Below are 288,358 nucleotides of genomic sequence, written 5' to 3' on the forward strand. Positions count from 1 at the left end.
CTGGACAAACCACACCCTCCATTTAAACATGCCCACTTCTCCAGGTTTAAAGTGCTGAATCCATCTGGTGGGATTGATGGATGACCAGGATGCAGTATTGTCATTGTGTGAATCAATGAATCCTCAGTCGTGTCATTGTGTGAATCCTTACAGACTCAGCTTGGGGGCTTGGGGATTTAGCTCAGTGGTAAAGCGCTTGCCTAGCAAGCACAAGGCCCTGGGTTTGGGTCCTCAGCTGTGGGAAAACAAAACCAAAAACAGACTCAGCTTGGTTCTCCTCCAGTGTCTTCTCTCGGAGTTGCACCTGACTTTGTTACTGGTTTCCATCCGAATCCATTGAACAGGAGGGTTTTGCTTTTGTTTCTTGGCCAGGAAGCGCTTGACTCTGAAAGTCTTCTGAGAAGACATGGTGGGAAGCCGAGCCAGGTGTAACTGAACAATGGCAGAAGTAAGGAGAAGAGCCAAGTCTTTTCCTTTTTAGGTAGAAATTTCTTAAGTTAATTGAAAAATGTGAAATGTATGTGTTAAAAGCCAAAGGTTCATAGCAAATAGTGACATGACCTGGAAGAACTGACTTTGAAACATTAATTTACCAGATGTCAAGAATTAATCCAACTGGGTATGATCGTGCAGGACTGTGCTGGACTGTGATTCCAGCACTCGGGGGTCTGAGGCTAGCTCAGGCCACACAATGACTTCCAGACTAGCCTGTGCTATATGGTAAGACTTTGTCCATAAACCAAAACAAGTGAGAGCATAAACAGATCAAAACATATTACCATATTCTCATATATACGTGTTATGTTTTTATGTGTTATTTAATTTTTTTCAATTAAAAAATTTCTTTCTTTTCTTTCTTTCTTTCTTTCTTTCTTTCTTTCTTTCTTTCTTTCTTTCTTTCTTTCGTTTTTTGAGACAGGGTTTCTCTGTGTAGCTTTGTGTCTGGAACTCACTCTGTAGCCCAGGCTGGCCTTGAACTCACAGAGATCCGCCTGGCTCTGCCTCCCGAGTGCTGGGATTAAAGGCGTGCGCCACCACCGCCGGGCATTTTCTTTTCTTTTTTTATTTCGAGACAGGGTTTGCCTGAGTAGCCCTGGCTGTTCTAGAACTCACTGTGTAGATCAGACTAGCTTCCAACTCAGAAGTCCACCTGCCTCTGCCTCCCAAGTGCTGGGACTAAAGGCGTGTGTCATCACCAACCAGGTGTTATTTAAATTTTTAATTAAAAATAAGAGACTATCTGTTAGTATTCTGACCCGCCCCTTCGGGACCCACCCAGCGTCCTTCTGACGCCATCTTACCTTCCCTTTAAGAAAAAGCTCCTCCCCCTTTGCTCTCTCTCTCTCCCCCTTCCTCCCTTTTCTGCCATCAGGTGTGCACACCTCTGCTCCCCCTTCTCTCTTTCTCTCTCTCTCCCTCTTTCCATGTCTTTCTATCTTTCTATTATTATGATAAACCCACTTCATGTGGATGCAGTGCCTGGGGTGTGAGTGACTTCCCACACGCCGTTGCATCCACATGGCATCCACATGGCGTCTCTGTCTCTCACCCGCCATGAGGCACCTTGCTCCAGCCAGCCAGGGTATCATAACAATATCCATATCCCAGCTTACAACTTCGGAAGAAGACTCCAGCATTACCAGAGGCCAGGCTGGATCTAGAGACCACAGGTAAGACACTGTCCAACTCCATGAAGCCCACCCAACAACCCCAGACTTCAGCCCTGCCCCGAGCTCCATCTTCTGGTCTATAACTGTGGAAGAAGACTTCGGCTTTACTGAAGGCCAGGCCAGATCTACTGACCCCAGTGCTTGTAGAAAACTTCTGCTGAACTGGAGGCCACACTATACAAGAAATCCTAGACACCAAGCTGGTACCCAGAACCCCAGAGGCCACACAGGTACTTGGAACCAGAGAGGCAATGTTGGCACCCCAAACCCCAGAGGTTTTGCAGGCCCCCCAAACCCCACAAACACACCCTACTGGACCTGAAGACTTGCTAGTTACTAGAACCCTTGGCCACTTAGGCCAGAAGACCAGAGAGGAAATAGAAACCAAGGGGCAAAACACCCATCCAAAAAAGACAAATACAGGAATCAACAGAAGGGGAGTGGAGGGGGTCAGGACAGAGGTGCCGTGGTGGGAAGAGACTGGAGGGAGGGAGGGAGGGACGAAAATTGTGGCCCAGGTATAAACTTCAAAAAGAGAGAGAGCCAGGCAGCGGTGGCACATGCCTTTAATCCCAGCACTTGGGAGACAAAGCCAGTCTAAATTTGTTTGAGAGAGTTTGTCTATTTCTTTACACAGATTATCAATTTGGTTGTCAATGGTATGAGAGAAATCAGAGATATTAAAACAGCACACTACCAGTAAATTGTTGCCGACCAAGATTATGTTTAAGTAAGAAGTAACCTATAGCAGCTCTATTTTGAGGAATAGTTGTTCTCAGTTCTCCCATTTCTTCATTAATTCCTGCTAATATTTCTGCTGTAATATTAGTAGTCTTTGAATTAGGCTATTTTAGAAACCTCTCTTTGTAGTCCAACACTAAGTCCTGGGACAGGTAACAGAAAGGCTGTAGCAGCAGCAACTACAGTGAAATCTAACAGATGTAAGGAATCATTGCAATTTTCAAGAAGAGCTCTACTAATTCTATTAACAGATTGTAAAGACTTGCTGAGTAAAATAGGTATAACACGTCCCATCCCACATAAACCCTTATATCCTGCTGGGAGGGCAGAGTTTGTATTATTTTCACAGAAAAAAAAAGTCCATCCTAAGGGCAATTGTTTACCAACAGGAAGGGTGTGATTAGAAGTGGAATTACAATAAGAACGGACATTATTTGTGCGATCAAAACATAGTCAGTGGAGGAAAAAGACGTTATCAGTGGGGACATCAGCCACAGCCTTTAAAACGTTAGTGGGGGCATGTTCCACTTTGTCCCCCATTATCCTTGTTTAATTTTCATAAGAAACCCCTATTCCACATAAATTTCTTTTTAAGAGCCCGGGAATAGAGGGATCTCCTCTGACACAGGAGTTTTCTCATTGGCTTTTTAGTTCTAAATGGACCCAGAGATTATATTCTGTGGTGATATATTGTGTGGCCCCAGGTGTCAGTGCAGACCCCTGGCATCCGCATTGCCTTTGATGGTATCAGGAGCCACAGACATCAACATAGATCCTGGCTGCTGCAAGGCCAGTGAGCCAGACATGTTCCCTCGACACAGCCCAGGCTTGGATGTCACCATTAAGCGCGTCAGTTTTGAGGTGGTGGACACTAGAGCATTCCCAGGTATGGAGGGCTGATCAGGTAGGTGCTACTCAACAGGGCGAGTAGCCTGAACCTGAGGGAGAATCTTATCCAAAGTTAATGCAATCCCTTTACGGACTCAGAGACTGGAGTGGGGCACTCTAATAGCAATCCAGCCTGTACCCGAGGGATCATGGGAGGTGGTCGCTCATAGACTATTTCACATGGGGTGAACTTTTCTTCATAGGGGCTACATCGGACCCTGAGAAGGGCTTAAGGCAAGAGGTCAACCCAGTTACCACCAGTTTCAAGAGAATATTTAGTTAAAATCTCTTTTAAATTTCTATTCACCCTCTCTATCTTTCCTCAGCCCTGAGAATGATACATACAATGAAAGTTTCCAATTTATATTAAGAGCCTTAGAGAGCAATTGAGATACCTTGACCATGAAGGCCAGGCTGTTGTCAGACCCCAGAGATATGGGGAAGTCAAATCTGGGAATAATTTCCATTATTAATTTCTTAGCTACCACTTGGATCGTTTCCGTTTAGGATACAAGTCCTCCACCCAGACTGCGACGGTATCGGTATCGAAAAAGACCAGCAGATATCTGTAGCCATACAGTGCTGGCTTGACTTCAGTGAAGTCTATTTCCCAAAATTCATCGGGTACTGTACCTTGACTCTGTTGGCCTGGGGGAAGCATGTCCTTCTTTGCATTTACCTGGGCACAGGTCAGGCAGCGGTCTGAAATGCTCTGAACTTGTCTCGGTGTCCAGGTACCCAGACATGAGGGGAGATGAGTCCTGAGATCTTCTTAGGTGACAAGCACGTGGCGTGATACAAGGCAGTTAGCCTCTTAGTTATCCGTGGGTACTCAGATATAGAGTGGACATATGAGCTGACGAGGTTGCGTATAACATATATAAAGTAATTTCTATTTTATATCTCATACAGCGTATGTGAATATTTAGCGTTTACTGTATGCATGCATTTTGAAAGGTCATAAATTTTCCCTTGTCATTTGGCATGCTGGTTTGAAAGAAGCAGCATATATATCGTGGCGTTAGCATTCAGGCATTTACACTGGCCTGCCCTTGGGGACCTAGTAGGACATGTCATCATTGTCAGCCCAATGTGACACTGACTGTCGTCACTGAGAGAGCGCTCTCCGCATGCGCATGTGCTATATCCTGTTATAAAAAGGAAGCTCTTCTCTCCCTTCTCTCTCTTCCTGTTGGTGGGTGCTCAGAGGCTGCCTCTGTATGTCCTCCCCACTCCTCCTCCCCACCCCCTCCCTGCCCATAAACTTCTCACATGAGTTCTGTTGCATGGTACGACTTTGTGGCGCCCCTTGGCTTCAACCCACCCGGGTGTCTTATGCTGATCGACAACAACGTCTCTGTGTACCAGACAGCCTGCGATGGGCTCATTTCCAAACCGATCGCTGGGCACTTCACCCAACACCGGCAAGGACTGGTAAGTACCCCCCCTTCTCCTGGTTGGTGTAAATGCTTCCCTGGGTCCCTGGGAGTGACTGTTAAGCGTCTTGTAGCCCTCTGGTATTCTTGGAGGTGGAGAATCCCCACCACAGTCTTTAAGGCTATGGCTGATTCTCTTTGCTGACACCCACCTCTGGCCACGTCTCATGAGTGAGGCCCAATCTTTTGAGCGTGGCCTTTGCCCTCTGTCTTGCTTGGTTTTTAGCCCTGGATTGACAGGAACCCATTCTGGCACCCACGTTCACTCACATCAGCCTCCTGCTACTCATTCCTCCCTTGTGGGACCTGCACTCCATCTCTCTCTCCCTAGCTAGCTTAACCTAGCCAGCCTCGCTAGCCTAACCCAGCCACGGTTCTCCCTTTGCCCGAAAGGTTGCCGCGGCAGCCGACCGGGCAGGCCCAGATGTGTACCTATCCCCTTTTCATTAAGTGAATTCTCTCAAATAGAAAAAGAAAACAACAGCAACTACAATACTGGGCTCTTCTATGTCTAACTCCACTCTTTTCGTTAAAGAATTCCAATATATCACCCAGTCCTATAGTCTTAACCTTTAATGACATATGTATGTGATTCTAATTAACAACCTACTTCCCGAAGAGCACGGGAACATGCTAGAGCACATGCCCAGGACACCCACCAAACAAGCAGAGGATGAGATTCCCCCCACCGGGATCCCCAACACCCAAAGTGGCATTTTAGCTGGAGATCGGTTTACAACCTGCCTCCTGTCCAGGATGGGCACGCTGCATATGCACCTGATTGGCAAATCCATAAAACTGACTTTTGGGTCACCCACACTCACTTCTCCTCACAACCTGTATAAAGGCTTACAAACTCTGCCCCCTTCCCGGGGTCTCTCTCTCCAGCAGGTGCCACCCTTACTTCCCAATCATGCCACCCCTCAACATCCCAAATCTACCCTGACCAACGGACACCCCCCCCCCCCCCCCCCCGCTCATTCTTGCATTGAAGCCCTAGAGGAAATACTGCCCTATCCCCCGCACATACAGGAGGGCACACTGGCCATTCACACTGGTACACTACACAGATGGCAGCTCCTTTATACACAAGGGGGCCCGAAAAGTGGGCTATGCCATAGTGTTAGATACTGAGGTGGTTGAGGCACAGGTACTCCCTGCCCACACAAAACTAATAACAGGAGGAGCTAACAGCTCTCACCCGTGCCTTCCAGTTGGCACAAGGACCATCTCTAAAGATCTAATATGCCTTCCCTTCCACATCCTTCTGTCCCACGCTGCCATCTAGAAAGAGCAAAGATTACTTACAACAAAAGGAGGATCAATAACCAAATCATTGCCATGCTAAAAACCTTCTGTATCCCCATAGCTGTAGGAAGTGTGGGTCCCACCAGGCCAACAATTCTATGGTCTCTAAGGGAAATAACCGAGCTGAGGAGGCAGCTAGAGCTGCAGCCCCTAGAGGCCTAGCAGGACCACTGAGTAGCGCACTCTCCCTACGGGAGTGATGCGAGTGTCCAATCCCCTTATAAAAAACAACCCTGTTCCCTCCCCTTCTCTTCCTCTGCTCTCGCTCACAGGGTGCTCTGCATCCCCTGCCCCGTAAACCACCCAAATGAGCTCTGTTTGCACCCGCCAAGGTGACTTCCGTGGTTAAATCATTACACTTGTTACTACGGGATGTGGGATTCTGAGTTTCATAATTATTCTTTAAGTATATTGCCAGTGAGTTAGATTTCTTTACTTATGTTTTGAGACAGTCCATGGTAGCCTAGAACTTGCTATGTAGTTCTGGCAATCCTTAAATTTACAGCAATCCTTTCCCAAGCTCCTGAGTTGTTAGAATGACAGAGTCATGATCCACAATTTTTGACTGAGTTACTTTAAATACATGAAAAATGGAGGGAGGGAGGTAGAACCCGAAAGACGGCCCAGCAGGTCACAGTACTGGCTGCTCTGGCAGAGAAAACCCGACTTGGGGTCCCAGTACCCCCTGCCTGTAACTCCAGTTCTAGAGGAGCAGATGCCCTCTGACCTCTTTAGGTGTGTAACCTACACTTACACACACACACACACACACACACACACATACACGCACATGCACGCACACGAACACGTACACATACATACACATACATCAAAATAAAATAATCTTTTAAAAAATGCAGAAATATCTGTAGTGCAGCTGTAATATATATTTATTACATATATAAAAATATATAAATGCGGATTGGGGATTTAGCTCAGTGGTAGAGCGCTTGCCTAACAAGCGCAAGGCCCTGGTTTCGGTCCTCAGCTCCAAAATAAATAAACAAATAAATAAATATATATAAATGCAATATATTACATATAAAATATAATAAATACAATATAAAATATAAATATAATAAACACATAATATATAATACACATCTAACAAATATAATAAATATATAATATGTAATGAAATATATGCATAATATATTAAACATGTAAATATATAAATATACCATATAATAAATATATGAAAACAAATATATAACATGTAATGTGTATTATATATTTATATTATATAAATTATATTTAAATACACACACACATATATATTTGAGACAAGGTCTCTGTATAGCTGGGATTATGTACTGCCATGCCCAGCTTATTCCTAGATAAATTTTATCCAAAATACAGGTAGTAGTTCTACCTGTATAGAAGTAAATGTACAGAAAAGCAACAAATGGTCAGGTGGTAGCACACCTTTAATCCCAGCCCTGGGAGGCAGAGGCAGGCAAATTTCTGTGAGTTCGAGGCCAGTCTGGTCCACAGAGTGAGTTCTAGGATAGCCAGACCTGTTACACAGAGAAACCCTGTCTTGGGAAAGACAACATATGAAGCTAATGTATGACTTTCCATCACAAAATCTATGTGGTGCTATTTTTTTTGTTTAGGATAAGGTCTCATGTAACCCACGCTGGCCTTGTTTAGATCCCTCAATTTTTGCTGTCACCCCAGGAGTGCTGGGATTCTAAGCAAGCATCACCAGGTTCCGCTGCAGACAGAATTTATTTATTTATTTATTTATTTATTCTGAGACAGGGCCTCACTGTGTAGCTCTGGCTATCCTGGAACTCACTCTGTAAACCAGCCTGTCCTTGAACTCACAGAGATCCACCTGCCTCTGCCTCCAGAGTGCTAGGATCAAAGGTGTGTGCTACCAGGATCAGCTGCAGACAGGGTTTTAAAAAGAAAGGTAATGGAATTACTGAGGGTGTAGTCCTCAGTAGCTTCAAGCGTCAAGCCTTTAACTTCAAGCCCTTGTGCATGCTTGGACACAGCATCTGTGAAAGACCCCTTCCTAGACATCCCCCCCTCCCCCAGCAGAGCAAGCTCAGGCTGCTGTTGTTTCTACTGTTTGCTCAGGTTCGAAGGGAGTTAGATCCAAGTTATGATGCTTGTCTTGTCCCCGCCCCCCCCCCCCCCCCCCCCCCACCGACAGCAGTGGCTTGTGCCTGGGGGACTGCAGTGATGTTCTGAGACAATCAGATTCTCTGGGAGAGTTTGGAATCTTTCATGAGACAACAGAGTAGTGGACAAATTCGGGTAGCAGAGGGAGCCCAATACACAGGTGACCGGAGAGGGTAGAAGTCTCCTGTCAGCCCTCGTTGTCATATAACAGAAGCCGGGGGAGCACGAGGAAAGGAGGGCAGGAGGTAGCTGGTTAGCAGGGGTAGGAGGTAGGGAAACCCACGTGCACTATGCTGAGGATGCTTCACAGTGCCCGCTGCTGCCCACTGGATATTCCGAGTGTTTATGCCCAGGACTCATTTGATCCTTAAGGTAAGCAAGGCACTTCACTGTTCTTCTTTTCTACAGACAAGGAACCGAGAGAGGAAGCAGCACTCATCATCTTGGCAGAGTAGTTTCAGCGTCTACCCTCTGTTCTGCCCTGCTGTGGTCACCCTGCCACGGCCAGGTCAGGCCCTCTGCACAGCCCTTCCCATGTCCCCACAAATTCTATTCATCCTGCTTGTCCTGGATTTTTGTTAACATACTTGAGAGCCTTAGCGTCTAGTCCACGAGGACAGAGAAGATAGAATGGCCACCAGGATGGAAAGGACCACAGTAAAGAGTTGGGAATAGAAGAGTAAGCAGGAAGCCTCAGGGGCCATACTTTGGGAAGGTATTTGAACTTTGCCCCCCCAGGAGCATCTGGGGTGGATGTGTGCTATGAGCAAGGGCAAGGGGACCCCTGGGGAGGGCATGGGGAATGACTATGGGATCATTTAAAGTCATCCCCTGCCTTTGTAAGGAGCCAGATGGAAGGCAGAGGCGTGTGGTTGAGGCAGTCTTCTGGGTGAGGGGTGATGACAGCCTGTGCTGGGCAGGTTAGCACAGGGATATGGAGGTGTGGACAAGCTGGAGAGAGAGTGAAGTGGAAGGATTCTGAAAGCTGTGTGTGATGCACTGTACGTGGGGGTCAAGGGGAGGAAAAGAAGGGCTGGAGCAATTCTCCTGGGGAACTAACTGGCTTTCTGGGCTTCTGACCTGAGCTTACAGGACCCACGCCTGGCTCCCTGCCGCTGCCTAGGGATTCTTAATACATTGAAACAAGGAACACCATAAAACAAACATACAAATTATGTGTTCCACCCTGTAACCCAGATCCGGACATTCAGTGGGGAAGAGAAATAGAGGAAGTGTCTTTTCAAGGTGGAATTTGTGTATCTAGGAGGAAGTAGGGGCCATAAAATGGGCCTTCATGGTCACATGAAGGAGTAGTTACTAGGTAAGCAAAGTAAATCCTTTTTTTCTTTTTTAAAAAACACAAAGTAGCTCAGAATATTAACATGATAATGAGCTATGGAATAATAAGGATTATTAGATTTTGGTTTCCATTTCTGCCACAGAATTTCAAATGCCCTTGGGGTTTCCCCGATTAGTAGGAAGGAATGTCTTAGTTATGTAAATGAAGCGACCTCTGTCTTTGGGGAGGGACATCGAGGTTCAGGCAGGTTAGGAGAAAGAATAGACATGATTGGAGAACTGGACATTTCAGTCATCCAGTCTCCGGGGAAGGAATGGGGTGAGGTCACAGCTCTTAAGCCTTGGGTCACAGCCCTGTATAACAACAACAGAAAAGGTTCCTGAATGTACAAAAATAAAACATTAATGCAAATAAAACCCACAGTGAACCCAGTGTTTCTCACGAGTGCACCCCTGTACAAGTCCACCCCCACCCCCACCCCCACCCATCCCAGCAGGTTAGTCACCCTCCCAGCTGAAGGATGGACATATCGCTTGATGACCATCTATTAAAACTAGTCAGTTCTGGCCGGGCGGTGGTGGCGCACGCCTTTAATCCCAGCACTCGGGAGGCAGAGCCAGGCGGATCTCTGTGAGTTCGAGGCCAGCCTGGGCTATCAAGTGAGTCCCAGGAAAGGTGCAAAGCTACACAGAGAAACCCTGTCTCGAAAAACCAAAAACACAAACAAAACAAAAACAAAACAAAACAAAAAAAAACTATTCAGTTCTGAGAGCTGTCCTGGCAGACTGCAGCGGAATGGCCTGTGCTTCCTCTTCTCACCCCCGGCACAGCCTGTGTCCTGACAGAAATAGGATCCCTCTTGGCTCAGTGCAGGGTAACTCTGAAGGGCTATTCCAGCTCCGGAGATTTTTGTGGGGTCAGCTGGAGGCTCTTTGGCAAGCGGATTGCCCTCTGGGTTCTCCTGCCCAGTACGGCTCCTCCGGGGTCGAAGCACACGTGCTTGTCCCGCTAACCCGCACAGGAGATGTTGCACAGGACATGCTGCCTAGCAACCCACCTGCGCACAGATTTCTAGCCCAGGCTTTCCCAGGAAACCAGACCTGAGACAGAGAGAGGCACAGTGAACCTCCAAGAAGGAGATAAAATAGCAACTATTTCCTGAATTTATTTGACAATGGAATCCTTTCTCTCTAGCCTCTTATGGAGTGTCTCCCGAGTGGCTGGCTTTCAGAAGTGGAGAGCTAGCTCCAACTGGCTTGCAGAAGTGTGTTCTCTGAGCAAGCTGTTCTTGGTGGGTTAAATGAGTTAAAATATGACAGTGGTGACTACTTCTTTCCATGACTTCAGACCAATCCATTTCTCCCTGGGATGTGAGAACATATTCTTTTTATAACTTCAACAATGCATTTTTAAGTCGTTATTGAACACAATAAGGAAACTGAAATTGAGAAAATTAAGTATGTCTAAGATTAAAAGTGGCAGGTACACAGCTTGGATGTGGTAATACATCCTATGGGAGCCAGAGGGAAGAGGATCATGAGTTGAAAGTCAGCCAGGACTACATAGCAACACCAGGTCTCAGCGTAATGTGAATAGACGCAGGCTTGAAATCTATAGATATTAAAACTTCCCATGATGCTATAAGAAACCAAGACAGAGTACGGCTAGCTCAATGACTGACATCTAGATAAATGGGACAAAATGACTAAAATTCTAAAAACATGTTCAACTTGTAGCCAACTGATTTTCAAAAGATGCCAAGAAACGTAAAATGCAAAAGACGAATTTAAAACAAATAATGAAGCAGGTATAACTATTTTTTTTAAATAAGGTTGCTTTTGCGCTGTACATAAAATTTATTCCCAAAGGACCATAATGCAAATGTAAGAGCTAAAACTCAAACTCATGAGATGGACCAGAGAGATGGCTCAGTGGTTAAGAGCACTGGCCACCCACTTCCAGAGGACCCCAGTTCAGTTCCCAGCACTCACGTGGCAGCTTAAAACTGTTCCAGTTCCAGGGGATCTAACACCCTCATATAGATCCAGGCATATGCAGGCAAAAGACCAGTGCACATAAAATAAATTTTAAAAAATAATTCTCTGGCCGGGTGATGGTGGCACATGCCTTTAATCCCAGCACTCAGGAGGCAGAGGCAAGAGGATCTCTGTGAGTTCAGCCTGGTCTACATGGAGAAATCCTGTCTTGAAAAGAAAAAAAAAATCTCTTTCCAGCCCCCATGAAGAGTTCTTAAAGTTACTGCTCACTCAGTTAAAAATGGGCAGAGTCGGGCTGGAGAGATGGCTCAGCTGTTTAAGAACACTTGTTCTTGCAGAGGACCTGGGTTCAATTCCCAACACCCACATGGTGGTTCACAACTGTCTGTAACTCCAGTTCCAGGGGATCTGGACCTCTTCTGAGCTCTGAGATCATCAGGCACTCATGTAGTACACATACAGACACGCATGCAAAACACTCATACACATAATTGTTTTCAAAAACTGGCAAAGAGTTTGAAGAGTTATTCTTCCAATGAATATCTATCCACAACTGTTCAGTAAACACTCAGAAGGTTGCTCAACGTGGTTAGCTGCCAGGAGGCGTGCAGTGGGAGAAGACCCAGGAACACAGAGAGAGGCCATAGCTCATGGGCAATGTTCATGGAGAAGGAAGTCAGGTCTAGGGCACAGTGGAAAATGCATTTCTGAACACTACAAAATATTTCCTTAGGGCAGTGAAAAAGGGCAGCCCAACACAGAATCTGGAGGTGGTGACAGAACATGACGGAGCTCACTTCAGGTATCCCAGCCCTCGTGGTAAATACAAATAAAGTTATCACAAGAGAGAAGAAGTCCAATAGTTCATTTAGTTCTAAACAATACAGATTTTACTATGAGTTCTAAAGTCTCACAGGTATGTGGAATTCTTTTTTAAAAACCTTTCTTTCCAATGAAACAGTTACACAATGCTTTCATGGACAATTTTATTGGGCAATTAGAGAGAACAACACCCACAGTCCCGTGAGCCTACTATAACCACTGTCAAAGGGCAACAATTTGAAGGTTTTCATTGGCTTTATTTTCTATTCTGGAATCAGGCAACTCTTTAGCTCATAAAACAGAATAGATGTTTGCAATTCAGGAATGGAAAGTAAAGCCAATGTCATCCTTTGAGAGTTTTGTCCTTGGACATCACCACTAACGTTTCCATGCATTTCCTTCTGCCCTTTCCTGAACATTCTCTTAAATTGCTAATGTATTTAAAGTGTACATTAATTAATTTCCTGACACTATGTTTTCTACTTAGGAGTCGCCTTGCCCCTTCCCTTTATACTGTTTAGTTCGAGAGTGTGTGTGTGTGTGTGTGTGTGTGTGTGTGTGTGTGTGTGTGTGTGTTCTCTTTATTTAGACTCTAGTTCTAGAAACAACAGCGCAGCCAGCCAGGGCATACTTTTAAGGTTTATAAACAAATTAATTATAATTAAACATTAAGTCCTCAAATGGGAACACTGATCCTGATTTTTTCAACATAATTAATCACTTGAGAAAAATATTTTTTATTCCTACAATGAATGATCCATTTTTCTAGACTAAAAGGGCAAACAGAATCACTTGGCCAGGACTTACAAGCATATACCTTATGGCTGATTTTACTAGTTCAAGTACACACTTAGGAGATGTTCCATTTACCAATAATTAAAACTAACCCAAGGTATCTTAATCTTGGCCGACCATCATTGTGGCCTAGCAAAATTAACCCAGAAGAATGATTGACCTCAGTGTGTTATTATGTATTCTTACAAAGTAATTTGAGAGAATAGGTAAAAGGCCATAAACATTTTTATGCCCTGATTGCAGTACACTTAAACAATATTGCTGAATCAGATTATGACCAGTAAAGAGTTAGCTCTACTTTACACGCCAGACCTGAGGACATGGTTGGCAGGAAGGTACAGTGTGGGTAAAGGGACTTGTCACATGAGTCTCATAACCCAGCTTCAATCCCGGGGACCCATGGAAAGGTGGAAGGACAGGACCAACTCCACAAAGTTGCCTTCCAAACACCACTCTGTGGCACATCCACCCCCACAAACAGGAAGTAGAAAACAAATTTTTAGTTGAAAAATCTGAAAACAATACAAATAAGCCGCTTTTCATTAGGCAAAAAAAAAAAAAAAAAAAAAAAATCACCAATAAAACTCGCAGGTAGGTTTTTAAAAACGTTTTACGTGTGTGAGCTGGTGGGGTTTCTGCATCATTTGGGCAGGCATCACGTGACCTGGTTACTTTGTCAAACTAGTCTGCAGGGGCTGGGATGGTGTTTGTAGATGCAGTTAATAGAGAGCTGTGTAGCTGACCTTAACGAAGATCCGTTTCCTTGGTAACATGATAATGTGAATGTGCCTCATCCGAGGTGGCCCAAGGCTGGAAGAGCAAAATCTGAGGTCTCCCCGACAAGGAGAGAAGTACCCCAAACTGTAGCTTTACTCCTACAGACTCAGGCCGCCAGTCCCCGCAATGCCGCCTTGTGCAGTTTCTTGGGATGTGTCTCTGTAGAAACCACCAGACAACTCTGTTTCTTCCCCATCCTCCCAGGGCCTCTGGTATCCCAAGGCTGGCTTCAGACTTGCTATGTGGCTGACCGTCTTGGCAAGCACGTGCCCCTGTGCTCAGTTCAGCATTCTAAAAAAGTGTTTTTCTTATAAAATATTCAATAATCATTTACTAAAACTTAAAACATAATACATCTGGGTGCAGTGCTGCCGGCAGTGGGAGAGGAGAGGCCAGAACTTAATGTCATCACCACATAGGGAGTTCTAGGCCAGAGTGATCCCCTCTGAAAAAACAGCCCTCCCCCCTAAACCCAACAAAATAAAACAAAACAGCCCAGGCAGTGGTGGCGCATGCACGCCTCTAATTCCAGCACCCAGGAGGCAGAAGCTGGCAGATCTCTGAGTTCAAGGCCAGCCTGGTCTATAGTGTGAGTTCTAGGACAGCTACACAGAGAAATCCTGTCTTGGGGAAAAATAAAAAAAAAAAAAATCAAACCAAAGAAGTCCAACTCATTAGTACGGAAGGTTAAGACCCAAAGAATTGAAATAAAATAGAATTTTAAATTTTTTGATGCTGTAATGAAATTTTATCAAGTAAACGTGAAACCACTCCCAACTCCAGCATTCACCTAGTTTCATGGGAAAGAAGAATCACGTTGGCGAGCTCCTTTGCCTTCAGACCCACTGCATCGGTCAGGGCCTGCTGGGAAACACACCACACCACTGGCACTTACAGGTGTGCCCCTCCCCCACTCCTTGCCTCCCCCCTCCCCCGTCCTCTCCCCCCCCACACACTCCCAAGGCGTCTCACTGGCCACACCAGTTTTTAACAGTAAATAAAACTGGAATCAGTTAAACATGTAAGAATCAAAAGAGTCAAAAAAGGGACCGATGTTACTTGAAGATTTTAACCACTGCTGGTTGGCTTATCCTACCACGAGACTGGGTCAGGGTAGCAAAAGCTGGGAGTGTGGACGCACTGGACTGTGAAGACTTATGCCCTCCAAGGGCAATGCATGAGAGACCGAGATTTCTTCCCAATGCCCAGAATGCAGTACCATTTAAAACGGAAGAATTCTTTAATTCTGGAATTTTCCATGTAATGCTGCTTGACCTTGGTTGATTAAACACCACACACACACACACACACACACACACACACACACTCCAACAACTCACCTGGAAAAGTGAAATATCCCAGGTAAGGGCAGGGGCAGGAAGGAGCTGCTGTGTTCGCAGGAGCTACCCTGCCTGCAGGAGCTACCCTGCCTGCGTGGGCCTGGTGCCTTGTTGTTGCTTCCCAAGGTGATGTCAGGAAGCTAGCTAGCTCTGGGAATGCTACACAGAAGTGGGACTCTGGGTCGAACCAGAGCACTTGGCAAACAAGAGAAGAAATCTCTCATCCCCTGGCCTACCAACCTCTCTCTAGCGTCCCCTATTGGTAGAGAGTGAAAAATATAGACAGCAGTTGAGAGTGAAATGAAATGCCTTGCGGAATGCTCCTTTGCTTCTGTTTGCCATTGTTGTGGATGCAACGTTAGTTACTGCATCTCTTTCTCTCCCCCCCTCACCCCCCCTGTTCCTTATGAAAGACTCTGTTACCTAAAGGTTCCCTGAGGAAGGTGTGACAAATTCACAAATGTGTCGCCCTTTTCTTAGCTTGGTGCTTTTTCTACTGCTCAGATCTTCCCAGAACTCCACAAAAGCCTTGGCTTTCAATGAGAGCGGAGCAATCCACACGTATTCCCTGCATTTATGCAGTTGTTGGGAGGCTAGAGGCCGAGCATGTGGGAAGTATTCCTCTGGGTTTGACCTGACTCCGTGTTAGTTGCTGGAGCAGATATTAGGGTGAGAGGCTGTCCTGTGAGCGTGCTTATGGTGTGATCCAACGTGACAGACATATTCCTGTGTGTGTGTGTGCGCGCACACGCGTGCTGTAATATACAGGAAGTGTCTAAAACATGACTCCAAGGACAGAGCCTCCTTCCTGTTTTCTTTTTTCTGACTGCTGGAGGGACTCTGGCCAGGAGTCTTGAATGAGTCTGAGATGATGCCCCTTATTGTTGGGATGTCCCCACAGCCTTCGTGTTATTATTGACTGGCCCATGTTGTTGGTTTGTTCTCGAGTCTCGTTAAGATACGCTTTGTCTTCGGGGTTCCTGCCTTTCCTGCCAGGTTCAGGGAGGGTCCTTGAGTCAGAGCTACAGTAAATGGCCAGTACACATGCAGCACTTCAAGGTCCCATTCTGGTGGACTTTAATCCCCTGTCTGCTGGAACTTGCTGGAATCTTCTACACCTATTTGCTTCTCTTCCTATACTCCCCACAAATGTAGTTGGTGGTGAATCAGAGTCCCCAGCATGCCCTTGTCAAAGGCTCTTAGTCTTGTTTCGCCTCCAGGACCCTACTGAAGGGGCGGCCACATCTCAACGAAGTCGAGTGCTTTGTTGATAGACGTATTATGGGATAGTCTTGTTAATCAGACAGCTACTAACAAGTTGTCTACTAACAAGACCGTCCTGTGTTATGCCCGAATTAATGCACTACGAAAATGATACAGTTTTGTCCTCCTGTGGAAGGGCCTCTGGTTCAAGGGCCCACTGGGGTTTGAGGTCCTCTTTGTGTTTGTTCTCTGGCATCTTTAGTGTTGAAGAACATAGCCAGAGTTATCTGCAGCCCTCTAAACAGCCTCACTGACAAGAGCTACGTGTTCTTGTCCTCAAACTTCACAGGAAAACAGGCACAAGGTGACTCTTCTGCCCCGTACGTCAGTGGACGCTTGTCTGTTCCCTGCTCCCGATCTCCTGCTTTACCTTTCTCCCTCTGTGACACTGCCTCCAGTCAGCCTGTCTCCTGAGGAGAGTTGGGCTGGGGTAGAAGACGCCTTGGATGAATCAATAAACCTTGGAAATGGAGCTGCCACTTAGGGAGTGCCCTTCACTCGGGCTGTTTGCTGAGTATTTGAGGTGTGGTGCTGAATAAAACCCTGCGCCACGCACTCTGCCCTAAAAGTCCTGTGTCCTGTGTTACTGTTCACACTCATAGTCCTAATCCACGTCACCCTCAAAACCAGCCTAGTCAGCACGTAGTGCTTCTAGCAGCAGGAACAGATGGGCATGGCACCTGGTACCCTGCAGGTGCCTTAGGGACATATGCTGCTGGGTTGGTCCAGCTGGGTCTTTTGCCACACACCTGGAATCAGATGTTCACAGTGAGGACGATGGAGATGTCTGACTGTCAGGAACTCATGGGGCCATACCTGAGGAGTTTTTTTTAAGACAGTATAAGTAGGTCCAGCTGTTTATAGGAGACATACTGTTTCTATAAATTTGCATCTTTATAGGAGAATGGAAGCCAGCATTTACTAAGTAGGGCTCAAGAGTCTGCGGACTGCAGAACTATGATGGTATGGCAGGTGTGGAGGGGAACCAGCTGTGGACCGGGTAATAGGTCAGGGAGCTTCAGGGCTAGCATTAGGAACATAAAGTGTGGGTGTTTGTCGGACTTATAGAAATGAAGGAAGGAAGGAGGGAGGGTGAGGAGGGATTGAAATTACGAATTCGTGAGATCATGAGGTCAAGGCTGGTGGCTGGGAGGTTCCTTGTGTGTGAGAAGTATAAAGTGAAACAATTCACTGCAAATGAAAATGAGCCTAACGCCAGGCGGTGGTGGCTCACGCCTTTAATCCCAGCACTTGGGAGGCAGAGCCAGGCAGATCTCTGTGAGTTCGAGGCCAGCCTGGTCTACAGAGCGAAATCCAGGACAGGCACCAAAACTACACAGAGAAACCCTGTCTCAAAAAAACCAAAAAAAAAAAAAAAAAAAAAAAAAAAAAAAAAAGAAAAAGAAAATGAGCCTATACTACCAATCAGTTCTGGGAGGACTGTGAGGTCCAGTAGGCCCCTCCTGATTTTGCAGGAGAGTGTGGCTCCTGACTGCCTTCAAATATGACAGGCAGAGCTAAGACTAATGCAGACAGGAGAAGAAAGCCAGAGGCCAGTAATAGGGAGGGAGAAAAAGGAATCTGAGACCAGCCTGTTACTTCAAACTCTTAATGAAAACGTGTATAGCTTAGATAAGTGATCTAAACCCAGACCACACATGGACACCCGTGACTGCTCCGGAAGAGAACTGTGGTTCTCCAGCACCATGCCATGGCTGAATCCACCGTGCCTTTTTTGATAAGTGATATTTCACCCTGGAATCAAGTCTATTTAGAAACCTTTTCCCGCCTTTTACAGCATCCTGTAAAAGCATCTTGCAGACTCTGAGGAAGGTGCTGTCTGAGGAAGTTCCTCATTTTGATCTGCACGCCCATAGTGCAGTTGACACTCAGACTAAGAAAGAGGACTAGTCCACAGCCACAGGCTTAGAGGCAGGAAGCTGCTGTTGACTGTTAGGATACAATCGCACCTTGAAGGGGATATCCTCAGTGTCAAAAGAACTGGTGGGGCAGGCAGGTGCAGGTTTCAGTTCCTTCTTTGGCCATGATTTTTGAGGAGGGCCGTACTGAGCAGTTAAAAACAGGAATCACATGGTAAATCATGCTCTCAGGCTTGGATATGTTTTCAGGGGTTTGTTTCCAGGGTGACTGGAAATATCCCTATGGATTTTTAATGTCTAAAGCCTCTATTCCTTTATTTCTCTCTGTCTCTGTCTTTGTCTGTCTCTGTCTCTCTGTCTCTGTCTCTGTCTCTGTCTCTGTCTCTGTCTCTCTCTGTCTGTCTGTCTCTCTCTCTAGGCTCTTGTTGTTTAGCCCCTGCTAGCCTGGAACTCAATATGTAGATCAGGATAGCCTTGAACTCACAGATATCTGCCTGCCCTTGCCTCCCCAGTGTTGGGGTTAAAGGTGTGGATCATCACACCCAGCTTCCTTTCCTTCATTAAAACTAGACTTCCTGCCTCCACTTCCCAAGTGCTAGATTACAGACAAGGCCACCATGCCTGTTTCTCTCCATTTTCTTTTTCAGTCCTGAGGATCAACCTCAGGGCTCACACACGAGACAAGTACACTGTACAGCCTCAGCCGTCTCTCTACTGTTACAAACATTTCCAAACATCCAGCAAAGTTGAAGGATGGTCGATGAGCACCCACAGGACTTCTCAGTATCAACAATGATAAACACTTTGTCTGTTTTCCTTCCCCCGCCCCTGAAATCATCTTATTTAATTGTAAGTTGTGAGTATCAACTATGTTCTTCATCGAGCTTGACAGTCACGGTGTGGGGAGTCTTCAGGAAAGTGAAGTCTTAGAGACACAGTGGGCAGGATGAACACCGCTCCTGAGAATGTAAGTTCCCAGCACGTAGCTGATTCTCAAGTAAGGTGGTGCCATTTTCCAACTGTTGTGTGCTACGTTCCATTTTAGTAACTCTTGCTTTAATGGTTTCTAAGGAGACAAAGCGAATCCACGTTAATTCTGCACACTTTTGTGTGTGCCCATCTTCTTCAGTTGACTTCAAGAACAGCATCTTCATGACAGTGTCCTGTGGCAAATGCATACTCTAAGGTAGAACTGGCATTTTGCCTCCCGGCGTATTACGTACTGTCATTAATTATTTTATAATGTGTATTTGGGAATAATAAGGAAGGACTTAAGGTATCTCAATATTTTGCTTGTGACTTGAAGCATAATAAAGTGCTCACTTCTCACGGTGAAAGATGTTAACTATCATAGCAACACTTGGTAATGATTGCAAAGGAATCACACACATTATAATAACGGCTATCTGCTCCAGAAAAAATAATTATATCCTTTTAAGGTTCTTATAATATCTATGCAATTTTAGTGCTGTTTTATCCAACCTATATCATCATACACAAATGCAGAACTTCATTCCATTTAATCAGCAGCTAGATGATGGAAGAGAGAAATCATTCATCAGGAAGCTGCAGATGTCCCATCTTTGTTTCAGAACACACCAGAGAATTTAATTCAAAGTTCTAGAAGAAATATTGACAGACAGATGGGATACAAACTTAATGAACCAGCTACAGAACAGCACTCTCTAATCTATCAAGGCCCTCTCTGGCACGTTCCTTTTTTAAAACCAACTCTCCGTTGTAAGTCAACACATGAAAAATCCTTAACGTTAACGTCTGATGTTGGACAAAAGCCATTGTAACTGAACAGCAATGATACACAAAACAGCATGAGCCAGTTGTTTTAGATAAAAGTAGCTTGTCTTTGTTCTATCAAAAGAAATTTATTTTTTTATTTCAATGTGTGTCTGAGGAGGCGTGTGCGTCAGGGTGCCTGCCAAGCCCAGACAAGGTCATCAGAACCCCTGAGCTGCCTGTTGTGGGTGCTAGGAACCAAGCTCATTCGTGTCCCTCTGGAACTCCCAGCCTTTGAGCCCTATCCCTACCTCTCTCCGAGTAACCTGATTATGTGACTTGTGTTTTCACAGTATTTCAGGAGGAGTGTAGTTCATTGGTTTCAGCCCAAAGATTGGGGGTATTGAAACCTCACCGGATTGCTGATTCTTTGGCTTTATCCTAGATGTTCTGGTTTAGTGGGTCATGGGGTTGAGCTCAAGACTCTTCACTCTGTCCAGGTTCCTAGGAGATCCTGATGTGGAGCATGATGGAACATGCTCTGACCTATACCATATTCAGCACCTGAGATTGCTAAGCCATGTCCATCATGTTAGCTGGCCACTGCTAACCCCTTCCATCTGTCCTAGTAAGTCACAGGTCAGGAGGAACAAGGGACCCGTATTCTACAGGTAAGGATGGATAGCTGTTATGGGGCCTGACCCTGAAAAGGGCACTTTCTTCTCTTATTAGCCCTGAAATTTAAGTTAGGACACCTGCTCGGTAGTGGTGGAATGAGGTGTGTGTGTGTGTGTGTGTGTGTGTGTGTGTGTGTGTGTGTGTGTGTGTGTGTGTGTGTGTACAGTAGCCTGCACAGTGAATGGACCCAAGATTAGTTTCTCAAAGGTATACACTCCCAGGACAGCTCTGTAGTAATTACACCCAGACCGTTGTGAAATCACCATGTTATGTGGTTCTTTCACTATGACGTTTTCATACGTGGATATAGTGGACTTTCATCCTTTGGTACAGCAGTTTTACAGATGTTAAAAGGTTAAGTTCACAGATAATACAGTAAGTGGGGTAGCTTTTCTTTAAAGGACCTGGAATTGTTTGTGGAAGATTGCAGCTGTGATTTGATGGGAAAGAGGTTATAGGATCTCAGAAGAAAAGATTTGGTAGTGTTTTTTTTTCTTTTCTTTTTTTTTTTTCTGAATCAGAGACCCATTCAGTAGCCCAATCTGTCCCGCAAATCATGGCAATTCTCCTGCCTCAGCCTTCCAAGTGCTAGAATTATAGGTGCCAGCCACCACGACTGGCTTTGGGTATTACATAAAACACACACAGAACACTGAGAGAGCAGGTAGATGTTTGTGAGTGACTGTGCACGTAAATGTGTGAGTGAGTATGCAAGTCTGTGTGTGTGTGCACACATGCGTGCATGCGTGAACATTTTGTATATACCAGCTAGCTCCATTGAGCTGAAGGCAGTTTCACCAAGGGGTCCTAGCTCCTGAGATCTCACTTGGGCAAAGGATAATTTGCTTCAGACTCACATTTTTTACTAACACACCAGTCATATTTGGAATACATGTGATTTCCAGACCAAGGTCCGAAGAACTGACTTGTTTGTTAGGATTCATGTCACAGGAGGCTGCAGATTGCCTGAACTCTCAGGGTAGGAAGGCAGTCCTACCCTACTGCTGTCCAAGAAGCAATGGCCTATCCAGGAGGGCTTGGGGACTGAAATCTGAATGTAGGGATCATGGATCCCCCTCCACTTTCTGGGCTGTTTACCTGGCCGTGTCAGAATTCAGTGTCCATGGCAACTGTCTTACTTTGCTTTCATCCATAGATGAGATTCTAGTTTTCAGGTATGGGATAAAGCAGTTACCAGAGCAGGACTTGGAGGCCCCATGTTCTATCTTCGGCTCTATAAGATGACACTTGATCTCTGTTCGTTCTTTTCCTCATCTGCAAAAGGAATTTGATTATATTTCCTCTTTCAGCTTCCTCCTGGATCCAGTGTTCTCTGACTTCGAGGCTTTCCATGTTGATTAAGTGCAGAGCAAATTTTTAATATCTTCAGAACCCTCCATCCTGCTTAGCGACATTTGCTTCATCCCACCGCATACCATGCCTCCCTTGGATGCTTCCCAAAGTGAAAATTCCAAATCGTCATGGTCCTTAATCTCTGTCTCCACCAACAGATGGAATCCACCGAAGCAGATCGAGTCTGAGTTCACAAAGCTCCCTTATTTATTTTGTTAATAGCTTTATTGAAGTACAATTGACATACAGTGAGTGGAACAATTTAGTGTATATAACTTGTTAGATTATGGCATATGGATACAGCCATGGACCTTATCATCACAATCAAGATAATGAAACCGTCCAACATCCCCCCCCCCATTTCTTTCTGTCCCAGTGTAGCCTGTTCCTCCCTCCCATGTACTCCCCCCTGCATGTAACTCTGCTAACCACGGATTGTGTCCTGCCAACTCTTGAGTCCACAGTTTCTAAACTTAGTATAAATTAAATCATCAGTATGTAGTCCTGCTCTGTCTGACTGTTTTTATTTGGTAGAATGGTTTTGTGATTTATCCATGTTTCTTTTTCTTTTTTAATGAGAAAGAATAATACAAAGGAGCTGGGCAGCTGCCTATCAGGTGGCTCTCCTACAATTATCCATTCATCAGCTGGTAGAATGAAATGGTTACTAGACGGTGGTACATTTTTCTTGACTGACCATTGATGAGGGAGAGCCTACTGTGGGTGGTGCCATCCCTGGGCTGGTGGTCCCGGGTTCTATAAGAAAGCAGACTGAGCAAGCCATGATGAGCAAGCCAGTGAGCAGCACCCCTCCACGGCCTCTGCTTCGGTTCCTGCCTCCGGCTTCCTGCCCTGAGTCTTGCTCAGGCTTCCCTTCGTGATGGACGGGAGGTGTCAGGTGAGATAAACCCTTTGCTCCCTGACTGCTTTGGGTGATGGTCTTTATCACGGCAATGGAAAGTAAACCAGAGATTATTTTTTAATTTTTAAACAAGTTTTAAATGGAACATTTTATTTATTCTTTGACAATTTCATAGATGGAAACTGTGTATTTATCATATGTATTCCAATTGCTTCCTACCACTCCTCCCCAGACCTCAATTCTTCCTCCCCACTCCCCCAAACCCCTGATTTCCCCCAGGAATGCCTAACCCCATCCCTTCTCATTCCTCCTCCCAACATGTCCACCGTCCCATTTCCCAGCCCCCCCCTTTTTGGGTTTAGTTTAGTTTTTTTTTTATTAAGAAATTTTTATTCATTTTACACACCAACCATAGATCCCCTTCTCTTCCCTCCTCCCACCCCACAGCCTTCACCTCCCCCCAACCCACCCGCCATTCCCTTCTCTGACAAGGTAAGGCCTCCCATGGAAAGTCAGTAGAGCCTGGTACATTCAGCTGAGGCAGATCTAATCCCCCTCCCCAAGCCCCACCCCCTACCCCTGTCATCAAGGCTGTGTGAGGTGTCCCACCATAGGTAGTGGGCTCCAAAAAGCCAGCTCATGCACCAGGGATGGATCCTGATCCTATTGCCAGGGGGCCCCTTAAACAGATCAAGCTACACAACTGTCTTGCTTATGCAGAGGGCCTAGTCCAGTCCCATGGAGGCTCCACAGCTGTTGGTCTAAAGTTCATGAGTTCCCACTAGTTTGGTGTGGTTGTCTCTGTAGGTTTCCCCATCATGATCTTGATGCCCCTTGCTCATAGAATCCCTCGTCTCTCTCTTTGACTGGACTCCTAGAGCTCGACCTGGTGTTTGGCTGTGGATCTCTGCATCTGCTTCCATCAGTTACTGTGTGAAGGCTCTATGATGACAGGGTATTAACCAACTGGATTATCAGAGTAGGCCAGTTCAGGCACCCTCTCCACTGTTGCTAGTAGTTTAAGCTGGGGTCATCCTTGTGGATTCCTGGGAACTTCCTAGTACCCCATTTCTCCCTAACCCCATGATGTCTCCCTTTATCATGGTATCTCTTTCATTGTTCTCCCACTCCATCCCTGTTCCAGCTTGGCCATCCTGTTCCCTTATGCTCTTATCCCCCATCCCCTACCCTCCATTGCCCACCCCTCATCCCCAGTTTACTCATGGAGATCTCATCTGTTTCCCTTTCCCAGGGTGATCCATACGTCCCTCTTAGGGTCTTCCTTGTTAGCTAGCTTCTCTGGAGCTGTGGGGTTTAGTCTGGTTATCCTTTGCTTTACATCTAATATCTACTTATGAGTGAGTATATACCATGTTTGTCCTTCTGAGTCTGGGTTGCCTCACTCATGAGGATATTTTCTAGTTCTATCCATTTTCCTACAAATTTCATGATGTCATTGTTTTTTACTGCTGAGTAGTACTCCATTGTGTATATGTACCATATTTTCTTTATCCATTCTTCAGTTGAGGGGCATCTAGGTTGTTTCCAGGTTCTGGCTATTATGAATAATGCTGCTATGAACATAGTTGATCATGTGTCCTTGTGGTATGATTGAGCATTCCTTGGGTATATGCCCAAGAGTGGTATAGCTGAATCTTGAGGTAGATGGATTCCCAATTTTCTGAGAAACCACCATACTGATTTCCAAAGTGGCTGTACCAGTTTGCACTCGCACCAACAGTGGAGGAGTGTTCCCCTTGCTCTATATCCTCTCCAACATAAGCTGTTATCAATGTTTTTGATCTTAACCATCTTAGGTGTAAGATGGTATCTCAGGGTCATTTTGATTTGCATTTCCCTGATGACTAAGGATGTTGAGCAATTCCTTAAATGTCTTTTGGTCATTTGAGACTCTTCTGTTGAGAATTCTCTGTTTAGCTCTGTAGCCCATAGTTTTGCTTTTTGAGACAGAGTCTCACTATGTGCCCCTGACTGACCTGGAATGAACTCTGTAGACTTGGGCTGGCCTCTAACTGACAGTGATCCTCCTGCCTCTGCCTCCTGAGTCTGGAAGTAAAGCAGTGTGCTAATTTGTTTATTTGTTTGTGTGTTGCTTGTTGGTAATGACCCTCTGAGTCCAATTAATGTCGCCTGTTGGAAGGTTGACTTATTTTCCAGAGTTGCTTGAACTCTGGCAGGTAACCATAGCTGCAGTGAGTTCATGGTGCAATGGCTGTATCATGTCCCAAAGAGCATTTCACAGTGCACCTCTCTGTCCTCCATCTCTTACACCCTTTCTTTCTCTGTTCCTCAGTGCTCAACAGGGAGATACAGATGTCTCATTTAAGACTGAGGACTCAATAGACACTTAATTCTCAGCACTTTGAACAGTTATGAGTCTGGGCTTTAACTGCTGACCACGGGACAAGAAGCTTCCCTGGCCAAGGTTGAAGGCAGCCCTAATTAATTAATTAATTAATGTGTGTGTGTGTGTGTGTGTGTGTGTGTGTGTGTGTGTGTGTGTGGTAGTGGGGGAGGGATGGATCAATGGAGGGAGGGAGGGAGAGAGAGAATGTGACAACACACATGGAAACCACCTTTCAGGAGTCGGTTCTCTCCTTCCTCCATGTGAGCTCTTGGATCAAACAAGGTTGTCAGGTTGGCAGCAAATGCCTTTACCCGCTGTCTATCACCTCTTCACCAGCCCGTTTGTGTATCTTCTTCACGGAGTAGCTGTTCAAGTATTTTGCCCAAGTTATATAATTGAGTTGTTTTCCTAATAGCCAACTTTATATTATTAGTGTATGTTAATTGTACAAAACAATGGGCTTCATTATGACTTTTATGTATATTACCAAGTTATTTTAAATTGTGGTAAAATATGCACGACTTACAATTTTCCACCGCAGCCTTTGTTATGTGGATAGTGTTACTGAGGACTTTCACATTATGCTACCAGCACCACCATCCACTCTAAGTTTTCCGTTGTTTCTTTATCTGTTCATTTCCTGATGCACACGTATTTCAATTCTGTTTTTTGATTATTGCGAGAACCACAGGTGTACAAACATCTCCAAGTTCAAGGCCAGCCTGGTTTACAGAGTTACAGGACAGCCAGGGCTCCAGAGAGAAATCCTGTCTTGAAAAACCTAACCAAACAACCAAATAAATAAATAAATAAATAAATAAATAATAAAAACACCAAGTTTGGAGGATGAGATACATCGGTAACTTTCCTTACTGATGTTGTACAAACACGAAGAACTGTTTAGATTCCCTGACAACCCGGAGGAAGGTGGAGATAGACAGGCCCCAGAAGCTCACTGACCAGCCAATCTAGCTCAACCAGTGAGTGACCCTGTCTCTAAAGAGCAATAGGAGACACCCAATGGTGACCTCTAGTCTCTATCCATATACAAATGAGCATGCCCACCTGTACACACCTGTCCACACACGTGTGAGAATGGAAGTTCAGAAAGGAACCATGATAGTTCCCATCATTCCTTTTAGAAGGGTTGAGTCCTTATAACTTGACTACACCCACAAGAGCCCACTTGTTTTTAAATTTTTATTTCGTTTTTGTTTGAGATAGGATCTCACTACATAGTCCCAAACTTATGTTGAAACTTAACCCTGTGACTGGAAACACTAAGAGGTGGTTGTTTAGCCAAGCATTGTGGCACACACCTGTGGTCCACACTTGAGAGGCTGAGGCAGAAGAACTACCACAAGTTGAGGCCTGGTTGGGCAACATGGAAAGCCTCCATCTCAAAAACAAAAACTAAATAACAAGAAAGAATTGACTATCAATTTTGCTTCAGTATTTGTAGGTATTAGTTTCTGATTAGATTTTTCAAGAATTTATCTGTTATCAGTTCTTACTAGTTCTACTGTTGACAAAGAATATGCCTTTTCTGACATGGATCATTTAAAACTTGTCAAGACTGGGGCTACTGAGATGGCCCAGTGCGGCAAAGGTGCTTGCTGCCAAGCCTGGCAATCTGAGTTTGATCCTCACAGCCCACATGGCAGAAAGAGAGAACTGACTTCTGTAAGTTGTCCTTAGACATCCACTCATGCACTCTTGCACACACACATGCACATTTTTTTGAGTCAGGGCCTCACTGTGTAGCACTGGCTGGCCTCAAACTTTTGATTCTCTTGATTGCTGGTATCACAGACGTGTGCCAGCATGCCTACTTCCTTCATGTTTACTTGAAGCTGTGTTATTGGGCACATAAATGGTTAAGATTAGTATGTACTCGTGATTGATTGGTCTCTTGGTATTATGAATTCACTTTATCTACAGTGGTATGCTGTGGGATAAAGCTTTTATACACTGGTTTAATAAAACACTGATTGGCCAGTAGCAAGGCAAGAAGTATAGGCAGGATAAGCAGACAAGGAGAATTATGGGAAGAGGAAGGCTAAGTCAAGAGACACCAGCCCGCCATCCAGGGAGCAGTATGTAATGGCACACAGATAAAGCCACGGAAAGTGTGGCGACATAAAGATTAACAGAAATGGGCTGAGTTTAAGTGTAAGAGCTAGTCAATACTATACTTGAACTAATGGCCAAGCAGTTACAATTAATATAAGCCTCTGTGTGCTTGGGGGACGTGAGTGGAAGAAATTTGTCCCGACTTCTGGCCAGCCAGAACACAGGAAAACTTTCAGCTACAAATTGCGCCCAATGTGGGGCAAGAATTTTTACCCAAAACCTGAGAAAGCTTTAAAAAAGGGTTCTAAAATGGAACCAAAAGCAGCTTCCTAGTTGTGTCTCTCAGGAAAGCTGTGATACAGAGATGCTGCTGCTGTAGGATGTTCTGTATGGCAAATGTGTTGCTCTGATTGGTCAATAAATAAATCACTGATTGGTCAGTGGCTAGGCAGGAAGTATAGGCGGGACAAGGAGGAGAATAAAGTTGGGAAGTGGAAGGCTGAGTCAGAGAAACACTGCCAGCTGCCACGATGAGAAACAGCATGTGAAGATGCCGGTAAGCCATGAGCCATGTGGCAAGGTATAGATTTATAGAAATGGATTAATTTAAGCTGTAAGAACAGTTAGCAAGAAGCCTGCCACGACCATACAGTTTGTAACCAATATAAGTCTCTGTGTTTACTTGGTTGGGTCTGAGCGGCTGTGGGACTGGCAGGTGAGAGAGATTTGCCCTGACCATGGGCAAGGCAGGAAAACTCTAGCTACATGCTGCAGCCTGCAGGGTTGAGCTACAGTATGGTGGGTTCATGGCATATGGACTTGAGTCCAGCATGGTGGATTCCTGCCACTGTACACAGTGGCATCTGCAAGCCATACAGCATGGTACTTGGTGGATATAGCTTTTCCTAGTTAAAAAAAAAAAAGAAAGGAAAGTTTTTGGGCTACATGCTGCTGGATGGAAGCATAGACCCACTGCTTCACAGAGTGAGTAGTCAACATGGCTCCCAGAACTGTGGGTGAATTATCTCCACCATGTTGAAAAGCTGAGATGGGCGGAGTCCACAGCCAAGCTGACTGCTTCAGTACTAACTACTGCAGTGTAAAGCAATAGATTCACAATAAGACAGATTCAGATGGAATAAGACTTTAAATAATTTACAGTGTGTGTAAAAATGTACGTTGGTTTTGAAGAGAAAAAAATGAATATAGACAGTTACATGAAGAAATAGTTTTTAAAAAATAAAGTCTTTTAAAGGGACAGTAAAAGTAATATAAAAAATGAGCCGTGTAAAAATGGAAATCACACAGAGAGTCTGGGTTATATTGTCTTTGGGATTTTAACTACAGAAAGACATTTGATTGTAAAAGTTGTTGAGTTAAGCCAATATATATATTTTTTGCTTGTTTTTTTTTTTTTTTTTTTGGTTTTTCGAGACAGGGTTTCTCTGTGTAGCTTTGCACCTTTCCTGGAACTCACTTGGTAGCCCAGGCTGGCCTCGAACTCACAGAGATCCGCCTGGCTCTGCCTCCCGAGTGCTGGGATTAAAGGCGTGCGCCACCACCGCGCGGCCAATATATATATTTTAAAGGTATCCGAACTTCAAAATTTATGTCTAAGGATATGTTACTTTGGAAAAGAGGTTCTGCTTTTGTTTCCACAGAAGATGAGAACCTGTGGATTGCTTCCAGGCTAATAGGGTTTAATCAAGGAAGACCCCCTGAGAGGTCTCCAGATGATCCAACATCCAGAACAGCTTTCAGGCAACTGGCTCAGAAAAATACAGCATCACAAACTATTCCAGTCAGTACTTGACCATAATTCTTAATTTTCTCAGGATCTCTGTAAGAATACAGCACTCTTTATTGGCAGGAAGTAGTCTAAAAACTATGCCCACATTCCCTCCAAAAAATGGATTATGGATGTTTGTCTTTGTTTAGGTTGTTGATTACAAATTGTTATTGGTCATAGTCAATATCTTTCTAAAGAAAAAAGGAGGATATGATATAGATATGATAGGATGAAAGGGTGGATTATTGAATCTACTTTTAAAGAGCAACTTGTTTAAGATGTTTTACATTGGTATAGATTTTAGTTTATTGACACAAATTTAAAGTTAATCTTGTTATACTATATGTATATTTCTATTCTTGTTTAAGGTATTATGTTTATGTAACTCATTTAAATTACAATGGACAATTAAATACAGATTAATAATAAGTCTTCTATGATCGTCAATGTTATAGTCAAATTAAGTTTTCTAGATATACATACATTGATTTCAATTAGGTAGGTAATCTTCAAACACTTCAAAGACCTACAGAATATAGCATTTAAAATGTTTTAAAAACTTAGATTTTCCTGGACAATGAGACATGTCTGCTCCTGGCAGCACCAATCTATTTCAGAGAAAATAATGGGCATTGAAGAAATTCATTATGGAGTTTGCTTTCCTTGTGGCAAAAGTTAGCTACTGGGCAAAAAACACCCTTACATCGACTGCTTGACAGTATATTGTGTAAACTGGACATACAGGACCCATAGGAAGGTGACCACTGAACTTTGCAAGGCAAGATAGTCCTTCAGGTCCCTTCTTTGCAGAAGAAACTGCCAGGAATTCTAAAGGACACAGAGAGAAATAACTAAAAAACTCTAGGCCTTTAGGCTGAAGATGGGTGCCCTAACATTGCAGAGGAACTTTGGATGACTGTCTAGGCAGGCAACTGTCTCTGTCATTTCCAGAATTTTTAGAAGTTGCTTACATTGCATTTCCTATTTACTTAGGTAATATTATATCCTGCTGGGGTCTTTGATGTAGTTGAAGGCTAGATAGTTATAATTATGGGTTTCCTTGATTATGATAAGAGATAAGTTAGATATGAAACCTTGGACTCACAAATACAGGATAGATGATAGAATATTTTCTTTAATTTTGTCAAATACAAATAGACTAGATATTGTAACTGTAATTCTTGCTTGATAACTGTTTTGTTATATGTAATTTTACTATGTTAAATTAAAACCTTAAGTTAAAAACCTTCCTTTTTAATTAAACAAAGAAGGAGGAATGCTGTGGGATAAAGCTTTAGTACACTGGTTTAATAAAACACTGATTGGCCAGTAGCAAGGCAAGGAGTATAGGCATGATAAGCAGACAAGGAGAATTATGGGAAGAAGAAGGCCAAGTCAAGAGACGCCAGCCCGCCATCCAGGGAGCAGCATGTAATGGCACACAGGTAAAGCCATGGAAAAAGTGGCGACATATAGATTAACAGAAATGGGCTGAGTTTAAGTGTAAGAGCTGGTCAATACTAAGCCTGAACTAATGGCCAAGCAGTTATAATTAATATAAGTCTCTGTGTGCTTACTTGTGGGACAGGAGTGGAAGAGATTTGTTCCGACTGCTGGCCAGCCAGAACACAGGAAAACTTTCAGCTACAGTGATATTCTTTACTTTTAAATTCGCTTTGTCTGTTTTGTTGGGTTTTGTTTTGAGATGGTATCTTATTATAAATACTCTAGCTGGCCTGGAACTTGCTATGAAGAGGAGGGAAGAGAATTTCTTTTAAGACCACAGTCGTATCAAGTTAGGAATCCACCCTTAGAACATCGCTAACTTTAAGACTCTCTCCCAAGCTAAAGATCGTACATCTGCTGATCCCAGATGCAGGTACTCTGGGAAGTCAGGGCTCTAACACGTGAATTTCAAAGAGGATGAGATTCAGTCCACAGCACAGTTTATGAGCCAGTATTGATAGGTGAGATGCTCTGTGTTTTAATTAGGGTCTCTAAACATTTACAGCTTCCAATTGTTGATGTAGTTCGATTTGAATTTGCCATGCTGATATTTGTTTTCCATTTTCCCCATATGTTCCTTGTTTGCTTTGCTCCATCTCTGTCTGAACAAAGCTTTGTAAACCTGAAAGAATTCATGCTTTTGCCCTGTTTTCAGTGACTGTCCTTGGGGCTGGATTTTTGCTCTCTAGCCCCTGTCCGTTCCTCAGTCTGGTGGCCTTTTCTGCTGCCAACTTTGGGGGCTGAAATTCCCCAAGCCTGATAGAATTCAGGCTAGAATAGGTCTCCAGCACTTTGGAAGGCCAACTGAAACATTTTAAGAACATGCTTGATCCAATTATCCAACTCTTCATTCTCAAAAATCTTCTCTCATCTGTTCTTCATATTTACTCCTCAGTCAATAAGTTTGTTCATGCCTTCCTTCCTTTTTTTTCATTTCCTTCCTTCTTAATGTATGCCTGTATGTATAATGTATATGTGTGGGTGAGTGTGAGTACACATGCCATGCTACACACGTGGAGATCTGGGGACAACTTGCAAGAGTGAGTTCTAGTCTTCTACCTTCAATGGGCTTCGGGTTCTGAACTTGAGTCATTAGGCTTTCAAGGAAACTGATTTCTCACTTAGACATCTTGCAGGCCTCTCTTTAATCTTAGATCTAGTTTTGTTCACACCTAAATGACCTTATCCTCAGCTCCTTCTCAGCATGTTTTTTTTTTTTTTCACTCTTTTTATACACAGTCCCTTTCCTTTCCTGTCTCTCTGATGAAATTTTATGGCCTTGTAAATCTTCAGTTGCTGCCATTTCTATGTAAGGCCTGACCCCGCTCCCTCCCTTCACCCCAAGAGAAAAAGGGGTCCTCCCACCACTGAGTTCTCTGTGTATTTTTTGAGTCTTTCAACATTTACCACACTATATATATATTCTGCTTGCCCATCCACATGCCAAAGTCTTGAGGCTACAGAAGCTATACATTATTGCAAAGTCTTTTTCACACTGTTTAAACACACACACACACACACACACGCACACACACACACACACACACACACATAATGGTTCTTTTTTAACAAATTATTATTTGAGAATTTCATATAAGGACATAATGCATTTTGATCCAGTCTACCCTCCACTTTCTACCTCCAACTTCTCCCTTCCCCCTCCCTCTGCCACGTTTCCCTCCAGATACTGAAGCTAGGACATCATGCATGCTCTGCCACTAAGCTATGTGCCCTGGGCGCAAGTAGAGATTCTTGGTTACAAACAGCAGAAATAGATTTTGAGTAACTTAATCAGAGAAGCAGGTTATTAGAGGAATACCATATAGATGATAGAACTGATGGGAAGGCTGTGGGTTAACTCAGCAAAGGCCCAGGACACAGGGACAGGCAGGGGAACTGCACTGGACACTGGTCACCTCTGCTGACCCTACCACACTGTTCCCCTTGCTTCTCTTAGCGTGTGCCCGGTCTCTGCAGTACAGAGGCACAGGGTAGTCTCAACAGATTGATTAATCTGAGTATCTGTACACTCCAAGGGACAGGAAGAGAAAACACAGGCCCCTTCACTTCCTGTTGTGGGAGGTGTAGGGATGTCTTTGGGCATAACGGTTCAACAGCCCCTCCAGTCTCCGGGACAGTGTCCAGATGAGGTGAGGACACACACGTGGCTTCAGCTTTAGCTTTCCAGGACCCTCTTGGGCCTCATTTTCCTTGTGTCAGCTTTATCCTTAGCACAGCTAGCCTTCTGGTTACAAGATGGCCGCAAACTAGAAATGTAAGTCTCTCTCTTCATTCTCATTGCGCATCTTAGATTACACCTCTAGTCACCAGGGTTGACCAGGGGAGTGTCACTGACTGATTGACCAAGATGGTTCCTGAACCACTTCCTGCTAAGAAACAGCAGGGAAGGAAAGAAAGGAGCCCGAAGCACACTCCCCTGGGATGCCAGTGGTTCCTGTTTCAAGCTTCTGGGCTGGAACCACCTGTGCGTATCAGGCAGCCCTGCACCTACCATGTGTGACAGGAAGAGGAGAAAGTTCCTCCCTGGCTCCTCTGGGGACCCTCCAGTATCTTTGTATACAACTGTCAACATCGACGAGATAGGTGATTATCCCAAGGGACAAGGTTGTTTCTGTTCCAGAACAGATGGTGGGCACAAAGACAAAATGGGAGCAGAGGGCAGTCCCATCTTGTCATCAGCGGTTCTCGGGGTATTAAAATTCACACTTGCTCAAATTACTGATTCCACCTTATGGAGGTCCATGACCTCATAAGATACATAAATATCATACTTACCATGTACATACAAAATATTACAATCTAAAATAGTATATAATACAAATTATGATATATTTGATTAACTTTATTATAAAAACTTGCTAGTAAATAAAAACATCACACGCCAATGTTAATCGTTTATTTAAAAAACAAATTGAAATTTACTGAAAAATAATGAAGAGAGTACAGTTTCTATGCATCTTCCCCGTTATAAACATGTTTCCTTAGTGTAGCATACTCGTCAAAGTTGATAAACTGTAGGTCTTAATTAATTTTAATTAATGAATTTAATTTTCCTAAGTTTTTACCTGATGTCGTTTTTCCTGTTTTGAGGTCCCCTCCAGGAAAGCACCGAGGTGTCAGGTTCTCACTACGGGCTCTTCTTGCCTGTGACAATTTTTCAAACCTCACCTTCGTTTGGATGTTTCTGACCATGCTGAGGTGTGTCGATGGGTTGACTTGCAGTGTTCCTCTGCTGGCATTGTGTGACAATTTCCCCATGACTAGACTGGAAGGATGTATTTGGGGGCAGGGACCGCAGAGGTGACGTCCTGTTCTCATGGCATCATGTGGGACCATGCTACCGCGTATCCCGTAAGGGTAGTGCTTATCAGGTGACAGAGGTGAATTTCTCTGTGAAGGAGAGATGGGGACACTCTACCGAGCCCGTGTGTAAAAGGTGGAGGGTTGTGCTCTGTTTCCTTGATGGCAAAGTGATTTTGACTTCAAACTGATCTTCCCCTGAGTTGTACCCCCGCAATCTCTCATACAGCAGCCATGGAGATGTGCAGAAAAGATGAACACAGCAGGCCAGGAGCTGTGGACCTCAGAAAGGAATAGCTGCAAAGGTATCAGATCTTCTAGGACCGGGCTTCCACATAGTTGTGAGCCACCAGCTGGGTACTGGAGATCAACTTCTAATCCAACTCTCCAGCCCTCTTTCTATATTATTTTGAGGCAAATACCCTATATAACACATGGGTGGTTTTTTTTTTTTTTTTTTGGTTTTTCGAGACAAGGTTTCTCTGTGTAGCTTTGGAGTCTGTCCTGGAACTCACTCTGTTAGACCAGGCTGGCCTCGAACTCCCAGAGATCCGCCTGCCTCTGCCTCCCGAGTGCTGGGATTAAAGGCATGCGCCACCACCGCCTGGCTGGGTAGATTTTTTTTTTTTTTGTTTCATAATTTTTAGTTGAGAAATAACAATTGCATATACTTATGAAGTATAGTGTTTCAAAGTCTGGGTCTGTTGTGTGATGGTCAAAAAGAGCTAAATAATGTACCGGACACTTAACAGACTTAACTCATTTGTGGTGAGAATGTTTAAAATCCACTCTCTCAGCAAGTTATAAACCACAGTCACTACATCCTGCAATAGATCCCCTGATGTATTTCTTCTACCTACTTGAAACTTTGCACTCTTTTAAAAGTTCTATTTATTTTATTTACTGTGCATCGGTGTTTTGCCTGCATGTGTATCTATGTGAAGGTGTCGGAACTCCTAGATCTGGAATCACAGACAGTGGTAAGCTGCCATGTGGGTGCTGGGAATTGAACCCAGGTCCTCTGGAAGAGCAGCCAGTGTTCTTAACCACTGAGCCATCTCTCCAGTCCCCCAAACTTTGCACTCTTGACTCACACCTCCCAAACACAGTGTGACATAGGCAGTGGCATATGTCTTTAATCCCAGCACTCGGGAGGCAGAGGCAGGCAGATCTCTGTGAGTTCGAGGCCAGGCTGGTTTACAGAGCGAGTTCCAGGACAGGCTCCAAAGCTACACAGAGAAACCCTGTCTTGAAAAAACAAAAAACAAACAAAGAGTTGGTCTTCATCACATGGTGCAGCTTTAAGAGGTGAGGCCCACTGGGAGGAAGTTGAAATTGCCACTGCAAACACACCTTTGAAAGGAATACGGGCACTTTGTCCCTTCTCTTATTTTGCATCTCGGCTACTGTGAAGTGAACAGCTTTTGAAAGGTCTAAGCAGAAGCCATAACAGGCTGCTCAGTCTTCTCTCAGAGATCAGGCCTCAATTTCAGTTTCCTGAGACTTGAGCAAGCAGTTTCTGGGAGGGCTGTGAACAAAAGACATAGTCCTTGCAGTAGCTCCCTTTCTGCATGTACTCTGACTGCTCAAGGTTTAGCCAGTTTTTTACTGTTTGGGACCCCTCACCAACTTAAAGCTATGTGCATGGGTCAGTGTGAACATGCTAGGCCAGTCGGCCTCCATGGCAGCTCAAGGACAGAGCCTGGGCCACTGAGTCAGCCCCACAGTATGTCCTAGGCCAGCCAGCCCCCATGGCAGCTCAAGGACAAAGCTTGAGACTTGTCCAGGCCTGCCCAAAACTGGTAACTGTAACTCCCAACTAACCCTAGCCAACTGAAAATTACTAACATGATTGCCACTCACATAAACCAATCTTGGGTCTGTTCTTATGTGGTCTGTTGACCCCAAGCCCCCCTTTGCTTTAAAAACCCTGTCCCATTGCTACTCAGAGTCTCTCTTGCTCTGCTGCTGCATCAGATGGAGAGGCCTGAGCTAACTTGTAACAATACAAAGAATCTTTGCTTTTGCATCAGATTCGGTCTCTTGGTGGTCTTTGGGGGACTCTGGGTACAGCACTTTGTTCCACCACATGTTAAAATATATTACAACATGCTTCCTCATCTCAGAATGCACTCCGAATTCCGCAGAGTCAGCTAACTGTCGCCGTAAACCAGTCTTGAGCCAAAATAAACCTTCCCTTGTTACCTGTCTCAAGCATTTTGTGTAGCACAGGTGTGGCGGTTTGGTTTGAGTGATAGTACCTTCCTTGGTCTCTGACATTTGAATACTTGGTCCCCAGTGTGTGGCACTGCTTGAGTAGGTTTAGGAGGCGTGGCTTCCCTGGGGGAAGTATGTCACCAAGGGTAGGTTGTAAGGATTTAAAGCCCCAGGCCATTCCCCCAGTTGGCTCGCTCTCTCTGCTTCCTGCTGTTTCCTCATTCTGGCACCTGGGGAAGCTCAGCTTTGGCCTGCTGTCCTCCCAGAATAGCGCAGTTCCATGCAGCTCTCTTGCTTTCTACATCTTGATTTCTTCTCCGTATCTTGTTGAAAGTTCTTTGTCCCCTCCAGGTCCATTTGAGTGATCTTTCTGGTCCGGTGCCGCCCCGTTGGAGCTGTCAGGGAGCCCTTTCAGTTGGGGACACTTTTCCATCCTCATCCTCCCTTTCATCCGAGTCTGGATTTCTCGTCCTTTGTAGACTTACCCGTAACCCACCCCAACTTCTTCTTGCTCCTCTTTCTGTTGCAGAAACAAATAGCCCTGGCCTTCTGCTTTTCAGCGTGGAGCCGGCCATCTGTCCCCTCAGAGCGTGTGTACTGTTTACTTAGCCTTTGTGGCTTCCCTCTGTCCTTCCTCCAGGAGTGTGGCCCTTGGTTATTAAGAGGTACCACCTTTCCTTGATAAAAGCCTCTATTGATTTCTCTGGACAGTTGTTAATATTCTGCCCACCATCTTGGGCAGAAACAGCCTCATTAGCAAGAAGCCCAGTGCCTTATAATCTCCCATCCCCACGAGGAGACTAATAACCCTAATCCCCCAGTCCTTGAGCTCTGCACCTAGACTGATTTATCAATAGTCTTTTGAGAGTTCAACTCCTGTCTTGTGTCTGGCACATGAGAGTTTCCCTTATTTGACGTTAGCTTACCATGGATTAAATTTATATTGGACTTTGCCCTCTCATCATATCACCGTTTGATCCTTTTATGTCAGCTCAATCCAGTGTACTGTCCAGAAATTGTTACCATATTTTTTTCATCTTGAGTCCGCTTGAGCATGGAAGCCAGCCAATGTCTGCAGAAGTTCTGAACAAACGTTGAAAAGTCTGAATACGTGGATCTCGGCTTATTTTCAGTTCTGTTCCTCTGTAAGTTGATGTCCACAGTCATAAATGCTGGTTTCTTGGGAGATATCATTGCTCATAAATTGAGATGAAAGAAAAGGTGAAAATCAAGACCAGATTATATATATTGTGTTATATATGCATTATCTCAGCTAGTCAAGCCTGTAGATACTGACTAGGCCATGTGGGTCGGAGTAGAGCTGATACTTTCAGACGCAGAGACTGACAATTAGCATTTCATTCCGAGTATTGCTACAGTGTGGATACAGTTTGAGAGTGTCTCCCAAGGGCCCATGTGTTGGGCATGTGAAGATTCCACACCACCTCAGTGATGTAGAACCTCTAAGAGGCAGGATCCTGGGGGAGCAAATGGAGATATGTTCCTCAGAAAGAGCCGATGTGGTTCTCAGAGGGCCCTGGTTAATTCTTTTTCAAATGTTTAGTTATTTATCTTTTTATGCGTGTTGATGCTTTGCCTGCAGCTGTGTCTGTATGCCACATGTGGACCCGTGCTTGCAGAGACCAGAAAAGGGTGTCAGATCCCCTGGAACTGGAGTTACACACAGTTATGAGCAGCCATGTGGGTGCTGGGAACTGAACCCAGGTCTTCTGCAAGAGCAGCCAGTGCTCTTAACCTAGGAGCCATCTCGCTAGCCTTCTCTGGTTAATTCTTTTTGGTTTTTCGAGACAAGGTTTTTCTGTGTAGCTTTGCGCCTGTCCTGGAACTCGCTTTGAAGACCAGGCTGGCCTCGAACTCACAGAGATCCACCTGCCTCTGCCTCCCAAGTACTGAGATTAAAGGCGTGTGCCACCACCGCCCAGCCTCTGGTTAATTCTTTTGGGAGGTTTGTTTCAGAAGGACATGCCAAATGACCACTCCTTCTTGACCATACTACATACATTCTGATGCCCTCCACCACTGAGCGCTCACCAGAGCTGAGCTGATGCCAGCCTTGAGCTTCCAGATCCTGGTAACAAATAAACTTCTTTCTTTTGTAAGTGGCCAACTTATTTTGTTCATTGCCATTGACAGGAATAGAGAAGTTTCTAGAAGAGAGTGGACCATAGATTACTGTCTTTTAATGAACACTCCCCCCCCCCCCCCCCCCCCCCCCGCCGTTGCATTGTATAGACAATGCAGATCCACTTTTGAAGTGAAGGGAATCGAGATATTCTCCAGAGCCATAACTCTCCTAATCAGCTGTGCCCAAGACAAGATGCAGTGCAGCAAGGTGGTGTTGACGATTATAAACTCTGGATGCATGGTAGCCACACATGTCCGGTGGTTCGCCAGAATTCTAGAAAAGAGGGTGGACTGCACAGACAAGGCCAATGCCGTAGGTAAGAGATGAGTTTAACAAATTCCAGATTAATCCTTTATGTAAATGTCAAAAGCTTGGCGACAAAGAAAATGAGTTGGCAGCCGGGGCCTCTTAGGCAATCTCAGACCGCACTGTGCACACTTCCTTTGTGGTAATTACTGTCACCAATGCCAAACAGCCATGTCTCCAATCATTTGTTAATTATTTATCTCCTTCACTTTACAATAAATTCCACGAGGAGGTAGGCTGTGTCTGTCTTATCACCCCACGTCATATAGTGACAGACACATAGTAAATATTTACTGAGTAAATGAAGGGTCATGAACCACCCCTGCCCCGTGCTTTCTGCATAATGTGTTCCTTGCTCTGGCTGACGCTCTGGTCTGGGTCTTCAGATTCACCAGCTGCCCCTCATTTACACAAATGAGGTCCCGAGGACGATTGTCTCACCTGTGTGCTTAGGTGGCTCTGCTCAGAATGTCGTGGACAGAGCAGGGAAACTAAGTCTTTGTGGCTTTTGTTCTAGTTTTCTGCTTTCATTTTGGTTTAGTTTGATTTGGTGACTTTCGAATAAAAAGTAGATCCAACCTGCAGAGAAAGATGAAAGCAAACGGAATTGCAGTTTTACAATAGTCTCTCTCTCTCTCTCTCTCTCTCTCTCTCTCTCTCTCTCTCTCTCTCTCTGCCTTTTTTTTTTTTTTTTTTGAGACAGGGTTTCTCTGTGTAGCCCTGGCTGTCCTGGAACTCGCTCTATAGACCAGGGTGGCCTCGAACTCAGAGATCCACCTGCCTCTGCCTCCCAGGTGCTGGGATTAAAGGAGTGTACTACCACCACTGACAACATTAACTAGAATGTAGCCCTTCCTGTTCCCCTCCTTTTCCTCCTCCTCTTCCTCTTCCTTCTTTTTTTTTTTTTTTTGACTAGGTCTTACTACATATCCCTGGCTGACCTGGAACTCAATATGTAGAGCAGGCTGGCCTCAGACTCACAGTGTTCTAGCTGCTTCTGCCTCCCTCGTGCTAGGATTAAGGTATGCAACACCATGTCTGGCCCTTCCGTGCGTGTGTGTGTGTGTGTGTGTGTGTGTGTGTGTGTGTGTGTGTGTGTACATGCACATGGTACAGCACATGTATGGAGAGGTCTGAGGACGACTGGTGGGAGTCTTGCCTATTCATTCCACCCATGTGGATCTGGTGATGCAAGTGATTTTTTACCCCCAAGCCATCTTGTTGGCCCTTTACTCCTAAGCCATTACCTCAGGCCTTCAAGCTTTTTCCTGTAGAATGCCAAATGGGTGGCTTTTTCTTCATGGCTACTCTCATACAAATAAATATGGAGTATGGTTTTTGAAATTTTTTATATAAAATTCACTGCTATGTATTTACAAGGAAGTATTTATCTTCCATTCACACAAATAGTTGTATGTAAGTAGTGTTTGCTCTAAGTTTTTAGACATGCTTAGTTAACCTTTGTGAACAAGAATGTACACTGAGAAACACGGTGTAATTAATGAGCAATAGTGATAAGTAACATTCGTAATTGAGGGGTAAGTGTGATTACTTTATATTATTATGGTTTTTTTTTTTTTTGTTTTTTGTTTTTCAAGACAGGGTTTCTCTGTGTCGCTTTGGAGCCTGTCCTGGAAATCGCTTTGGAGACCAGACTGGCCTCGAACTCACAGAGATCCGCCTGCCTCTGCCTCCCGAGTGCTGGGATTAAAGGCGTGTGCCACCACCGCCCGGCTATATTATTATGTTATCATCATTGACACAGAGTCTTTTGATGTAGTCCTGACTGGCCTAGTACTCACTATGTAGATCAAGCTGCCTTCCAACTTGCAGCAAGCAGCAATCCTCCTGCCTCTTATTCTTGAGGGCTGGGATTACAGGCATATGTCACCATGCTTGGCTTATCCATTCCTTTTGAAGATTTATGATCTATAAATCTAAAAGCTAGGCTATCAAGAACACCAGAATTTGGGGCCAGCTCTAATTTTAATGGGATATTCAGCAAGATTAGTGATCTTCACAGTTTTCCAAGGAAAACACCCAAGATGGCATTTCATTTGTACCCACTGACTGTCTCCTGTCAATCATAGACTGTTCTACACACAATAGACTACTATACATCACTACAGTTCACACACATGCACACACACACACACACACACACACACACACACACACACACACGGCTCAAAATTTGATGTATCAAAAGAGAGACAACCTGCTAAAGAGTTTAGAGAAAGCTGAGAGGTAATTAAGAAAAATTTGTGGTAGAGGAAACCTAAAAATAAACAGGAAGTCAGAAGGTGGAGATGGGAGTTGAGATGGGATTGGTTCAGCCCCAGGAATCCCCAGGCAATTCAATGGGACATAATTAAACAAATACAGCGCATCTTTACATAGTTTAACAAATATTCCACAACATGAACAAATGCAATACATCTTTACATAATTAAACAAATGCAACATATCTTTGCACAATTAAACGAATGTTCTGCAATAGTACATGGATGTCTTTGATCCTCTGGTCACATGTTGGAAGAACCAACTCTAATAACCACTGCTTTCAGCCAGGTAACACTAACAGAATTAGGAGAAATAGGTCATGGGCAAAGACAGGATTTCCAGTGTCTAGAAGGCTCCATAATGTCTAGATACAGTGATAAGAAACAAGGTAGAATGCCTAGAGTCTGGGGCTGCCTCATAGCAGTGCTTCTGAAGGCCAGACAAGACAAAGAGGCCCCATACAGGTAAAGAATTAGAGGGTTCTAAAGGAACTGTAGAAACCACCCTGTCTTTCTGTACTGTTACCCCCAAACTGTCTTCAACTCAGAGTTCATGCACCTTGGTAGACAACCAAGAGAGTTCTATGATGTGGAGTTTGCAAACAGAAGCCAGTCCTTGACTTTTTAGGATTAAAAACTTCTGTGTTTCTGTGATCTCTACCTGAGCACTTCCTACTGAGTGAGTGGGGAGATAATAAGACCTCTGAGACCAAGTCTGGGAGTGTCAGCAGCACTTAGATCTATAGAAAGTGTTGCTAGCCATCCCGAGTGACTTACACGGGGGAGACCCTCTTAGGGCTGGTCTCAGGAATAGCTGTAGTAGATGTCTGTATCTTCTCTTTGCAGGGCCAGAGTGAAGAGCGATAAGTTTTAGGCCTCCTGAAGGCCTCTCCGCCAATGCAGTGAACTGAATCAGACCGATTTGGAAAAGCCCAGGTTTAATGGGTAAAACATTCCTGGGGGATTCCTGGCCCCTCAGAGAGGAGACAGGGCCGAGAGATGGTAGCAGCATGGATGTCCCAGGAGCTTGGCAGCCGAGGGGGTGGTGAGAATCACAGTATGAACAGAGAAGGGACCTCAGAAGAGAGAGGTAGGGGAGGTAGCTGGCCAGTGGGCGAGTTTGGGCTGGGAGGTGGTGATTGAGGAGGAAGGGCCTTCCCTTAAGGAGCTCAAAAGGGCTCAAACCTGTAGGAGAGCGTGGGGTGGCCCGGAGGGAGGGAAGGGCAATGGGGAGAGGGAAGGGCCAAGATAACTTGAGTTCAGTGGAGAGCTTGGTGAGCTGTTGTTTGGTGAGTCCATTGGCCTTCTCAACCTTTCCTGAGAATAAAGGTGTCAACCATAGTTAGGAGGTAACAGAGTTCTTTAGGTGTGGGCATGTGAGTGAAGTCCATCTGCTAATCCTCCCCTGGTTGGTGTCCTCAAAGCTGGTGCAGAGGCTTTCAGATTTGGAGGGCCCCTGTGAATGGACCTGTGAAATACTCAGGAGAGTGTGGGGGCCAAGGTGAGTGTGGCCCCAAAAAGGCTGAGAACGTTGTTACCAAGAAGAGGTGCAGGGCAAGCATGTATGACCAGGACGAGTATGGAGGGAAGAATCGCCCTGCAAGAATGCAGGGAAGTGTCAGGGTCTTAAGTGGGAAGGAAGGGATCCTGTCTACCCTGTGACAGAAATTGGTGAGGGAACTGTAGCACCTGAGTGAGATGTCAAAACAGTATGGGTAGCTCCCGTGTCCAGAAGAAAGTCAATGGACTTACCCGTTACCTGCAGCGTCAACAACCTAGGCTCAGAGAGGGCAATGGGAGTCAGCAGGTCTAGGCCATGTCAGTTCTCTGCCAGGCTTAGGAGTTCTCAGTTGTCAGAGTTGGTGAGGCTGGACCTCCATGGCATGGCATAGAGGACGACCCTGCATGGGGGCACTCCGATTTCCAGTGCCCAGGCTGTTAGCAGACAGGGCATGGCCTCCTTAGCGGCTGGGGATCAGGGCAATGCCATGACCAGTGGCCCTGCTTTCTGCATTTGAAGCAGGTTTTGGCAGGGTTGACTTGAACTGAGCTCCGGCAGGATGGAACCTCATGGCCAACTTCCCTTGTACCCCTTGTGGGAGCCCTGGTGGCCTCAGAGCAGCTGCTAAGGCTTGGGCTTGGAGCGTATTCTGTTGTAGTCTTTTCTGTCAGGTTGACTCGGCTGTCATTCTCGAGCATTAAAAACTTGAAAAGCCGCAAAGCTACACAGAGAAACCCTGTCTCGAAAAACAAAAAAAAAAAAAAAAAAAAAAAACTTGAAAAGCCATTTTCACCAATTCCTGTAGGGGAGTTTGGGGATCACCTCAGCCTTTAAAATTTTTTTCTGATATCTGGTGTTGACTGAGAAATGAAATGGGTGGGAAGTCAGGAGTCTGGTGAGACCAAGTATAAGAAGAAACCAGGGAAGATTTGGGGGCAATAGGCCAGTGTGTAGGCCGAGCAGAGCAGTGGTGGGACAGGAGGACAGGAAGGAGGGTAAGGAGGAGGAATTTGGTCTTAGATTTGTGACCCCTGAGGAGGGGGTTGGGTAGAGTTCCAGGGAAGTGGAGGAGGGGTCAGTGTCTCCAGCAGCAAATGGACCGGTGCTGTGAGACATTGGCCCCTGTAGGGAGGGCAGGAACACAGAACCCAAAAACTGTGGACTCAGAGCAGTTCTGCAGCCCCAATTTGAATATTTTGTAAGAGACCCCGCAGGGGTGTTTGGGGATCAGGCTTTAAATGGCAAGTGCCATTTCTCAAGTCTATGCCGGACTCGAAGCCTAGCTGGATCCGAAGCCTAGCACAATGCGTTCACTGTGGTAAGTCTTGGGTCAAAAATTGGGGGAGGTTCCCTTCAACAGAACCTCTTCTGGAGAAGGGGTCCCACGGAACAAAGGCAGCCCTGTGCTCTGGAATGGGTCAGGGGCCTGGTGTGGCTGCATCCCCAGCAAGACACCCTGAAAAACGAAGAGGCCCTGGGCCTCCTAGATAAGGACTTTGAAAGGGCAACTTACCCAGTCGAGAGCAGATCTTAGTCTGGCGGAGAGCAGGTGTGAGGGAGAGGGTTGTTTTCCCACCACACAGCCCTAGGCCAGTGGGGAAAAATCAGCACCCCCTGGGTGGAACTTCCAGATGATAAGTTTAAGGCCTTCTGAAGGCCTCTCCGCCAATGCAGCAAACCGAATCAGACCAAATTGAAAAAGCCCAGGTTTAATGGGTAAAATGTTCCCGGGTGATTCCTTGGCCCCTCAGAGAGGAGACCAGGCTGAGAGACCAGAAGAACCACATGTCTGTTTTCTGGGATGCCACTTATATACCCTGTGGGTCTTGAGCCTCCCTGGGGGAGGAGCTGTGTTTGGCGGGCTTTGAAGGGGTGGGTTTAGGGAAAGAGACGGGGAAGGGAGTTGAGGTGGATCTTCCACCAGACTCCTTCCAAACAAAGAGGTGCTGGGAACCACCATAGTTGACATATAAACCTGCAAGATGTTTTCAGGATTGAGACAACTCTTTCTACCCTAGCTTCACAAGGAGGAATCCCAGATGCGGGGTTTGATGCCATAAAACACCAAAAGACCAAAGTGCTTTGTAAATAGTTCTGTAGGTTCTGTGGGTTCAATAGAGAGAGCCCTTTAGAATTATTGCTTAAGATTCAATACTAACCAAGGCCCAGGTGGTGACCTGTTACCGTAGTATCTGGGAGTCTAAGACAGGTGGATCTATGCAAAGTTGAGGTCAGCCTGATCTCTATAGTGAGCTCCTGGTCAGCCTTGGCTACATAGTGAGACTGTGTCAAAAGAAAGAAAAGAAGAAAGAAAGAGAGAAAGGAAGGAAGGAAGGAAGGAAGGAAGGAAAAAAGAAAGTAGAGAGGGAGGAAGGGGGAGGGAGGGAGAGAAAAAGTTGATAGTAGTCACGGTAATGCATCATCTACTATTACTTAAAAGATAGTAACTGGCACTTACGCCAAGCTTTGTTGTGTGTGAGGGATTGCATAGCACGTAATACATCCATTAAGGCTTAGCTTCATGGCATAAAGTAAAAGACTGTAAGCAGAGTAAAAGGAAGTCTTTAGCCTAAGTAGTCCCTGAAGCCAAGTTGTCCTGCGGATATGGACTACTCTAGAGCCACTCATGAGATTGACATCATGGCCTGAAGTGGACACACTTCCATTAAGGAAAACAGCGGAACAGTGAACATTTGAATTCTAAGCCTTTGACACTAGGTGGTTTTTAAGGCAAAGGAAGGGTGTACAGAGAGAAGGAGAGTGGCCTTGCTTCTCTTTGCTTCCCAAGTCTGACCGTGGATGTGGAGAAAAGTATCAGGAAGGTCTTAGAGAACTTGAGGATCAGAAGAAGATGGATGAGGGTTGAGCTGTCCCTGGCCTGGGATTCTTTCCTCACCTTGCTGGGGAGCCTGCTCAGGGAAACCCACAGGAGGAGAACAAGTTCTCCTCCTCACAGCTTCCACCACCCTCTTCCCTCTCCTGGCCTTCCAGGGATCCCCAGTGGCTACATACACCTGGCCTTCAGGAAGCAAGGGAGATACCAAGTAGTCCGGGGCAGTCAACCACGGGACAGAGAGAAGGGCAGAGAAGAGAACCAGAGGAGCAAATGGAAGCCATGGCACACATGTCAACGTCTCTCACCTCCTATGGTTCTTCTACTCCTAACACACACACACACACACACACACACACACACACACACACACACACACACAAGCAACTCCCTGCAGTCTTCCACATTGACTCATTGCCATTGCATGGTGGCCTTGTCCATGCTGTTCCTCTCTCTAAGAGTCTTTCCTCCATGTATTCTATGCTTCTCTTACCCAGCCTCTGTTTAGAGATCATTTCCTCCAGGGAACTGGTCCTGGTCCCCAAGCCTGAATAGCGTACCCTTTCATTCTCTGTGGTCTGACACTAATATTGACTAACATATGAAAGTGAAGTCTGTGGCAAGTGGGGTCTAAGTGGCCTTAGTAGGGGCTAATTCATCATTTCTTACAACCTAGATCAGAAAAATACTGCTGTCACTCCTTGCCACTTATAGAGTAGGAGTCAACCAACTGAGGTCTAGACTTGCGTTCTAGATATACATGATCTAGAATCCATGATGTCAATTCCTGTGCTAAATATTCCTCATGCCAAACTCCACATTTCCTTAGCCCATTCTCAGTGCCCAGAACATAGAAGACACTTAGTAAATATTACCAGATTTCATTAGTTAGCTAATCAATATTTGTTGATCTATAGACCATCAGATGTTGCTTCTTCTTCTTCTTCTTCTTCTTCTTCTTCTTCTTCTTCTTCTTCTTCTTCTTCTATTTCTTCTTCTCCTCCTTCCTCTTCCTCTCCCCACCTCCTCCTCTTTTTTAAGCCAGAGAAGAATTTCTTGTCTAGCTTTTGCTTTGTTCCCATCAGCTGCTCACACAAGACTGGGTTTTAATAAGGAAGATCTGTCTAAGAACTTTTTGTCACACCAGAATTTATCACCCCAGCTGCTATTGGGAGTTCAAGTATCCATGTGATGAAGGGTCTGACGGCACAATTTCTGCAAAAACCATTAATGGCATCCACTTCAGCAATTATATTTATCATTTCCCACCTGGGAGTTAAGCCTATGCTCTGCTCACAAGGATGTGTAGTCACTTATGGATCCGATGCAGCCCCTGACGCCACAGCTCCTGCAAAAATCATTAATGCTGTCTGCTTCAGCAGCAGGGCACAGGAATCGGGCTCCTGAAAGAAATCTAAAAAAAGAGGAAGGTGGCGGTGTAGACGAGTTGTGGAAAAGCAGGTTCATGCACAGGAAAGAGGCAGCTCTGTGGGGGGAAGAATGAAGAAGGCGCATTGTATTCCAGAACATGAAGAGTTAAACTGAGATGTCGTAAAAGTGGAGCAAGCCGAGAAACTAAAATATGAGAATATACCTTCCCCTATTCCAGACACTATTATACTACAAAGAGTGCCTTAATCACTGTAACCCCAGAGTGGGTATTTCCCAGTTAATAGATGAGAAAATGGAAGGTCAAAGATGCTCTGCACGTATACGGGCTTAATCCAGAGAATGGCCTGCGTTCTGTCCACTACTCATAGTTTTCATTGTGCATCACTTAGACTCCATGTCTGGTATAGAGGACAGAACTCTATACGAGGACAGTACTCATGTGTCCACTCAGTTCTACACAAGTGTTTATTTTGAGTACATACGTTGTATCAGGCACTGTACTTTGTGCTGGGGATGATACAGTGAAGTGTTTTGCCCACAGTTTCAAGGTTCCCATTATTCATTGGGGACCATGTAATGACAGGATGCTATAGGAGGAGAAGGGCACCTAGCCCAGTCTTGGTAAAGATGAGAAGAGACATTGGCCTCCAGGAGGACCTGCAAAGGAAGGGCATTCTAATGCAGTCTCCAGAAGCTAGAGATCCCAAGGAAGTAGGACAGTATGCTGGGCCTGAGGGGACAAGTGGTATGAAGACCCGAAAGTTCTTCCAGACTGCAAGCAGCTCAGGTGGAGGAAGAGGATAGCGAGAGACAAAAACAGTACAGGTGAACAGAAGTCCAGATGTGTCGAGCCTTGTGTACTACAACAAGGGATTTAGGGCTTTATTTTGAGTGTAAAGAGGAACCAAAGGGTGATGTTATCAAGACCCGCATCAAGGAGACATCGTGTGGCTGTGGGGTAAAGAATGAACGGAAGGAGGTAAGAAGGTTAACTGGAAATAGAGCATCCTTGGGAAAGGGGAAAGCTATACAGAAAATACCAAGAAGGCAGAATCAACAGACTGTGATGAGCAACTGGCCCCAGGAGTCAGCTGGTACTATGGTTTCCAATTTCTACCATAGAAAGTGGAAGGATATTGGTGAAGTATAAAATGCACATGGAGGATTAGGCTTGGGGAAATTATGGTGGCTTTAATTGTGTCAATATATCCAAATAGGAAGAACCAGCAGGTAGTTTCATATGGATCTGGACCTCAAGATAGAGATCTGAACTGAAAGAAAACTGAATTATTGCCGTAAAGATAAGTGGTCCCATATCTTTTTTGGAATCAGAATTGCTGGTGTCTTAGCAAATGAAATTGACTGACTTCATTCTCAACCAAATGACCCAAAAATGTCAGGGGAAAGTTTAAATATTAGTTTTTAAAATTTATTTTATGTGCATTGGTGTTTTGCCTACATGTCTGTCTGTCTGTGTGCGGGTGTCAGATCCCCTAGAACTGGAGTTACAGATAGTTGTGAGCTGCCATGTGGGTTCTGGGAATTGAACCTGGGTCCTCTGGAAGAGCAGCCAGTGCTCTTAACCTCTAAGCCATCTTTCCAGCCCCTAAATATTATGTTTTTAAAGGGCTCCAGTGAGATCCTTTGGCCTTGCCAAGACTGAAATATCTAAGTATGTGTGGGCATCACGACAGTGCATCGCTCAGACCTCCCTCGGATGAACCTTATATGAGGAGCCATTGATTGACAGACATAGGTCCCACTTGGGATCAGCACCATGCTCAGGCTGAGACCCTACTTCCTGGACAATATAGCAGTTCTTCTAAGCAACTTTAGATCCATAGTTCCCCATGGGCCTGGCTGAGACTGTCTTAGGACTGCCTGGCAGTCTGAGACTCTTAGAACTCGATTGCCCTTCCTTCCTCTTCTTCTTCCACAAGCATCTCAATAACATCTTGATCTGAATAGTCACAGGCTACACTCATTCTCTCCCCTTTATTGATCACACACGCAGTAAACCTCCCGCACATCTGCTGTACTTCAGATCTTGACTGATATAGGAAGCAGATGGATGGGTTATCCAGGTTGGTACTTTTTTTTCTCTTTTTTTGGCAGAGATGAGGGAAGGATCACAGAAGGAGGATTGGGGGAAACTGGCAGTGTTGGAGCCATGGTCTGTACCATCTACATCAGGCTGAAAAGGAAATGTAGAGAGTGAAGATACAGGAAAATAAGGACCAAAGAATGAGACTTGAGGGTAAGACAGATGTGAGGATAGGAGAGTATGATAAGGTTAGTGGATGTTGGGAGAGTTAGAGTGGGATCATATTGGGTAATGGTGTCGGGGTCTCACATATAGCAACTGGAGTAGGCAAATGTATTAGAAAATGGGGCTGAAGAGTAAGTAAACAAGACTCAGGAATGCTGGATGCATTTTTGCATATGGACAGTGAAACAATCATCAGTAGAGGCAGACTTGGGGAAGAGGGAGATGGTGCATGAGGAACCAGAGTCTACAGGAAGTGATGAGACAAGATGAGCAAGTCAGTAAGACAGATAGATGAAGAAGAAGGAAAGTGAAACCAAATCATGGGACCTTCAAGGAAAGGAAGATGGTATTTGGGGTGGAAGAATGGTGGCTGAATTCAGTGTCACTGAAGGAAGTTGCTGTCCAGCTAATCTCTTGTCCTGGGGATACCCAAATAGTATTCAGAGGGATGCAGAGGGCAAGTGGATTCTTTCCAGGCTGGGTTTTTACTCAGGCAAATGGACCTACTGACATTTTATGGAATTAAAAATCCAGAGGAATTACCCAGGGCAAAATGGGCAGAATTTGAAAGAAGAAAAGCAGAGCTGGGCAGTGGTGGCACACACCCTTAACCCCAGCACCTGGAAGGCAGAGACAGGTGAATCTCTGTGAAACTGAGGCCAGCTAGGTCTACAGAGTGAGTTCCAGGACAGACAGGGCTACACAGAGAAACCCTGTCTCAAAAGAAGAAGGAGGAGGAGGAGGAGGAGAAGAAGAAGAAGAAAAGCAGTGGGTTGAAGCAAGAGAAAGGAAGGACAAAATAGTGTGAGGACAGGAGTCTGAGAGAAAAGAGTTGATGTGGAAGTTTCATCATGAATGTGGTTAAATGCTGACATGGGGTAAGTAAGCCATGATGAGTAACAGCCGGGGTTTTGGAAGACTAGGTCTCCACCATAGCTGTGGGGGTTTGAGAATGGCCCCCAGGGTGTTATATGTTTAATAGAACTGTTTGGGAAGGATTAGAAAGGCCTCACTGGAGGAGGTGTGCCACTGGGGGTGGACTTTGAGGTTTCCATTATTTCCAGTTATTCCCACATTCCCAGTTACCTTTCTCTCTCTCTCTCTCTCTCTCTCTCTCTCTCTCTCTCTCTCTCTCTCTCTCTCTGCCTCATGGCTATTGTCTCAACAAGCAAACTCTTAGCTACTGCTCCAGCACCATGCCTGCCTGCTGCCAAGCTCCCTGCCATAATGGTCATGGACCAACCCTCTGAAGCTGTAAGCAAGTCGTGAATAAACTCTTTCTTTTATAAGTTGCCTTGGTCATGGTGTCTCTTCACAGCAATAGTAATTAAGAGAGTAGCTTTATGCAGAGGAGTGACCTGGGTTTCTGTAAGAAGTCAGGCACCCCTCCAAGGGAACTCCAAGCTGGATGAGCCCGTGAGCAATGAATGTACCAAAATTTCTCTATTTTAATACAACATGAATCATGAGGCCATCCATTTTAATAGCAGCTTTGAAGGGAAAACAAGAAATGATATGAATGTGCCATGTTGAAAGAAGGTACCACCATGTGGCCATAGGGTAGATAAGAAATATGGATTATTTTAAAATGTAAGTGTTAGCTAGAAACAAACCCAAGCTATTGGCTGAGCATTTATAATTAATAATAAATCCCTGAATGGTAATTTTGGAGCAACTGCTGGGACACAGAGAAACTCCACCTACATATGGTACCCACTGTCAGGCAACATAGATCCACATAAAACCTGAGAAAGCATGGGTTGGGGATTTATCTCAGTGGTAGAGCACTTGCCTAGCAAGCACAAGGTCCTGGGTCTGATCCTCAGCTCAAAAAAAAAAAAAAAAAACAAAAAAAACCACAAAACAACAAAAAACAAACAAAGATGGAATCAAACATGGTGTCTTTTCTCAGGTAAGCTCTGACTGCTAGTAGCAAACAGAGGCATGGCTCCTTTAAGAGGTGGCTGCCTTGACTTGGTGCTAGTGGCTAACACAGGTGCAGCTCTTTTAAGAGGCCCTGCTACTGAACATTTAAATAGGGTTTACGAACAGCAGGCAGTGTGCTACTCAGTGGTGGTGTGGATCCAACAACTTCACAGAGCTGAGGTGGTAAACATGGCTCCCACCAGTACCTCCACTATGAGGCTAAGCTCTCAGGGAACCACAGGGGAAGGAGCCAACTGTCAAGTGCTGGAACCATTCACCAAACTGAGCAGTGCTGGTGACTAACATGGCAGCTTAAGATTCATCTCATTCAATCAAAAAACGATACAAATGCTCAGTAAAGACAGGTCCAGAAGGAAAAACAAACAAACAAAAGAACCTCTAAATGGGTTGCAGTGTGTTTAAAAATATAGATAGGCTTGGGAGAGAACAAAGAAAGACAGTCATAGATGAAAAAAATTAGTTTAAAAATAATAAAGTCCTTAAAAAGGAATAAAGTAATAAAAAATATAATAAGCCAATAAAGATGCAAAATACACAGTTGTATGTTATTGTGTTGTCTTTAGATTTTTTGATTGCTAATGAACAACAGCTGCTGCTAAGACACATTGGATTATGAAAACTGCTGGATTAAACCAGCCTATATATTTTTTAAATGTCTTGACTTCAAAATGGAAGTCAAAAGATTTATTACTATGGGGAAAAAGTTATGCTTTTATTTCCACAGGAGATGAGAGGCTGTGGATTCATTCCAGGCTGATATGGATCAGGTTTGATTGGGGAAGACCCTCTGAAATCCTGACTACAAACACAGAAATAAACGTAGAAGAGCTACAAGACACGTGATGTATATTTTACCTGCTGAAACATAAAACAAAAAATTGTCTTTGGCTGACTTGTGTACAATGCACAGTCTATACTTATATTAATGCTGATATGTATGTTACCTTTGAAAGTTTATGTATTTTCAGAGCAAGGGGACTAGACACCAATAAAAATGGATGGCCCAGGTGATTGAGCATCCAGAGCAACTTAAGGGTTGCTGACTGAGATCCAGGCTCATAAAATATTCCAGCTAAAACCTAACAATTATCTTGATTTTCTCAAGGTTCTCCCAAACATTCCAGTGCCCACAGACAACAGGAAATAGTCTAGAGAATGACTCCTACATTCCCAAAAGATGGGTTATGGATGTTTGTTATCATTTAAGGGGGGGTTGTTACAAGCTGTCATTGGTCATATAGTCAGAAAAAGGGCTAAACAAAAGACTTAAATTCAAAGATCTCTCTCTAAAGGAAAAAGGGGGATGTGATATAGGAATGATAGGAAAAAGGTAGATTATTGAATCTATTTTAATCCACAAACAGCTATTAATCTCAAAATATTTTACATTGGTATGGAGTTTGGTTTATTGATACAAATTTAGAGTTAATTTTTTTATACTGTATGCATGTTTCTACTCTTGTTTGGGGCATTGTGTTTATGTAACTCATTTTTTTTGGGAATGTAGGAGTCATTCTTTAGACTATTTCCTGTTGTCTGTGGGCACTGGTATGTTTGGGAGAACCTTGAGAAAATCAGGATAATTGTTAGTTTTTAGCTGGAATATTTTATGAGCCTGGATCTCAGTCAGCAACCCTTAAGTTGCTCTGGATGCTCAATCACCTGAGCCATCCATTTTTATTGGTGTCTAGTCCCCTTGCTCTGAAAATACATAAACTTTCAAAGGTAACATTTCATTTCTTTTTTTTTTTTTTTTTTTTTTTTTGGTTTTTCAAGACAGGGTTTCTCTGTGTAGCTTTGCGCCTTTCCTGGTACTCGCTTTGGAGACCAGGCTGGCCTCGAACTCACAGAGATCCACCTGGCTCTGCCTCCCGAGTGCTGGGATTAAAGGCGTGCGCCACCACCGCCCGGCTAACATTTCATTTCTTAAATGAAAAATGAGAAAGGTGTTGAGAGATGGCCATTCAGATAGAATTATAGGAAACAAAATGGAATGCGTCCTAGACAATTCTAGTGAGAATTTCCTAACAGTGATCATTCTGCTTTGGACTAATCTTTGCTAGTCACAAATCTAGATTTACACAAAGACATGGCCATTTACTCCTAAGGGATTCTAAAATATGTTGCATTTTCACTTTTTTGAAATGTGCTTCTCTGTGTTAAACTAAAATTTAGATAATGTCTTTTAAATGACTATTTTGTCATTTTTTTCTTGTCTGTATCTTTTAAAAACGTTTGTTGTGTGTGTGTGTGTGTGTGTGTGTGTGTGTGTGTGTGTGTGTGTGGTATGTGCACACACATTTGTACACACCCATGCAAGGGTATCAAGCCATAACACTCATTTGAAGGTCAGGACAACTTACAGGAGTTAGTTTTCTCTTTCCATTATGTGAGTTCCAGGGACCGAACTCAGGCCATTATGCTTGGTACCAAGTGCCTTCGTGCACTGAGCCATCTTGCTGGCCATTGCTTGTGTGTTTGACCAGATAGTTTAGATCCTTCTTTTATCTACAGTCAGATTTTGTGTAAGTGTGTCTTCATACCATCTTTTTATGAGACTTGTTTCTTTAAATCCTAACACAAGAATTAACAGAAGGATTTACTAAGTGTTCTACTGTATTTACATACCAAAATGAGCATGATGCTGGAGGGTTTTTTGTATGCTCCAAGAGGCAAAACCAAACCCCTACTTGGAGTAATTGACTTAAATGTCAGATTCTCCTGGGGGAAACTGGGTTGTCTTTATAACTTTATTCAAATAACTACTCTGATTCTCAATAGCTTTTTATGAAATTACCATGTAGGACCTAAATTGGTGCAGCTGAATTAAATAACTATTGGAGCTTAACATTCTTAATCACAAACCCACAATTTAACCAACCATTTATTATAATCAAAAAGCAATCAATATGTTGATTGTGGTGATATGCAAAATGGAGATAGAATTATTAGTAATTACCTTATATTTGTGGTTCACTGTGATGGAAAAATAGCTGGAGAGAAAATTCAAAGCACACTACACTCAAAGGCACGGTTGTGACGCTTTGAAGCAGCATGCTATATTGATTGTAGTCTTTAAATAAATTGAATAACATAGGTTGCTGTCAAACATATGAATTATTCATTAAGCACAGTTTGGGAACACTGAAGCAGCCTCTGTTGATGAATATTCAGATGTGTTAATAGACAAATGACTGACCTGGCATTAACCAATTCTTGCATACAGAAAAGATCTTGCCAACGAAAGGGGAATCTAGGAGGCAAACTTACTCGAGTCGCTAGATTGTGACACAGTCCATTTGGCAGCTAGGGGAAGTCTCTCTCTGACTGGGAATGCTCAGTGCTCACAAAGTGTTTTCCTGCACACTCCAGAACTTGGGGTTTTTAGGATCATATTTTTAGTATAACCCCTGGGATCCTTGCTATCAATATGGTACAGGCTGCCTTAAGCTGGTTGGCTCTTGGGTTCCGGTATCAAAGTCAAACTTTCCTAGCTGAAAACTTCAGTAGGTTTTCACTTACAATCCCTGACTGTCAGTTTCTTCATCCGCTGAAATGACCCTAATTTTTTGTCCTAGAACCTATTTTATAGCCTTTCTCAGGAACTCAGTGATAGGAAGCCATGGCACTCAGTGAAGATTAAGATAAAAGTGTGGTCTGATGTCTTCCTGAACGGTGATGAGTAAACCTCCAAATCCTTACCCTCACTTCTTCCTTTTACTAAACTTTCAGAAGAGGATCTTCCTATTGATTAATTATTCTTTCTTCAATAAGCATCCTTCACTCTGTTGGTCCTAAGTTAATAGCTTTAACTACATAGATGTTTGGCTGTGCTGTGTTTCTGGCCTGCAGATATAGTCATGATTCTTTCTTTTCATTTTTCTTTTCTCTCTTTTCATTGTTGTTTTGTTTTTTTTCAAGACAGGGTTTCTCTGTGCAGCCCTGGCTATCCTGGAACTCACTCTGTAGACAAGACTGGTCTTGAACTCAGAGACCAGCCTGCCTCTGCCTCCCAATTGAAAGGATTAAAGTCATGTGCCACCACTGCCCAGCACATCAAGTTTCTGAAGATAGGACCAAAGTTGCCCCAATTCAGCCTGGATGCTGTCAGACCTCTGTCCACCTGCATTTAGCCAACCTGTAGTTGTTGCGATGGATAGTGGAGTGATTTCATTCAAGCAAGGAGATAATGAGTTGGATACTTGGAAAAAATCAAGTTGTGGACTATAGAGCACCCTTAAGAATGCCGTCCTTGTCCTTTTCATCATTGTTGCCTCCCATTTCTTCCTCCCTCCCTCCCTCCCTCCCTCCCTCCCTCCCTCCCTCCCTCCTTCCCTTCCTTCCTTCTTTTCCTCCTCCTCCTCCTTTTCCTTTTTAAGATTTCTTTTTATTTATGTGTGCAGACACCCTCGAAGGTCAGAAGAGGTTGTCAGATCCCCCAGAGCTGGAATTATAGGTGGATATGAGACACATGATATAGGTGCTAAGATCTGAACTCAGGTCCCTCTGAAGAGTAGCAGGCAGCCTTAACCACTAACCCATTTATTTAATTATCTCCTAGCCACTGTTCAAATGACTAAGATTTAGATATATTTCACATCTATTTGTGTTGGTTTTAGCTAGATTGTTTCCTTTTATTTTTTTGTTTTGAGTTTAAGTTTCATATCCTCATTTTCTAATTCTGGGCAGGGCACACACACACACACACACACACACACACACACACACACACACACACACACACACACACATACACACACCCCGCACCTCCCCCATTACTAGGTATAGTTAGTGTGTCTGAGTCTGCCACTTATCAGCAATACTAGCAGGGCTGCAACTCCCTAGCTGCTTCAAATGATTTTTTTTTAATCCTTCTAGTCCCAGCACTAAATGTTTTTTAGTCTTCACTGCTGGTGGACAGGGTCATTGGCTGATTTCTGACCAATGGAACCAGCCTTGAGTGTTTAGAATTATTTCCAGGCTTGTTTTGAAAAAGCCCTCCAGTGAAATCCCCTCATTGTCTGGTTCTTTATGAGCTGTTGTAACACAGCAAGATGCGGTGGAGTTGGAAAGCTGGAGGGACATTTGTTCAGAGACCTGACCACACTGTGTCCTGGCACTTTCTACACCCAAACTCTTACAGGCATTGGTTATCCAGGTACCAGGCTTTTGTTATTGTTGATGTTCATTTCACCAGTGATCCTTCCTGGCTTTCAAATAAAAGGGGTTCAGAGTGGCAGCTATCCATAGCGAATTTCTGTCCAGTAATGGCTTTGGTCACATATTTTAAAAACTAGAATGTGCTATTTTTTCTTGTTGACAAATAATTTTATTTTAAAATATAAATACTTTCTGACATCAGACCTCAGAATGAAAGAATTCAAATGTACTTGAAAAGGTTATCAGTCCTAAGAAGTAATAAAAAAAATACATGTAGTGAGAAGAATAAGTTTGGATTATAATACATTTTGAAGGAATGATAAAATACTTTTGAGACAGTGTTTAGTAATGGATATTTCATATAGGCAAATTCAAAACAGGCTTGTAAAAGGTAAAACACATTATTGTATAGGCATATCTTATGTGCTATTTAAAAAAGTAAGTTATACAAGTCACTATACACTTCTAGAAAAACTAAAAAGAAAGTAAAAGCGTTTATCCTTTTAGACTGTGTAGATACAGATATATCTTCCCGACAAGAATAACCACATGCTAGTATTAGTTCCATTCTTGCTGCTATGACCAGACACCTGGAAGAGAGAACGTAAAGGAGGGAGGGTTTATTTGGGCTCATAGTTCACAGGAACACAGTCCGTCCATCCTGGCAAGGAAGGCATGGCAAGAAGAGGGTGGGTGTCTGATCACATCTGGTCCCTGCTCAGGACACAGAGAGAGATGAAAGCTGGTGTTCTTGGTGTTCTACTGCCTGCTCCTTCTAAGGTTTTCATTTAAAGTGTGACTCTCTCTCTCTCTCTCTCTCTCTCTCTCTCTCTCTCTCTCTCTCTCTCTCTCTCTCTGTGTGTGTGTGTGTGTGTGTGTGTGTGTGTGTGTGTGTGTGTGTGTGTGTGTGTGTGTGTACATGAGTACAATGTCCAAAGAAGCCAGAGGGGCATCAGATTTCTTAGAGCTGTAGTTATAAGGGGCGGTGAGCCACCCCACATGGCTCTGGGAACAGAACTCAGGTCCTTTGGAAGAACAGTAAGTGCTCTTAACCCATGAGCAATCCCTTAGCCCTATTTTCACTTTTTTGTTCAATCTGGGCTCCCAGACCATGGAGTGATGCTTCCTACAGTCAAGGTGAGTCTTCCTACCTCAGCTGAAGATCTCTGAAAACACTTTCGCAGGCATGTCCATGATTTGTCTTTCAGGTGATTCCAGATCCAGTCCAGCTGACAGTTAAGACCAATCCATGTTTAGTGTCTTATAACTTTTTCCATTGTTTGACATTTACTGTAAACATTTTTTGTATATGTCATCATTTTGAATGATGGCACTGTCACCTAAATTTCCTGTGATGAATATCCATGTACATTTATCTTTACCTCTGTCTTTATTTTGTTAAGGTCATTGTTGAGTAGAAGCACCAATTTAACATCTTGTTCTACAGCTACTACAGCATTATGTGAGTTCATTAGCTTCGGCAAAGCCACAGTCTTATTTTAATTTGTAGGTTGTAAGCGGGATTCTGTTGGAGAGCTTGCCAACATTTTTTAAATTTGTTTTTTAATCCCTTGACAATTCCGTGCATGTATATCATGTATTTTGGTCATTGTGATCCCTATTATTTTTCCGTTCATCCTCTTTTAACTCCCACTAAACCCCTTTCCAACAAGCCCACCTCCTATGTTGATGACTTTTTGCGGGTGTAACCCACTGTGTTTGATTAGGGTGGCTTGCCTGAGAATGGTTGTATATTGGAGTGCATTCAGCTTACATCACTGAAGAAAACAATTCCTTCTCCCTCAGCTACCGTAAACTGCCAGTAGCTCCCCAAGGAGGGGTGGTCTTAGGAAGGGTGGCCTTATGAGTCCCTCCTCTGTTCAGCATGAAATGTCGAAAGGCCCCATTTGGGCCAGATTTAGTAGGCACCCACAGCTGTTGTGAGTTCATGGGTACAGTCACATCACGTCCCGAAGACAGCGTAGCACTCTTCTTATCAGCTGGCTTTTCTTTCTTTCCACTCCTTGTATGATGTTTCTTAAGCCTTGGGCGTGGTGGGCAGTGGAGAGGGGTGATACAGACATCCCATTCAGAGCCAAGCACTCCACAATCCCTTGATCTCAGTATTTTAACCAATTTTGAGTCTGCATTAACCATGCAAACAGAGGCTCCTCTGAGCAAAGCTAAGCTCAGCACTAATCTATGAGCAAAAACCTAAACATTCTTAGGGAAGTTTGACACTATGTCTAAAACAACAGCTGGAGGTTCCTCCTCTTGCCAACTTTTATCATTATATCGTGGGAAACTTAAACTGAAACTTTGGGGTGCACAGCATAGAATTACAGTCTCTCACTGTCTTAGTTTAGGTTACTATTGCTGTGGTCAAACACCATGACCAAAAGCAAGTTGGGGAGGAAAGGGTTTATTTGGTTTATGCTTCCACACCCATAGTCTAGCACTAAAGGAAGTCAGGACACAGGAACTCAAACAAGGCAGGGACTTGGAGGCAGGAGCTGATGCAGACCTCATGGAGGGGTGCTGCTTACTGCCTTGCTCCCTATAGCTTGCTCAGCCTACTTTCTAATAGAATCCAGGACCACCAGCCCAGGGATAACTCTACCGACAATGGGCTGGGCCCTCCCTCATCAATCACTAATTAAGAAAGCGTTGTATAGGCTTACCTACAGGCCAATCTGATGGAGGTTTTTTTCTCAGTTGACGTTCCCTACTCTCAGTTGACTCTAGACTGTGTCAAGTTGACGTAAGCACACTTATGATAAAATGTTTCTGGGGGGCACTTATTATAGCTAAAGTTCCTAGACAGTTCTTGGGGTAGGCAGGCTCACTCCAGTTCATTCACACTTTCCTGTGTCTGAGGTCTGCCGGGCAGGATGTGGTTAAATACCGTGATAGAGTGTAAGCTGAGCATTGCATTTAACATTCTGAGGAAACCATTGTAGAAAGGAGGCTCCTCCACCTCCAAGCCCTAATTTGCATGACTAATCATTTGCTTAGCAGAAAAACTTCCTTCAGCTTTTATGATGTCAACCAACAGACACCACGGTTAGATGAAAATATGAAGGGTCTATTTAGGATAACCCTATAGATGCTGTGTGTCTTGTAAGTTGCCCTTTGAAGGTCTCCACCTCTTGGTTGACTGGTAGATGTCATTCACCTGTCATCACAGGGCAAACAAGGAAGTAGTCCACATTCTAAATTCTAGGAGTGGCCCCCTGCTGTGCTGGTACCACATCTCTGGTCTCACTGACATTATGCAATCATGCAGGGCATACACACAGCTTATCTTCTGCTTGCAATATAGGTTGCATTGAGTCTATTAAATAGACCTAAGCCAAGAGTGGATGTCAAATGCCCCCCTTTGGATGGCGAGTGATCTTTTGATGAACGCTCTCAACAGCTGGCTTCAAAGATGTAGAGCAGCCTGAGCAGTTGAGGGCCCAGATAACAGGTTGTGTGCTCAATTGCTGGCATATGCAGGAGATATTTTTGGAGATAGAGTGACTAAGAACCAACTTCCATAAACATTTTTTTAAGAGTCAGAATCACACATAAATATTTTCAAAATATTTTGGTTGGCAACATGTGATTTTGGTTTAAGCTATTTGGATGGCTAATAGAGTCCAAAGACAGTTGGTTAAGTGTTTCGTGTGGGGCCCAGTTTCACAAGCTGCCCTCATTATCAAGAGTGGCAAAAAAAAGGAAATTTGAATGATAAAGCCACACCCTTCTGTGTCCTCTTCTAGTTGTTCAAATACCAGGGACAGTGCAAGAAGATGATTAGGCTTCACCTATCTCTTCTCCGGGGAGTGTTTTGGTGACGGCATGGCAAGGGTCATACTGGCTAGGAAAGCTACACCATTTGCTGGTTTACAGTAGCAATCTAGTCCCTAGCAGCCAAAAGGCAAATAGATTCATCATAGAGTTTTACTGTGAATCACTGGAATGCATTTAGCCTACAAGTAGGAGCTTTACCTAAGGAATAGGGGGGCTTTACCTAAGGAATAGGGGGCAGCTACTTCATGGTTGAATTGTCTTGGATATTGACAAGGGGAATGCATAGCTTCTCTCCTACAGTCAGTAGTCAACACTCACGCCCCTTTGCTGTTGCTTCATGAAAGGATGTTCTAATGGTCCCTATGGTAGGGGATGGCGGTGGGGATGTGTGGCTGTGCGGGGGTGGGGGTGGGGTGGTGGCGGGGGATGGAGGGTGACTGTCTCCTGTCTCAAATTGGAATCTTACCTAAATTGTTCCTGGTCGGCATACAGCCCTCTCCGAGTCTTCCAAGCATCGGGCAGCAAGCTGGCGTGCGGCACTGTGTTCTAAGGAGAGGACATTTCCCTGAAGAACCGTTCATGTCTCTCCTGCTTTTGGAGCCTGAAGATGCAGTGGTCGCTTTTCTCACGGTTGCAGCAAAGTATCTGAGGAAATCGGCTTAAGGATGGGTTCATTTGGCTCATGGTTGGAAGGTTCCAGCCATCATGATGAGGAGGAAGTCGTGGCAGAGGGAGCGCCAGGCCGCGGGTCACATTTGCCTCTGCAGGTGCTCGGTTCATTTTCTCTAGTCTCTAACAGTCCTGCTCACTGCTAGGCAACCCCACCTCAGCTAATTTAGCCGTTCCCTCACAGACAGGCCCACAGGTTCGTTCCCTAGGTGATTCTGGATTCTGTCACGTTGACAACCAGGGTGAAGCACCACAGGGCATAAGCCAAAGTTTGATGGGCAATAGTGCTTTCCAGAACAGGGAAAAATTAGCAGCCCGGGTGTCACAAACTGGTGGCCCGTGCCCTTCACTCTTTATAGGGAAATCCTACAGTGTGTCTTCTTTTATGTTTGACCAAAGCCCCTGACCAATTCCCTAAAATGGTTGCTCTGTTCTCTGGAAAAAATAATGATGTTCACTGATCAATTTGCACGTTTGCACTCTTGGCTCTGATCTCTTCTATGGTTTTCACGGTTGGTCGATCCATTTTTCAGACATGTGATATTGAAGAAAGTCACTTCACCGTTCTGGGCCCCATGTGTACCATTAAAATAACATAGGTACTTGATTGATTTTTAGAGCCTTCAGATTCCATAACCTAAGATTGTGATAATCCTAAATGCATTTATTTAAAAGGTACCAAATAGTAAATCCAACCTGTGTCTGCAATATTGCAAACAACCCTGGCCACAGACTTAGGTGCTCAGGGAAAGGCCTGTGTGGGTTGGTGAGACATCCAAGACCACCAAGAAGCAAAAGTTAACCCAAGAGCAGCTTCCGAGCACACTCCAGATACCGAGGACCTTAACCCAAGGAGTTCTCCCAAACTCCCTTTCTAATCCCAGCTCTGTGGCCCACCTGTGAGGCTGCTGCAGGGACAGCAGGACTCCAGAGACCCATGGAGCCCACAGACTCCAGTGTGCCTGCCTGCTGTGCCCACGCTGGGCATCTGGCACATTCAAGGTCCGGCGTCCTCACAGCCTCGCAGCCTGCTCACGGCTTATGAGTTATTTTGTGCCCAGCCTGGGACCTGACGCTTCCTTTTTCTTCTACACTTGCTCAGCCACAACCGACCCTTACAGAGCACCTTCCTTCCATCCGGACCCTCCCCAACTCTCTTCTTTCACACGCCCCGTGTCTTGTAGCTGGGTGTAGCTCTGTCTTCGTGCCTGTTCCCAACAGCATGGCCAGGGTCCCCGTCTCTTCTTGGAACGGGAGTCTCCTTCGAAGGATCAGACTCATGATTATGCCTCACTGCCCACAGACTGGTGACAAACCTACTACATGGTGCCACGCTAGTGCTTCCCGACCCCTTTCTCTCAGACCTCTGCAGTCACAACTGCCCGGCACCACTCACAACGCAGAATTCACAAAACCAGAATTAACTGCAGCTGCAAGTGTTTGTCCTTCTCCCGCTCTCGAGTTTTGCCCCTGGGGACAGGGAGATTTCCAAGTCTCCTTGCCTCCCCCCCTTCCTGCCGTCTGCAAGCGCTGCTCGGCCTGGCTGCGTCCCACACCGCGACACAGGCAACAGTCATGCGTGAACTAAAAGTTACGGCCACAAAGAGAAGAGCCAAACTTTTAGCAAGCCGGAAAAACTTCAGGGCCCCATGCAAATCCTCTCCAAGTATAAAATGCCTGAAAGTGAGAAGACAAAATGCTCTCTAGTTTCCCTATTCCTTTCTTTTACATTCTGGAACATTCTTACAAAGCTATCCTGAGGGTACAGCTTGCACTGTTTTCTTGTATGCTAACCTCTCTCGTGATGTGATCATGTTATTTTATATAAATCATCTCTATGTGTCCTCAGAGGATATTCGAGGTAGCAGGGAATGATGATGGTGGTGGTGATGGTGTGCTCTGTCCTGGTCCAGTGTCCCTGGAATATAGTAGATGTCTGAACTAACCTTCAAGGGCCTTGCCCTTCCCATCTATGAAAAGGAACATTTCTCCGCCCGCCCGCCTGCCTTGCAAGCTTGCGAAGATGAAACAACAAAGCCCTTTATATGGATGCCACAGATAGGGCTGTGAGAACTCGGCTCTTTTGGCCTTGTTACCAAGGACATGCGTCTTGGGCTCTTTGTAAACCTTTCTTTTAAATCACCTTTTTCTTTATCTTTTATTGCAAACTGCTCTGTGGAATAGGTTGAAAAGCATCATTGTTTCACTTTATGGACGAGAAAATGGAGAGTACCAAAAGATAAAGCATGGGATTTACCCAAGATATCAGTGATAAGCAGACAGGAGAGAGGAAGGGAGTGCTGGGTCGGCATCTTCTCTCCGGTTCACTCGGGCCTCGGTCTACCCCACGCGAACACCCCTCTCCTGTGTTTGTTTAGTCTTTGTGAGCCAGGAAGCTCTCCTTGCCAGGCATGGGGGCAGGATCTGTGAACACTTGCGGTCAGGCGGAGGGGCCAGGCTCGTCGGAGTAATGAACCAAAGTTGAATTACAGGGAAGGAGCAAAGTTCAGGATGTCTAGCCCAAGATCGATGATCAAAAGATGAAAAAAGAAGATCTGAGTGGATAACTAGGACAGCAAGAGCTATACACACAAGGCCAAGATCAAGCCACCTGTGTAGCCAGCTGTGAAAGGAGCCAGGTTCCGACTGGGGGTGGTCTGGATTCCTTTTCTGGGAAGGGGTCTGTTGGCATGCCTCTGAAGGCTCACACCTGACTCTGAGTATGTACACTGCCTCGTCTCAGGCCTCCTGCCCACTTAGCCAGTCTGCACACGTGAGCCAGGGCAGATTAGCTGAGATGTGTCAGGGCAGGCGTAGGGTTCCTACTGTCCCTGACACAGTGCAGGGTATCCACCAGGGCATTGATGGCATTTTACACAGGCAGCTTCTTGGACATTGGAGAGTATTTAGGACAGATGCTGTCTAGAGGTCACTACAGACTATTTCTACCCCTCTAATTCTGACAACCCAAAATGTCAAGACATGTTTAAATGTTCCCTGGAGGTAGGCAGACACAGGTGACCTAAGGCTGAGAACCACTGGTTTAGTATTAATAAGCAACAATTACCAATTATTTACTAAGCACCAGGCCATGCACAAGGAAAAGCAACCAAAATGGAGATAACAGAAACATGGAAACAGGCTCTCCTCTACACAATTAATCAGATCCCCGAGGCTTCCCATGTTCTTCAACCCCATAAGCACCATTTTCAAGGACATGTAGACCATTTCCAGTCAAGGACTATCGTTTCCCTGTGTGCTTCCTCTCCACAGGGTACATACACAGGGTTATATGCTAAATATATTTATTTTCCCCCTAGACCTCAAGTAAATGATGTCCCATTGTATTTATTATGATGGTTCCATTTAGTTACAGAGTATATAAGCTGAGTAGGTCTGAGCCTGAAGGGCTGTCACTAAGAAAATTAAGTTGAATGCTTTGGGAAAATATGATAAGCAATTATTTGACAAGTTAAATATGACGAAGAGAACCTCTAAAGAGGCATAGAAAAAAAATCACAGAATTCTCAGAGAGTGTAAATTCTTCATACATTTGAAAGACTTCAAAACTGGAAATTGCCACCAATGAATTGTAGATCTGGATTAGATAATACAAAGATGTAAAGTTGAGTGAGCAGGTCTTTCTCAAGGAAAAGACCTACGCCTTATAGAAAGATGAATAAAAGTGCATAATGTGTATGTTTAGGCTGGGAGAAGATGCAATGCCTCCTTGTGTATTTAGTGATTCTTTTTATTTACCAACCTGTTACCTACCTCTGTAGCTGAAGTTTTCCTGTGTCCTGCCTGACCCATAGTCAGGACAAATCTCTCTCACCAGCCAGTCCCACAGCCACTCAGACCCAAGTAAACACAGAGAGGCTTTTATTATTTTTAAACTATGGCCATGGCAGGCTTCCTGCTAGCTAGCTCTTATATCTTAAATTAACCCATTTCTATTAATCTATGTTTTGCCACATTTTCTGTGGCTTTACCTGCGTCCCATTAGATGTTGTTCCTAGGGCAGCTGGATGGTGTCTCCTGACTCAGTCTTCCACTTCCCAGAATTCTCCTTGTCTGTTTATCCCACTTATACTTCCTGCCTGGCTACTGGCCAATCAGCGTTTTATTTATCAACCAATCAAAGCAACACATTCACAGCATACAGAACATCCCACAGCATGCCTCAGTTGCTTCAGATAGCTGGGATCTCTCAGATTTCCCCCATTTTGATCTGAGAAATTAAAATCATGGGAACTTACTGGTCTCTTCCTAAAGAAGATGTAGCCTTCAGGTTATCTGGACAATTAAATGTAAAACATGGATATCAGATTAAATCATACTATTTATTTAATTTAAATTGTTTTCATACAAGGTATCATAGCTTAGCTCAGTTTGGCAATTAATTTCCTAGGTAGCCCAACTGGTCTCATGGCAATTCTCTTTCCTCAGCCTCTAAATGTTGGGATTATAGGCTTGTACTACCACATACATGAAACCACACAATTTACATCAGCAATATGAATGGCAAAATTAAACAGGGAGAATTGAAGAGCTCCTTGTATGTACTGTTTTCTGTTTAGCTTCATGACAGATACTGTGGCTTTAAAGGCCATTTAGAGGAGGGGGCAAGAATTTGCTGGATTGAAAGAACTGGCCCATCCCTGAATAACCAGAAATAGTTACAACAATTTCTATATTGCGGGAAACCAATGCAAATCCATACTGAAAAGACAGATATAACTCTGATATAATATCTGCGTTGACTTGGAGTGCTTAGGGAAGGACCTAACTGGAAATGAAGAAACAATAGATACACATACAGAAACGCTGGGATCAGGTGGGTCATGAGCTCTATGGTGACACCCCATCAGCAGCCTGGAAACTCAGCTGTAGGAGGCCTCTGTGGGGGAGCAGTCTCAGGCTGTAGTCATCTAGGAAGAAGAAGTTGCAGTGAAGAGTTCCTACAGACACTGGTTTTAGCTGAAAGCCAATCATTACTCCAACCAGGGCAAGACTTCGGTATTCTGATGGGCCTGACTTGGGGAAGGCTTTGCCATTCCTATGGGTCTGAGGCACTGGGGTTCATGACATGACCATGCTCATGTCAATAATACACATTCACTCAGGGCTTTATCTACTCCCTACAAATATCAAAATGTTTTACCTTGGTCCAGCATGGTAGCTCATGCCTATAATTGTAGCACTCAGAAAAATGAGGCAGAATTATGAGTGCTAACATCTGTTCTCCACATACACAGGCACCCACTTGTGCACACTCATATGTGTGAGTGAGTTCATAAACTCAAAACAGAAGAGTATTACCTAGTATATAACTAGGTAATATAGTAAATCAGACATGGTAAGTCTTAAGCAAAATCTGGGTGAGCCTGGCCATGGTTCAAATTTTTGACCAAGACATAATGCACAAACACTGTCCAGTCCTAGATTATGTTAAAATTAAGAATTTTAGTTCAACTCAAGACATCATGAATACAATTCCTAGATGGTAAATTGGGAAGTGTTTGCAATGTCGAAGGCCCATAAGGGTTCAACGTTTAGAACCTGCAAGTAGTTTTTAAACCAAAAAGTAAGTAAACATAGTTTCTTTCATAATGTAAATATAAAAATAGGAAAAGTGAGGGTCAGGTGTGGTAGCACATGCCTTCAATCCTAGCACTTTGTAAGCATATTTAGATGGATCTCTGTGATTTCAAGGCCAGCTTGGTCTACATAGTTAACTCCAGGAAGCCAGAGCTATAATAGTGAGACCCTGTCTGAACAAACAAACAAAACAAAAAATAAACAAACAAAACACAACAAAAAAGAAAAAAGTGTATAATAGGAAAAAGAACTCAGACAGATCATCAAGTATTGAAGAAAAGGTAATAATTTTAGTAATCAGAGAAAAAATGATATCAATCTGTATCTCCTAGACATGAAATTATGGATAATGCCCTGAGTAGCAGGGAGGCAGGGGTTATCTCCACATATGGCTAATGAGAATATGATGGGAACAGCCAGTCCAGGGCATATGATTCAGCAACTCCCCTTCTATGTAAGCATCTCCAAGGGAATGCCATGGAATTTTTATTAGGTTATATCACATACACACACTCACAAACACACACACACACACATATACATATACCATATAACCATATAACATATATAGTATCACATGATAGGTGAGCTTGATCTTCTGTGAAACAGATACCAAGATAAATATACCAAGATATTGTTAGCTAATATTAGAGGAAGCACCTGTGAGTGTAACGTGGGAGGGATGGCGACCTCATCCCACAATGAAAGTCTAACCCCAAGTGAAAGAGGAATAGAAAGAAGATTGGTGGATGTATCCTAAGGAAGGTTGGGAGAATCCACCAGGAAGACCTCAGATAGACCTAACTCTGAAGAGAATCCCCCTCTCTTAGATGGGGCTTATCTCAATGTCACTGTTGGGACAATTCATTTGCATTGTCAACTCTGACTGGGCCAAGACAGATAAAAGGGGAAAGGAAGAAAGTCAGTTGAGCACAGAAATTCTGTTTTACCATTTCCTTTCCCCCATGAAGATGCTACTTTGCAGGGCTGCCTCATGGTTAGACACATGTATAGCTCTTACAGAGGACCTGAGTTCGATTCCAGCACTTATAGGGAGCAACTCACCCCTGCCTGTAACTGCAGCTCTGGGGAGATCCACCACCTCTGGCCTTCATGGGTGCTTGCATTCACATCCACATTCACAGACACACCCGGACACACACACACACACACACACACACACACACACACACACACACACAGAGAGAGAGAGAGACAGAGAGAGACAGAGAGAGAGAGAGAGAGAGAGAGAGAGAGAGAGAGAGAGAGAGAGAGAGAGAGACTAAAAATAAATCTTAAAGAAAATAATAAAAGATCCTCTGCTACACAGGGCCTGCCTCTGTGATGTCCTGCCTCACAGCCAGCCAAGTGAACACATGCTGCACTCTCTGATGAAATGATGGGCCCCTGGAAACCATTGGTCTATTGTCTGTCTTGACAGACATATTTCTGGATCATTCAGATATGTGGAATCCTATAATCTGTGGTCCTTTGTGACTGGCTTCTTTCACGCAGCATAAGGTTTGCAGGAGCCATCTATTCTGTGGCATGAGTCAGCACTGCGCCCTTCCTTAGCACCGAGCATTCATCCTTCATCTCTCAGTTCTTCGGCGGGTTGGCGTTCCTGCTGTTTCCGTGTCTGGTGATTGTGACTAATGCTGTATGGCATTTGTATGCGAGCTTTTGTGTAGTGATATACTTTCGGCGAGCACATTCCTAGCAGTGAAATGCTGGGTTGTAGGCTGACTCTACATTCAACCTTATGAAGAACTGATAGGCCACTCTCTAAAGCAATCTACACCATTTCACATTCCCACCAGTAACAGATAAGGGATCCAGTTTTCCCACATCCTCGACAATATTTGTCACTTTTCGTTATGGTTCCCTCTCTAGCACTTGCTCTTGGCTCCCAGCTCCTCCTAGGCTCACAGGCTCTGAGCTACCTTCCATTCATTTGCCATGCTTCCTTCTGACAGGGTTCTTCATCTACTAGAAAGGGACTGTAGATCGCAGGGTGCTCAGAACCCCACTCTCAGAGATAGGAAAATGTGACCGACTTACTTTTGACTTTGTGATGGTTAATTCTCTATATTTACTTGACTGCTGCTGTGGAATATTCCTTTACACTGTGTGAAGATATGTCATGGTGGTTGGTTTAATAAAAAGCTAAATGGCCAATAGCTAGGCAGGATTTTCGGGGCAGACAGGATGCTGGGGAGAAGAAGGCAGAGTCACTAGCCAGATGCAAAGGAAGCATGACATGTAGGAAATGAGGTAACAAGCCATGAGCCACATGGCAGCATGTAAATCAACAGAAATGAGTTAATTTAAGTTCTAAGAGCTAGTTAGAAACAAGCCTAAGCTATCGATTGAGCTTTCATAATTAATAATAAGTCTCCATATCATCACTGGGGAGCCGATCTCCCAATGAAAATGTCCGATTACAGGCTGAGCTAGCAAATAACTAAGAAAACATTACTTCTGGGTGTGTCGGTGAAGATGCTTCTGGGAGAGACTGGCATTTGGGTCAGCAAACTGAGTAAAGGTAGTCACACTTACCATTGGTAGGCATCATTGGTTAGTTGATTAACAACGAAAAGTTGATTGATTAACAACAAAAAGGAAGAAGCATGAACTGGCTGTCTTATTAAGCTGGGATGTCTAGGTTCTTCAGCCCTCAGACACTGGAGTGCCTTGTCCTCTACCCACAGACAAGGAGCCACTCACACTTCTGGCTTTGCTGGGACTCCATCATCTAGAAGGCCAATCCTGAGACATTTTTGCCTGCCTGGGAGCATAAATTAATTTCTATAGTAAGTCTGTTTATCTGTCTGTTTGTCTATGTATCTATGTATCTATGTATCTGTCTATCTATCTATCTATCTATCTATCTATCTATCTATCTATCTATCTATCTATCTATCATCTCTTCTATTTTTCTAGAGAATATAATCCTTTTCTTTATCTTTCATCCAGTTCCTGGGAAGAGCTGATGGGTCCAGGTGTGGGTGACCTGGGGACAGAAGCCATTCTGGAATTCCAACCTGAAAGTGGCATGGATGACAGCAAGACTTGGGTGATTAGCCATTTACAGGACAATTCTCCTTCCTTCCTTCCTTCCTTCCTTCCTTCCTTCCTTCCTTCCTTCCTTTCTTTCTTTTTTTTTTTTTTTTTTTTTTTTTTTTAGTTTTTCGAGACAGGGTTTCTCTGTGTAGCTTTGGTGCCTGTCCTGGAACTCACTCTGTAGCCCAGGCTGGCCTTGAACTCACGGAGATTCGCCTGGCTCTGCCTCCCTGAGTGCTGGGATTAAAGGCGTGGACCACCACCGCCCGACTAGATTCTCCTTTCTTTAAGTCATTTTATTTCACAGCTGCAGAGTGGGGGAGAAGCAGCAGTTGGTATGGGGACCATAAATCATGGTTTTGACTGACAGTAGCCTACATTTGATAATGTTAATTGTTTTTTTAATCAATGACTTCTCTTTCATGGCTGGCTTACTTAGAAACAACTGTTGGCACTTGAACCATTTCGACTTGTCCCAGGATGAAGAGTCCTAGTTCAGGGTGAGACAGATCTCAAGATTGTCACGGCTAAAGAAGCGATATTGCCAAGCACACAGAGAAAAATCAGGAAGCCTTGGATCGTGTTTCTGTTTGACCTTCTGTTCCGAGGCTGGGATCATGTGACTGAAGGTTTGGGCCTTGATTCATTGACCTGCTCTTGCATTTCTCAAATGCATTTGAATTTTACCTCAACAAAGCAGGATGGACCCCATGTCCCCCATTTCCTGAGCCAGGGTTAGCAATCTTTTTTAAAAAACACTCTTGGGGCCAGATGTGGTGGCATATGCCTTTAGTCTCAGCACTTGGGAGGCAGAGGCAGGCAGATCTCTGTGAGTTCAAGGCCAGACTAGTCTATATGATGATTTCTAGGCCAATTAGAGTTATACAGTAAGACCCAGTGACAAAACAGACCACCAGAAGCCCTCTTGGGGCTCAGGAGATGGGTGGGTAAAGCCCTTTCTACATATGCATGAGGACCCAGCTCTCACACTGTAAAGACTTGATCACAGGAGCCTCCACAGTCATTCTAGCACTGAGAGGCAGAAACAGGAAGATCCTGAGAGCTAGCGGGTCAACCAGTCCAGTCAGTCAGTGAGCCCCAGGTTTAATGAGAGACACTGTTCCAAAAACAAGGTGAAGAATAGTAGAAGAAGGCAACCAACATCCACCCCCTGCCTCCACACACCCAGGAACAAATGTGTGCCGCATATGCACAAATATATAACATGCGTGCGCATGTGTACATGCATACCACTATTCACAGGCATACCCAGAAACGATGCTTTACGATGCTCTGATATTCTTTTGTTTTGTTTTGTTTTTCGAGACAGGGTTTCTCTGTGTAGTTTTGGTGCCTCTCCTGGATATCACTCTGTAGACCAGGCTGGCCTTGAACTTACAGAGATCCGCCTGGCTCTGCCTCCCGAGTGCTAGGATTAAAGGTGTGCACCACCGCTGCCCGGCTGGCTTTTAGAATTTTTCTGACATCTCTTCCCCATAGATTCCTGAGCCTTGAGGAGAGAGGTGTTGCTGTGGGATGTTGTGTATGGCAAATGTGTTGCTCTGATTGGTCAATAAATAAATCACTGATTGGCCAGTGGCCAGGCAGGAAGTATAGGCAGGACAAGGAGGAGAATAAAGCTGGGAAGTGGAAGGCTGAGAGAGACACACTGCCAGCCGCCACGATGACAAACAGCATGTGAAGATGCCGGTAAGACACGAACCATGTGGCAAGGTATAGATTTATAGAAATGGATTAATTTAAGATGTAAGAACAGATAGCAAGAAGCCTGCCACGGCCATACAGTTTGTAACCAATATAAGTCTCTGTGTTTACTTGGTTGGGTCTGAACGGCCGTGGGACTGGCGGGTGAGAGAGATTTGTCCTGACTGTGGGCCAGGCAGGAAAACTCTAGCTACAGGGTGTGATGTAGACACCCCATTTAGGACTGAGCATTCCAAGGTCTCTTACTCTCTGCATTGTCCAGTTGTGGGTTTCTGAGTTAACTGCCATCTACTTCAAGAAGAAGCTTCTCTGATGATGACTGAGTAAGGCACTAGTCTTTGGGGAGAGCAGTATGTCAGTAGGAGTCATTTTATTGCCATGTCCATTTAGCAGAATAATAGTAGTAAGTTTTCCTCAAGGCCCATGACCTATCTAAGCCTCAAGTTCTTGGCCTCACTGACATTGCTGGGTGAGGTTCCATCTCACGGAGCAGGCCTTAAACCCAGCAAAAAAAGTAACTATCATAATACGAAAGCCACGATTGTACCGGGGGAATATCTTACCAGATAGGTCATTATTGAGGCTCACGGGATTCACAGCTGGGTGAGATTGATAATCGCTGTTCTTCTCCAGTGCTGTACATAATACCTCACAGCACTATGAATGTCATCCAGGAGAGGTGAAGCTTCCAGGTGAGTACCAGCTAGATAGCTCCAGGTTCTGTGATGTAAGTATGTGGTATCTTCAGCAACGGGTCATACTGTCAAGTGCTGGAGGGTAACCTATAGCATTTCTGATAGTCTGTAATGTTTCGGGGGGCGTTGTCTATAGGTCCCATTGGCTTCAAAAAGAGACAACCCATTCTTGGTATTCAAACTTAGCTCTATAATTTACAAGTGGAACAATTTATTTATAACATGGAGAAAATAACACCTGTCTTGCAAAGTAGTTGATAATAAAGTACTGTTCTTTTAATGCACAATTCGGTATGTGCTTATAAAATGAAATATTAGACTCATGTTATTGGTTTGAATTAAATGAAGAGAAAAAAGGGAAGAAGATAACATTTAAAAGGCATATAGTGGGCTGGAGAGATGGCTCAGAGGTTAAGAACACTGGCTGTTCTTCCAGAGGTCCTGAGTTCAATTCCCAGCACCCACATGGTAGCTCACAACCATCTGTAATGAGATCTCATGCCCTCTTCTGGCCTGCAGAAATACATGCAAACAGAACAATGTATACATAATAAATAAATAAATCTTTAAAAGGCATATAGTAACGAGTCTTTCTCTGTCCCTCCAGCTCCCAAATAATGACAGAGACTTCTTATTAATTATAAAAACTTGTCCTTAGCTTAGGCTTGTTTTAAACTAACTCTTATAACTTAAATGAACCCATTTCTCTTCATCTACGTGCTGCCACATGGCTTGTGGATGTTACCTCTTCTCCTGCATCTCCTGCTTGTTCTGCATCTCCTGGTGTCTTCTGCATGCCTTGACTCCTCCTCTTCCTTTCTCTCTCTGCCCGGAAATCCCACCAACACCTCCTGCCTAGTTATTGGCTGTTGAGCTTTTGATTACACCACCCACAGCAATACATCTTCACACAGTGTACAAATATCCCACAATGGCATATCTGTTGGTATTACAAAAATATTTCACAGTAATACTTGGAAAAGAAGTTAAACTTTTTTTAAAAAGGCCTTAATGAAACAACAAGAGAGTGGATGGGCAGCTTCCCCAAAAGCCCAGTGGAGGCAGCTCTCCTTCGCATGGTATTGGGCAGGTCTCTAGTTCAATACCGGATGAAGGAGCTGGGTTGAATTTATAGACCATGTGGTGCCAGAAAGACAAAAAATGGTGTTTCTTTAAACACCAGAGTTGTACTCAGGCAGTGAGACGTTCTCCTGATGAAAAGCCAGCCCGCGCTGTGGAAGGTTCCCCTTTTCCATCCAAAGCTAAACCTGGAGTGCGTGAGAGCAGAGTCACCGGTTTCTTCAAGCTCATTTATCCAGATGTTCTAGTGACTAGCTCCTGCAATACACTGGGGGTCACATGTAAGAGAGCCCCCTTTCTGAACATATGCTGGGAGACACATGTAAGAGAGCCCTCTTTCTGCTTACACACTGGGGGACACATGTAAGAGAGCCCCCTTTCTGATCATACACTGGAGGACACATAAGAGAGCCCCCTTTCTGATCATTCACTGGGGGACACATGTAAGAGAGCCCCCTTTCTGCTTATACACTGGGGGACACATATAAGAGAGCCCCCTTTCTGATCATACACTGGGGACACATGTAAGAGGGCCCCCTTTCTGCTTAAACACTGGGGGACACATGTAAGAGAGCCCCCTTTCTGCTTATACACTGGGGGACACATGTAAGAGGGCCCCCTTTCTGCTTATACACTGGGGGACACATGTAAAAGAGCCCCCTTTCTGATTATTCACTGGGGACACATGTAAGAGGGCCCCCCTTTTGCTTCTCCTGCACAAGCCTGGTTCCCTGATATGCATGGATCCAGTTCCTTTTTGCGTTGTTTGCCTTTCTGCTCCTTCATTTTTCTTTCTTTCTCCCCACTTCCCTCCATCTCCATCTGTTCCTACCCATTCCCTTTTTGGACAACATTTTGCATGTAGCGTAGTGTAGCCTGGAACTTGCTATGGGTAGTCCAGGTTGGCCATTAACTTGCAATCCTCCTGCCTCAGTCTATCAAGTGCTGGGATTTATATATGCTACCATGCTCAACTAGTGCTAAAATTATTTTTTAGCGTTATTTTATGCATTGTGTGTGTGTGTGTGTGTGTGTGTGTGTGTGTGTGTGTGTGTGTGGTGTGCACACGTGCACGCCAGACAGCATATGTGTGACGGTCACATGACAACCTCCTGTGTCAGCCTTTGCTTTCTGCTTGCTTTGAGGTAGAATCCCTTGTGATTTCTTTGCAGCAGCTACAAGGTTAGCTGGTCACAGGGCTCCAGTAGTTTCTGAGGGGTCTTCACACCTCTGCCTCCCACCCTGCTGTAGGAATGGGGTTACAGGGTCTGGTCTCACACAGGTGCTGGGGTTTGAACTCGGGTCTTCGCACTTGCATGGCAAATGCTTTTCTCCATGGAATCATCTCCTGTGTGAAAATTCCTAAATTACGCCTTGAGATTTTCCAAAGTCTGTCTGGCTTCCACATGCGGTACAGCAGAAAACTACAAAAAAAAAACGACTGTCAGTACTTTGTGCTGAGATTTCGGTCCTTTCTGGTTAAGCTTAGAGAGGTGCTATTTTTATATAATTGGTTAATTAAGATATAAGTACAAATCTTCATAGCCTGTCTTTTGAAACACACGTTGAAATAAAGGATACATAGTTAGCTTTCAAGCCATTCTCCCCACATGTTCAATCTTCCTGTCTTGTGTGTATTTTGCAGGTTAGACTTGAGGAGGGAGGGAGCTCTTTGGTTCTTGGTGGGATTTTCTGGTATCAAACACAGGACACTGTGTAGTGAAGGGAATGGACAGGGTCGTTCTTTTCACTTAATGACCTCTCTCGATCCTTGGTCTTGAAAGAAGATTTGAGAGAGCAAAGAGAAGGAGCCAGGCTTCAGGGCGAACACCAAACACGACATAAGTGTAAGTATTTCATCTTTAGGCTATGATTTTGAAAAGAAACAGAGTCTCTGTTTTCAGAGACTCCCACATTTGTATGGAAACTGGATAAAAGCCATGGAATGGAGAAGCTTATGTATCTATTCTTATAATATTTTTCTATTTCACACTAAAAATAGAAGGATACAGGCTCCTATATTGATTTATTTTTAGCAACATATACCTTTCATTGTCATCAAATACAAGAGAAAACTTTCAATGTATCTGAAATTTGTGTGACATTTCTCAGTTTTTACTCACATTCTTTTTTATTTCCAAAGCAAACATCATAGTTTCACACATACATGATCACATGCTGTTACAGTATGCCATGACAAAATACTACAGACTGGGTAGCTTAAACAAACTGAAGGTTGGAAGATCATAATCAGGCCATGTGTCCCCCAGGGTCAGTTCTGATACAGATTCTCCTGGCCACAGATGGCTGGTTGTCTTTTTATTATGTCCTAATATGCCCTTTCTTTGCGATAGGCACACAGAAAAATAGGGATAGAAATTCTCTCTCTCTCAATTGTGTGTGTGTGTGTGTGTGTGTGTGTGTGTGTGTGTGTGTGTTTGAAGTGCCCATGGAGATCAAAAGAGGGTTGGATTCCCTCGGAGGCAGGGTTACAAGCAGTTGTGAACCACCAAATACAGGCGCTGGCAACGGAACAGGGTCCTCTGCAAGATCTGTTCATGCTCTTAACCACTAGGCTATCTCTCCAGCCCCCAACATCTCTTCTTATGAGTCTACCAGTCATTGGATCAATGTTCCAGACTCATAACCTCAATTGCATTTTTAGAGGTCCCATCTCCAAATCTAGTTGTTATGTATGGATAGAGATAAGTTCTGAGAAATGTGTCATTCGATGATTTTGTTTTTGTGCAAACATCATAGAGTGTTACACAGATTATACAAATCTACGGGTTATAAAAAAAATTTTATGGCCCAGCAGCAGTGGCACACGCCTTTAATCCCAGCACTTGGGAGGCAGAGGCAGGCAGATCTCTGTGAGTTTGAGGCCAGCCTGGTCTACAGAGAGAGATCCAGGAAAGGCATCAAAACTACATGGAGAAACCCTGTCTTGAAAAAACCAAAAAAAAAAAGTTACCATTTTAGTGTTTTTACATTATTTACATATTATTATGGTATATTATATTATATAAAACTAAGTAATGATGAACTAGTTGGTTTGTATGCTCAACCTTTTATTTTTACCTTCATTTTTCTCATGTTTTTATAACAATATAAAATGAAAAAATTCTATTTAGATTTTGCTTCTTTTTAATCTTGAATTTCCCACTTTTAGTAGTCTATCTTGTAATGAGCTTTATAATTTAGTTCTTGGTGATTTAAAATATGTCTCAACATCTCTCAACCCTCATTAGAGAAGCTTCTCCTTGAGTAAGTGGCAATTAACACAGAAATTCTCATCTGGTCAATGTGCAGAGAATAAGACCGTTGTGTGACAGAACTTTTCTTGGGCAGACACAACATGAACGTCTACTCACAGCAGAGAAGGAGCCCAGGACAGACCAAAGTATGGATACCACCAAAGTCCAGCTTGGTGAACCAATGAGTTTTATTGGGGTTACTACAAGAATATGGGTGAGGGGTTACTTAGAGGAGCAGAAATGATTCAAAGAGCTGCATCACCAAGGCCCACCCTAACATGGCTGCCTGCTTACAAAAGCTGGGAACCTGGAGCACACTACACCGCCTTCAGACAGCTCAACAGTTTGGGGAGTGTCCTTTTCCAAGGGACTCAGTTGGTCTAAACCCTTCCAAATAGCTCATGTTGTTTCTGTTTCTTCCAGGCAGCTTGGTTTGCCTAGGAGGGACTCCCAGCTTTCCCTGTTAACTCTGGCAGGGGGAGACCTAGTGAAGTTGGTCTGCTTCAGGGACCTTCTGGGGCTGTTTTGAGTTGTTTACCTTCCTGTTTAGAGAGCTTCCCTATGGGGTTGAACGTTCCAATCTCAGAAGAAACTGTTGCACAACCAAGACACTGTAGAGTGCTCAGCCCTGAATGGGACTTTCATATCACACCCCTCCCCTCAAGGCTCAGCAACTTCAAGAAGGAAGGTGGTGAGTGATTTCAAAGGAAGAGCATTTTCCAGACCCAACAGGGCAGTTGCACGTACGAACTCATGGCAATTGTGACAGCGTGCACAAGACCTACACAAGTTCAAGACAGATGAAATCCTAAGGTAGGTGGGGAAAGGTGGACAGGAAATCCCTCCCCCAGCTGAAGCGCTATGGACATCTGACAGGTGCTGGGAGAAAGGGAGTCAATCTCCTGTATGATATGACACACCCACCATGACTGGTTAGGGAAAAGAGAGAGAAACAGAGAGAGAGAGACAGAGAGAGAGAGACAGAGAGACAGAGGCAGAGAGAGAGACAGAGATAGGCAAAGATAGAGGCAGAGAGACAGAGAGACAGAGACAGAGAGGAACAGAGAGACAGAGGACAGAAAGACAGAGACAGACAGACAGAGAGAGAGCTCAAAGTTGAGAGGGAAGAGATGGGAGGGTGAAGGGTGTGTTTATGGGAGGAATTGAGAGAGGAGTTTCAATATATTCAAAGTACATTTTATGAAACTCTCAGAATTAATAAAGCTGTTGTAAATAAATAAAATAAGCTTTGAAAGAATCAACATGTTCATTAGAATTGAAGCATGAAATGAGACTTTCCTAAAAGAATCCAATTGTGACTTGGAGATTAGGTTTGACAGAGGGGTCTAGTAGTGTGAAGGGTGCTGTGGGATGGTCTGTATGTCATGTGTGTTGCTGATTGGTCAATAAATAAATCACTGATTGGCCAGTGGCCAGGCAGGAAGTATAGGCGGGACAAGGAGGAGAATAAAGCTGGGAAGTGGAAGGCTGAGAGAGACACACTGCCAGCCGCCACAATGACAAACAGCATGTGAAGATGCTGGTAAGACACGAGCCACAAGCCACGTGGCAAGGTATAGATTTATAGAAATGGATTAATTTAAGCTGTAAGAACAGTTAGCAAGAAGCCTGCCACGGCCATACAGTTTGTAACCAATATAAGTCTCTGTGTTTACTTGGTTGCGTCTGAGGGCTGTGGGACTGGCAGGTGAGAGAGATTTGTCCTGACTGTGGGCCAGGCAGGAAAACTCAAGCTACAGAAGGGCATTTCCCCCAAGCTGAAAGGGCTTTATCTGCAGCACAGAGAACTTGACGGAAATATATTTTAAATGTGTGATGAGATACAAGCATTTTACTTACAAATACTGCATCGGAGAGAATAGGAGATTAAGAACACTTCCATTTTGACTCTTTTCTGAGACTATTGAGGGAAAAGAGTCTTGCAGTGAAGGTAAGTAGTGTGATTAATAGTTACTTCACAAATCTAAGCAGTCTTTTGTTGGTAACACTGATAGTGAAGTAATTATAAAAGACTAAAGGGCTGAATGATCACTTTGAAAGCCAGTCTTTAATTCTTTATCTTCAACAAAATTTCAGTTTATAGATCATTTAAAATTTGTTTTTTTAATATTATGTGTTGCTTACATCTTCGTGTGCACGATTGTGGAAGCCTCAGGAGATGGTTGGGTGTCCTCTACTGATTTTTCCTTTTTCCTTTAAGGCAGGGTCTCTCACGGATCTAGAAGCTCACTGTTTTTGGCTAGGCTGGCTGGTTGGTGATGGAATCCACCTCTCTCCACCCTCCATTCTTGGGGTTCCAGGTATGTGCAGCCCTGCTTGGCTTTTATGAGGTGTTGGGGATTTGCAGTCATATCCTCATGTCTGCACAATAAGCACGCATAGGTACTGAGCCATCCCCCAGTCTCCAAATACTATTTGAGAGAGAATAACAACATGACGATTACAAAGAATTTCAATGAATGATAATTTAAACAATTTGAAAGAGGTTGGCTGGTGGTGGCACATGCCTTTAATCCCAGCACTCGGGAGGCAGAGGCAGGTGGATCTGAGTTCAAGGCCAACCTGGTCTACAGAGTGAGTTCCAGGATACTCAGGGCTACACAGAGAAACTCTGTCTTGAAAAATCAAAAATAAATAAATATGTCAAAGAGCTTAAATGATGATTTAGTAATAAAATCCATTTCTAGCTATGCATCTCATAAATATGGTTTTTCAAAGGGTGTATCTGTAAAAAGACCAAGAATACAGTTGACATTAAACTTGTATTCTAGCATTAAGCATCATTCATTAACAGGGACATGAATTAATTTAAAGGTACTATTTACCCTACTGAGAGATTGACTTCCAATGTAATTTTTGTTAATAAGCTTTAATAAAAAATAATACATGTACACTGTTTTGATCAATGACAAACTGATAATAATTAGACTGATAAGGCAATCTGGAGGAAATTTATCTTGACTGAGAAGGATGTTTTTGCTGCAAAGATAATAATATATCAGGAAAAAGATTTCCACACATAAATCACAGTGTACTTGCTTAGACTAGAATGGGAATGTGTATTCTAAGAGAAAAGAGATTTGGGTAAAATTTTCTTGTTGTTAAAGAAGAAACATCGTTTTGGTGGTTTGTTTTTTCTTTCTTTTTTTTTTTTTTTTTTTTTGGTTTTTTGAGACAGGGTTTCTCTGTATAGCCCTGGCTGTCCTGGATCTCGCTCTGTAGACCAGGCTGGCCTCGAACTCACAAAGATCCGCCTGCCTCTGCCTCCCGAGTGCTGGGATTAAAGGCGTGCACCACCACTGCCCGGCACAAATGGGTTTTATGTGCCATGTACTTTAGATATGTGTCACTGTACTTTGTTTTCAGTCTTTCACACTCCTGCTACCCTCCCAGTACCGCTTCGCCCACTGCCCCCTCCCTCTCTCAAATAGTCCCTCCTTTTCTGTTCATATGTACTCCCTTACCCTTTCTCTCCACTACCCAAGATGACTCCATTTCCACTGTCATAACCTATGTCTGCATACACACACACACACATACACATTACACACACATACATACACACTACACACATACATACTACACACAGACACACACATACACACACTACACACATACACACACATACACACTACACACACACAGACATACATATACACACACACTACACACATACACTGCACACACAGACACATACACACTACACACACACATACACACAGAGAGACTTTATTTGTTTTTTTTTTTGTTTGTTTTTTCGAGACAGGGTTTCTCTGTGTAGCTTTGCGCCTTTCCTGGAACTCGCTTTGGAGACCAGGCTGGCCTCGAACTCACAGAGATCCGCCTGGCTCTGCCTCCCGAGTGCTGGGATTAAAGGCATGCGCCACCACAGCCCGGCTGAGACTTTATTTGTTAAAGAATGATGGAGCATCAACTTCATATGGTAATTAAGAATCTATAGTATACATTTCGATGTGTTATATAAAGGCTTAATTTTGCCAGGTGGTAGGATGTGACTTAAATAAATGTGAAACCACTGAGGTGGAAGGTGGAAGGAATTGGGGCCGCTAACAAGGCTATGTTAGCTTAATGAGTCCATCTTAGTTTTATGGCCTTGACTCTTGGAGGAGTGCTCATGTCTCTGGACCAGACTCCCTTCTCCTTACGCATGAACTAAGAAGACCCTTTTAATCAGTGTGAAGTCTTTACTTACCATGTAAATCATTTCCTTTTTGTTGGTAATCCTTATTAGGCAAAGCTTATCATCACCAATTCACCTCCTCAGACAGTAACCACTCTTCCCAGCAAAAGGTATTCAGGATAATTCTCGAAACTGTATTAAACTTAAAATCTTATTTAATCCAGTATCATAGTGCAGAAGTAGATATAATTAGGAAAAAAAATGGAAGTAGTTTGGCTTGGTGCTGGCCTGAATTATTATCATTACAAATTCATTTGAAGCCTTATAGAGGTTAATTTGGTGTAGGGCATTGTGTATGCTAGGCAGGCTCTCTACCACTGACATAAACCCCTAGCAAGAGTTAATTTTCAGTGAATGTTCTCGGTCAGAATTCATAAATTGGAAGCTTGTGGGATGGCCGTGATGTACTTACCTGTGTTCTTTGGTTGCTTTTGAGGCTGGGTTTTGCCATGTTGTTTGGGCTTCAAACTCATGAGTTCAAGTGATCTTTCTGCCTCAGCTTTCCGAGTACCTGAGATCGCAGGTACCTACCACTGCACCTAGCTTTTTTGTTTTTTCTTAGTCAACGACCTTAAAAAACAAAATGAACAAACAAATTAAAAAGAAAAAACAGACACTTCACATAATTCTGCTTCTCAGCTGCTGCTGGCAAACTAGAATGTACAGAAGCCCTGGTTGTACCTTTTTCACAGGTCAAGAGCCAGTCTGCTGAAGCGTGGTTGCTGTCCCGTTAGGCAGTACATCCCACATCCGAAATGGCCGTCTCTCTGGCTTTTGTCTACACTAGCCTGCTTCACTTCTTTCTGGGTTCTGCTTGACTGTGACAGGCATTTTAAATGGAGGCATCACGTTCAGATAGCTCGTTATTTGCCCTTGGGCTAGAGGGAGCCTATAGATAGCTGGATATTGATATTGCCTTCTTGTAACGCGATTACAAACCACTTTCGATGTAGTTTCATGACGGAAACTCCATGAAACAGTTCATAAAATCGGCTAGGAGCTTTTGGAGCCCCGGCAAAGGAAGAGGGTGTTTCCTTAAATTACTGATACGGTACAGCACAGGCAGGACATTTAAAGTGTACTGAATGTCTGTTCTAGTGAAGGATCTCCACGTAGTGTCTCAAAGATGACTAGGATCAAATAACCGATTGTATTGACTTTTGTTGGTGTTGTCTGGCCGCCATGCTTTATGCTATAACTGTCACGTTCTATGCTGTCCTTCATGATCTGTGCTCTTCTTTTCTGTGGGGTTAGCCTCCCGGTTGAGCCAATGTCATTGGCTCTCTCTCTCTTTTTTTTTTTACATCTATGTTTTCTAAATATGGCTGAAAGACTTATTACATTGCGATTCTACTCACAGGGTTACTGTTATTGTGCTTTTAATTTTTCCTCACTCTTGCCCTGTCATCGATAGGAATTACTTTGACTGTAGTCTTTAGGGGACACCGACTTTTATGGTAATCCTATCGTGCCGGACATCCGACATAGGATTGTCTATATAATGGCCCCTGTTGTACAGTGTCAGAATCACAGGAAAACAAAACAATAACAAAAACACTTATTTCAAATCACGGGAAGATTTTATCTGAACTAACTCTTGGAAGTCTTATTAAGAAAAACAAAAGATCCATCTACATAGTAGAGTTTATACATCTCAAAGGGATGTGTTATGTAAGGCAGGGTGGTAAAAATATAAACTGTTTTTCTAGTGATTGGGAGTGGGAAGTATTTATGCCTCTCTAAACTGCTAATTCGAGCTGCCATCCTGCATCTCAGTGTGTGTGTGTGTGTGTGTGTGTGTGTGTGTGTGTGTGTGTGTGTGCGTGCGCGTGTGCCTTATCTCAGCTGGTCTACCCCGAGACCCCTGAGCATGAACCCTAGTCCTCACACGCGGTCCATTTCCACTACAACAAGATGAAAGAAACGACCACGAGCCAGGAAAAACTCGCCGAACTGCAGTGCTCATCAGTGCGCATGTGTGCGAAAAGACCCGCTTGCAGGAAGAAGGTGGTTCACAGAGCAGCGCAGCAGACGATAAAATACTGGAGTTCTCCTTAAAGACGTGAGGGGTAAGCAATATCTCTGCTACTGAAGAAGTAAACACGTTTACAAACCAAGGAACGGGAATCCACTTTAACAATCTGAAAGTTCAGGTGTCTCTGGCAGCAAACACCTTCACTATTAACAGGCCACGCAGCCGCTGACAGAAATGCTTCCCAGCATCCTAAATCAGCTCAGGGCAGACAGTCTGACTAGTTTAAGGAGACTGGCTGAAGCTCTGCCCAGTCTGTGGATGGTAAAGCACCATTAGCTACTGGAGAGGATGGTGATGATGAAGTCCCAGATCTGGTGGAGAATTTTGATGAGTTTCCTAAGAATGAGACACACTGAATTGAAGCGACTTCTGAAGACGGTGACACTTGCCGACGTTACTAGAGCTGCTATTTTATATCATGACAGCCTTTTACATTTCTTTTGCTTATGGATCTGATAAAATCTAGATCTCTAATATTTCTAAGCCTCCTGGACACTGCAGCTCTTTGCAGTCTTTGCTCATACACAATTCCCTTCTTTGTGGCAAATTAACCCTGAAGAAACCTGGGGATAAAGTTTGGAAAAGGGTTAATAAAATTCTTTGCCTATTTAAAAAAAAATAAGCTACTAATTCATTTTACTGTATCATTTCATGAACTTATTCTGACTACAGACAGAGCTTCCCCTGTGATGTGGAGTGTGTAAGCTGTCCAAATGGCAACAGAGAAACAGAGAATCTACAGAAACCGTTGTCGTCCATTAGACAGCGCTAGAAGCCCATATGGTTCTCAGAATTGGCAAACAGAAGAATCTAAGGCCACATTTATTACATAGATTTGCCAAATTTGGTAGGATGAAACATTTTTTTTTTTTTTTTTTTTTTTTTTTTTTACGGTGTAAAGGAGAGGCGGGCTGTTGGAGACCTGGCCATGATAGGGTTGCAGGGGCAGTGTTTAGTGGCTCTGTCCACAGGGCACGCTCACCGCCTCATCTCTGGAGCTGCCTCATCTCTGGAGCTGATCACTTGCACTCCACTTTAAGCCACTTCTTTTTTTTTGAAAACTGAACGCCTCACTGAGGACCGTGGGTACAACATGTGCCAAACCTCTGATTTCAAAGTTCAGCTGTTTTTGAGTTATTTGACTGGACAAAAGGTCACAAGATATCTTTCACAGTAGGGAAAGTGTAATTTTCCATGTCTTTAGGATGTTTTGAAGTTGGTGAGGTTTTTTTTCTGCAAAATTTCCATAAATAAGTAACTTTTTAGCAGTGCTGTAAGCTTGATTTTTGAGAGTGCCTTGGCAATAATCGTTAACCCTTCTTTCTTCACAATCCTGTCTCTAGCCTTATCCTCATAGAGCACAGGAACTGGAGACCCTAGGTTAAAACCCCAACAGTGCAGGTTTGGATTAAAAGTATGAAATTTGGGGGCGCTGGAGAGATGGCTCAGAGGTTGGTAGCACTGGCTGCTCTTCCAGAGGACCAGGGTTCAATTCCCAGCACCCACATGGCAGCTCACAACTGTCTGTAACTCCAGTTCCAGAGGATCTGACACCTTCACACTAATGCACATAAAATAAAGTTAAATAAATTACACAAAAAAAGTATGAATTTTTTTTTTAACATCTTGAAAGTGCCTAATTTAGCCGAGCAGTGGTGGCACATGCCTTTAATCCCAGCACTTGGGAGCCAGAGGCAGATGAATCTCTGTGAGTTCGAGACTAGTCTAGTCTACAAATCGAGTTCCAGGACAGCTAGGACGGTTACACAGAGAAACCCTGTGTAAAGCGCTTAAATTTATGAAGTTACAATGCAAACCTCATTTTTTGCCATTGATATTACATGTTCCTGGTACACAGCTGGGAGGAGAGCTTTGGTGTTTGCTGGCACCCTTTCCAAACCCCTGTAAGGCCCAAGCATTTCCTATTTGTGTATTCATGTCGATCCATGGATCCAGGTAGTTAGGACTTCCGTTTTCACACATATTATTTCTAGCATCCCACCTAAAGACATGTGTCTTCCAAGTTTGCCAGACTGACTCCTCACAGACTTTCTTCTTGCACAATCTACCTCTGCAGGCCACTAGCCAGTTGTGAGTGTATATTTTTGTGTACTTTGCTCAGTGGGAATGGGGATCAAGCAAAGGCTAGACTTAACTTCCAACACGCAAAGAAAGTGGCAATCAAGCCTATGTGGGAGCAGATACATCTGCTAAATCTCCTCCTCTCTGGTCCATCCATCCACTTGCCCCTGGGACTACATTTATTGTATAATCTCAAATGTTTGTCCCCTTTCCCCGGAGGAGATGAGAGGCAGTTTTTGAAACTCGGTTGAGGGTCTTTGGTACACTCTTACTTTTAACAGGTTTACCAAGTGTAAATCTTTGGGTCATCTTCCAGACTGTGATTAATACACTCATAGAACTGGTCTATTTTTTTTTAAAGGTATTTAAATGCACAGTCTATGAATGTCTTGTTTGGATCGCGCAAGCCTGCTCATCATGTCTGCCCTGTCGGTCTTCCGCCTTTCCTTCTGAACTGTCCTTATCTTCCAGAGCCCGTCTGGCAAACGTCTACTTCCACACAGTTCCCTCTCCACGCCCCGGGAACGCCGCTGCGCATCCCATTCCTGCAGGTGCCTGGTCGTCGGGCTCCCCGTCGGGTCTCCTCCCTCTGCCGGGTCCAGCATCCGCCACTTGCTTCTTCACTTCCCATCGCGTTACTCTTGCTCACTTCGGGGGGTGGGGTGGGGTGGGGGGGAGAGTCCGTCGAGTCCTCCTCCAAAGTCTCCCCCGCCACCACCACCACCACCACCACCACCACCACCACCACCACCACCACGCCGCCCCTTGCTCCGGGCCCTCCACGGCACCGGCCGGTCCCGGCACCCGCCCGCCCGCCCGCTCGCAGTTCGCCTGGAACTTTACTCCAGCCAAGGCAGAGCGCCGTGGGCGCGCGGGGCGGGGGCGGGCGGGCCGGCGGGCGCGTGCAGGAGCGGCGGCCGCGGGAGCGCCGGACGGCGTGGGTGTGCGAGCGGGGCCGGGGGCGTCGCGGGGCCGGCCTGCCCTATAAGGGGCCGAGCCGCCTCTGCCTCCGGGCGGGTGCCTGGCGGGCCGCGGCGGCGGCGGCGGCGGCGGCGGCGGCGGCGGCGGCGGCGGCGGCAGCGGCGGCGGCGGCTGCGATTGGCTCAGGCGCCCCATCCGGGGACTGGGCTCGGCGCTGCTCGTTCGCCCTAAAGGTACCAATATGGCGGAGGTGAGCGGAGAAACCGGGCAGCGGCGGCCGTGCCGGAGCGGGAGAGCCGGGCGGTCCCCCCGAAGCCCCGCAGCCGGCCTGAGACCCCGGGCTCCTCCCGCGGGTCCTCGGAAGGCGGCGCGGCGGCGGCGGGGGCGCGGGGCGGCGGCGAGGCGCGGCGGGGCTGCCGGGCGGGCGGGGGGGGGGGGCGGGAGCGGGCGCGGGAGCGGGCGGTCTCCCTTCGGGACTAGGCCGCGGCGGCTCCGACCCCAAGCCGGGCCGGGCGGCGGGGCCGGGCGGCGGCGGCGAGCCTCGGGCCGGGGGAGGCTCCGGGCTGGGGCCGGGGCGGCTGACGCGGGCCGCCGTTCGCTCGCTCGGCGCCTTCTCCCGGGGTCAGGGTGGGTGGAGAGCGGCCGATCCTCGGTCGGCGACGGGATTGCAGCGCCGAGAGCGGGCTGCGCCACTGCCCCGCCGGAGTGAGCCGGCCCGGCCCTCGGCTCGCCGGCCGCCCCGCCGCCCCTCCTGGCCGGGGCTCCGAGGCCAGCGGGAACGGAGCGGGACTCCCTGCCCCGAAACCTGGGCGGGGGGGGGGGGGGGTTGTGCGGCGTCCCCCGGGCGCAGGGACCGACCCCACACCTCGACGCCCTCGCCGGCCGAGCGGCCCGAGAGCCTCTTTTCCCCCCCCGGGCCGGACGGGGATGGCCGGGCGAGCCGAGCCACCGGGCTCTCTCCCCCGGGACGGGGAGCTGGGGGAGGGGGCGGAGTGACGGGAGCCCCCGGGGCTGGGCAGGAGCGAGCAAAGCCGGAGCCGACCGGGCGGGCCGGAGATGGACCGCTCACCCGGGGAGGAACCGGCTCATCCCAGACCCAGGGGCGGTGACTCTGGCCCCTGTAAGGTGGGGGGCTCCGGCTTGGGGCTGGGGACCAGCGTCCGAGTCTAGCAGGCCTACGCTTGGGGCAGTGGACAAACCCTGGAGTTGGGGCACCCGCGGCGCCCCCCAAAGGGCAGGCTGGGTCTCAGACGGTGAGACCCTTCTGGGGGAAAATGGGTTGCGTATCGAGGACTTGCCCTGGGGCCAGCGGAGAGCAGGGTGAGCTGTGTTGGGGGGAGGGGGGGTGAGGTGGGGGGCACGGACGACTCCCGAGATGCCCGGGATGAAGGACTGATGCTGCGAACCGACCAGCTCTGCCCTGGCTTCGGCTTCTCGGCTTTGTAACTTGCCGAGCTCCCAACGGTGGCTTGGAGTTGCCTGTTTCAACTCCAGCCTTCATCGTCGTCCCGTGTCTGCGAGTTTGTACACTGGGGACTTGGGGAGGAAGGCGAGGCAGCCAAGAGGGGGCCCGAAAGGGGCCGGGAGCGATTGGAGCGAAGCTATGTCTTGCACTTTTTGGCAGCTGCCTGGGAGCGCTCGGCTCCGCCCCCTCTGCGCCCTGTTGCCTGTGCTGCCTGCCTCCTTGCCTTGCTATGCGATTCAACCTCACAGTTTTCTTTTCTCTCTCTCTCTCTCTCTCTCTCCCAGGCTTCTTTTGGAAGTTCGAGCCCAGGTTTGTTCAATTTTCTTACCTCTTCCGGAGGGTGGGGGTGTCCCCTGAGGGAAATGGGGGCTCAAAGGTCTGGTGCCAAAAGGATCTAGCTCACACAGAAATTCATCCTGCGAGTTTTTCATCATTTGGATCTTAAAGAGCTCCCATGTACATTTGGCAATTACCTCGTTAGAGGAAGAAATAGTTATACTGTTATTCTCTGTACAGGTTGGAAAAAAAAAATACCCCAAAAGCCTTATTACAAAGCAGCAGACAGACTTTTTTCTTTTAAAGTAATGTGTCTATTATTCTCACATAACTTTTTTCCTCCAAGCTGGAAATAGTGAATCCCAAATCCACTTTCCTCAAATTTTAACAGTTTAGGCTTTATCATTTATTTATTTATTTAAAAGAAATTGTCCTTTTAATTTGTCAGAACTTGGGGCAACTTAGATTACTTACTTTAACTAACTTTAACATTTTCCTTTACTTTGTCCTTCGAGAAATGGCTATAATGTATTTAAATTGAAAATTGAGTTAGATAAAGCTCCCTTAATAATAAAAGAAGAAAAGCAACACACATTTTCCAAGTTTTGCACAGAAAAGTGTTTAATGTGGTTATTTTGAGCCCGGACAATCTTAACATATCTAGTACAGAAGTCAGAAGCCACTACAGGAATCAGATAAAAGGAGGAGCCCCCAGAATCTGCAGAGGTGGACTTACATAGGAAGGGAGGTTGTGGCATCTTTCCCCAGCTGTTAAAATGTTTTAGTTTCCCATCCTCTTTCTAGCTCCCATGTCTCATCTGGTAGGCTCCAGAAAAGTGCCTCTGGAAGAATCTATACCTTTATTTTACAAGGAGGTGATTGGAATGATTTTGCAGAGTCTCTCAGTTAGGAACGGAGTGTTAGCTCTTTCTTTCTTCTTTTCTGGATAGGGACTTCCATCATCCCCAGCTCCCCCAAGACTTTCTTTCCATGCTGCTTCGGAGGGAATAAGCCGCTTGGCTTGCAGTCTTAGTTTTTGTATTTAGGTAACTTTCACAGACTTTCTTGGTTATCTTTTAAGGCAGTAAAATTGATCAACACAGGATGAAAGGAGTTTGTGATTGTTTTCAAAATTGTTATCTGTATCTGTACAAGAAGTGTTTTTACAATTTTTCCTAATTTTGAGACAAGCAGTTTTTGTTATAAGAAGTTGCAATTTAAGTAAAAATTCAAAGGCAGTGTGGCTTTGATAGCTAAGCAGACACTTACACCATGTTTTTTAATGAATTAGCCAATATTTGGAGAGAATTTTAGAGCTGGAAGAGATTCCGTTAGCCCTGTGTATTTCACAGATGAAAACCAAGCTAGACCCAGAGATTTTGAATGGCTTGCCTTGGGTCCCAAGTCAAGGACAAAGCCAGGAGTGGACCTTCAGAGCGTTTTGTTTCATCACTGACACTTTGGCATACCACAGATGTTTCTCGGGAAAGAAAATTTGTAATGATGGTGTTCTGGCTTGAACTAGTTAGTAAATATTCATCTTTCTCTTGGTTATGCCATATCTACTTCAACGAAAATGAGCATATATATATTTTGTTTTTAGCTTTAAAGAAGTAACAAAAACCTTCTGGCAAATAAAGTCTCATGGAAATTTATATTATTATGTGTGTGTGAGGGAGGCTGATGATTAGAAGTCTCTGAGCTCAGGAACATGGAATTGTAGTTGGAGCCTTTCTATCATGAAAACATTTTGGCCTAGTTCACTGTTTTGGTAATGATCTCACATGACCCTTAAATATTTGAAAATTTAAAATAGTAATAGCTTGCTTAAAAATAGAGCAAGCTGTGTTTAATATTCTTCGATCCACCTCTGACCATACCCCCGGATTTCAGTGTTACTTTCTTTCCATGCTCTGAACTTCACTGGTCTAATTGTATTCAATACTAGAGCAGAACAAATGGAGAAAATACTGCTTTTCATAAATTTTGTTTCTTTTGGAACAGGAAATTTCATTTATTTACTGTAACCTGTTGATTTTTTATTAAAAAATAATACAGTGTTATAGACAAGTTTGTATTGACAATAGCAGCTTGCAGTGGGATGTCTTCCAAAACCTTCAGATAGGATTTTCTGTGTTACCTTCACATAGTCCTAAACATTTTTTAGGAATCCAAAGCATGGGCTTGCATTTTGATGTCTGTCTGATTAATTCTGGGGAGTTTGAAATACTCTTAATATGTGAATAAAATGATTCTGTGCTTTAAAAAAAACTAAATTGTTATATAGTTGCTTCATAGAAAGTTGTATTTGTTTCAAATTTTCTGTTGAGTTTTGTGTCTTTTGTTAAGGGTTAGAACTAATGTAAAATATATGGTCTATTTGAAATGTTAGCTTCAGTTTGCTGGCTGATTCTTGGGGAGTCTCCCTCCCATTCCTGGAACTTAATTCTTTAGCCAGTTTGCCATTTTGTTTGTTGGTTTTGATTTTGTGCTTTGGCCACACTGGGGATTGAACCCAGGGCCCCCAGTATTGGATGCGGCCATTCTTCCATTTTGCTACGCGCCCAGCCCTTGCTGTATTAAGCAAATGAATTTGACCAATAAAAAGTTTGACCGATTTTCTCTTCAGATCATGCCATTGAAATCATTTTGTTACTATTCTCCGGTTTCTTTTTCAAGGTCTGGATGCCTGTAAAAGTGTTGGTAAATACTCTGCCTTGTTCTTCTGCTGGTTTAGATACCTTTTCAAGACCACACAGTCTTACTTTACAGCCCATAAAGTGTATAATAAATTCATTTAATAAAATCCACGTATAAATATCAAAAGCAACTGGAAGAACAACAGGCATTCTTACTTTCTTTTGTAAATAACCTTGTGGATGTGTGAAGTGATGCAGTGTGTTTCATTCCAGTTGGGTCTCTGTCTTCTGAGGATCATGATTTTGACCCCACTGCTGAGATGTTGGTCCATGACTATGACGACGAAAGAACTCTTGAAGAAGAGGAAATGATGGATGAGGGTAAAAACTTCAGTTCTGAAATTGAAGACTTGGAAAAGGTAATGAGTTTACTTTAGCATTAGAGAACACAAACTTTGGTAAAGACTTTGAAGTCTTACTGTAAATTCTTTCAGAATCTTTCTGAAATAAAAATATTGTATGCATCATTTTCCTTTTCAACCTAACAATGAAATATTACTGATTTCCTCCTCATTATTTTGAGAGTAGCCTAGTCAGAACATTTTCATTTCGTTATTTATCCATTACCCTGATTTTCAGCTTATCTCAGAACAATGAGGGTCAAACTTAAGTTAAACTTAGTTCTGTAGTAGAAGAGGGAAAAATCTTTTCCTTCAAATAACTTATAATTGGTAGGGTGCTGCTAGACACTGAACAAGTTTTACTGGACTTTCAAATGGAAATTGCTAATATTCCATCTTTACCCTCCAGTCATCTTTTAAAAACTTGGCTGGATTGAGTGTAGCTCACAACTTCAGTATGAATTCAAATGGATGGTATTTAAGCCTTCACTTACTAGGGCTGCAGCGAAAGGCTTCCTTCCATAGGTCACCTTGGAAGGCTGTAGGATTATACTGTCTGTAAATTAACATCATTTGAAAGTTTCTCATAGACTCACAGTGACAAAAGCCTTGAGGAATAGTAGAGAATAATATCAATCGCCCGGGTTTCCATCCCTCTTGTGCAAACATGTGGCTTCTTCGCTGTCTTTGTGAGGCAGGGCTGTGCACCCTAGTCATTCCTTTCTGTTAACATACAGGGAGACAGTCTTCAGGGCCGAGACTTCCAAGCTTGTTCCAGGAAACCTGAGGTTTTCGAAGCATTTTCATTCACATGGTTAATTAATCCAGTGTGATTATAATTGGGTTTATTAATTTAAAAAGTACATCCAAGACAGAAGTGGTGGCTCATGCCTGTCTGTACTAGAATTTAGGAGGTAGAGGCGGGAGGATCATGAATTCAAGGCCAGCCTGAACTAAAAAAGAAAAAAAAAGAACAAGAACAAATCAATAATAAAAAAGACTTACTGACTTAAAAATATGAAGTCCTTCTTTCTGTGCTTTTTCTTTTTTAATATGTGCTGGTAATTACATCTTTTTTTTTTTTTATACCCATCTCTGTACATTTAGAAAATGTATGCTTTTGTAGTCTCTAAAGTGTATCAGTGTCTCTATTTAGACGGTTCTGCTTCTTGGCAGAATATAATGATCTTAAATTTTTTGAAGACTCGAGCTGTGTCTCCATTCAGAAGGCTGGTTTTTCTTTCATTGTGTAGTGGATGAGAGACACTCTGAGTTCCTACTATTCCTCTGATTGGTGGGTCTTTCTGCAGGGAAGCGCAACTATCTCTGTTCGTTATTGCTATTTAATGAAACATGAAAAGAATAAAAGAAACATATAAAGATAAAGAATAAAGCTCCTTAAGCTTGTAGATGAAATTTTATATTTTTATACAATTTAAGATACTGTATTGATCTTTCTTATTGAAACCACAGTTTAGGCATTGGTATATTTTGACAGTTTTAGGGATAGGGTATTAATGTTCATTTTCAAAAATTACGCATAAGTTTCATTTTTACAGTAATTAGATTGTTGACTATGAGTGCATTTTAGTGCTTACACAGTTTGGTCATGTGACATGGAAGAAAGAAAGTGGTGCAAATCAGTTTTCCTTCAGTGGCTCTTTGTAAGTGGAGACCGTGTGGCTGGAGTTTAGTTGTGACTAGTTTAGTTATAGCAAAGGAAGGCTTTATCACAGCTTCATAAAGTTTGATTTTCCATCTAACTGCTTTCCAGGATTTTAATTTAGTAGTTCTAAATTTGGATTTAGCTCCTTTAAAAGGTTATTATCATTCCTGATTTTGTTAACATGTAGATTCTCCCTTAATGTTTAAAATTTCCTAAAAATTCAGAAGTTTAAATAAATAGGAAACTTTAAAAAAATCATATTTTCCACTAGACTTTGTGTGATTTTTTTAAAAAACCATTTAAAGATTCTCTATGTATTGTTTGGCAAGGTCTCCAGGATGTTCGTTGTGTTGGGTACTGAGCTGGATCTGCACTACACAGTCTTAGTTCACCCGCCCAGCAATGCCCCCGGCCTGTCAGATGGGTGCCAGCTGTTGGTTCCCTGTTCTTGACTCTAACATGTCCAGTTGATGAAGACATAGCAAAGTAAACGTGGTAGTGGGTGCATCCTAATTCTAACATGATCATCAGATTAAATGAATGGTCTTTTGTTTTTTACAGATAGGGAACTGGAGATGTAAGTGGTTAGGTGGTTATAAACCCAAGGTAATGAGCAGCAGTCAGCATGCCCTGTGACTCTCAAGTGTCTATTCTACTGTACTAATACAGACTAACCATTTAGAGCAGTTCAGTGCAAATATGCCTGTAAACTTACCTGTGCTCTTAAAATTAAAGAATAAAAGGCCCAAGAAAAGGGGAGAAAACCTGCCGTTAGCATGTTTGGATCAAACTTGTAAGCTGGGCTAGCCATCGCAGGTCCTCAGAGATCTCGAGATTCAGTAATTCAGCTGTTCGGGGAATGCATAGCAACACTTCATTACTAGGTTCTAATAGAAAGTTCATTCAAGAAATGCTTCAGAAACTGGATTCCCTTTAAGCAGTATTGAATCCAAACCTCTCACACAGGTAATTGGTCTTTTGTATCAGCCCCACCAGAAAGGCTGTGCCATTTCTTCAACTTAGTAATCAGGTCTCCATGATCATCCTGCAACATTTGCATCTTTATTTATGAAGAACCAAGAACCTCTTGCCTCCTCCCTACCTCTGATTTTTCTGTTCTTTTCACCCTGGCCCATCCTGGAAGCATATGCCTTATCTCACACTAATCCATATAGCCATCCCTCAGTTTATTCTACTAAGAGGTGTTGTTTGAGATAGGGTCTCCTGTAGAGGCCAGGCTGCCTTCACGTCTGGGGTCAGTCTCAAGTGCTGGCACTGTAGGTGTGCACCGCCATGCTTGGTTGTCTTCTTTTAGAAAATATGTCGTGGTACAACTCTACTCACAGGTTTCTCACATTTGGAAGAAATTATCTCGTGACCCTGTATTGCTCTTGGTCACTCTCCTTTTTAGTCAAGTGTCACAGCATAGACATCGTTGTGCATCTCCTCTCCCAGTCAGCCCTTGGCTTGGCCTCTTCCATGAGATGGAGTCACCAATGGTTCCTGGTTGCCGAATGGGAAGAATTCTTGCCCGTCAGAATTCCTTTTCTCCGTTGATTTCTCTTTGCTGTTTGACCACAGTGAACACCTTGGCCTCTCAGCATTGCCTCTTCACTCACTCCCAGGCTCCTGCTTTCCTGGGTCTACCCCACTCACGCACCTCCATCTCTCTTAGCCACAGACTCTTCTTTCTCTTGGGTTCAACCCTCGTTTTTTCATTCACTCTGCCCTTTCGTGGCATCTCACTCAAGTACACTCCACTTTTGCTTAATCTCATCATAGTTATCCTAAACCCTGCCTTGGTTTGGCGACTCTGCGTCATAATGGTGCGAAAGTTAGCTGACTTCTCAGGCCAGAGGTCTTGCACTCTTTAGACTCAGAGATCTCTTTCAATTCTGCTATCAAATAACTTTAAAAACCAAACTTTCCTCTTACATGGTACATAAGTAATTCTTTTTTTTTTTGGTTTTTTGAGAGAGGGTTTCTCTGTGTAGCTTTGCGCCTTTCCTGGAACTCACTTGGTAGCCCAGGCTGGCCTCGAACTCACAGAGATCCGCCTGGCTCTGCCTCCCGAGTGCTGGGATTAAAGGCATTCGCCACCACCGCCCGGCATAAATAATTCTTTTCCTTAGTTCAGGTTTCCATTCTCCTTGGTCTGGAACACCATTTTTAAAATAAAAACCCCATTTTAAGATTTGTAGCTGTACCCGGTTGCTTGTAAGCTCCTGTCTCTCAAGTTCTTGGACTAAGGCACAGACCCCTCTCTTTTCTCTGCCCTTTTGTAGGTGAGCTCATCAGCTCCCATGGCTTTAAATATCATCTAGATGCTAATGAATGCCAGATTTATATCTTTAGCCCAGCCGGATTCTCTGCGCTCCAGGCTCCTGGCCAACTTGACTTTTCTTCTTGGATGCCTTGTAGTTCTCTCAAACTTAACTTGTGTCCTCTGTGAAATTCTTGAATAGAATTCCTTAAAGAAACGAAACGCAAGGCTTTTCCCCCCTTGATCTTTCCTGTCACTCTGAAGGGAGCCGCCCTGTCGCTCAAGGAGAGACCTGGGAGTCGTCCTCCTCCCTGCCCCCCCCCCCCCCCCACTTAATAACCTGCCTGATTCCACCGCGGCATATGTCTCGTCTCTTCTCTTCAGACTTTATCACTACTCAAAGCCAGCACGAGGGGCTGTAAGTGGTTTCCATGTCTCTCCAAATGCACAGCTTTCTGCGTGCAACTTTCCAGTATTTTAAGAAGAAATGATGTCATAGTCCTCCTTGTAAAAACCGTGTTTTATGTTTCTCTCTCTCTCTCTCTCTCTCTCTCTCTCTTACTGTGTGTGTGTGTGTGTGTGTGAGTGTGTGTACGTGTTGCAGTCGGAGGAGAGTTTGTAGGAGTCTGTTCTCTCCTTTGGTCTTGTGGGTCTCAAGTTGAACTCAGATAGTCAGGCTTGGCTGCAGGTGACTTTGTGTACTGAGCCATCGAGCTTGCCCTCCTGTTCCATTATTCTCCAGTGGCTTCCCATTCCTTTGGAATACAGTCAGCTTCCTTTCCTCATCATGAAGCCCTTTTGATCTGTCATGCTGCTCTTGCCATTCTCCTTTCGAGTCCCTTTTCATTCATCCCACTGAGCTTGGGCCATGCAACTTAGTGAGAAACCAGCTTTCAGGTATGTCTTTTCCTTTGGATGGAATGCTTGCCACTGGACGACTCTGTCCCATGCTTAGAGACTCAGCCAGAGATGGTTTTGTGTCTTCTCTGCTACCAATGAAAATGGACACCAGCCTCACTCTTTGTCTTTGGGTTGGGTCCTTTTATTCGCACTCATCATAGTTGGCAGCTCTGTCTGTATTGGTGGCTCTGCTAATCTAAGACCAGGCTGGGAAAAGGCAAAGCCTGTGTGTCATACCAGCAGCGAGTACAGTGACCTGACACACTGTCGCTGTCACTCCTGGTGGATCACACCCTGAGATGCAGCCTCTGTCTGTCCTCCGGACATCGCTCCTCCATACCGTTTCCTGGGGTCAGGCCCCATCTCTGGGTACACTGCTTCAGCCCCAGTTTCCGAGCTAGGCATCACAGCCACTGTGTTGTATGGCAGTTAGCCAGTCTTTCAGTAACACTGAATTCCTTCAGAGAAAGATTTTTCTGTAATCTTCTATATCCTGGTCTAGTAACCCTCAGCAGAGTACCTAGAAGTCCTTAGTGATATGGTAGACCGTCAGGGAATGAGGAACAGCAGCAGGTGTCCCAGTACCGAGGGCTGTCACCTGTGAGGTCTTAGAGATATGATGCTGCTGACAGGTGGTTGCAGAGGCTACAGCCACTCACCTCCAGTGAGTGAGATGAGCCAAAGGAATGCTCTGGAGAGACCGAGTGGGGTGCTAGTTACCTGTTCAGGGTTCTTTAGGTTGTGCCAAAACTAACCCATGCTGGTTTCTCCTTGGGACCATTCATCTCAATTTGGGCTGTGTAGCAGGAACCTTCGAAGGTCTTATTAATAAAATCAAACCTGAGGCCAGTTATTGGGGTGAATGCTGGAAGATCAGAGAAGCAGAACAAGCCACAGCCACCTCACCTCGCCAGTTCCTCAGCTGATCCTGTTTCCTCAGACTAGATGCCTCTGAGTCCTCATCTAGAATGAATCTCAGCTGAACTGTGCTGCTGGAATGCCTGAAAGCTTAACCAGCCAAAAGCTTCTAGTTTCTGGTCTTCACGCCTTATATATCTTTCTGTTTTCTGCCATCACTCCCTGGGATTAAAGGCTCACTTCTTGGGATTAAAGGCGTGTGTCACCATGCCTGGCTGTTTTCAATGTGGCCTTGAACTCAGAGACCCATAGTTTTTTCTGCTTCTGGAATGTTAGGATTAAAGGCATGTGCTACCACTGCCTATCCTTCTCCGTTTAATAATGTGGCTGTTCCATTCTCTGACCCCAGATAAGTTTATTAGTGTGCACAATATTCCGGGGAACACAATACCACCACAGGGCTGACTTCACATTTATGAGTTAGCTTGTGTTACATGACTTAGTCTGAGCTCTGTGCAGTCAGGCTCAGTGGTATATCTAAGTTTCACATCTATGGAAGTAAAGCCAGAGTTCAGGGACCTTCAGCCTACATTGTGGGCTGTGGGCTGTGGTGGACACCTAGCATCTCTGTAGGCATTGTCGGTGCGTGATTCCCTCTGTGCTCCCCGTGGACACTATTTACACGCTTCTCATCAGCATCTCCATACAGTGTACTGTATGACAGAGTTGTTTGTCTTGAAGTTCCGGAAAACTAAATCAGTAAGCAAGCTTTAGGAAGAAATCTCTTATTGATGTAGGTAAACCTCTTATAATTCGTAAGTTATCAAGTTTATTTTGAAGTTGTTTGTGAATGGTAGCTATAAGTAGTTCTATGCATTGTATTAGTTAAAGCAAGTCTGCTCAAGAAGTGCATGAGTTCGGGGGTCAGTGTGAAGCAGGGCATGGGGTACAGTACTGCAGCCAAAGCATGCAGTTCATCAGTGCAGTGTTGTCAGTAGGACTCGGGATTCTGGGATTCACACTCAAAACTAAGAACATCAAAAGGATAGTTGTGGTTGGACATGGTTAGATAAATATAGCTGGTCCTGGTTCAGCCAAGGTGTCTTTGGAGTCTTCAGTTAACATGAAGAGAAATCCAAGTGGTGAATGATTAATTCACTGAGAAACAAGCTAAAAATGATGTGGAGTTGTCTGTTGATCATTCGATTGATTTATTGGAACTATTTGCTTTTGTTAATACACTAATTAAGCACTAGGTTTAGTATTTTCCGACAGCAATACAATGAAAACCTAAAGCTTGGCTGTGGTTGAGTCTGTGCTGTATAAACTTAAGAGCATTGAGTTTACCCACGGTTCAGATTATGGCGTTGCTGAGTCTGTCTGTACCCTGCTCACCTAGGAAGGAAATATGCCTTTAGAAGACCTACTGGCATTCTACGGCTATGAATCTACAATTCCGACGGTTACAAATTCCAGTGCCAACAGCCCCCCAAGTGAACTTGCAGATGAGCTACCAGACATGACTCTAGACAAAGTGAGTACAGGCCTTAAGAAGAAGGTTTCAGGATTGCTGTCATCGCCTGCTTCACTAGAGTGTCTTTTGCTTAAAGCATTTTCTAATTCTGAAATATAAGCTTACTGTTATTTTGGTGACTGGTTTAAACATTGTTTGGCTTTGATCTTAATACTTTCTGAATAGTAGTAGCTTTTCCACTCTTCAATATTTTTCTGTTTATACGTTGTATCTAATGGATTTTGCCTTAACTACTTTTGATCTGTAAACACATGAAAACATTAGTTAACAAGTCTCCCAGAAGCGTTCAGACTAGGTTGGCTTAGGCATAGAGTTCTGTTTCTGGGTCCTGGGAGTGACAGTGGTCACAGCAGCTAAGGCCATAGTGACCTGTCTCCCTCAAGCTGCTGTGGGGTGCCCACTCCTTGCTGAGGAGAAACATGCAGCTTGGCTCTACGTGGGAGGTTTTCCTAGGAGGTTTTCTTTGCCTGTCAGGCTTCAGGCTGGAAGAGGAATCTGCGTCTCACAGAACCTCTTCCTGTGAGTTATTTTGATACACTCTTGTAGCATTCAGTATTGAGTGCCTGCTGTATACCACCAGTGCACTTCATGTGCTTCGTTTTCAACAATGTTACCGGTTAGTTTTTAAATCATTGGAAGAGTAGAGTTTGGAGATATTTCTAAATTTTTAAAAATTGGTTGGAAAAAATGAATATAATTTTTAGCCACTTAGAAGTCATATTTTGTTGTTGTTTTATTGTTTTTTGAGTTAACTGTATTGCTCAGACTTGCCCTGAACTCCTGAGCTCATGAAATTCCTGCTCCACCTCCTAACCTGGTACTATAGACACACACTGCTATGCTACAACAGATTGTTATAAATCCACTGAAAATTGGTCTGCACCTTGCAATAAATTCTTCACATGCCCACAAAGTAGGCAAGTACAAGTTTAAGTGTACAATTGCATTTGTTATTCTTATTTGATAAGTCATTAAAAATTTAAAATAGTATATTATGTATATAGCTAACTATTAAATGTTATTAGTATTTATGCACATAAAGTAAGTTACAGAATTTCAAACTTTTCAGAACTAAGAAGACATGAAATAGTTCTTTATTATTGTGTGTTATAAAATCAAAAAGGCATCTCTCCTAACTGATGAGAGGCCGCTCTACCCGACTTGTGTTCCTTCCCTCTTCTTCCAGGAAGAAATAGCGAAAGACCTGTTGTCGGGTGATGATGAGGAAACCCAGTCTTCTGCAGATGATCTGACACCGTCCGTGACTTCTCATGAAACTTCGGATTTCTTTCCTCGGCCTTTGCGATGTAAGAGTGCACCCCCCCCCCCCCCCCCACTGTGTTAGCAATGATACCACGAGCTTCAGGGCATCATATTGTGTTCAGTACCCAGCATAAGTAAAATGTCGTCAACAATTGGGATAGGATTCTATCTAGCCTTTATTATTGGGATGGAGTGAAGCCATATGCTGTTAAAATCCACTCACTCACCTAGTTTTACAAGCTGCCTGTTTTCTTTCCCAGAGCTCATCTGTTGCTGTGGTAACCCACTTTACTTAGTTCAGCCAAAAATGTTATAGATTGTATTTTGGGGGGGCTTATTAGAAGGCCCTGCTTAGCTGTTTTGAAAACTTACCAGTGGTCAAAAGGTATTTTCGTTTTTAGTGATTCATTATTTTTTCCCTTTTAGTTCTTGGTGTTTAATGTTTATTAGTAATATTAAAGAGCTTTAGAAAAAATTGAAAAAGTGCTTAATTGCAGTCCCGTTTATCCTGAAAGCTGCTCTTAGAGTAGTTAATATGTCTGGGTATACATGAGTACACATGCATGGTGTGTGTGGGGACAGCTTTGATGGACTCAGCTGTCTGTGTGCAGTCCTGGGTTAGTCCAGGGCAAACAAACCCCCGTGCTCAGGCGATGGCACTGGCATCCTCTTAGTTCCGGTCTTTTCGACCATGCACTGGAATAATAATGATAGGATACACTTGCAAGTCTTCGCGTTCTCAGGGTTTCTGTCATTGTGACAGATGCCAGCTGTGAAAACAGTGCGGGCGTAATGGTAATTAGTGACTCTTGCTTGTTCTATGAGTTTTCATAGTATATAAATGGCAGTCTCTTAGGTGCTTCAAAAACTTTTTGCATTTTTTTTCTTTAAGCAAATACTACCTGTGATGGAGATAAGGAATCAGAGATTGAGGATGTTGAAACGGACAGCGGTAACTCACCTGAAGACTTGAGAAAGGTAGGTGGAGTTACTGTTATATTCTAATAGAACATTTGGACTAATGTCTTTAAAACATTTGTGAGGGCTGGTGTGATGATGGCTTAGTAGTTAGGAGCATGTACTCTAACAGAGGACTGGAGTTCAGGTCCATCCCCAGGTCTAGTGGCTCACAACTGCCTGTCTATCACTGTCTTCTGGCCTTGCACCCACACTTGTGTACACATATGACCACCCCCACACACATATTTAAAAATCAATTAAAATCTTAAAAAGAGAAAAAACTTTCTAAAGCAGTTTGTTAATTTTATTGTTATGTGGTAAGGTTTATTTGGATTTGTAAGAACAGATTAATGATTTGGGATTGTTTTTCAGTGCTTTTTATAATAATGCTGCTTTTACTTCTCCCTTTCCTGTAGGAAATAATGATCGGTTTACAATATCAGGCAGAAATCCCCCCTTATCTTGGCGAGTACAGTGGTGAGGAGAAAGGTAAGGTACCCTCCCACCTCTGTTTAGTAGTCGGATTGTATAGCAACTAAGTTATGTATGCAAAGACAGATTGATCATCAGAGCGGCTTCCAGAGTGCAGATAGTTAGGCCTGTCTTGGGAAGACTGTATCAGAAGTGACCATGAAGCTGGGCCTGGTGGGGCCTGCTTAGGATCTTAGCACTTGGGAGCTGCTGCAGGAAGATCATGATTTCCGGGGCACCCTGAGGGGGAGGGCCACAATGGTAAGTCCCTGTTTCAAAAAGACAAAAGGAAGTAACATGGAGCCCCACCCCAGCCCACAGTGCTTCCCAGCCTGTGTGTGGCCTGTGTGTGCCGCCTGTGGAGACAGCTTTGTCTCTTTAGAAGTAGTGCCTTGGTCCAGGGCTTCACAGGAGTTGGCAGGCCCGTCACCTGAAGTCGTGAGGATGTCACAGACATGGTCTGTGGAGAGAAAACTCTGGAGGGAAGAAGAAACCAGGAGGAATTCTTTTGTCCTGCCCCCGAAGAGCAGGAAGTTGAATGTACCCCGATGCCCTCCCTTGCTGTCCACCGCTCGTGTGTGCCTCCTCTCCCTTGTAGTAGATTCCAGCTGTCTTTGGTCCTGAGAGTGTGGGGAGCAGAGGGTACTGGGATTATAAATGCAGGTGTGCCTTCCTAGCTGATGTCGAGAAGCCTGTAGATCTGGACTGTTTCCCTGGGCACTGGGTCTTTGCCCAAATGAGTTGCTTCGTCTCTGGGAAGCCATTCAGACTCAGCTTTTCTCTTTTCCTCCATGTTACATTACTCTCCATTTAAAAGCCCAAGGACTAAGACTGGTGACCCTGGCCATAAGCTGGCAGCCACTAGCAGCACCCTTTTACTAAACTGCTTTCTAACTGATGGAAGAGGAAGCAGGAAGAGCTGATGGTCTTCAGCGCATCGTGTCCTTCCCTCATTCCATGCCACACACAGTCCAGGCCTGACATAGCCTTAGGTCTGCTGGCCAAACACAGCAGAGGTATTAGTCTTTCTAGCCTGCAAATTCAGGAGAAAAGGTGTGTGCCTTCTGGATGTTCCCAACAACTAGCCCAAACATTTCAGTTAAAGAAACTGGTTCTAGAAATCTCTCGGAAAAAAACACCTGAGCCTTGACCGGGTGTGGTGGCATACCTGTTATCCTAGCACTTGGGGCTCACATATTTGAGGGCAGCCTGTGCTATGTAGTGATCCTGGGTAACCTCTTACTGTGGAGATGTCGGTCTTGATGCTGCATGGCACCTTCATTCTGACTTTTCTGCTAACTGGGAAGGAGAGTGCCGATCTTACATAGTTCAAAGCATTTGGGTCCTGCTACCAATAAATGGTTTTTTGTTAGTTGTATGTAAGGTGTTCCATGCTCACAGCGTGGATTACACTTCAGACACTGGGGTGAATACTTGGGTTGTCAGTGTTACTCCCATGTGAAGCGCAGCTGTGAGTAAGGTGCCAGAGCGCGTTCATAAAGCACAAACCTGTGTTAGTGACAGTACAAACGCACTACTGTCTGGGTCATTTTAAGAGACTGTGCAAACTGTTGTTCTTATGTTTACTCTTCTTTCTAAAGCCTCTATAGGGGACTTGATTAATCTGCCACCTCCTGTAAATAAAATTCACCTTTGATTAAAGCACTCTGTAAAGGAAAAAATAGGCCTTTCTTGGGCACCAAGTTATTATTTGATATTTTGGCTTTTTATTTTTGTTTTATTTATTTGTAATTTTAACCTCTAGCAAGCTTATAAGGTCATTTGTGGAATTCAAGAGAAAATTCTAAAGAGATTGTAGAGAGTTTGATGGGGTTTTGGTTTTTCTTTTACAGCTTCATTACAAGACAGTAAGATACCAATATGGGGTTTTACAGTTATACTTTACTAGACATAGAGAACCCTCTAACCATCAGTAAATCCATCTTCCAAAATGGCTTTATTCTCTGACCACTGGGCCCAGAGAGTCACGGTAGACAGTTGTGTTTTCTTCTATGCCAGTGAAAGGCTGTACTTGCTCAGCAGTCACAGCGATGCTTAGTTACCTGTCCCAGCCAGTGAGCTCTGTCAAGGAAGGGAGGCACAGTCTGTACGTTTCTTAATGTGTTCACTGTTTGTGATGTGTTGACGGGATTGTCTTTCTCAGCATATAAAAATGAAGACCAGTTACTGTGGCGTCCTGATGTGGTTTTGGAGAGCAAAGTCAAGGAGTACCTTGTTGAGACATCGTTAAGAACTGGAAATGAAAAAGTCATCGACAGAATTTCTTCAGGCACACACACCAGGGACAATGAACAGGTACGTTTCCTCCCCTTGTATTGGGATTCCAGACCACTTTGTAACGACAGATGTCTGAGTAGTGTAAGTGTGAATTGGGGCAGTGAGGGGTGTGAAGGAGGCTGGCGGTGGACAGCGGTGTCCTCCTCCTCGATGGCTTTCTGCATTATTTTGTGAGACAGGATCTTAGCAAGAATAATGTTGGCACTTGGTTTAACACTTGCTGTCTTCCTTACTGCAGGACAGTGTTGATCTGTTTATAACTAGTATTGCCTCTCTTTCATTAGAAATTGATGCTGATTAGTCAGGTCCTTTTACAACATCAAATTCATAGACTTTTTTTCTTATCACGTGCGCTCTCTCTCTCTCTCTCTCTCTCTCTCTCTCTCTCTCTCTCTCTCTCTCCCCCCCTCTCCCCCTCTCCCTCTCCCTCTCCCCCCCTATATCATAAGTAGAAACTGCTTAGTCTGTGTAGTACTACTTGTCTGTGTATGTTTTCAGGGCTGACCATTTGGGATTGGATAATCCACTGGTGTGCTCCTCTTCCCTGGGGAGGACTCTTTCCCACTCTCAGCACTCCTTAGTTGCCCGTAGTTCTTGGTGGAGGGTTGAGGCCCCATGAGCTTTCTTCCCCCTTCTGTATTAGTGTGTCTTTTGATGTCAGCCTTATTCAGCTCATGTTTAGGCAGCCTTGGTGAGACTTCAAGGGTATAGCTTCTGAGATTTCTAGGAAACATGGTCTCACAACAAACTCTGTTCTCTGCTTCTTAAAGTCTGCCCCTCTTCCGTTATAATCCCTGAGCCTTGGGTGCAGGAGTTGAGTTGGAGGCGTGCAGCTGGTACTGGGCACCACGACTCTGCATTTTGATTGGTTGTGGTTTTCTGTAATGGTCTCCTTCTGTCGCAAAGAAAAGTTCCCTTGATGAGGAGTGAGGACTGTACTTACCTGTGTGTATAAGGACAGGTATTTAGAATCTCTGACTGCATTCTGAGTGATTGTTTAATGTTGATGTATTCAGCACTTTTCTCATGCTGGGAGCCTCATCTTTCCTGAGATTTACTTTGGAAGGTGCTTATTACTGAACTTGCAGTTGAATTGTGTCTGCTGCTGTTTATTACGGTAACAATCCCAAACATTTCACAGCAGGAGACTGATTGACATAAACGATACCGGGCACAGTTATAGAGAAGGCAGCTCCTGTTACGAAGCCGAGTCCCCGAGGAGTCAGTGCCTCTCTCAGAGGCCTGCCGCCGCTCTTCCTTTGCAGCTCCCAAGAGGGAGGAGAGAGCAGCGAGGGGCAGGTGCAGCTCCAGTTTTCTCAGCTACCAACATGACCTAAAATTGGGGAATTTGCCCAGGCAGTGAGTGCCTGTAATCTCAGCACTTGGGAAGTTGAGGCAAGAGAATCAGTTTAGGGCCAGCCTCAGCTAAATAAACTCAAGACCATTCTGGGCTCTATCACACCCTGTTTCAGTAAACCTTAAAAAAATAAAATCTTCCTGAGTGAGAAGACTCAGAAAATTTAAAAGTCAAGAATGATGATAATGGATGACTTCTGGGTAAGAATGAACACATTGCTCTGGGTAGATGGCTCAGTGAGTACACCATCAGGACCAGAGTTTGAATCCTCAGTACCTACATTAAAAAAAAGATGACCATGGCAAAGCACACTTGTAATCCCAGCACTGAGAGATGGCGTCAAACCCTTTGGGGCTTGCTGGCCAGCTAGTCTGGCCAATGGGTAAGCTCCAGGCTCAGTGAGAGACCCAGTCTCAAAAAATAATGTGGAGCGTAATCCAAGAAGATAACCTGAAATCAGCCTCTGGTCCGTACGGGTGCACGGATGGTTTGTGTTTCTGCATCCACCACATGTAATACATAGATACTCACATAAACATGAGTGAACAAGCACATGAGATACTAGAGTCAGTGTGCAGAATGGTTATATAGACTAAATGCCTAGGCAAGCATGCTCATATGTCGTGACTTTGTTTGTTTGTTTGTTTGTTTGTTTGAGGCAGGGTCCCTACATAGCCCTGGCTGTCTTGGAACTCACTCTGTAGAGCAGGCTGGCCTCAAACTCATTAAGATCTGCCTTCTCTGTCTCCCAAGTGCTGGCATTAAAGACATATGCCACCATGCCCAGCTTGTCATGACATTTGAAAGCATTTTAGAATGTTTGTCAAGACTCTCCTATAAGATAGATACCTATTCCTTAAAATGCTCTTAGATATGAACTGTTGCAGTGTGTGTTGAATTTTTTTTTCTTTCCCTCTTGTTCTCTTAGGCATTATATGAACTTCTCAAGTGTAACCACAACATAAAGGAAGCAATTGAAAGATACTGCTGTAATGGAAAGGCATCTCAAGGTGAGAAACACGGGGATTAAAAAGAGAGATGGCAAGGACTGTCCACCTAAGGATCAGGATAGGTGATGTATTGTGAAGGGTAGAGCAGTCCTGTGACATTGTTGTGAAATCTGTGCTCATTTTCAAATTGAAATTGTAGAAATAGTTACAGAACAAAATAGACCCCATAAGTGACAATATAGCAAAGTAATTAAAAAGAATGAATTTATGGTTCATTTTAAAATATTGGGAATATTATTTTGGTTTTTGTTTAAATCAGAAAATAAAATGGAGATTAAGGGGGAAAAAGAGGGCTGGCGAGATAGCTCAGCAGGTTAAAGGCGCTTGCTGCCAAGCCTGATGACCTGAGTTCAATTCCTAGGACCCACATGGTGGGAAGAGAGAAATAACTCCCGCAAATTGTCCTCTGACCTCCCTACACATGGATACACAAACACAGATAAATGAGAAAAAGAAAAAAGATGGACAGTATAGTCCATGGAGATTTCTGAAGGAAACATAGTTATAGTGATCATGTGGTGGTTTTGTATAGCATTTCCAGTCTGTTTATGAGTGTTAAGGAACATGGCTGCTCCTTGCATGTCTTCCATCTGTATCTAAATGGATTACATGTACTGCGGCTGCCATTAAGTGTATGTAGAGTGAAAATAATACTTAGTGATGTTTTATACATGGCATGGGAAATGTGTAGGCTGGAAATGTATATTGAAATTTGTAGGTTGAGAGAGTATATTGCAATACTTCTTGTGGAAGATGCATCTTTGAAAGGATTATTTTAAGCTGTCAAAACTCTCAGTCTTTAAACACCAGTTTTTTGCCTTAGTTCAAAATATTTTTCACTTTTTTTGTCTACTGCTCTTAATGGCTTTGAGGATCTGGTCCACAGTATCAGTGAGTGAGTCAATTCAGAAATAAAGGAGAATAATGAATAATCCCAAGCCTCAACTATAACCTTGTGAAGGCCTTCCTGCCCTAACTAGAGTTCCAATCTGCCAGCGTTAGCATCTGCTAGAAATTTTAATGGGATTTGGAAAGCATGGATTAATTCTCTTTATATTTCCCCAGCATTCACATACTGACTTGAAATAAATATATATGGATTATTCTTGAATTAAAGAACTTATTTTTTATGTTAAACCAAAATAGTTATTTCATTTTACTCCAGAAAGATGATAGTCATTTTTACTCCACTTAAAAACGTGTTTGTTGGGGCTGGGGCAGCAGCTCAGTTGGTAAAGAGCCAGAGTCCACGTGGAAAGCTGTGATGGTGTGTGCTTGTAGTCCTGGTGCTGGGAGGCAAACCTAGGTTGGTTCTTGGGTCTTGCTGGCAGCAAGCCTTGCCTAATCAGCAAACCCCAGGTTAGGGAGAGACCATGTCTCAATAAAACAGGGTAGCTAGGTCCTGAAGAGACAGTCATGGTTGGCCTCTGGCTTCCATATGAGTCTTCATGCACATGTGCACACACAGTGTTTAAAAATAGTTTAAAACACCATTAAATCCTTGTCCCACAGTGCAGAGAACAGAAAGTGGGGGTTTTGTTGTTGCTTTGTTTTTTTGTTTGTTTCTTTTTCTTTTCTTTCTTTTTTTTTTTTTTTTTTTTTTCCGAGACAGGGTTTCTCTGTGTAGCTTTGCGCCTTCCCTGGAACTTGCTTTGTAGGCCACGATGGCCTCAAACACCCAAAAATTCGCCTGCCTCTGCCTCCCGAGTGCTGGGATTAAAGGCATGCGCCACCACCACCCAGCTGCTTTGTTTTTTTAAGATGTATTTTTACTATTTTAATTATGTAGATATATGTGTCTGTGTGTGGTATGTGCCTTTGAGTGGAGGTACCCACAGAGTTCAGAAGAGGGCATCAGATCCCCTCGAGGCTATGGTGAGCTGCTTGATGTAGATGCTAGGAATCAAACTTGGGTCCCCTAGAAGAACAGTACACTCTTAACTGCTGAGTTCTCTCTCTAGCCCAGTATTTTTATATTCTAAATGACTAGTGTGTATAGTTGGGTGATGTTATCTGAAATACCCTAGATTCAGAATGTGTGGGGGAGAGAAGAGTTGAGTTTCTGGCCTTTCCCAGGGAACGCAGAGTGAAGATAAATCAGTGATGCACATGGAAGAGTTTGGAAGCTGATTGAGTTCTTCCCTTTTCTTTTTAGAAGGAATGACAGCGTGGACAGAAGAAGAATGCCGAAGTTTTGAACATGCACTCATGCTTTATGGAAAAGATTTTCATCTTATACAGAAAAATAAGGTAAATTAATAGATAAATTACTTACTAGTTACAATGGATATAAGCAATGATTCAAGTTGTTTAATTAACGAAAAGTGAGCAATTTGTTAATGTTCCCTGCTAATAATATTTCTAATATTATTCTAAACATGATTGGAATGTGCTTACAGATGCCACAGTTACCAAATTCAATTCACACGACAGGGATTCAGTATATTTTTCAGGAAGCCTTCCATGTGTCTCCTTGACTCTCACTTTCTTCCAAGCTGTTCTGATGTTTGCGGTCTCCTCATATATTTTGATTGATTGTTGAGAACTGCCGTTTCTAAAAAACAAGGAGAGGGTGAGGGAGGAGAGAGAGAGACTGATTCAGAGAGAGTGATTGATTATTACTAAAAGCGACTACAAATCTGTCCAGTGCAGGCAGGGAAGTACAGCAGCAGCAAGTCCCATTGGTTGCTAGTGTGGCTGCAGAATGGGACAGCTGCTGTGGATAACTGCAAGTCTCTGATAATCTGAACGTTTGCTAAATGAGTTAGCAGTCCTACTCCTTGTATTTATCCAAATGGGTTGAAAACTTCATGTTCAAGGAGAAACATGCATACAAATGTTCAGAGTAGATTTAATTAGCTTTCATTATATTGCCAGACTGGGAATCAGTATCTCCTTAGAGATAAATCCATAAACTAGTGACAGTCTAGACAACAGGTTATCACTTAGCACAAAAAAATAGTTAGCAAATAACAAAAAACACAGGGAATAGTTTAAATATTTAATACTAAATGAAAAAGTAATCCGAAAAGGCTACGTGCATTCTAAGAATTCAACAGTTGGACACTGGAAAGGTCAGAGCTGCTCGTAGATTGGAGAGGTTAGGCAGGAAGGAGGGTACGTGGGTACAGAGGACCTAAGGCAGTGAGCCTGCCCAGTGTGATACTATAAAGGAGTCATGCATGAGTCCTGATGGAAACTCTGGATGCTGGGTAGCAATGATAGACATATCAATGGAGGCATATCACATTCAGCAAGTGTCCCATTCTAGCCTGGGACACTGACAGTGGGAAGCTGTGCATGTTTGGAGCAGCAGCAAGTATGTGGGAAGTCTGTACCCTTTAGCTCAATTTTTGTATGACTCAGAACTATTACATACTTAAGATACAAGGTCTGTGTCTAGATACATTTGTTTGGTTTTTGTTTGTTCTAGTGCCATTTGTATAAAAGACTATCTTTCCTTACCCCATTGAACTGCCTTACTCCTTGGTCAAAGATCAGTTGGTTGTATATCTGTGCTTATAGCGCTATGCTCTTTTAATAATGTGTTTGCCTTCTCTACCTGAACACCCCACTATCATACTAATTTTCTTTCTCTCTCTTTTGAGACGGGGGTTCACTATATACCCCTGGCTGGCCTGGCATTCACTATATGGGCCAGACTGGCCCTCTATTAGTGACTTTAGATTACAGCTCCCTCTGGAATCAGGATAGAGACTCTTGAGATGTCTTTATTGGGGGCACTGATCAATCAGGGAAGAGAGTGTTTATTGAATAAAGATAAAGAGGTTTGTCTGTATAGCCAGACACTTACTTGTGGTAGTTAAGTGATGATTTGAAGGACTGAGGTTTGGGTATGGAGCCAACTATTTGACTTTTAAAAGTTGTTAAGCCTGTTGGAGCAAAGAGCCAGTGGAGCAGAAAAGCCCTGCCTTTAGTTAGTAGTGAATGATTGGAAACCATGTCCAGATGCTGGAGGGTGGTGGCTCCTTTGTCAGGGCTTCCTAACCTCTTTTTTATGGAGCCTTTAACTAACCTGGGGAGGCGGTGTTTTTCTCCCTAGTTTCCCTGCCCATCATTTGTGGAACTAGTAGGTCCCAAGGGAAAGCATTCGTGGACCCATCCTTGGAGGTTGGTCAAACTCAACAGCAGTCGGTCGAAGTGAGAGTTCAATGACAGTTGTTTGAGGATTTTCAGTAAACACATACAATAGTTTGTGGGTGTATATTTTGTTTGATTTTTGAGCAACCTGTGCTTTTGAAATCTGTCTCCTTATTACATGTAAAGATATGTCACTGATAGACATATTTAAAATTTTATAATTCTAATAATAATTGTGATAGAAAAGACCTATGGATTGAAGCTTTTTTGTTGGGGAGTCTTGTTAAAAATGGGAGCATCAGTTTGTAACGTCTGCTTTTCTTCACTAGGTGAGATCTAGAACCGTTGCTGAATGTGTGGCCTTCTACTACATGTGGAAGAAATCAGAACGCTACGATTACTTTGCTCAACAGACAAAATTTGGAAAGAAACGCTATAACCATCACCCTGGAGTTACGTAAGTATAATGGACTTGACTTGAGTAGTGATTGCTGTTTTTAACTCTGATGCATAGTCACGATGACTGGTGTGTGTTTCAGGGACTATATGGATCGTCTCGTAGATGAAACAGAGTCTCTAGGAGGTACAGTAAATTCTTCAGCCTTAACTTCTAACCGGCCTGAGCCCATTCCTGATCAGCAGCTGAACATTCTCAGCTCTTTCACTGCCAGTGACTTGACAGGTAAAGGGAGATGGTTGTGTGCAGCCTGCTACAGCCCTTTCTCTGTGCTGCACCTCAAGTGATCACTCACTGAAACCACTTTCCATTTCTTTTTAGCTTTGACCAACAGTGTAGCAACTGTCTGCAACCCCACAGATGTGAACTGTCTGGATGATAGCTTTCCTCCACTGGGAAACACACCCCGTGGACAAGTCAATCATGTGCCTGTTGTAACGGAAGAGTTACTCACCCTGCCCAGCAATGGTGAAAGTGATTGTTTTAATTTATTTGAGACTGGATTTTATCACTCAGATCTAAACCCTATGTGCAGCGAAGAATCGGAAAGACCAGCAAAGAGATTGAAAATGGGCATTGCTGTCCCTGAATCCTTTATGAATGAGGTTTCTGTAAATAATTTGGGTGTAGACTTTGAAAATCATACACATCACATCACCAGTGCCAAAATGGCTGTCTCTGTGGCTGACTTTGGCAGTTTGTCTGCCAATGAGACCAATGGATTCATCAGTGCCCACACTCTGCATCAGCACGCTGCCCTTCATTCGGAGTGATGTAATGAGGAGCCCCGAGACAGTGGGTGTGCGGCCCCAGTAAACTTGAGGGGAGCTATCAGGTTTGCCTAGTCTTTCACTGGAAGTTTGAACCTTTTCACTATGACATCAGTGATGTCAGTATGTATAGAACTATATCTTGATTTATCAAGAGTATTTTCATTTTTCAATCCAGAAATGTGGAAATGAACTATGATCAGCAGAGTTGGGAACTAGGATTGAACTCTGTGGTGCAGCTTTAAGCTCTGCTTCTCTCCCTCATCCCTTCATACCTCTCCACTTCCTCCTCCTCTTCTGTCCCTTGCCCTCACTCCCAGTTTAAAACCTGTAGACAGAGGCCACCAGTCAAAACCAGCACAGATGTTCTGAACTGATCTGTGGCCCCTCTTCGTGTAAATTCCTTTTGCCGTAACGGATGCAGTGGAATAATAATGTTTACAGGTACCAACCCCAATCCCTGCTCAATGTAGCATTTTTTTGGTTTTATTTTCTTTGGTGATAAAGCAGGGGTAGGTTTCTTTAAACTGCACAAACATGCAAGGATTTTTTAAAAATGGAAACTTCTCTCATGTTACTCAACTAGAGCACTTCAGTTTACAAAGCAGCAAGACCATCTGTCTGGAAGCCAGCACGAAGAACTGCGTGCGAATGATGAAGACTCTTGCTTGGATCCTGTTTCAAAATTCTAGACGAGGGCTACCTTACACAGAATTGGTCATTTTACTGCCGGGAGACTTCTGTGTAATTTTCTCTTTCTTTTTTTTTTCTTTTCTTTCTTTCTTTCTTTTTTTTTTTCTTTTCTTTATTTGACTACAAATTTGGCATTTGAAGATGTGGTGTTCATATGGGGTTTTGTCCACCATTGTCAAGATTGTAATATTAAAAATCATACTGGTCACTGATAATTTAGTGTATTCTGAGGCCATTGACTTGCAGAAGCACAGTCTACGAAGCCCAGGAAGTTCCACTTGGTAGTTTACGTTTGGAACACCTCTTAAGTTTGGAGCACTGCAGTTCCAAGTGTTAATGCTTAGAGAGACTTCTAGATGGTATGCATAATGCAGAACCTTGAAGGATATTTAAGCTATTTGGTTAGCTTGAATAGTTGGCAAGAAAAAAATGTGAGTTTCTGTCTGAAACAGAATGGTACGTTACCACTTTTAAGTTTTAAAAAGTGACAGACGTTCACATGCATCTCAAATGCAATTTTACTTTTATTCCAAACGTGAATAAGAAGCCATTGTCATAAGCTTTGACCATTTTTGCTTTATTAGATATGCTCCTTTAAGTTTTAAGGTGAATCAAACTATACAATACAGTATTAGGATATAATAAGCTTTGCTTTTATAGTACAGTTAAAGCAATTACTTTTTGCACCGTCTTAATTAAAATTTTTGATTTTGTTACTAGTTTTGTTGCTTTGCAGAAAACCTTACCATTTGACTGTGTTGCTGTTTGCAAGTATGAGTCGCTTCAAGGTTGTGCTGCTGACTAGATAGGATGTAGTGGTCTTAGTGATGAGCGGGAGGGTATTTATTATACAAACTGTGAACTGCAATGACATCCTTGGTTTTGGATGATGTGTATTGTTTTTCTTTGCAGCATTTTAATGAAGATTGCTTTGAAGTGTTTATGCAGTAGCACATTGACTATAAAATTTTAGTTTAGCACAGAGGACAAAGGGTAGTTAAATTAATAACTTAAAATCAGTCTCTAACTTATACATCTAAAATCTAGTATTCCTGTATGCACACAGTAAATAATGGGTAGCCTGGGCTCTATGTTGCTTTCTGATATTTTATCCAAGTGGTTAGCTTCTTATTGCTGTGTTGTGCTAAACTTTGAACCTTATTTCTTTTGTTCCCTTAGTATACTTTCTTTGATGTAGGAGGATACTGGGCATACTCTTCCATTGCATAACTTTAATTTTCACTCTGGGTTTACAGTGGCTGGTCTGTATAAATAATTTACACAAAGATGACTGAATGCTAGTACCAGTTGCACTTAATGAAGATGCCCATTCTCATTAGCTGATGCAGTAATATATCCAGTTTATCTATGCATTGCTGGGGTCTTGATACAAGATGGAAACAGTGTTTCTTATCTAGAGTTTTGATTATCAGCAAGTTGAATGGACACTTTAGTTATTTAAATAGATTTTTGACCAAAATCCAGAAAATGATATGAGAGAAAAATAAATTCCAGCTAGCTTAACAGATTTTTAAATGCTAACCTGATTTTAGCCTCTTAGAGAGTGCTACCTAGCTGGTAACGTTTACTTTTAATTCCTTGTTAAAATGAGGCAATAATTTGCAAGATTTTTGTATATATGTGTAAAGTAAATTCTTCATATCTTTTTAGATCTAATTCAATATTTTCTGACGACTCCTGCCATGTATAATACCATTTTTGTGCATGCTTGATGTGACATTCATAAATTGTACCACTATGACTTTATCCATGTAAAATAGCTATTTATTGAATTTTCTTTCAACAGCTGGACTTATTTTTTTTTTGTCTCCATTTAAACATCTTAACAGAGAATTTGTTACTGTTTATTAAAAGAATTGAATTTGAAGGCATAAAAGAACCTGATTTGTAATTGTATGAAGAAAAAACAATGCCTTTATTATCACCCATTAAGCACAATTCTTATAGCAAACTGTGATAAATTCTTTGTTGTTTTTCATTTGCCGCAATATTTTCATATGAACAAACCAAAAATTCATGGTGAGCAGCTGCAGTGTCGGCTGATCCATCCTTTGTGTACAGGGAACTGGAGAGGACGCGGACTCATTCAGAAGTGTACCTGGTGCTGTGACTAGAGCAATACTTACTTTTGTTAGTTGTGCTTCGCCTCGCTCATGCTAGCTTTCTAAATGTTTAGTTTTCCTCTTGTCCCGGTCAACTGCTGAATTTACTTGAAGGATGTAGAATACTGTTTAAAAAATACTAAAGTCTGTACAATTAGGTCAAAGAATTGTGCAATCGTTTCCTTTTTAATTTTTAAAATTGAAGGTCATAAATATTTGAGAACATCAGACCTAATAGAGTAGTAGTACTATTTAATTTAACCAAAGTCTAGTAAATATTTCAACTTTGAATGTAAACTAACAAACCCAACCACCAAGGAGATTGTTTGCCCAGAGTTTCAAAGCACATTGTCTACGAATGGAAATTGAAATAATTTATAAAATATTGACATTACTATGTTTTTTAAAAAGTTCCTAATTTTTTCACTAAAAGGAGGGAAACTATTAGTTTTATTGTTAAATATGGTAGATATTAATATTCCTCTTAGATGACCAGTGATTCCAATTGTCCCAGTTTGAAATAAGTACCCTGTGAGTATGAGATAAATTAGTGACAATCAGAACAAGTTTTAGTATCCAATGTTCAAGAGGAAGTTGCTATTGTTGCATTGATTTTAATATTTGTACATAAACACTGATTTTTTGAGCATTATTTTGTATTTGTTGTACTTTAATACCTGGTGTACAGTTCCAGAAATAAAAATCTGGAAATCTGTTTTTCCTGGTTTGTGTGACTATTTACCAAAAAATTTAAAGCCAATCTTAAGCTATACTCAGATATGTAGCTAATTCAGCTTGAGAGACAAAATAGTTTTCTTAAATCCTCTCTACTAGTTTTTGATCTATAATAATTCTAAAAATTCTTGAAGTAAGGATTTTCATTTAGTTAAGCAGGCATTTACTGGATATCTGTTCAAGCAGTCCTAGCCAACTGTGTTTTGGGAAGACAGAACTGAAATACGATGAGACATCACGATTTAATGGGCTGGTATTTGTGATATTACTCTTATTTATAATTTTCATAATCCAATTGCCTCTGGTCATAGCTTTCCCAAGCCTTCATCTTTTCAAGCCAAAGATCCCAGCATTCTCAGTTCCAATATTTTAATAGTTCCAAACTGTACATGATATCCAGAGTTTACACAGAGCAAGGTAAAAAGAGGAAAGCCATTAACCCTTTCGTTTTCATTGCTTGTCTAGAAAAACCACACCCCTCCATTCCAAACACCACAGTGCCTTCCCATGACAGATCTGTGTTAAAGTAGCTCCATGAGTATTCTAAATACAGCTAAGTACCATGGGAGAGCTGCACGGTACTTCAGGCTTTGGGGGAAGGGAGAAGCCTGTGGAAGCAGAAAAATCTCTAGTGACTTCTAGGGACTTGATGGCCCAAATGACTTCCTGACTTCCTGTATTCATTCCTAGTTGGACTGTAACATAAACGTGAGTCTTCATGCTGTAGAGAAAAGGGGGACATAGATTAGGGCTGTCAGATGCGGGAAGGGGTTAAAGGTTCATTAGTCAAGCCTCAGTGAGAGGACAGGCTCCTAGGTGATCTGGGGCGAGGTCTCTGCAGGTAGAGAAACTGAGGCACAGTCAAGAGGTGGCTGCAGGGGTGTGCCTTGAGTGAGCAATGGTGATCTGAAGTCACAGCCAGATCACCTATGTGAAGTAGTCCTTATTTTCTCCAGGGTTTTAAGTAAGCATGTGTCAAGAAGTTAAAATACCTTTGGCTGCTGGGTGTGTTGGCACACACTTTTAATCCCGGTACTGCAGAGGCAGAGGCAGAGAGATCTCTGAGTTTTGAGGTTAGCCAAGTCTACAGACCTAGTTCCAATACATGCAGGACACCCTCTCCACAGAAATAAAAAACAGGAACATGTGTCCCTGCCACCAACCTTGTCTTTAATAGTATTCCCACACCAAAACAATTTCTAGCTCTCCTTTTTATCACCCCCGGTGTAGAAATGTTCAGTGAATAGAGGTCAGAGGATGATGACCTATATCCAGTTGGAACGATTTGTAAATTACATACACGGAGAAACTATCTCGAAAAACCAGCCCCTTGGAGATACAGTCTGTAAGGGGCAAGAGTGGAAAGAGATAAGTCAATTAGGAAGCTACTAAAATTGCAGTAAACAGGCAAACCAAGTTAGTAACGACGTAGCTGTGACAGTGGTCAATATCTGAGCCTACGGTTTCCCTCAGGGGGGAGGGACTAGGCAAATGATGTCATCCTAGCCAAGCTGGGAAGTGAGATGAAGCAGGAGTCAAAGAAACCATTAAGAGTAAAACTGGCGCAGGGCGGTGGCACACGCCTTTAATCCCAGCACTCGGGAGGCAGAGGTAGGCGGATCTCTTGTGAGTTCGAGGCCAGCCTGGTCTCCAAAGCGAGTTCCAGGAAAGGCGCAAAGCTACACAAAGAAACCCTGTCTCGAAAAAAAAAAACCAAAAAAAAAAAAAAAAAAAGTAAATCTGGCACAGAGGTCTTCAGGACTGAGTGCGGCTGGGCTGGCTTGACAGTATAGTACTTCACCTCTAAGTGCGGTCATTTGTCAACACCTGGACTGGTGTCTGCACAGAGTCCACAGAGAACTGGAGGGTGTGAGCCACAGGTGCCTCACTCACTAAAGTCACTTGTCTCCAGTGGGCACAGGAAGATTCGGAGCATTACCAACGGAAGCCTTCTCCACAGAAACAGGAGATAGGACTAGGCATCCTGCCACCAACCTTGTCTCTTAACGGTATTTCTACATTAAAAGAAGCTCTTACACTCCTTTTTATCACCCCCCCACCCTTGATGTAGATAGAGGAAGGAGGAGGACGACCCCATGAACAGTTTACAAACTATACACGGACATTGATTTACTCATGGCAACAGAGGCCTGTACACACCAACAGTACTGTAAGAATTACTGGGGCTGGAGATAGAGCTCAGTAGTGAAGAGCATTTTCCTGCTCTTCCGGGGACTAGTTTGGTTCCTTCCACCCATGTCAAATGCACTGGGTGACACATAACTGCCAATCAGCCCAAACCTTAAGAATCGCTAATGCGGCCGGGCGGTGGTGGCGCACACCTTTAATCCCAGCACTCGGGAGGCAGAGGCAGGCGGATCTCTGTGAGTTTGAGGCCAGCCTGGGCTACAGAGTGAGTTCTAGGATAGGCTCCAAAGCTACACAGAGAAACCCTGTTTAATAAACTATTATGAAAACCGATTAGAAATTGCAATTGTATCATAAATTTGAAATTATGAAGCAAGTAGCTTATACCTTGAAATTGGGGCATAAATATAACAACAAATACAAAAAGTCCAGTTAAGTCTAAAAGCTTTTTCTCTGCAGGTGGAACTCACAGAAGTGATTAGCAAACAACCAACCAAGCATTTAGAATGAACACAATAGCTACTTAGAAAACCTAATTTTTAATTCATCAAGTTAGCTGATAACCATGCCGTAGTTTGACAAAAGCTCCTGTCCTTGCTTGATGTCCCTAAGTGCAACAAGAACACCACATTGAAATGGACTGAAAACGAAAAGGGCAAAGGGAAGTGTTCAAGTACCAGCTGGCATTTGTAACCAGCGTGGAGTTTATCGATGTGCCGCCGCCTCTGTGCAGATTCCTAAACGGTGGTACAGCTCCTCAGTTCCGTGAGGAAACAGCTCCTTTCCCTCAAGGAGGTATTCTAGAGGGGGTCTATCATAGAACCTTTTCAAAGACCACAACAACTCAGTCAGTTTAGACCACCCACCACACCTTTGAAAACATCTCTATGGTTCCCAAAACTGGAATCACAAAAAACAAAAAGGATTTTTAATTATTTTAAACAGATTATAGCTTAACATTTATTAATATGTGGATCATATTTCAAAAGACAAACATTTAAAATTAATTGGGATGTTTAAAAACACCATTTTTCTAGACACAAGACACCATTATTATATATAATATATAATTCTCATGGTATCACTGTGGAGAGCATACGATCAGAACACTTCATTGTTAAGCACGCAGACACATTCAGGACCCAAAGATAATGAATTTAGTATTGTTGGTATTTGGATTTTTCTGAGACAGTGTTATCATATAGCCCTGACTGGTCTTGAATGTCTATGCAGCTGAGGGTGATCTTGAACTCCTTATCTTCCGACCTCTACTTTATAAGTGCTAGGACTACAGACATGCACCATACCAGGTCCTCTGTAAGAGTAACAAGTGCTCTTAACTGCTCAGCCATTTCTCTAACCCCAACAATCCAGGTTTTAAAATATTCACCTTAAAAGGGTATTTTAATAGGTGTACCACCCCCATAAAGTTCTTTAGCAACTCAGTGAAATGATATAAAGTATATGTCTTCTGAGCTGAGTAGTATGTAGTTCTAGCACTCAGGAGGGGAAGACAGGGAGATCTCAAGGCCAGCCTGGGCTACAAAGTAAGGCCCTCTTTCAAAAACAACCACAGTATAACAAACAATTACCTGAAGATTTTGTGGAAAGGAAAAAAAATAATAGAATCACTTATTGACAAATATTGTCCACATGGAAAAATGGTTCCTAATAAGCAGAATGATCTTAGAAAGCAAAAGTCTTTATTTTCAGATAAACCTATATTAAAGAAATATGGTGTTATGTTCCTTATGGATTTTTACTTTAACAATCCTGGGAATCAATTATTTAACAGTCTGGGTGGTGGTAGCGCACTATTTTAGTCCTAGCACTCAGGAGGCAGAGGTGGGCAGATCTCTGAGTTCAAGGACAGCCTCGTCTACAAAGCGAGTTCCAGGATAGCCAGGACTACGTGGGAAAACCCTGTCTTGAAAAAAACAAACAAAAACAAAAAAAGCAACAACAAAGCCCAGGGTCTTGAACATACCAAGCAAGTGCTCTGCCACTGACCCACCTCCCTGTCCATCAATTTTTACTAAAAAGAAAAACTTGCTCCTAATTCTATAAAGATCTTTCTTAGAAATCTTAGTTTTCAAATGTAGTCTAACATAGAAGACAGAACACGCTGATTGTAAAGACTGACTTTGTCGCAGCTGTAGGCATGTTTGGGAGATTTGCTTCAGTTTTACAGGGCAAACTGCAGACATATCAAATTCCTAATAACACATTAGCGGCTCTGTCTAGGAAGAGGCGCATCATTTTGGAGAAAAAGTCACAACACAGGGTGAGAGTAAAAAACACTATTGAATTATGATGCTTAACGAATGGAACACACTCAGAATATTACTAATATGGAGGAAAGTAAAAATTTAAAGTAGTACATGTGTTTAGATTATACATAAACCTATGTAATAAACACAGATGTTTTCCCTTGTTTGTTTGAGACAGGGTCTTCTTACGCAGCCCATGTTAACCTTGAACTCGTGGCCCTCCTGCTTCAGTGATTATTTCCAGTGATAGAATAATAACCACGCACCATCATGCTCAACTTGATAGTTTACTTTTGAAATATCAGGAACTAAGGGTGCCAGACAGTCATTTGGTTAAATGAAGGAGCCAGGCCTATTTCCAGAGGGTCAGGGTTTTACTTGTGGGAAAGTCAAGCCAATAAACGGACGACTCCCAAACTTATCAGCAGAAAGGGTATACTAGTCTAGTGTTGAGTTCGTTAGGTTATGCTACAACACCAATAAAATACTCTGGAATCATTTAACAACTCTAAAACACTAATGATCAAAAGTCATCTCTTCTCAAAGTTACAGCAGCTTAAGTACTGTTATTCAATTGCCTTTGTACTCAGTCACATGGTGAAGAAGAATTAGCCATTGTTGTACCTCCTGTCAAAAGCCTCATCATGCCAGCTTACTGTCTGAACAATCATTGACATACTGTCCTCTAGTCAGTGGATTGTGAATTTCTGAATGTTAACCCTGTACCATCACTCATTCTTAAAGGCTAAGTCGGTCTCTCCCAGCGCTGAACTCCCAGAGTTGAAAACATGAGCTAAGAGTGTTCTGTGTATTAAAGTGGAATCCAAAAGCACAAAATGAACCCTGCAAGTGCGATTTCTTTCCAAAAAGTTTCTGTCTACCAATCAAGCAGCTACATTGCCACACAGCAGCCATCTAAATGGATTTTTATTTAAAGTATAAATGGTTATGCCATAATCCTTAGGACAAATGCGCCTCTACATCTGATAATGAATTCAGATATGGATATTAATTACTTGAATATAATTCATGGTATTACTTGGTCATTTCCATCAATGAATATGCCATCCAAGCATCTAAAAACAAGTGGATTTCCAATGGACTGGGAAAAGAATGGTTCATACTTCTATTTACTGTACCTACTCTACAACAAGGCAGAGACAACGCAACATGTAAAACTAAGATATTATAAGGACATTTTTAATTATGAACCTAAAATAGAAGAGTCTGTTTTAATCCCTCCATCTTTAAAAATAACTCATTAGTGTATATTAATTGCATAAAATAACGGGTTATTATGACACTTTTATATATATGTTCTTCCATCTTTTTTTTTTTCTTGGTTTTCCAAGACAGGGTTTCTCTGTGTAGTTTTGGTGCCTGTCCTAGATCTTGCTCTGTAGACCAGGCTGGCATCAAACTCACAGAGATCCGCCTGGCTCTGCCTCCTCAGTGCTGGGATTAAAGGCGTGCACCACCGCTGCCCAGCCCATCTTTTTAAGCAGTTAATTTCCAGTTTAGAACATCATGTTTTTGAGGGACTTTTCCCTTTACAGAGTTTGCTCCTAACAGCTCATGAAGCACAGAACCACCTGTCCATATAGCAGACAGAATCTAATTTTCTTACTTAATGATAATATGAACAGCATATTTTAGGCTCAGTTTTACAAAGTTTTATACACATATATATGCACACACATATTTATTTAGACTATGATTTGATATCCACTGGAGAGTATTTTTAAAAGTGCATTTTGTTAATGTATAATGTAGACTTCCATAGGGATAGATGAATCGACCTTCAGGCTGTTTTTTTTCTCTTTTATTGGCAAAGAAGGAAAGGAGAAAATTAATATTGAGAGAGTCTTGTGACCAAAAAGATTGCCCTAAAAATGCAATTATCCCATCAAACATTATAATATACTCTTCAACACACAACATTATTCATAAGGTTAATCATGAAATGATAATTTTAAAAAGTATGCGAACTTGGGTTGCAAATTCCGACCTTTGCTCTGATTACAAGGCTAAGCGTTTTGTTGAACTTTATCAATATAGAAGGAATTTATGGCAGTACTAACTGAGGTGTTACTGGAATACACAGACACAACTGCCCCCTTTTGGTACCAGGGCTTTAGTGGCAAGACACCTCTTCCTACAGAAATCCGTGAGCTGCTCAAGCAACACTGAATGAAACCCAAGGTCTTAAAAAGCATGTCTTCTGATTTGAAGATGCTTTGTTGGTGGTCTCTATCTCTAAACGGTTTCACCCTTTGATGCTGAACGGCCAGTAGGTGTTGATATTTTGACTCAACAGGTTCTGGAAGCACAGTCAAGAGATCTGTTTACTACAGTCATTTCAAAATAGAGCCTGCCCAGATGTAACCATGGCCTCCGGTGGTAGTACAGGCCACTCGGACTAGTATGGCCCCAGCAGCAGCATGGTCCTTGGACATCAACATGGCCTCAGGTGGGTGCAGACTGCGGGCATCAGCACGGCCTTTGGTGGTATCATGGGCCACGGACCTCAACACAGACCCCCATCTGCAGTAGGGCCATGGACCCTCAGCGGCAGCTTGGGCCCAGAAGTCAGCATGACCCCGGATGGCAGTGCAAACCACTCAGATTTGTATGGCCCTGGTGGCAAAATAGTCCTCCGGCACCAAAGTGGCTTCAGATGTATGGCCCTGACCCCAGGCATCCACATGACTTTCGGTGGAGGCCTGGATGACCAACCCAGCTATTATCACCCATGCCCACATCCAGGGCTTTTGAGTTGGCCCACCCTAACATCTACCCCATCTATGACCTGCTAGAGTGCATGAAGGGATTGGTCCTGCCGAACCATAGCTGCAGGATCTCCATGACTTGGGGCAACAACAGGATATCTGAGAGACGTTTCAATGAGGGTCCAGTATTGATGGTGTACTGGCTTTGAACCAGACCTCTTGGTTCAACTCACTGCCGTGAACATTTGCAAGCAAAGCTGTTTGGGCAAAGGGTATGCTGTGTGACACACCTCAGCTCCCAAGGCCACTGCGACAAAAAAAATGTATGATGGAGAGGTGGGAAAGACGGGGGAGCAAACTGTTTTTATTTTATTTTGAATTTGATTAGGGTGGGGAAGGCTACAGGGGTGGAGGGTAGACATGGAAGGATTGGGAAATGAATGGGATTGGGATGCATGAAATGAAATTCCCAAAGAATCAATAAAAAAATTATGAGAAAAAAAACTAGAGACTGTGAAGCCTTCAGTAACATTCCGAGTACATCTTCACCTGAGATAATTCTGTCTTTGGATTCCTCTGGAATGTACTGAGGAATACGAAAAATGGGGAAAGTTTCCATTCACTATCCTATCAATCGACTCAAGTCAGTGTTCTTCAGGCTTTCTGAGTTATTGGCCTTAATGAACTAAGCTCTTCTCAGTTACTGAGAGGACGTTAGAAAAAGCAATTGTTTGGGAACGCGCCAAACTACCTAACTCCCAACAATGCGCCCACCCACCCACCTCAAGTAGCCAGTATTCATGAAAAGGTCTATTCTATTCATACTTTTTTGAGTTTTTGTAAAGAAACTGAGGCATGGAAATGTTAGAGAACTTGCCGGAGGTACTAAAGCTGTAAATGGAAGGGTCAGAAGCAGAAACGTAGCTTAGCTTTCCCTCAAAACATCCAACAGATACTTGAATGTTCTCAAATAAGAAGAATCCTCATAAACTTTTTTTTCTCACAGGCGTTTTCTTTTCGAAGGCAAACTTAAGTCAACTTCGCACCCAGTGTCATATTCTCTCCCGGGAGCGGAAACTTCTTTGACTATTATCACTTTTGCTTCCAGAACAATTCCACAGTAACGATGCACCCAGAATTCACGTCTCTGTCTGTAGTGTGCAGCTTCGGGAGAGCGCTTGGGTGTGTCCCAGTTTTTCAGAAAACGGTTTTCTGGAGTCTGCTGCTAGAATGGGCACTGCGTAGACTGACTGAGGTCAGCAGCACCCTCTGCAACGCCAGGCAGGGACAGGCCCGAGGCGACCCACCCCGATTTGCCTGCAGTTTCTTTCTGCGCGTTTCTGTGCATTAGTCCCTCCAACCTGTTCTTCTCCGACCTGGGCAATTTTCAACACACAATTTCCTTCTACGGAGCAGTGAGAAAAAAAAATCTCGGCTTTTCTGAGGGAGTTCAAGCATCTAACTATGAGGGGGCTGAGAAAAGGTCACACCCAACTTCGTAAGCGTCCACTTACTCGGCTGCAGCGGGACAGGTTACAAAAAAAAAAAAGCGCGCGGGAGACCCAGCGGCGCAGCGCACACTGGGAAAGGGGACGCAGGCCCCGCCCCCGTAAGGTGGGCGTCGGCCCGCAGTCCCGACCTCCTCCACTACGCTCGGGCTCCGGGCTCCGCCTACTCTTGGCCCCACCCACCGGGGTTCCGCCCTCTTCAGACCTCTGGTTGCTCCAGGCTCCACCCACCTCAGGCTCCTCCTCCTGGGCCCGCCCGCCTCAGAATTTGGCTGCCCCAGGCTCCACCTACCTCAAGCCCCGCCCCTTCGTCCCGCTCGCCTCCGCCTCGGCTTCCCCAGGCTCCACCCATCTCAGGTTCCTCCTGCGCCCGCCCGCCTCAGGACTTTGGCTTCCCCAGGCTCCACCCACCTCGGGCTCCGCCCCCTTCGTCCCGCCCGCCTCCTCCTCGGCTTCCCGGGGCGTCACTCACGTCAGGCGCCGCCCCCACGGCACGCCCGCCTCAGCCCGCTGGCGTCTTCGGGCCTAGCAACCGAGGCAGCACGGAGAGCTGCGGGATGTCGTGCGGTCCCGCCATTCAGCCTTCCCACCTCGGGTTGTGGTTTAGGTTCAGCACGGTCCGGGGAACGAAGCGGCGCCACCGCGGACACACACTCTGCCGCAGGCCGCCCTGGCATCGCTGCGGGGCTGTGCGGTGCCGGCGAGGGTGCGGGAGAGGCGGGTCGAAGTCCCGGGCCGGCTCAGCCGAGGGAGGAGCCGGGTCGCGCTGTCCCGCCCTCCGCACCTTGGTGTCCTGCCTGGCCCGGCTTCTGCTGCCCGGGGGCTCGCAGAGCTGGAGCAACCCACCATGCCCGCTCTCGGTCTCCGTGCGTTTTCGCTCCCACGTGCACACCGAGCTTGGTTGTGCGCGAAGGTTCACTGGGCTGCGGGGCATCCTGCCCTCCAGGAACGTGCCCTCGGCGTGGGCCGCCTGGTGTCCCCCCCAGGCTTGTTCCTGCTGCTTGTCTAGTACCTGTCGGCTGTTTCCCGCTGCCCTCGCTCAGCCCCTACTCTCCCATTGCCTCCACGCAGCCCGAGTCTTCCCGAACAAGTTCCAGCCCTATCCTAGACGTCAGGCGTTTCTAAGAGCCAGCGGATGCATTCAAAGAGGTTATTTTATTTTTTGTTATTGTTTGTTAATGTTTTCTAAAGGAGCTTTTAAAAGTATAGTTGGGATATATGCTAAACCACACACACTTAAAGTGAACAATTTGCTAAGTCTTTTGCACATGCATTAATCAAAATCAAGATCGCAAACATCCATCATTTTCAAAATCCCCTTACAACTTTCTCTAACCGTTCCCATCTGTTCTCTTACTCCCAGTACCCAGGTTAAGTTTTCTGTCATTGGATTAATTTAATCATGATATATTATTCTTTAAATTGTATTATTGGATTTTTTTCAGTAAGATTTTATTTAGAAGTTTTGCATATATATTTATGAGAGATATGGGTTTGCAATCTTGTGTTGGATGTCTTTTTATCCAATTTTGATATTTAGTAATACTGGCCTCATGGAATGAGGTGGGAAGCTGTCCCTCCGTAGGTGACATTTGAAAGGATTTTTAGAACTCACCCAGTGCGCAAAGGAAGCACCCGTGTGTATCAATAGGTCGGGTGTCCACAGGACAGATGTGGGCAAGGTTCAGTTCCATTGAGGACAGCCTAATAGAATTCCTGGACCATTTTCAAATCAACATGTGTTTATTCAAATGTGAATGTGTTGCTGCTGTTTCTTCAGGCTGGAGGGTTGGCTTCTCTGTTCTTAGCTTGAGAGTGAAGGTGAATCCCAACCTGAAGTTGAAAACAGAACGGCTCAGATTGAGTGAAAATTCAGGCCGATGCCCGTGGCCTTGGAGCTGATGTGCTCTGTTCCTGAGAAGTAAAGAGAATGCAGGAGTGTCTGTCTGCTCATAGCTCCTTTCCTCCTGGACTCTGCCTTTAGCAGTGATATAGATCAGATTTATCTGACCTGCTTAATGAAGTTGGTTCAGTTTCAGGATGTGTTTTCCACACTTACTGATGGCATATGAACTGAACGTCTTTATGATCTCCAAACTTACACAGAACCAAAAAGAATTAAGAGTTAGTAGAATTTTTACTTATATGAAGTTTATCTCTCTGGTGCCTTTTTGTTTTTGTTTTGAGACAAGGTTTCTCTGTGTAGCCCTGACTGTCCGGGAACTCACTCTGTAGACCTGGCTGGCCTTGAACTCAGAGCTCTTCCTGCCTGTCTCCAGAGTGCAGGGATTACAGGCATGCGCCACCACCGCCAGGCATCTCTGGTGCTTCTAGTGTTAAAATTAATTTTTAGTTCAGCGAGGAACTTGTGGCAACCTTCTCCACTACGGTCTGTTCCCCGCCATCCCTACCCAGCGGCTGTCAGGGTGATCTGTTTTCTGCAGGTTTTATTTGGGGGCACTGAGTGATGTTTTATCTTCGTTTGTTCCTGTAAAGCCGTAGTATTTTGTGTGAGTTTTTAAATCTTCTGGTGGGTATAATTTGTGGAATATGTGAATGTTCTATTTTTGACTCTCTAAGAAGTTTTATCTTAATTTTCAGTGAATGATAGGTATCGAATGTTTCCCCTAATAGTTACTAAGATGGTGGACCACTTGTTTTATCTGCAGTCTTCTGGTAGCCAGTTACAGGCATGCATTCTCAAGTACTGAACCGTCCTTAGGAGTGTGGGATCAATCTGCTCACGTATGAGTGTCTCTTTGGCAAGACCCTACAGATAGTTATAGATGCGATTGCTGTTAGCCAACATTTTTTTTTTCTTTTTAAATTTTCAGATAGAGTTTGCCAGTAGGAACTGTCTGAGTGTGTAGTTCACTTTGACACTGACTTCAGTTTTGCACCAGATAAAACTCCTTTTCTTCTTGTATAACATTTGGTAAGAGTTTTTGTTTTTGTAATGAAATCTGTTCATTTAGGCTAGGGTTTCAGATTTGTCAGTGTGAAATTGTTCAAAAATGTTCGACTACTATATATTTAAATTTGTAATTAATATTTCAGTTGTCATACAATGAAATGGTTTCATTGTGACATTTGCATATATATATATATATATATATATATATATATATATATATATATATATATATATATAGTCTTGCTGGTGTCCTCCCTCCTTGAAAAAGGTCACCTTCTGCTTTATGTCATGTATATGCATCTATTGTTGAATATAGACTCCACATGTTGGAGGAAACATACTGCACTTTTGATTTCTAACTCCCGTATTGCTCCCTCCTGATCCCTGCTTTCTCTTTATAGTCACTCTTATAGTTGGATATTATTCTTATCTATTTAAATAAATATAGCATGATATATATATATATTTAAGTCTAGATTTTGCATGTAAGAGAAAATGTGATATTTGTCTTTCTGAATCTGGATTATTTTTCTTAAAATTATGATCTTCAGTTCCATCCATTTTTCTGCAAATATCATTCTTCTTTATGGCTGACTAAGTCATCATAGTGCGATACACCATGTTTTCTTTAGCCTGTTCGCCTGTTAATGGGCATCTGGACAGGTGCCATGTCATGGCTATCGTGAACAGTGCCATGGTAAACGTGAGTGTGCAAGTATCTCTGTGGTCTGCTTCAAATCCTTCCAGAGAGACAAAACTAGTAGTCATGTGGTAGCTCTGTTCTAAGTGTGTGTGTACCCCATAGCAAATTCCATAGTGGCCGCACCAGTTTGCATTCCCGTCAGCAGTGGATAATCGTTCATTTTCGTCAAACATTAGGTGCTGTAGCTGTGCGGGTTGATTCCTGGGTCCTCTATTCTGTTTTGTTGATTTACCAGTATGGTCCCGCCCCCTCCTGAAATCTTGCTGATTTTGTGATAGTGGCTCTATAATGTAAGTTGAGGTTAGGGATTGTGATACCTCTGACTTACTCTTTCTGCTTAGGCTTTTGGAATTTTAGGATTGCTCTGGCTGTTGGAAAACTGCTGTTCTGTTTTTTTGTTTTGTTTTTTGTTTTTGTTTTTGTGTTTTGTTTTTGAGACAGGGTTTCTCTGTATGGCTTTGGAGCCTGTCCTGGAACCTGCCTCTGCCTCCCTAGTGCTGAGATTAAAGGCATGTGCCGCCACCGCCCAGCAAAACTGCTGTTCTTGCATATGAATTTTAGGACTATTTTCTACTTCTGTCACCACAGAGTTGAGATTCTGATAGAAGGTTGTAGGATGTTCTGATAGAGATGTCACAGAATCTAATGCTGCTTTTGCCAATAAAAATTCTGCCAATTCATGCATATGTCTTCCCATCTTCTAATGTCTTCTTCTATTTCCTCAGTTTTTTAAATTTTATTTTATTTCATGGGTCTGAATATTTTGTCTGCATATATGTGTGTGCACCATATGCATGCCTGGTGTACTTGAGGGTCAGAAGAAAGCGTTGGATCCCCTGGAACTGGAGTTACAGATGGCTGTAAGCCATCATGTAAGTTCTGGGAACTGAATCTTGGTTCTCTTGAAGAGCAACAAGTGCTCTTAACCACTCAGCCATCTCCCCAGCTCCATATCTCTTCAGTTTTAAAGTATTCATTGTGATGCCTTTCACCTCTTTGATTAGGCTTATTACTAGGTGTTTTATTATTATTTTTTTAAAGCTACCACGAATAGGGTTTTTTTCCTACTGGCGTCTTTCTTTGCAGATTTCCTAGTGGTGTGTAGGAAGCTGCTGATTTTTGTATTGACTTTGTATCCTGATGCTTTACTAACAGTGTTGATTGTATCCAAGAGTTTCCTGCTGAAACCTCTAGGGTTTCTTAAGTATAGCATCTTAAATATCTACATCTACAAACAGGAATAGTTTGACGTCTTCCTTCCCTGTTCGAAGCCCTTTTATTTCTCTCTATTCCTCTGGCTAACATATCAAGCAGTATATTGATTAAGAGTGGAGATAAAAAGCATCCCTATCTTATTCCTAAGTTTAGAAAATATGTTCTCAGTTTTTCCTCAGCTAGTAATATTGGCTATAGCTTTGTTATGTATAACTGTAATTGTATTGGGGTACGTTCCTTTTGTTCCTAGTTTCTTGAGGGCTTTTATTGTGAAGGGATGCTGAACTTAAGTGGCAGGCCTTTTCTACATCTATGGAGATGATTCTATTTTATGTGCTATTTTATGTATTGACTTGTGTATGTTGAACCATCTTTATATTCCTGAAATGAATCCATCTTGTTTATGACATGTGATCTTTATAATATGTTCTTAAATTCAGTTCGCCAGTCTTTTCTAGAGGATTTTTGCCAAGTATTCTTTAACAATCCTTTAATTATTTTCTGCAGAAAGACTTAAAATGCTGCATTAAGAGGAGAAAAATGGTCTCTGCTTGGTTGCATGCAAATGAGCAAAAGTCACTTTTTCCTTCAGCCACTTTACTGCTATCTGCCAGGACATAATTATAATAAATACATGAACCAAATAAAACTATAACACACGGTGCTCAGACCTGTGTAGAACGCAGGTGCTTGTGGCAGCCTTGAGTATCAGCTGGAAGGTGCCGGCAGCTCTCAGCTGCTCTGAGGGAATAAACAAGGTGGAGAATCACTGTCATCCGCGAAGGTGCAGGGGTGGGCTTGAACACATGGCTTCACAGAAGGAGAGGAATGGGAGAGAGCAGACATTTTTGTGGGCAGTAGCGGGAAAGAAAGTTTTAGGTGGAGTGAGTCTAGAGCGCTAAAGAAGCAGGCATCGGGTGGTCTTCGAAGGGTTGTAAGCAGAGCACTGGTTAGGAATAGTTTTCGGAGCTCAAGGAGCAATGATTGGCAGGATGCCTGAATGGATAGGTGGATCCATGGATGGATGGGTGGATGATTGGCAGCCGAGAGTAAAGGTCTTGAGAGCAGGAGCCCTGGCAGGGGGCAGCGGGTGTCTCCTTCCCTGCACACGGTTGAAAGCAAGAGGAATAGGCACGTCCTTTTAGGAAGTAGGTAAACACCGAGTCTGGGTTCTGACTGCTAAAAATGGAATTGTCGATGGTTTTTGTGTATTTTTCAGATTTCTGCGGAGATCTCTGGGATTTATGCTGTAGTTTTGAGAATAACCAAGTGTAAGATTTCTTAGCAAAGGCAACGCTAAGAGGCCCTTAAATCAAAGCTTTACTCTGCTGCCCTCTACTGGACATGGCGTGCTAAACAATTCTGTTCAGTAGGTGCAGGGGAAAGAAAGAAGGGAACTCTCGGCTGCGAGAGGAGATAACGATTTTTTTAAAAAGGAAAAATGAAGGTACATTTTTTTTTTAAAAGTCTAGTCAAACCAAGGACTATTCAGACTTCAAAATATTTTTCTAATTTTTCATTTTGGAAATTTCTTGTTCTAGTCACACCTGAAGTATAGAAAGTACTCTTCTCTCATTCTGCATCCTTGTCCCCACTTTGTGTGTGTGTGTGTGTGTGTGTGTGTGTGTGTGTGTGTGTGTGTGTGTGTGTGTGGTGGGTTGAACTCAAGGCCTCACACACACTAGGCAAGTGCTCTACCATCATTTGCTCCCTTCCGTTCCTTTCAGACCAGGAGCCTCTGCTGGCCACCCTTGACTTTGCAGTCTGTGGACTGAGCAAGTCACCACACACTCCTAAAACTTGCCAGTTACCACCCTGGAATGGCTCAGGTTCTAGCCGAGGTAGATTGTGTGTGTGGGGTGGGGGTGGGGTGGGGGTGGGAGGTGGGCGGGGTGGTGGGGTTCAGGGGCTGGGTAGTGGGTGGGTGAAATACTCCACCGGACCGTCAGAATTCTCCAGTGCTTGATGTATCCACTGACCTCAGGGTCAGGGCTATCAGATGGGCAGTTATCCTCAGTGATGGCCTCAGCTCCTAGGCACTGGAGGTGAGACCATCAGTTATGTACCCTTCATGGCCTGAGTTGAGCCTCATGCCACCTGAAACTTTTGGATATGTGGAAGTTTAACTCTTTACCTCTCCATGACTCCCTTCTACCTCGGTCTGTGTCAAGTTGCCCCCAGGTTCCCTGACTTGTGGTAGTTCCTTGTTATTGGCCCCACCAGGGTAGCTCAGTCCTAAACAATAGTTGCCCTCTTAAAATAGTACTGTACACAGCCTCCTGAGACACTGGTATTATACAGTGGCCCTCTTCTATTGCTGACTAGTTCAACTAACGAGTGTTTTAGACTCTGTATTAGCCACTGAGAACATAGAAATGAAGAAGATACTGTCTGTGGTAGTTTGAATGTAATTGGCCCCTATAAGCTCATAGGGAGTGGCCTTATTAGGAGGTATGGCTTTGTTGGAGTAGGTGTGGTCTTGTTGGAAAAAGTGTGTCACTGTGGGGGGCGGGTTTGAGGTTTCCTATGCTCAAGATACTGCCCAGTGTCACAGACACTTCATGTTGCCTTCTGATCAAGATGTAGCCAGCACCACGTCTGCCTGCATGCCGCCATACTGATAATGATGACAATGGACCGAACCTCTGAACTGTAAGCCATCACCTCAATTAAGTGTTTTCCTTTGCAAGAGTTGCTGTGGTCATGGTGTCTCTTCACAGCAATAGAAACCCTGCTAAGGGCCGGCCTTTAATCCCAGCACTTGAGAGGCAGAGGCAGGCAGATCTTTGTGAGTTTGAGGCCAGCCTGGTCTACAGAGCGAGATCCAGGACAGGCACCAAAACTACACAGAGAAACCCTGTCTCAAAAACAGTCAACCAACCAAAAGAGTCTTATGGGCTGGAGAGGTGGCTCAGCAGTTAAGGGTACTTGTTGCTCTTACAAAGGACCAGGGTTCAGTTCTCAGCACCCATATGGTAGCTCACAACTTGTCTGTAACTCCAGTCCAGAGGGTCTAATGCCCTCTTCTTCCTTTTTTTTTTGAGACCAGGTTTCTCCATGTAGTTTTGGTGCCTGTCCTGGAACTCACTCTGTAGCCCAGACTGGCTTCCAACTCACAGAGATCTGCCGGCCTCTGCCTCCCGAGTGCTGGGATTAAAGGCGTGTGCCACCACTGCCCAGCGTGATACCATCTTCTGACCTCTCTGGGCACATACATACACACAAGCAAACACTCATAACAAAAATGAACCTTAAAAGTGAGCAATTTTAGGGGCTGGAGAGATGGCTCAGTGGTTAAGAACACTGGCTGCTCTTCCACGGGTCCTGAGTTCAATTCCCCGCACCCACATGGTGGCTCCCAGCCATCTGATGCCCTCTTCTGTCCTGCAAGTAGAACTCATATACATAAATAAATCCTTAAAACAAAGTGAGCAGTTTTAAAAAGTAGGATGAGTCCAGTTCAGGAGAGGGTCAGGATGTCCGGGTGGTAGAGGCATTCGCAAGCAGGAGATATGCTGACGCTGGGAGACAGCAGTGGCTGGGAAGCTATCTCATTGGTCATGAGGTGGGTGGTCAGGAGAGCAGAACTGAACAGACAGCAGACCATGCAGAGAACCCTGTAAGCTATGTTATTTGCTGTTTCTCTGCATCCGTGCCCATTGCAGGGTACAGATTATACTCCTTGCTCCTAGGCAAGCTTCATGACTAACTGTATCTTGCTCATCATCTTCCTGCCCACAGATTCCCCATGGCATGCACTGAAATACAGCCTCATTCTTTCTTTCTGCTCCACTGAAGTGGTCCTTGTCATTCATCTTCAGAGACTTGGTGTGCTTGTGTTAGTTTTCATTCCTGAGACAATGGAGCTGAGATTAAACATAGAAGGGCTCCTTTGGCTCCCAGTTTCAGAGGTCCGTGGTGTGGTGGCTCCCTTGCTTTAAGGCCTATGGCAGAGCAGAAACACCATAGTAGTGCCAGAGGAAAGCCACTCACCTCACGAGTCTGCAAGAAAGCAGCTGGAGAGATAGGAAGAGGCCAGAGATGAGATCCGCATCTCAAAGACACGACCCCAGGGACTTTCTCTATCCATCCAGGCCCCACCTCCTAGGAGCCCCTTCAGTGTGAACTCATTAATGGAGTTAGTGCCTTAAGGCTGAGTCAGCTCTCAGCTGTGCCAGCTAGGAACCAAGCTTTAATTCACGAACTGACAGGAGACACTCCATGTCCAGACTGCACACTTCTGTCTTATCTCCACATTTGTGGCTTTTGAAATCATTGATTTCTCTTTCACCCCTCCCTTCCTCTCCCCCCAGAGTTTTGCTGTGTAGCCCAGACTGGTCTTGAGTCCAGGAGAGCCTCACACCTGACTCTTGGGACTATAGGTGTGAACCACCGCATTGCCTTTAACAATTTCTCTTCTTCTGATCTCCCTGATCTCATGCCTTCCTAGTGTAGTGGGACCTCTCATTTTCCACCGTCTAGTGTTCTGCTTCTTTGCTGATTGGAGCTTCAGTCTTCGTCTTCATTAAGATCTGGTCTCCATCACTTCTCACTAGACAGTCTCTTTGTCCACTGTGGTGGTTTGAATGAGAATGGTCCCTACATTACCAAGTGAGTTCCAGGAGAGGCGCAAAGCTACACAGAGAAACCCTGTCTCGAAAAACCAAAAAAAAAAAAAAAAAAAAAAAAAAAAAAAAAAAAAAAAAAAAAAGAATGGTCCCTACAGGCTCATATATTTGAGTGCATCAGGAACTGGCACTATCCAAGAGGAATTGGGAGTGTGGCAGTAGGTGTGGCCTTGTTGGAGGAAGTGTATCACTGGGGGTGGGCCTTTTTGCGGGGGGGGGGGGGGGGGGGGGGGGGGGGGGGGGGGGGGGAATTCAAAAGCCCAAGTCAGGCCCAGTGTCTCTGTCTCTCTCTGCTGCCTTATGATCAGGATGTAGAACTCTCAGCTCCTTCTCCAGCACCATGTCTGCCTGCATGCTGTCATGCTACCCGCCATGATGATACTGAACTAAACCTCTGAAACTGTAAGCCAGCTCCAATGAAATGTTTTCCTTTATAAGAGTTGCTGTGGTCTCTTCACAGCATTGGAACACTAAGGCAATTCTCAGAGGAAGGGAGAATTCTTTATCATGGGGTCCCTTACTATGACCACTCTTAAACAAAATGTCAAAACTGACAAAAAGCATTAGCTAGCAACCTATGGGAGCATTTGGATTTGAAAGCCCCACAACACTGTACTCTGTTCTTCCCTCTCCCCACCCTGGCTGCCTTTCTTGGTAAGAATTATTTGAGTCACTTCTATGACTACCCTACTTCTGTGCACAGACTATTCCAGAAAATACAAACACCTTCAGTTAGCATGCAAGGTATAGTTGTTACACAGTGTGAGAGAAACAGATGGGGATTGGGCTCTGGAGAGAGCACAGGGAAGGTGCAAAGCAGAATCTGTGATTCAAGTTCCAGGGGATCCAATGCATTCTTCTGACCTCCTCGGGCACCACACTTGTATATGGCACAGAAAAATGCATGGAGGCAAAACACCCATACACATAAAATAGTAAAATAAAAATAATAAAATTATTTTAAGTAGGAGAAAGAACAAAAGCATCTTTATACAGTCAAGTCACTTAAACATGCAGCTGAAGAGGTCGTCTATTCCAGTGAGTGGTTCTCAACCTGTGGGTCATGACCCCTTTGGAGATGCATATCAGATATCCTGCATATCAGATATTTACATTACCATTCATAACAGTAGCAAAATTACAGTTATGAAGTAGCAACAGAATAATGTTATGGTTGAGGTCATCACAACATGAGGAACTGTACTAAAGGAAGGTTGAGTACCACTGACATTGCCTTCTGGCTTTCCTGCTTCTTGTTTTGCCCACATTTAACTCTTCAAGATTCCAAGTATAGATATGATCACACCACTCTGTCCCACCCAAGTTCCAGCTCTTCTCAATAGTGTCTATATAAATGCTGAGGGATCTTATTGGGCAAATTGGCTTTAAGGGAAACTGACATTTGGTTATCTAAGAATTAAACTCTAGTGAGCATTTTGGCATTTCTCCTATTTACGAGAAAAGGAGCTTTAGGACATGAAGGATTTGCCCCTACAAAGTCTGTTTGGTTTTTATCTCTAAAGATCTGGCAAAGCAATGACCTATAGACCACCTGATTTTCCAAAGATCTGTTTTCCCAAGGCTGAGATCCTTCCTCTCCTTGAATTACGTATTTGTAACCCTGGAACTAAGTCAGAGGGCAAAAAGCAACCAACCACAGGCCAATACACTCCAGTGATGAATTTTGTTTAGTCTATAATTCCATCTATGTATCTATGTATCTATGTATCTATCTATCTACCTACCTATCTGTCTGTCTGTCTGTCTATCATCTATCTATCTATCTATCTATCTATCTATCTATCTATCTGTCATCTATAATCTATCTTAATCTATCTTTATCTATTAGATAATCTATCTATCTATCTATCTATCATCTATCTTAATCTATCTATCCTAATGTATCTATCTATCTGTCTGTCTGTCTGTCTAATTTGTGGTGAGGCAGGCTGGTCTTGAATTCTTGTTTGTTGTTTGTTTTTGAGACAGGATCTCACTTCATAGTCCTGGCTGTCCTGAAACTCACTATGCAGACCAATTTGGCACGGAACTCACAGAAATCTGTCTGCCTCTGCCTTCCCAGTGCTGGGATGAAAGGTATGTACCACTACTGCCAGCTGACCTTGAATTCTTGATCCTTCCATCTTAGCACCTTCCTGAGTGCTGGGATTATAGGCATGGACCAAAATAGTTGACTGTCTACAACGCTTAGACATCAGGAAATTACAGTGCAACCTAGGTATCCAGGTTCTTTTGAAAACTTAAGGGCTTTGGCAACATTGGGCTGCCATTCTAACATGACAACCATTGTACCCCCTAGTCATGAAGCTGGCATGAATCTCAGGTTTGTTGTGAGCCTTTACCAAGCTTTTCTAGTCCCACAGGTCTTTGACTTTGTAACTGTTTGTCACTTGTCATTCAGACAAATATACAACCATACCCACTGTGTGCTGGGTATAGTTCAAGGCCATTTCCATAAGTTCCATATTATTGACAACATGGTGGCTTCCATTTTATAGCAGAAAGCCTTGTATGTGAGGGCACAAATCTCTGTGCCTTCTGCCTCATTTGTCTTTATACCTAACTGCTTCAAAAAATAGTTTATCCAACACAGTATTCTTCTGTAACCCCATTCCTGGATGTGCGTGTGTGATGTGTGTGCACGTGTGTGTGTGTGCGTAGATACTTACAAGTATGCACATAATCAGGATGTCAATGAAGCCTGTGCATTCACATGTTTGTTGAAGCACAATCTGCAATATCAAGATGTGCAATCAACCTAAATGTTGACCAACTGATGAAACCATCTAAAAATGTGGTACATATATACAGTGCAGTGTGTTTCAACTATAAAAAGAATGAAATCCTGTCACTGGGGACAACACAGATGGGACTTGAGATCTTTATGTTAAGTGAAATTTACCAGGCACAGCCAGACACGTACCACATGATGTCTCATAGAATTTATACAAGCTGATCCCATGGAAGCTGGGAGTAGAAAGGTGGTTCCCAGAGGCTGAGAATAGTGGGGTGGGGGAAGGATGGGCGAGGCTGACCAATGGGCATTAAGTTATAGTTAGAAACTGCAAAGAGGCTGGGCTTTTGGTACAGGTCTGTGATCCCAGCTACTCAGAAGGTTCTGTCAGGTAGATCAAAAGTTCAAGGCCAACTGGGGCAACTTAGTCATACTCTGTATCAAAGCTAGGGATATAGCTCAGTGGTTGAGCATTAGCATACAGGAGGACCAACGTTTATCATTAGTACCACCCAAAATAAAGGAATAAGACTGTCTGCTGTGCTCCTGCACTGTAGGGTGAGTATGGATAATGGTGGCACTGTATACTTCTTTTCTTTTTAAGGTAGTAAGATTTTGAATGGTTTTGGCATGGACAAGTGTTTGGGATGTTGTCTACTTTGTGAAAAAATACATATAAAAATAAAAAGTATATCTTAAGACTATATACATAGAAACTTCACACAGTAACTCATTAATGCTGATGCATCTTGTCAGTTAAAGACACACATATACAGACCTCTTAAGAACAATGAAAAGTTAGTGTGGTGGCATATGCCTTTAATACTAGAAGCAAAGGCAGACAGATGTCTGTGGGTCCCAGGCCAGTCAGGGCTGCACAGTAAGCCCCTGTCTTAAAAAAACAAAACCAGGCCAGGCGGTGGTGGCACACGCCTTTAATCCCAGCACTCGGGAGGCAGAGCCAGGCGGATCTCTGTGAGTTCGAGGCCAGCCTGGGCTACCAAGTGAGTTCCAGGAGAGGCGCAAAGCTACACAGAGAAACCCTGTCTCGAAAAACCAAAAAAAAAAAAAAAACCAGGACAAGAAACCAGTAAGAAACAAAGCCCCCCCCCCCCCCCCCCCCCCCCCCCCGCCAGCAGTGATGGCACCCTAAGAGTTGGGAGTCCACAAAAGGAAGGCTCTTTCTGTGAAACCCAGGTGTGGGGATCAAGAGACTGCTTCCATAGGGAGAGGTGGGGAGGAGCTAAACTAAGCTAAGACATTGGGAATGATCACAGCCACAGTTCTTGGAGAAAACAATCACAAATTCAGAAAGTAGAAAAGCTTCACTGAACCTGTTGGTGTTTGATCAAAACCATGACACAAACTCATGGTTTCTGTGTGTAGATATGCGCATGTAGGTTTATGTACTGTATACATTTTACATGTATGCAAAGCTAATTATTCTAATTCTCTGAGAAGGGCTAGACACACAGTAGCCACTAGCCTATCTTAACATGCAGACCATGAATCTTACTTTTTCTTTTATGTGGATGCTTAATCAAATTTAACATAATCACTGGACAGTAGATTGAGGGTTAACATTTTCGTATGGTCTCCATTTATCTCATCTATTCTTTACTCTCTCTCTCTCTCCTCTCTCTCTCTCTCTCTCTCTCTCTCTCTCTCTCTCTCTCTCTCTCTCTCTCTCTCCCCCCCCCCCCCTCTCTCTCTCGTGTTTAGAGACTGAAACTCAATCTGTAGACCAGGCTGGCCTCGAACTCACACAGAGATCGGCCTGCCTCTGCCTCCTGAATCCTTTTAATTCCCCATTTTCTTCCTTCTTTGGGGTTGAGTGTTTTTACATTTATTTGTTTTTTGAGACAGGGTTTCTCTGTGTAGCTCTGGCTGTCCTGGAACTCACATTTTAAAGCAGGCTGGCCTGTTCTCACAGAGATCTGCCTGCCTCTGCCTCTGGAGTGCTGGGATTAATGTTGTGTGCCACCATGCCCCCACATTTTTAATATATAACCTGATGATGGTACACATTAATGAAGTACCATGTGATGTTCGATACTGACACATGCATACACTTAATTTTTGTTGTTGTTGTTGTTTGTTTTTTGAGACGGGGTTTCTCTGTGTAGTTTTGGTGCCTGTCCTGGATCTCGCTCTGTAGCCCAGGCTGGCCTCGAACTCACAGAGATCCGCCTACCTCTGCCTCCCGAGTGCTGGGATTAAAGGTGTGCACCACCACCACCTAGTGCGGACACCTCATTTTTAAATGCTATTGCCCATCAAAGGAATCAGTGATCTTAGAGAAAAATGACTGCTCCAAGGACTACACAAGACAAATATACCAGATGGAGCCAAATGTATTACGTATTTGTAGAATAATGGTGGCTTGCTGCGAAGCCTTGACTGTAACTTGACTGGATCTGAAGTCAACTAAGAGGCATGCTCCTGGAAGGATTGAGGGGAAGCACCTTCTAGTGGCGATTTAAGGAGGTCCCAGGAAACGCTGCCTTTTGCTCGCATGCCTTCACCTTTTGCTGGTCCCCTGTCGCTGCCACTGTCAAACCCCCAGCTTCTTCAGCTTTCTCACACAGTTGGAAGAGCAGCGGCTCTTCAGAAATCCTCCAGGCCTTCAGTGCCGGACAGGACTGCTGAGGTGATCAGCCTCCTGGACCACCAGTTTCCCAGTGACTCAGACTCTGTGATGTACAGACAGCTCTGCTGGACCACCTAGAGTCTAACGGTAAGCCAATCTAATAGATGCCCTTTGTAAGATGTTCTACTGGTTTTTACACAGAACCCCGACTAGTACACTAGCCAAAGACAGAGATGCTAGCCCTCAGAAACGGACATTCTGTCACTGATTTGTGACAACTTGAGCAAATACGTGATAATATACACTAAGTAAATGGAAGAAATTGCTCCCTAATAGCAAAATACAGTTGACAAATGTTGAGGAATAAGGAAATTAAAAGAAAAATAATTACTCGGCAACTTTTAGGGTAAAATCTCAAGCAAGGCGGCTAAGAGCACATAGCTAAACTGGATGACATGCTATTTATGTGGTCTCAGAGTATCCCTTTACAGAAGGCTTAATATGAAAGTGCCTGTTGGTTATGAAGGGGAAACAGTGGCTTCACGGTGTTGCTCAGGTTATTGCAGCATCGAAGGGACAGATGGACGGTGCGTCCCTCCTGCCATCGGGTGTCAGAAGAGCAGCACTGCCCACAGTATTCCAGCCACCTGCACATTCCCAGTCTAAGGAGGACGTACCACGCTCAGACTGAGGGGCTTCCGTAAGCCAGTAGCCAATACAATCACAAACCACGAAGGCCAAGGAAGGAGTAAGGCGTGGTTCTAGGCGGAGACTCAAGAAAGTGGGACCACCGAAGCAACACAGGATCCTGTTCTGCAGCTTCCAGCTATGAAGGGTGTGACCAGGCAGCCGGGTGTGAGTAGGATGAAATTATTTACAGTGCTTTCATAACCTTTCTATTAGTATGAAATTATTTACAAAATCCAAAGCACCAGTTAACTTTTGTTCAAAAACTTTTATTTACTATAAAGACAAAACACCAAAATAGGTACAAATACTATAAAATTGGTTCAAAGGGGTAAAAATTTTAATTAAAATATCTCGATATATTTAAAATAACAAAGGATACATTTAAGCCAAATTTTCTTAACCCAGAGGTTTTTTGTAGCATTTGCTTACACAGTAAGGTGCTAATAGGAGTTAGCCCTTAAGCCCTGGAAGTCTTAGGAATCATAGTCACACAGCACATAGAATGTCATTGTGAGAGTGAACTTTGGTAGAAGAAAAATCTATAGGACACCTGAGGTAGTAGAAACTGGAATAAACAGCAGTAGACGTTATTTACAACTTGAGTACCAAATAACATTAAAAACACAAAAATAATTACACAGTACAATTTTCAGTCCAGCTTTGATCCAAAGAAAATAAGAATATTACATCACATTTGCATCAAAAACAAAACACCACAATTACCAGCAAGCTGAGGGAACTGCACACAAACTCAAACACAGTGGATCTTGACATCTGGAGACGGTTTGAGTCTGAAATGTGGTGGGCATGTTGATCTACACAGTAATACTGATTAGCTGAGGTTCCTCAGTTTATACAGTTTACACCTCTGTCAGACAGTGTGAATCTGACCAATGATCTTCCAGTACATACAATGGCAAGAGTGCATCCTTTAAAGCTTGCACACGAGACTCGGAAACAATCTTATTAGAACTGTGAAAATTCTAAGTAGTCAAAAAGTAAAAATAAAAAGAAAATAAAAAAAGAAGTCAAGTACAACACATTTAGCATTACCAAACTTCACATTTCTGTATTATTTTTAACTCTTCAAATATTGCCAATCTTCCCAAACAAAGGAATGTAAAATTTCACAGAAAAACTGTCTTTGAAAATTATCTGCAATATATCCCTGTAAACTTATCTTGGAACTTATTTTACTTCCAATTTGTGTTGTACATGTCAAATGTACTACATATATATAGCTTATTTAGTTTATCCTGAGTCTTTGAGAATAACCAATTCTATTTCACACTGGCTTCTGAAGAGTTAAAACTTAACATTTCAAAGTTACATTTAAAAGCTAATCAGTACTTGATTTAAAAGACACACATGCAAAGATCTACCATTTTCCTTCAGGATTCCATGCATCTGAATTCATCTTGAGGTTAAGACAATTAAATAGTTGTGCAAATTCCAGGAATTAGTGTGTAAATGAAATTCAACTTTACTTTTCCGTCTGAACATTTTTAAAATGCAAAGCAAATTGATTGATTGTTTGAAAACGTTGCTGATTGGTAGGTGAGTCCAAGAGTTTTTCAGCCGGGTCTAGTATAAAAACATCGTGCATGGTACAGGGAAACAGCAGTTCCGTTACGATCGGTGGGAATGAATGATGGATTGTTACCAAGAGGAAGATTTAAACGGCAGGAGTTCCCTATAGGCTAGGAAATAATATGAAACAATCCACCTCACTTTTGGATAACCTTGCCCTGCCCGTGAGCTGCATCTCAACAGCTGTTTGAGGTGAGTACAGACTTACCCCGCATGGCGAGGGCGGGGACTGACTCCGTGTAGCCAGTACTTCATTATACACCAATGAGAAGAAAACAGAACTCTTGCAATAGGCACAGATTTAATAAACTAGTTCACACCTACTTCTATTTTTTTTTTCTGGTTTGAAGAGATCACCTTTCCCTGAATATTAAACACAAATGAAGGCGAAATGAAAATACAGAACCATATTTTCCAAAAAAAGGAAATGAACGGGCCAACAGTAAAATGCACAACGAACCACAATCGACCAGAAGTTAAAACCAAAAAAAAAAGGTCAAGTGTGGGTCATAAAGAAGTTATTAACTTTTAAAAACACATGTATTTTCTGCTACTCAGCATACTGACCTAAAAGAGGCAGACACTGATTTGTTTTATAGCCAGTGACAAAAACCCCAAACGGAATTGTAGACCCCCCCTGCTGTGATCACTAGATGAAATGGAAGAAGGTGACACATTAAAACAGATCCTGAGCCCTCAGCTGCTAATATTGCTGAAAAAGTGCTCCAAAAATAAATTTATGTTCTGTTATTTAATCATGCAAACTCCATCGCTTTCCTGTTCACCTAGAGCCAGTCCTTTGAAAGGCACGGTTTACAGTTTCGACACAAGTTGTGGCCTTTTGCATATTGAGCTTAGGTACAGATCATGATTTGTCAATCACATACTTAGGTAAGGGTTCCCCACTGGCCTCATTTCTAGCTGGTCAGTGGCATGAGGGCCAGGAGATTATCAACGTGGTCGTCCACAAGTTCTTTTTATTCTCTCCTTGCTGTACATCCTGTCTCCCTTAGAGCTGGTCTGAACGGTTAACTACCAAGTCGTACGAAAGACAGGATGCTTCAGGAGCTCTCTGGATGGAGGTCTGTCCTGAGGCTGAAGTTCTAAACAGCGCAGAGCCACATCGCGCAGGCCTGGGGACAGATGGGATGGGATGGATGGCGCAGTGGTCGCACTAGCAATCTGCAGGAGACAAAACCGGAGACTGAACTTGCAAGGCACAGTGACTTTGCACAGAACATGGACATCAATTTCACAGTCTCTATCAGTGTGCACCCATGTGGTGTATGCCATGAGTTCTCCCTCGGTGTTGGACAAATCTTAATTCTTAGTGTCAACTAGTACAAACAACCTCCCCCGCCCCCTTTTGACAAGGTCTCAGCACAGGCTGCTCCACCTCCAGAGTACTTCAACTACAGTTGTGTACTGCCATTCCCAGATAAGAGCCGATTAGTCTATCATCAGGTAGAGGATGAATCCAACTAATTTAAACCTACGTACTCACAATCACAATAAAACTCCCTTTCCCTCAACTTCAGGAATGATAACTGAAAAATGCAAATTGACAGAAGGAAAAACCAACCTTAAAGTCTGTGATCTAGGACACTGAGTGGATGCAGACACACCTGTGATCCCCTGTCTATCTACAGACACTGAGTGGATGCAGACACACCTGTGATCCCCTGTCTGGCTACAGACACTGAGTGGATGCAGACACACCTGTGATCCCCTGTCTGGCTACAGACACTGAGTGGATGCAGACACACCTGTGATCCCGTCTTATCTAGAGACACTGAGTGGATGCACATATTTCTTAACATATAAGACAAAACAAAACAAAAATGACATCCCTTCCCATCTGCCCAGGAGTAACCACTCACTGCTCTTGTTTTTCCTTCACAAGGAAAAACCGAAACATTTCTGTCAAACACTTCCATTAATTCGGGTTTAAGTGCTCTATCCACAGTGCATTGTCCTGAGTTTGACAACATGGAGTAAACTCCTTATAAGGAGTAGAGCTGGGTGTGGGGAGGCACACCTTTAATTCGAGCACTCAGGAGGCAGAGGCAGGCGGACCTCTACATTGAAGGCCAGCCAGGACTACACAGAGGCCATATCTTACCACCCTCCTCCACCCCAAACAAAACAAAATTGGGGGAGCAGACTAGGGAGCTGGCTCACTGGGAAAAAACGCTCGCTAAGCAAGCCTGATGGCCTGCGTTTGGATCCCCAGAACCCATGTAAAAAACAGGTATGAGGATGCTTATCTGTAAGTCTAGTACTCCTACAGTGGGATTAGAGGCAGGAGAATCTCCTAGAAGTTCAGAGGCCAGAAATCCTGGAATATGCAGTGCTGTGGCCAACAAAAGAACCCTGCCTCAAACAAGCTGGAGATCAAGGACCAACTCCTTAGGTTGTCGTCTTATCTTTGCACATGTCACGGCATGCACATACAAACACCTGCATACATAATCCATATAAAAAAGTACTAAGTATCTTTTTAAAATTGGAGGTTGGGGGCCAGTACCATGTGTCACTCCAGTTCCAGGGGCTCCGAAGTACTAAGTATCTTTTTAAAATTGGAGGTTGGGGGCCAGTACCATGTGTCACTCCAGTTCCAGGGGCTCCGAAGTACTAAGTATCTTTTTAAAATTGGAGGTTGGGGGCAGTACCAGGGGCTCCGACCCCCTCTTCTGGCCCTTGCAGACACCAGACATGCATGTGCTGCACAGACATACGTGCAGGCAAAATACCCACACACTTAACATACAATACACAAACAAGCGACCATTGGTAGGGACAGCTCATGAGAATTTGACTTTTCTCAATTTTAGTACAAAAAATTGTCAGAATTACCTTAAATATCAAAGCGAGATGATTGGAGTGTTTTTCGGCATTCCAAGGCGGTTTTGCACAAGCCATTTCTATAATAGCACAGCCAACGCTCCATACGTCACAGCTCCTGCCGTACTGCTGACCTCTTAGTACCTAAAACAGGCAGGCAGTTCATTTGGACATGTGACTGACTTCAAAGAGAGATCTATGTTTTATATAGGAGTTCAGAGTAAACAGTGGTACACACAGCAGTTACAGGAACTACTTGAAATCTCATTAATGAGCTTAGTGTCCAGGTGGCGCAAAGACAGTATCACAGGATTCTAAAGCAGCCCCTCCTCCTCCACAATGGGGCAGGGAACAAGTCATCACTACACTGAGCAGAGAGGGCTATGAGCTCAGGAGAGCCACATTCACAAGTGCGTACTGTGTCACGACATTGACAGAAAGGAAAGGTAACGTCTGCATATTTCTACCACATGCATTTTTGTTTTACTATAAAACAAGTATTACAAACTAACCCCACAATTCTGTGTTAAATTTGCTTTCTGTTAAGTTCATGTTAATTGTGCTGAAGTAACCTTTAAGCAAATCTATGAAAATTTATTTTTAGTAATCTTGTTAAGACAAAAAAGGGAAGGCTGAGAGGAAGGGTCTAAACTGCAAGGTACTACTAAAAACCAACTTCTAGGTCGTGGACTTGCAATGAGGAAGTGTGTTATGGCTCTTACTGTGAAAGAACCTGGCACAGTGACTCATTACACTTAAAGCCACTTCTCACCTCTGGTGCCATAAATGCAATTGTCCCCAGTAACTGTCCCTGAAACTCTCCTGCACCGGTTCCTTTTGAGGCCAACCTGGCAGCAGCTCCAAAATCTGCAATTCTCAGCCTCTGACCTGTGCTGTCAATGAGTAGATTGGCACCTGTCAACAGAGACAGCAAATGACCTGGCATGTTAGAATCACATAAGGACATGTCGAGAGCCTCATGAAGTTCCCCTAATGAACTAAACCATGTGGGTACAGTCACAGCCTCCGAGAAAGCTGCTCCTGTCTTCCTTTAATCCATTTCTGCTGAAGGCACACTAGGGTCTCTAGGGTAGATGTAACGCAAAGCCTCAGAAGGAAATTTCTGAAGGTCAAAGTCCTAAGGCCCATGGAGATAAAGGAATACACTTAAAGACCCTTTCAAGTGGGGATTCAAAACCTTTAAAATGATGATTTCAGCAAAATCTATCCAGAATTCAAATTTTTGTACAATTTACATTTTAAAACAGTCTTGTTGACACATACTAACATAAGCCAATTCAAATTATATGCTTATTTCATAATCACAGTTTAATTCAAGTTAGTATCCCAACAGCACTTCAATATATTGTCAAATACTAAAGAGATTCATAACAGAAAACCCAAGTTGCCTTTAATAGATATAATCTAAACTGCAAGATCTCACAAGACTGTCTGTCTGTCTGTCTGTCCCTCTCCCCCACCCCCTCCAGGATTTCTCTGTGTGACTGCACTGGCTGTCCAGGAAATCACTCTGTAGACCAGGCTGGTCTCGAACTCAGAGATCTGTCTGCCTCTGCCTCCCAAGTTCTGAGATTAAAGGCATGCACCACCACTGCCTGGCTATGATTTTCTTAAGTTTATGATACGCCAATTATCTCAGAAAAACCAAGAGCAGGGATCGCCTGGGAAAACATCATAATGCCACGACAGGGGATCAGAGGCCTCGGCTCTACACTTCCTGTCAAGTCACACCCTTTCTTGTATTGAACACACTGTCCTACACAACCAGAAAGGTGGACTGAAGACTTTGTTTTGTTTTTTGAGACAGAGTTTCTCTGTGTAACAGCTTTGGCTGTCCTAGAACTTGCTCTGTAGACCAGGCTGGTCTTGAACTCAGAGAGATCTGCCTGCCTCTGCCTCTTGAGTGCTGGTATTAAAGGAGTATGCCACCACTGCCTGGTGGACTGAAGACACTTAAGGGTCCTTTTAGTTCTAATATTCATAGGGTTATTTAATACCAAACTTGTGTTAGAAACCATCAAAGGTCAAGGTTAAAAGTTACATTTGCTTTCTTGTCACTAGAAAGTATTAGGGTTCTTACCTTTGACATCTCTGTGAATGATCTGGTTTTCATGGAGATATGAAAGGCCGCGGAGTAACTGCTCAGTATAGTTAATGACTACTGACTCCTTAAAAGCTCCATATTTACTCAAGAGATGAGCCACAGACCCTCCTGAAAGACCAACACAGCTGTTGTGAACCTGGCCAGAACTACACTTGTTTATCACACTCTAGTTTCTTAAGCTTACACTATGTGAGCCCATAGGAAATGTTGAACTCATAGCATATCAGAAGTAAAATTGATTTCCTATATACCTCAAACTGTAAATTAGGAAACATTTTTTACAGAACCCTCATGAAACCAGCTTCCTACAGGGCCAAGATCTCAGAAAGCACTAAGAGTTATACATTTTAGATTGAACTAATTGTGCAATGGAGAGTCTACGCCTTTCTGTTCTCAATCAGAGTGTATACACTATTCCAGAATCAAGTAAACAACACTGATATGTTATTTAGCAGAAGGTAAAGAGCAGGGGAGGAGCAAGAAGGTAGTCAGGCATCACATACATGTACCAAAGTCAGAATCTCAATGAACCTCACTTATAAGTACTTGTGAGAGCCAACCTATCTGTTCTGTATGTCCCCATGAGAAACAACAGGTAAGGGACTGGAGAACTCCTGGGTGTCACTGGGGAGACAGTTCAGTAGGTAGAGTGCCTGTCATGCGTCTATGGAGACCTGAGTTCAATCCCCAGAACCCACATTAAGAAGCTGAGCACAGTGGTGTGTGTCTGTAGCCTCGCTATGGGCCACCCAGCTTAGCCCAAATGAGCGTCAGGTTCAGAGAGACCCTGTCTCAAAAAACAAACGTGGAAAGAGACAGAGGTAACATCCATATGCACACATGTGCACACATCCACGCTAGTAAGCACACACAAACATGAACTAAAAATGCACTCTTAAATCACACAAGAACTTAAACAATGGGCTAAATAACCTAGTCGTCACATCCCTGAGTCGCTGTTATACATATTAGAGAAGTAAATTCAGTCTATGTTCAAGAGGACGAGGTTTAACTTTATGTCTCAGTGCTGTTTCATCTGCAGGAAGGTTTTCAAATGATATATTAATTTATGTAGTCTGGCCAGTTAGGTGGTTAGTTAGTTCTTTTTGAGACAGATTCTCCCCTATTAGAGAACGGGCTGGGCTTGAACAGACCACCCTGCTGCTTCAGCCTCTTGAGTGCTCTGACTGCAGGCACATGCCCTGCTCAACTTTTAAGTTGTTAGAAACATTTCTTACATATACACAATTAGTGAAGACGATCCAGGAGAATACAGAATTTATACAATCCAGGTTTGGAGAAAAAAAAAAAGATTCTTATATCCCAAGCCATGAAATCACTCTTGAGAACGGTTGCTGGGTTGGGGACTGTCACTCAGTGGTAACGTGCTTGCCTAGCATGTACAAGGCTCTGGGCTCAATTCCAAGTACAACAAAAGAAAACATCAAGATGGAAAAACTTTACTGTTTACTATATTTAAAATATAGACTATTTGTTTGTGTATGCTTGTATATTAGGAATGATTTGTTTTTAGAGACCCAAAAGTATTTATTTTTAAATGAAGTATTCAGTAAATCGCCCTTAACTAGAAGAAAGTTAAGTCTGTGCACCCATGCATGCTTGATACTGTGAACGTACCCGCCATCCACTCAATGAAGAGGTTGTAATTGCTCTTCTCACACGTGGCACCCAACATCCTGATGATGTTCGGATGGTTCAGATGGCTCATCATTCTTATCTCCTCCCTTAATGCTTCTACCACTTCTTCCTGCTCAGAAGACGTGTTTCTGATGTACGTCACCTGTTTTAATAAACACGTTGACAAGATTTTGAGTTTTGATGTTCTCTGTGTTCCAAACAACCCAACCTAAAATAGACAAACCCAAACTATCTGAAACACTGACAGCAAATGGAATTTAACCATCTACCCTCATGGATGCAGTATTCTTTACATAAAACCAACAGATCAACAGGGAACACAAGTCAGGTAACTTTAGACAGTAAGAATATAGCTTAATAAACTAGAAAATCAGAAAAATGATAAAAGGGGAGGGTGCTGGAGCCAAGACCAGAACTGTATAAAAACAGTAAAAATGAGAACGGCCAATTATAGAGGAACAAACAGTATGACTTTGAATGAAGTCATTATTTTTGCACGTATGTGTGCTCACTCTATGTATTATGCATACATACTCATTGCATGCATTTGTAAGTGTGTTCATGACAGAAGGACAGAGCACAGACAGAAATCTTCAACTGGCACAGGTGGAGGGGGGCAGGAATGACAAAGCATTTCTCCGGCCATCTTGATACTGGATCTCACAATGACCAGCTTCAACTTTTCATAGCAGAATTCATGTTGGTGCTGCTTTTGGTAACACCTACTTTGAGTCTGAAGCTTTCCAAAACCGCCAAGTGTAGTGGCACAATCCTGTAATCCAGACATTAGGGAAGTGGAGGCAAGAAGGTCCCAAGCTTGAGGCCAGCCTGGGCTACACAATGAGACCCTGTCTCCGAAACCAAACCAAACACAACTCTGACACTGAAGCGTGAAGACACCAGCACCCCATCCTTTGTATCTAGCTGCACACGCTTCATTTCAGTCTGAACAGTTTCACTCTGGACTCCCGATACCAACCTGTTTAACAGCCATTAAGGTTCCAGTCCCCACATCTTGTGCTTGGTAACAGGAAGAAAATGCTCCGAGGCCTATCTGCTGACCTTTCAGCCATTCAGTGTCTTCTCTGTAAGGCTGCTTTGCTTTGGTGTGTCCCGGCAGAGTCTCTGGTGTCTGCACAGTAAATAAAAGCAATCGTTCTGTTAAAAGAGCAGGATCCTGCCGGGCGGTGGTGGCGCACGCCTTTAATCCCAGCACTCGGGAGGCAGAGGCAGGTGGATCTTTGTGAGTTCGAGGCCAGCCTGGTCTACAGAGCGAGATCCAGGAAAAGGCACAAAGCTACACAGAGAAACCCTGTCTCGAAAAACCAAAAAAAAAAAAAAACAACCAAAAAAAAAAAAAGAGCAGGATCTTGTATAATTAGTCTGAGAAAATATTACTGTAATTCCTAAACCACCTATGAATTTGACCTCTGAAAGGACAATGGTAACAAGGGTATCACATGTGTAAGTGAGAATCATTTCAGAGTCAGCCAGAAGTATCTCTGAAATAGGTGAGTACTGCTATTGTAATGACTCAAAATTATTACTACATACTTAGTTATACATGGAAAACCCTCAGTTATCAAAAGCAGCATTTCTCCTAGATCTTAGCACGCCCCAAAGAGACTGTAAACGGTTGGAAAACTACTCACGTCCTGCTGGATGATGATAATGTCTTCTCCATTTTCCACCTGTAGCTGAGGAACTACGGGGAGGGCATCTTGAGATGCTGACATTGCCATGGCAATTGCTAAAGCTTCCTCTTCTTCAGCTTCCATCTTTTCTTTGCACTTCTGATTGTGACTGACGTCATCTTTGTATGTATCATCATTTTCAGCCTTTTCAGGAGAGAGGACCGCAACTTCCGACTTAAAAGTGACCGTTGTGTCACTTGAAGGCATCGATGCTTCCAGAAGGTCCTCGATACTGGAGTTGAGCTCCGTGTTGACATCCAATCTGCACTTGTCCTCCACTGGGGTGAAGACTGTCTCGTCGCTGGGTATAACGGCGTTACCACTACCGCTGCTGCGGCCGAAGCTGTCGTCACATTTGGAAGCAGCGTTCAGATCGAGTGTCATGCTTTTTTTGGAGGCATCCCCCAGTCTGCTTGTACTACCTGGGATGGGTCGAGATGGCTTTGGCCTGTGTATGTTGCTGGAGGGTGGGGGTCTTGACTGAGTAAAGACTGGGGAGAGTTTATCTGAGTCCCTGGTCTCAGAGCAGTTCCTCTGGAATTGTAGAGAAAACTTGCGCTGTGTTTGAGGAGATGCGGAAGGTATTTTGCAGGGAACAAATGCCTGAGGCCTATGCTTAGAAACATCTGTTACAGAGCCAGCTGGGACAGATGGGGCAGAGGAACAAGGGGTCGACACTGCTGGAAACATCTGGGAAGGAGACAAGGGAGAGGAGTTCAAACACTGACTGTGGGGTCTGCCTTTTGTGTGAACCGTTGGCTTTGGCTGTTCTGTTGCTGTTGAACTAGGAAGTCCTACGGAAATGCCGGCCAGTCTGTCAGAAACGTCCTCTGAACTGGCACTCAGTCTCGAAGCACATAATCCTTTTCCAGTTTTCTCTAAGTGGACTGTGTGCTCGAGGGAACTGTTCTCAGGAGAGCTGGTCGGGCCCAAGGGCTGCAAGAAGCTGTCCTGTTGCCCATCCAAAGTGTCTTCCACACCCATCTGGATGACCTCAGCGATTTCTACCTCATCTGCAATCGCCAACAAACGCCGGCGCATCCTGGTGAAGTGCGTGGAACCGGAAGCTGTCAGCATCGTCACCAGCTTGGAAAACACAGCGGGCACCGACGTCACCATTCTTGCAGAACTCAGATAGATCCTTCGAGAGAGCTTGCCAACCATCGAGTGGGAATTATCGATGGACTGCAAAGTGAAGGTCAGGAGGGACAGCAGCTTCTTATACCTGGAAGAAAAACAAAGCAAAACACCTTCAACTGGCAGACAAGTTCAAACCATCGAAAAAATACGGCCATTTTAAAAATGGCAATTTATACCTGCCCTTGTACACAAAAACAATCTTTGCACGAAGAATTTGTAAATGTTTAACTAAAAGTAGCCTGCTCTTCAGGTTTCTAAAATCAAGTACTAAGGTGCTAGTATGCAACTTGGGGACATGTGAGCAAGCAGGAAGAGGGGGGTACTGATTTTCACAAGAGAAGTTACCTGATTTCAACAGGCTCAGCTTGGGAGACGTCAGTACTGACGATATGAGGATAAAATTCAGCAGGAAATTCCAACAGCAGTCTGTCGATGAGACACAGGCGGCCCAGGAGTTCCTGCCAGCTGTTTGATTCAGCCTGGTTTCCAAGAATACAACTTAAGACATAATCAACACCACCAATACCAATGGATCCTACGGAAGTAAAAACAAACGGCAGAGAAATAGGGTCACAAAATTCTAAAACAAAACACGATCGGATGGTGGGAAGGCCCATAAAAACGCTCTGGGTTGTTAGTCTTAAGGACTTCTCTTAAATTAACTCCTATTTTTAAAACAGCTGAATGAATCAATTTATAAAATTACTCCAATATTTTATAACGGTCCCTTGAGAAATCTTAGGTCAAGGAAAACAGTAAACTGTGCTCCATTAGTTTTAGATTAGAAGTTATTACCAGCTTTAAGTATTTCTCTACCAACTGCCAACTCTCCTGCTTGGCCCTTGCACAGCTCCAGCAGCGTTGATACGGACAGCTGACTCGTGCGGCTACCGAGAAAGAAGACAACACTCAATGGTGAGCAGCAAGCACCATGAAACCTCCCTACAGCATTCCTGATGTTTGCAATCCTTCTACCAACGACCTCGGATCAACAGCCCAACTGCAGAGCTCCACAAAGAGGGCTGCTCGCTACTTGCCATCTAAACCCATCCTCATGCTGAAAAGCAAGATGTGCCCTGCACACTGACACACTCCCTACAAAACTAACTCCTGACATGGAGAGAGGAATACCAGAGTGAGGACACTCTGCACTGAGCAGCAGCAGCCACAGAACGAGGGAGATGGAGCGGCTCTGGCCAATCAGGATGTGCTGGGACGTGGAGACGGGAACTGCCAAGGTACCTCTCACGGCTTATTAACTGTTTTAATTTCAGATCTCACATTACGAAGTGCTAATAGTCGAAGATTCACTAGCACAGATGTATCAACCTGAGGTGTGAGGTATGGCCCGGGTATCTGAAAGTGAGGCCTTACCTATTGGCATCGGCACACTTGACTAGGATAGTGTCCACGACTGGCCGGAGAAGTCTCTGAAGTCTGATTCTTTCTGCCAAACTGTGGCACGGTGTATACACCAGCATGGCTCTCAGTGTTTTCTGGGGAGAAAAAAACCCTGAAGGTCAAAATGCATCCAAGAAAATGTCCTAAGCTGAGACGATCTGAGCAAACAAGTAAGTAATAACAGAAATGGATAAGCACAGCAGTGCTCCCTAAGTAGTGGTGAATGACCTAAGCAAGAGGTGGAGTCAAGGCTCTAACATCTGCTCCATGTCCAGATATCCTTGGCTACTCCCAGCACACTAGCATGGTTAGTAATCTAGTTGTGAAGGTTTTCGAGGTCACTGAACTCTGATCCCAATTTATATTCATAGTCACTCATGCTTCTCAAAAGGACCATTTATTTACTAGACCCAACTATTAGGGTGTGAGTTAGAAAAAAAAAAGATTGCAAGAGATAGCTTAGAGACTGAAGTTTAAACAGATCAGGTAAGAAATCAGGCCAGTGAGATGGCTCTTGTCAATGGCACTTGTCACCCAACATGACAGACTTGGGTTCGAGCCCCAGAACCCACATGGAAGGAGCTAACTGGTTTCTGCAAGTGGTCCTCTTTTCCACGCACAGCTATGGGACACACATGCCATCCCTCTCCACTAAATGTTTTCTTTCCTTTTTCTTTTTCAACGATTACCCTCCGGCAGGGATTTCTGGGGAGGGTGTGTGAATCTGAGCTCCAGGGGTCGTTAGGCAGTCAGACCTGCAGACATTCTTCACCATGACAGACAATGGAGAAGGTTGCTACTAGCTAGTATCTAGTGGTCAGACGCCTCAGGTGGAAACATCCTCCAGTGACAGCACCTCTGGTGTCCCCTCCCCCGGGTAATTATCTGGCCCCCACACCAGTGCTGAGACTGAGAAACAGTGCTTCAAGGAGATGGGAATCTCAGAGTGGAAAAGGTCAAATGCCCTTCTCATCGTGCTAGCCTACTCCTGAGAGACAAGTTCTAACAGTCAAAGCAACCTATGTCTACGGCATGCACCATGGTTAGTTCCAACGGTCAACTTGACAGAATCTGGAATCGCCTAGGAGATGTGCCTCTGGGCCCATGTTGGGGACTGTCTGGATTTTTGCTAACTGATGTGCTTAGCATCTTCACTGGGAAGGAGCTGGCTACATGAGTAAACGTGAGCCATGTACAAGTGTGCATACACCTTCTTTCCCAGCTTCCTGCCAGGATGCAATGTGGCCAGCTCCCAGGAGTTTCTGCCATGATGACTTCTCTGCCACGATGGACTGGAACCTGGAACTGTGAGCCAGAACAAACCCTTTCTTCCTGAAGCTTCTTTTGTCAGGGTGTGTTTTTGGTTTTTTTTTAAAATCATAGTTACAGGAAAGAAACCAAGGTAACATGGGACCATTTTCTGAATATTTTCACAATGTTTACTGAAGCCAACAACAATTTTTATTAAAAATACTCATTAATGTTTCCATACATCAAAACAAACAAACAAAACTCAAAGGACATTTTCTAGTCCTATTTTTACTTGGTTGTTTCTGTTTCCTGAGACAGGGTCTCCTGTTGCCCAGGCTAGTCCTGGGCTCCCTGGATAGCTCAAGATCAACTTAACTCCTGATCCTCTACCTTCCTCCTTTCCAATGCAGGGTTTCTAGGCATGGCATCACCATACCAGACCATCAAGAAGTTTTAATTTGGTCATATGTGATGTATTCATTGAAGAAAACGTATGAGGGGCTGGAGAGATGGCTCAGAGGTTAAGAGCACTGGCTGCTCTTCCAGAGGTCCTGAGTTCAATTCCCAGCAACTCCATGGTGGCTCTCAACCATCTATAATGAGAACTGGTGCCCTCTACTGGTATGTAGGCATACATGCCGGCAGAACACTATATGCATAATAAATAAATAAATCTTAAAAAAACAAACCAACCATGAATAGCAAGATATTACTACTACACGGGAGAAAAGTAAACGGTGCATAAGACATCATGAACAGATTAAAATCAGTAAAATTATATAGAGAGATAAAATGGAATATTGCAATTTCTTAGGACTATAGGATAAAAAAACTTGGATTTTCTAAAGTTAAATTAGGTAAAGTAGATTTATTGTTTCTTAAAATTAATACCTACAGAAGCCCAAAGAAAGCCAACTCATAAAGACATGGTTACGGAATGATGTACTTACTAAAGCAGCAACGTACACTTTGTAGACAGGGTCGGCACAGACTATGGACAGCACGCTGCAGCAGGCCTCCACCACGTCCCCTGAGATGCTGGTCTGGGCAGACCCGCTGGCGGCTCCGCCACTCAGGCTGCCCCCACTGCCGCTTCCAGAGTTTCCAGTGCTCTCCCCATTTGCCAACAGCAGGGCCCCACTAACATCGTGGGAGAGACGCCGGAGGGCCATCTCTCTTACATTCCAGTTTCTAGAGAATAAGCAGCCAACGAGTTCCATTCCAAACACCTATATTGAACAAACACAATGTGGTGAGAAATTAATGGACCTATGGTGTGTTAAGGACAGTTTCTGATGATTAAAGAAAAACTGGCCACTTCTCAATTCTTTACTGTATTTGATAGATAGTTTTACAATTGAGAACTTTAATAGTATACACACAGTCTTCTGTGAGTGCATGGATACTCACGTACATGTGTATACACTGTGGAGGCCAGGGGTTAACCTCAGCTGGTGTTCCCAGAAGCAGTACACTTTGGCTTTATTTAGAGTCTTCGATCACAAATTAGGCTAGGGTCCAGCTGTCTCACCTTTCCAGAGCTGGGATTGCAAGTACAACACACCCAGCTTTCTGCAGGGGGCTGGACATCAAACTCAGGGTCCCATGCAAACACCTGACTGACTGAGCTGTCTATCTGCCCAGGTCCTTGACTGTCAACTTCATGGGATTTAGAAATGTCTGAGAATGTCTACTGGGCATTCTTTTTCCCTCTCCTTCCTGGTTTGTTTCAAGACAGGTTTCCTCTGTGTATCTCTGGCTGTCCTGGAACTTGCTTTGTAGACCAGGTTAGCCTCGAACTCAGAGACCCGCCTGCCTGCCTCTGCCTCCTGAATGCTGAGATGAAAGGCGTGCGTGACACCTAAGGAATAAGCCCAGCCCAGCTGATGACAGCTTCCAGCATGGCATCTGACAGCTCGGCATGAACTCCGAGAGCTCTCTGGGACCCTGACACAGACAGGGCCTTGGCGGAATACCGTTCACAATCTGATGGAAGAGCTAAGGTGTGCCTGTGAATCCTGTGGATTTTATCAGCCTGCTAAGGAGCAGGGGTTGACAGGAAGGGCGGGTTACAAAGCAGAAAAGCAGCACATTCTACGATGGAGACAGTGAATGTGTTAACCTCTCACAAATTTCACAGCCAAATGCTGAGCACAGGCTTCACTACTATCTCATTATCTCCCTACTGGGAGCACTGGCTATCGATCCTACCTTTAAAAATAACATAGCAAGCCCCCAGCAACCGAGAAAATAATTTATAAGTTGGCCAACCAAAGCCTGTGTTTACTGAAGACAAGAAACTGTTCTGAGGAGGTAAAGGTAACCGAAACACCACACCCAAGACCATTCTGAACCCTTACCTGTTCTCTGGGCAAGTGCCTGATGTACACCAGTACACAGAAAGGGGAAACTGGGGTTAAATGGCAGCAAACAGAATCACTTGCTGTGATTCAGGACTGGGGATTAAACCTGGGCAAAGCCAGCACTGAAGAGCCGCACTTTCCTTCCTTGCACAGCCTTTTACATTTGTTAGTTTAGGGAGAGACACATCCAGGTAGGTGAAAACCACAAAGAAACTTTCAAGTGTGAGCTGTGCAACGGATATACAGAAAGGAACTAACACCAAGAGCCGGATTAAAATCTCCAGCGTGCGAGGAGTCACACAGCGAAGCATGTTCCTAAATCAGAAACAACCGAGGGAAGGGGACAGACATCAGAGATGAATGAAGTGATAACTACTTACCTGAATCCAGGGCTCAGCCAAATCTTTGTAAGCGGGAGGGATCTGCTGGGTTCCGTAGTGAGTAAGGTTAAAGTTGCTCTCTTGGGTCCTTCTCTGTGACCCAGGCCCAGGCTGCTGTGTGGAGGCTGGCTGCGGGACAGCTCGCAGGGAGGCAGGGGGATCCACTGGGCTGGACAACTCGTGGCTAAAATGAAAGATCACAAAATTTGCTGCAAAATACTAACAGATATAAGTCACACTCTGTACTTAGTTTGAGACAAAGCTTCACTGTAGCTCAGGCTAGCCTTGAACTCATGATCCTCCTGCCTCAGCCTCCCAAAAGCTGGGATCACAGGTGTGTGCCACCATGAGAGGCTAGAGGATGTCATTTTAATTTTTTGTTAGATATACACAAATCAGTAATTCAAAATTATTACCTGTAGAAATCATGGGATCTCCACTTAGATCTACAAAGGGGACATATTAAAGGCTCTCTATTTCTTCTACATTCTTCTGCCCCTAAAAAATAGAAAGAAAAACTATTACAAAAATATAACTGTTACCCTTAAGTATTTCTAAATTCTGAGTATTCCTAACAGCTAGTTTAAGATTGCTCTGGAAGGAGCCTCATACAGTTTGATAGGGTATCAATCTTAAAGCTGGCCAATGCAGCAGAGTAAACTATCCCAATGCTTGTACCCACACAAATGCTACCGTGTCACTCACGACAACACTGTTTGCTTAGCATCCTTCAAAGCATTCTGCCCCACTCCATTCTGTGGCTAGTCTTTCAGATTCACCCTCTGGAAAGGCCAGCCAGGTCTTCCACCTCCGCCCCGCCTCACGGCTTTGGGCTGGGAGTTTTTAAGTCTGAACACCTTCTGTTTCCACCCGCATTCCCCTATACACACTGCACTTCCACATCTCCACAGATCCTAAATCTCAGTGTGTTGGAAAGTGCATATGCAGGGAGCTTAGGCAGGACGTTCTTCTGAGCTCCCGACTCTATCCACAAGCCATGCTGCAGTAATAAATGAATACAGCCGGGCTGAGCAAGCACGGGGACAGAGGAGCCACCTACAGATGGACATGCAGTGGTGGTGTAGCTTGTTCCTGCAGCCATCTTCACACACGGTCAGGCTCTCCTCATCCAGCATGCCCAACAAGCAGATGGGACACATTTGCTCCTCTTCATCCTTTATGCTGCAAGGGAGGGAAGCAGAACACTGAGCACCGAAGTCTGTGACTCCTCCGGACTACGCACATATCCATCAACCAGAGACGCTTGTTTGACAGCATCACCGATAACCGTAGGGCAGTGACTTCTCCTAGTGATACTCAGTAATCTAGAAGCAGATCCACAGAACCGGATTCACAGACTGTGCTGGGAGTTAAGCTGTTCTTACTGTGAATGCAATTTAATACGGGAACTACAACCCATATATATGTATATATGCAAAAAGTACCAGGTAATGGATTTCACGACGGCATCTCCACACAGATATGCCATTATATGTTGTTCCAATCCATCCCTCTCCTACCTTCCTCCTCTGCACCTAGAGCATTTTTTATCAAGCGTTTGTCAGAATGTTAGTGGGTTGACTGGGCATGTCTGCTAGTCTGTCTCTTTATGCATTTTATCTGTACACTGAGGTTCTGGGATCATCTTTGCACTTTCAGTTTTTGGAAGGGTTTTGTGTAACTTCAATTTGCTTTAATTTTTTTTATTTTGAATTTTTATTGCAAGTGTATGAGTGTTCTGCTTGTATGTACGTATATATGCCACATGCATGTCTCGTGCCTGTGGAGGCCAGAAGATGCTGGATACCCCGGAAATGGAGTTATGGATGGTCATAAGTTGCCATGTGGATGCTGAGAACTGAACCTGGGTCCTCTGGAAAAGCAACTGGGCCACCTCTCCAGCCCCTATCTCTATTTTCCATTCTTTGGAAATACCATTTGAAATTTTTATAAAATTAGATCCCTAGATGAATATCATTTAGGGTTTTTTTTAATTGATTTTAGTTTTTCCATAAAAACATGTGATTACATGAACAAAAACTTAAACATGATATATTACAATCTGAGAAACTTTTGTGCCTACACTGCTGATATACCAATACACCTGGAAACCTCAAATTCCAGTCCATAGTAAGAAAGGATCTTTGATCATCTTAGAAACTTCTGATTTAAGCTTTAAACATTTATTCTCTTTCTTCAATATAAAGCAGAAAGAAGTAAGTTTGGTTTTAGAAGTTCAATAAAGAAAAATCAATCTTCCTTCCTTCCTTCCTTCCTCCCTCCCTCCCTCCCTCCCTCCTTCCCTCCCTCCCTTTTCTTTCTTTCACTTATTTAGAAGAGACAAAGAATAACAGAAAGAAAGCTGAGTTAGGAGTCAAGACACCCAAATTCTGGTTATGCTATTACCTCTCCTGGTTTCATCCATTCTAAGTAAGCCAGAAGACCTTTAGTTTCACAAAAATAACTTCAAACGCTCTAGGATTCTAAAGTCAATCCACTGAATCCAAACTTAAAAAAAGGTCAAATATTTGTGTTTTTCACAGACAGAAAAAACAAACAAACAAAAAACCCAAAGCCCTGTTCGCCTGGTGGCCACTGCACCCTGTGCTCCGTGTTGAGGCGGTCCCGACACTAGAGACTGGTGGGATGAAGATGACACTGGACAGCCAGGGCTGCTCAAACCAGGGTGCCCAGGACCATAGACGCCCTGTCTCCTTTCTGCAGGACCCGAACCATCTCGTTTTCACACCCACAGGTAGTGCCACGGAGTAGAAAGACACTGATGGCACAGAGAGGACAATGGTCTCCGTGTAGTACTAGAGACTTGGAAACACCCACGGTAATTATTTTAGGCTGCATTTCATGTCCTTCAGAGTTTAGCGTTGCCATCTTTCCAGCAACCAGGCAATGCAGAGTTTGTGAAGCATTGTGGACTCTAAGTAGTAACTGAGTGATAGCTCCTGTGCCTCCTCCAACGGCTGAGCAGCCTACGAGTGAGAACATGCTTATCTTCTCCCAGGTAAAGATTCTCTGAAAACATCTATGCACGAAGTACTAATGTTACACAACATAAAAATCCTATACTTGGAAGTCATTTGGAAAGCCACTTTGCCTTGTATATAATTTATTTAGAGAAGAATCACAGATGTTTCCTTCTACTTCACACTGCCTTAGCCTCGTTGTCTGTAGAACAGTGATAAAATCTACCTGGCAAGGTTTTTGTAAGAAGAGGATCGACCAGTGCTATCAGGTGCTTGGCTAAGGTAATGTCTGCCATAGCAGCCGCTCATTACTTTACACCTGCCACCTGCTTTCTCACAAGAAGGGACATCACGTTAATGTGTCATTTCCAATGTACAGTATGGAGAGCAAAATGTCTTCAAGTGACCTTTAATAACCCTTACCTTTGCTTGAACATGAGAAACCAAGACTCAATGGTTACATCGTCGTATAGCAATTTAGTAAATAAAATAAAAAATTACTCCTAAATTAAGATGCACCACTTGATCAATGCTTAGTTTCATGCCAAGTACTAACCTGTTTTCTGAACTAGATGTAGACGTGCTAGATGATGACAATGTATGAGAATTGGACATGCGTGAAACAAACTTCTGGATGGTGTTACGAGATGGAGCTTTGATTCTTGAGCTACGCCTACTGTGATATTTCTGGAACAAACTCTCAACCTAACATTGGAAAAAGATAGTGTCAATGATATTGATGCCATAATTATGCATATGAAGGGGTGGATTATTCATCTTAATTTGCATAAAGCTGATTTAAGGGCTTTAAACATAAGAATGCAGTTTACTAAGGACAATGCTTTTTACAGCAGGCCAGTGTTTACTTAAATCTTTTACAGTTTAGAAACAAATAAATGAACAAAAAACCCAAACCACTTATCACCTCAGTAAATCACCAAAGAATTTTCAAGGCAGCAGATAATTCTTAAGTAGCTTCAGATGTCCAACACGGCCACTGTCTATTTAGATTCAGTGATCTTGGAAAAATTTCATGACGTACCATACAAGTTTATTGCCAATTTAATACTATAGCTATATATTAAAAAATTACCTCAAAATTCTTTAAAGTTTTTCTCCATAACATGGGGTCAGAGGGTTCCAGCTGGAACACTCGGAGCATGACAAACAGCAGGTGAATACAGAAAGTTCCACGCCCACAGCTGCAGTTCTGGGGAACAGAAAGAAAGCCCATGGGTTAATCCACCTGGGAGGGTCCATCAGAACATCTATGCCTATCCTGCTTGGGCATTTCTAAGTCTATTTTATTAACATTTCTATTACTATTTTTCATTATCCTTACATATAAAGATACAGATATTTCCACACAATCTATTTTCAATGAATTTATTCAACAGATTAAATTTATCTTGTTCAAGGTACTGTTACAGTAAAAACATCACACATAGCCTGGATGCATTTCAAACTCACTTTATAAAATTGAGAGCTAGGCACATACATGCCTGTAATTTAAGCACTTGCAGACAGGATGATCACTGTGAAGTCAGGGCAAGCCTAGGCTACAAAGGGGATCTGAAGCAAGCTGAATGGCACCATGTGACCCTGAAGCAAAATGAAAACAAAGCCAGGCGGTGGCTTTAATCCCAGCACTGGGGGAGGCAGAGGCAGGTGGATCTCTTGAGTTTGAGGCCTGCCTGGTCAACAAAATGAGTTCCAGGACGGCCAGGGCTACACAGAGCAAACCTGTCTTGCAAAAACCAAACCAAACCAAAAAACACCCAAGGAAAGACTAAAAGAAGCCTATGACTGGGAAGGAGGTAATACTTGTATAATGAACATGAAGCTCTGCATGCAGCTTCTAACCACAGACAAAGAAACAACATGATTTACTAGTACAGACTTAAAATGGGACCATATACTAATGTGACGTAAAACAGCGCCAAATACTACCTGTGGCCCAATGAACACCCGGTACTTGTTGTCCGGACTGTCTCCTCCAATCAGGAAGGAGTTGGGTCCTATCTGCTGCAGGAGGTACAGCCTGGCCCTCATCACTTTGTTCACACGGCGGTTCGTCTCCTCTGGGCTATATGGGGAGAAGCCATCTGGTGACGGGGCTCTTCGGGGTGGTGTGATTCTGCCGCTCTGAAACTTTACAACATTGTTTTTTATTAGGTTTATATCTCACTTCCTCATAAGAAATTAATATTTAAAAAAAGGTCATAGCAGAAAGTCATGTGGCAGATTATATTCGGAGGGGGGCACACTTCATGTATGAAGTGTACTAAAAAGCAAAATGCTGTTATCGGACACATTCATTTTAGAAGAACTTCTAAACTCTCAGTCATTCCTAGAAGTGATGACAGATCTTTGCCTGAGAGACAACCATATGGTCATTTTACAAACTACTCCATAAACTTGGGTCTTCTAAAGTACTATGCAAACCAAAATTAAGGGTATTAAAAGTGACCACCATAAGCAGGAAAATGCTGTTTCTAGCAGTGAGTGCAAACATGCAATCTCCTGGCTTCTACTGAAGGCTCTGGCGAGTGCTCTCTAGGATGGGATTCAAAAACACGGCCATGGACTCCTGTCGGCTACACTCTGCAGACTCTTCCTCCTTTAAAATGCCCTACCGGAGGCCGCCCAAAACCTGCTATGGTCAGTCACAAACAGCACGCGCGCCACGCTACTCATTTGCCCCAGAACTTGGTCGTGTCATCAATATCCAGCAGGAATTATGATTGGTGGAGACACCCGGACTGAATAAGTGGTAGCCAGACCATGAAGCATCCCAGAACCCTTTGGTGGTGTGCAAAGTGTGCCGCTGCTGTGGCAAACAGTTTAACAGTCTCTGAAAATGTTAAACTTTCCACCCAGGCATCCCACCCCTAGGTGTGAACTCAAGAGAAATGAGGCTATACCTACACATGAACTTGTATGTGAGTGTTCACACCAGTATTATTCATAACAGCCCAAAGGAAGATGCAGCCCATTTGATGAACGGATAAACAAAACGTGGTGCAGAGGCACACAGAAGGATAGTCAACGATTGAAAACGGAGCGCCGATGCATGCTGTGACAGGACCCAAGTCAAAGGTGCCTGCCATGAAAGACTATCCATAAAAGGCAAACACATAGGCAAAATAGGCCAGCAATTGCCTAGGGCTAATGAAGAGACTGCTGTGAACAGAAACTGGAGATAAACAGCAGTTTATTGGCGCAAGGAACAAGCCCATGAATTGGGCAGCACTCAAACCTGGAGTTTGAGAGAGCTGATTTAGCAATGTCCAGCCAGCTTTTATAGGCTGAACACAAAGCAAGGTGAAGCAATGGCTGGACCGGCTACCATGAGCCTTTGCCATATTGGGGGGTGTGTGACGGGCACACCCTGGTTATGTAACGAATAGGCTGTCTGTCTGTGATTGACTAAAGCTGTCTGATTTCCAAGTCTAGAAACAACTCCAGGCCAACGGTGTCTAACTCGGCCTTATTGTGCTTTAAAAGTGGGGTGGTCTTGGGGAGGCAGGATGGGAAGAGGCGATTCTGTTGATATATATTCACGGTCCTCCTTTGCTTTGAGGCCTCATGAAATCAAGATGCAAATGGGGGCCTAAGAAGAGCTCGAAGGCCAGCAGCTTCTGCTCCAACCCAGCAGCCATGCAGCCCTGCAGCCCTGCTGGGAGGTAGACGCCAAGAGCCCCACCGGTTTGAGCTTTGCAGATGAGGCAGTGCATGGACCGGGAAGCAAGCTTGGCTTGAGCAGAGGCCATCGGGAGCGGGGACAAGCTCCTGCCCCCAACATCCAAATGTCTGAGCTAGTAAGTCACAGTGTTGGTAACGCAGTGTGCTTTGGCGGGGTCCACAGCTTCACAACTGCACTCTCTGCCGTTCATCCGCTCGCTTACTCTTCAAACTCAGGAAGGGTTTCAATGTGCGTTGGTTTCCACCACTAGCAGTCCTGACTGTCCTGCACATCTCTCTGATGTCTGATTTAACATGAAAAGCCACACCTGGTCTGCTGTGATATGTGGTGATTTAAGTACACATATAAAAGGAATCTGGCGACCAGGGGAAGGAGTATTTTAGAGCCTTTCCACAAAACGATGCCTATTTTCTATGATCGCATGGTCCCAAATATAAGCCCAAAGCTCAAACAACAGATTGTTTCTTTATTCTGTGTGTGCAAGTGTTTACCTACAAGTATGTATGTGCACTGTGTATGTTCAATGCCCACAAAACCGGAAGAGGGCATCAGATTCCCCCACACTGGCATTACATGCAGCTGTGAGCCACCTGCGGGTGCTGGGCATGGAGCCTGGGTCCCCTGGAAGAGCACCCAGTGCTCCTAACTTCTGAGCCACCCCTCCAGCCTCATGGAAGCAGCTGGGATGTGAACTTCAAAGAATGGTCTTGGCTTTTTCCGAATGGCACAGTAAATCCCCATGGTACACTTTACCCTCTGAATGGAGCTTGTGAGTGATTTTATTTCAGCACAGACTATCTATTTGGAAAATACTGGTTTACTAAGTCATATAGATATACTTTTTTTTTTTTCCGGAGCTGAGGACCGAACCCAGGGCCTTACGCTTGCCTAAGCGCTCGTCTAAGCGCTCTACCACTGAGCTAAATCCCCAACCCCAGGTATACTTAATTATATAATGTAAAAGAAACATTTTGTATCGTCAGTCGGAGAAAAGTCTAAATACCGAGAAGCAGGAAGGCATAGCAGAAATGGTTTTCTAAAATTTTAATTTTTGCTTTGGAACCTCCAACCTCATCAGCGGTCAAAACGCTCTCTTTCCCTTGATGAGACAGTTCGTTTGGTTCACTTTGGGGAAAAGGTCTGCTGAGTACATGTCTGAACAGCCACATGCTGTTGGCCATTCTTTCAATTAATAATTTTGCTCCATTAAAAAAGGATGACTGGATCAGCTTGCGACGCCAACAATGGCACACAGGCTTTCCCTTCGATGGTGGCGGTACTTCAGTGTGTGGCAGAGGTGCGTTACCCAAGTGTCCCATCTGATCACACACCACAGAGTAGTAAAAAGAACGAGAGTCAAAAAGAAGTTTCTCTGACAAAGGCATTCTTAAAACAAAGTAGCCCTTTTCTTTGTAGATAATATATAGCAAAAAAGAGCAAAAATTCTCTAAGACAGAGTAAACGCAGGGGGCGGGAGGCACGAAAAGGTGGTAACAAAACCGATTTTCACACAGTGAATATACACTACTGAAGGGAAACCTCAATTCTAATGTCGCAGTCCAGTGTTCACTGGGGTGAGAGCACCAGCAACTTTATCAGTGACTAGTGTACAGAACGAGACACGGCACACCCGTCTTCGTACAGAACTAGTCTTGGCTTGACAGACCCCAGAAAGCATCTCCCGAGTCCCCCACGGGCCTTCAGATCACACTTCCACAGCTGTGCCTCTGCTGCACAGCTGGGCAACCCTTCTGTGCTGTGAGTCAACAGATGGCAGACCTGAGCCAGCCGGGTTCGAATGTTAACTTACAGGCACCGGGGAGACTCGCTTCCGCCTCACTCCTGGGGATTCGGGTTTCGCTGAGCGCCCTGATGGGGAGCTGCCAGGAGACGGGCTGCGTCGGCCTTTGGGGGCTGGTGAGGCCGAGCTCACTTGGCCTTCTCCTTGAGGCTCAGCTGCCAAGTTACTCCCTCCAGATCCGTCTCCTTTAATAGGGATTGGTTTTACCACCTGAATCAAACAAAAATAGTTCAATGTTTTGATTACTTAAACATATACAAAGAAGTATACTTGAACATCACAGAGTGGGAAACAAATTTGAGTTACTCTACAATATTAACACAACTATACCAGATAAAAGGTCACATTTTATTTGGTATCACTTTATGTCACTAATGTTGGGAGACTATTTTTACTTATACAAATGTCATTATTTTGTGTTTATACTAATTAAAGTTAATGCACAAAATTTTAGGAAAACTACTAGGTGCTATTTATTGTAATTCTAGCTCACTTAATACTCAGAATTAACATGAATCAGGAATTGAATAAAGAAAAATTAGCACTTCAAGAACTGCTCATTTGTTTTGAAAAAAAAATGTAGGCCATAAAAACAGTAATAATGGGTATTAATTCAAGTAGTCAAGTACAATCCGATGATATTAAACTATCATTAAAAATGTTATTTTACAATAATTTTAAGGTACAGCTAAGAAGCCAGGGAAGGGCCCCGAGCACTCTAGGTGGTACAGTGATTGCTCAGCACACTTGGGGCCCTCGGTTCAAATCTCAGTAGGAAGGGGGAGGCCTGGAGCACTCTTGGTGGTACAGTGATTGCTCAGAACACTTGGGGCCCTCGGTTCAAATCTCAGTAGGAAGGGGGAAAAAGATTAAGGGGCTAGAAAAAGCCAGGGATGCTTCAAGCATAAAGATCAATTTCTTAAATTGGAAACATGCAATTTACACAACCTGCTGCTGCTATTGCCGTGTTTAAATATAGGCCTCTCAGACCGAATCCTCAGTCCAGTTGAAGCCTCTTCCTATGCACAGTACAATTTCACTTGAGGGAAACTCCCCCATCTTTTAAGTTCTGGTTAAAGTCCTACTGTTCATAAAACCTCTGTTAATGCAGCCTACATTCTTTATTTTTTTACTGTTTTTAATGGTGGGGGATATGTGCACATGAGTATAGGTACCTAAGGGTGACAGAGGCAGTGATCTCCCTGGAGCTGGAGTTACAGGTGGTTATGAGCCACCCAATGTGGCTGCTGGGAACCAAACTCAGTTCCCTCAAATGAACAGTGTATGCTCTTCACAGCTGAGCCACCTCTCCAACCTCTAAAAAGCTGCATTTATTTATTTATTTGTTTGTTTGTTTGTATGTGTGTACATGTGGCGTCAGGGGTCGCAAGTGCATGCACACTCCACAGTATGCATGTAGAGGTCAGAGAATAATGTGTGTGAGTTGGTTCTCTCCTTCCACTGGGTGGGTCCTGAGGACCAAACGCTGACAGGCTGACCTAAGTAACCCTTTATCCACTAGGCCATCTTACTGGCCCCTAGCCGACATTTTTCATCTTTCTTAACTCTTGACTGTTCTGCTCGCTCTACACATCTGGCACCTACTCATTAAGTGCTTTGCATTATTTTACACATTACTTGACTTATTGTGTATGAGCCTTAATTTCCCATCTGGAGATATTTATTTTTTATTTACTGTTTTGAGAAGGCTTGAAGCAATTTAATAAAAAATAAAAATAAACAAAATTAGACCTCCCAAGTAGACAGTAAACTTCTTAAGGATAATTTGAAATCTATGAGCAATAAAATTCAGGGTGGGCAATTATGTTCAAGGATTACATGTTGTATTTCTTGTTCTACGTATCTCTCTCCCCTCCTGTCCTACATACACAGGCAAGGTATTTAAATATTTGCTGGAAAGTAGAAAGTGAGAAAAAAATTTGTTTTAAAGAATCTAACATTAGTGTGGTTGGCCTTGATATATGACACCACAGAGCAACTCCAGCTCCAGGAGCTTGGAGAGGAGCATGCTCTAACTTCAGATGGCTCTCATTGCTCAGGAGAGCTCCATAGTGACTGAGGAGAAATAAGCCCTTCTTTTTTTTTTTTTTTTTTTTTTTTTTTTTTTTTTTTAGGTTTTTCGAGACAGGGTTTCTCTGTGCAGCTTTGCGCCTTTCCTGGATCTCGCTCTCTAGACCAGGCTGGCCTCGAACTCACAAAGATCCGCCTGCCTCTGCCTCCCGAGTGCTGGGATTAAAGGTGTGCGCCACCACCGCCCGGCGAAATAAGCCCTTCTTAACTGTCACCTCTACAAGCTGTTCCAGTAAAATGTTCTAAGCTCAGTCCATGATTTCTCTCTTCATCGTCTGCAATCAGTAAAACGGGGAAGGACCCCACGAGAAGCCTCAAGTGAAGGAAAGATGCAGAAGCTTAGCTGGGCATAATGGCAGCAGAGAAAGATGGCAGGAGAGGACAGTCAGACCTTTCCTGTGGCATTTGCATGACAGACAGCACCTCAACAGAGGGGTCCGAAGCCTTGGGGCTACTGAGGAACTGTGAGCTGCAAGGCCCCCCACAGCGCTCGCTGGACAGTGGGGACCACACTGGTCACACAGTTATCAAGCACCTGAAGGTGGCTAGTGTGACTGACAAGTAAATTGAAACTTTGGGGGTCAGAGAGAAGGTTCAGCGGTTACTGTTACTGGCTGTTGTCGTTCCAGAAGACCTGGGTTTTGAATCCCAGCATCTACATGGCTCACAGTTATCTGACACTCAGTCCCAGGGGATCTGAGGCTGCCTTCCGGCCTCTGTGGGCACCAGGTATGCACATGCTACACAGACGACATGCAGGCAAGACACTAACACACATAAAATCAAATTTAGAAGTTTACATTTTTACTTTTGTGTTTAGTTAACCTTAAATGGGCCCATGGGACGAAGATGAAGGCTAGAAGATTATGTGGCGAGGTTTTATCAGGTCCTGGCCGGAGTGGAATGAATCTTATCACTGTTATTTCTACTTCAAAAGAAAAATATAAACAAAATGCGATCAACAGACTGGCAGCGGGCACTTCCTCCTGTGTATGAATGCAGAAGCACATTTCACAACACCATCCTCAACTGTTTTAGTGGGAAAACCACGGCACAGGATACAGTATTCTCATCTTTCTTAACCTCGTTATTCTTTTGACAAATTCCATAAATTTCCAGCTCTTGGGTCTATTTAATCTAATTGTTTCTAGCTTTCCTGAAAGGTTTCTGGAAATAAGACTCTTAGGCCTTATCAGAGATGAAACATCACAAATGAATTAGAATTTTGATTTGGAAAGCATGTTATAAAACTACCAAGGGTACAGACGCTGACACTGGAGGGCAGTGTTCTCGAAGCACTCCATCGCACACATTCCTACGGCAGCTGAAGTTGCTTAGTGAGCCGGGTTTGAATTCTGACCTAGTTCAGTAAATAGGAAACGACTGCAGGGTCTCTCACTTCCTCTGCGCTCCCTTCCCAGAACAGATGCCCACGGCACTCACCACGGGGCCTCTCCTGCTTCTCCTTTCCAGCCACTCGTGCTTCCAGGCAGGCATACAGGTGGCCTTCAGTTTCTCCCTGATCATCCGCTCCTCCGGGCGGTCGTCCATCTTGTGCAATCCTTTGAGGGTTTCTTTAGTCTCCATCTCTCGACTAAAATCAAGGGAGGAATGGGACAAAGAGAAAAGTCAGATTAACAAAACACAAACACAAAACAAAACAAAGAAACAATTTCCAAGGACAAGTGAACAGTGTGGTCGTTTTATAGTCTGGTTACAGCTACCTGAAAAGACAGTGATAAAACCCACAAAAGACTGAGGTAAGGTATGAAAACAGTGTACACGATCCTGACTGTGTTTAAGGTGGATACTGCTGAATGTTGTCTGCTACCATCAATTTTAATAGTATCCCTAAAAAACGAGGTTCTACTTAGAGGTTGTAGGCTTACTAATAATATCAATGCAGGCTCTTTCCCAGGAGCTACCAAAATGAATCCAAAACATTAACCACTGCGTTCACAAAGACTGCCCACCACACCAATATTATAATATACAAGGAAGAAATATCTTATTTGCATCTTATTATCCTTATTCCAGAATTTCTAACTATTAGTGTCAATGCACACAGGATTGGGGAGGTATGCTTCTTTTCTTAACGAACTAAGTAAAGGCTGAACAAACTACACAGAATCTAAACAGAACTGTATCCTGAAATAACGTCCCATTGCCTGAATGCTCAAGTCAGTGATGCAGCTCTTGGTATACTTGGAAATGACCGGCCACAAACATTTTGACCTTCGTTTCATAATGACAAGTCCCCAGAATTAAGATCATCTTTGAGCTAGGGACTTTGGGGAACTAATTTGACAGTCTATTAGGTGAAACGGCATGTTCTGGAAGACTACTAATTTCAAAACGTACCCATCTCGATGTATGTGCAAGCACATACCCACACCGCACAGACTTCAAAGCCTTGTTCTTAGGGAAGATTAAGTACCTGCATTCATTCTGGGAGAAGTACCAAGTTTTATAATTCTAGACTAACTTCAATAACTGTTTTTGGAAAGCCAGTAAAGCTAGAGAATAATACTTTTCTACCCTGAGAGGAAAAGGAAGCTCTCGTGGAAACACCAGGAATGATGACCCTGAACTCACTAAAATGTCAACTTTGAACTTGTCTAGGAATTTTCCGGTTAATCATAACTCAGAGGCAGCAGCTTCAGCGAAACAAACAAAACACAAGATAAACAGGAGCAGAGCAGCAGTGCTCATCTGACTCCCATGAAATGCCAACACCGTGGAGGGCTGGGAACCACACAGCCAGCACAATGTCAGGAATGGCCCTAGATGTATTCAGGACGACATCTGATCTGGATCTTACAAATGGGCAGCCAGGCCACACAGCCAACATTCCTGCCACCACAAACTGTTCCGAAGAAAGGAGGCATGCAGGACGCACACTGTTGTACATGATGGTTCAGGTACTCAGCAGTACTTGGCAGTTGCCATGCTGATTAAGTATTGTGCTACTGTTGATGATGACGATGTCACTCGCAGAGTAAGAGAGGAAGCAAGAAAGGCAGACAGAAGGGAAAGGGGGAAGACGGGAGAGGAGGCAGGAGGTAGAACGCGGGAACCTATTTCCCCTGAACTGAACAGCTCCCTGCCGGAAGGTGGCTCCCTAAGACTTGAAGGACCTGGAAGGGAACAATCTGAGGAGCCCCGGGAAGCCCCTCAGTTTAGAAGAGTCACGGGCCCTGTTCCACATTACAGTAACAACTGCTGGGGACAGGGGGCACTCCAGTCTGGCTGAGCCCCTAGCAAATCTACAAGTCTGTCAGCGTCTCTGAAGCTCACATTCTCTGAGGCAGTCACTCCCGCCTCCCCGGCTCACCCTCCGCCTGGTCCCTGCGGGGTTGGTGCCTTTCCTCCCGGCCTCCAGGACACCTGGCTCAGGGTTCTCCTGCACAGGTTATCTCTTGACTCCCCTGACTGCTCACTGGATTCATTTCTACTCATTCTGGATTTCCTCAACTATTCGGAGGCCCGGTCAGCTCATCCTTCCACAGCCCTCCTTCCAAGTGATCCCCTCTCACCAGCTGCCAACTGTGCTGGAGTAGCTGGCACACGCTTTATTCGTCTACACTCTGCGCATCGAAGCTCAGGAGTGCAGTGTGAGTGTGGCACACAGAGGACATGAACGATCATTTAACACCTTCGGCGGGCCTAAGGGATGTCCTTTTAACACTGAACGACTTTTTCATATTACTTAATATTTTTATCACTTTGTACTTAGGATTAAATCTAGAACTTTGATGTTATTAAGAGAATTTTCATCACTCCTAAATTAATCTATAAATATAAACGTGTGTTAGTTCTCTCAAAGTAATTTTATATAATTCTAAAATGTGCATTTTTATACTTTATCACTTGAAGTTTGAATGGCTCCACACAATCAAAAGTTGTAATTTTATAGGTATATTTTCCTCCTTCATAGAGTATAAAATGGTATAATTTACAAACACTGGGGTCTCAGAACCAACAAAACATACAGTTCATCCCATTTTTCATGCCAGGAAGAAACCGTACCTAATTGGTTTCTTTTGTCTCTGAAATGGGAACGAGCCCGCTGGAAGGAAGACAAGCCTCCTCACATGCTTACATGGCTTCCTCACAACCCTAATATACCCTCCATCCATGGACAGACAGGGCTCCTAGCCCTCTCAGGGATGTGCTTATGTATACAGCAATGATCTGCCAGCTGGAATCCTACAGCTACAGAATACAAACTCCCTTTTTTAACCAAAGCTACTATAATAAAAGTCTTGAAGTTTAGGAACTGCTAATGAACTTAAGCATGGCAGGTGTGTGTATGTGTGTGTGTACATGTGCTGGAGGTGAACCACGGCTATTACTACCTAGAAACAGGTTTGTTTTAGTTAAAATAGCTCATATATTTCTCACCTTTAAAGTTAACTGATTATAGTAAAGCCAGAACACATCTGGGAAAACTACCTTGAAGACTTGAATACAAGAATAAGGTCTTAGATAAACCTAACAGATGGGGGGGGGGGGGATGGTTTCGTTTCCTGTTTATCTGGGGTACATGCGGCTTCCTTCCTTGTTTTCCTAAGCATTCCTCCGAAGATATTTATGCTTGACCTAGAACTTTAAAGGCCTTTCTAGGTCTGACGTTAGGTTTAGAAACCGACAGAATACAGCTGCTACATACTAAGTGCTTCAAGAACCTTCCCTTCCTGTAAGAGGCCATTTTTATACTATTTATTATTGTTATATTAATCTCTGGGTCTAATCACCTTACTAACCTCATCGGGTCCATAAACTAGGCTCCCTCTCCTGGAGTGCCTTACGTGCCAGGCATGGCCCGTTCTTACAGCATTAAGACACTTCCTTCCGAAGTACACTAACAGTTCAGTCTTCGCAGATAGTATGCAAATATATATATATGTGTGTGTGTGTCTATGTGTGTGTTACATACCCACTGTAATACAATATAAAATCGAGGACCTGTCTAAACTTTGGTCTGCCTCACGGCACTGGGAGACCTTCCAGGATAGGCTGCATTTTTACCATTTTCCTGTGGGTAGCACCAGTGTGTTGGGCCTGATACACCGCACCTTTAGAAACGTGACGTGGGGGTCCCCAGCTGTCACCTCTCCTGTTGTGTACCGAACCCATCCTGCAGTTCATAGTTGGCCAGTCCAAATGTGCCTTGCTTCAAAGACACTCTACACTAGATGGGACTGCACACCTTGGGCCACTCTCAGAGTTTGAAAGCAGGATACACAGAAGTGTCACTGCATAAAGAATGGTACCAAAATAAACCAAGCGGAGGATGCTGCAGATGCGGAGCCGGAACATGGGAGGAGACGGAACTCGGGGAGCACAGAGTTACCGAGGGAGAAGTAATAAAAGTAGACACAAGGGCTGTACTGGGTCCCCTGGCAGCTATTAGACAATTAATGCCACCCTAATACCACCCCAAGTGACACGCTCTAACTCTCCAGGGGCCACAGGCATGTCTCCGCGAGGGAAGCATTCTCGCAGATTCTTTAACAAGCTAAGCCAAGATTCTAATGTTATTTATTAAGAAGGGTTCTCATCTTTCTTAAATTAATCTATAAATATACACCAAAGTATTTCTAGTCTGGAATGAAACATTCTAACACACTCTATTCCCTGCAAAAATCCCAAAGAGCCTGACTTCAGCTCTGCATAACAAAGACACACAAGACTCTCCAGGATACGCAGAATCCTACCATTTAAAAAAAGTTGAGTGGTTAATTTTAGCTTGGAAATATTACGCTAACTACTAACACGGAGAAATCCCTGACAGGCTTTGTAACAGCAGAGAGGACTAAATGTGTGCTAGAGTTGGCCCAGCTGCTGAGGGCTCTAGTCTGATGTTGTGAGCCAAGTCTTGGGGCACAACTCTGTAATCCCAGCACCTGGGGGGCTGAAGCAGGAAGATTCCAAACTCCAGGCCAGCCTGGGCTACACCAATTATACTGCCTCTCTATTTATTTATTTATTTATTTATTTAGGCAACCATTTTACTACCAGAATTAAAGAAGTGCATTAATTCTGTTCATTATTAGAGCACATAATGGAAGTAACTAGTATTATAATACCCAAACGAAGCTTTCTGGCTATGGCTAGCAGAGGTAATTAGCATGGATAAGCACTTCTTTAACAGTGTAGACCTTGGGTAACTGTACAAAGGAGACTCTTGATTCTCTTGGTGTCCAGAAGAGAACATTTGGAAAAAGACACACACAGCTCACAGCCACTGGTAGGCCCTCACTCCAGCAGAAACTCACACATCAAATGCACATATTGCCACCAAGGAAAGAGGAGAGGGGGCAAAGGAAGGGGCCAGGGAAGAAAAGAGTGAGTGTGCGGTGAGTCCCCCAGGCTAAGAACTCTGCAGCATGGGGCCCAGCTCTGACTGCTCCGGTTAAGTGAGGCTCCGGTTAAGTGAGCTGGGGCTCACACCGTCCCACTGCACAGGTGAGGAAAGCCAAGGGAGGCAAAGTTCTATGTGCACAGTGAACAAGTCCTTACGTTAACTTAAAAAACAAAACCAACACACGCTTACAAGTGACTTCAGTCTCTTTTCTGTGACAGGTGACAAAAAGAAATGAGTATTGACAAGTGTCTGGAATCCACTAAACTAGACGTGAACATGTGCAGACAGGAAAACAGTAACAAAACAAAATTCTGAGCTTCAGGACTGGGCCAGTTGCGTTCTCTCAGGATGGACGTCACTGGCCACAGCCAGCTTTCTGAGAGCCACGGGGAAGGGCGGCTCTTCCACATTTGCCCATGCACCGTTTACCGAGTCTGCACAGGCAGTAAGGCTACATAAGATGCTCACACCATCAGAGCAGGTTCACGGGAGGAGACTTTATTCTCGGCTATTCAGGAACACTGCACCTGGAGAGCGAAAAACCAACTCCTATTTACCTTGTGGAGAAACAAGCTAACTTCCTCCAAACTGGGTGAACATTCTCTTTGGCACAACCAAAAACTGTGACTACCCTGTCCTTTCCTTTCCTGCAGGCGCAGCGTCACTCTGCAGCCTGGCCTCCAGGAGTGCTTGGATTAGAGGTGTTGAGTCATCCCACCCGACTGAGGGAAGTTCTGTTTTCTTAAGGGTGTGTAGGCAGGTATCTCCAAGGGGTCAGAGGCCTCCCTGGGTGTTGGTCCTCACAAGGGGTCTCTTCACTGCTGTGGACAGCAGGCTGGCTGAAGGGCGAGCTTCCAGGATTCCCGTCTCTACTCCACTTCTCTATGTGCCAGCCCAGCTTTAATGGGTCTCAGGGACTCAAACTCAGGTTCTGCTGCTTGTACAGCAAGGGCCTCACCCACCGAACCACTGTTTAGCCATGACTCTGCTTCTTACTGTGTACACGACCACGGGTTAACATGTTTCTATACCGGCAATCATTGGGGATGGGGTTATTTCTATTAATATGCGAAAACTTCCTCAGTCTTTTGTGGATAAAAAGAATTCACCTTCAAAAAGCTCATGTTCTGATTAACTACATTGTAATGTGTGACTGTTAACAACATATACTGCCTGTGATTACACATTTTTATTCCATTTATTCACTTTGCATGTATGTGTGTTGTATGTATGTATGGGACTTTACACGCAGACACACATCACACTTGTGGAGATCTGAGGACAACTTACAGAAGTCGGCCTGTTTCCTCCAGGATCAAACTCAGGCCATCAGGCTTGGGTGAAAGGGTACTCAGCAGCTGAGCTGAGCCATTCCGGCTGTTCCTGGTTTTTTCTTTGGAGGTAGTTTTGCTATGCTGACCATGCTGGTCTTAAACTTGTCATCCTCCTGTCTCAGTGTCCTGATACTGGAACTGCAGATGTGTACCACCACAGCTGGCTCCATCATGTAATTTTGAGTGATTTACATTTACAGTGTATTCCAATTAATCATATACATGCTATAAATTCACTTACTTGGATTCATGGACTAGTTTCTATTAAAGTATCATCCAACGTGATTTTAAAATTAAAAGCAATCTTAATCATGGTTGCAAAGGTTATGTGTAACATTAACCAAACAACGCATGGACATACTGCAAGCGCAGACTCACTGACCCAGGAAATGGTGCTTGGGAGCAGGTTTTTTCCCGTCCTCTGTGAGTAAACCTAAGAGCAACAGAGACCGTGACTATCACCTTTAATCAACACAGACCTGGAGAAATACTGTGTGTGACGGTCCCAGCTCTCACAACCTGGAGCTCCTGCCACAGATTAGTGCCTGTGGGGACATGTAAACAATTTCAAAGAGAACCAGGATTCCAAAAGGTCTCTCTACTTCTAAACCAGTGCTCTGGATGAGACTGTTTGAATAGCCACCATGCACATTTAAGGGACTTATAAAATGTCAGAGCTACTAGTCAGCATAAACCACTTTTCAAATTTACGGCGTGTGCCAGCGTGTACGTGTGCGTGTTAGTGCCAGCATGTGAGTGCCCTTGGTGCACGTGTGGAAGCTGGCTGTCAACTTTTCAGGAGTCAGTTCTTCCAGCTGTTTTGAGGCAGGTCTCTTGTTTCTGTCCCTTCCCTGTCCTCTGGGCTAGCTGGCCTACAGCTTCTAGCTGGTGCTCCGGTTCCCACAGGACTGCTGGGACTGAACTCAGGAGGGCAGGCTTTTATGTGCTGATTCATTTCCCTCTCATCAGTTTTTAAAGTGGACAGATCCAGATGGCTCCCCTTCCCCTCCATCCTTGCCAGGCACCTGTGACAGTCTAGGAAGTTAACTCTATGCCAAGTCTTGCTAAAATCTTTTTCCATGTATTTACTGTGTATGCATACACTCACACGTGCACAGAGATCGGAGAACAACCTTGGGAGCTGGTTCTCTCCTTGCACACGTGGGTCCAGGAACTGAACTCGGAATGTCAGGCTTCCTAGCAAACCCTTTACCCACTGAACCATCCTGCTGTCCCAAGTCTCTCTAGAAGACAAGTCAATGAACCAAAGAAACCGTATTTCAATCACGCAGCTATACTATACCACGTGCCCTTCTACCTTTGAAATGTATGAGCGTGCCATATAAACTCTAAGGGACTGCTAGGTAAATTATTACCAGTAATTCAATTCAGACACTTTGTAAACTTTAAGATCAGTTATACAGAATACTACAAGGGCACATAATTTAGAAATGAAAAACTTATTACATGGAAAGTTTTTTTCTTGTACAAGACTACACTATTGTTCAACTCTGCTCAATGGTTTTTTTTTTTTTTTAAATGACTAAAGGAAACCTTGCGAAGCCAGCACACAGACACTGAACCCCCAGAGCCACTGACACACTTAAAGGAACACAGCTCAACTTTCAGGTGGACACAGTTACAGATAACCATCGCCACACTCACAAGCTTGATCCCTGTGGCTTAAGCCACATAAAGGCAGAAAACCATGGAGTGCAAGCATTTTGCAAATAATCTCTTTGCTTAGTAGGCCAAGAAAGAAACAACATAATACTGCAAAAGCTGGGCTATGGTGTTTCCTCGGCACCCCCAAGTAGCCCAGATATGTAGCTGAAGATTCTAGCCAAACCAACCAAATTCAAGTTATTCAAAAGTAGTGTAAGTTTGTCTAATCCACAAAACTGGTGACGTCACTGAAATGCTGTACCTACATGTGGAAAAAGAATTTTTCTGAATGTTACTGGATGAATATGACAATCAATAAATTTATAAGAATGAAAACATACCACGTGTCTTCTGTCAAGTTATGGGAACAAGTTGAGCAAACATCAAAATGCAACAGAAATTAAGGCTTGCTGGAGGAGAAGACAACTCAGACAAATCAGACACCAGCAACAGGGGTGGGTCGGGGGAGACAGGAATACACCTTCATCATTGAAACTGAAACAAAGCGTAAAGAAATGCAAAGAGGTAAGACAAAGCAGGTTACTAATGAAGTGAGCTGGTCAGGGAGCACCTAGCCCAGACACCAGGCAATGTGAGCTAAGGTTTTGACAAAAGCAGCTGTGGAGAACAAGGGGACGAGAGCAGATGTGCTGTCAGGATAAGGGTTTGTGCATACGGGCATGAAAGGAAACAAGCCAGACTGAAGTGAAACCAGCCGGCTGCCTGCCTTCAAGTTCAGTGCAGCCCACTGCCCATCAGGAGCTAGGAACTAACATTGCAGTTTGTGTATTTATGTAGACAGTGGGAAATGGTAGAACTGGGCAGAGACAGGAGTAGTTCTTTTCGTGAATTGTCACTTAGGAAATGTATGAGAAGTGCAGAGACAGGAAGCAAGTACCTCACGATGACGGACGGACGGACAGATAGATGGACAGAGGGGCTGTAAAGTCACTGGTCGCTCTTGGGACACTTACTACTTAAAAATAAGTTAAATCCTTTCTCACACATCAAAGAAGTCATCTTTGTAACAGTACTTCTGAATGCTTCTCTTCAGGAAGGAATTCGGAAAAGCTGTCATAGATTTAATGCAAATAATTGTCTGAGTGACCATGTTTTCCAAGGGAGTTTACGATCAACAGTCCCATTTCCCACGTGTTCCTTTCCAATAAACACTCGTAAAAGCTTGTACTCTTTTGATAGTCACTGCTAAAAATTCCAGTGTTTATACTTTTCCTGGCTGTGACCTTGATACTTGATGATGGACCTTTAGAATGGGATGCTGTGAGCACCCTTTTCCTTAGTAAGCACGGAAAAGGATGCTCTCTTACAGTGTTTGCCTAGCTGTCCATTTCCTCTCAAGAACTCCACCCCTTTGTGCTCACATCCAGGCCTGGGAAAGTGTACCAGACGGCGGTGCATAAGCCTAATGAGATCTCACACTTCACCAGAGAAGCAGACTGGGTCTCCACCACTTGTGTGGCGCGGTTCTCAGCAAGGCAGCCTGCTCCCTCCCGTCCAGGAGCACTGCCCAGAGCATGTGACAGGCAACTGGCAGAGATGGCGGTTGCTCTTTTGCTGCTTTGCTTTACATCCAAAAGATCCCAAGTGTGTGGTGTGACAGTGTGGATTTTTCTCTGGGACCTTCTCCAAATGTGTGAGCATCTTTCTAAGAGATTCACTAACCAAGGCTAGTCCTGAGGGATGCACTCTGTAATTATTTTAGGGAAAGTGGTTAGATACATAAATGTTCTGAAATTAATAGAAGAGTTCCCACTGAGGTAGAATGCAATGCTCTCTTACATACAGCCTTTGCTAAAAGGAAATCTTTGCAACCCTGAGGGCGAGCCAGGGCTACAGTCCTTCCTTCTGGCGGGTTAGCTAGGATGTTCAGAATTAGAATGGTTTCCCAACCAAGCTTTTCCTCTCTGTGCTCCTCATGCTAGCTAACCACTCTACTCAAGGCGTGGCACCCGACCCATGTGAGCACTGGCTCGGCAGAAGAATAAAATAATGCCAAAAGGTACACTGGACAGAGTCTGCCATCCCAGAAATGCTGCAGCAGGATCAATCCATTGTTAACTTATCTATGGAAGATTTAGAACCATCTACTGAGATGGTGGTGCCTGAACAATTATCAACAGTAGGATTGGCAGACAGAATCAGCGAAGGATGAACGGTACTGAACAGCACAAAATATACAGAAGCCACCCTTTGAAGAGATGATACTTTATAATTGCAAATATCACGTGTGTGCAGACGAGGAAACCTGTTCACTGCAGGGTATCTCAGAGTCTCTAATGTGAAAACCTAGGTGCATGGCAGGCAAGAAGGCCCACAGCATGGAAACTCTTTCTAGCAGAACATGTCTGATAGGGAGGTGCTGCTCCATGGAACACACTGCAAGAAAACTGCTCTGGGTTTTGCTTAGAGACCCCTGTTCCAAGAGCTAGTATTCCTAGGATGCAAAACCCAGAGAAGAACCCGATACCAACTGTCTTATGGGTTAACGTAGGGCTTAAGCGGACACAAAATTCACCCTGACTTCAAGGCAAGATCTAAACTACGGTGGGAAGAGATTACTCAGCATGTGCCAGCAGTCTCCAGATCTGAATATCCCCCCCAGCCCCTGGTGAGGGAGGGAAGTGGTCCTCAGACACTGGAGATTGAATCAATCTAATCCCTGGCAGAGCCCAAGTTCATCAGCTACACCAGTCTAATGCGTTTATTCTCGGCCAAGGAGGGCATTCTGGAGTAAGTCCAAAGACGTTAAGAACCCCGATTTTCTCTAAAAACCTCTCTACTGCTTCAAGAGCGCCCCGACATACGGACTTTTAAAAGGGCCTCAAGAGTGTTCTCTGTTCACTGTCACAGAGCATGGGCACCTTCGGTGCACACAGCTGAGCTACCAGCAGTGACTGACCTATGAATCATGTTGGAGGATGCTCAGCATCAGGACCCGGGAGAGGATGCCAGGCCATCACAGCTGAAGGAGGCGATGCCGACAGCCAGGAAAGGAGTGAGCTCCAGAAAGGCCTGGAGACCACAGCACTCACCACCTCACACTGAGGACATGAGGAGGTCTTATGCGGGTGCAGGATGTGTGTGGGGGGGTGACTATTAGAGGCACCAATGGGACACTAGCCACCAAATCCAGAAAAACTGAGGGAGCTTCCCTCAAAGAGACGTCACTTAACAAGCTGGACTCAGTGAGAAAATTTATACACACATTACTCATATACGCAACAAACCCCAGGAGGCTTCATCGTCAGCAGAGATATCTCTTGCAAAGCATGTTCCTAGGATGGCGTGGACAAGGTCAGACATCAGCTCAGTGACAGGGGAGTGAGCTCTGGAGCAAGCTGCCTAGGGTCAATGCAAGGGTCAGATCTTCCCAGCTATGTAACTGTTATTCAACCAGTTCTGCACCTCAATTCCTCACTGTTAAGTGGGGTTAACAATACCCACCATATAAGGCGGGTTCCAGAGCATGGATCTGTCTGTGCAGTACTTAGGAAGTTAACTTCCATATCTCCATTAAGCCCTTGTGTAAAATGGAGATAATGGAGATACTGTAACCATGACTACTGCTACTATGGTTTACGCTATCCTTGCGGAGATCTCCCCAGTCCCAGGGGCTACTCCAGGTGCTGCTCCAGATTCAGTGGCTCCAGGCCTGAGCACAGCTATGGGTGAGACTCATCATCACTGAGGAGGACAGACTCCGGCAGAAAGATTAAGTAGCCTAGGGAACTTGGGGGCTTTAGAACCAGGTCTTCCTGGCCTCATAGCTTGTCTTCTTCTTCCTAAACTGCGATGCTTCTTAATTCTTTACACAATATTTACTATTTACAAAACATGAAGGCAGCAAAACAAAGCCATTACCCGCCCTGCCGCCGCCTTCTCCTGTCAGGTTCAGAAGGTAACAGTTGACATGAAGAACATGAAGACTGCTGTGGAGGCTGATCTGGGGTCTGGGGTAAGGGATCAGGGTAGTTTAGTGTGGGTACTAGGATCACATGACAGGTGCCATTTCCCTACAGCACAAGGAGACAGAGCATCAGAAACAAAGCTTCCTAGAGCCACAGACACCCTTGGTGACCAGCGTTTTTAAATGTGAGACTCCTGCATGATCACGTGACATCTAGACAGAAGCTCTGTGGATCATATGCTCTCTGTAATAACGCAGCCTAGGAAGACACTGAATACTGTATTGTTATAAAGCAGTTCCAACTTAATTACTAAGAGTGAACATCATTTAAAAGCTCTCTTGGAAACATTAAAAAGGGTTACAGGAACATTTAAGTAAGTAGCAAGTGCAAAGCATGGACGTCCAGGCTGTTTTACAGTAAAACATTACTGTTCTAGTCTTTAAAAAAATGACTACATCATTAATACTCTCCCTTAAAAGACATATTCTCCATGTTTTTTGTTTTTTGTCTTTGTTTTTGTTTTTCAAGACAGGGTTCTCCATGTAGTTTTGGTGCCTGTCCTGGATCTCACTCTGTAGACCAGGCTGGCCTTGAACTCACAGAGATCCGTCTGGCTCTGCCTCCCGAGTGCTGGGATTAAAGGCGTGGGCCACCGCTGCCCGGCCATATTCTCCATGTTTAAGTGCAGGGAATGAGAAAACACTAGGGGCCGGAGAGGAACGAAGCATGGCTGCCACAGCCAAGTTCCGGCTATGCTGATACCCCTACACTGAACTCTAACGCTCTGGGACAAGCTGCTCTGGAGCCATCTGGCCTACTTTGTTGAGAACTGGGGAGAATAGTACCAGAGACACTTACTCTGTGTCAAGTCAAAGAAATGACGGCTTCTTTTTTACTTTCAGACAGGGTCACATTTATGCCAGGTTGGCTTCTAACTCACTATGACTAAAGACGACCCTGAGCTCCCCATCTGCCTATCCTTACCTTCCAAGGAATGCGCCACACTTCTGGCTCTGCTGGGATTACAGGCATGTGCCACACATCTGGCTCTGCTGGGATTACAGGCATGCGCCACACATCTGGCTCTGCTGGGATTACAGGCACGTCTCACATGCCTTTTGAAGGCTAATCTGAAAGCATAACTATTGTCACAACCAAGTATTTTATATTATTAAAACTATCTTCTCAGGACTATTTGCTATTCAGCCAGTTAATATTCATTATTTAGGCATCTGTCTCTTCAAGATACACCTTAAGCAAAACACAACAAGACAAGTGACTAAATTCTTGTGAATAACATTTGGATTTTTGGACCCAAAGATGACATATTTGACTCAGACACAGAAACATTTTATATTAGGCTCTGATACCTTATAGTTGTGGTGTTTTAAAATACGTGTGTGTGTGTGTGTGTGTGTGTGTGTGTGTGTGTGTGTGTGTATGAGTACCACATGTGTGCACTCTCCATGGAGGCCAGACGAGGGCGTCAGATCCTCCAGAACTGGAGTTACAGATGGTTGTGAGCCGCCATGTGGGTGCTGGGAACCAAACCCAGGTCCTCTGCAAGAACAAAGGTGCTCTTTACTGCTGAGCCATCTCTCCAGCCCCTGTTCTTGCATTAGTCAGTTCACAATCTTAATACATCATCCTTTCATGAATTATAAAATACAAACAAACACATCAAGTCCAAATCCATTCGGCATGTAGTTTACATATCCTTACATGTCACCTCATGCTTGTGTAGTCCATCAAAGTAGAAAAAGCTAAGATAAATGCCTAGTAATTGATTAAGCCATGCTACCAAAAGTGTATCAACAGACTAAAAACAGTGACTGCAAAACTGTGAAATACCATGCCTTAGCTCTGACACTGGAGTGTCTGCTGCCATTCATGTCCTCAACCTGTCACGAGAGAACACGCTATTGTTAAAGGACTAAAAATGAGAAAGCCCCAGGAGGATCTCTGGATTTGTGACTGGCTCTCAGGAATCCCTCCAGTGACCTGTAAGCTGGGATGACCTCAGCGGTAACAGTGGCCCCTCCCCCTGAGAATGCAGCCTCCTAACAGGTCTCGGGCCAGGCCACAGGCTCCTCACTCTCCCTTGTTCACTCTTTAGAACAGGTCTCTTCTTCCCGCCTGCGTCCATCATCAGGCCAGACAAAGAAAAACAGCTGAGCCACTTAGTACATGGCAAGGCTTTGGAACTCGCCAAGTGCTGTTGTGGGGTCTGCGGAGGGCCCTGGCTGCCGTGGTCCCTCCACTGCAAGATGAACTGACTAGAGTTAAGTGCCGTGGCTAGAAAGATAGATCACAGGAAACGGGTTCAAGAAAAACCACGCTCTACTCAGTAGGGGGCACTCTTCCCTTAAAAATGCAATTTAGGCAATTATTGATAGCAAAGGTACCTGCCCACAAATCCCTGTTCACTCTGACATCCTGCCCCCCATACATCTGAAGTCATGTCTTCCTAAAACGTCTTCCCCACCTCAGCGGAGTCCTGAAGCCGTTGTTCGTGAACGTCAGCTTCTCCTCACCTTAGCAGAAGCCGTAACAACAAACGGCTCTGACTTTACGCTGGCCGGGCCTGGCTCACAGCTGTCAGGTACATGCTTCGAACGCCCTCATCACCATTTTCTAGTTCTAAATCCAAGCGGATACCGAGGGGAACGAGCCAGAAACTGTTCTCCCCGCCACACAAACAGCAACTCTTTCACAAGTGCTCCAGTCAGCCGGCCCTTTCATCAAGAGCAGCTTCACTCCAGGAACTATCACGGAGGCTGATAACGGACTGTAGTTACAGGCCTCACAACTTTCAAGAGGAAACATGAAAACCACCCGACTGGATAAAACTCGAGGTTACCGAGCACTGTGGAAGGAAGAACTAAAGGAAACTCCGCAGTTTGCTTTGCTCTTTCTAGGTATGCCCACCCACCCCTGTGAGGTTGAACTGTTGACCTTGTGTACATCCTACTTCACAAATGAGTCTGTCAGATACGCTAAGCCTATAGGCTGAAGATGATGCCCCAGCACTGCGGAGAAACCTCAGGTGACTGTCCAGGCAGCTGGCTGTTTCTGTCAACTCACAATTTTTTGGAAGTTGCTTGCATGCACTTCCTGTTTTTATTTTTGTTAGCTAATATTATTTCCTTCTTGGGTCTCTGAGGGAGTTGAAGATTAGTTATAGTTGAAGGTTAGTTATAGTTGAAGGTTAGTTATAGTTGAAGATTAATTAGGATAGAAAGTGAATTAGATACATTTTGGACTTACCAAAATAGGATAATGGAATTATTTTCTCTGAATTTGTCAAATACAAATGGACTAGACATTGTCTAGGTATTTATTACTTGTATATATTGTATATAGTTATTGTACTTTTGTATATAGTTTTTCTTTTGTTAGTTATAACCTTTTTCTTTTCTTTTTATTAAAATAGAAAAGGGGAAATATGGTGATATTTTATTTGTATTAAAATGTTATTTGTAGGTTAATAAATAAAGTTGCCTGGGGGTCAGAGCTATTAGCAAGTCATAGGAAAGCAGGACAGTGGTGGCGTACTCTTGTAATCTCAGCACTTGGTAGGCAGAGCTGGGTAAATCTCTGTGTGTTCAGGGATACAGATAGATATTATTGGATACACATGCCTTTAATCAATACCAATCATGGAAAACCTGGAGGCCTATACAGACAGGCCATGAGGAGGAGGTCATGTGGTTGGGTTTACAACCAATGAGAAGGCAGGACAGGAACTCTATATAAAGACTTTAAAACAGGGGTAGCTCTGGTTCGGAGAGGTAGGACCACCGCAGGAGGAAGGGTAAGGTTTTAGCTCTTAGCTCTGACCTCTTGGCTTTCTTCTTTGCATTGGTTCTGTGTTTATTTAATAAGAAGGTTGGTTACATCTACACACCCCGGTCTTTTAAAACATTGTTTTTAAACCTTTTAATTAGAATTATCATTTTATGTGAGTGTAGGCCTGCATGCTCATCTGTGCATCCTAAGTATGCCAAGCACCTGAGGAGGGCAGAAGAGGGCATGGGAGTTACTGTAACTGAGACCGGAGAGAATCAAACCCGGGTCCTCTGCAAGAGCAACAAGTGCTCTTAACTGATAAGCCATCTCTCCGGTCCCTCCAGCCCTGGCCCTGGTCTTTTTAATGACCTATAGGGTCACATTTCACAGGCCTCAGGTTCACCCCAAATGCCACCCTCAGCTCCCCTACTGGTCACAGTCCCTGTAATGCAGTGAAGAGAACCTTCCTCGGGCCCCAGTCAGCACACAGCACCATTCATCTGTCCCTAGCAGCAGACTATGAATGAGATCCTTGAGGGCAGAAGTGGGTCTCAACTCGATTATCCTTGTCTGGGTAGACAGGTCGGCACACGGGAAGGACGAGATCAATATAAGCTGAACAGACAGTGGACTGCTCTCCTCCGGCTGTGTCTACCTGAGGGCGAGATCTGACTTCTTCATCTTTCACTCTACAAGCAGTGCTGAATGGTACCCCTGGGATCTGCACACGCTGTGAGCAAGCAATGCCCTTTCACCAGGAGCCCCCAAAAGCACAGATCCCCAACGGCAGACAAGCTTCTCTGAGGAGCATCCGCCATGCTCTGGGGGGCACTGTGGAAGAGGGGGGTCAGACACTAGCCCCAGGTTAGAAGACAGAGTTCGTCCCCAGAAAAACACCAAGTCATCATCAGTAAAGAAGCCATTGAGTCTCGATCATTTATCCTCAGCGAGAACAACTTTCCCAGCACTTGAAACTTGCCCACGGAATTTAGTTAACTTGATTTTCCTGAGGTTAGCAAGAAACCAAAGCCCTGAGGAAAATCTCAAGGTTTTGTGTCTAGGAGGGAAGAGGTGGAAGCCTTGAGCTGTGCCTGATTAAGGCAGGCAGCCTGGGAGGCAAGAGGGAACTGAGCCAGCCTGTGAGTGAGTGAGTGAGTGCGTGCGTGTGCGTGTGCGTGTGCGTGTGTGTGTGTGTGTGTGTGTGCCAGACCTGGGAACCCAGACACAGGGGAAGATAGGGCTGGCAGGAAGCATCTGAATCCGAACTGTAAGAACCGAGACGTGGAGTTGTATTGTTCAAATACAGTAACTGTATGAATGATGAGTTTCATTATGACGTTTTCATACATGGATCATCCACCACTGTCACCCTCTTGACACCTCATCCCACCAGCCCCTTTCTTATCAAATAGCCCTCTTTCTTTTGAGGCCCTTAAATATATATACACATACACTATACACACTATATATATACACACACAATACATATACATATAATTGTTTTATATATATATATATATTACACACATTAGAGAAAATACTCCACATGTGTCTGAGTCTGGCTTATTTTGTTTAACGCAATGATGTGCAGTTCTGCCCATTTTCCTGAAAACAGCATGGTTTTGCTTTTTATGTCTGAATAAAACTGCCTTGTATACTCACACATTTTCTTTATTCATCCGCTGAGGGACATCTAGGCTAGCTCTACACCTTGCAGAGTGTGCAGGTATCGCTGCTGTATTCAGACTTAAGATTCTTTAGAAATTTACCCATGAGTGGTATAGTTAGATCACTCGGGCAGTCTACTTGTGTTTTTCTACGGACTCTCCACACTACTAAGCCAATTAACATTTCCTGCTAGCAGTAGCCTGTTTTCCAGACCATAGGACTCTCAGTGCAGTTTTTCCTTTGGAGTTTTTAAGACAGCGTCTTATGTAGCCGAGGCTGGCCTTGAACTCACTATGTAACTGATGACCTCAGCCGCCTCCTCCTCCAACTCCCCAATGCTGGGATCACACCCACATACTACCATACCTGGCTGAACGTCATTTTGACCTGCATCTCTCTAATGGTAAGGAATGCTGACATCTTCACTTGCTGGTCACTCAGACTTCTTTTGAGAACTGTCTGTTTATTTGCTCAACTATCGACTGGGTTGTTTTTACGGATTTTCGTTCTCTATATATTCTGGACATTAATTCCATCATGTGAGAAGCTGGTAAGCACGCCGTGCAGTTATTTCCTGAGCCACTGCAGACTTTTTCAGAAAGTCCTTGTCTGTGCTTGTGTCTTAAAGTAATTAAGTCCCATGTTAAGGTCTTACTCTGGCCTGCACAGTATGAAAGACAGGGATCTAGTTTCATTCTTCTGCATGTGGATTCAGTTTTCCCAGCATCATTCTAAAAAAAGTCATCATTTCTCTGAAATAAATAAAGACACTCAGGAGGCTGCACCCCGGCTTTTTTCCTGGTCCTCTCTTCTATTCCATGGACGAATGCCAGGTTTTTTATTTATTTTTATTTTTTTTATTATAACAGTGGTGGTTTTATTTCTAAAGTTTCAAGTTTATTCCAAGATTTGCAAGATGTGCAGGTCCACAGCAAAAGTTTAAGTAAAAAAGTATGTGACTTACTTAAACAAGTTGAAGCAAGCCACAAAACTCTATTTTGTTCATGCTTCCAAGTACGTCCTGTAAGACAGACCGCACTCTGGAGCTGGGGGTGTAGCTCAATGGTGCAACACTTGCCCAGCAAGCGCTACAAAAGAAACCAATACAAAAGTGGGAACGAGAACCGGGTGGCTGGGCAGGCTTGGGATCCCAGCAGGAAAGTAGAGGACGCGTTTGGGGCAAGTGGGGGGTATTCAGCAGGACTGTGTCTCAAAACAATCTTATCAGCTGTGTTCTCACACTGTCCATCTGGGAAAGCTACCCATGTACAAGAGAGTAAGCTATAGACAGTAGTCTACGGAAGTCTCAAACTGTTTTTCTAAACCAGTACTCCGAAAACGTTGATAGCTACTCCCTCTCTGAGTACTCACACCACCCACTAGATGCTGCCACGCCTCTGCTTCTAAGATAGCAAAGTTTATTGTCACTGGTCACAAACATGCTGAGCAGGTGGGCCTGTGGAGAGACAGCCACCGTACAAGATAATTTAAAAGGACAATTCGGACGGCAGGGCAATGGAACGAAGTGGTAAAGGATGCATTTACAACATCCTAATACAAGTGCAAAGAAACAGGGAAGAGACCATGTGACCGGACCACGATAATGGGTTTGGGCACACTCAGAACCATTTCCATTAGGATGTGATGTCTGTGAGGGCAGGTTTGTGTTTCTCCACTGCTGTCTTCCGACTGTTTGCCAATTCTTAATGAATCTGCGGAGCCAGTGTTTTATTACACCACGAACTATAATAATTTAAACAAGAAAACTCCTATGCATACACTTCGTATTACTACCATGGCAAACTTTGGCATAGACTAGCCGGCTTCCTATTAACACCCCCCCCCCCCCCCCCCCCCCCCCCCCCCCCCCCCCCCCCCCCCCCCCGTCAAGCCCCTCCTAGAGAAACATGTTTCAGAAAAGCATGATCACTACTTAACAAACAAAACTCTCCCCTCCAAAAAACTCTGAAAACCTGTCCTTTCCTGAAACCAACCTAAAAGTCCCCAAGTATGGTCTTTGCAAGCCCCCTGGCTTCACACCTCTCTCCAGCCTCCCTCCTCCCCAGGCTTGCCTGGGGCTAGCCTGTGCTTCCACAAGCCTTCTGTCCCACACTGAAGTACAGTAGCTGCCTCTCCACCACTCCACTCAGCTGCTCTGTCTTGGGACAGTCGTCGGCACCCTCTGTGGCCATCATCTGGCCAACCACCTGCTCTTTGGGAAAGTCCTCTTTCTTGCCTCTCGTGTCCCTCACTTGGCAATGTCCCAGTTCCTCTGCAGGGTCCCCCCTGCTCTCTTCCAGGAAACACTGGCCCTAGGGAACAACCAGATGTAACATTCATTGCTGCTCTCTTAGCGATACGGACATGAGCCTGGACCTACCCATCAAGGAGTTACCTGTATCATTAGGGACCATCCATGAATTTCTCCAAATCAGTATTTCTGTCGGTCAAGTTCTTAGCAGAGGTAACATTAGAGGGGAACACAGTCCTGAAGGTTAGTTACTATGAGCGGAGTGAGACAGGAGATCAGCTTTACACAAGTTCTTTTTCTCCAGCCGTCCTCAACCCCAGCATCCCCGGGAGACATCACCTCCCAGGGGAGCACACAACCATGCCTTGATTTTCTTCAAAAGCTTGTTGTGAGACTAGCTCCCAGGAATCAGAAAGCGGCCAGAGAGCCAAGCATCACCTCAAGGGGACCTCCCAAACTCCAGCTTCGACTTGGGGACAGCTTAGTTTCTAGCATAGCGGCACCCACACAGCAAACTGTGCCAGTCATACACCGAGTTAACGCGCCAACGTATAAGATTGGTGGGGTGGCAAACACATCATCAGTACTGAAGAAAACAAAATACTCCAACGTGAGGGACACAGTCAAGGGCGAAGGCCTTCCCTTAAGACTTCGTTTTGTCTGGGTGCCCTCTCCACAGTTAAACTCAAAAGCCATCTCCTCTGTTGGGACAGCAGATGACTGAATTCTCTCAGAGCCACTAAGTTCTTTCAATTATCAAAGCTGTCCACGGAACACAAAATAAAGGTCCCCCACTTGGCAGGCAGGCATCCGTTAACTTACTTCACTAGTGGAACAGATAGCAATAAGAGAATACATGACCTGAACTCTACTTAGGGAGAACTTTATACTGGATGGACTGATGGATCTTCAGTCAAACTAGTTAAGAGGCTCGACAACAATTAAAACACACCGAAAGAAAAAAAAAATACTGGTGTGAAATGAGTTTAAAATGGTAACAGCTGGAAGGGGAGACTAGCCGCCTTCCAGCGTTCTCAGACCCATCAACGAGGAGCCTATGCTAGGCTAAGGCAAGCTCACTAAGAAGTAACTTCCCAACGCCTGCAGAACCAGGGGAAGCTTCGGCTCCGGGGAGTGTGCGCAGTTCACTGGGCTATGGGCGGAGGCCAGGCTCAGGGCTGGAGCTGTGACTCTTTCCTTTCCCCACCAACCTCCTGAATTATTCCCATCTGTGAAACACGCGTTAGTCCCCCATGAGAGCCGAAGTTCAGGCAAGTGCTCAGAGCAAGGTAAAGTGCCTCACAGGTGCTAACAATTACTCTTAATGAACGCGTACACCCACACATCTCTCCTTCTGCGGGCAAAACAAAACAAAATCCAAAAAACAGTGAGTGTCTATAAGGAAATTTAACCACATTTCGAGTCTAGTCTCTTGTCACAGTGAACACATTTCAACCTGAATCTGTGTGTGGTTTTACAGGGGTTGTGAACGTACAGCATGTGTGTGGGTGTGGGAGCGTTTGTGCCACTAGTATATGTGGAAGTCAGCGGACAACCTCCTGGGTCGGTCCTCACCTTCCACCTTACTTGAGACTGGGTCTCTCTCTTGTTATCACGGCAGAAACCAGATTAGGAGGCCCCAGAGTTTCTGGGGACCGATCCTCCTCTCTTCCTCCCCAGAGGTCTAACTCCCTGGAAAGAGGGCTTTAAAGTTCACTAGTGCTGGGGATCGATCCCCACCTTCCTGCTCTCCATCTCCTGCTCCAGCCTGAAAAGGAGTGTCAGTGGCTGCTTCCGTACCCACAGCCGCGTGCACACTCCTGCTTGGGCACCCAGGGCTGCATGCACACTCCTGCTTGGGTACCCACAGCCGCGTGCACACTCCTGTTTCCATTTTAAGAAAGACTGAAATGCTACTGTTGCTGGAGATGATGGAAGCCCCAGGAGCTAGAGTGCAGAGACCACCCCCAGCTCCCACCCCAGGCAGGAATCCCAAGTGTCAGAAGCCTGTGTGTGGGAGCTGCCAGACTCTGCAATGACTACTGTCTCTGAACTCCAAGTTCACAGTGAACCAAATAAATAGCAAGACCGGTGGAAGGCCAAGTTAGATTAGCAAGTGATGAGATTTCTAAGACAATTTTAATTTCTCTTTCTTTCTTTCTTTTTTTTTCTCGAGACAAAGTTTCTCTGTTTAACAGTCCTGGCTGTCCTGGAACTCACTTTGTAGACCAGGCTGGCCTTGAACTCACTGAGATCCTCCTGCTTCTGCCTCCCAAGTGCTGGGATTAAAGGTATGGGTCATCACTGCCCAGCCAATTTTAATTATTTAAGGAAAGAACAGTATATATAAAAAGATTCTACCTAAGTATGAGGGAAAAGAATGGATCAACATTTTTTTTGTTTTTCGAGACAGGGTTTCTCTGTGTAGCTAAGAATGGATCAACATTTAAAGCAGATTCCTAAGCTGAAACTCTTTAAAAGCCATGCAAACATTGTCATCAATGCTTCTTATCAATGCATTAAAAAAAAAAAATCAATCCTAAATTAGCATTAAAAAAACCCAGCAGCCAACAGCACATTTTTTTTTTTTTTCCTTTGGGCTGACTTTTGTGAGTGATTTGGAAAAAAAAATTCTGGTCATTATAAAATTAGTTCATGTGCTCTAAACAGACACATAAAGGAAGAGTTGGGGCAGAGGGAACCCACAGGACAAGGACAAGTTTAGGATGGGTAACCCTAAGCACTAAAACACAAGACCCCCCAAACCAGTAACATGGCGTACCAAGGGCTGAATCACACAGTGCTTGACACATGGGATCTAGTTTAAACAGCACACTGAGAAAACAAGAGGGGGACGGCATGCGTGGGCATTCCGCGGGTGCACCGTGGTGCTGTGCAGAACTGGGCACGAAGACCCTGTGGTAGCATACCACAGGGAGCAGGCGGTGACTAGGCGGCACTCAAGACCACCATACGGATGCTGAGGGCGTCGGGTGGCGTTTCAAGAGGAAAGGCACAGGAGTGACCAGTTTGTCAAAGGGCGGCCCTCGGCCCTCTGTCTAGAGCAGTGATTCTCAACCTTCCTAATGCTGCGACCCTTTAATACAGTTCCTCATGCTGTGCTGACCCCCACCATAAAATTATTTTTGTTGATGCTTCATACCTGTAATTTTGCTACTGTTATGAATTGTAATGTAAATATCTGACATGTGACCTCTGTGAAAGGGCGGTTTGGTCCCCCAAGGGGTCATGACCCACAGGTTGAGAACCACTGTTCTACAGTGTTCCAGGCACCCCATGCTGGCCCTGAACTTCTGATCCTCAGGTCTCCACTTCCTAAGCGCTGAGGTAAAAGGCGAGTTCCCCTACCCCCAGTTTCACATGGTCCTAGGGATTGAACCAGGGCTTCAGGTACACTAGGCAAACACTACCAACTGAACTACACCCCCTAGCCCCAGAGAAGAGGTTTCTGCTAACTTACTTGTATTTATTAAGGTCTGTGACATTCAGTATTTTGGGGACCCATCTACACAGACACAGCATTATACTGTACAACAGAATTCTGGATGCATTTCTTAGCAAGAGGCTGGATTCAGAGATTAGCTGACTCCAGACACTAATGACTTTGTATCTTACCAACAAAAGTTGGTCCCAGAAGGAGGCAGAAGAGAAAGCAACAAGTTCTTGAGCATAAACTGTTTCTTTCTGATGCCAAAAGAGCCTTTTTGGGGCTCTGCCCCAGAGGGAAAGCTTTGCTCCCCCATGTCTTTGGCACTGCCATTGAAGCGCCCCTAGCAAACCCTCATCAGCGGAGGGGACGCCCCAGTCTCTCTCCATTTTGCAGACTGCTGGATAAACTCATGTGCACTGTGCAGACGACAGAGCTTTATTTCCAGCTGCCTTATTTCCTAGTGACAGAACATCCAGCCAGCTATCACAATCTGTCACAAAGGCTTCCCAATGGTGCCTTGGGAACCAGGGTCCTAACAACCGCTCTGCCCCTCACCCTGCCTTGTCTGGGACTCACATGCTGGGAACATATGAACATCTCATATCTAACTGCAACAACAAGGCCCAGGCAACTGCTGTGATGGGGAACGCTTTTGGAAGCAGGAAGGGTCAAGGATTCTTCAACACCAATCCAAGACAAAGAGCAATCACTGCTCAAGGCCCAGTGCTCGGCAGTGGGTTCTGAGCGGCTTCAGTGTGGTGTGTGAAAAACAGCTGTGGGCAAGGTCTGTGTGAACTCAAACCACGCTGGGGTCATCACAGGTCTAGACCAGTCAAACGGTCTTTTCCAGATCTAGTTCAATGCAATCATTTTCTGGAGGTTGAAAACAAAATTATCAGATGCCGAAGAAACAGAAAAGGAGTTACAGTTAATTCAGAGTTTCCAGAAACTGCCACTCCTGTCCAAATTATGTGAAAAGTCCGAGACATCATTATGAACTTTCACAATTAGAAACTGTCACTAAGTTTTAACTAAAAACAAAACAAAACAACAACAACAAAAAACCCCCACACCATCACATGTGTGTTTATGAACCAGTCTTTCTAAACACAGGAAGCTGAAGGGTGGCTTTGCTCATCAGAGGTTATCCCTGGTGAATATCCCTTTACAGAATTAACTCTCAGCTAAAAGGGTAGCAGAAGTTACCAGAAAATAGATTTATAGTTACTACCAGGTCTGCCTCCTAACTAGGTACTGCCTGCTAAATACATTCTATTTTCTCCGCTTTGCAAAAGAGTACTCTCCTCACAACTGCAAGCTTCCTTAAAAAACCTTTCCTCATTATTTCATACATGATATTTTCTTTTTTTTCTGTGGCTTCACTGGCCCCACCCTGTGTGTGTGTGTGTGTGTGTGTGTGTGTGTGTGTGTGTGTGTGTGTGTTTTAGGACGGGATCTCTATATCCCTCAGGCTAGCCTGGAACACCCTCCTGCTTCAGTCTCCAGAGTGCTGGGATTACAGGTGTATACAGCCATGTTTAGCCCTCCATTGTTTCTCTTTACATTCATTTAAGTGTCTCTTTATGGGTGGTAAACAGGTTTGAAATTGCAAGAGTTTATAAATTTAAAAAAAAATGTTTCCATAAATTCAGCCACACAAAAAAACTTTTAAAATTAAGTTTCAGGAAGGAACAAGAACATAAAGGAAAACTAGGGACGTGCAAACCGAACACTTCCCTTAGTGTGAGAATGCTGGTCTGCTACAGCAACCACAGTGGACCATGAAGCGGGCCAGGAGGTTCGAAGGAGGAGGTGTACCTGAGCTGGGCAGGACCGTCTGGGCAGCACAAGTCTGCAGACTGTGGCTCCCTGTGGTCTCGGTGGCTCCCTGGCGCTCCATTCTGAACCTACACTTCCACTTGAGCTCCCCCCGCCACACACACACAGTGTGGGGGGTGTCAGGGCCTCAGCCTCTAAAGCCCGACCTGTCAGCGATTTTACCCAGTATCAGAGTCTAAGAGCTGCGGTTTTCCATTTTTCTGGAAAAATCTTTCAAAATAGTAAGGGGAAATGAATTTCTAACAAGATGATCACTATGTACACAAACGGCCTTTGCTAAAACAGGAGTAGCTGCAGGGTGACCTGGAGGGAGTTCTTCCTCCCAAGCCTTCAAGGTCACGTGTAGTGGCATCACACACAGTTAAAGAGAAACTTTCAAAGGAATCTTGTCTACCATCTACTCCCACGGAGAGCTCCACTTTGGAGCTGAGATACATGAAGGAGCAGCGTTCGCTCCCAGGAGCCTGCTGGCGATTGGCGGCTGATGGGTCTGGCTCCCAGCTTTGCAAGTCCTCCTTTGAGCCTGCTGACCCACTTCCTGGTGCACTGTGGTTACCTGTCCAACCACAAAGGCTTTGTATTTTGTTCTAAGACCTGAGACCTAAGCATCAGTCAGTGGAGCAAAACCCAGGCAGAGAATTCTGTCTAGTTCTCCAGCTGGCCAGGGCCAGGGACCTTGTCCTCAGCTTGGCGTCTCAGCCCCACCTGTACCCTATTCCATTTAGGTGGGGCTGCCTGAACTATACTGACATGTCTGTAATCATCGCTGACCACTGACTCCTGGGCCTCTGTACTTTCCACTGAGGAGTCAATGAAATCTCTTGAAAGCCCCTTGTGAGTGTCCCATTCTTCGGAATCAATGCTTCAGGGCTTAGCAGCACCCCGCATTTCCCAGTTACACCCCCACCCCCATGCCAGGCTGATGACAGCAGCACACCCCTGGGCAGGGACAACACTACGGGACAGCTGACAGCAAGAGAGACACCCTCCTATTGTGTCCCCAGCACCCTGATATCTAGCTCACGGCAGATACACCGAAGGTATGGTGTCCCTTCATCAGGAGTGGTGACAGGACCCACAGAGGTCACTCACCTTGACATAGTCACTACTCTACTTTTCTATTTCTCTAAAAACACCACTCCAGGTCCATGGAGAGGGGCTGTGGAGGTCAGAGAGCTGATACAGACCTGCCACAGACGTGGTCATGCCCAGCCAAATTCTCTGCTTGAAGCATTTGAGCCTATTTGTCTGACCCGTGATGGCCTTGGATTAGTCTCAAGGGCAGTCTCGGCTTGGTACCAACATTTTTCCCCTGCCACTGCACGTCTGAAATTTTAACACCAATCAGTTAGAACGTTTGATTCATTTTACAACAATGTGCGCTTCGGACCCCTTTGTAAATAGTGGTGTGCTGAAAGTCATGATCACGTATACAATGATAAAGAGAAAACTGTAAAGCTTTAAAGACAGTGAACAGAGAAGTTTAAATCAAACAGTTCAAAAGTTTTTATAGCACAGCACTGATTTCCACAAATAGACATTTATTTTTAGTAGAATACCAATAATTCTTTATTTCAAAGAGAATAAACACAAACACACACACACACACACACACACACACACACACACACACACACACACACACCTCACTGAGGAAACAGAATGAGCATTTAGATAGAAGTACTCCACACAGTGGGAAAGCACATCTAGGGTATTAAATGGTGACCACGGGAGGGAGCGGGTGTTCAGTGGGTAGGGATATGGAGTGGCAAGAGGCAAGAAAAGGCTGCATCCCAGAGCATCATCTACACTGCATCCAGAGCATCTACACTGCATCCCAGAGCATCTACACTGCATCCAGAGCATCTACACTGCATCCCAGAGCATCTACACTGCATCCCAGAGTATCTACACTGCATCCAGAACATCTACACTGCATCCCAGAGCATCTACACTGCATCCCAGAGCATCTACATTGCATCCAGAGCATCTACACTGCATTATCAAGTCTGGGCTTCATTTTAAGAATGGAGAAAAGTCTGACGGGGGTGAGGGGTGGAGGGTGGGGGAGGGGGACTGGGTTGACAGCTGTGGTGGTATGGTGGAGGGGGTAGGCCCACTCAGGGTGAGTGAGGTTGATGGTGTGGAAGGCAGAATGAAGCAGAGCAATCAGGGAGATGGTGGCAGCATTTACCCAGGAAGGCACCTTCCAGGCCGAAGGCTCGTGTGAGGATGGAAGGGCTGGGAGGACAAAGCTCAGCACCCACAGAGGATTTGCAGTTCATGACAGGACTATCCTCCCAACCGGGGGAGCTACCCAGGTGACGGCCGGATGCAGAGCGCCATCACCAAAGCCAAGACCTCTCAGACACCAAACCACATGAGTCAGCAGAATGCCCTTGTTTCTGGGCAACAGCTGGCTTTCATTCCATCTTTCACAGGGCATTCTGAAATTTGGTGATATAGGAATGGGGCACTCCCACCCCACCCTGACCCCAAGCCAGAAAAGATCTGAAATACATGTTGGGAATTTTCAAGTACACTGAAAATTTAATAGATGGTAAGGGAAAACAATTTTTTCTTACCCAATAAACAGTGCTGAGACATTTAGCCAGCCATTTGAAGAAAACAATGCTACCTCTTAAAATAAGTCACCTCTTATAGTTCAGATGGGTCTGAGATTTAGGTTATTTTTAAAAACCAAGAAAATATTAATAGAATGATAGTAATCATTTATACTGCATTTAGTTTACCAAGCACTTTCTGAAAGAGCCACACAAATGTGAATTCTTCCAGCCACCCTAACAACTCTGAAGTAGACTTTACAGCTACAGCTACAGCTGAGGAAAAGGAGATAGGAAGCAGTCTGGTTGACTATTTTCCAGCTCCAGTGCTCCAGTGTGAAAACCTGACTCACACACAGTGTTTGTACCCTGCACTACTATATACACACCCTGGAAGGCCTTTCTATGACCTGAACGTAGAAGAAAGAACTGAAATATGAAAACAAACTTGTAATGAGTCTTAATGTGAAAATACTATTATCAATCTTTAGTCATAATACAAAACAAGAAAACTGCAATAAATATTACTGATATACAAAGAGTGCTTAGAAATCAATAAGAATAATAATTTTCTTCCATGTGTGAAATGAAACACAAAAGCAGATTAAATTGTCTAGAAATACAAGATGGACACTTATATTCAAAAGCTAAGACATGCAAATTAAAGTGAGACTCCTTCTTCCACCCCCCAGGTTGATGAAGATGAAGAACTACTGTAATTATATATGATATTGATAAGACTGGAAAATGGGGGACTGGAGAGATGGCTCAGAGGTTAAGAGCACTGACTGCTCTTCCAGAGGTCCTGAGTTCAATTCCCAGCAACCACATGGTGGCTCGCAGCCATCTATAATGAGGTCTGGTGCCCTCTTCTGGCCTGCAGGCCTACATGTATATGTAATAAATAAAGAAATCTAAAAAAAAAAAAGAAAAAAAGACTGGAAAATGGTCACTGTTACTTACTGTGAAGTGAATGTAAACTGACACAATGTTTTACAGGGCAATCCGGCTACATTATTACATTTTAAATACACATGACCTTTGACTCAGTAATTTATGCCAGTATATTCATTTTATGAAGCTAAGCTAAGGGCAAAGTATATAAATATATATATACTTATTTGTATATATATTTAATTTATATTTTATTAAATATATATATGGTAAGTCACTAAAGCTTAATATAACAACTCAAAACAATATAAATGTCTAAAGATAATAAACTGTCTAATTAATGAAACATTATTTGAGACTATTATGCAGTCCCTAATAAACAGCTATGTTTATTAAAAGTAGCAAAATACTGCCACGGAGAAAAGGCAACTTCTACAGTGCTGTGTATAACAAGATCCCATTTGTTAACAAAACCGTTAACGCGTCAATTCTTCTGTTGCTTTCCAAAGGACTGTCTTATCATTTTATTGGTGAAGTTCACTTCTTTCAATTGTGACTAGTACCAAGCTCCGGAAACATGACAAATGCCATGAGAGCCTCACTGTGATATAAACAGCAGGGAGGTGCCAGTATACTAACTAATAAAACATTATTTCCAAAATTCAAAATAAAATTAGATTAAGACACAGAAACGAGGCCAGGTGTGGTAGCACACGCCCCAGAACTTGGAAAGCAGAAGCAGAGGGATTGAGCAGAAAGGCTATAACTGAGTTTAAAGCTAACCTGAGCTATATAAGATGGCCCTATGTTAATGCGCCCCCTCCCCAGAAGACACAAAACTCCTTTCAAGAATCTGGCTCAGGGGGGAGACTTTGGGCTCAATTCCACAGAAAAGAAGAGAACATCCATACTGATCGGCACATCTTTTTCTGCCGTCCGTCCGTTCACTTTTCTTTTCACAGCCTCTGAGCATGCTAAGTGTACTTTATGACTGAGCTACCTCCCCAATCTGTCACATCTTTTTAAAAATCTAAGGTCCAATAAAAAAAGCACCAGTTGAAATCTTGAAAATCAGTAACAGATATAGCCAATTAAAATACTTTTAGGAGGGAAAAGAGTAGAAACTGAATACTATTCTATCGTAGAACACATACACAATTAATGTTTTGCAAGTACCTATATCATTAACCTTCAGTAATTTACCCAATCTGGTCAATGCTGGGAGCTGCAGCCCAGTGCCTGACCTGTGGAAATCTAGGGGAAAGGTCGGGATATACTGGTGGCAGCTTAATGCTTATTATTATTTCAAAGAAATTGCAGGGTTTAAAATGACCCAGACCAACAAATAAAACAAAGAGGTTTTCCCACACGGAGGATCCACAAGGTATTTCTAAGGGGCAGAATCGACTTTTATGTCATTCTGAAGCACACTTCATTACTCATCATCTAGGCTTGCCACCTGAAGCATTAAAACGCTTTCTAGAACTATCTGAGAAAATTTCCGTATACGTGTTACAAGCTCTGAGATGACTGACAGATGAAAACTTTCAATAAGAAGCCATACTTGATTCTTATTTAGAAATCAATGTGATTTTATACCTAGATTCCATTTATTTTGCGGGCCAGGAAAAACTATGCCCCAAAACGTGATGTGGGATGATGCTATGATTTAACAGGCAACCCTGTCTACCCAGGTGGAGCTAACTGTCCCAACACCAGGCGGCCCTGCCATACCTCTGCCATAAAGGAACCTGCCTGCTGCCTGCAATGCTCACACTGTGCTCCTTTAACTACTGTGAGGCAGGAACACCAAACAACCAAGACTGCAACACCCTAAGCAAGTGTCAGTCTTGCACAAACGCCCAGACCTGTAAAATCAAAGGGCTTCACAAATCCACCCTTCCCCGCCCCGCCCCTTTGGCTGCCCGGGCCTTCTCTCAGCACTAAACCGTGTTCTAGGGAAGGGACTGCTGGGTTCAGTTACTGCCTGTCTGGTTCCTGTTACACAGGTCCACGGCGCCTGAAATCTCATACAGTGCTTGCCTAGCAAATCTTTTCTTTAAGGTGAAGGTGAACTTCTACTCATCCCAAAGTGACTTACCAAGATTATAAATCTTAGAAGCCAGTTTTCAAAGACAAAAATCCTGAAAGTGTATCTTAAGTTTAAAGTAGGTCCTGAGAACTTGGTAAAAGAATAGTTATATTAAGGCCCAACACTCTTCCTCATGGGTGAATGTATTCCTGTGTGCGTCCTCAGCTCCCCAGTAAGTACAGAAGAATCTTGGGCACTGAGCAAACTCCTACCTGAGCATGACCAGGTAGTCTACAGCCACGTGCTCTAGACCACACTGAGCTGACCTACTTAATGGAGGCACCAGGCACTGTTACAAGTCCAGAAACTTCCCAGCCAGCCTACCAAGAACCTGTAAGCCGAGTCTATGCTTTTCCTGCTCAGTCCCCCTCTCGGCTAGGCCATAAACTCCATCTGACCAGAGGGAAGAACAGAGGATCCACTTGTCTGAACACGCCACGGCGCTCTCCCTCACGTTCTGTTTCAACACAAGCTGCCAACCGTTCAGTACGTACCCAGCATTTTGCTGGGTGCTCCGTTCCCACTCAGCCACAGCCCTGCCCACTCAGGTCACGTGGACTTCTGGGGCTAGCAGTCATTCAACAAAGGAGTTAAATTTAAAATCTCAAAATGTCAACAGAGATGCCGCAGACACAAAAGCCAGACAGGGCAAGTGGAAGGCTTCCCTAAGAAAGGGGCAATGGACTAAGATTTCCACAGTGACCGCCTTAAGGCCCGAGAGAAGAGTGCAGACAGAAGGGACACAGACCCCCAGCAGGAGGCAGTGTTCGGAGTTTGAGAAATGAAGGGGCGCGGGGGGGGGGGGGGGGGGGGGGGGGGGGGGGAAGCCCAGGGTACAGGGTGAGCCAGGATGGACCTGAGAGGCAGCAACCCAGCCAGACAGGGACTCCCGAGAGAAAGTTATGGACTCATTTGTTCTTTATTTCAACGAAAAGCATTAGAAAGCTTTTGGACTTGATAGAACTCTTTTTTTTTTTTCTTCTGGAGGGAGAAAGCCAAGGTTAGGTTTACATTTAAATGGTCACTGAGGCATGTAACATGGAAAGAAGTCTAGAAGGGCGGGAGTGGGATGCAGGGTGCCCAAGAGGCCGGTCTGTAGGTCTGTGAGGGATGGTGGATGCCTGAACTAGGGAGGCCAGGCACCTGAGAGCCAACAAGGCTGAGGGAGAGGGAGGCAGGTGCCAAGGAGGACTCCTAGGTCCTCTCTCTGCACTTAGTGAGCCGGAGGGGGTTACAGATGGTTTGGAAAGAAGAGCAGGTTCGGGTGCAGTCTGCAGCCCAAAGAGGTCACGACCAGGAAAACAAACTTCAGAGTTATTCTGAACGGCCAATGTAAGGAGACAGAAGAGGGCCGCCCTGAGGACTTAAGTCTAATGTCCCAAAGGTAAGGGCAGTCTCCAAGGAAGAACTGCGAAATTGTTTTATAATTACACTTAAGTTACGGAAATATGCTGATAATTGTTATAGCTTTGACACTGTAACTGCCAACATTTCCTATGACTGCTAACTAAATACCAGCAAACTGCTGCTCCACACCAAGCAAGGTACAAAACATAAAAATTCATGTTGGGAAAAGGGATGAAGAATCACGGTCCTCATACGATACCTGGTATTCAGAATGCTGTAGGACCTGTTTGAAGACTGATAACTTATCAGTTAATGATTACTTGAGCCATCCAGAAAGCCAAGCTCCCATCTGCCATCTAGTATCTACACCCCCACCCCCCCACCCCCGTCACCCCACACATGCCCTGGACAGATACATGACAAACTAACTTACTTATTTCACTAACTAGCACAGTGTAAACTGTACCATGCGGCTCCAGAGACTTCCTCTTGAGTCTTCAAGAGGTCCAATGGCCATAGTAAGAATTCCCAGCTGACAGCCAAGTACTTTAAATGTGTACTAGTTAAGACTTCAAAACTTCTGCTTAGCATTCTCTAACATCTCAGTCTACAACATCAAAGCATCAAGCCAACAACCTAAACGCGGACAGTACAGCACTCCCTTCCACACAAACATACCGGAATCAACTGGGCTGCACCACAGGACAGCAAACAAGACAAGGCTACCATGATCCCCTTTACGCCCTGGAGCACATCTTGCATTCCCCTGCACTGTGTTCCTAAGTATCAAGAGCTGCGTCTACTAATAACAAGGACTGAGTTTTAAAACCAGTGCTGGCAGATACTGAATTTCCTGCTCCCATACGCTCATTTTAATTTTCTCTCTGAACAGGGAAAAAACAAAGCATGCCTGAACTTGCAGCTTCATCTCCATCCCTCTAAATCAGAGCAGGCTGAGGGTGTGAACCAAGGCTGTATCTACTCACTAGCGCTGGGACCCAAACCTGCAGAGTGTCTGTTCTGAGAAGAGAAGGAAACCGGAGGAAAAGAGCAGACGCCAAGCAAGCCAGACGCAGGAGAGGGCAAACCCCCATCTTTCCTAGCTACTGACTTAGACGGCTGGGCAGCCAGTAACTGGCCTCCGGGAGCTGGGAAGGTGTGGCTGTATTCACCTAATGGTGTGGGTGAGGTTCGGAGCACTGCTTTTAGCCAGTGTGTCTGTCTCTGTCTCTTTCTGCACTTAACATAGTATGGTGAAACATGTTCCCTCTACAATCCACAAGCTGAAACAGAGGCTCTGTGCTGGTGACCTTTTTTTTTTATCAACCAGACCACTGTCTTGGAAAGTTCATCTACACCGAATGAATGAAATCTAACACAGTGAGGACACTATTCCAGCTTCTTGGTCCCCTCTCACTTATGATTTAATGCTGCACAGATCTAAGAAACATTCAACACTCATCATTCATTCTCTTTTCTGAAGTTGTGTGTGTGGAGAGCGGAGGGGCACAGATAGCATTTACTTGTAAAACACTTGCGCCTGCGCAAGGCTGGGTCACAGAAATGTGTCATAGCTGTACAAGCAGGGGAGAGTCCAAGCCAGCCCTCCCATGACTACTCCTGAACAACTCCCTTTTTAAAGTTCATCAATTAACTTAACAACGAACTTGAAAACAAAAATGAAAACAGCAAAAACAAATGAGAGGAAATGGGCAACGGAGGCAGGTTGACTGGGGTTGAATCCTCTCTTGTCTGCTAGCTGAGTGATCACGGGGTTTTTATATCTCCAATTCATTTTTACCTCCCCAAACAGAAATCCTCATGCCTGAGACGGCTGCAGTGGTGATTGAACAAGGTGGCCTACATAACCTGCCTGCCACACAGAAGGCAAGGAAGGCGACTACATTAAAACATACACATCTGTCTACATGGCCAGCAAGTGTGTTCAGCCACAGGTAAAATCCTTGTGTTGAGCAATCTCAAGAGGACCGGACTACCTTCCCCACTTGGGTGAGTCATTTACTTTCATTCCGGCCCTCGCTTCTTTCATGATTAAAAATGTTCTCAAATTATTTCTTAAAGACAACTTGGTTACTTTTAATATTGCACATTTCAGTGATCAAACCCAAGGCCTTGCTCATCATGCTAAGGGCACGCATTCTTCTACCTCTGAGCTCCGAGACAGGCTCTTTTTACATTCTTAAGCAACTCTAACTTTTAACTAAAGATGCAGCAAGGCCGGGACTAAGGGAGACAAGAAGGTCTGAAGGACAGACATGACACATGTGACCCCAACAAAGCACTCCGCGGGAAAAGTGCACAGACGCAGGGCTCAGGAGCATCCTCCATGGACCAAGCCTTTCCCAGGCCGTGTTTTCCCACTTTTCTTCCACACACATTCCCCACCCCTCAGCCCAAGCAAGCACCTGGAGCAGAGAAGGCAAAGGCAGTTATGCTAACTCAGCACCGTGGAATGCCCCTCGCTTTTCCTCAGGATAACCCATTCCCCCCGACTACTTGTCCCTCATCACTTCTTCCTTTGGAACTGGCCATCAGGGTCAAGGACAGAGCAGCAGACTCAGCCTGGGCAAACTGTAGCTGTCTGTTTGGTTTTTTTTTTTCTTTCCTCTGGTTGAGGGCAACACAACAGCCCTTTCTCTGCACATTTTGAACTCTTCAGGGCCACAGTTGGGCGACCATTTCCAAAACATGTAACACACCATGCTTGGAAAGCTACAGAAGGAGCCCCAGCTAACAAAATGGAGTCGTCATAGTGTATTGGAAATCATACAGTAAGGAATGCTGGCTAGCCAGTCACTCTTGCCAAGATCAGATAGGAAGAGAAACAAAAGCTGGCAACCACTCTCGCTCCGATATTTCTCTTCCAGAATCCTATTTAATAAGGTTAATCTTTTAAAAATACAGTAATTTCCTTAGCTGGTTTAGAACAAAACCTGGAGAGAGTTTCTGAGTACAGAACCCTAGGAATTCACGCCAGGCTACCTTCTGGGGCTACCGCTACGACTTGAGGGAATCATCCACTCAAGGTTTGAAGGGACTTATTTTTAGGCTTATTATTAATGTTCTTATACCTCCCTTCTAGCAAAGGGTCAGTTATATTTTTAGCCTAGCAGCTTCTAAAAGGAAGTGAAACTGAGGCCTCTGAGGAAGCCAAGGCGGCTTATGAAATGTCTTCAGTTTTAAGCAACGCTAACGTTAACAAGCACGGCCTATCTTGCTCTTTCACGGGGCAGCAAATTGATAGTGTGGTGGAAGCTACAAAAATAGGTTGGAGTAATTACATCTGCCAAACTCACAACAGCCCGCTCAATGGAGAGCAACTCTGTAATTTCTCTTCAAAGGCGGTAAATAGGAAGAGAAGCCCCTCAGTCTGTAGTGTAAGGAAAAATCCCCGGCCCTTGGGCGCCACTTACAGGCACAGACGGTCACTGCCCTCGGTCAGTTACTCCTCTGAAGGAGAAGGGGCAGACAGACACACAATCTTTGATTTTAATGAAGGTCCCATACATTATCGTTTACAGATGTGTATTTTCTACACTTTCAATTTTTAGACTCCAATTTGGAAACTGGATTAAAAAAAAAAAAAAAGCAACCCAACAAAAATGATGCAATCGGTCTTCAGACAGACGGAAAGGGTCTTCAGCCCTTTATTTACTACCACTGAGGATAAAACCACAAAGTATTAGTATTACATTTTCCTCTTTAAAGTATGAATGTGAACTATTTGGAAAGGGGGAAGCACTGTTCAACTGAGATTTTATATGACTGCTTTATAACCATTTCCCCAGGACTCTAAATGATAAAACAATAAAGCATTGTAACAGGAAACACAAAACACGGCAATAATTCCGTATACCTTTTCTTTGTGATATAAGCTTTATACCAGCAGATTTGAAATTTTAACTTAGTGCTACAAAAGCGAGGGGGGGCACTATTATTTCAGAAGTAAATTTAAAAGTATATTTTAAAATATAGAGAAGCAATATTTTACTGCAAATGAAACTTTCACGTATGACATTCGAGATGCACCAACAGCATTCTCGCTAACAGATTTTATTTTTAAAGACTCCTGTACAATTATAAACCACTTCTCAAAAAGAAAGAAAAAAAAAAGAAAAAGAAAATGCAAAAATTAATCCCAGATTACTCAGTCGTTCAGTTCTACCTGCCTTCACCGTGGTCCTCTGATTTCGTGTCCAGAGGCAACACTCAAGTTCTATGGTGTTCTTGTAGTTGTTTTTATACTACACGCATAGGCCATTATATTGACTATAATGCTTAAGTGAGGTAGGCTGTATTGTCATATAAAAAAAAAAACAGGTTTCATAGGACTAGATAAAATTAATTCCTCAAAGCTGGAGTTACTTCTTTTTTTTCTTCTTCTCTCACCTGCAGACGACCTGTAGTAACAGTTGCCACCTAAGATTTATTCTGGCTAGGTTTTCTAATCCTCACAGCAACAGGAAACCCCATAGGAAGGTATCCGCTGTGTACACCGAGAGCTGCAGAAGGATACTGCCTACCTTCTTCCCACACTGCCTGCCGGAGTACAGACCGGGCTCAGCATACTTTTTACTACCAGGGGGTGGGCGCTGGGGGAGAGAAAACCGCCTCCGAGTAATAAATGGACCGGGATTTTAGACAATCCACTGCACAAAAAGGCTCAAATTACTTTAGATAACTAACCGAAACCAAGGATTCCTACTGTCAGATTCGACACACAATAAAACACTCTCCACCCACAGTAAATGTCAAGAAATTCTACCGGGCCACCGGGCGACGATCACGAAAACACACCCAGCGACTTCACACATCCGTCCAGACTTTAGGCTTTTGTGTATTTTTAATCAGAATTTAAAAAAAAAAAAAAAGTATCATCTACTTCAAAGAATTTCCTTTAACAGAAAAATTTCCAGTAGTCAAAAAAAGGGCGAGGCCAAAGAAAGAGCCGTTGGTGTAAACTATCTTACGCACATCCTACTTCTGGGGCACCGGAAGACCCCTGCGAGCGAAGCCCGCAGCCCCGCACCGTCCCTGTCCCCCGCCACGCAGCCGGGCTGCGGGGCGCCGTCCCCACCGCTTGGAAACCGAATGGCTGACACATCCGGTCCTGGATCCCACCGCATTCCGCCAAACGCGAACTTCAAAGGCGAATTCAAACTCCAGGCACCAGGCGCTCTCGCCTTGAGAGGTGCAGTAGGAATCCCCCAGGACACGCAGCCACGGGAGCCACGAGTCCCCGCAGACCCGGCCACCCCGGCAGTCCGCAGCGTCCGCCCGCGTCCATTTGACAGGCGTTCCCTCCCGCAGTCCCCGGAATCCCCCGGCCGCCGCCCCGGGGCGCGCCGCCTGCGCCCGGCCGGGTACCTGCCGGCGGGCGCGCGTCCCCGTGGGGCCGAGGGGGCTCTTTCCTGTCACAGCGCGCGGACCCACCGCCGTCCCCTCCGCGCTCCGCGTCCCCCCCCCCACCCCACTCACTGCGCGCCGTGGGGCTCTCACGACCCTCGGCCCAGCCCCGGGAGCCCCGCACCTCCGCGGCTCGCACGCCTGTCACATGTCCGCAAACAATAACAAACTCTCCCGCACGTTCCCGTCCCGTCCCGGGCGCCGCCCGACCTTCAGGGCTCGGGGCCGCGGGGTGCCCTCCACGAGCGGAGCCCCGGAAGCCGCGCTCCGTGCTCGCTTCATTCATTGCCCGCCCGACCTGCCCCCGGCCCGGCCCCGCCGCTCACCCGGAGGGGGCCGCTGCAGCGGGAGGCTCGCTCCCCGCGGGGCTCCGGGCGCCGCTGTCCCGCGCGGCCGCCAGCTCGGCAGGGTGGGCGCCGCAGCGACTCGCCGCCGCTCCGGGGGGCGACGATCCCGCCGCGGGCTGGAAGCCGCCGGTCCCGGCAGCGGCGTCCGCGGGCTCCGGCGACGGGGAAGCGGATGGGCAGGGCGGCGAGGCGGTGAGGAAGAGCGGCGGCTCGGGCAGCTGGTCCAGCTCCACACTCCGCACTTTGCGCAGCTGCCGCCGCCGCCAGTCCGCGCGCTCGCGGCCCGCGCTGCCCGTCTCCCGCAGCAGCCCCGCGCCCGCCGCGGGCGCGCCGCTTCCCTGGAGAGCTCCGCCGCTGCCGCCGCCGCCGCCGCCCGCCTCGGGGCTCGCCGCCGCCGCCGCCGCCGCGGCGCCCGGGAATCCCGACGACGACGCGCGATCGCCCGCCGCCGCCGCCGCCGCCATTTTCTCTCGCGGGCTACATTCGCTCGTGCCTGCGGGGGAGGGAGGGGGCGGGGAGAGCGCAGGGGGCGGGCGGAGCGGCGGCCGGGAGGGCGGGCGGGCGGGCGGGCAAGGCGGGCGGGCGCGCGCTGCGCCGGGCGCGCGGGCGCGAGCGGGGCCGCGCCGCCGGGGTCCCGGGAGCGCGCAGCGGCCGGCGGCGCAGGTGGGAGGGCAGGGGCCGCGCGGGGCGCTGTGTGCCGCGAGCCCGCTGCGGCCAGGTAGTGCGGGGCGGCGGGGCAGAGGGTGTGTGTGTGTGTGTGTGTGTGTGTGTGTGTGTGTGTGTGTGTGTGTGTGTGTGTGTCGGGGGGGGGGGGACGGGGACGGGGGACGCGCGGCTCGGCGGGAGCCCGCCCACCCCTTGAGCAAGCAGCCATCGGGGCTGGAGTCGGTGGCGCTGGAAGGGGACGCGAGCGGGAGGACTCACAGCCTGTCCCTGCACGCGCTTAGCGGCGACCTCTTGGGGACGGGAGAGGGGTGGAGCGGGGGACGATCCCCCGCGCGCACCGGCCCGGCCCGCGCCCGACGCGCAGGTGGTGGCGCCCGGGACTGTCGCCTGCCGCAGACTTAAAAAAAAAAAAAAAAAGGTCGCCGTTCACCGGAGGGACGCGAAGCCTTCTGTTAGGAAAGCAGACCTCTTTCTTGGCCCACCCTCGTGCCGCAAATAACACGACTTGAGATTTCCTGCGCTACCTTGTGCGCGGCTGAAACCGTTGGTTTGGGACACCCTCCCCCCCTCCCGCCGGCTGCGCAGCGGGACCAACCCGGGTCTCTGCCAGCGGTTCCACCCCCTCGTCTTGGAAAGGCAGGCACACCGACCGAAAGCGGGAGAGCACGTCTGGGGAAGGAGCCAGCTCTGTGCCAGGAAGCGCTGGATCTTGCCATCTTCCACCAGCGCCTCCCCCCCCCCCCCCCGCCACCCCACCCCTCCCCTTCGATGCTCCCCGCCGCACGTCCGTCTTCCTGGCAGTCAGGTGACAGACCGGGTTCCGGGGTCCCCCACCCCCTGCCGCTCCCAGGTTGTCCTACGCCATGTCCCTTGCCTTTCCACTGCCCGAGAGAGAGCCTTTCCAGAGAAGGCGCTGGGGATAGGAACAGCAGTCTGTACGAGATAGTGATTTTTTTTTTTTTTCCCGACCACTTTTCTGCGGGAAGGAGCTGCCAGGTCTCTATCTCGCCGCCCCTTGTTTTCCTCTAGCTACTTTGTCTAGAATAGGCAATCTCGCAGAACCCAGGAGCTCTAGATTTATTTTGTGAAACGTTAAGACATGAGGCGTGGGGGAGGGTAAGAAGGGTTTCTCTCGCAGAGAAAGGGGGGGGGGGGGAGCGCTCCTGCATTCAGGCAAAAGCCTGAGCTATCTGCAATAATTCATTTAACTTCTCTAAAATGGATCAAACGAAGCCCCCACCCCCTCAGGTGCATAATGCCAGCTGGAGAGCAAGGTGACATAAAAGAGATTTTTTTAAGGGTCCTGACTTCAACTTAAGCTCAATGTTTTTACCAGTGCTACAACATCTGGCGTAGTATACTTTCCAATGGTTACCATTAAAAGGTACAAGTTTTGAAAGTTTAGATTAGTCTGTTCAAGCTCCAGGTCTACATTTAGGCTATAATTATATGCTCTTTTAATGGTAGACAAGCATAACATCCAAACCAAACAGTAGTTATTTCCCAGGTCTTCCTAGATCGCCACACCCACCAAATCCTAAATTGAAAAGGATTAGCTTCCCTGGTTTCTACTGAGATCTAAAATAAACTTGAAATTGGCACACTCATAGTTAGGTACCTATAAGTGAGAAAAGCCGGGGCAGGCCTTTAGCCTTCCATCTTTGGACCAGCTTTCAAAGTTTTGGCCTGAGTGGCGAAGTAAAACAATAAGAAAAGGTGACTTTTACCTCTTTATTTGTACAGTGGTTGAACTGTGCAAAAATGGGGGGCAGCAAATGAAGCACAAATGATTAATTACAGTTCTCTGGCCTCCACATAACTCGGTGGGGAAATTTAAGTGCTGTTTTCCCATAGTTTCTGGTGTTCTGAGTCCCATTTCCTTTAGCCTTTCATGGACGTATTCCGGTTGTCATTTTGCAAGTACACACAGACACACGATTTTCCTACAGAGATAGTCAAAGGATCAGATTGACTAAGGAAGTCTTCCCTCTACTATATTGTTGATATAAAGTCTTCTTTGAAAGCAGTTAACTGGATAGGTTCCTACCCAACTTTCCGAGTCTTAAGTGTCTCCCCCCTCCACCACACACACACACACACACACACACACACACACACACACACACACACACACACACTACCCCCACCTCCACCCTGGTTTGGCACTGTCTGGATCCTGTGCTGTATTCCGGCTCAGAGGCATATGTCAAACGGCAGGCTGCCGTAGGCTCTTCATGGCATGAATTTGACGCCGTTTCCCCCTCGTTTCTCCACAGCGATGATTACCAACCTCTTGGTTTCCAGTCTCACTTGGACTTAGACTTAGCAGTGACTTCCTGTACACTGACAGTTTCAGTAACTTTTACACCGAGCGTTCCAGGTCACCGCTCCCACAGAGTGCTGCCGGGAATGGCCCAAGTCACACTCGAGCTGCTCCACCAAGTTCATTTGGAGGATAAACACGGGGCATTTCCTCATTGTGCACGAATATCAGGGCGTGAAAATGGAAAGACCTATGTACTAGCAGACTATTTCGGCCTGTATTTACTCAGCTCCTCCTTTGCACAGGCAAGGCTTTTTATTCCTCTCCGCGGGTATCGGGGAGTGAAATGTTTTCATCTACAAATATTTTTCCTGGTGGGTGTTTGTCAGACTGACTGACATATGCTCATATGTTTGTGAGACCCGTATGTGAGGAAGATAGCCAAGAGTGAGAATGGGTGGCTGGAGAGATGGCTCCGGTTACATAAGGGTGCTTGCTGCTCTTCCAGAAGACCTGAGCTTGGTTTCCGGCACCCAGTTCACAACCACCTATAACTCCAGCTCCAGGAGATCCGACACCCTCTCAGGCTTTCTTGGGCATCCGCACACACAGCATACACATGCACACATACACATAAGTAAAAATAAGAAATTTTTTTTAAAAAAAGAATACAACCTTGAGACTAAGATACCAGCTGGCATTTTGTCATGCTTTTTCAAATAAATATTTATTTTGGATACTTGCTAGAGAAGTGAAGCCAGATCTTGTTTTCTTCATGCTTTTTCCCCCCAGACACTATTCCCCAGGTGACTCCAGATGTTTTAAGTCATCTGTGGATACTGTAGGTAACATAGTAGCAAATCTCCTAACTAGTGTCCACATGACTAGTTCATCCAGTTGCACACACCAGCTGTTTCTGGCGTGGTGGTGTGCCATGGAACATGCCAAGGGAAGCCGCCATGCAGTAAATACTCACGGCCTGTGCCAGGAGTGTACTTGCACACTTCTGTTCACACTAGGTGAGTTACAGGGCCCGTGAGAACCCAGTGAAGCTGTCGAATCTGACCACACCTATTACAACCGCTCTTGTGAAACTTAATGAGATGTTATTCAATTGATTATCAGAGCGATAAAATAGGAGTATGAATGAAAAATGAAAATTGTCAATGAAAGCTGAACTAAGTGCTTCAAAGAATGAAATGAGGGCAAGGCATGGAAAATAGTCACTGTCAAATCAGTTGTGGTTATGATTGTTATATAAAATATGGGGAAGAGAGTATTCCCATTTAGAAGAATTTGCTTTGCAAGTATCTATGAATACCAGCTTATAAAGACAATGCAATTTGTAGGCAGGGTGAACTGTGAGGTGGATACAAGGAAGTATAAGCAGAGGTCCTACACTGAAAAAAAAAAAAAAAAAAAAAAAAAAAAACCCAAGATCCCACCATCAAGTCCTAACCCCAAACCAGCAAAGTGAGCAAAACAAATCCCTGCTGTTTAAAAGAGAGTAAAAGCAGCTAAGGTACATGTATGCGTATAATTCCTTTGGAGTAGGGAATGTCTTCAGAATTTTCATGCATTTACCTGCACTGTAACTAAAACCAGAAAGTAAATTTTATGATGATGAAAAATAGTCAAAGAGATTTTAAATTTAAGGATAAAGTGGAAATTTATGTATTGATTTATTTATTTTAGAGATAGGGTCTTACTGGGTAGCTCTGGCTGTCCTGGAACTCACTACGTAGACTAGACTGGCCTTGAACTCACAGAGATCCACTTGCCTCTGCCTCCTGAGTGCTGGGACTAAAGGTGTGGGCCATTACATCAGGGCAGAGTTACTAAATTTAGTCATCCTTCATAGCAAAATTTTACCATGTCTAACATGCCCTGATCTTCAAATCATTTGAATGAGCCAAATTGGTTCCTGATGGAAGGGGATTTGTTTGTGAGACAGGATCTTGCTTGGTAGCCCAGGGTGGGTTCAAATTTATTATCCTCTGGTCTTCCCCCTTCTAGGTGCTGGGATTACAAGCATGTGTCATCATGCCTTGTGGTGGCTTTCTCTCTCTCTCTCTCTCTCTCTCTCTCTCTCTCTCTCTCTCTCTCTCTCTCTTTTTTTTTCTAATTTGAGGCCAAAATTAAGGCCAAATTGATATCCACTAGAAGAATGATATTCAGTAAAAAAATAATGCAAAACACGTTCAAGCAACACAGACAATTTTAGTTTTCTATTAATCACACTTAGGAGTGAGTAAAATAGTAAAATTCATTTCAGCAATGTATTTTATACCCTAAATATTTAAATGGATATTCACACAGTACACAAAATATTGCTAATGATATGTGTCATCTTCTTAATCAGAACTGGTGTGTTTTATATTTATAGAACATCTCAAACATCTGAGCTCAGACTCCAGGCTTTCAGCCCTCTAGATCACTGGTTCTCAACCTGTGAGTTGAGACCCCATTCAGGACATCATATCACATATTTACATTACAATTCCTAACAGTAGCAAAAATTAGAGTTATGAAGTAGCAGCAAAAATAATTTTATGGTTGGGGGTCAGCACAACCTGAGGAACTGTATTAGAGGGTTGCAGTTTCAGGGAGGCTGAGAAACATCGCAGATGCATATGTTGCGCGTGGCTACTGTAACACACAGCAAGTTCTGTGACTGTCATGTCTAAGACTTGTGAGTTTTATGGACTGCAGAATGTCTGATTAGGGCATATCAGTATATGACAAAAAATATCCACCTGTATATATTCAGAAAACAGAAGAAATGGCAGATACATTAGTAACATATAATTTAGTAACTCAGCTTCTCTACGTTTAGGAGTCTACCCTTTCAAATAAGTTTTGATGACTGTGATCAGAGTATTTTTCATAGCTATCATTCTGATTCTGTTTTCTTTCCTCAAACTCTTTCACGGTTCAACTCAGCATAGAGTACAGAACCTACTCGTTCATACCTGTCACAGGAATAGCCCAGAGATCAAAGATCATGGCTTCTACCTGTATGGCACGCCAAGTGTCCACATCTCTATACCCACTACCATCAACTGTTCCGTTCTCACCTCACTGAACATCAAGTGAGTTCTTCCATGCTTTTTCCCAGACCCTCTTCTTCTGAAAAGACCTTCTGAAAACAAATCCGCTGGGCGGTGGTGGCGCATGCCTTTAATCCCAGCACTTGGGAGGCAGAGGCAAGTGGATCTCTGTGAGTTTGAGGCCAGCCTGGGCTACAGAGTGAGTTCCAGGAAAGGCGCAAAGCTACACAGAGAAACCCTGTCTCGAAAAACAAACAAACAAAAACAAAAACAAAAAAAAAAGAAAAAGAAAAGAAAAGAAAAAAGAAAACAAATCCACTTCATGCCCAAATCCTCACCCTCTGATACCATCAAGAACAGAGCAGCAGTACAAAAGGTGACCCCACACAACATCTTTATTACTTCAGAGGTAATATCTGAGTCAACAGTAAATGCATTCCTGAGGCTCCTACCTGAACTGAATATTTTTTTATAAATACATAATTGAATTGTGTTTGCAACTTTAAATTTTGATATGACGAGTGTCTTAGGGTTTCTATTTGTGAGGAGACACTATCACCACAGCAACTCTTACAAAGGAAAACATTTAATTGAGGTGGTGGCTTACAGTTTCAGAGGTTCAGTCCATTATCATCCTGGTGGGGAGCATGGCGGTGTGCAGGTAGACATGGTGCTGGAGAAGTAGCTGAGAGTCCTACATCTTGCAGGCAACAGGAAGTGGTGTGATACACTGGGCGGTATCTTGAGCATATATGAGACCTCAAAGTGACACACTTCCTCCAACAAGGCCACACCTACTCCAACAAGTCCACACTCCCTAATAGTGGCACTCCCTGTGAGATTATGGCGGCCAAATACATTCAGACTACCTCAACTGGTGTGACAAAGTACCAGAGAGAGTTGTATGTAGCTGAGTACCTCCGGATTTTCCACTGATGGGCTGATCGTGTTGGCATGAGGAATAAAGTCATACACAATTTTAAAACTTTGAAAATGAAAATTGCCTAGCTTTCTGAGGCAGAGTTTTGCTATAGAGCCCTGGCTAGCCTCTAACTCACTACTAGGTAGGCCAGGATATCCTCAAACTTGTGTCAATCTTCTTTCTGCTTCTGGTGCTTAGAGGCGTTACATGTATGCCACCCTGCCCAGTTTTATGAAATGATGTTGAAGCTTTTATTTTTAAACATTCTAATTACATTTCACATAATTTATGCTAAATTCATGAAAACAATTCAATAAAGTATTAGTTTTATCTTTAAATTAACTTTGTTATGATTTTTAAAAGGCAAAAATAAGCTTAAAATACCAAGTTCATGGCTAGTAAAAATTTGAATAATTATTTAAATGAGCTGGTACTAAAACTTCTTGAAAATTGAATGCTATTAAATATTTTATTAGAATACAACCATAATTCCACCAATTCACAGCCACATAGTTAACAATGTATAGAATAGCAACACATTTCATATGTTTTTAGTCACACAAATACACATTTAAGTATACATAGCTCTCAATATTATAAAATTATTCTTAGCATTTTTTAAAAGCTTTATTTGTATTTTATGTGTATGGGTGTTTTGCCTATGTGTGTGTGTGTGTGTGTGTGTGTGTGTGTGTGTGTGTGTGCACCACATGTGTGCAGTGCTTGTGGAAACCAGAAGAGGGTGGTAGATCTCCTAGAACTGGAGTTATAGATGGTTGTTAGTTGCCTTGTGGTAGGTACAGGGAATTGAACCCGGGTCCTCTGCAAGAGCAGCAAGTGCTCTTAACCCCTGAGCCATCTCCCCAACTCCGTTCTTTAGCATCTGTGTACAGATGTGAATACTACTGATGTATGAATAGTTTTGGGAACTCACAAAACGGGCCACAGAGAGAAGCAAGAGTTCCGCGACCTTCAGGTGACTAGAGTGCTCTGTGCCGTTATTCCGGAATCCACCAGCTTTCTACTATTTTAAGAGATTAATTTGGCAAGTTAATACATTATTCATTTATTTTCTTACTGAACACTTCAACCAGTGAACACTGATTACAAGCCGATGTTCTCCAGCGTCGGCAGCCCATGTGCGAACCTTGGTCCTTTCAGGTTATAGACAAGCATGTGAAGTAACACTTCCCTGGGGTTTTGTGGGGCGTATGGTTAGGGTGATGGGTTATGCTGAGCCACCACTGTGTGACAGCACCGTGGTCCTTTAATAAATTTGCTTTTCCAAATTTGGGACACCCAGCACACTCTAAAGCAGAAGGTCAAGTGCAGAGTTTCCCCCTGCCCAAGTCTGAGGGAGGCACTGCTGGGCACCTGCTAAGGGCCGGGCATTCTTCTGGGTTCTTGGAGTAGAGAAGATGAGATAGCGCTTGTTGTCTTGTAATCTTCTTGTGTTAGGACTGCTTTTGTACAGGTCCACATTTCCAACTGCTACTAGCCGTACCTGGGAGGCATGTCCTCTTCACCATCCTCACTCAACCTCCCCAGGGTTTCTAGCTAGCAGATCCTCAATAAATAGGAGCTGATTTAGGTGGTTACCAAACACTGTCTAAAAGTTCTCAGGATATGCCCCTGAACTCCTCTCCCTGCACCACACTCCCTACCCCGCACCGGGGACAAACATGAAATTTCCTTGTAATATTGCTTCATTTGCAAATTTTGTGAATTCAGTTTAGAAAACACTCAGGATTTGTTTATACATAATCTAATTGTCATTTCTATGTGTATGACGAATGCATGTGGGGTGTGGGCGTGTATACGTGGGCACATGTGCAAACGGGTGTGGAGGCCAGAAGTGGATATTAGTGGTCGGCCTCTATTGCTTTTCATCTTATTTATTGAGACAGGGTCACTGAACCTGGAGGTTATTGATCTGGCCAGGCTGGCTGGCCAGTGAGTTCCAGGGATCTCTCGCCTCCACCCCTGCCCTCACCCTCCTAGCCCCGGAGTTACAGTCATGCCTGGCTTGTCCTTGAGTGCTCGGGATCAAACTCAGGTCCTTCTACTCATGTGACAGGCATTTCACTGACCAGGGCAATCTCCGCAGCCCTTCCCACGGTCTCTTTTGAGGATAATTGGTGGCGAGGAGAGATGACGGGCAGAGAGTTTTGCAGGGAATCCCCGGGAAAGCTTAAGGAAGATAAAGGGTGGTGAATGCAGGGCTTAAAGCTTCACTTCTGGAGCCTGTGGGACTGTTGGTGGAGGGAGGCAGGAGGAGAATGCCACCCGTGTGTGTGAAATTTCTTCTTCACAAGGACGGGAGAAAGGCCTCCGGAGCCAGGAGCTGATGGCCCCCTGGCCCTCAGTGAGGACAGTGGGAGTCACCACAGGAAGCAGAACTTTGGAAAATGGCTTGGGGTTCAGGTGGTACTGTGGTTCATAAAGACAAAAGTCAGTGGACGTATGGAATAGAAACTTAGGGGAAAAAAAAATCTCTATAACACAGACACATTTCAAAGGATAGAGCAAGAGGATTCTAAACGTTTCTAGAGAGCAGGTGCTAAATATTATTAAATATAATTATAAATGTTTATGGAGTACTTACTGTGTGCCGGAGCAGTGGCAAGTGCATCAGATCATTAACATTCAGTCTACATAATGACGCTCTGATGCAGGTATTGTAATCACCTGCATTTTGTAATCACCTGCATTTTACAGACGTAGATGAAACACAGGGAGGGTGAGTAACTCGGCCAAGGATATTCAGCTAGCAACCAGAAGATGTAAGATCTGAACTTAGATAGTCTGTTTTCCCAACACATTCCTTTAACCTCAAGGCTGCTTTGATGTCCTTCTGAAGTTAGTTACTATTGTTTTCTTCATAGACATAAGCACGTTCATAAGCCCGTTCAAAGGCCTCGTCTCAGTGTGGATATAATTCCCGAGTGGCTCCTTAAACTTCTCAAGTAAAAGTTAAACCAAGAGGCTCTTTACCCAAAAAAACCTCTGAATGGGGAACAGGATACTACTACACTTTATGGTCTTTTTTTTTTTTTTTAAACCTAAATTCAAAGTTGAATCAAACCTCCTATTTGAAAAACAAAATTCTGACCGGACATAAACTTCCAAGATAGAACTTCCAAATTACTTAAAATTTGGATCTTAAAATTCATTGTAAAAAGACACAGAAAATAATATCTTAGCCTAAATGGCCTATGGAAAAGTATGGTAGAGACAGTTGCTCGTAAAGTTCTCTCTCCATCCTCTACCAGGCACAATGAGGAAGCAACTAATTGCCTTGCCAGGGCCTGGGTATCCCAGAATGCCTTGCAGCTAAGTATTCGAGCTGTGGTTTAGAGAGCCAGCACATCTGGATGCAGACAACTGCAATGGTTCAGCCGCTGCAGAATCACGGATCAAAAGGATCCCTGGGTGTATGGATGGAGGACAGTTCCCTAGACAACTTTAATTTCTCCCCGGGAATAAAGCTATTTTACTGTCTTGAGCCATTACTCAATATACTTGATATGGTAATCTTCCTGAAGTAATGCAATAGAATTTTCTTTGTCCACTCACGTGTCATGAGACTTAGAGCTTTTGCTGGCAGAAGGAGCATGACCCAGTGACAAGTGGGTTGTGGTACCTGACAGGCCTGTGTCTGCATCAGCTCTCCCACGACAAGCAGTGAACCTTCATATCAATGAGATACATACCCTTCACCCCACTAATAGGGTGAGGTAGCCGTCACCATGGGAGGCTTCCCTGTTTTCTCTCACCCATACCACCACTCTGGTGCACACAAAGCTGGTTCCATGGCAGTGCCTGCATCTCCCTGGCCCCTGAGGTTTGCTTTGCTGACTGTCCGGCAAGTCAGAAGTGGCCTCCTACCCTGGGCAGGCCTCCGCTAGTGATAGGAACAGTGGTAGTACCTTGGAGCCGGCTGGGACCAATTGAGGAGATCTTAGAGTGCACACTTCTTCCTAAGTCCGAGTCTAGATAGAGCTAGTGCTCGGGTAGCTGGAACTTGGCTATCATGGGAGTACATACACAGCAGAAACTGGCGGTTACCGCGAGTCAGAGCTCCCCCACCCTCCCTCAGAGCTAGCTGTTAAATATTGACCAGTGTGTGCTAGTCTGTCACCTGTGGGTGAGATAATTCAGGGGTGTGTTCCATAGATCTCTGTCTTTGTCTCTGTCTCTGTCTCTGTCTCTGTCTCTGTCTCTGTCTCTCTCTCTCTCTCTCTCTCTCTCTATATATATATATATATATATATATATGTAAATTTTTTAACCCAAGCAGGTTAAGCTCCACCCCCCACAGAGGTGGCCAGCTTGGAAAGGCAGCTTTCCTTGGTTCTCTGTCCCAGTTCTTCACACCCCTGTCAGAGTTTCTGTCACTTTCCAAACCGACAAGAACCCTGTACCACAGTCTGCATTTGGGGGAACTCAAAGCAGGAGAGGACAGAACAGTCAGAAAAGTTGAAGTTCTAAAAAAAAAAAATGCGTAAGCAAAGCCCTCTACAAATGCTGGCTGATCCTGATGCCCAGACCACCAGTTGACACTACCGTATGATAGCTAATTAACCGGGCATTGACAGGATGCATTTAAAACTCAGTTGTCCTAAATGTGTGGATTGCTTTCAAATGGCTTGTAATTTTCATTATTTTCCATAGTTTCATGATCATTAAAACGGAAGTCTCTGCTCCACCCGAGCAGATGGCGTTAACTCCAGAACGTACTCTGGCAAGATGCCGGTCTCCATGTGTCGTTTGGCTGGAGGATGGGGGCTTCTGAAAGCTTTAAGGTCTCTGGTGTGCTTTGGTCCCGGTCCGTGTCAACAACTCTTGGTCTGTTATTGATTTTAGATACTGGGTTGACCTCGTACTTGCCATGTTTATAAAGTGACAGGTGCCTGGATCCCAGTGTTGCACTGACAAAGGACAGATTCGTTAGAAAGCCCTGCCACAAACCCACCGTCGCAAAGATATTCACAAAGACAGAGCGTGGTGGGCTTCTATAAAAAAAAAAAAAGAAGTTCTTTATGATACTTTCACGGTGACTATGTTGTGTTTAATAGTAAATGATATCCCCTAGTATTTGGATCTTCACAGTGCTATACGTTAAAGGCATGGTCCCCAGCCTATCTGTAGTTCTCCTGGAAGTTAGGTCATTTAAGGATATTGGGGATTTTGTCCTTGTAGAGGATATTGGGGATATTGTCCTTGTAGAGGATATTGGAGTCCTTGTTCCTTCTCTATCTTTGCTTCCTGTCACTGTGAGGTGAACAGGCCTCCTTTACCATATAGTTGCCAAAGGCCCACAGTGACAGGGCGGTAATCATGAACGGAAACCTCTGAAAATGCAAGCTAGCACAAACCTTTTCAGGTATTAACCCGAGTATCTCAGGTATTTTGTCACAGCAGTGGAAAGGTGGCTGATACAAGGTCTTATCAGCTACCAGCAGTGAAGATGTCGTAGAAAAACTGATAATCAGTTGGAAAGAAAGGGCCGGAAAAGCCCTCAGCAAGACTCAGCATGTAGCAGTTGGGGCCACCAGGGTGGTGGTGGATGAATTATTCAGGCCCCTGTTCTCACCACACTTTCCAAAGTGTAGGGTACTGGGCTAGAGACGTACATTCACTTCAGCTGTCATTTTAAAGAAGTCTTATCAAACATGGACACTGGCCCAAATTTTAATTACAAAACCACGACTTACTCATCCTGTCTGAATCTTTTAGGGGCTCGAAGCAGGAGGAGAAGACATCTGGTCCCCCTGTTCCCTGCTATCTTTATTCTTGAGTGAAAATCAGAACAGAGGGCTTTCATCCAGGAACCAAAAGGAGCAACAAAGTGTTCTAAAGTTTTCATTATAGGAGACATTACTGATTTGATTTGATTTTGAGACATAGTCTCATGCAACCCAGACTGGTCTCAAACTTGGTACGTAACCAAAGCCGACCTTGAATTCTTAATCTGTCTGGGATGACAGGAGTGAGTCATTACACTCAGTTTTTTTTTTCTTTTAAGTTTTTTTTTCCCGTTAAATTACATTGTGTGTGTGTGTGTGTCTCTGTGTGTGTGTCTCTGTGTGTGTGTGTGTGTCTGTGTGCCTGTGTGCCTATGTATCAGTGCCTGTGTGGACGTGAGAGGACGACATGCAGGACTCAGTTCTCTCCTTCCACCAAGTGTGTTTCAAGGATTGAAGTGAAGTGGCCAGGCTTGGCCAGCAAGCTCCATTACCCGATGAGCCATATAGCTAGCCCCACACCCAGCTTTTTAAAACCAATTATTTATTTTGTTTGTGTGTATGTAAGGGTGTGTGTTCTACGTGTGTGGGACTTTCATGTGTGTGCACAAGTCCATGTGCACATGAAGCCAGAGGAGGGTATCTCGTGTCCTACCAGTGCTCTCTATTTATTCTCTTGAGACAGGGTCTCTTGCTGAACCTAGAGTTAGGCTGGTGACCACTAAGCCCAACCTAGCAATCCTCCTGTCTCAGCTCCCTTCCCTCGGCACTGGGGTTATAGTTGCCTGGATGACCACACCCAGATTTTGATGTGGGTTCTAGGGACTTGAATTTGGGTCCTTGTGCTCCTACCCGCTGAGCCATCTCCCCCACCCCTTCTCTGCAAGTTTTAGAAACAAGGTCTTACCAGAGTAGCCTGGTGGGCTGCCCGGGAACTCATAGCAATCCCCTCACCTCAGTCAGCTGAGTGCCGGAATCATAGGTGCGTATCGCCATGCCTGAATGAAAGAAAATTATTTCCGAGATAGACAGTAAACCAGTCATCCAAACAGCAACTGAGGTGTAAGTTCTCTCTGAAGAGGCCTCTCTTTCCTTCACACATACTTCTTGGCATTGAGGAATACAGCTGCCATATCAGGTGATGTAGTGGGCAGAAGATCTACTGGGCTATGGTGTAATAGAATATGGTATGATGTCTTATCGGTGAGCTCTATGTTCAATGGAGAGAACTTGCCTCAGTGAATAAAGTAATGAGTGATCAAGGAAGGCACCCAAAGGCTCACACTGGGCCTCCACATGCGTGTGTAACCATGTGTACATGCACCTCACACACATGCCCATACACATGGAAACATCTATATACATACACATAAGAGAGATACCTAAAAAAATGACACACAGACAAATAAACAACCCTAAACATTGGACCAAGCAGAGGAGACTTGGAAATTTCCTTTACAATTACTCTAAACCACTTTTGAGATCTCAGAGGTTCTGAACATTTTATTTTAAATATTTGCTTCCTTCACTAGAATATTGCTTAATAGGATATTGACAAAATGAATTGCTCTATAGCCCATTTTTTTAATTGGACTGTTGGATATTTTGATGTCTAATTTCTTGAGTTCTTTATATGTTCTGGAGATTAGCCCTCTGTCAGATGTAGGTTGGTGAAGATCTTTTCCCATTCTGTAGGCTGTCGTTTTGTCTTATTGACCGTGTCCTTTGCCCTACAAAAGCTTCTCAGTTTCAAGAGGTCCCATTGATTAATTGTTTCTCTCAGTGTCTGTGCTACTGGTGTTATATTTAGGAAGTGATCTCCAGTGCCAATGTGTTCAAGACTACTTCCTACTTTCTCTTCTGTCAGGTTCAGAGTAGCTGGATCTATGTTAAGATCTTTGATCCACTTGGACTTAAGTTCTGTGCACAGTGACAGATATGGATCTATTTGCAGTCTTCTGCATGTTGACATCCAGTTATGCCAGCACCATTTGTTGAAGATAGAACTCTCATCCAGTGTCTGATGGAAGCAGATGCAGAGATCCACGGCCGATCCCCAGGTGGAGCTCCGGGAGTCCAATCAGTGAGAGAGAGGAGGGTTTGTATGAGCGAGAGATGTTGAGACCGTGTTTGGAGGAAGCACAGGGACAAATAGCCAAACTATTGGAAAATACATGAACTGTGAACCAGTGGCGGAGGAGCCCCCATGGAACTGGACCAGGTCCTCTGGATAAGTGAGACAATTGATGAGCTTGAGCTGTTTGGGAGGCCCCCAGGCAATGGAGCCGAGACCTGTCCTTGGTGCATGGGCTGGCTTTTTTGGAGCCTGGGGCCTATGCTTGGACAATTTGCTCAGACAATTTGGTGTAGGGAGGAGGGGACTGGACCTGCCTTGGCTGAGTCTTCCATGCTGGGCTGACTCCCTAGGGGAGACCTTGCTTTGGAGGAGGTGGAAGTGGGGGGTGAGTTGTGGGGAGCACTGGGGAGTGGGAAGAGGGAGGAGGGAAGAGGGGGGAATCCGTGACTGATATGTGAAATTAAGTTAATTATAAAATAAAAATACTGTAAAAAATGAATTGCACCTAAACTAGAGAAGATTCAGGTTTTGTTTTATTATTTATTTATTTGTTTGTTTATTTATCTATTTATGTATGTATGTATGTTCAAGGGTGAAAAGTGCATAGAAACCCCTGAGACAGGTGGGAAAGCTGGCCCTGAGGTCAGAAGGGCAGGAGAGCTGCCCCTGCCTTCAACCAGCAGCAATGCTTGGGAAAGCAGGCTCTGCACCTCTCCTGGGCAGCACAATAGAGCCAATCCTGTTGGCAGAGGTGTGGGTGAGCTAGCCCCGAAGTTGTGAGCATGAGAAAGCTGTCCTCATTGCTCACTTGTCATGTGGCGGTATGGGCGGGGAAGAGATGTGCACTCTCCTAACCCATCAGTACCTGAAGCAAGTGGGAGAGCTGGCCCTGAGGTCCTTAAGAGCAGGAGCTGGCCCTGCCCCTCATTGGCTGCAGGACTCAAGAGAGTGGCCCCTATGCCACACTTGGACAACACGGCAGAGCTGACCCTGAAAGTGCTGGTGGAGGTGTGAGGGCATGAAAGCAGGAGAACCGGAGAACTGGTCCCGCCCCTTGTTCACGGCTGTAAAGTGTGAACTGGCCAAGGCAATGCAGGAGAGTTCGCTCTGCTGGTGAGGACAAGGGAGAGCTGGAGGGCTGACCAACCCTGCAACTACCCGGGTCCAGAACCAGGGTTATGGGTTGGCCCACCCCAACATCCACTCCATCTGTGATCCGCTGGAGCACATGAAGGGACTGGTCCTGCAGACTCAAAGCTGCAGGATCTCCACAACACAAGGCAACAGCAGGATATCCAAGAGGAGTTCTGGGATTGATAGTGAGCCCAGCATCGACAATGTAGCAGAAACCAGAGGCCTCGAACCAGACCAATGCCTTTTTGTAATGAACACCTGCAAGTAAATAAATATGAGCAAAAGGTTTACTGTGTGACTCACTGGGTCACACTACAGCTTCCATGATGAGGTCCTCCCCCTTTTTTTCCTCTTCTTTTTTCTCTTAAATTTTATTGGTGGGGAGCTACAAGAGCAGAGGGTGGATACAAAGGGACAGGAAACGAATGGCATTGAGATGCATGATGTGAAAGACATAAAGAATAAATAAGAAGAAAGTTTAAAGAACTGATATGCATAGGCGTATCACTAGAAATGAAAACTTCCTGAAATGTAAGAACAGCTCTCGGCTAGTTTTTAAAGATTGTGCATTCATTTATTCTTTGTGTGTGTGTGTGTGTGTGTGTGTGTGTGTGTGTGTGTGTGTGTGTGTGCCTGCATGAGTTTATGTGTATCACTGCATGCAGGAGCCTGTGGAGGCCAGAAGAGGGTGCTGGATACCCTGGAAAAGTGGTTGGCTGTGAGCAGCCATGTGGATGCTGGGAACCAAACCTTAGTCCTCTGCAGGAGCACTAAATGCCTTTACCTGCTGAGCCATTTCTCCAGTCCAATCTCAGGTAATTTTTTTTTAAACTATCATCTTTTTTTAAAAGGAATTTTTCTCTTCTGTAGACTATCATCAACTGGTTCTTAGGCTCCTTCTGAATGATGGCAAAGAAGCCCCAGGACATCTATGTTTTAGATCCTGCAACTTCTCTGCGGTCCCCTGGACAGGTGAGAGCTCCTTGGTATGGTGTGAGGCACAGCCCCAGTTCCTCTGTTCACCTGTTAGTCACCCTTGCAGGAGGGAAGGGAAGCCTTCAGACAGTCTGGCTAGCCCCATCGGATCAGCTGAACAGCTGTCTATAGCGGCCATTTCTACCTCATCTGTCTTAGCCCGCCTTCACTTGTATTTCTTCTTTCTTCCTCGGATGCTGTTTTCATTTGACTTGAAGAAGCTCGGTCTTGATCCCTAGTCAAGGATGATGATGATGATGATGATGATGATGATGACGACGACGATGATGTTAGCCTTGGGATGTAGCTGTCAAGGCCATTCTTTGTGAGAGAATGGCAGGGCAGTATAACCCTGCATCCTCAGTGGAAGCCCAGCATCACCCTTCCCTAGGAGTCTCCATTGGATTCACTATCGGCGTTTCCCACATTCATGCAGGAGCCTCGGGCACTCTATATGGTGATACTGATGTCCTAAAGAAGATTTTAATCCTTTTTAACAATTGTTGTGATTTTTAATATTCTCTTCATTTTTGTTTTACTTCTGCAATTTGTCAAAAATAGTAGATTGTTTCAGACAGAGGACTAAATAATCGCGAGAACAAGATACATGTATCATAATTATTGATGGAAAGACCAAGGGGCAGCCTCTCCTGAGAATGAGGAAGTGTTTATTAAGGGGATGCTGTGGGTGGCAGCTTTGCATGGCAGCTCTTTTTTGTTCTGTTTGTTTTTCCAGATGGGGTTTCTCTGTGTAACTATCTTGGCTGTCCTGGAACTCTCTCTGTAGACCAGGCTCACCTCAAACTCTCAGAGATCCGTTTGCCTATGCCTCCAGAGTGCTGGGATTACAGGCATGTGCCACCATCACCCTCACACTCCCCCCCCCCCCCCCGAACCTGGCAAAGGATGTAATACTTGTATTTGCATATTTTCTTTGCTTTGTAAACTGAATACTTCACATTCATCTTTTTAGAAAATCAGTTTCAGAAATTCAGCTCTCTAAAGCAGTGGTTCTCAACCTTCCTAATGCTGCAACCTTTTAATAGGTTTCCTCATATTGTGGTGACCCCCCCCAACATAAAATTATTTTAACTGCTACTTCATAACTGTAATTTTGCTACCGTTATGAATCATAGTGTAAATATCTGTGTTTTCTGGTAGTCTTAGGTGATCCCTGTGTAAGGTCCGTTCAACCCCAAGGGGGTCGTGACCCACAGGTTGAGAACCACTGCTCTAAAGATACATGCATGCATAAGGAAGAAAGGAACTGAACAATGGTGCCACAAAAATACTTTGCTCTCTGAAGGCCTTGACACTGAATTTTGGGCTAACTAACATGGACAGCTCCAGCTGCAAAGGATGCTACCCTAGGGATTGTGAATACCTGAAAACAGAGGGTGTCTTACTTACTCTTCATGTTCAATGCTAAACTCTGCTGTTCGCATCCAGCAGGATTCACACAAGTCCACTGGAGAGGGAGGGATGGAGGTATTCAAGACTGAATAGTGCAGGAACAAAGAAAACCCAAAACAATGCGTCTCGTCCTCCGTGAGCGGTCACAGGTGAGATTTTTCCTTGCTTGTCAATGCTTAACTTTAGAGAAGTTCATGGGAGAAAGCCATGCCCCCTTCTGATTCACTTCCCTTTATCAATTAAAATGTAACTGAACTCAAAACGGCAGAACAGCCCCCAGCATTGCACTTGAAGTACAGTCAGGGTGCAGTTTGTTTACGTGAGTGGAGCGAAGAGACTTCTTACTGCAGCTCTGGACGTTAGATTTTAACTCCCGCCCTCTTAGATGCATGTTGCTGAGTTAGAAATAATATCATAAAATAGTTACTTTAGCCAAATGAGCTGAAGGAACAATCAGCCCAACCCAAGTCTGGCTTTACTTGAAACAGCGAGGAACCAACTTTAATGTACTTGAAAACCTGTCCCAAGAATCCATGCCCAACTGTCTTTTTCTGGCAACCACAGGCAGAGTACTTAACCGATCTGTGCACTGACTTCCTCCTGTATAAACTATACAGTGGAAGGGTTATCATGCACCTGCCTATGGAGTCAGTGTGAGGAGTGAATGATTGAAACACACAAAGAGATGAAGAAGACACTCCAAAGTGTGTGCTGTTACACTTCTCTATGAAGCCATGCCTACAGCTCTTGTGACGTAACTTTGGAAGCAACAGATTGGTATTTCTTGTCACTCCTTAGTTGTCAACATTAAAGTCTGCACTTTCTACAAAGACATCCAATCGCCCTAGACTGTTCACAGAGAATCTGCTGTATCTCTGGCTAGGTGGGATCGGAGGATCTTTATATAGTAGAGTTAAAACAACAATATGGACATTAGTAGTTGACAGAAATGAGAGCCCTGTACAAATCAAGGACTCCCTTCCCTAGCCCCATCATTTGAAAAAGCAAAGTCTAGAGCAGTGGTTCTCAACCTTCCTAATGCTGCGACCCTTTAATACAGCTCCTCATGTTGTGGTGACCCCCAACCATAAAATTATTTTCATTGCTACTTCATAACTGTAATTTTGCTACTGTTATGAGTTGTAATGTAAACATCTGTGTTTTCTGATGGTCTTAGGTGACCCCTGTGAAAGGGTCGTTTGACCCCCAAAGGGGCCTTGACCTACAGGTTGGGAGCCTGTGGTTTATAGACGTATGTTCATTGTATGAGGTGGGTAGATCCCATTTACCAAGCAGACTGGCTTGAGATTTGAGCATCTCAGTATGTCTTGTCCCCACGCAGCAGACACTGCTTTCCCATGTTTTCTAAGATGGTCTTCACTTCTCTGCTCCAGTCTCTCCATTTCCATCAGTTCTGGCTGAGTTCAGACTATTAAGACTATTGAGTGATTTATGTCTCAGCTCGATGCTCTCATCTCCTCCCCATCTTCCTTTTTCTTGCATTTTCTCAATAAAAACAGCTTAGGGAATCAATCAGTTCTGTGAGTTTTGTTATGTGAAAGACTGGTTCTCTGATCCCATTCTCACATTCCCCTCTCTGAGGAAGCCTTGGTCGCCACTCAGCTGCTGATTTGGGTTCATCTTTATGTGTCTTTTGAAAACGGGATGTTGCTGCTTCTTGGTTATTTCGACCTGGGATCCTCTGCCTTCTTACCATGAGAGTAGAAGAGGGTTCGGTCCCTTCCCTTGCCACTGTTCCCACCATACACTCCCCACCCACGTCTAGAATTGAGCTTTAATTTGGGTTTTGTAGGAACAGGAACTGGATGTTTTCATGACTGCAGCTACTGTTCCTAGTTAACCTATGAAAAATAATTATTATTTCCCCTGAAGTTCGTGTCAACTATTATTGTTTCCATGTTCTAGTTTCTGCTCCTCAGGGTGGTGATGAACTCACCACATGGAAGTTCAGGGTTATTCCTAACCCCCACATACATGGCACGATGCTCCTAGTATCTGTATCATCAAAGTATTTTAATATTGCCCATCAGATGTTAGCATCTGAGGCCTTACACTGTCTCCAAGGGCCAAGTGAGGAAATAGCTTCAGCTATGCACACTTGGAATCCCTAGATGGTCCTGTCTCAATTGTCTTCCTTTGTTCATAGTTAAAGCCCATGAGTGCTCTGTAACTCAGGCTTAACGATGGACCAGCCATAAAGAACCCCTTGGAACCCACTCATGTTGGTCTGTAAATCCATTTCCTCTTGCTAGCAACAAGTTTGTTTAGCCAGCTTCCTGTTACTGTTTTAAAAATACCTGGTCCAATTAGCTTATAAAGAGAAAAGGTTTATATGGGGACTCATTGCTTCTGCACTTGGGGAAGTGTGCCTGATGCAGGCAGAGGAAACTGCTGACCTCATGACCTGGAAGCAAAAGAAAAGGAAGGGGCCAGGCTCTCACAGTCCCCTCCAAGGTAGTCCTGCTGTGATCTAAGGATGCTCCACTGAGCTCCACCTGAGGGTTGCACCATCTCTCGATAGCTCCAACCTGGGGCCAGAGCCTGCGGCCTGTGGGCCTTCTGGGGACATTTAACATCTATGCTCTTACAAGCTTCCTTCTCAGACTTGCCGTAGTGACTACCTTCTCACAGTCCCAGACAGTGTTGAGAAGTGATTTAAAACCAGGTTTGCTGCCCACACAAACACCATGCTGCCTATTTTTATCATTTTTTTCTTGCTTATTGTTAACTTATGGGGAGGCCTTTCTTGATATTTTTTTAGAACAGTTTCTTAAGACACATATTGGATGGCTTAAAAGTTTGGAAAATAATCAAGTCTCTTATGGCAGGGAGTCTTCCTCGCCACAGGAAAAGACTTGTTAGAATTTTAACTAAATGTCACTCGTCTCAGAGTTTCTTAAAGGCCAGTGTGATGGCGCTGAGGGATTTGTGTCCTTCATGACACAAAAAGAATTGACATAGATACCCTAAAGCCCAAGGAGGGACTGCTTCTTTTGTTAGTTTGAATTGAAATTTACACTCTCTGGGGAACTACTTAGTCAATTAGGAAAGAAGTTATGTGTAGAAGCTTACAAGCAAAACTAGGTATCTATGTATGTATGTGTCTCTACAGCTCTCATAACATAATTTGCTAAAACTATATATATATGTCTTTACCATCATGAATTATGCTCATCTCTGTATGAATGCTTTATATACACACATTGAAGACTATTCCAAAGGATCTGTTATTACAGAATGCACTCAGTTCAAGTTTGAACAGTTTAACTGGAATAATCATAGAATAATTATCTTAAAGGCCTCAAGAGTTTAAAACAACAACACTGTGAAGAGAGACCTGGCCCAAGAACAGATTTGAGGAAGAAGGAAGATCCACCTCTGTTACAGAGAGCCTTTTGTTCACCAGCGTTGACAGAGGGAGTTCCAGAAAGTGCCACTTTGCTGATTATGGCAGTCCCTACATGAAGCAACCAGGATATCTCCACAAGGAAGAAAAGACAGCTTTTATGAAGAACCAAAATGAAGGACTTTGGTAGTGAGCCAACTATAAAAAGCATATGTGCATAAAATGAAGTAGGTTAGAAGTGATATGTAATATGTATATCATGTATATGCATATATAGGCATCATACAATTGTGAGAAAAGAAAGTTGGAAGACTCACAGTTCTTTTTTCTTTTCTTTTCTTTTTTTTTTTTTTTGAGACAGGGTTTCTCTGTGTAGTTTTGGTGCCTGTCCTGGATCTCACTCTGTAGACTCCCTGCTGGCCTCGAACTCACAGAGATGTGCCTGGCTTTTTCTCCTGAGTGCTGGGATTAAAGGCATGCACCACCACCACTGCTCACAGTTCCTGATATCGTCTTCCCACAGAGCGACAGTAATCAAGACAGTGTGGTACTGACATACACACAGGAAATAGATCCATGGAATGGATAGAGAATCTAGAAACCAGCCTTCACATTAGAACCAATTCCCTTTGACAAGGATCCTGAAAAAATTCAATGGGGAAAGACATTATTTTTTTCACAAATGATTCTGGAACAACTAGATAGTAACATGAAGAGAATGAAGCCTGAAACCAGATCCCTGGGCGCAGCTACAAAAATGAACTCCAAATGGACCAAAGACAAAAACATATGAGCAAACAAACAAAAACCAAAAACCAAACAAACCAAAACAAACAACACCAACAAACCTTAGAAGAAAACACAGTGCGGGAAATGGGGGAACATCTTGATATTAGATGTGACAATGATTTCTTGGGAGTGAAATCCAAAATGCCAGAAATAAAAGAAAAATTGGTAAGTAGGACTACACTAAAATCTAAAAGTCGGTGTCTCAAAGGATGCCATCTGGAAACAGAAGAAACTCTGATAAAGGACTTGTATTTATAACATAAAAGATTCGTATAGTTTAATAATAAAGGAAAGCTCAATTTAAAATGAGCAAAGGATTAAAATGGACATTTCTCCAAAGAAGATATCTTAGTTAGGGTTTCTATTGTTGTGAAGAGACACCACAGCAACTTTTACAAAGGAAAACATCTAATTGAGGTGGTGACTTACAGTTCAGAGGTTCAGTCCATTATCATCATGGCGGGGAGCCGTGGTGGCTGGGAGTGTGGCGGCATGCAGGCAGACATGGTGCCGGAGCTGAGAGTCCTCACATCTTGATCCAAAGGCAACAGGAAGTGAACTGAGATCCTGGGTGTGACTTGAACATATATGAGACTGAGCAATTTTCCACATGTCCATTGCCACCCACTTTTCTTTGGAGAAATATGTGTTGCTATCTTTTGCTCATTTTAGGTTCTTACATTGTACCGTGAAGCTGTATAATTTTCTTCCTGGATACAACATCCGCTTCCATCCGTCTTCCAGTCTTTAGCTTGAAATGTCTTTTCGGGGTTCCTTTCTCTCTAGCTCCGCAGTACAATGGACTGCATCCGGGGTTGTGCAGACACTCCTACAGGGTGGTGTCTTGCTGGCCTTTGCTGTGCCTGGGGGGCTTCAGGATTTCGTGGGCTCTCCACACCCTGCAGTGTGGTGAGCCTGACTGCACCTTCCTGCGTGGCTCAGCTGGCGGTGAGGCTTTTGCTTTTGGCTCTGTGTGAGAGGAAAAGAGCAGCTCTCTGGAGGGGCGGAGGCCCCCTAACTCTCCTTTTCCTCAGGGCCCTTGACTTACAGACCAAGCTAATTTGAGTTCACACCTCACTTGCTCGGGCCCCATCTCTTTCCCACTAAGAGGATTAAGCTCCACCCCTGGGGACACCCTGATCACTGTAATTGTTTTGCTGGTGGCTTTCTGTACTTGAAATTTCTTCTTAATTTTTTGGAACTAGGTTTCCCTCCCTCTCTCTCTTCCTCCCTTCCCCCCTCCCTTCCTCCCTTCCTTCTTTTTCCTTTTTGAGATGGTCTCACTCGGCAACCCAGACTGGTTCAGAACTTGGGGTTACCCTCCTGCCTCACCCTTCCAAGTGCTGAGGCTACAGGTGGGCATCATCATGGCTGGGCTTACATTGTTTTTTTACTATGAACAAAATTCACAGGGTGGGGAGATGGCTCAGTCAGTAGTTATCACATGGGTATGAGGACCTGCGTTTGGATCCCGGTATGCTTCTGAAACCCAGGCATGGCAGTATACCCTGCGATCCCAGCACACCCCTGCGATCCCAGCACACCCCTGCGATCCCAGCACACCCCTGCAATCCCAGCACACCCCTGCGATCCCAGCACACCCCTGCGATCCCAGCACACCCCTGCGATCCCAGCACACCCCTGCGATCCCAGCACACCCCTGCGATCCCAGCACACCCCTGCGATCCCAGCACACCCCTGCGATCCCAGCACTGTGGAGACAAAGACAAGAGGAGCCCTGGGACTTGCTGGTCAACCAGCCTAGCCAATCAATGGGCTCCAGCTTCAGTGAGAGACTTTGTCTCAGAAAGTGAAGACACATTGAGGGAAGCATCAAATGTCAACTCTGGTCTCCACACAGGTGCACCCACATACATCTTACCCCTCCCATGCACCCCAATACACACACGTATATACAAATTCTTGCAGCCGCATACCTTCATCTGAAGGCCCCTTAAATTCTGAGGGAAAATGATGCGATAATTCCAGAGAATTATAGGGAAAACAGTAGTTTTCACACTTTGGCATGAGGACTTCTTGAAAAACTGATTTGTTGGCCCTACTTGAAGCTTTTGATCTGTAGAGACAGGGTGGGATCTGAGAATTTGTTTCTTTGAGACATTCCAGGGGTGGTACTATTTATCCTGGGACCACACTTGGAGGACGGGGATATAGAGCAGTGGTTCTCAACCTGTGTGTGGGTCACGACCCCTTTGACAAACCTCTATCTCCAAAAATATTTACACTACAATTCGTAACAGGAGCAAAATGACAGTTATGGAGTAGCAACAAAAATAATTTTATGGTTGGGGGTCACCACAACATGAAGAACTGTATTAAAGGGTCACAGCATTAGGAAGGTTGAGAAACACTGATATAGAGAAACCAGTTGATTTTTGGTTTGTGGTGTTATGTCCCCGCATTTATTTAACAAGTTTTTGTTTGCTTTTTACCTTTTAACTAGCACACCAAGTAGTAGGTTTCATTTTGGCATTTAATATAAAAACATGTTGCTCTTCCTTCCCTGCATGCACCCTGCTCGCCTCCTCCCAGCCCTCAGGGGCCTCTTTCTGCCTTCACATCCCTCACAGGGCCAATCGAATTTGCTGGCCCCTTTTGTAACCTTCCTTTCCTTTTAGGAAATTGATTCTGTGCTTACCCTGTCGATGAGGAAGCTGGTGAAGGAATCAGTTTGGTCATCGCTAAGACTGGTGGAGAGTTCTGGAATCCCTTCATTTGGCTTCAGTAGCATTGAGCATACTAGATCACAAAAGCTTTGAAACACCTTCACACAGGCAAGCCCTCTTTTTCTATTTGGGAATTACATCTTTGATTCCGTCCCTCCTAAAAATAATCATTTCAGGTGATAGTTGGCTGGTCTTAGTGGGATCACCTAAGCGGGATAGAAGGGCCAAATGTCAGCACTACCAGAAAACTAGTTGAGGTACTACTACCTGCGTTTAACTCAGCGTGTTAACCAACAGAGAACTAGCATGGTCTATTGAAGTCCAGTCCCTCAACTGTAAAGGGCCTATCCCAGGTGACTGGCTAAGCAATCCCTTGTGCAGCCACAGCTGACTTTTTCCAGGAAACTCCTTTGCTGAAGGCAGAAGACCTGGAAGGCGTGGCTTCCTCACCAGCTGCTTCCTTGCTTCAGACTGTCCTGAGGCACCGAACGAGCTCTTCTGGGAGCGTTAGGAGCTGCAGAATCTTGGCCCCTTCTCAGCCCCACTGAATCAGAACCTGCTTTTTAATCTACCTGGTTCAGGCATGTTAAGGCCCAAGAGTTGCAGGATACCGTATTTGAAGATGCTGGGTTGGGGGAGGCTGGTGATCTTTTGAGGGGTCATTTAACCACTCCCTAAGTAACAGAGCTCCTCCGGCTTCCCTGCTCCTTAAGATGAATGTCTTTAGGGCTGGAGAGATGGTTTAGGGCAGTGGTTCTCAACCTTCCTAATGCTGCGGCCCTTTAATACAGTTCTTCATGGTGTGGTGACCTCCCCAGCCCTGCAAAGCCATAAAATTATTTCTGTCACTATTTCATAACTGTAATTTTGTTACTGTTATGAATTGCAACATAAATAGCTGATATTTCCAATGGTCCTAGGTGACCCGAAGGGGTCATGACCCACAGGTAGAAAACCACTGGAGATTAAGAACACTGAACGGTCTTCCAGAGGACCTTCGTTTGATTCCCAGCACCCACATGGCAGCTTACAACGGCCTATAAGTCCAGTTGTAGGGGACCCAAGGCCCTCCTCTAGTCTTCTTGGGTATTGCATGGATATGGTGCACAGATATACATGCAGACAAAACACTAGCATACATAAAATAAAAATAAAGGTGACAGAGAGCGATGAATATCTTTGAAGCTGCCTAGCTTTGCTAAACAGTTCAATGGTGATACAGTTCGGTAACTCCTTACAGTCACTATAGAGGTTGTCACTGTGGAGAACAGGAAATAAAGACAACAACAAAACAACATAGCTCTCACAGTGACATGATTAAATAGGCATTGTTATAGAACAGTTGCTAAAAGGAAGCCCCAAAGAGTGACATTCACCAGTCAACAGTCAAAGAAATTACAAAACGGAGGTCAGCATTCAACTTTTATAAAACTGCCTTTCATTTGAAAAAAATATAAAGCAATGGAAAACTGGTAAAATTATTTATATGGATCTCATCCTGTTACATTAAGGAGTAATTTATTAACACAGTTGCACAGTCACTGTGTTCACTGGGAGGCTTTGGATCTTAAGCTATGGGTACAAACGATTAGTGTCAAAAGATACAGACATTTTATCAGACTTCATGTTTAAATCAATGTGCCCTGGAGTTTGTCTAGCTGCAAATATCGGAACAGACTTTTTGAGGTTTGGGCCTCATTATCTCAGTACCAAATCATGCTATTCAAAAGGATGCCTCTCGTGGTTTGGGGTAAATTGTCACATGATCTTGCAGCCCGGGTAGCTTGACTGAAACATCAGTCAAGGAAGTGAAAGCGTACATCCTGTGTTCAAGCCATACTAGCCCAGGTTTATGCAAAGGAAGGCCACCACTTGTCTGTTCACTCACATTTCTTTTTTAATTTTCAATTATTACTATTTTTCTAACTAGATACACAGGCCACTGTTGCAATGAGATACAGTTCCCATTGTCTCCAGAGCTCGGGCACAGATTCTCTCTGTGTTTGACTCTTCCGTCAGAGGAGACGGGAATAGGGCCCCCACAGCCCTATCTTATCTCTCTTCTTTCATCTTTTCCTTTGTTCTCTAAGCTCAAGGGTCTGGAGATCATGAACGGACAGTATCCACACTTGGAGCTTGATGAAATCCATGACCATTTCCCCCAGGTGTTGGCTTAACAACAGACTGATTTCTGAGTTTAAAAAAAAAAAAAAAAAAAAAAAGAGTCTGAGTACTTTTGTTAATTGGAGAGAGAGAGTTCCAGTTCTAGCTCAAGCATATTAAAATTTCAGTGTGTATTTAGTGATTTGGGTAAGTTCTTCCATGTGCCCAGTTTTTGAAAAATATTTCTTTCCCCCACTCTGGGGTTTAGAGAGCAGATTCGGTGGTTTAAAATGCTTGCTGCTCTTGGAGATGAGTAGAACCAGAGTTCAGTTTCCAGCATCAACAAGGCAGCTCATAACTGCCTGTAACTCTAGCCCCAGGGGATCTGACACCTCCTCCTTCTTTTTCTTCTTCCTCCCCCCCTCCTCCTCCTTCTCCTCTCTCTCTCTCTCTCTCTCTCTCTCTCTCTCTCTCTCTCTCTCTCTCTCACACACACACACACACACACACACACACACACTTAACACACAATTTAAAAATATTTTTTCTTTTACCCAACAGCCATTGAACAATACCTACCAAGAGCATGTATGTATATATAGGCACAGGTGTTCAATGCTGCCATATAAACAAACATACACCCAGTCTCTGCTCCAAAGACCTTTTCAGACTAGCAGTGGAGACACACATTTGAAGCAACAATTATAACATGGAAAGTCACTTGTCATCACTCAGACACTATGGGAGCCAGTGCACATGAACCCTTTCATTTACTGGTTAGTATGGGATAACGTACGAGGCTTTTCAGGTTCAGGTTAGCTGGATTCTGGCTTTAGATTGCCTGGGCTTCAAGCCTTTCCTTACTCCTTTGTAATTGTGTGGCTGTGGATAGATTAAGAGACCATCTGGCCTTCAGTTTCATCACCTGAGAAAGGAATACAATAATTATACCTTCTGTATAAGTCCATTACGAAGATCAAACAAGTTAATATGGTGGGAACACCAGAATTGGTAATATTTAGCAGTATTTGCATATCCTACGTGAATGTTAATTATGGTTATCACTCCTTATTTTCAAATAAGTTCAGTATGACTATAGAGTGAGAGCTCCAGAGATAACTCATTAGGGGCAGGAAAAATACACTAAAAAATAGAATTCCTATGTATTTTTCTTACTCTTCTATTTCTATGTTTTTGTGTTTTAGGGTGTATTTATATGATGCTTGTGGTTTCTTACTTATAAAAAGTTTCTTAAATTTTATGTATTATTATTACTTGTGTGTGTGTGTGTGTGTGTGTGTGTGTGTGTGTGTGTGTGTGTATATGTATGTGTTCAGGTATGCATGCGGAGGGCAGAGGACATTTTGTGGATTTTTTTTTTTGGTTTTTTCGAGACAGGGTTTCTTTGTGTAGCTTTGCGCCTTTCCTGGAACTCACTTTGGAGACCAGGCTGGCCTCGAACTCACAGAGATCCGCCTGGCTCTGCCTCCCGAGTGCTGGGATTAAAGGCGTGCGCCACCACCGCCCGGCTCATTTTGTGGATTTTGTTCTCTCCTTCTACCTTTACATGGATTCTGGGGCTTGAACTCAGACCATCAGGCTCTCCTAGCAAGCATTTTAACCAGCTGAGCCATGTTGCCAGCCCTGGTTTCTTAATGGCTGAACACGTTTAGTTACTTTTTATTGGCTAAGTACTCAAGGAAACGTAAAGATGACTGTGTTACGGGCCTACATGACACCCCTGTCCACAGAAGGGGCCATGCGGTTTACAATTTCCAAAGCACCCTGGTCGGTGGAACATATTAGTTATGAAGTGTTTGCAACTGCTTCTGGTCCTCATGACATCCATGCGGACAGAATGGCCCGGTGAGGGCCTCTGCCTACAGCATCAGCACCAGCCATCCCCTCTCGGCCTCTGCTAGGTCTTGCAGGCTCCCAGAGGAGTTGGCTCCCATTTTGTTGGTCTATGTTCTCACCCCACACTCTCAGTTGTGGCGTGGTGTGACACCTGAGACACAATCCATTGTGATCTGCGGTGTCTGTGTCTTTCTCCAGAGTGGTAGCTAATGAATGATTTTTTTTGTTGCTGACTTTTTCCTTGCAAAACAAGAATGCCCTCTGAGAAGTGTATGAAAACATTTACCAGAGAAAGCAATCTGGCCTCTCCGCCTGACTCATTTTCAAATTTTCTCTTGTAAAAGAAGCTCACAAAAATGACAGCTGCTTAGCCACAAATTAGCAAAACAAGCTCCCATGCGGGGATAGCTATTGACGGCTCTTACTGAAGGCAATTTGCAAATTCAGGAAGGATTTCCCTTCACACGTTCACACTTGGTGCAGCTTTTGAAGCCTTGCTGAGAATTTTCAAGATTAATTTATGTAAACAAAAAGGAGACCCAGGTTTGCTTGAGATTCCATAAGCTCACTACATATTTAATTGGAATTCCATAAAATCTGCTCATTAAAAAACAGAGGCATAACTCCACGGAGAAGTTACCATCGCTTTCTCGCCAGAAAGAAAATTAACAGAAGGGCTGCTGGCAATCAGTGGGCCGCTCAGGGGCACACAAATTATTCGCTTTCAAAATTAATTTTCTGTCCTTAGCTTTTAAATGTACCTATTCCTTCACCAAAGCTATTTTCTTCCAAATTGAACTAGTTTTATGATATTATTATTATTATTTTTATTATTATTATTTTGAATAAGGTCTCATGAAGCCCAGGCTGGCCACACATTTTCTATGTAGCTGAAGATGACCTTGAATTTCTGACCCTCCTGCCTCCACCTCTGTATTGTTGAGATTCTAGATGTGTTCTGTGCCTGGCTTTTGTGGCGCTAGAGACTGAATTCAGGACTTTACGTATGCTAGGCAAACACCACACCGATTGAACCACATCCCTAGCCCTGTAGCTCATGATTTAGATTTTATTTTAGAGACAGGGCCTTACTATGTAGCCGTGGCTGTCCTGCAACTAGTTCCTAGACCTCTCTAACCTTGAACTCACAGAGTTCCACTTGGCTCTGCCTCCTGAATGCTGGGATTGAAGACATGGGTCACCACATCTGGCAATATCTCAGGATTTTTAAAGGGCAAAAATCCAGAAAAATTGTCCTAACACAGCCTGCTCTGCCTTAGGAACTGACGGAACCCTGCCTGGGGTCGGTCTTTACCTTTCTTTTTTTATTTTTCCAGCTGCAAAACAAATATCTGCATGCTGAGCTCACAAGCTTCCGTGTTGCTGGGTGAGTCCGTGAGCTGATGCTGGGGAAACATTTTTAAAGATGGAATGCGCTGATTATTAATTTTGATATGCTTATTTACATAATTTGAGATTTTTTTAAACGAGCATAAATCTCCCTCAAGTTTCTTCTTTACGATTGTGTGTATGTCAACATGATTTGTTCTTTTAATAAAAGCAAGTATTATGGCAGGCAGGTTAACTCGTGAGTGAAGCATGTCTTCTTACCTTGTGTGTTTAATTGACAGGTTCAGTCTATCCATTCTATCATTCTACTTACATATGTGTGTCATGTGCTCATAACAATCACTACATCTTGACTCTTGAAGAGGATCGTGTGAGAATCTCCTGTTTTTTGTATTTTTGTATTGTTTTGACGATCTGCATTTTTCCCTCTCAAACACAATTAAGACAATGTGGGCCCTTGATTTGATACTTCCAGATCTAGTGAATTCTACCCTTCTGATGTGAAGGAATTTCTATAAAGAATTCCAGAGTTTTGCAACACCCAGACACCACTTATTTATTTCTCATGAGTGAGCGTACTTACTGGGCATTTGCTACGTACTGGCTGTGGCACAGACAACAGATATCAGTGGTTCTTAAAAGTTTGGTCTTGCCAGGAGGTGGTGGCGCACGCCTTTAATCCCAGCACTCGGGAGGCAGAGCCAGGCGGATCTCTGTGAGTTCGAGGCCAGCCTGGGCTACCAAGTGAGTCCCAGGAAAGGCGCAAAGCTACACAGAGAAACCCTGTCTCGAAAAACCAAAAAAAACAAAAAAAAACAAACAAACAAAAAAAAAAAAAACAAAAAAAAAAAACAACAAAAGTTTGGTCTCAGGGCCAGCAGCCTCAGCATCGACTGGGAACTTTCTAGAAAGGTAACTACTCAGACTCCATTAACTGATGGAAAACTCTGGCAAAGGGCCCAGCAATTTCTGTTTAAACAATCACTGAGGCCATTCTGTTGTCTAAAGTTTGAGAGCCATGCTCTGGAGGACTCGAGGTTGAGATAGAGTGCAGCTGGGTCAGTCTCCATACCTGTCCTCCTTGTAGACTTGACACATCCCGTCCATGCACCTATTCCCTACAAATGCATCTGACTGCTAATTACATCATGGTGCATTCTAAGTTTAGTTTGAGAAATACTCTGTATGATCACTTTGACACCTCTACTGCATAAGCAGGTTCTGCAGCTGGCCTGGGAATGACAGATTCTCCCACCTGAATTCACTTCACCTTGGATCTCCAAGAAGGAGATCTGTGCCGGTGAACCTAAGGCCCACACCTGGGTAGGTGGCTATTTAAGAGCAGTAAATGGGGCAGCGAGCTTTGAAAAGACGTATGATGGGGGCTCGCTGTGGCATGGGTGGCAGCTCTTGGCTTAGCTGTGGTCTTTTCGTCCTGGGTCTTTGGTGCATGAATTTTAGCTGGGTGCAACCATTGCAATGTCCCACCCATATTCTGCCTTCTAGTATTAATGCGATCTTTTCTTCTAGACAACATGGCTTTACCCTCACATCTAAAAGTAAGTGACTACAGTTTTATTCTCTGCTGGGGAGGCAATAATCTGGGAGCCATCTGGTAACATTTTGTGGGGCTAGTAGGGAGACACAGACATCTGGATTCCTTGGGAGTAGAACAAGAAGTTCCTGGGCAGGGATACTCAGCTATCCTCAGGTCTGTCTCCTGGTTTCAGCTCTAGGGATCTCAGAGGTACGGCCTTAGACAGAATGGCAAATGTCCTGGTGTTCTGTACACAAAGATGCTCTGCAGTATGAAGAACACAACACAGGTGTCCTGCCAGCAATTCTAGTGTGTTATGAAATACGACAGGGCAAGTGGCTTGTCCTGCATCATACAGTGCCTGTATGGTCATCAGCCCTGAGGCTGTCATTCTCTGACTCAATTCCAATTGTGGGGCAGTAAGTGGAGAGGCTGAGAAATCCATTTCTGGTTGCCATGTAATCAAGAGCTGGCTTCATGGATGGGTGTACACAGCTGGATCTGCTAAGGGACTTGTTGACTTGCAGGTCTGGGGTGGTAGGGAGTAAGAAAAGAATGATGTCCGGTGAGCTTTCTCTGTGGGACTGTGACAGCGACCTCCTGAAGCTTCCCCTCTATTCCCACAGGCACCCAGTTCCTACATAGTTACTGGCTTCTGCACTTCGAAGCAGCTCCCTTCGAGGGTACTGCCCTAATACAGCTCTGGGCCTGGGTACCAATTGCTCCTTATGCCTCGGAGCTTGTTCTTGAGTTCAGGAACCATCGAAACGACTCACAAAGAACCCTTCTGGATGCTTTCCCCATTATCTTTTCATCTCATCAGTCAGAAGGAGGATCATTGTTGGAGATCTACTGTTTACTAATGTATTGGATGGAGGTGGTACCTATCCTCCTGGTAGAGAAGTCTGTGTCCACTGATGTCCCCGAAGCCGTCCTGTGGAAATGTTCCAGTACCCAAGACAAGCGAGATGCAGTGCTGCTGTTCGCATCCTTGACCTATGCCCAACCACCTCTGTTTCACCTGCCTTACGTGGAGGAGCCCTTTATCCCTAATGTGGAACAGCTGTTCTTAAACCAGACCCACCAGAAAGTGGATCTTAGCCAGGCTCATCTCCCCACAGAGAAGCTTTGTCATCTGCAGGATCAAAAGGTGAACCTTCACAGAGCTTCCTGGGGCCAGTGTATCGTGGCACCCAAGAGTTTCAGCTTCCCTTACTGTCAAGGGGTCTGCCTGGCCCTGAACAGTGAGCTCCTTCACTCCAATTTCGAATACTACAAGGTACAAAACGATCCTTATTTTTATTTGGGGCTGTATTGAAATAGCGCTAAACATTTGACTTTCTGGGCATGTCTCGTTTTGAGCCAAAGAAGCCAGTGAAAGTAGGGCCAGTGTAATCGACACTGACATAGTTTGCCATGTCTTTCTCCCATCGTGATCTTATTTACTTTAATTTTTGCTATAATGCACAACTCTAGCTTTTTGTTTTGTTGTATTCTGTTTTGAGATGGGTCAGTTCTCTCTATGTAGCTTGGGCTGTCCTAGAACTTACTGTGTATACCAGGCTGGCCTTGAACTCACAGAGACCCACCTGCCTCTAATTAAGAGTAAGCCACCATGCCCAACTGAACACCTCCAGTTTTTAAAAGATCATTCTCAAGTCCTAATCTGGAGGCTTCTCCCATGTACCCAGCCTCCTTTCCCACTTACGCCTTTCATGTCTGCTGATTTAACTATGGACCCAGGACTGCAATAGATTCATCTTTCTGTCCTTTATTCTGCAGAGGGAAGCACCCACCTGCTCCAGGCTCTTTCAGGTCTGTAATCCTACCAAGGTCCGTCCTTTCTCCTTGATGGTCCAGGATGATGAGCACAAGATGAGCGTGCACTACGTGAACACTTCCCTAGTAGAAAAATGTGGCTGCTCCTGAGATACTGTGGAGCCTTTTGTGGGTCTGATCTTCATTTAAGTCTTTGTCGTTTATTAAGGGTATAGTCTCCAGATCTCTTTGGGGATGAGTGAGGGGGTTTGGTTCCTATTTTCCAATGCACAGTAAAGATGGAGTTGCAGGACTGACCTCTCCATGGATACTTCTCTTTAGGGGTAGATGCCCCTGTACTACTATTCTCAGACATTGATACCACTGAGGGGCTGGGCCCATTGGGTATTCAGTTGCCTGTCATGAACTGTCTAGGGAGGCCAGGTTTAACGGCCATTTTTGAGGATACTTAGACAGGGGAAGAAGAGCTTGAATGAATGTATTTACCCTCTGTTGGGCTAAAGCTCTACTGTTTAAATGGGGCTCTGTTTTGGATCCTTCCAGGCTGTTCTGCTATTGCCTGAACCATAGGTTTGGGGCTGAATGGAAGCTGATCTGGCCTTTGAATGACAGTTCCCTTTAGCCCAACATTCCTGGCCTCTGGAGTGAGTGGAAACTCTGTAAAGGGGGTATGATGTCACAGGCTAGCCAAGAGTGGAGGCCATCAACACCCTTGACTGCCTTCAGGCTAGTGGGGGAAGGTCTTTTGTCTCACGGGAGGGTTAGATCTCACTGTTTTAAGGGACTTCCCTGCCCAATAACTTTAGCTTAGTGGAAATTAACTTTTTTTTTATTACCTTCAATAAAATGCTGTACTATCACTTGAGAGTCTCTTAATTTGGATTCCCTACCTCCTTTCCTTGAACCAGCAAGATGAGTGAGTACAGATTGGGTTTCAAGTCTCATTGTCAAGGATCCTGAAAAAGAGAGTGTTTCTGATGATAAGTCTTTGCCTATTCTACCATCCACTCAAGCGACTTCTGAAATGGCCAGAAACAGACATAGAGAAGGATTCCAATGTGAGCTTCGTGTCAAAATTACCCTTCAGATTTGGTGTAGAAGAGAACCACTTCATACATTCCAACATTACATGCTCTGTCCTCTCAACAGGAGGGGAAGAGGAGCACACTAGGGACATCTAGAAATCTCAGACTTGCCTTACGACGATGTCTTAGTGGATAGTCATAACTATGCGCCTCTGTGGAATGGTGCAGGGAGGGCTGGCTTTACCAAAGGCCTTGGGGTAGTGTCCCAGGTTTGCTTTTCTTGGACTCTGTCTTGGCAAGAGCTGGAGTTTCTGAAGTAAACAGGGATGCCCAAGCATCTGTCAGTCCTAGGTGGGTTTGTGGTAGTGGCTTCTAATTTTTTAGAGGTGGGGGTATGTGGCACGTGTGTGGAGGTCTGAAGACCACTGTGGGAGTCGGTTTTCTATCGAGTGAGTTATGAGGATTGAACTCAGGTTGTCTGCCAAGCACCTTCACCTTGTGTGAGCCCTATTTTGTTTGGTTCTCCCCTGCAATCCAAGTTCTGGCAGACTTAAGGGTAATTTACATTTGGCTTGGGTTCTGATAGCAGGATCCACATCATGAACAACATGAAAACCCTACTGTTTGGATGCAATTCTATCTCTGGAGACTGACTTGGGATAGCGTTAGGTCTGATACACCCTTGGACACTGCTTTCTTGCTGGTAGCTCTTCAACAAGGTGCTATGGGGGACATTTCAAAATCATACCACTCAAGTTTCCAAAGTGATAGTATTTTTCTGTGTGAGTGTAATGCACTACTTTAAAGATTTCAGTAACACATTTAATTGATTTCTTTATTGGTACACACTCAAATGGGAATTTAAAGTCCTAGGCTCTTATGTTGCTGGCTGTCTTTGAATACACACCTTCATATAGAAGGATTTCTGAGGCAGAAATGGTAGACAAAGAGCTGCTAGTTAAGAGTTCTGAGTTGGCATAGTCCAACTATTGGGCTTTTCTCTAAACATTGCCACATTATCTCCCCTACCCCCCAACTGGGAGTCTCCATTTTCTCTACAGGGGAAGTTATTCTGATGAGGAAAACATCATTGTGTTTCCAGTTGCACCTTTTTTAAAATGAGAATTTGAATATTTCTTAAGCCTTTCTGAATTCTTTGAGTTACTAAGTCTCCTTTTTTGGTTTATAAAACTCTTAATGAAAAAAATAATGTGGTGCATTTGCTTTAGTTGACTCTGCTTTTCAGGGATAAATTAGTTTTATAAATTAGCTTTATAGGGATAGAGTTTTTAGTCTCATATTTATTGATCCTGGGTTTCTTATTCTTTCCTATGAAGAGATCACAGGAGTTCTACATCTTGCAGCTCTCATGCCCCTGTCTTGGTCCCATACCCTCTCTCTCCTGGAACTTGTTTCTGGTTGGAGAGAGATGTTGATCTTGCATCTAGGTAGGGACGTGCGAGAATTTGGCTGGGATTCTAGGAAGGCTTTGGTTTCAGAACCAGGGCTGAGGCTGTGCTAACAAAGAACTACATTGCTAAGGCAATGTAAGGACTACAACAAAGGAAGCTGAAGGCGCTTGGGCTCTGCGGGCCAGGGTTGGGCAAGCTTCATTTGTAAAGGGCCAGAGAGCAGATGTCTGAAGAATCTCATTGCAGCCACTCCATCTTGGACTTCAGGGTTAAAACTGTCATTTGAGGAAATGTAAACAAATGAACAGAGGTGTATAAGAGTTCATTTGTGGAAATTAAAATTCAAATTTAATGTTATTTTCATTTGTCCTAAAATAGTCTTTTGCTCCTGTCTCCCAAGTTACATAATGAAAAGTCTGTACCTAAAGCTTATTTGAGCTACATAAAGATTATTTCTTGTTTGTAACTGTGGTGGTTTGAATAATGAAATGGGCCCCGATAGGCTCATAGGGAATGGCACTATTGGGAGGTGTGGCCTTGTTAGAGGAAGTGTCACTTGGGAGGCAGGCATTGAGGTCTCCTGTGCTCAAGCTATTGACATAGTCTCCTGCTGCTGCCTGTGGACCAGGATGTGGAATTCTCAGCTCCTTCTCCAGCATCATGTCTGCCAAAACACCGCCATGCTTCCTTTCCTCCTTGAAGCCCCAACTAAATGTTTTCCTTTGGAAGAGTTGCAGTGGTCACGGTGTCTCTTCACAGCAGTAGAAACCCTAACTGAGACAGTAACATAGCAAAACTAGTGACTGGCTCTCAGGAGTATCTGGTAGCCCATGATGAGTTCATGATTGAGCAGGGGGTCCAATACTAGCAATTGCTGATTTCTATCAGAAAATCTCTTTTGATTTTGGCCACTGCTTTGTTCTTTGGTTACTAGCCATCAAATGCATTCTTACCCGATAAGGCTCTCACTTTATCTAAATAGCCAATTGCCTTGACTTTATTAGCTGTTCAAACTTTCCCCACTGAACTTGAACACCAACTTTTATTGTGTATTAAGTTCTTCTGTAAATGAATATTGTTCTGACATTCTATTCAGGTCTACTGATCTGTCGATTCTCAAGTCAATATTAGCAGCTAAGTTACTGCAGCTTTAACCTGTACTTAGGATTCTGTGGGGGTGTGCTCGGTGCATTCATTAAACTGTGATAGGTTATGTCTTTTTCTTAGCTGAGCCCCACAAATGCAGATACAGGTTTCAGTTGAAAGGCTAATCAGAGAGAAGACATACGCTCCCACCCATGAACATGACAGAACCTCATAGGTAAGGAATGATGAACACGATCTGAATGTGTTCTTTTACCATTGAGGTCATGAGCAATTTCTGTTGACACTATTTCTGATCAGTCCAGGTTACTGTTGATAATGTGAATAGAACTAATTAATCTGGCTCATTTAAACCCACCAATCCATGACTCTTCATTCTGTAACTGAGGTCATGTACTTTCAGAGAGTTTTTTTGGCGGTGTGTGTGTGTGTGTGTGTGTGTTCAATTTTAAATATCAATTCAGGGTGGTGCTTCCTGTGTTGCACTCAGTCTCTGAAAAGCTTCAGAGTTTTGTTTTTCTGTGTAGTGTTAATTCAGTGTTGATTGCTTTCTGGTATGCTCTCAGGCTTAAGACCATCTAGAGCAACAGGATATTATAGGCAACTCACCATTGGGAAGAAGATTGAACTGATTGCTGATGCCAATCTGAATGGCTTGAGTTTGTACATGTTCTATGCATTATGCTATACATCCATGGAGAATGAAGGATAGAGATGCTAGAGCTGTAGTTCTCAGCTGTGGGTCCCAACCCCCCATCAAACCTCTGTCTCCAAAAATATTTAATTACATACAATGAGAATATTCCTATAAGTCAGCAATTCTCAACCTATGTGTCTTGATCCCTTTGGGGTCAAATGACCCTACACAGGGGTCACCCAAGACCATCAGAAAACACAGATATTTACATCACAATTCATAACAGTAGCAAAATTGCAGTTAGCAGTAGCAATGAAAGTAGCAATGAGAATTTATGGTTGGGGTCACCACAGCATGAAGAACTGTATTAAAGGGTCACAGCATTGGGAAGGTTGGGATGCACTGCTCCAGAGGCAACCCCTAAAAGATAGGGAAGCAGAAGCACTAAACACTAAGACTATCTGGTAAAGAGAGAAATTCCAGAGTGTCGGCCTTAACTCTAACATGAAACCCAGGCTTCCTCTTAGTTAGGCTCAGTTGTCAACAGAACCCAGAGTTCTCTGAGGAAATCTTAATTGGGGAATTGCCTTCATTAGACTGGCCTGTGAGCATGTTTATAGGGCATTTTCTTGATTGATAATTGATGTAAGAGAGCCAGTCCACTATGGGCGACACTCTCCCTACGCAGGTACACCTAGACTGCACGAATGTGCTAGGTTACCATGAGCCTGGCAGCAAGCAAGTAAACAAAGTTCCTCCATGGTTTCTGCCTGGAGTTCCTGCACCAGCTTTCCTCAGAGAAGGACCTGGAAGTGTGTCATAGTTAGCGTTTGTCAACTCCATGCAAATCCAGACGTATGAGACTAGAGAATCCCAACTGAGGAATTGCCTCCATCAGATTGGCCATCGGGTGTGTTTGTGGGGGCATTTTCTTGATTGCCAACTGATGTGAAAGGGCCCAGCCTACTGTGAGTGGTCCTGATCCGTGGGCAGAAGGGCCACAGACTGCGTGAGACAGGTAGCTGAGCAAACCATAAGCATCATTCTGCCATGGTCTCTGCTTCAGTTTCTGCCTCCAGGCTCCTGTCTTCAGCCTCTGCACTGGCTTCTTCAGTGATGGACTGTAATCTGTAAACCAAGTGAGTCCTTTTCTCTTTGGGTTGGTTCTGGCCAGTGTTCTGTCACAGAAATAAAAAGCAGAGTAGGACAAACTATAAGACAAAGCATTTCCTCCACAGGTCGCTTTGGGTCAGAATGTTGTCACAGCAGCAGAAAGCGAACTAGAACAGACTCGGTCCCACGTGTGAAGAGATGTTCTTTCATGCTTTGGGACCACTTCTGAAAAGACGCTGAGGTCTGAGTGACAAGGAGCTCTTAATCCAATCAGGAAGGAAGTGTGGGCTGAATGACACAATACCCACAAAGCTAGTACTGTTAGAATGGTGACTGTTGGTTGGGAATGGGATGCGAGGCTGTTAAGAGTGTGAGAACAGTGTTCTGGCAAGGGCAGGCAGCCCAGTGGAGTCCAGGGAGTTTGAGGTTGAGGGTGATGAATGTAGGTGAACCCTGGGAAGAGGCCTGAGGGTGCCCACTCTGCTGAACACATGGTGTATCCCAAGGCCTAGTAATTGCACTCAGGCACTTATTTTACCAGAAGATAAACTGACACTATATGTAAAAACTCCCAACTGAAAAACTGCTATAAACACCTGTCATTGATAGGTATTTGTGGTGGTATTGTGTTCCCCAAAATATTGTGCACCCTAATAAACTTATCTGGGGTCAGAGAACAGAACAGCCACTAGATACAGAGGCCAGAAAATGGTGGCACTCACGCCTTTAATCCTAGCATTCTAGAGGCAGAAGAAATCTGGATCTCTGTGAGTTCAAGGCCACATTGGAAATAGCCAGGCATGGTGACACACGCCTTTAATCCCAGGAAGTGAGGGCAGAAAGCAGAAAGGTATATAAGGCATGAAAACCAGGAACTAGGCTGGTTAAGCATTCAGGCTTTCGAGAAGCAGTTCAGCTGAGAGCCATTCTGGAAGAGGACTCAGAGGCTTCCAGTCTGAGGAAACAGGATCAGCTGAGGAACTGGCGAGGCGAGGTGAGGTAGCTGTGGCTTGTTCTGCTTCTCTGATCTTCCAGCATTCACCCCAGTACCTGGCCTCAGGTTTGATTTTATTAATAGGTACCTTTAGGATTCATGCTACAGGTATTTATATTAATGGTGATATAATAAGAGTGAATAAAATACGACTGCTCACAGTGGAAGAGAATGCCACAGACATGATTCCGGGGAAGAAGGCAGACATGGGGAAGAAGGTGTCTGCGTGACCTGACGTTTGTATAGATGGAAAATGGCAAGATCGGGATGCACATCTGTATTCCATTTATGGGGAAAACTAGAATGGTCGGCTTCAGAGGAGCCTGAAGGTTGCCTGGGGCTAGAGCAGGATAAACAGGGAGGAGATAACTAATGGTGTGAAGTACAGTTTCACAAGATGAGTGTTGGTGGATGGTGGTGATAATTGCACAGCTGTGATTGTGCTTAATGTGCAAAACTGTACGTTTAAAATGGCCAAGGCAGGGCTGGAGAGAGGGCTCACCAGTGAAGGATGTATCTGCTCCGGCAGAGACTCATCTTTGACTCCCAGCATCAACAGCGGATGGGTCACAACCGCCTGTAGGGGGATCTGATGCCTCTGGCCTCCACAGGTACCTGCCCTCATGGACACAAACCCCCACACAGACACACAATTGAAAAATAAAAATAAATCTTCAAAAATATATATTAAAAGGACCAGGTACATCTTTAATTACAGCACTCAGGAGGCAGGAGAGCTCAGGGAGTTTTAGACCAACCTGGTCTATGAAATGAGTTCCATATATGTAGTGATGTATATATATTTAGACCCTGTCTCAAAACAGTGGTTGAGGTAGTGATTCATATGTGTGTTTTATAGCAATTAAAATATTTAATTTAAAACAAGCATAGCATCCCTGGGATAATGGCCATTGCTCGCTGGAGGTGGAGTTGTAGAGAGAGGCTGGAAGAGAAGGAGGGGAGCTCTCAAAGAATAGAATGTTCTGGATACTTTAAACAGAGGCCTTGTAGGTATGTGAAAATTCAAGTTGTGTATTTATGTGTTTTTCTGCATGTATATTATCCTTCAATTAAAAAAAATTACCTTGAAAGAAAAAGCAATGAAAAAAATATTAAAGTGAGCTAATTGGCAACAGATACACTATTAAGTACTGGAAACAAGGCAAGCTTCTCAAAACTCAGTTGATCTTGGATAGACCCAAGGAGGTACCGATTTCCAGAAGAGGAGACTGAGGCAGAGGACTTTTGAGGGTCACAAGTCATCACGCTAGCAACAGATTCTCAAGTATGTCAAGACTCAGCTATGGGAGAAAATGCCTTTATCTACTTAGTTGAAAGTTGGTCATCTTGAAACAGAAGCATTTAAAATATTTTTATTAATTCACTGAGTTTTATATATTATAATTTGATCATATTCACCCATATCCCAATCTTGCAGATCCCTTTCCCCATCCCATACCTAACTTGGTGTACTCTTTGACACACCGAGTCCAATCAGTGCTGCCTATATGGTCCTGGGTGTGTGGCTGTCCATCCACTAGTGTGTGCTCCACCTACCAGAGGCCACACCCTTAAAGACAACTAACTCTCCCCCTCCAGGCAGCTATCAATTACCAGGCCCTGGCCTTAAACTTTGTGTGTCTCAGGTGGAAGGAAAATAATTTTCTAATTAAAACTTAGTACATTTCTCACTTCTGGTAATTTAACAGTGATCTTAGCTTAAAGGATGGATATTGACTGTGGAGGGTTTAAGGCAATCATGATAGGCTTATTTTTTTATTTTTATAAGTGTTAAAATATTGGTGATGGTCTTTACGTTTTTAAAAGGTGGAGAGTCAAACAAGGAAGGCATTTGAAAGACATCAGGATCTCAGATCGTCTTTCACATTGACACATCAGAAAGAGATACACACAAGATGTAACATTCAATTAAGAGTTTCCATCTTGTTCATTTAGTTTTTTTCTGGGCAAGGGGACACTGTCTTTTCTGAAGCAGTCTACATTCTGTCTTTGCGTATCCTCTTTGTTTCTGTATTTGGTTCCCTAGGGCACATTTGTCCAGTCTGTTGTGTCTCATCCGACTTTGAAACAAGTCTCCCACCCACCTTCAGTCTCGGCCCCCTTGCAGTTCTTTCTTGTCGCCCCGGGGTTGAGCAGTGTGGGTGGGATGAGTTGCCAGTTAGCCCAGCCATGTGTCCATGCCTGGCTGCTCTGGGCCCTGCTCTCTGTCACACCTGATCAGATTCTTGAGCCATCATGCCCGAGGGACTGGCTCTGGTTAAAATGAACTGTCTAGAACACTAGCGACTATCCATGAGAAAAGTTGTGAAAGAAAAACAGAATGAAAGAGAGCTGTTCTCGGGAAGATGAAGGAAAGCAGAACAGGAAATGGGTGAGAGCTGAGGCCGACTCAGTTCTTATCAAAGCCGAATTGGGGCACATCACGCTGTATCTGAACATCTCTCACAACCGACGCTTAAAAGTTGCTTGCTGGTAACTGCCATTTGTTTCACAATCTTGAATTTATGGATGCTCACGAGGGAAGGATACAGCATCTCCTGAGAGACTCCCACGTGGAGCCCGCAGTGCTGTTCCCATAACTGTGGCCTGCACCCAGGCGTGCTGACGTACTTTACAGGGTGCTGTGTGCATCCTTATTTACTGCGGTCTGCAGACAAGCCGGTCTCCGGCTATCTGGAAACCCCTCGTTTCCCTTCCCTCCTGTGCCTTCGGTCAACACTTGTAAACTCTCAGACAGCTGGCTGTGTATTAAAGTCTATTTATAACAGCGGCGGACAAGTGATTGTTTGTGGGGAATTGTCATTTCTGCTCTGGAGGACAATGGGGGCATTTCTTCTGTGCCCGGTGGGTTCAGCTGCTGAACGCTGCAAACATTGCCTTACTGGGCCTTCTATGTTCTGTGGACTGAGGTTCGCAGTGATGCTCATGGTCATTTCACATTCAGCAGAGGCCACCGACACTTCAAGACAGGGTCTTGGGGGTTGGGCCACAGAAACAGTAACATTTTGTGTGGAATGGAGAAGTAGAAGAATGCTCATAGCATTCATACTTACAGTCGACATGAAAAATACCTACATGAAAACAAATTATTTTTGTCTTATAGCTCCAGTTAAAGTATAACCATATGCTTAGAAAGCTCTATTCCAGGCCTTCAGGTATTTTTTTAACTTCAGAACTTTTTTTCTTCAATTAGAAAATATAACAACTCTTGACAAAACTAAAATGGTGCTGGTCATGCATAGGCAATAAACTAAAGAGGCAAATGGGAAAAATCTGTTTTTTAGTCTAGATGTATTTTTCAGAATATTTACTTGATGGTATGGAAAATATTCATTTTATAATCAGTGGAAAAAACAAATTTTATGGTATTAAAAAAAGAAAGTAACTTCAATTATACATACCTATCTGTTCATAGAAAAGGAATAAATATGGATAGGGGAAATTCTGGTTGTTGGGCTTTTGGCCGATTTTCAGTTAGATCATTTTTTTTAAACTTAATTATTACATAGTTTTTTTTCTTCTACTGAAAATAGATTTTTTTTTCATATAGTATATTCTGATTATGGTTTCCCCTCCCCCAGTTCCTCCCAGTTCTTCCTCCCTCCCCTCCCACTCAGCTCCACACTCTTTCTGTCTCTAGTTAGAAAACAGGCATCTAAGGCATAATGATAAAGTAAAATAAGGTAAAACAAAAACAAATGGATCAGAATAGGACAAAACAGAAGAAAAGGAGCCAAAGAAAAAGCATGGGAAACACAGACAGACTCAGAGACAAACATGTTCATACACACAGGAATCCCATAAAAACACAAAGCTGGAAGCCGTACTATATACACAAAGGACCTGTCAGATGTTTTTCTTTAAAAACAAAACAAAACGAAACAAAAAACCTTGACACATTATGAAAGAAAGAGACGAAGAACCTAAAATGTTGGGTTTGTTTTCAGTTGGCTATCTTCTTAAGGGTGGGTGGTTTCTCCAGTGAGACTCCCTTGGAGAAAACTAATTTGCCTTTGCAACTGGTTATCAGTTGGCTAGCTTCTGGGGTAGGGATGGGTGTGGGTACACACTTCTTCCAGCTCTCGGACCCTAGCTAGTGCAGACCCAGCAGGCCTGGTGCATGATGCCTCAGTCTCTGTGAGTTCACATGCTCTGTTTAGAAGGCCTGGTTCCCTTGGTGTCCTCCATCGCCTCTGGCTCTTACAATCTTTCTGCCTTCTCTTCAGTAGGATTCCCTGAGCCCTGAGGGGAGAGATTTGATGGTGACATCCTATTTAGGACTGAGTATTCCTAGGTAGTTTTTTTTTTTTTTTTTTTTTTTTAAATAGCTTTAACCTAAGTGTGATGCCTTCATCCCTTTCCCCAGCTTTTTGGAAAACAGAATGAAATGACATTTCATTCCAAAGTAATATATCCAGGTTTTTAACATTAGAGAAAGCATAGAGAACAATTAAAATGGTCTATATCCCCCTCTTCAGATAACATGTTATAGTAAAAGAGTCTGTCATTTGCATATGGTTAACAAACTCAACTGAAGAGCTTTAAGCTGAACTTCAAGAGAAATGAGCTCACAAATGAAAACACATCTAGATGATGGTTGCCACTACACACACACACACACACACACACACACACACACACACACACACACACACACGTAATATATAAATATATGCTCACCAGCCATCCGTCATTCCTAGATACACCCTACCTGTGATCCTATGTATGATCTCCTCTCAGAGCTACCCTGCTGACATTTTTTTCTCCAAGAATTCAGTTCTTAGAAGTGTCAAGCACTGTAATTTCTAGATGGGAAAACTTGACTTGTTCACCAATGAAGCTGTCTTACAGATAGAGCTCAGATAGATTATATATATATATATATATATATATATATATATATATATATATATATATATATATAATTTAGTAACTTCTTGAAGTATATATATCTATGCTTCATATATACAAAGCATATGTATATACTTCAAGAAGTTAATAAATTATATATGTATATACATACACATACATATATATGTTCACATTTTCCTGTTTTGAAGGGTATATGGGGAGCAAATTAGAAAAGAAGTAACCTTGTGTGCAGATGTGTGCTGTGGGATGTCTTTTTGTGTGCTGTGAATATATGTTGCTCTGATTGGTTGATAAATAAAGCTGCATTGGCCTATGGCAGGGCAGGATGGAGTGGCAGGGTGGGGGGGAATCCAAGGGAGATAATAAAAGGAGAAAGGAGAGTAAGGAGAGACGCCAGCCACCACCCAAGGAGCAGCAAGACGCCAGCAGACTGGTGACACCATGTGGCACTAAATAGTCAATAGAAATGGGTTAATTTAAGATGAAAGAGCTAGCCAGCAAGAAGCCTGCCATAGGCCATGCAGTTGGTAAGTAATATAAGCCTCTGAGTGATTATTTTATAAGTGGCTGCAGGACCTCAGGGCCAGGCAGGACACAGGAAAACTTCCAGCTGCAGATGTGGAGCTGAGTTCCAGAGGGAGCCGTGGTAGCCTCTGCCTGGGCTCAGGGCCTCTTGGAGGAGGCTATGTTCTTGCACCTCTGGATCTATTGCATCCACAAAAAGGAAATTAATGATGAGGGTTGAGTCAAGAAGCCAATAGGCTGTCAAGAGGACCCCTCACAGCAGCACAGTGGCTCTGTCCTCACCTAGGGCAAAGCCTTGAATTCTTCTCGGATGCAGAACTTGAGAAAGGCTCTGCAGAGTCTGGAATCAACTTCGAGTTTCTCAGAGGAGATCTTCATTTTCATCCCAGGTTCCCACCCACAGGAAGAGAGGAAATTGGGCTGTTTGAAGCTTTCCTTGGGGCCATGTCATGTCAAGCTGTCAAAGATGGGAAGAGAAAATCATTAATTTATCTCAAAAGCTCCTTTCTGTGGGTTTATCAGGGAAAAGAAAGAAACATTTTACAATGGCTGATGGCCTCTGTGAGAGTTCCAAGTGGAAATCAACAATCAAAATGGGAAGATATAGTATCAAAGAGTCCAAACAAAGGTCAGCTTCTGATCTGGGAAATAATACATGTAGGGTATGAGGGAGGGACTATTTCAAAGAGATCTGAGGATTCTACCATGGAAGCCCTCATAGGAACTAACTCTGGATCATGATGAAGGGAATAGAAACGCCATGCAACAACTGGGAAGGTGATACACAGAGCTTAGAATCAAGCATTGGGTTCAAATCCTGCTTCAGTCATTAACCATTGTGTGCCCTCAAATAAATTAATTTCTTAAGTCTTAGTTTCTTCATTTACTGTTAATTATTATTTGTAGCACTAGAGATCAAAGGCAGGGCCTTGTATATGCTAGGCGAGTGCTCTATGACTGAGCTGTGGCCTGCCTCTTCATTTATAATATAGGGATAATAATACTGGGATGATCCATTCTGTGGCTTCCCCACCTTGTGTATTACTTGATAAAGTGAAATACACAACAATTACAGGTTCCTTCATTTTCCATCTTCCTCCTGTTAAGCCTAATTTCTGAAAACAAATGTAAAAGCTTAAATGTCCACGTTTTTATAGTTACCTCCAGACTATCTTTGTTAATTTACTTCATGAACTATTAACAGACTGTGGATCCCCGTTTAATTTTCTCATATGTACTATGTGCTGTGCAGGGCCCGTGGCCCACTGATTTATGTTCTCTCTCTTTTCTTTAAATCAAAGATTGAGTGCTGGTTTGTCTCAGTGGGGTTCGAGGTCTAGCAAATGCAACAGCCTTTTCTACAGAGGAAGAATTACTACATTACCATCATTTAGATATTAATTGAACCTGCCAAACAGTCCCATGACTGCTCCATTCAGTCTTTACAGTGTTACTCTGGGGTTGTTAAGAATAGCCTGTCTTAGATAAGGAAATGGAAACTCCCAGAATTGAAGTCATTTGCCAAGGTTAGAGAGCCAGGAGGGAGAGAAAAAGGGATTCTATCTCATTTGGAGCATAGTCTGCCTGTTCTGTTGTTTTTTTTTTTAATTTTAATTTTTTTTTTTTGTCAACTTGACACAAGCTAGTGTCAGTTTAGAAGATGAAACCTCAACTGAGCAAATGCCCTCAGCGGATCGGCCTGTAGGCAAATCTGTAGGGCATTTTCTTGATTGACGACTGATGTGTGAGGACCCAGCCCACTGCGGGCAGTGCCACCCCTAGGCAGGTGGTCCTGGTGTGTGTAAGAAGGCAAAAAGAGTAAGGCAGGAGGAGCAAGCCAGTAAGAAACACTCCTCAATGGCCTCTGCATCAACCAGTTCCTGCATCTAGTTCCAGGCTTGGCTTCCCTGATGGTGAACTGTAACCAGTGTGCGAAATAAACCCTCTCCTCCCCAAGCTGCTTGTGGTCATGGTGTTTATCACAGCAACAGGAATCTCTACTAGAACACTGCCCATCACCACCATCTTCACAGCCTTCTCCCCACTGGGGGGTGCTTAGACCCAATGGGGTCCTCACATTGAAGTAGCAATTCAAGAAGGGGGAGAAGTATGAAACTTTTGCCTCTGTCTTGCTAGGTCAACTTTCTTAACATGGGAATTACTGCTTGGTGGTCAATCCTAACTCTATTATCTTAGGGTGTGGTGTGTGTGTTTTTGGGCTTGTCTTCTTGGTGCCAGCCTGTGTGTAGGAAGGGATAAAGCTCAGTGGGTTAGTCTGAGAAAAAAGAGCATCAACTTAATATCTTTTGGCCTTTTCTTATAAAAACAAGAGCAAAAATCAGAATACAAAAGCAAATAGAGCAGACAGCATCCTAGTCTATTGCAGAAAGCACATTTACACGTTGACATCTCCAGAGGAAGAAACTCAAACATAATCAACATGAAAATGTTAGCAAAAGTTAACTCTATCAGGTAGACTTGGGCTGATAGTCATTTTATCCTTTTCTACTTCTGTGCTTTCCAATTCTTTTATAATGTGCATGCATTCAATTTATGATAAAAAAAATCTGAAATAAATCCCAATTATAGAAAATGTAGGAAAATAAAAGAAATGTAAACAAGCAAGTGACACTCTTCCCATTTCTGCCATTACCTAAAAGTGTTGGTGGCATTTTTTTTCTCATATTTTTGTTAAATAATTTCTAGTCATGTATTTTTCTTGCTAGTCATTTTTAAATGTATGCATGAAGGCCACATATTATTTAAATTTAGTGACTCCTTTTTTAAAACACTTAACATTATAAAGCTATGTATTATTATTTAAATGTAGCATGATAGATCATATGTATAATTAACTTATTTTTTTTCTTATTTTTAATGATGACTTTCAACATGTAGTCAACATCTTTCATGAACCATGGATTTCAGACTATTTCCTAGTGAACCATCATAATTCAGTTATCTGTTGCTACATAATAAATTAGTATAAAATTTAGTGTCTTAACCCAGTAACTTATTGTCCCATCTGGTGGTTCTGTAGGGTGAGTGGGCTGAACTCAGTTTTTTTTTTTTCCCTTTGGCAGTCAGAGGATGGGGCATTTGACATGACTTCTTCATGCACATTGATTCTTTCCCATGGTTCTCAGAGCCCTGAGGCAGGAAGTAGAAGCCGATAATCCTCTTTAAGACGAGGGTCCAGATCTAACGGTGTCACTTCCCGACATATCCTACAATTGACAGCAGTCTCAAACTAATCTCGATTCAAGGATGAGAAGGAACAGAGTCCCCAAGGAAGAGTGGCATGTGGTTTTAGAGAAAGTGACAGAGATTGGCAGCCATCTTTGGAGATCCAGATCATTTTTGAAAATGTACTTGAAGTACAGTTTGATAAAATTTTATAGACTTTTGATGTTTCCTCTTAAAAGATTTTCTAGAAGGTAATCTTGTTAATGTCTCTTGCAGGAGAGGCAGAAGTAACCTGTTGGGGTTGGCCCTCCTCAACAGAACCAGGGTGCCATGAGAAGTCATAGCTGCGATGGAATGCTCATAGGTAAAAGTTCCCGATTGCTGAATGACCAGTTATGTCTCAGGCAAACATTGAACTTCCCATTCCCCGAAGTTCAGCTCAGGCTGTCCCTGTCCAATTCAGACCTCCAGGGCCAAACCACATGGTGAGCAGAGAAGCCAGGAGGGAGGGTGTGGAGAACGCTGGGTCAGCCCTGAAGGGAACATGGCTGAAGATGCCACTCCTGGGAACCAGAGATATGGCTGAGAGGGCTGAGGGGAAGGAAGAAGGAGATGTTGGATGAGGTGACCAACTGGAGACAGAGAATCCAACTCCACCTTAAAGATACAAGGTATCTGTGGTGTGTAGTAGCACCAGCCACACAGCTGTGACCATTGCTGCTTCTCCTGGGAAAGAATAGACCAACCAGAAACAGCACTGTGGCCTCCAAACAAACTAACATGGCTATCGCAAGGCTCTGGGTTAGTTCAGGATCAGGACAAAGGATTTCTGTCCATTCTTCATGTACCTCAGATGCTCCATTGCCCTTCTCATGAAACTCTTGAGAGTCTCAGCTACCACGGGCCCCTCCTCTCCTTGGTGGGGGGGGGGGCCTTCCCTGAACCCCCACTGAGGTGCCATTCATAATGGTTAGATATGTATTGCTATGCTCAGATTCAATATAAGCTTCTAAGTAAGCAATGATGGTCTGGGTAAGCTATGGCCCTTCTCTGCCCCTGAGTTCCCGCACCTATGAAAGATTTAAAGGTCCTCTCACCTCCTTTGGTGAAGGGAAGAATGAAAGAGTTAATTCCCATAGAATTATGTGTGGCCTATGACATACACTCAAGAAACATCAGCTATTTTAACTTCCTATCAATTTCTTAAAAGCTTGCTCTTTTCGAGATGAAAGGACACTTGATTTTTTTTTTTTTTAGCGTGGTTTTAGGTTTATAGCAAAGTTTAAGAGAAAGTAGAGAGTGTCACGTGCCATGACCCCTGTCTCTAGCTTACTTTTCTGTGACTGCCTTGTTCTGGTTGTACATTTGTTACAGTCAGCGAGCACACATTGTCAAATCAGATCATCAAAGTCCATAGTTGGCACTGAGATTCATGTTTAGTCTATTCGGTAGAACAATCTATAATGGCATTTACCATGACAGTATTATGTAGAACAGTTCCCTTGCTCCCAGTCCCTGTGTTCCACAAATCCCACTTTTAATCACAACTTGCCTCCAATTACAAATGACAAGACATTTCTTACGTATGTTTAACTCCCTCTTCTAAATTAACTAGAGTGAACTAGTCTGCAGTTCTATGCACAGCACTTGGCAAATGCCTGCTGAATTGGTAGAGAAGATGCATAACCAACAGGTTAGACCTGTGGATAAAGGTAAAAGACTCAAACTTAGGTCAGTTTCTATTTTCTTTTCAGTATATTTTTTGTGTTTTCCACACTTCCTCTAATTAGTATATGATTTATATTTATATCATTTTTATATATTATACTTCAGAAGGAAATAGTAGGGGTGATTTTGTGCATTTTTGAAAGACTTTCCTTTGCCTTCTCTCTTAACTAGTTCCTCCTCACTGACGCTCCGCACTGGTCCCTCTGTTGGCAGTAAGCCCTGCACTCTGCATTCTGGGTAGTGCCTCATTTCCCCACCAGGGTTTGTGGTGTGTAGCAGTGAAGGGCACTGTCTGTGCTCCTCCTAGCTGCCCAAACTCAGGCAAGAGACTCCCTCCTCAGGGTCTACTTTGTCTTAGCTACGAAGTGGGTATGATGGTGGTGACACATACCATGGAGGTTTGTGAGGAGTTTCTCCACAATCGCATGTAAAATGGCAGTGACAGCCATGAGAAGTCACGGGCGTTGGCTCTTGTTTCTATCATCTGCTCAGTCAATCCAGAGATGGTTCTGTGCCAATGAAGGACTGTTGGGAGCCTTTTTGTTTCCTGCCTTTTTTAATGGCCACACCTAAACGCTGAAGAAATGCAATTTTTTTTGAAAAATACAACTCTACCTTTCAGGTTGTCTTTTGAACTCAATTCTCTTTATTAGAGATATTAATGAACACGTGGAGAAGTTATAAACGGCATCTCCTTACTCTCTTGTTTCGGCTCGCCTCTTAGTAGTGTTACGGTTTGAATGTGAGATGTCCTCCATAGGTTTGTGGCTTGAATGCTTGTTCCCAGCTAGTGGCCTTGTGCTGCAGCCTCTGGAACTTTTAGGAGGTAGGCCCTGGCTGATGAAAGCAGGTCACTAGGGGTGGGCTTTGAGGGTCTACTTGTCTTTGGTTCCTGTTCTCTTTCTGCTTCCTAGCCTGTCATGAAATGAACAGGTTCACAATCTCCCTCTCTCACGCCTTTGCCATCATGATGGCCTACAAACCCTCTGAAACTGTGAGGCCGAATAAATCTTCCCTGCCTTGTTCCTGCCGGGCATTGTGGTTACAGCGACCAGGAAATAACTAATACAAACAGCAACAGCAAAAACGTAACAATCAAGACAGGAATGAGGACTGCCTCCCTGCAGAGTGCTTTTGATTGGGGACCTGTATCCCAGACCATCTCAGCATGAGCTGTGAGGACATATGGGCTGGAAGACACCAGTTTCCCAGCCAAGGCATAAGTTGCTTGTGTATTTTATCACCAGCTATAGAGCCAATATTGTCTTTAAGAAATGGTTGGTATTGGGGCTATTGGAATGGCTCAGAGGTTAAGGGCACTGGTTACTCTTCCAGAAGACCTGGGTTCAGTTCCCAGCCCCCATATGGCAGTTTAAAACTATTCCACTTCCAGGGGATCTGAAACCCTCATTTGGCCTCTATAGGCATCAGGCATGAATGTGGTACATAGACATCCATGCAGACACTCCTTATCACCATCATCATCATCATCATCATCATCATCATCACCATCTAATAAACTTTAAAAAGAAGTGGCTGGTGTATTCTTGTGCATAGTGGGCTTCCTTTGTTCAGCAGATTTTCTTGGGCAGCTATGGAGTTCAAGACACTGAGGCAGTTATTGAGGATACAATGGCAAATAGGCCAGGGCAGCCTGTTCCCCCTGGAGCTTCTTGGGTGGACAATAATCAAAGCCAGACTTGTGGATCGGTCACGTCCAGTGTCTCACCACTGAGAGAGACAACAAAAGCCATCTTTTCTGTGAAGTTCTCACACTGTTTATTAGAATTCCAGGTCAAATCTCAATTAGGAGTCTCTAATCCATTCTTTTCCCTCCCCTCTTTACCAACCCCTATTTCTGACTCCCTTGTCACCCCGACTTCCCACTTAAAAATCTGAGGACGGTGCTTCTAGTTGGTGGATGTATCAGAGGTCCCCAGAGAAAATGGCATGGGACCTAAAGAGAGGGCTATATAAATAAGTAAACGGCTCACATGGCTATGGAGGATGAGAAGAGTCAGGATCTGTAGTTGGCAAGCTGGAGAGAGACTCAGTCAGTGACGCAGCCCCTATCTAAATCTGTGGGCTTGGGAGTCAGGAGAACCAGTGGTCAGTGTTCCAGATCGAACTGGAAGTCGGGACAAGATGGACATGTTGGCTGAAAAGCAGACAGAGGAAACAGAATCTCTCTTACTCTTTTGATCCTGTTCAGTTCTGCAGTGGGGTTGGATGAGGTCCACCCACATGAGGGAGAGGAATCTGCTTTACTTTGTCTACTGATTCAAATGCTAGTGTCGTCCAGAAATACCTTCACAGGTACATAATAATGTTTAACAAATATTCGGGTACCCAGTTCCCAGGTCAAATTGGCACATACCATTATCCATCACAGTGGAACTTAGGTCAGGTGCCCAAGCCAGTTGCAAGAGAGGCTGGAAACGTGAATGTCTGGCCCTTTAAATATACACAACAGTAGAGATGGGTTCTTTGAAGGCTTCCTAAAATCTCCAAAAAATTTAATTAGTTAATTTTCAAAGGTCAGATACTGCCTAACTGAAGAGTGGCAACTTTTTTTTTTTTTAAACAGACTATAACCCTGATTATAAATCTAGGCCATTCTTGGCAACACGATGATTGCTACAGTGTTGATTTTTTTTTTTTTTTTTTTTAACTTTCAGAAAGCAAGCTGATCGGGTGAAAGAGCACTGAGAATTCCGTTCTTCAGTGTGTACTTAATTATTTCTACACTGGAGCAAATGCCACGGACTGAAGCTTTTTTTTTTCCCCCTGGGAATTCAGGCCCCCACTCTCTTTGGCAGTGAGTCCGAACTATTTTTGGAAGCCGGAAAAAAATGCAGAGAATCTGGTTTACTGTTGGTCATGTACAGTAATGTTATTTTTGTGTATCTAGGACAAGGACATGGTCAATGCTTGTTTTTCATTGGCTTTCCTGGGACATGAGGGTGGGCTAAGAGATCCGGAATAAGTTAGAAGAAGCGCGGTTGGCTCAGGTCCTGTCCCCTCGGTCTGTACTCACTCACTCACAGGAACACCCCCCTCCTCCCCCGAGTGCCTGGAATGGCTTCCCTGCAGAGCCAGGCTGCTTTCTGGCTTTGCTTTCATTTGACTGTGGCTAGTTTGTTCTCTAAGAGTTGCTGGGAAGTGCTCAGCCTAAGAATCAGGGCACTAGCTGTGAGCCGTAGCTATCTCACCTAATCACTGTGGTGTCGGGCAAGTTGTTTAGGCATTTAGAGTCTGTCTTTTGTTTGTTTGTTTGTTTGTTTCTCTTCTGGGAAGGCAGGGTCTTGTGAATCTCAGTTGCTTTATTTAATGAAAGAAAGTATTCGATGGAATGATTCCTAATCAGGATGCTTTGGGATGTAAAACAGAATACCCAAATAAAAATGGCTTCAAGAATAAGGAAACGTGCCACGCACCAAATCCTGGACTCTGAGTTATTTCCGGGGCCAGTCCACAGCTCAAGGACGAATAACATGGGTTCTTTTGTTTCATGGTGCTGCCGTCTGTAGCATAGCGGTGATGTCTTAGATGACCACCGTAGTTGTAGACATCAAGAATAGGTAAGAAGACATCACAGAAAGGAAAAAGGGAACCTCTTCTTCTAGAGTGCTTTTGTGAGGAAACACCATGGGCAAGGCTGGCTTCTAGATTTCATGCCATTATCTCAAAAGAAGGCAAGAAAAGGATGATTATGCTCTGAAACCTCTCTATCACTGAAGTGGGAGTACAGAACTGCAGAGCCTTCCAGCTTCCAACATCCTATGAGTCTGTGGTTCTTGAAATCTGAATCAGTGGAGGAAAGGGTCAGGCTTAGGCCCTGGAGCTCTGGTGTTGGGGCTTGCATGACTCTGGAAAGGTAAACAGCAGTAGCCTTCTCCCATGAAAGGTAATACATGATCCCCTAAGGGGACATAAGCAATAATTTCTACAACCTTCATGGGAGAGGTGGTTTAATGGAAATGGTCCCCCATAGGCTCATAGGGTGTGGCACTATTCGAAAGGATTAGAATGTGTGACCTTGTTGGATTGGTGTGGCCTTGTTGGAGGAAGTATGTCACTGTGGTGTTCTTTGAGGTTTCAGAAGCTTAAGCCAAGCCCAATGTCTCAGAACCCTCTCTCTTCCTGCTGTCTGTTGATCTGTATGTAGAGCTCTCAGGTACCTCTCCAGCACCACGTCTGTCTGCTTTGGGACAAGATGGATATGTTGGCTGAAAAGCAGACAGAGGAAACAGAATCTCTCTTACTCTCTTTTGATCCTGTTCAGTTCTTCAGTGGATTGGATGAGGTCCACCCACATCAGGGAGAGGAATCTGCTTTACTTTGACAATGACAATAATGACTAAATCCCTGAATGTAAGCAAGCCCCAATTGAATGGTCATGGTGTCTCTTCAATAGAGACCCTAAGACAATGGGGGGTGGGACTCAAACAGCCTAAAATGTGTGTGTGTGTGTGTGTGTGTGTGTGTGTGTGTGTGTGTGTGTGTGTTGGGGGGTGTGATGTGTGTGTGTGTGTGGTAATGATTGTACTTCATAGCAACACAGAAACATAGGATAGCAGACAATTGCATCCTGTTAATTTTTTCTATCTCTTTCTGTACTGTGTCTTCATCATGTGATAAAGGTGGAAGAATTCCATGTACCCTGATCACAAATTGGGTTCTCAGAAAGTAGACACTGAGACACCCAAGGGCTGAGGGGGTGAGGGATGAATACTGCAGCGCAATTCTTCCAATGGAACTTGTCATAAATCCCTTGTGGCTTCTTTCTTGTTACTGCTTGATGTGGTTGAAATGTGTTTGAGCATTTGGAATTTTTGAATTTGGGATGCTAATTCAGTAAAGATCATGCAAATGTTCCAGACTTTTAAAAAAAAGTGCTTAGAAACTTGAAAAATGCTGAAACACTTCTGGTCAGACATTTTTTTGATAAGGGATACTCATTCTAACTTACAAAGACTGTTTAAAACAGTAGCTTCAACATAACAAGGCGTAGCCATGACATATGAGGTAGAGATCAGGCCCTGTGCATTTGTATATCTCCTTTGGTGGCTTACACAACATAATGAATTTTAGAAGCACTAAATAAACATTGCTCAAGATGTCTTTAATATAAATTTGATTTCCTTTGTGGAAATGGCCTATGTATGTTTCAGATACAATAAGGACTATGTACTCATTTTAGATCATGCTTTTGATTTTCTATCAATAACGAATGTTTTGGAATTATTGATAGAGCAGTGTTGGATTTTTCTCAGTTTCACTGAGTGGCGCGATTGCCTTTTCAGCAAATCCCAGAGACTCCTCATCTCCCCAGTGCTGGCGTTACAGGTGTGTTCACCTTAAGTCTTCTGGCTCGAACAGCAAGCAAGCACCTTACAGACTGAGCCATCTTCCCACCCACAAGACTTTCCCTTTAAGACTCCCTTGTCATCCAGACTTGTGGGCTCCAAAGCAGTGGTTGGCGAATCTGCAGATGTTTCCATGTAAATCAGCCCCCATGGTACTATCTGCCATTGTCTTCTTCACTGCCCACAATGGATACACTTTTTAAAGATTCTGGTGATGGTATGGGTGTTCTGTTTTGCTATCAGAGAAGGTTGGATTGAAAAAAGGCATTGTAACAATCTCATTTGGGGAATAGCATATTTACTTGAAAGAATGATTGGCACACTATGACTATTAAAATCTGCGTGTTTGCCAGATATCCCCCTCCCCGAATGATACAATGCTACCATTCCAAGAAGAATAACCAGTAGTATGTTTGTCAATGTTAACATCTGGGATTTCAAGCAAACATTACAATTCTAATACACTGTATCTCTCACCATGAAATGAAGCTTACCAAATAATACCTGGGAAGGGTTTTCTGAGCTGAGTGTTCTAATAACAAATATTAATAGCATCTATTAAATTATTAATATGTGACAAATATAATTTGTTGTTTGTAAATTAATATCTCAGTGCTTAGAAGATATTCATAACCAGAGAGTTAATATTTTCTAATTGACAAAGATTACATACATAGATAACAGGGTTAGTAAAAGATTCATTCAAAGTATGTGAGGCCAATGGATTTTAGTGTTAACTGTGAAAACTTCATGGATACTGTTCAGATACCATGTTATAGTTAATGGTAAAGAAACTCTTACTGAAGTTTAGTAGTGTCAAAAAGGCATACTCACAGTTATCTGAAGAGGTTATTGAACTGCTCCTCTCAAACACAGAATAGCAAGCTCAAGTACTCTTTAGCATAGGCAACCATAGTTCACAATACCCCATCACTTAGTCATGAATAGCTAGAAGAGAGGAGCTTTAAATCTCCAGACACAAAATACAGATGAAGAGAGAGAACTGCCAATGCCCAGATATCATCATTCCACACTATACACATGTATTGATCACCACATTGTATCCCATAAATATGTATACTTAAAATGCTTATTTTGAACAAAGGTGTATTATGAATTGTATTTTCTCAGTGAATTGAACCTTTCCCCAAACTGAGAATACTCTAGTAAAGCACTTATCCTTGGCATAAAAAACCAAACCAAACAAACAAAAAACCAGAACAACACAAAACAAAACCACTGTTGGGTGTTGGTGGCGCACACCATTAATCCCAGCACTTGGGAGGCAGAGGCAGGAGGATATCTATGAGTTCAAAGCCAGCCTGGTCTACAGAATGAGTTCCAGGGCAGCCAGAGCTACAGAGAAATCCTGTCTTAAAAACAAAACAAACAAACAAACAAAAAACCAAATCAAACCAAAAGAAAAAAAAACAAACCAAAAACAAGATTCTAGCTATGTATGGCAGCATGCATCTTTAATCCCAGCACTTAGGAGGTACAGGTAGGCAGATTTCTTGGAGTTTGAGAGTTTTCCCTTCCTGTTCCTCCCTAACTTCCTCCTATGCCTCCCCTCACTCCCTCTCAAATTGATTGCCCCTTTTAGTTTGATTATTATATATATATATATACACACACACACACACAATGCAAATACAACCTGCTGAATCTGTTTAGTGTTGCTTGTGTGTATATGATTTCAGGTGGACCTCTTTGTGTTGGATAACCAATTAGGGGGCTTGTACCTGAAAAGACTAATTTCCCCCTTTCAACAGTCATTAGCTGCCTATAGTTCTCTCTAGGTGTAGGCCCTGTGAGATTTCCCTTTTACATTTTAACATACATGTTGTCATTGTTCAGGTCTTGTTTTGGCAGCCATATTCTTGAGGTATCATGGGTAAAACGTCTCTGTCATTTCTAGGAGACACCATCTTATAGCACACTTCCTGGTCCTCTGGTTCTTAAATTCTTTCTGACTCCTTTTCCAAGATACTCCAGTCTTAGGTGCTGGAGCTGTATTGTAGACACATCCCCTGGGGCTGGGTACCCCATGGTTAGTTAATGTCTGCATTATAACCAGTTGTGGTTTTCTTTAATGGTCTCTGTCTAGTAAAGTAGTGGTAGTAGATTCTTTTCTAACATCAATGACCTCACTGGTCCTGGTGGTTGGCTAAGTTTTCAGCACCAGGCATGATTTCCTCCCATTGAGTAGGCCTTTAGTCCAATTAAATAGCTATTGGTTGCTGCCAGGACATGCATGCCACTATTATACCTGTAGGTCATGCTGGTAATTGTTGTGGTTCAGAGGTATCACAGCTGGAACGGACTATTTGATTTCTTCCTTCCCTTGGCATCCTGCAATGCACCTTCTGGAACTATGGAAGCTCAGGAAGGAGTCTTTCATCATTTATAATCTTTAATAAGTAATTTTTTTTTCTGTTTTACTTTCCAATACAGTAGCCACTGGTAAATGTATCATGCTTTATTTAAAAAAAAAAAAAAAGCAAAAAATCAAGCTTTTTAGGGTCGTCAGCAATTTCTAAGTATATGACAATTTGACAAGCATTAGTCTATTAATAGGATAATGCACTAGTAGGGTGAGCTTCAAGTCTGGACACACTGGCAAGTTATACATAATGAATGAATTGCGCACTAGATTATGACACATAGGCATCCTTTGGATTGTCCTCTGTACTGACACAGTCCATTGGGCAAAACTGTAATGAGCACAATGCACAGATCCAGAATTTCCAGCAAGCCCTAAATTTGCATTTGTGATAAGAGGCCCCAGAAGATCTCTGATTCAGACTGTTGCTAATAAACAGATGCCTTCCACATAGCCCCCCACAAGTGACTAAGGGCTTCCAATTAGTTGTTTTTTATTTTCAAAAAATGTATTTATGTTCTCTACTTAATGGCCACCCTGTAATTCTGATCCCAATCAAAAGGCATGCTTTTGTTTTGCCATTTTCTCCCTAGGTGAGGATAAAACATGTAATTAAGAGAAATATGCTTAAGGTTTATATAGTTAACCCACTGTGATTTAATGACACAATTGCTTTTCAATGGGATTTTGAAAGTATTTTCTTTGTGAGTGTTCATTTTAAAAGGATCATTTCTCATTTTCTGTGCCTTTCCAAAGCTGCTTCATCTCAGTTTATCGTTAGTGCCCTCAGGGCCTGATAAAAACCACTGTCCAAACCCAGGGACATAAGGCAACAGTTTGGGAAGGACATTGTCACAGAATTACAGTTTACTGAGAAATGTCTTTTTGAAATACAGTTGTTATCTTAGTTACTTTTATATGACTGTGATAAAATACCACAACCAAGGCAACACACACACACACACACACACACACACACACACACACACACACACACACACACATTAATTGGGTTTACATTTTCAGAGGGTTAGGGGTCCTTTATGGCAGGTAAGTGTGGCAGCAAAAAGCAGGCATGTTTGCTGGAGAGGCTGAGAGGTCACATCTTGATCTGCAATATGTGAGGCAGAGAGAGAGAGAGAGAGAGTTCTTTCAACAAGGCCACACCTCTTAATCCTTCCTAAATAGTTCTACCAGCTGGGTACCAAGCATCCAGACATATGAATCTGTAGGTCATTCTCATTCAATCCACTACACAGGTAGTCAGCATATGTTGTAATTTAAGGCTGCAAACAGATTGAGATTGACTGGATTTTCTGCTTTGGCACTCCACTCTGTCAGCCTCTCAGCTTTTCTCTTCTCTGCCCATTCTGGGCACAGTCTCTCCCCATGAGGTAGGGGTGATTCCTGAGTCAGTGAGAACACAGCTCCGCTGGGCTACTGATGCCTTCACCTTAAGGTCTTCTGCTTGGTGGTGAAACCTCAGACCCAGGAAGGAAGATGTTCCTCTCTATTGAGGAAAGTAAGTCATTTGGAAGGCAATCCAACTCCTTCTAGACATGATAACATGCTGATATTTGTCAACAGCACTTGCCATATTAGGTCTGCGTTACAACTGGTCATGGTTCAGAAGAAAACCTTAGAAGCCAGCAAGCTAGCTAGCTCAGCAGGTCAAGTGCTTGCAATGAAACCTTGCTGACCGGGGTTGGATATCTGGAATCTGAAGGACAGAACTGATTCCTGGAAGCTGTCTGCTGAGCTGCACTCATGCCCACTACCATCTGTCTCACACACAATAATGAGTATAAGACAAAGGGATTTCAGCAAATTCCTAGATCCTATTTACCCTGCTATAAACTGCTAAGTGGCCATTAGAACAGGAACTGAAGCGTTAAACAGACACACCAGTGATCCTCTGGTTAAACAGCCCAGGTTCTCTGCCACACGTAAGGACTTTCCCCATGACAGTAATGAGTTAGCAGATCCATATATGCCTAATAAACGCTCCGAGGGAGAGTGAATAAAAGCATATTATGGAAGAGGATGTGTGCTAAGAAACTGTTTCTCTGTTTCTCATGCTGCTGTGAGGCAGTCTGGAGGAGCCTAGTTTAACACCATTTAGGTAGCAGTTAGCAATTGCAATTACTAGTGGAGAGCCGTGGTGGCTCATTCCTGCAGCCCTAGCTCGAAGACTGAGCCAGGAGGATTATCTCAAGTCGTAGGCCAGCCTGGGCTCTGCAATGTGACCTTGTCTTAGAAGGAGAGCTAGAGCGAGGGAAAAAAAATAAAGTAAAAGTGGTATCACCGTACATAACAGGGCTCCGTGGCTTTGGATGTGTTTAATTTACCGAGATTCCTTGAAATTAGGAGTTGAAGATGATAATATCTATCTTTCAAGGGCTATGGAATAATTTACATGAAATGTTTAAAAAAGGCATAGCACACTATTGAGGGTACCATAAAGTTTAGCCGTGAACTCTTGTTATTATTAAAGCTGGTATTCTCTTTGGAAAGGCCTGGCATATAGTCCGAAAAGTATCATTGACCTAGCACCTGTGTCAGGTTCTTGGTTTGGGTTAAAGATGGCTTGACTTTTGGAAATCAAGGCTAATGAAAGATGGATGACAGTTGCAAACAGCCTCGTGCTGCTCAGAACTTCACTGGAGGCAGCAAAAGAAGCTTAACGGTAGGATAATTACAGCTGAGATGTTCTTCCTCTTGACCATTGTGGTTACAGAGAAAACCTGCTGGGATGCTAACCAAGAGGCAGAGGGCTTGCCCCTGTGTGCCAGTCAGCTGGGTGACATTTAGGCTAATTCTGGACATCAGAGCATCTGAAAACTTTATTAGATTGGCATCGGAGGCCTACAAGACAGAACAGATTCTAAACAATTCTGGCAAGAAATCTTCTCTCCTAGGGGTGTTTTCAATTTAGGAATTAATCAGTCATTTTATAGCAGGTGAAATTATTAGGTCCCAGCCTGGGATTATCCTACAATTTCAAAAATGCCAGAGAAGCTGTTCAAGGCCCATATAATTAAGTAAAGTGACTTGTCATCAATGGAAATTTGTGCCATAATAATCCCTGTTTCAAAAATCATTTGCGGGAAGAGAAATTAGTATAGCCCAAGTTATGCATTTATTTTAGATTTTGGCAGCAGAGCCAAAAGTTTCCAGGCAGTATTATTTAAATATGATGAAGTTTGTAACATTTTCAATATGATTATTATTTAATTCTAATTCAGCCTTATACATGTCTATCAAACAAATGAGCAGATGCTGGCATTTTATATGCAAGACTCCTCATGGCTTATTTCAGCCCTTTATTATTAGGTGGCATGTAATTGACTTAGGGTTTCTATTACTGTGATAAAACACCATGACCAAAAGCAACTTGGGAGGAAAGGGTTCATTGAGAATTGTACAGTTCTCAAGTCCTACTCCATCACCGAGGGGAGCTGGGGCAGGAACTGAAGCAGAAACCAGAGAGGAACACTGTTTACTGGCTTGCCCCTCATGGGTTGCTTCCTTATCCTCTCCAGGACTGCCTGGCACTGCCCACACTGGCTAGCCCTTTCACAACAATTATCGATCAAGCAAATGTCCCACGGGTCAATCTGATGGGGACATTTCCTCAGCTGAGGTCCCCCCTCTAGGACGACTCTAAACGTTGTCAAGTTGACAAAACACTAACCAGGAAAATCATGAAGAATATTTCATGAGTTTGAGGCATCCTGGGCTATCTAGTGAGTTCCAGCCCAGCCCAGCTATCTATCCCACAAGTCCTTATCTCAAACGAAACAAAACAAAACAAACAAAACAAAAGCAAAACAAAAAAAAAAAACCAAACAACAATAACAAATAACCCAATCCAAACCAAGCAAACAAAAACTTCAGGTGCAGGTTAATCTATGTAGATTACTATCATTCCTTGGATTTTTTGCTACTCACAACTTGGACTTAACGTCATTATCACCTGGGAATTAGAAACTGGGAACTCTCAGGCCCCTTCAGACCAACTGGATTGACATTTTAATACGACCTCTAGGTCATTTGTTTGCACAATGAATGCCAGCTCTAGGGGGCTTTGGTTTAGGCCACAGGAAGCTAATCATGTGATCGGAAGGCCCACCAGACAAGCAGAGCCCCAGATTCTTCAGAATGAGTCTTTGGAACACTTTCTTTCAAGATTCCTAACAGTTCACAATTACGGTGAGACATTTTCAATCCACAGGGAAATGCAGGAACTCAGAAATAGAGCACTGTCTACCGCTGGGTGTAGATAGGTTTAATTTTAACATTTTGTCTTATTTGACTTATCTCTCTTGATTAAAGACACTTTTATTGAGATTATAGATAAAAAATATATAACAATATATAAAACTATATATAATATATATATATAACAAAAATGTGCATTTAAAACCCAGGTAGTGTATAATTCAGTCCAGTTGAATGTGTTCACACTTGAGGCAACGCCACAACCTTCAGAACCTTCATTCAGCATCCCTAAGTGAAACTCTGGCCCATTAAGCAATAGCAGTGGTTCCTTCCCTGGCCTGTGGTCACTACTATTCTACTTTGTGAATATTCCTAGTCTAGGTAACTCCTCTAAGCGAAACTGGCGATATGTGTTCTTTTGGGTGTGACTTTTTTTCACTTACCATAATGATTTCAAGGTTCATTCGTGTTGGCATGCACCAGAAAATTTCCTTTCTTTTAAAGGCAGAACCATATTCCATCGCATGTTCACACCGTATCTTGTTTATCTATTGACTCATTGGTGAACTTTCAGGGGGTTTCTACCATGGCTTTGTGAATAATGTGGCTCTGAATATGGATGTGTAAACATCTTTTTGAGTCCTGTTATCAATTCATTTTTTAAACTTACCTAGAAATGGAATGCACAGGTCATACAACAGTTCTGTGCTTGAGCCTTTCACCGCTTGGCTGTTTTTCAGAGCGGCTGTGCTTCTGCTGTTCAACATTATCATCAGTGTTTCTTTTCTTTTGGCCCTGTCTCCTCTTGCTGGCTGTGAAGTGGTGTCTCCCTAATTTGCATTCTCTAGTGACCAGTGATAGCAAACACCTATTTACTTATCTTCTTTGCAGGGAGGTCATCAAGTCCTTTTACCATTTATTTATTTGTTGATTGATTGATTGATTGATGAGACAGGGCTATTTTAAAGTTATGGCTTTTGTATTTTTCCCTTAAAGCCTAGGCATCAACCCTCTACCAGACAGGTTCTCTTCGAATGCTCTGCAACACTGGGAATGGCCTTTCCATTCTTTCAACTGTATTCTTTGATTATAAAAGTTTTAAATTTGAGTGAAGCCCAATTTATATATGTTTTAGGACCTAAACTTTTGGTGTCACAATAAATCATTGCTGAACCCCAAGCCATGATGCTCTCCTTCCGTGTTCTCTTCTAAGCGTCTCCGTTGAACTCTTTGATCCACTTTGACTTTATTTGTAAATATGGTATCAATTATGGCCTAAGTTTTGATGTCCCTTTTTCTCAGTGCCATTTGCTGCAGACTTTCCCCCAGTTCAGTCTCGATTCTCCTCTTGCAAACCATTTTAACTGTACCTTGAGGACACATTTTAAACCCTTCATTTTATTTTATTGGGTGATCTGTCTACTTTCATGCAAATACTGTACTGTTTTAAGGGTTGTAAAAACTAAAATCATCCAGAGTTTTTAAGAATATTGATAGAACACCTTTCTCTTTATGGCTTCCATCCTTTCCCACAGGGCACCTGTGAAACTGGTGTGCAAAATTCCCAAGAGTATTTTCATACATTTATCACATTGTAATGTATCTGTTAGTTTTTAGGGTTTTATTCAAATACTAACTTATAAACAGCTCTTTTCAGTTTGTGTTTCTTTTTTTTTTCTTCCCGCTGCCCTCTGTCCCTCCACCCCCCCCCCCACCCCCCACCCCCCCCCCCGCCCCTGACAGAGTTTCTCTGTGTAACAGCCCTGGAATTCACTTTGTAGGTTTACCTTGACAGTTTGTGTTTCTTTATTCTGCAATATATTTTATAACCGTTCTGAAATGTGTGTACCTAATTAATTACTTTTATTTGCTGTATAACATTCTTCTCTATCTAAATTGATTTACATTTCTCCAACAAGGCAGCTAGGTTGTTTCTAACATTGTCTTAGTCAGTGTTCTATTTCTGTGACGAGACACCATGACCACAGCAACTCTTATAATGGAAAACATTTAGTTGGGGCTGGCTTACATTCAGAGGTTTAGTCCATTATTGTCATGGAGGGAAGCATGGTGGCATGCAGGCAGACATGGTGCTGGAGAAGGAGCTGAGAGTTCTACATCTGGATCTAAAGGCAGCAGGAAGAGAGCACCAGTGAGCCTGGCTTGATCTTTTGAAACCCTAAAAGCCCACCCCTGAGTGACACACTTCCTCCAACAATGCCACACCCACTCCAACAAGGACACACCTCCTAATCCTTGTCAAGTAATGCCACTCTCTAAAGACCAAGCATTCAAATAGATGAGCCTATGGGGGCTATTCCCAAGTCATGACAAATGTCTTGAAATTTTTTAAAAATTATAATTGCCAAGTGTGTTCATGTGTGCATACATGTCCACACAGGCCAGAGGACATTTCACAGGAATCAGCTTTCTCCTTTCATTATGTGGGTCCTGGGGAATGAAACTCAGGTTGTCAGACTTGGAGGCAAGCACCTTTACTCACTGAACCATCTCACTGGCCCTGTGAGTACTTTGCAAGATCTACTCTCAAGTTCATTGTGTTTGTCAGCTTTCCAATACTGTAACGAAAATCTAAGACAATACATTTATCAAGAAGAAAGTCTCAGTGTAGCTCACCATTTTAGAGATATCATTCGGTCCATCATCGGTTCCCTTTGCTTTTGGGCATCTGGAGCGGCAGAGCATCACATCATGATAGAGGGTGTGTGGAGAAGCAATGCTTCTCATCTCATGATGGGGCCTTGAAAAAGAGAGATAGGAGGGGGCAGGACTCCTACTATCCCTCATAAGGGCATACCCTAATGACCTAAGCCTTCCTACCAGGCCCTGCCTCTTACATGTTCCACCATCCCCTAATAGCAGCAAACTGTTATATAACTTTTATAATACATGGGCTTTAGGGATCCAGTCCAGATCCAAACTGTAACATCCATCAAAATGCCCTCAGGTTAAAAACAACCATCACACTTAACTGCACCAAACCAGTTCCAGACAACCAACATAAACCCCAGGAAACCTGTTCTGTTTGAAGTATGATCTTAATTAATACTGCTTTTGGCTTTACAATTCCTTCAACATAGTATCAGATCTTTTAAGCTGGTTGTTACCCTTCTGAGTCAGTGGCAGTAGAGAACACAGTAGTCTAGGCTAACATCTTCCGGATGCTGAGTCATGAGGATGTCAGTGTATGTTACTGCTTACTCCTTCACCCATCAGGCTGAATGCTTGTCATCCTGGGAGTCGAGGGACCTGTCTGTGATGTGCAAGGCTGTTGGGTGATGTCTCGGAGGAACCAGAGAGCTGCTGTGTGGGCAGGATCACCGATGTGAGCAGAAAGCCAGAGGACCGAGTCCTAATTCCGTCAGTTACTGTTGTATGGTCGTGGATGAGACGCTCAGCTTGTCCACATTTTTTTATTTCCCCATCTACTAAGAGGCAGTGACAAGATGATGCTTCGTTCAAGGAGTTGTCTGAGCTCTTAGTGAAATGGTGTCTGTAAAAGGAAGAGTAGGGTCTGTAAACAGTCATATAAATACTAATGGCTCCCTCTTAGTCACAAAATGAAGGGCCAAGCGATAGATTGTTTATGCTGTGTAAAGAGCAGCTGCCACCACTGGCAGAACTAGTAAAGAGAAATTAGGTTAGAACAAAATAAAACAAACTAATATCCCCCCTGCCTCCAAAGCCAGACTTCAGATAGGGTGCTTAGTGGGATTTTCTAGACCACTAGAGAACATCCCTTTTAAAGCACAGCAGAAACCACTTGTAACTAATACTTCATCGTCTTTGATTTTGCCATCAAAAGTCTAGTATTTGCAAGCCAAAATTGTATGTATGTATGTGTATACTTATTTATTTCACATCAAGTAGTTTCCTTAAGTGGAAAAAAAAACCAGCAACCACCTTATTTATTGTCCCCGGCTTCATAGATGACATGGGGAGTCCCTGGAAAAATGTTAATAGGAAATCTGTTACCATGGCTCTCTCTCCACATAAGAATGAACAATCTTGAAAGTCTGCCTGAACAGCACATTAAGTCAGTGAGGAGCCCATGGGGCCCAGTGCTCACGTATGTTGTTGAAGTTAAAAAAAAAAAAAAAGTCAGGCAGGTCTCTGTGAGTTCCAGGCCAGCCTGGCCTACAGGGCTAGTTCCAAATAGCAAGGCTACACAAAGAAACTCTGTCTTAAAAAACCAAAACCAAAACCAAAAGAAAAAAAAAGATGCAATAGTGAACAGTGAATCTAAAAGACTACAATTGATGATAGTGTTAACAGGTTCAAAATACACACTGCCTAAAATGCATGAACCCACAGGAGGGAAAAGGATAGTATTTCTGAAAGGGTGTCTGTCCCCAGATCCATAGATGATGCACCTGACATGTTTTAGAAGACAAGCTCTTTAAAATTTTCACTGATTGTGTATGTCTAACAGACTTTTTAAATTTTAAGAGTAGATTTAGATCCATAACAAAATTAAGCAGAAAGTACAGAGCTCCTGTGTACCACCTGTCCACTTCCCAGCCTCTCTTAACATCTCATCTGTCACCAGAGGGCTACACTGTTGTGTGAGTGTGAGTGTGTGTGTCCGCTTGATGGTGCGGCGGATGAAGCCAGGATCACACTGTACATGTTAGACCAGCACTCTACCACTGAGTTAGAGCCTCAGTGCTTAACATGGTGTTTTAATAGTCAATGTGCAAGGTCCTGTTTCAATCTTTCTCTTTCGGTTTTCTCTGAGACGTTGCTTTTGGCCACCTTCTGTTTACCTAGCCATAACGTAACTCATGGACCTAACCTGACCAATTTGACAAGAATTTGTTGTACCAATTAAAGGCCATGGACTGACAAATAAATAAAATAAAATAAAAATTCGGTCTGAGTGTTGTGGGGCTACTTATGTCCCCTACTTTAGACTGACATTTAACCAGTTGTTTCAGTAGAACATTCCTTGAATTTTTTGAGGTAAGTCCAGATAAAAATTCTCAGGTGGGGGCTGGAGAGATGGTTCAGTGGTTAGGAGCACTTGCTGCTCTTGCAAAGGACCAGAGTTTGATTCCCAGCACCCAAGTTGAGCAGCTTACAACTGCCTGTAACCAGCTCCAGGGCATCCTACACCCTCTTCTGGCCCCTGGGAGGACCTATACACACGCACACGGCATATATGTTAGCATTCAGACCCCCTTCTTGGAATCAGGGCCAATAAACAGATAATACCCTGGCCTGCCTAGGGTCTGGCATCATCCTATGTTCTGGGTCTCTTTAAGAAAAGACTCCTCCCCCTTCCTCCCCCTTTTCTCGCTCTCTCTCTCTCTCTCTCTCTCTCTCTCTCTCTCTCTCTCTCTCTCCCCCTCTGCCACTGCTACCACCTCTCCCCTGCTCTCTCTCTCTCTCTCTCTCTCTCTCTCTCTCTCTCTCTCTCTCTCTCTCTCTCTCCTGCCCTCCCTCTCTCTCCCTCCCTCCCTCTCTCTCTCTCTCTCCCTCCCTCCCTCCCTCTCCCTCACTCCCTGTTTCTCTTTCCCTCTTCCCTCTCTCTTCCCCCCACCAAATAACTCTCCACTGAGTGCTGTCTGCTGTCTGCATGGCATCTCTGTCTCTCTCCCACTGTGGGGCACCTTGGCTCCACCCACCAAGGCCCCTCTCTCTTGCTCTATCACAACAATATACCCACACAGACACACATGTATTAAGAAAGTTTTAAAAAGGAAAAGCACTTCAATATCATCCTATGAAGCTCAAATGATATGATTTAGTTGAGAGTGGAGCTTAGATGATAATTGGAGCTGTTTGTATCTGAACATAGATCTTGATCCTGTCAAGCAAATACAAAAAGCATATTATTTCTGGGAGTAGTTCACTGGGTGTAACTAACAACAGAGCTCCCCTAAAACCAATACGACTGGCACCAGATGAAAAATGAGGCTTTGAAGAAATCAATTTTGCTAACTGTCCTCCACAAAACCCCAACCACCAGAAAAATTCTGTCTTCAGCCAGATTTCCGATATGCCACTGAAGCATCTATGGTACACACACACACACACACACACACACACACACACTTCCTTCCAGTATGTCTTTAGTTCCCCATTTGGGCCTTTCAATCTCTTGTGAACATTTTTGTCTGAGGCTCCCATGTAAGGCATAGGGCAGGCTATGCCCTGTGGAAGGGCCTGGGATAAAATCTCACCCCGTGCTTCACAGGGGTTTATGGGTGAACTTTTCCAATTTGTGTTTCAAGTACAGCAAGGACTCAGTGACCCCCTGATGTCTCCTTCCTTGCCTTTCTTATACCTCTTTCAGCTTCTACCCCCTGTTTTCTCACCGTGGACATCAGGATCCTTCTCTGCCTCTTAATCCAAGCCCCTCCCCCAACTTGGTCCTGTATTTGTTCAGCCAATCATTACAAAGCCTTCCCCAATGGCCTTTTCTATCACCAATCCCTTTTTATAGGAAGTATTCGATGACACACTTGTCTAGTGTCATGTAAGGCCCTAAAGACCGCACCAACCTCATCAATTTGCTGCCATCATTTTGACTTTCACCAGGACAGAACCACTGAAAGATGAAAGCTAGGCTGGGGTGCAATGGCCAATTAAAAGGCAAACAGGAAATGAGTGCTTTCTCAGCCAGCTGTTTCCGACTGAGGGCTCTCTGTGCAGCGCAGTCTCTGAGACGGTCACTGTTCAGCTTTCAACAGATTGAAATGAGCCACGGGGAGAGTGACACCAAACCCCAGGGCTGTGTGCAGGCAGCGTTCAGAGCTGGCCCTGAGCTGCTGTGGAAGGGCGGGCTGTGCAGGCCGACATGGCCGAGCTGAACGGGAGCCTTTGAAAGCTATCTTTTTTAACAGGATGACTGTGAAAAGCTCCCGGGGGAAGGGGGAGAAGCCGGCACAAAACTGCCACTTGAGCATAGCTTCCTGTCCGTGTGCCTCTCTCTTTGCTGACAGTTATTCTTAGGCCCTCTTTAGCTTCAAAGGTTTCCTCTTTTCTATTTTTGGTAGTAGAATATGGATTTGGATCTGCCTCACCCCTCTCCACTGCTAATCGGTGCCCCGGGAAGAGCGGGGCTGCTGTTTTCTGTAGCGATCACTTCTTTTTCTTTTCAGCACTTCCAAATGATTTTTAATATTAAGGACAAAGATTTATGGTCAGGAGTCAGTGAGTTTTCAAACTGATTTGTAGCGTCTTAATTTGCACATTCCTTTCTCCAGCAGGGGCATCTCAGAGATCAGCTCAGCCATGGGGGCTGACTTGTGTGCTCAGAGAAAGAATCCTCGTTGATAAAATAGACGGCCGTGGAATGGCTGGGAAGTAAGCAAGCATGATTTGCCTTAGAGAAGAATGGGATTGATGAAACCCAGTTGCATTTTGCAAAGAAATAATGGGTGCCCGTGTAATCTGAGATCAGCTTGTTGGATATAAAGTATAGCAAAAGCCTCGAGGCAGAGGGACCAGACTGTTGAAGACTGAAAAGGAAAACACCTTGCCTCAAGCATCAGGGAAGAGTTGGTAAAAGCCCTCTAATTCTCCTCTGGAACCACCCCTGGTTTTCCTGTTCTCATGACCATCTGACTTTACTGGTTTGGTACTAACAACAAGCTTGCATGTGTCCTTTTTAATCTAGACATCTCAACATTTAAAAAAAAAAAAAGTAATACTAAGGCTCCCATCTTTCCCTGAAAATCCAGGGCTGCCTTCTTGAATGCAGAGTCGGGACTCAGGAATGTCCTTAGCTCAGGCCAGCTGCCTCTGCCATGCAGTCTTAATCAGGCTCTCCCTCTCTGGCTTTAAAAGGTGACAATCTTACTCTTGAGCAGGATTACTGTGGGAATGTGTCAACGGAAGCATCAAGGGGTCTCCCTAGCATCCTCCCGTTACTCAGCAAATTTGTCTGGCAGAGCATCTCATCGGGCCATCATCATTCCCAGAAAGGCAACTGCCTTCCACCCCATAGACGGTCCCGGTGCTATTGATTGAATCTCATTATGCAAAGAACAAGAAATTGAGAGCCTACGAGGAGTGAGGCTTTGAGAATCACTTCTAGGCACTTTACAAAATGGATAATTGGCAAAGGAAAAAAAAAAAAACCAACTCAAACTAGGGAGTAGGATACATTTCTAGTACGGGAAAATGTCCTTCAATGTATTTTACGTAATACTTTGAAGTAGCAGACCGCATCACAGGTTTGGTGTTGACCATGAGCTTAAAAGCTACACAATAGAACTTAAAGGAAGCTCCCCCCGCTTAAAGTCTCCAGGGGTTTTTGAACCTGCTGATTTTTTTCAGGGTTATTTTAAATGTGTCCCCAAAGAAAGACAGCATTGTATCAAGAATTTACTCTTTCTTGTCTCCCCCTACTTTTTTATAAAAGTGGAGCAAAACACTCACTTTTAATTGATTATCTGGCTTTTCCTGTGCAGAAAAAAAGCCATCCCTCAGAATTGCTATGCAAATATTCAAATTCCCAGGTTGGGAAAAGGTTAAAAAGGAAGGGGGTGCGCAGGGGGAGGGGTGGGGGAGGGGTGGGGGAGGGAGAGTTAGGGGGTGTCTATGGTGGCCTTTTCTGAGATGCACTCCAGCACTTGGCAGGGTGAGGTGTTCCTAGCAGGTGCTGGATTTGCTATAAATGGACAATTTATAGACAGAGCTGACAACTGGGAAAACAGCAGTGAGGAATGTCGGCATTCCAGGGGCCGGGGCTGATTGCCTATCAGATGGGCCTCGGCGTGCAATTATTGATAGTTGTGATTCTGAAAGAAAGCCAGTTGGCTCACACCTAAGAGGGCTGCACCTCAGCTCATGTGTGATCTGCTGCTAGATATTTTAAGTAGGTCAGTGCAAACTAGCCTCTCCAGGTTGCTACTTCCTCAGTTAGCAATTTAATGGTAACATCTTTTCCTCCGTCCTCAGCCTTGCCTGAATTTAACTCTCCTCCCTCTCTAGAATGACAGAGGAATGGGGTAAGGGTGAAAGTTTGTCTTAATAGACAAGAAAGCCAGGGGTAGGGGGTGGGGGTGGGGGTGAGAGAGGAGTCAGGGAAGCTTTTAGTGAACAATGCCAACACATAATCCAGCTAAGGCAAAGTCATGCATGCGACCCAGAGCAGTGGTTTTGGCCCTGCATCCAGGGGGTGGGGAGGGATATGGGGTGTTGTGTGCACTGAGCCCTGGGGCAGAAACAGAAATGTATGGCTGAGGTATCTAATTTCTCTTCTGTTGTTTGTCAAGAGCTACCAGCTACCAAGTGATTCTGGAGACCTCCCTCCCCCCAGCAAGACTGCTTCCAAAGTATTCCTCTGGGAATATTCTGTGACTGTGATGATGATGATAATGGTGATGATGATGATGGTTATTATTATTTGAGGCAGTCCCTCTTCCCCCAGAGATGTTTCGTGGGTCTGTGCAGAGAATTTTGGGTGGCTTGCTGTGGACACATCTGTGGCCTTGTACGGGCACAGAGCAAGCAGAGTGGTCATACCTGTTTGTTCTGCATGAGTGGTTTTTCCAGGAGACATTTATTTGGCTGGGACTCTGCTTTTCTCCCAACCACACCCTCTTGTTTTTCTCTTCAGAGGAACAGGCTGAAGACCTGACTCTGCAAGGAACCCAGCCGTCCTTAGGAGGAGTGAAAATTGCATGGGCCCGAGGGTTGCATTATGGGAATAGATGTATACCCAGCACAAAGGTTAGACTAGATGGGATGTCTGTCTGACCTTAAAGCAGGGCTTTGGGGGACTCCAGAGTGGGACTGTGAGGTGCCACACAACAGCAAAAAGACTTTCACATTAGAGGGCCACTAAGGTGACAAAGACATTTGATCTTAGTTAGAAGGCTGTGAGTACCAATTCCCAAGAATCTTCCCTGCCTCTGGGAATCTCAGGTTCAGAAACTGTGTTGAACGTGACAGAGAGTTCAGCAAGCATTTATTATTTGCAAAGAACCCTACTAGGCAAGGAGATAAAAGAAGGACATGGACACCAAACAGAAGTTTGTGATGTGGCTAGAGATACACCACACTCTTATGAAAGATGCTAAAGTTGAGAGCAATAGCATATGGTCAAGCCACAGCAACAAGAGAATATTCTAGATGTGCCCGAGGAAGTCAGGGCTGGCAGTGGTTTGGAATGACTGGAAGAGAAACACGTGGGTGAGACAGGGTCTGACAGGGTGGGTGTTTTCGGCACTGTCACTGGAGGTGTGTGAGAGAGACGGTGGTATGAGGGGGATCCTGTGTTGGGAGCCCCAGTGAGGAGATGGTCCCTGAACTTTGGAGGTAAGGCAAAAGGAATGCATACATTTGATGGTTCAGTGGGGTATGTGGTTCATCTTACTGGACACTTTTGGCCAGGAAAGGGAGTTGAAGGAGGCTGTGGTGAGGAAGACCAAGATGCACAAGTGTGGCGGTCACTGTAGGAGGTGTCCATTGAGTCAAACCTTGATGTGACCGTGGTCCGTCTTTTTTTACATATCGATATGGTCTGCAGCACTCTGTACTGGTGGAGCCCTCCACCCCTGCCACCCCTCTTCCTCATTGTTTGCCATCTGTCTGAGCCAGGGCTGCACAAGCTTTTGCTTGTGGACTTTCCCCACAAACAGAGCCAAAGTACAACAAAAGCAGATTCATTTTTCAAAAGTTCACTGTTTGACTCTGACTGTTGGCTTCCTATTAGCATTGTCCTAGTTTATTTGAAGACTCACTGGACATTTGGGCTATTGCTTATTATCATAACTAACTCAGAGGGTCATTTCGGAGCCCTGGGACATCTGTTCAGCTGGACGCACCGCTGAAGCAGAGTTCACAGATTGGGATGGGTAGGGTGTATGCTGACCAGGGAGCACCCATGTACCAGGGGCCCTGGGTGGAACTTCCTTTCCTGTCACAGGTCCTTGTTCTTTACACCTCAGCCTATGGCCTGTGGACAAACAGTTTGGGTATGACCTGGGAGGGAGCTAAAAAGACAAGGATTTGTCTGTGCGTTTTGTACTGTTGAAAGAGACTCGTGTGTAGCTGGAGTTTGAGGAACTGCACTCCCAGTCCAGATCCTGTGTGGATCACCTGTGGTGCTTTCAAAACATCCCCAGACAGACTGCTTTCCCAGGCAGAGAAAGTCACACTCTCTCAGGACAGAGCCACGGAACTGTTGTTTTTAAAGAAAACTTTCAAAATGATTCTAGGTGCAGCCGGAACTGAAAACCTATGCTCTGGGGAGCCTCTCAAACAGGTGTTGACTTTCCCTTGTGTTGAAAGACAAGAGACAGTCCACAGCTGGGTGAGGCAATGCTTGCTCTGTGTGCATCCAAAAGCTGGTCAGGAAGTGCCTGGTGAAGGGCAGACACTCAGCTGTTGTTGTAGGGTACCAGTTTGTCCAAGTTTCTCCTAGTTGTGAGCTCTTTCTGGCTTTGGAGGGAGCCTTCTTGTAGGAGGCGTCTCTTGCAAGATGGTTTGGTTATCCTGGCTCCCAATCTTCTTCAGATCAAAGGAGGCAGCACCTGACCCTGGGGACTCTACGTATCTTTTTACCCATCTACAGTGGAGGCGTGCTGAAGAATTCCCAGTATTGATTTTTACATAAATGCTCACTTTGTGGAGACACAAAAGAGTTGTCAAACAGGTTTGCAGATGCAGATGTCAAGTTTTAATCTTTCATGGTTATTTCAACACATTTTCTTTCCTCCGGGGGCTTGTCTGTTACTTAGTGCCCGGGGTGCTGAATCTCGAGTCCCTCTCTGATTTCCCTCAGTACTGTGAGCTCTGCTACAACGCCGAGGCCCCCAGAGTCAGCTCCTGAGTCAGTCCTGCTAAAGGCACAGAGGTATTAGTCCCTCAGTTTCTTCTTCTTGCCTTATATCTGGCTCTCCACACTTGTGGATGCAGAGTCGCCTGACCATGGCTGTGTATGTGTCCACCTTTCTCTTTATTCCTTGTTACTTTTTATTCTCTGAGAATTAGATTTCAACCACAGCCTGCTTCTCTGGACTCCTTAAGCCTCTCTAGAGGAGTCAGGCAATAGTGGTGCACACCTTTAATCTCAGCACTCAGGGGGCAGAGGCAGGTGGATCTCTGTGAGTTTGAGGCCAGTCTGGTATACAGAGTGAGTTCCAGGACAGCCAGAGCTACACAGAGAAACCCTATCTCAAAAACAAAAACAAAAAGAAAGAAAAAAGCCTCTCTAGAGACTTCTTTGCATAGGCTAGGGTCTTTACCCAGAACCTCTAGGAATTTCCATTCTAAGGCTTATTTGTCTCAGGTTCTGTGAGCCTTGAATTCAGATCTACATAGGTGTGGATCAACATTGAACTTGACGTTATCTCGTCCCTCTGCACCCTGTCCCTTTGGCTAGCTGGCTACTCCATTAGAGGTTTCTATTTTACATTCCCTCACTTGATTTTCTCTCCTCTGCCTTTGACTTGACATCAGAGTCTCAGGATAACTCACTGCTCCTTCTCCCAGTCAAGATTCCGCAGCATCAGCTCCTGTTCATATGTAACCACTGGGCTGAGGCCATCATGACCATCATTGTTACCAACAATCCCATCATCATCATCGTCATCATCATCATCACCATCATCACCACCATCACCATCATCACCACCATCATCATCATCTTCATCATCATCGTCACCATCATCACCACCATCATCATCATCGTCATCATCATCGTCACCATCATCGCCACCATCATCATCATCTTGACAAGAAGCAAACAGACTTGGAAATGAACCAGAGTGTGGTGGTGAGAAGACCTCGACTTTTCACTTTTGGTTCAGGATACCTTCCTTAATTCTTCACCATACCTTAGCAGCAAGATGATTGTGAAAGAAAATTGAACAGTGGGTTGAAATCCAGCACTGACCCTCGGCCCAGATGGGATTTATACTTGGCATTGTACTTGTGTGCACGTCCTTACATGTACACACACACACACACACACACACACACACACACACACACACACACACAGGTATGACTAGGGAATTTGTGAAATGAGCACTTTATTCTGGAAAGAAATGCTGTTGCTCTCACTAAAAGCACACAGCACCTTCCTGATTGTCCCCCACCCTCCAGGTTTCTGACTGTCAGTCATGATGGCTCCCTCAGGGATAACAGAACCCTGCTTTCTGGAAGCAGATTCATGAGGCAGATCAGAGGAGTTTAGATGTTGCTGTCTGTAAAAGGATTTATAATTTGTACCTTGCTGTGTCCAACTTGCTTTTGGGCATCCTCACTTGGGTGCTTGAAGTTGGTATGCCCTGTGTCCAGACAAGTATCTTCTTGGGCTATTAATTATGTAATTAAAGGTCTGAACCTTCTTATTTAAAATGATAATAAAATGTTTAAAGCTATGCTGCTTATAAACTTATTTTTTTTTTTGTCTTTTCGTTTACTGCCATTCATTGCCTTTTATCATGGGCTGGCTGGCTGGCCAAGCCAAGCTAATTACTGCTCTATTGTTCTTGGAGAACAAGGTGACACCAAGACTGTTGGTGGGTCTATACATGGGACGTGCTTTCCTCTTGTCCCCCTTCCTCATAGGCACATGGTTCTGCTTTGGTCGAATCTGAGGGCATAGGAAGAGAGGTGATGACTGCCAACATAGTCGAGAAGACTGGCACACAGAGCAAGAGGGCAACGAGACACTGGGGCCAGAAGAGGGGGTGGGGCAGAGAGGTCACTCCAGTGGGGAGAGGGCAAAATTCAAACTGAGGACCTTGTGTTAGTGGTGAGAGTGTTTGCCACCTAAGACCCACTGCAGACTTTAGCGTCGGGTCAGTGTTCCGTGAATACCCTTACCTGAGGTTGAAGGAAACCCAGTAGAGACAATTTGTTTTGTGTATAGAGAAGGAGTTAAGTGTCAGATGGTCAGGGTAGAGGGCTGTGTATGTCTTCTGCATATTACTGATAAGTCTAATCCATGCTTGAAATGCAATAACAGCCAACGAAACCTTTCCGTCCTGCACCCCTGCTGTTTTAAGCTTTATAAAATAAAAACTTACAGTCTTCTTAGAAGAACTATAAATGCTTATCACTTAATGGCACTCTAGATTATAGAACAGATGATTGCTGTCCTTTTAATAAAACGTTATTAGCCTGAAAAGCTATATCAGATGCATTTTGTTTCAACTTTTAAACTTTTAAAAAACAGTGTATTTTAAGTTACAAAAATAAAATAATAAATACGTAAGAGTAGAAAGAAAATGAGTTGTCCCTGGTTCAAAAGAGCTCTGCTGTTAAAGTTTTTGTGAGTTTTCTTAGAGAATGTTCTATTTTTATTGTTATTGTTATTTGGCTTAGCGGGATAGGAATGGAATCTTAGCTATAATACACACACCTATTTTCCAATTTCAATTTCATAAAAATTGGTTTAGTTTTGGAGACTTCTGGCATGCTTTGGAGTCCCATCATTTATATTGACTCTAGGAATGCAAGACAATTAGGACTGAACAGAATATCCATCCCCGGCTGATAAATTTGTTGAGATGTACAAAGGTGTGATAACTCTTTCTCAGTTGCCCTGTTTGATGCAACCTCAACTAAGGACTCTCATTCACTCCACTGTGTCCTTCTGTGGTGTTCAAGTAAATATGCTAACAGCTTAGTCCCCACAGGATGAGTAACCAGAGAAAGGCCAGGGCAGCCTGGAAGTCCTGCGAAGTACTTTGATGTGAAGTCAGATGAATCCTTAGAAAAGAGCAGCCTAAGTGTGAGGGTTATTTGCATGCCCCCATTCATATGCTGAGATCCCAGCCCCCAAGTGATGGTATCAGTAGTAAAGCCTTATGAATGGATGTTATTCTGTCTTGAGGGTCAAAACCTCATGAGTGATATTCATTGTTTTGTAAAAGTAGCCTAAGAAAGATGCCCTGTGTCCCATTAGGCATGTGAGGGAGACATTATCCATGAACCAGGAAGTGGATCCTCATGTCAGATGCCATTTTTTTAATCGCCTGGATCATAGACTTCTCAAACTTCCAGAATCATGAGAAATAAATTTCTAGTTTCTGCTCTTTTGTGATAGAAGCTCTAGCACCGTAAAACACTGAGTGACTTCTACTGACAGCAACATGTACGACAGTGTGCTTGAGGGTTATTGTAAGCAGAAGTTTCTGTCCCTCCAGCAGCTCCCAAATAAACATACAGAGGCTTAATGTTAATTATAAATGCTCGGCCGATAGCCCAGGCTTGTTACTAGCTAACTCTCACATTTAAATTAACTCATACTTCTTATCTATGCTTTGCCATATGGCTTGATACCTCTTCTCAGCACGGCATGCCCATCTTGCCTCTTTGTGCTTCTGCTAGCAGCTCTCTGACTCTGCCCTTCTTCATCAATATTTTCAGTTTGATTATCCAGCATAACTTTATTCTGCCTTGCCACAGGACAATCAGCTTCTTTATTAACCAACGAGAGTAACACACATTCACAGTGTACAAAAGGATTATTCCACAGCTGGTTATAGTCTTGGGTCCAAATACTGAGTCTACCAACTACTAGCTCTGCAGCCTGAGACAGCTTTCATAATTTCTTTTTATTCTGCAAATATTTATTGAGTATTAACTCCATGCCAGGTATTTTGTGTGCTGGGAAAAGAGCAGCAAACAAAGGCAGCCCTGTTCTCCCGTGAATTTGATATGTGAAAAGGGTTGGATAGGCAATAAAAAAGTAAATAAAACCTAGGAGGAGTTAGGGGGAGGGATGGGGAATGAGTAAGATCAAAATACATTGTATGCTTGTATGGAACCCTCAAAGAGTTAATGCAAATGCCATATATTTTAAAAATGTTACTCTGTGTTATAGCTAAGGAAATGAGTGGCAGGGAGGAAAAGGAAGAAGTGGGGAGGGACTACAGCTTTGCGGAGGGGATTCTTGAGAGAGAGCATTTGAACCGAGGGCCGGGGAAGTTCTCAAACTTTTCCACTTTCCCAGCCTCATTGTGTTTGCTTGCTCTTCTTTGTCTGTCTCTCTCTGTCTGTCTGTCTGTCTGTCTGTGTGTCTCTGTCTCTCTCTTTCTTTCTCTTCAGTACTAGAGGTCGAACTGCTAGGAAAGTGCTCTACCATGAGCTGTATCCACAGCCCTTTTTTAAAAATTTTATTATTACTATTATTATTACTGTAGTGCTGGAAATTGAACTTGGGCCTTGTGCATATGAAGCAATTGCTCTATCAATGAACTATATCCTCTGATTCCCTTTTCTATTTTATATTTTGAGACAGAATCTCACTATGTTGCCAAGGCTGGCCTTGAACTCACACTGTAGCCCAGGAAGGCCTTGAACTTATTCTCCTGTCTCATCCTCCAGAGTAGCTAGAGTTACAGGCATATGCAGGTGTGCCCCAGTCTTCTCACTGAACAGGATATGAGAGCAACTCCCTTAAAAGGTAGAAAGATATATGTGAGGGAATGATACAACTTAAACAGCTGAAGCAAAATGTTCCCTTAATGGTACAGTTATTATCTTGAGTCTTTAGTTGGATAGACAGAAGCAGGCCTTAAGTCCAATCAAAAAGCAGTTGGTTGCCCCTAGAACTTTTATGCCATTATTGTACCACTAGGTATACTGTGCTGGCTAGTTTTATGTTGACTTGTTACAAGCTAGAGTTATCAAAGAGGAGGGAGTCTCAATTGAGAAAATGCTTTCATAAGATCAGGCTGTAGGCGAGCCTGTAGGGTATTTTCCTAATTAGTGATCAATGGGGAAGGCCCAGCCCATTGTCGATGGTGCCATCCCTGGGCTGGTGGTCCTGGGTTCTATAAGAAAGCAGGCTGAGCAAGCCATGAGGAGCAAGCCAGTAAGTAGCACCCCTCTACAGCCTCTGCATTAGCTCCTGCTTCCAGGTTTCTGCCCTATTTGAGTCCCTGTCCTGACTTCCTTCAATGATAAACAGTGATGTGGAAGCATAAGCCAGATCAACCCCTTTCTCCCTGAGTTGCTTTTGGTCATAGTGTTTTATCACAGCAGTAGTAACCTCAACAAGGACATGTCTTGCCTGGCAGGCAGGTACTATAGCATGCACTCAGGATCCAGGACTGGGTAAGACTATTGATAGTTTTTCCTATCTGCATAATACCTTCCTTCAATAAAAGTTAGCCACTGGGGGGGAAGTTGTCAGTCAGCACTCGCCTTTCATCCCAGCACTCAGGAGGCAGAGGCAGGCGGATCTCTGTGAGTTTCAGGTCAGCCTGGGCTACAGAGTGAGTTCCAGGACAGCCATTGCTACACAGAGAAATCCTGTCTCAAAAAACCAAAAACTAAAACAAACAAGCAATCACACACTAAGGGGAGATGGATTTCTTAGTGTCCTACAATCAAAGTGTGTGATGTCTTCTGTAATAGTATCTTAACCATCTAATCGTGGCAGATAACCAAGGACGATAGCAATGGCTTGCATTGTTTTGGAGGCCTGTCGGGCCTCCCTGACCAGTAACTCATAGGGACATACCTCGTGCCTGGTGCTGAGGTTTTCATTAATGATCCATGTCTTCTACAGATATCAGTCTACCCGTGCAAAGTACATCCATTTAAATAAACTCCTTTAAAAATTTAACAACCAACTAGCTTACAAAGTGGTAGGTTCCCATAAGGCATTCCCATACATTATATCCTTAGTTTTAATTAACCCACCCCACCATCTCCTCTCCCCCCCTCCCCCACCCCCACTTAAACATTTAACACCCATTTTTGTCCCTTTCTCTCATTAATGCATCCCCCATGAGCCCTTTCTGGTTTTCTGACCTCTATAGACACTCCAAATTAAATATACACACCGAAAAATTCAAGGCCAATGTCTACATAAGAGAGAGATCATGTAGCATTTATCTTTCTATGCCTGGGTTATCTCACTTAGCATACTATTTTCTAGCTCTATCCATTTCCATGCAAAAATTTCATTATTTCCTTTTCTTTGCAGCTAAATAATATTCTCTTATCCTGACATCTGTTGGTGGATGTCCAAGTTGATTCCATTCCCTAGCTATTGTGAAGAGAGACAATGAACATGGATGTGCAAGTGTCTCTGTAGTAGGATACAAAGTCCTTTGGGTATATGTCTGTGGGTGGTAAAGCTGGGTCATATTATAATTCTATTTTTAGCTTTTAGAGACTCCAGGCTAATGTTTCTCAACTGTGGGTCGTGACCCCTTTGTGGGGACAAGTGACCTTTTCACAGGGCTCACATATCAGATATCCTGCATATCAGACATTTACATTACAATTCATAACAGTACAGTTATGAAGTAGCAGTGAAATAATTTTATGTTTGGGGGTCACTACAACATGGGGGACTGTATTAAAGTGTCCCAGCATTTGGAAGTTTGAGAACCACTGGTCTAGACTGATTTCCATAGTGGCTGTTAATGTATCTGCTATTAGTGGATAAGGCATCTCCTCATCCTCACTAGCATTTGTTGTCCCTTGGTTTCTTGATGATAACCATTCTGATTGGGGTGAAGTGGGATTTCAAAGTAGTTTTAATTCACATTGATAGCTAATGATGTCAAACACTTTAAAAAAATGTTACTAGCCATTTGTATCCTCTTTTGAGAACTCTGTTCAGGGCCATAGCCCACATTTTGACTGGTTATTTGTTTTCTTGGTGTTTAGTTTCTTGAGTTCCTTGCATAACCTGGACTCGAATCCTCTGTTGGATATATTTCTGCAAATATTTTCTCCCATTCTGTAGGCTGCCTCTCTAGTCAATTAACAGCTTCCCTCTGCCTTTTAAATGTACAAAGCCTTAGTTGTCAATTATTAGCCTTATTTCTTGAACAATTGGAGCCCTATCAGAAAATTCTTTTTTCTTTATGCCTATATCTTGAAGGATATTCCTTTCCCCAACCCCTAGCAGCTCCAGAACATCAGGCATTATGCTGACGTCCTGGATCTATTTAGAGTTGAGTTTTGTGCAGGGTGAGAGATATGGATCTAGTTTCATACTGCTGTGTGTAGATTTACGTTTTTTTTCAGTACTGTTTGTTGATAATGCTGTCCTTTCTCCTCTGTGTATTTTTGGTATCTGTCAAACTCAGATGGCTGTAGTTGCATGGGTCCTCCATTATATATATCTGGGCCCTCCATTCTGTCCCACTGACCCATTTAACTTTCTATGCCAGTATCATGCTGTTTTTATTGCTACAGTTCTTTAGTATAAGTTATGGTGATGTTTCCAGAAGTATTCCTTTTTGCTCAGGATTGCTTTGGTTATAAAGGGTCTTTTGTTCTTCCATATGAACTTTAAGATTTTTTTTTTAATTTCTATGAAGAGTGCCACTGGGATTTTGATTGAGATTTCATTGAATCTGTAGATTGCTTTTGGTAAGATGGCCATTTTCACAGAATTAATCCTGCAAGTTCATGTACATGGGAAAGTCTTTCCATTTTCTAGAGTCTTCCTCAATTTCCCTCTTTAGCATTTTCAAGTTTCCATATAGAGATCTTTCCTATTATTAGTTAGGTTTATTCCAAGGCATTTAAAATTGTCTTAAATTTATTTTTTTTTTAATATCCTGTGTGGGTGTTTGGCCTGCATGTGTGCCTAGTGCCTCCGGAGGAGAGAAGAGGGTGTTAGGCACCTGGAACTGTTATAGGCGGTTGTGAGCTTGTGGGTGTGGGGAATTGAACCCAGGTCCTCTGCTAGAGCAGTAAGTTCCCTAAACTGCTGAGCAATCTCTTCTGCCTTCCAAGGTATTTTTAAAGCTATTGTGAATGATTGCTTCCCTGATTTTTTTCACAGTACATATAGGAATGCTACTGATTATTGTATGTTAATATTGAATCCTGTCACTTTACTGAGCATGTTTAGGAATTATAAGAGTTTTAGATAGAGTCTTCAGGGTCTCTTGTATAAATCATCTGCAAATGGATATACTATGACTTATTTCCTATTCATTCCTTTTCCTAAGTAGTTTCTTCTCTTGTTTTATTGTTTTAACTAAGATTTCCAGTAACAAATTGTATAAGAGCAAAAATATAGACACCCCTTTTTTTTTGTTCTTGATAGGAGAAATGTGGCAATATATTGTGTACCCTAATAAACTTGCCTGAGGATCAGAGGACAGAGCCAGCCACTAGATTAGACATAGAGGTCAGGCAGTGGTGGCACACACCTTTAATTCCAGCACTTGAGATCTCATGTCTTTGCTTGGGAAGCACACAGGCCTTTAATCCCAGGAAGTATATGGCAGGACACAGAAAGGTATATAAGGCATGAGGAAACAGGAACTTACTCTCTCAAGGCTGAGGATTTCATAGAGATAAGAACTAGTGACTGGCTGTTCTGCTTCTCTGATCTTTCAGCTTTCACTCTGATATCTGGCTCTGGGTTTTTTATTAAAAGACCATCTAAGATTCAAACAACAGAGAAATCCTTGAGTTTCCCCCATCTTATAAAAATGTTGCCTATACGTTTGTCATGTATAGCCTTTATTGTTGTCACATGTAACCTTTATTATGTCGAGACACATTTCTTCTGTTCTGAGTTCTTTCAAAAATTTTAATATGATGGGATGTTGGGTTTTGTCAAAAAGCCTTTCTGCATCTGTTAAGATGACTCCGTGATTTCTGTCCTTGAGACCATGTATATAATTTATAATACTTATTAATTTACATATATGGAACCAGCCCTGCATCTCTGGAAAAAAGCCAACTAGATTGTGGTGAATGACCATATTGATTTTTCTTTTGATTTGGTTGGTAAACACATTGTTGAGAATTTTTACATCTGCGTTCATCATGAAGACTGGTCTGTAATTTTCTTTCTTTGTTGCGTCTTTGTCTGGCTTTGGTATCAGGATAAGAGTAGCTTCACAAAGAGAGTTTGGTGGCAGGTCCTTCCTTTAGTAGTCTACAGAATAGTTTGAGAAGCACTGCAACAGTAGTTTCTTCTTTGAAGAATGGCATGAAGTAAACACCCATTTTAGCTAATAAGTTTTAAAGTGGGAGGGTGGGGTTGGTGAGGGCAAGAATGAAGTATTAGATCTGGCTTGAAAAAGAAGAGAATGTCGAGGTAGGAAAATACCCGGAAAGGGAAGTTTGGGGTACTATTAAGGGCCTGCAGATGTTTAATTTTTAAATATATGTATGTCACAATTAAGAAGTAAAAAGAGGAGGCATAAAGACGAGAAAAAGAAGAAAGGAAGTGGAGTAAGGGGAGGTGTGTGAGATGTGCTGAAGAGTAAAGACTGCCCTGTAATAAACCACTAGAGAAACGTGAGCAATGGTCCTGAAACCTAACCAAGCAGTCTACAAATAAAAACAAAACTGCCAGGAGACATAGGCAAGAGCAGGAATCAGATAATAGAAAATAAGAAATAAAGGCATACGTAAGGAGTGAATTGCGGGCCTACAGATGCGCTGAGATGAAAGGCGAGATTTTCAGATCCATCCGGCTTTCACAGATTCCACACGGTGCTGTGTTGGGGAGGGGAGTGTGAGCTGTTGGTCTCTGAAGCCTCCGTGTTCAGGTGGCTCTGGTTCTGTGGGGTGAAGGAAGGTTGTAAGTCCTTTCCTGCTGGTTTCCTCGGACCCCTGTGGTCCACGGTGGTCTCTTCCGGTCCTGCATGTGTGAGGAGCAGTACTCTCCTTGCCCTGAACTGAATTCTTTCCCCTCATTTGTACTTAACCATGCTTGTCTAAGCTGCCAACCCACTTGACATCGGGGAGAGATCTTGATGCACTTGAGAACAACAGGCCGTGTTTAAAGGACGAGAACCCAGGGTCTATTTCCTTACGCAATGCAACGTTTCATTGTGACCTTTAAACCAAGATTCTATCTAACAGGGGAAAGTAAATAAGACACTTCTGTTCAGATTCAGAAGGTTGTTTCTGTGGATACAAGGCACTCCCTGGCCAGGAGGGGTAATATTAAAACTCATTAAACTTGGAGTAGACAGAAGGCACAATGGTACTATTATGAAGGAACTCAAGAGTCGGCTTGAATGCTCCACCCACTTGGCATTTCTGAAGTTAATGCATCTTAAGAAACAAAGTTCCCACATTTCCATGGTCCTACTAGGTTCTGGAACCTTTGTGTTTCCCATCCAGTGTCTGAGGAATGGCTTGTCTTCTTTGTAAATTGAACCAAAGGTTTACATCTATCTTCAATTGCTCAAGGGATAGAAAATGGATATCAAAAGCAAGGATTTGGAGAATTCACAATGTTGGAACACACTTCTTATAAGAAATGCCTGCTCTACACCCTGTGTGTCAGCAATTCCCTCTGGAACATGGGTCTAAGCCTCAGGGACCTGACACTGGTGCCCATGGGAGTTTGGACTTCCCCCTTGGCATTTTGATAGCTGTGGCTCATTACGTTTTATAGATGGCTTGATTTAAAATGAGAAGTGTTTCTTAACAAGGCTTGTCAGGCAGGCAAGATTCTTAATGATCTAAAGGGGATGCCAGCTTCTAGCATGTTCCTGA

General features: G+C 44.1%; 6 protein-coding genes, 2 long non-coding RNA genes and 1 pseudogene across 8 annotated transcripts; 6 read left to right on the top strand and 3 right to left on the bottom strand.

The window, feature by feature from the left end:
- Nucleotides 1–231: 231 nt before the first annotated feature.
- Nucleotides 232–408, bottom strand: LOC128113844 (60S ribosomal protein L39-like). The gene has a single exon (XM_052743768.1). The coding sequence runs from the start codon at nt 406–408 to the stop codon at nt 232–234; it is 177 nt and encodes a 58-aa protein (XP_052599728.1).
- Nucleotides 409–4,540: 4,132 nt separating this feature from the next.
- LOC128113240 (uncharacterized) lies at nt 4,541–51,842 on the top strand. The gene is made up of 4 exons (XR_008219391.1): nt 4,541–4,733; nt 48,827–48,968; nt 50,150–50,234; nt 51,652–51,842. It is a non-coding gene; the product is annotated as an uncharacterized LOC128113240 (long non-coding RNA).
- A 3,460-nt stretch (nt 51,843–55,302) lies between these two features.
- Nucleotides 55,303–61,022, top strand: LOC128113526 (uncharacterized). The gene is made up of 2 exons (XR_008219522.1): nt 55,303–57,549; nt 60,375–61,022. It is a non-coding gene; the product is annotated as an uncharacterized LOC128113526 (long non-coding RNA).
- A 21,086-nt stretch (nt 61,023–82,108) lies between these two features.
- On the top strand, nt 82,109–82,731 carry LOC128113241 (transcription factor BTF3-like; annotated as a pseudogene).
- Nucleotides 82,732–85,392: 2,661 nt separating this feature from the next.
- Nucleotides 85,393–113,452, top strand: Mier3 (MIER family member 3). The gene is made up of 13 exons (XM_052743283.1): nt 85,393–85,482; nt 86,982–87,006; nt 89,886–90,031; nt 97,100–97,234; nt 98,421–98,541; nt 99,390–99,475; nt 99,874–99,946; nt 102,093–102,244; nt 104,512–104,593; nt 106,749–106,843; nt 109,024–109,151; nt 109,234–109,376; nt 109,473–113,452. Exons 1-13 carry the CDS (start codon nt 85,474–85,476, stop codon nt 109,922–109,924), a joined length of 1,647 nt encoding a protein of 548 aa, XP_052599243.1. The 5' UTR covers nt 85,393–85,473; the 3' UTR covers nt 109,925–113,452.
- A 4,306-nt stretch (nt 113,453–117,758) lies between these two features.
- Setd9 (SET domain containing 9) lies at nt 117,759–122,271 on the bottom strand. Its single transcript, XM_052743769.1, is given in 7 exon segments — nt 117,759–118,601; nt 118,603–118,637; nt 118,640–118,683; nt 118,907–119,016; nt 119,924–120,231; nt 120,234–120,261; nt 121,125–122,271. Coding segments are annotated over 7 exon segments (708 nt in total). The 5' UTR covers nt 121,239–122,271; the 3' UTR covers nt 117,759–118,532.
- Nucleotides 122,272–122,609: 338 nt separating this feature from the next.
- LOC128113528 (uncharacterized) lies at nt 122,610–139,310 on the top strand. The gene is made up of 3 exons (XM_052743284.1): nt 122,610–123,276; nt 133,577–133,684; nt 136,918–139,310. The coding sequence occupies exons 1-3, from the start codon at nt 122,685–122,687 to the stop codon at nt 136,989–136,991; spliced, it is 774 nt and encodes a 257-aa protein (XP_052599244.1). The 5' UTR covers nt 122,610–122,684; the 3' UTR covers nt 136,992–139,310.
- Nucleotides 137,948–204,079, bottom strand: Map3k1 (mitogen-activated protein kinase kinase kinase 1). Its single transcript, XM_052743770.1, has 20 exons — nt 203,595–204,079; nt 166,092–166,242; nt 162,567–162,767; nt 159,001–159,201; nt 158,144–158,260; nt 157,607–157,755; nt 155,130–155,251; nt 154,486–154,567; nt 154,070–154,253; nt 152,277–152,555; nt 150,049–150,170; nt 149,470–149,561; nt 149,020–149,209; nt 147,493–148,759; nt 146,820–146,972; nt 145,820–145,982; nt 144,158–144,289; nt 142,829–142,971; nt 142,069–142,200; nt 137,948–140,394 (listed from the first exon to the last, which is right to left on the bottom strand). The coding sequence occupies exons 1-20, from the start codon at nt 204,077–204,079 to the stop codon at nt 140,245–140,247; spliced, it is 4,515 nt and encodes a 1,504-aa protein (XP_052599730.1). The 3' UTR covers nt 137,948–140,244.
- A 29,932-nt stretch (nt 204,080–234,011) lies between these two features.
- LOC128113242 (growth/differentiation factor 3-like) lies at nt 234,012–238,191 on the top strand. Its single transcript, XM_052742815.1, has 5 exons — nt 234,012–234,052; nt 235,234–235,338; nt 235,546–235,574; nt 236,179–236,831; nt 237,335–238,191. Exons 4-5 carry the CDS (start codon nt 236,415–236,417, stop codon nt 237,479–237,481), a joined length of 564 nt encoding a protein of 187 aa, XP_052598775.1. The 5' UTR covers nt 234,012–234,052; nt 235,234–235,338; nt 235,546–235,574; nt 236,179–236,414; the 3' UTR covers nt 237,482–238,191.
- The last annotated feature ends 50,167 nt before the right edge of the window (nt 238,192–288,358 follow it).

This window comes from Peromyscus californicus, unplaced genomic scaffold (genome assembly GCF_007827085.1).
Source record: "Peromyscus californicus insignis strain IS unplaced genomic scaffold, ASM782708v3 Scaffold_18__1_contigs__length_77618521, whole genome shotgun sequence".
Lineage (NCBI taxonomy): Eukaryota > Metazoa > Chordata > Mammalia > Rodentia > Cricetidae > Peromyscus > Peromyscus californicus.

Coding starts and splice junctions, on each gene's coding strand:
- LOC128113844 (XM_052743768.1), bottom strand. CDS start 408: ATGTCTTCTCAGAAGACTTTCAGAGTCAAGCGCTTCCTGGCCAAGAAA.
- Mier3 (XM_052743283.1), top strand. Junction 97,235..98,420: donor CAGACATGACTCTAGACAAA/GTGAGTACAGGC, acceptor CTCTTCTTCCAG/GAAGAAATAGCGAAAGACCT. Junction 98,542..99,389: donor CTTTCCTCGGCCTTTGCGAT/GTAAGAGTGCAC, acceptor TTTTTCTTTAAG/CAAATACTACCTGTGATGGA.
- LOC128113528 (XM_052743284.1), top strand. CDS start 122,685: ATGTCGTGCGGTCCCGCCATTCAGCCTTCCCACCTCGGGTTGTGGTTT. Junction 123,277..133,576: donor CAGCGGATGCATTCAAAGAG/GTTATTTTATTT, acceptor TTTTTGAGACAG/GATCTCACTTCATAGTCCTG. Junction 133,685..136,917: donor TCCCAGTGCTGGGATGAAAG/GTATGTACCACT, acceptor CAGCTTCTTCAG/CTTTCTCACACAGTTGGAAG.
- Map3k1 (XM_052743770.1), bottom strand. CDS start 204,079: ATGGCGGCGGCGGCGGCGGCGGGCGATCGCGCGTCGTCGTCGGGATTC. Junction 146,973..147,492: donor TTATCATCATCCAGCAGGAC/GTGAGTAGTTTT, acceptor TTTACTGTGCAG/ACACCAGAGACTCTGCCGGG. Junction 142,972..144,157: donor CATTCACAGAGATGTCAAAG/GTAAGAACCCTA, acceptor CTCTGTTGACAG/GTGCCAATCTACTCATTGAC.
- LOC128113242 (XM_052742815.1), top strand. CDS start 236,415: ATGTATTGGATGGAGGTGGTACCTATCCTCCTGGTAGAGAAGTCTGTG. Junction 236,832..237,334: donor CCAATTTCGAATACTACAAG/GTACAAAACGAT, acceptor TTTATTCTGCAG/AGGGAAGCACCCACCTGCTC.